Below are 288,358 nucleotides of genomic sequence, written 5' to 3'. Positions count from 1 at the left end.
TATCATTCCACTAAAACCACTTAGTTGTGCTCACCCAAGGCTTTCCTGTGCAATGAGGGACCTTTATGGATATTACAGGCATGTTCAATGGAGTGAACTCCAATATTAAACTCAAGTTGCAATAAAACCTCATTATATGTACTTTAGGCATGGCTCTGTTAGCAGGAGTACTTATAGCACACACTGAGGAATTTATTGTTTCAACTATATACATTTACAAGCAACACTAAATAGACATGCAGGTAAATGTGTCGAAACAGTTTAATAATATACATTTTTAACAAAAAAACGTAAAGTAATACTGTGATTAGGCAAAGTTGGGTCAGCAAAACTTTGTTGTCAACAGTCTCACATTGTCACAAATATACTGTTAAATAATAAATCATTGAATAAAATATGTTTAATGCTTAAATTAAGTGATAAACTAAAGCCATGAAACAAATAGTGATCTAACTTCCATACTGACAATGCCTAAAAGCTTCCATTAAAACCTTTTTTTCATCGGTGAGACATCGAAACGATCTTGTCTCAGAGTGTAAAAGCACATCACATTTACCATTACTGCATAATATATCCAGGTTTAAAAGCCTTGGTGCCCGGCCGTCTCCTAACATAACAATGTTACATAGTGATGTTGCTTAATAATTCTCGGTATTCCAGCAGTGCGTTGACTGGTAGGAGCATACTTAAGGACATGGTAAGGGCCTCGTGGGATTTTACACACATTCCATAGACACAAAGCAATAGCTCATAAAGAAATGTCTCCTTGACGGGAAGCTCAGCTCTTAAACCTTTAGACACAAGCAGCCTTTTGCCAAGAATGCCATAAAACAACCAGGAAGCTTGTTTTTGACTCCTAGTGTATGTGTAAAAAACACTAACATAAAACAGAAATAGCAACTTCCACCGCTTGTGACTATCAACTGGGGGATAATGGGAAAAGGCTACCAACATGCGAATGGCTCCCCATTGTGGCATTGTGTCTAGGCCAGTGTATATTGGGCCTGCTGTCTTCAAATACCCAGGCAGTGGTTATTTTCCATTTCCATTTATTCACTTCAAGGTCAAGAGTTTTCTGTAAAGTGTAAAACACACACAAAGATTTATTCGCCAGCAGACAAAAAGCTGGTTGAAAATCTCCGCCCTCGTCCCTTTTATCCTCACAACAATCCTACTTCCTCACTTCAGACACGTTGTTATTTCAGCTTCTTTCTGTTTATGGAGGGCAGGCGGAAGATCCATTGCTGTATGGGGAGCTAGTTAGGCCATATCCTCTTAAATTGTACTCTACTATTAGCTATAAACATCAGCAGTGTTATGTTTATATGTTTTTAGCTCCAAATTATCATGTGTTAAGGCCACCAGCATTTCCATGGCATCACAGTAGCAGTGACCTCACTGGGCCACCCTCTCTTGACGTCTCTCCGTTGCTCATCGCTGCCAGCCTTGGCCCTCTGCTCTGTTCTTCTCTCTTTCCTTCTTCCTACTCAGTGCAGTTTTGAGATGGCAGAGGAACTGGTCAAGGAGGAATGCTGTGGCATAGCAGCGTGACACAGAGGACACAAAAATATTCAAGGAGGAGGAGGTGGAAAAAGGTGTCATGAGGGGGGGTGAGATACAATGCGGTGTCAACGAGGTGCTGGGACTTTCTGACTGAGGCATTAATTAAAGAGAAAACCACATTTGCAGTGGGTACCGTCATTGTATGAAGGAAGTGAAGATGTGGTGACCACAATGGGCCAAATAAAGCAAGGAAGTGGTGTAACCTCCTACATTTATATCTGTCATTTCTAAGTAAAAAACATAGACTATGACACATTCAATCAGTAAACTATGAAGACTTTTATTGTCTGTATGTGCTTTTAAAAAGTGCATGCATGTGTGAAAGCTTTTGTGTGTTGTATTAACAGTCTATACAGTGACTAAAGATGATACTTATGGTTGGAGGTCTGATTAAGTATCAAACCGAGGGATTAGTTTCTCTACCAAATCAAAAGTGCTTTGACTCCTCTGCTGTGTCCAGTAAAGTCACAGCAGAATGTACTTAGGAGTAATTATGTCACACATATGTGTGAAACAGTAACTGTATGTCATGTGGTGAGAATGTACTGACCAACCACGAGTCTTTCACTTCATCATCTCATCACACCAGGATGCATAATCTGAGCGAAAGTTGACGAATGGAATTTGGTCACATTAGCCGCTTTCACACCAAGTGCTTTGCGGTACTTAGTTCCCGGTACTTAGTTCCCCCGAACTCTAGTTCCTGGAACTAAAGAGTAGATCGCGTTCACACCGGAATAAGTCCCTGAGGGAGGATTCAAGCCCCCGGGAAGTGCGCCGGACTCTGTGCCCAAAATTCGTAGTGTCCAAACGGCGGTACTGCAGTCCATGACGTCACCCGGCCCAAAAATACTTTTCTCCCATTGAGTAACATGGGTTTTTTGTTAACTAAATAAGCGCCGACACCTCCTCATCACTCCACCGCTCCCATGTTTTATTTTGTGTTGCCATAAGTTAGTCTCTTTCCGTTGGTGCGCTGGGCTAATAATGCTAATGCGAGCAAATAAAATGGCGGCTTTTACGGGGCGTGGTTTGCAAATCGCCCAGCCAATCAGAAATTGTTAGTGTGGCCGACACGCCCACAAACCATTTTCTCCCCATAAGTCCCTGCTCTCTAGCAGGAACTATCTGGGTGAAAAGGTTCGCGCAAACTAAGTTCTAGTTCCAGATCTTTTTGGTGTGAACGCAAAATCCCAAGAACTATCAGAACTATTCCTGGGAAAAGTACTCCGGTGTGAAAGCGCCTATTGTGACCTCCTGACCATGATGGGAAAAACAAAACATTTGGTGCTTGTAAAGCGAACTGTACTTTCTATTCAGCTCCTCTAAACCTGTAAAGCCCTTAAACAGCAACACACCAAGGGCTTAAGGGCCATAACTAGCAAATTATTTACCATAAGGACTTTTCCTCCACATCTCTGCTTACTCTGCAGAAGTGCGTAAACCAACAACAATAGCAACACCAGGATGACCAAACACTTTCTCTCAGCGTCCAACCAAACTTTAAACCCTGGCCTATAATGTAAAGCAAATTTCCATGGCAGCTACTCCCATGTTTCCCAAAAGGCTGAGTGTGCATATCCACACTCCTGCACAGCTATGTGCATGGTCAGCAATAGATGTTCTGTATACTCAAGTACATCATGGTTTAATTTGTGCGGGAGTTGCCATTGATCCTTGCTGTGGACATATTTACAGTAAACACAAAGAAAGATTATAGAAAGTGAACAGGAGATCTCTGGCAATAGCTGCCCACTGCTCTTACTAGTTAGGATGGGTTAAATGCAGAGAACAAATGTCACTGTCTGCTGTGTGCTCTGCATGTGTGACCATTAAAGAGGGTTTCATCCCTCCGATTCTAGTAGCAGGTCCATAACATTAATACAAAGGTTAACAGGTCACTGGTTTTGAAAAGGAGGTAATTGAGTCAGGGGTTTGATAACTAACAAGCCGATCATTATTAACAGCCAAAGCACACACTACTTCAATCTCAATTACCTAATTTGTGTTAAAGGTCCCATGTCATGCTTTTCCGGTTATTACCCGTCCCCGTTAAAAAAAACATGCAACAGGCCTTTTCATTATTTTCTTTTTTTCATGAGTGAATGAGAGATCATAAATGTTTTGAACTTGGGGAGAACTTTAATGATACAATACAGTACTAAGAGGATTCAAACTGAGGCTCAGGTGGTGTTTACACGATAACGCAAACGGTTGTATCCGCAACTTTTCTCTTTCGTTTAGCCCGTTCGGCCACACGAGGCCGTAACGGAAACGCGGAAACGGACCCCGCAAACGATAACGGGTCCCAAGGTGGATAGATTACAACATCAGGAAGATACGTCCCCAGCTGACTCAGAAAGCGACTCAGGTTCTGGTCCAGGCTCTCGTCATCTCACGCCTAGACTACTGCAACTCCCTCCTGGCTGGTCTACCTGCATGTGCCATCCGACCTCTGCAGCTCATCCAGAATGCAGCGGCTCGTCTGGTTTTCAACCTTCCTAAATTCTCCCACACCACTCCGCTCCTCCGCTCCCTTCACTGGCTTCCGGTAACTGCTAGAATCCACTTCAAGACACTGGTACTTGCTTACCGTGCTGCGAATGGATCTGGCCCTTCCTACATCCAGGACATGGTTAAACCGTACACCCCAGCGCGTGCACTACGCTCTGCATCAGCCAAACGACTCGTTGCGCCCTCGCTGCGAGGGGGACCCAAGTTCCCATCGGCGAAAACACGTGGGTTTGCTATCCTGGCTCCAAGATGGTGGAATGAGCTCCCCATTGACATCAGGACGGCAGATAGCTTGCACATCTTCCGGCGCAAACTGAAAACTCATCTCTTTCGACTCCACTTCGAGCGTTAGAACGATTAACGAAGCACTTTTATACCAATAAAGGACTGGATTACCTAAAGCCAGTTGAGTAGCACTTGAAATGTTTGGCTCTATGAAACCTGATATACTTATATGATTCTGTTTTCTTCAAGGTTGTGTCTTCCTGGTCGAATGTACTTATTGTAAGTCGCTTTGGACAAAAGCGTCAGCTAAATGCAATGTAATGTAATCTGCTCTGGAGGGGCAAACGGCTCTGTGTGTATGCCGCCCTATACGATCATTTTCCTGATAACGATGAGCCATAGCCCCACCTCTGCTGCTCACTGCTGTAGCATGGTCAGTAGCTACTGCTACTGCTACTGACCATGCTACAGATGTTAGTGCAAAATCTACAGCTCCTCTACCACAACCATCAGCAACAAGTGGACATGGAGAATTACATGAACTACATGCTGCTAAATCCACCGCGGGGCATAAACAGAAGGGCAACCATGGCAACCATGCTCGGGGGTCTTCTTCGCTGCTTTTGGTGTATTTTGTGGAGAAAGTACAGCGCCACTTACAGGCCCGGCATATGTACTACAGCGTCTCCAGCGCTTACGAGCGGTCTCGTGCAGAAGTACAGCGCCATCTACAGGCCCGGCATATGTACTACAGCGTTTCCAGTGGTCTCGTGTGAACGGTTAAATGAGCCGAATGCGTGTGAACGGAAGACTTTTTTGAAAACAAATTCGGTGCGGAAACGCAAGCGTTCCCGTGTAAATAGGGTCTCAAATGTTCACCGCAGGAGTGGGAAACAATCAAAGCCTGTATGTAGATTTTCCTTCTTTTGTGCACCAAATGGTCGTTTTGAAAAAACCACTCTTCCAGACACCAACACTGATGTGATTTAGGTGAATGCAAAACAGAGACTGTGCTGATTTTCACTGAAATAGTCTGAAAAATTCATCTATAAACAGAAAGTAATGGCATCCGAATAATCTGAAAGATGCTATAAACACATATACATTGTTCTTGGGATAGTTTGAAGTATTTGTTTCGTGACATTGAGTTATGATGATGAAAGTAGCGGGAATGTTGAACCATGATGAAGAAAGTGCCCTCCCTTTACCACAGCTGCAGTTAACAGTTTGCTATTGTCACCTATTGGCTCAAAGGGGACAACACTGACTTCTGGAGAAAAATTACAAATCATAAATAAAGGTTACATGAGTACAATCACCAACCTGTAAGCCTTACAGCACACACCACCTAAGTGACTTTGTACAGCAGTAAGTCAGGAATTAGTATAATAGTGCCCGTTTGTGTATTGTTGTACATATAAAGACAGATGACAGCTGTGCACACAAACAAACTAAATGTTCAGACATTAGCTTATATCCCTTCACATCCTCTTCTTCCCCCGGTTCCTTCTTTCGTTTATTTTTAGGTCATTTTGGATTTTTAGTGCTTGTGGCATTACTTTAGGCTACTTACACCCACTCCTAGAGAAAGCTTCTTGAAATAGCACCACTGACAGACAGCTGGAATAAAATGTTGTCAGTGACGGGGTACTGGAAAGGGAAAAAAGGAAAACAAAGAACAATCTTTGTGTTTATGCAAGACAGGCGTGTAGGGTCAGCAGTGTGTCGACTGTGTGTGTGTGTGTGTGTGTGTGTGTGTGTGTGTGTGTGTGTGTGTGTGTGTGTGTGTGTGTGTGTGTGTGTGTGTGTGTGTGTGTGCGTGTGTGTGTGTGTGTCTGCCTTTCCGTTTGTGGGGCTTATGACTGCGCAGTAATCAGCCAGGAGGAAGAGCCTGTCTAAGAGCAGACAGCGTATCTCCCCTGGCTGAGGATCCACCCATTTTCTCACACAATAAACAAATACATACCCAATTGGAAAAAATCAGACAACAATGTGCAGTGTTTGGATGACAAGTCATATAAAAATACCAGGAAGAAGAAAATAAAAGTTTTCACCAAATGGAGTGGGCAAGTGAGACAGTGCTGCATTGTCTACTATAGCGTTAAATATAGAAACAATGGTCTTGACAGAAGGGTTATTTTTACCAACTGTGAAAACTGGAAGAAAACTGTGTCAGAGAGGGCAACCTCAAGAAATTTGTCGGGCAAGTGTTAGGGAGGTGCGGCTGTAAAACAAAAAACAAAACAAAATTCCTGTTCAGGCTTCAGCCAAGTTGTACCAAAGGTTGTTGTTGTTGAATGTCATCAGCGACTTGATTCAGTTTAATTAAAGCAGGTTCTAACCTTGTATTTTGACTCTTGGGAGCCAACTTTCATTTTGCTTTTGGATTATGCATATTGCCTTTAAGTCTAGAGGGGAAAGAAAATGCAAAAATGTGGTGCTGTCAGTCACAAACCATGATTATAATAGACATACTGTAGTTTATTTTTACTTAATCCCACACACAATGTCCTAATGCCGCAAATACTTACTAGAGCAACACATGTATATTAATCGGCAGCTGAATAGTCCATAAGATATACTTTTTACAACAGTTTGAGTAACATTTTCTAAAACAAAACACTTCCTTCTATTTAGGTAAATTGGCTTTTTATTAATTGTAATTTGTAATAATTAAAATAATTAAAATATACTGTATGTTTTTGACCAATGTTGCCTCCCAGCAACATCAGCATTACAGTTGAGTTGTGTGTATGGCCACCTCACAAAATTCCAATATACATTCTTTGCTTTTCTTTTTTCATTTCTACATCTTGAGGAAATATGTGGCTCTTTAGCTGCTAAGTGCTCCACTGGGTTCCCTGACTTACTTGGACTGTTAGGGAAAGAAAGTGTGCAGTGGGTTATCAGAGCGCTTTTGTCAACAACAAAAAATGGAGCCGTGAAAATAAACTAGTTTGAGAACAATATACTAAAACAAATACCTAAAGAAAAACTCAAAAAAGTTGAGCAGTTGGGTCATTATTCTTATCCGTCACCTTTGTCATTACATTGATCTCTTGTTCATATTAAAAAGTATTCATTAGTGGATCATTAATAAAAAAATGATTAACTTAATACATCTTGGAATTCTGTCTAAGTCTACTCTGCAGTTGTTTTATCTGGGGAATATTGACAAAGGAAAAAGACGAGGGGCGACAAAGTGTGACAAAGACAATATTTTTCTCCTAGCTTTCACAAATAGAAAATGATAAGAGACAGCTACATTAGCAGAGGGTGTGGGTGCTCCTTAAGATGACTGACTAACATTGACCAGGAAAACGCTAACCTCCTCCTAACTGTCTACTGTAAGCCTACTCTGACACACGAGCACACAAAACATTTCTTTCAGCCTCGCAAAGAGAGAAACATCTGCAATCAATTACTCCCACCCACCCACCCTGCTATAGAATCCAATAATGACTGTAGGACGCAACAGCAATTTCATTTTATGGTGTTGTTTTCCCTGCTTGGCATTGCTTTTAGTAACTATAGAGATGCACGGCAAAGGCTGGCACTGCCTCCAGAGGATGGAACTCGATCCAGTGGTCACATTAGAGAAAAAAAACTACGTCCACCGCATTCACTAGAAGCTCTATCACTGGTTTACCGTCCCTGTTTTCTCTAAGGTGCTATAATGAGATCCTACATACACTCACACAGGAGTTACAGGAATGTCAGTCTTGGACAGTAGCCAGTGCCTAACCACTCTGCAGACCTGGGGCCGAGCGGGGAATGAAACCAAGCTTCTCAAACAAAGGCTTGTGGGGTGGTGATGTAACTTCCTGGAAAGTCATAGCTCTGTTTGATGTGGGGCCTCTGCAGAGGGGGTGAGGTGATACCCCACCGGGATGGACCTAGGTCGGAAGAGGCCGGAGAAGAAAGAGGGCTGCTAATGAGCACAGAAGCGGGAGGATGTTGCGGCCGGTCGCAGTGCGGCTGCATGGTTTACCAGAGTAATTTCCTACCCAGGCCTCTGCAGCAGTGACCTGAATCTAAGGTCAGCAAGAAAAAAACAACAGAGATCTGAAGGGAGTGTTTAAGGAGGGATGGAATTCAGTGTCAATAAAGATCTCAGTATGTAGTCTGTTATTAGAGTGAAGACACTCCCAGAGTCACAAACACACCTGCAGCTTCGAACAATCACTACACTGTCAGAAAAGACAACTGAGGCTTTATAGGGAGATTCCTTGTATCTGTGTGTGTGTGTGTGTGTGTGTGTGTGTGTGTGTGTGTGTGTGTGTGTGTGTGTGTGTGTGTGTGTGTGTGTGTGTGTGTGTGTGTGTGTGACAGATAAAGAGAAAATGGAAACAGGTGGGCAGGACTGTGATTGAATTCCAGAGTTGACGGTCCTGAAAACTAGATCAAAAATAGCATCACACACAATCGTTGTGGTTCCAAGGGCAACCTGAAAGTCCCGACATGTTTGAATGATCTCGAGCACAGACGTCAGTTGGCTTCACGGCCTTTGTAGAAGAACTAAAAGAAGTATTCAATTCAATACAAAGACACCAGAGCCTGCTGAAGTGCCCTCATTCAACGAGGGGTGAAGGGTCAAATTTCACTTGCACTGAGCTGAAAAGAAGAGCAGCCTCAAAGAACCAATGCAACCAACTTTGACCTATCAAATGCCTAATGCTGCCCCCTGATGCCTCACATCTACTGTTGAAGTTGGACTTGAACGCACATAAATAACGACTACATTCTCAGCATTACTCTTTGCCTGGAATACTCTCGCTTGTAAAAAAATGAGTTGCTTGCGCAAATATGCCTGCTTTTCACACTGGCACTGGCACCCAGTTTTATTTTTGAGGAAGAGTTGGCTCCACAAAACTCCTTCTGTCTCTGAGAGAGTGTCATCACAACAAGTGTTAGCCAGCATAAGTGAGTAACCAAAACGAATGACCTGCCCAGCAGCAGTCCTGTCTGTACTTGATGTTAATAACCTCCACCTAAAATGTTGGTTTTTGATTCAGCTTGTTGGTTTGCAGTTTGTCAGCAGGGTTACGGGAACACTCCAATCCTGATTTACATTAAACTTGGGTGGAGCAAGGACCATCATCTCGACGTACTAATCTTAGCAAATATTAACATGCTTAACTGATAAACACATTTCTCCCATAAAGAATGAACACAAACACTTAACAACAAATCATCATTACCTCACACTCTTATGTTAGCTTGATGTGTCAGGGCAATTAGATTTTTGACACTAGTCTCAAAGGTAGGTAAGAGAAGTTGTCTTACACCAAAACCTTGACAGTTTGGTTTGGGTTGCAAGAGTAATTCCAACTAATCCAGCTCACAGGAAGAGGATCAGAGGACGTATAAAAACAACTGCTCCCACAGGGATGTGTCACATTCAAATGGGTGCCCTATTGTCCCCCAACAAAGCTCTGATGCTTTCACATTCCCGAAATCCACGCTGGGGAAGGGGGCTCGAGAAAGGAGAGTTATTTTTCACACCCAAGCACAAAGCCACAGAGCGTCAGCCTCCGTGACTCACACATGGGGAGGAAAAGGGGCTGAGTAATCACAATAATAAGCACCATCATCCTGCCGTCTCGACAGTTGCTACTACTGAGACTCAGTACAGTAATACACTATCAGCTCACTCCTCAAGATGACACAATATTGCTGTTGAATCAGCTGTGTGCTGAGCATGCTAAGCGTAGCGTGTTACTAATCAGTTCCATCAGTCAGCAAGTAATTGCTCAGATTTAAGAAAGGCTTTTAACATGGCTGATACCACTAAAGTGGCCCACCGGGGCTTGGCTTCATCATCTGTGCAAAGCTGGCGGTCGAGTGTTGTGCGATGATAACGACAGAAAAATCTGGATCGGGAGATTAGCTGTGGTGTAATGGGCAGAGATGAAAACTAGATGTCATCTCTCTGCCGACCAAGTGCTTCCATTGGCTCAGCCCTTTCTTCTTTATAGGGAGATTCCTTGTATCTGTGTGTGTGTGTGTGTGTGTGTGTGTGTGTGTGTGTGTGTGTGTGTGTGTGTGTGTGTGTGTGTGTGTGTGTGTGTGTGTGTGTGTGTGTGTGTGTGTGTGTGTGTGTACACGTGTGTGTGGTTGTATGTGTGTTGGCAGAGGGAGGTCAGGGGCGCGTCTGCCACGAGCTCAGCTCCCGCTCTGAGAGAAGTCATCATCCATGACCTCATCCAAGGAAAAATCCCCTTGTCCTGCCTTCCTCTCCTTCCTCTCGTCTCCTCTCCTTTCCTCCGGCAGCTTGAGCTTTGAGCGGAGCGCCCCCTCAGCATTCCTGCTCTCTGAACAGCTCCCACACTGTCTCGAGACTGTGTCAGGAGAGAGGGAACACACAGAGTGGCAGCGCGTGGACAGAGACACAGAGAGCAGCAGAGGGGAGGGTCTCTCTGAGGTCACAGACCCCACTAATAGTCTTTGGGCTGCTTTGGCGGCCTCACACAGTGGGGTGTCACTTTTAGAGGACGCAGAGAGATGAATGAAGAAATTCAAAAGCGGCAAAATCGTTCCTCCATTTGCTTTACATTTTCCGGTTGTTAGTAATGGGTGTTTCATTACACATTGAGAAGAAGACAGGGTGACACCTTGCCAGGATATCAAAGGGGCTACACATGTAGACAGTCAAACACATTCAAACTGCAGTGAGGTCTGTTTGGTCGGTCCACCACCATGTACTGAAATAGGTTGGCATTTGAGGTTTTTGGTGAAATGTCCCGACGACGAGTAGATGGATTTTGCCACTAAGTTGGGTACACAGAGCGAGGTTATTGGAAAGTCAAATCAATGACTACATTTACAGACACATTAATATGTTCTGACTCTGAGGATATACTGAATTTTAAATGGGAATGTAAACTACATGTGGATATTATTTAGGTTTACGAAGCATTGTTTGGACAGCGCACAAGCAATATGCATCTCAATTGGGGTTTTACTGCTGTCTGAGACACACAATCAGAATCAGAATCAGGATCAGAATCCCTTGCCCGTTTACCACCAGCTCTGTGCGTTGGACGCTAACCAACCAGCTAACTGTTTGCAAGGCTGGGATAAAGATGCACAACCAAGCGAAAAAGCCAGTTTCTGGTCGTATCAAAACACCGGAAAAACACACCGGCTTTTAGACAATATGGATGACATTTTTGCGACTGGTTTTTGGATATGGGAAAATATTGCAACACCAATCGTGTTTGTCAAACACGTAATTTCTTTGGAGCGACAGGAGCATTTCTCCCCTGCCTGTTTAGCAAGTACACTTATCGTTTAGGTATTGCTCCAGAAGGGAAATCCCTGTACGCTTTCCTAACATTCCTTTCAAGATGAAACTGGAACAGTAAAGATGAAATTGTTTTCCTTGAGAGTAAGGGGAGGTGGTGGAGGGGGGTGGGGGGTGAGGTGTTCTCACAGTTTCAACAGCAGCCGACCACATATGAAACACAGTGAAGAAGAATGCTTGGAGCCCACTCCTTGCGGTTACCTCTCCTTTGTCATAAGATGTGGTGTCAGTCAGCTCAACTGGCCAGCACGCGTTAGGCTGATCCTCTAAAGCCACCATTAGATGCTGCTGCAAACACGCACACATACTCTGGGCGGATATGGGAGGAGTTTTTTTTTTTCAGAGAACTGCAGGGAATATTGTAGTGGTAAAGAAAACAGATGAGTCAAGTATGCAGTCATCCATTCTTCCTGTCTGTTTGCCAGCATGCTGTTTGTGTTTTTTTTTTGCTACAATGTGATTAGGGAAATGGTCATTTACATCCGTTTCTTTTCTCTTGCTTCTCTCTTCAGTCCTCTGTTCTTCTCTCCCTATCTTGTTCTGCCTCTTTACCTCGTCATCTCAACCCAACCCAGCCTCTCTTTCTCTGTCTCCTCTTACCCAGTAGGTAATGCAATGCCACCATCAGCCTCCTTGGGGCCTAAATAGACTTCAGTGAGAATGTAATAGTGTGACCATGATACATAACAAGTGTCTGTCCAGCCGGGTGACATCAGCAGAGGGGAATCTGCTGGTATTCCTGCCCAGCTCCAGCTAGCATCAGGAGCAAGGGGAGAGGGACAGCCCTGAGCCGAGCTGCCTTTTAAATACTACTAACATACAAAGCAGCCGTGTGGAGCAGGGACATTTGGGGGAACCATTTTTAACCTGACTATATTTTCAATGGTAACTAACCTTTAGGATTCTACTCATCTGAGACATTTAAATAATGAAAATACATAAATTGTCTGTCTTTGTTAGACAGGATTCAAGAATTAAAATGGCTCAAAGAAATTCAAGTCAATAACGCATGTCCATATGAGACGCAATGCGGTGGACAACATAAAACCTGACTGTCTTAAAATGAGTGTATGTGTCTTATGAAAGGAATTCTGCAACTACTAATATTAGAAGCCCAATACATTCACCGGTTATTTTAAAGTAAGAGTGTCACTTTTAAAGAAAAGGCTATCATATTTTGGTATGCACACAATTTTACTTTACCGAGAGTTAGAGGAGGAGATCAATAACACTCACTTGTGAGACTGGAGTGCAGTAGCTTAGCATAAAGGCTGGATCCAAGAAGGAAAGAGCAAGCTTGGGTCGCTCCAAAGTTAAACAAACAAGAAATAATATGTTACATATAATCTGTTGATTAGTGAGCTTTAGAAGAGATTTAGCTTATTTTTAAACACATGCAGAGACAAGAGAGGGGTATCAATCTTTTCCTCTATGTTCTCGGTACCGCAGCGTCCACACGGCGGCGTGCGTTGCCGCTTCAACGCTTCTGCCCATTCTCTTTGAATGGGGTGACGTCATGATTCGCCAAACTGCATTGTGGGAGCAAAGCGTAGCTTCTCTCGCGGTGCTCGACGGAGGCGTCAGCCAATCGAATCATATACCAGTACAAGCTCTAGCCAATCAAACCGTGTGTCTGGGGCGGGAGATGCATGTGATTGGTTGTTGGTCGAGTTTCAGCCCCCTCAGCCGGCAAGCGACAACGCACGCCGCCGTGTGTAGGGCATGGATGTATAATAAGAACTGGATACAGCGTGGGAGGCGGGGCCTCATTCATTTCTATGAGAGTTGCTCATTAGCGCATGATGACAAAATGGCCCAACTTTTGAGAGAGCGAAACGTCACAGATTACCCGGCATGCCTGAGAAGTACCCGTATGGGCGCTCATAGCGCATGCGCAACTTTAACCACGCCACCCAAAAGGCTCGTTCACATTAAGCACGTGAATTTGCGTACACGTAACAGCACCGCACGTTCATGACAGCATGGTACTGGATTTATATAAACGAGGCGGCAGTTAGCAGCTAGCGGCTAGCTAGTCAATTATGCTAAGTTACACATCAATCGTTATGTACTTTTATATTACGCTGACATCAGGATCTAGTGATATCCAAGCAACATAGCTTCATTTAGCATGATACTTGTGTGGGTTGTACATGAAACCACTTGGTAATATATAAAAATGTATATGTTGAAGCCTGTTATGATCAATTGTGAGTTAAAACTTTATCTAAAAGTAAAGCTGATGATGGATTACTGTGGTGGAGTTAAAATAACAATAGCCTATTTCTTTTTTAAATGTGATGGAGTAAAAGGATAGTAAATGTGATTATTCATGTTAAGTAGCCCACAAGTAACTAAAACAATTGCAAGTGCAATAAGAAGCTACAGGAACGTTAATCTACGTCGGTAATATTAACTTTATTTAATACAACATTTACGGTACAAGATTTACATCATACAGCCCATGTAGTATAATATTTTACAAATGATGAATTACAGCAAACATGTGCAATATATCCATTATTACAGCTCCGTGGGCTGGCAGTAAGGTGATATGGGTCCGTTGTTATTGTGCATCCAAAAGAGAAACTCATGTAGTACTGAACAACACGTAACATGAACGTGCCGGGCGGCGCGGTCCCGTGGGTTAGATGCGCGTTCATAATACAGAGGGAAATAACTCTCAGAATAACGTTATTAGCACATTTTTACAACTTGAGGAACGAATGTTTTTAATAAGGGCTATACAAACGTTCATACTGGGTAGTTTATTTAGTTAAAAAAAAAGTATCCAACGAGTTACAGACCACTCTTTCCCCATGTAAGTCAATGGGAAAAAGTGTTTCCGGGCCCAGCAACCTAAAGGAAGTGTAGTACCGCCATTTGACCAGCACGAATATTCTCATCAGACTCCGGCGCACTTCCTGGGGGCTTGTGTAGGGGCCGTGAAAGTGGCGTTGAATGGGGTGACGTCACGCTTTGCCGAACTGCATTGTGGTTCCTTCGCTTCGCTTTGCTCGCGTTGCTCGCTTCAAAAGTTGAGCAATTGTTCAACTTTTTCAAGCTTCGACGGAAGCGTCAGCCAATCAAATCATATGCCAGTACAAACTCTAGCCAATCAAACCGCGTGCTTGTGTGTCCGGGCGGGAGATTCATGTGATTGGTTGTTGGTCGAGTTTCAGACACGCCCACCGGCAAGCTTCAACGCACGCCACCGTTTGGACGCTGTAAAGCCAAATAAGCATATTCACTCAAATGTAAAACTGTAACTTTAATGATGCAACCAAGCAGATAAGAAACAGTGTTACTGGTGGCCCTTTGAGGCAGAGGCCATCTTAGTAGTAGTAATATTGTTTCCTTGTTTCCTTTAGCTTTTGTTGCAGTGGTAAAAAGAAAATGTTTGAGGTTACAAGCCAGGCTTGATGAGTGGAGGGAGTACTGGTCATGACTCAAGAATGACCAGTTTTATAACAAACACATGAGGGTGATTATCTTTCTTGTAAATTAATGACAAATTAGCTTTTATTACTTAACATGTTATGTTTAAAGGCAGTGAGGACATATGTGGCCCTCTATGCCTTAATGGCAAGACTTCCTTTGAGCACGTGTCAGTTTTAGCGGTAGAAGGTACAGGAAGAAAAGGGACTCAGGAAAAGGATGAGGAAACGGGGGAGGGAATAGGGATGTAATGAGGACAGGAATAAATAATAAAGAAGCTACTTCACAGGAACTGAAGGGTAAATCAAAGTAAAGGACCACGGAAGGAGAGCTAAAATAGGCAGTGACAGGGTGACGCCGCACTTCCATAATCTTTTTTATCCACACGCTGGCGAAGATAAGTTTGTAGCTTCTTAAGTAAGAGTTCTCACCTTGACCCACTCTTCATCATCTCGCGCTCCCGCTCTCATGTTACCACATCAACCTTATCTCTTACTCCTCTTCAGTCCTGGCCTCCTCCCCACCCTCATGCTCTCCTCCTTTGGCTGTCCTCACCGTGTAAACTGGACACCACAATGATCTATCGCAGCCTCTTTATGTCATGCGACAATTACTTTGTCGCTGTTATTATCACCTCATTAATCAGGCCTGAGGTGCACATGGGGGCTTTGCTGGCGCTTCATTAAACATTACAGGAGCAGTTGGGGATCTTAGTTTGTGCTATTATAATGCAAAAAATATACAGCATAAACTCACCCATGCATTTTATTTATGCGGAAATTACTAACTGTTCCGGCTAATTCTGACCAACACTCATTAATTTTGGGTAATAATGTGTTCCTGTTGATGATATCCGGTCAGAAAATAATTGTATTTCCAACTGTTGGCGTGCGCACTTCCATATCAGTGGGGAAACAACCCATTGTTGCTCCTCAGCGGGGCAGGAAGCACCTTTCACAACAAACTCAGAATCCTCACAGTGATCCAATCAAATACAACCTCTGTATCATCCGATTACTCAAGTCTATTTGGCAATATATCAAGACAACAGAGTGGTTTACTTTGCTAATCAACTTTAATCTTATTAGTTAGTTACATATTAGGTGGCTAAAATTCCTTCAGGAGGCAAACAACCTTCAACATGCATAATGTAAACTTTATTTTCATAAATGTATATCTTTAACATTGTTTATTGCTACTAAATATCAATTTGAATCACAAAATAAGTGATATGAGTTTAGGTGAGCACACCTTGACCAAAAAACTGCTTCCAAAACATTTCTAAAACATAGCAATCTTGGCACACTGGCAATTCCCACAGAGTGTTGCATGCAATGAAATCTGCCACTTCCAATGCATTTTGGCCAACTTGAAAGGAAATTCCTCCTGCTGTGGAAACAACCTCTTCCAGTCTCCCTAGGAACATTCACGAGCACTCAGAAGGCGAGAACAAGTGGCAGCGGAGCTGTTACTGTGACCCTACAAGGAAAATTCAGGAGTGGTGCAACGCTGATGCCTAATGATGGCCCTCCATGCTGAACATAATTTCCTGGCTGTGGTCCACCAGGCCACTGAGAAACAGAACGCAGCGAACTCTTCTCTCCGTGCATTCTGGTTCTTTGGTGGCCATCAGCCCCGGGAATAGCAGCTATGTGAGCATGACTGCACGGCACTATTTCTGTGTGCTCTGCTACTTGACATCGAGAGGCCGGGATTAGGTGGCTCCAATACTGTGAATGACTAACCCCTGTCACACATACAAACACACAAACACATACGTAGTGCGCATGAAACCTTGTGAGAAACACAGATAGGAAAACTGTGTATTTGTCACATTTAGTTGTGAAAGAGAAAACATGGTCGTCAGCATATTGCTGATGTACCCTGAAAAGCATAAACAGTATGTCCATAATAATAAGCTTTAATGAAGCCAAAGGTCTGTTGTCAGCTTTGTGACCATACGTTTTTGTTGGATAATCTAAGGGTTTACATTTTCCAGATCAAAGTCTTTTGAAGAATAAATGCTGAACTGCTGTTTTGTTGGTTCCCCATGATGGTATAAAGAGTGTGAAGTCCTGAATCAGGTGCACCCTTATGGTTCAGCTGCACATCTGTCTTTATTACCATTCCCCAGGGTGAACATGTTAGCCCTACAGTATCTTGTTTATTCAGTATAATATAGAAAGTATGGGAATCTAAGCCACAAACAGCATTGAAACAATCCCATTGCAAACATGTAAACACTATTTAGCTTTTAGATTTTAGCTTGGAGGGGTTCGGTTAACCCCTGTAACCCACGCAGACCCAGCATCCGAGCATTTCTCTACTAAACACACACACACACACACACACACACACACACACACACACACACACACACACACACACACACACACACACACACACACACACACACACACACACACACAGTGTCGGTGTAACAACATCCGTGTAGGAGGTGACTTCAAGGGGTGACTAACATTTGGCTGGGGCTTAGCCTTCCTTTGATTCCAGCTGGGTCTTTTGACTTTCCTTACCCACCATTAAATCTGTGTGCGGCATACATGACAGCATTGTTGCATCCTGCTAGTATTTGCCATATGTGGTCTCTCTGAACTCCTTGGCATTCAGGGCTGGTTGAGGTTTCAGATGTTATACTTGGTGGTGTGTCTTTGAACCTGACATCTGTTGGCTGTGTGAGTAATGGCATGTGGTGCTGTGGCATGATGTGTTGTGCCTCAATATCAGGTGTTCCCCGGCCTATACGCCGCACATCTGTTCCCCGTGGTTCGGTACGATCACACAGCGGTAAGAGAGTCCTGACCGCACTCAGTGGGATTGATCTGTCAGTGTCATGATGCTGTTGTCAACACATGAAACTGATGGTGTCTTCTTTTGAATTTGGTCCAAAGGACTCTGGGAAACATTCAAATTTAAAAGACCATTTTAAACAGTACAATTGGAATGAAAATAGTGATCAAACATTGATATCCAGATATGTAACATAATAAACTAGAAAGGTGTTGCGACCCCATTTTGATCTCTGAACATAATAGCACTAATGGCCAGGATACAGGTGCCTCACTGCTCACACGTCAGGGACAGGGGAAATTAAAATATAATTAAAGCTCCTAAATGGAGCAAATGTCAGACCGGCCACTTTAAAATATCACGTTAATGTGTGGGCCTACTCAGGAAGTGAACTGAATAGCAAATATAAACTTGACCTTACCCAACTAATCTGCAAGAAAAACATGTGTGACTCCTATTAATGCCAAGAACGCGTTGGTTTGATGCAATGCCGAGAAAACTACATGAGTCCAAAATGCTGATAATTCTTCTCTTTATTTTGTTCTGAAAAAATCACATAAATAAAAATCACTTCAAAACTGCAAGATTTGAAAGGGTGGAACACTTTGATTCACATTTTTCTTTGCTTGGCAGCTTAACATAGATCTGAGGGAGTTTCTCCTCAAATGATGGTAAGACAACATGACAACATATTTATACCAAATTCTTGTTACAGTGCATCTGATATTTTATTTGATTTTAAAGGCTTTTTTTTTGCAATTCAGTCGCTAAGTGCAGTTTTTAATTTGCCTGTAATTAATATATGCCAGGGCAACGCATTGCCTTATTACATTAAGGCATACATCTAGGCCTAAGGTGGACTAAAGATCCTTAAACATGTGGGCTGGAAAAGCAGCCTATACCCCACTATCACCGCTGATGTTCCTTTGAGCAACTTCTACGGCAGAGCTGCCTTGTTGCTGACTCATCCACCCAGTTTCACTTTGCAGCGTCCAGGTATACATATGTGCAACGGTGTCAGGGCGAGCAGGGCTTTCCTTGCACTTAATGAAACTATCCTGAATAACTAAAAAAACGATTCTCTATTTAACGATCAATGTAATAATCACAGTGCAATTGATCATCTGAGTGCCATTTTTTTTTTTTATTATTTTATTATGCATCATATCTCTTTACTGAATATCTCAAAGAGCTTCTGCATTGTTTGCTTTTCGTTTCATAAATAAATATTGTCCAATAAGAAATATAAAAAAACAACTGTAACATCATTATTTTCAAAACGGTTGAAGGTGGTTAAAGTCTCTATAAATACAGTAAGCTTAAATAAATAAATAAAAATTATAAATATAACGTTGACTGTACACAAAAAGAAATGGACTTGTGCAGGAAAATACAAAATGCTTTTGTTAAAAATCTTGCTCAGTTCAGTCTGAAGCGACCTCTTCTCACACACGAAGCAGCACAGAGTCAAGACACGTTCCTTCTTCTCGTTCCTTCGTGCTCACATCTCCAGTCCGTCCTCTGGGCCGTTAGTATTCCAGTTTCAGTTTGGGCCAGCGTCTTCTGAGGCCTTCAGGAATATGTTCCTCTGCCCATTGTTCATCTGAGTGTCTACATAGGGTCAAGGCAGACGACAACCTCAGTTCCCTTCTTCATGTACAATCCTTTTCCTTCTAGGACCTCCTTTCGCAGTTCACTTCTCCTTTTCTATTTTGAGGTAGAATTTCCACATCTTTGCCTAAAAATGAAACAAAGAGAGAGACAATGAGTAAAACCTTATTTCATTCAGGCAACGGAAGAAAAACAAATGAAGATGTGTATGTCTCTATGTTCCTCACAACTCACCTGTCTTTGTCTCTTCAGTGGCTGGACGCTAACCCTAGTTTGACCTTCTCCTCATTCTCTACATCATACGCTCCCCGCTTGTGAAACCTGTAATCCACAAAAGAAAAGGGGCTTGTTTAGACTATTTTCAGTGTCTAACCGTGGCAAGTATCAGCTAAGCTGCTAGAAAAACCCTTTATCTATGTGTGTATAGTGGCCAGTGTGTGTTTGCAAGTGAATCTTTGTGTTTTGCTTACCTGAGCAACAATAAGAGGCCAATGATGGTGAGGCACACAGACGACAGCACAACCGCCACAACCGCCAGAGCTGTGGTCCTGGTGTAGCCCTCCTGGGGCTGCTCCACGGGCAACGTGTAAAACTCACACCTTTCCCCAGAGTAATTCTGGTGGCACCTGCAGACAGGACAGAGAGGAAATCATTAATCATTTGGTTGGACTCTGAGTGTGGGAGGTGGTGTGTAGATGTCTGCAGAGCTGATACTTACACACAGGATGGGGCACGGATGTTCCTATAGTACTGGCAGGTGCCGTGAATGCAGAAATCTTTATACTTCTTCAGGCAAGGATTCCTCTTCTTTCCCTTGCCTTTCCCCTTCCTTTTTCCCTTTCCTCTTCTTCTGTTTCCTTCTGGGTTTTCAGTCTCCAGGATGGCAAGCGGGTCTTTTGGTTTGCTTACCATTGCAACTAAACAGAAAACAGAAAACAAAAATATATTAATCTTTGTTAAGACTAAAGTAAAATCGTGTGATGAATTTGAGAAATGACAAACTCCCTTACCTCGTGGCAGTTCATCATAGTCCCCAGACATGCCATCTTCATACTCTTCTTCATCGTAATAATCTTCATAATCCTCCTCGTCGACTTGCTGACCATACTCCGCTGTAGTAGCACTCATGCTTCTGCTCTCCTCCTCCACCCTCCTGCCTCTGGTCGTGTCCAAGTTGATAACAGCTGTGTGCCGTTGCCTGTCGCTCTCATACCTGTCGACCGCAGCTCCACTGACCCCTCTGGACACCACTGTAGGAGAGAATAAAAGTGTTTAGAATGGTTAAATTGCATCTAAGTTTGGTTTGGCATAGTCCTAACACAAACTCTTCGCCTAGGGAGTAATTAATGCACACAGGTTAGAGAGCCAAGGTGGGAGGAACTATGAGAACAAGTTGAAACATGTTTTGAGCAAGGAAGCTCCAGGCAGGCTTTTTGGCTTTCAGTGCAATCTTACTGATCCCTGTAAGGAAATGGACACACTCTGATACAAAGTATGATCTTTAAGGGTTGGTAGGTATTCACTGCCTTGCTCAGCTGCACACGGAAAAGTGGGTATTGAACTAATAAGCCAGGCCCTTCCTCTGTGGGACAGTTTAAGGTCTTTGGAAGGGAAATGTAGTGGGCAAATAGAAGTTGGCATATCCCTGTGTATCGTACGTACACACACATGAAATGCATTTACAGACAGTTAGCTAATGTCAGGCAAGAATATAAGTTAAAAATAAATGTATCCAGTTACATAAAGCATGCTCTAAAATAGAGAGATGACCCCACTAGCTCCCGAATAGCCTGGCATCATGAAAACCGTTGTACAGTTTACGAGACATACTAGAGAAGTGTTATAAGCAAGATGTCACACAGCTAGAAATGTAATATTAAACGGAATAAGCAACTTAAAAGAAAGGTACATTGTTATCCAAAAATGTGCGCACATGAAACTCACCCAAGGCGTGAACCAGCAAGAGCACAGCACTGAAAATCCTCATGATGTCAAAACGTCCCGGAATTTTTATCAGGGAAAAAATACGATGATGTACGAGTTGTATTCCTTTCTCTTGATCCGGTTCTAAATATTCCTTTCTTTTCGCTTTTTTTGGTTATTTTTTCGTTTGAATTAATTCCGCCTGTTTGCGAACACTTGGCGTTACTTGAGAGGGCTGGAGTGTCCCGTATGTTGCAGTGAGAGAGGCGCAGAGTGAAGGAGCGCCCGGACAGAGTCTCCGCAGTATTTATGGCCTGCTGCCTTAAGTTCACCACGCCTACAGAGGCTGAGCTTTACAGCAGGAGAGACTGCTGCTGTGACATGCAAGACACAGGAATATACTGTACAAAGAGTGTTTTATTTTTGAAAAATGTAACAACATAAGTGCTTTGAATCATGGATTATCAGGCTAAATCACTTTGGTGTGCAGTTACATTATGTAGGGCCAAATGAGAAAAAGTAGACTGATGGCTGCAGTGGTAAGCATTACTAAGGTATTAATTATTAAGGAGATGTTCCTCGCTTTTTAATGTAGGCTACATCCTTTCTACGTTTCCATGGAGTGTGTTAGGAATTCATCAGGCCCATGTAGGCTACTATATTTTTCCTCACTTTTACCTAGTCTACCTGAATAGCACTTGACTTACAACAGACTTGACAGACAGACAGAAAGTCAGACAGACAGACAGACAGACAGACAGACAGACAGACAGACAGACAGACAGACAGACAGACAGACAGACAGACAGACAGACAGACAGACAGACAGACAGACAGATAGAGATATAGTTATTAGATAGATAGATAGATAGATAGATAGATAGATAGATAGATAGATAGATAGATAGATAGATAGATAGATAGATAGATAGATAGATAGATAGATAGATAGATAGATAGATAGATAGATAGATAGATAGATAGATAGATAGATAGATAGATAGATAGATAGATAGATAGATAGATAGATAGATAGATAGATAGATAGATAGATAGATAGATAGATAGATAGATAGATAGATAGATAGATAGATAGATAGATAGATGATGGACACATAGATACACATAGTATAATAGTATAATAATTACAACTTTTGTTGGTGTTTACCTGTTACTACTTGACCTATATCCACCCATTCACTCACACTTTCAATCTGCATAAGGCTAGGGATGGATGTGTTGTTATTGAATCAAGATGAGGGCCCTAAGGCTACAAACACGTACACACATAATGCTTTTTTCACACTGCACTCCAGGCTAATAATATGCAGTGTGAAAGTGAAAAGTAGCCCTCACAAACATTTAAAGTAAAAATAATTTGTGATATTTAAAAATGGTTGGCTGACACAACCAATAATAGCGTGCAGACCAACAATAATAGCTGTACGGTCCAAACTAGACTGGTGAATTTCTAAAGGCCTATAAATAATGAGAGCACCTTAAAGATGAGAGCACCTTAAAGATCTTAAAGTAAAGATGTTCTTCAGGCGAAAAACTCACAGCTTGTCTGCGCCACCAGGTGCTGAAACTAGGAACTACATCACACCTGCTCTGAGTGTACAGAGGACTGCAGTGGTACTTGTCTCAATTCAGTCTCAAATGTCTCAATTTAATGTTACTAGAGTGAGATTTAACAAGTTGGGAGTATAGGGTTAGCATTATGATACCAATAGTAACATTACCGTGACCATTATAGACTACTTCAGAGCAAATACTCAGACTATTTATTATAAAATCAGACAAGGCAACACTGAAATACTGTTAATAAATATTGTTTAAAGTATACTCATGTTTTTAATATGTGTAAGATTATGTATTCACAAGTCTGGAACATATAACATCATATGTTATTAAACAATGTAAAATAATGGATATTCATTGTTTTCTATTTCTAAGGCCTACAGGAGAAACTGAGCTATTTGAGAGTAGTGCAACTGTTGTATTGTCCAACACTTTTTGAATATAGTATAATTCCTAGCCTCTATATTGTGTGACAGTGTGATAGAATGCAAAATACCAGTACCCTAACACTGGAGCACCTACATGATATGTATCATTACTTTCATCATGTACACCTGTATTGTCCTACTGTGACTTATTAAGTGTCTTCTGTGGGTAGGGCGCTTTAGTGCTGGCTTTAAAGTGGGTCAAGACTTCAAGATTAACCTAGTTAACTGCAGGATTTGCAGGACTGAGTTTTTGTTATATCCAATGGGAGGCGGTAGTGCAAATGAATTGACTCCTCAACCGCCAATAACACCAAAGAAGAAGAATAACGTTCTCACAGCGCGCCTGATTGCTCTGCTGTGGTCACGTGAATACTCGGGGAAAGGGGAGGGGGGACAAACATGGCCGACGAGGCAGGGGAAGTAAACACAGCTGTTGAAGATGGCGAAGCAGAACAACAACTACATGAGCCAGAAGTTTCTGAAGCCGCACCCGACCTCGAGTCCGGCGGCAGCGAGGAGCCGGAGCGGCCGGAGAAGGCGTCTCCTGCGGCGGCAGAGAGCAGCTGGTCGGCTCCCATCCTGTCTCTGGCTCGGAAGGCCACGGAGACGATTAGCAGCGGGGTAAGCTACGCTGCTGCCCCGAGAAACCCCTCTGCTGCGAGCGCCCCGACGGAGAGGGAGTCCGAAAATGACCTCAACAACACTTCAAAAAAACTTCCAAGTAAGCTGATACTACAACTAACTTTTTCACTCAAACTAACATTCATAAAACATGCAGCTATCAAGTTTATCTCACTTCCTCTTGTAAACTGATGGTCAGCTGTCAGGACACATGACTTCAGAAGCAAAACATCGATTTCAGGGGTTAATGAGCGTGGACAAGATAACGCTGTTTCCTCTCTCACTACATCTAGTGTTTATCCTGCAATTTAAGACATGCATGACATCTCCTCCTAGCCTGCATCTGTGTGACTGATCTTATTGCAATGCTTTTCCTTTTCCCTTGCACTCCTTACAGTTCTTCCCCCCAAAGACCCCATGGCTATAGAAAGATCCAACCTCCTCAGCATGATGAAGCTGAGCATCAAAGTATTAATTCAGTCCTCCTTGAGTTTGGGCAGGACGCTGGACTCGGATTACCCTCCTTTGCAGCAATTCTTTGTCGTGCTGGAACATTGCCTCAAACATGGGCTGAAAGGTGAGATGGTCCATCAGGCTGACATTTGACAGGATTAGTTTTTTAATGATTCAATATCAGTACCAGAGAAAGCATAAATGACTAACAATTTGTTTTTTCAGCTAAGAAATCCTTCATTGGTCAGAACAAGTCCATATGGGGACCTTTGGAACTTGTTGAGAAGTTGTGTCCAGAGTCTGTTAACATTGCCACAAGTGCCAGAGACCTGCCCGGCATTAAGTATGCTATTACAACTCTCCACTATACCTACAGTGTAAAAAATGTAAAACACTATTTTGATGATTGGTTGTTAAATGTTTACTTATTCTTCTTTTCAGGACCGGCTTGGGTAGAGGAAGGGCTTGGCTACATTTAACGCTCATGCAGAAGACTGTAGCTGACTATATGAAAGCTTTGCTGGACCGCAAAGATCTCCTGAGGTTAGTAGCCTGACATTTTGTGTGTTTATTATAACCGTTATTTAATGCTAGAATACTAACATGTTTAAGGATTACGTTGGTGCATTTTCCATGCATTCTTATCCTCTCATACGCTTCCTTTAATCCCTCCTTGTCTTTCTCCTTCTAGTGAGTTTTATGACTCTGGAGCAATGATGATGGAGGACGAGGGGGCTGTGATTGGGGGACTGCTGGTAGGCCTCAATGTAATTGACGCTAACCTCTGTATAAAAGGAGAGGATCTCGATTCTCAGGTGAGTGCTGACAGGTTTTATGGACCCACACATCCCAGTCACACCTAATTTAATCGTTGAGAAAATGTAGGGTTACACACAGTGATCTGTTTCTCTTTTCCTATTAGGTTGGAGTTATTGACTTTTCCCTTTATCTGAAAGACACTGCCAACAGTGAGACTCCAAAAGAGTGAGTTCATGCTTTCAGATGGATTTAATGATCATGTTTGAGCCGATTTATGATCTTTTTTTTGTTGTTTTAACCCCAGGAAGGATCAAAAGAGACCTAATGCACATTCAAATCTTGAACAGTTTTATATTTTCCCTTTCAGCGATTCAAAGATGACCGCCATACTAGATCAGAAGCACTACATTGAGGAGTTGAATCGACACCTAAGTGGCACCGTCACTGACCTGCAGGCTAAGATGGACTCTATAGAGAAGACCAACAGCAAGCTTGTAATAGAGGTGTGAACTGTGTTAGAAGGCATTCCTATCCAATGTCAACAAAGCATCTGTGTGCGTAAGGTTGGTTTAACCACCAAGCGTGTGTTTTCTTGTCCTCAGCTGACGGCAGCGACAGACCGAATCAACTCCCTGCGGGAGGAACAGGAACATCTGAGAAAGGAGAATGAGACAATCGTGCAGTCCAGTCAGAAAAAGGAAGAGGTCAGAATCCACCAGTCACTCACTAAACCTCACCTAACCTAAACAAATACCTATACTGTATGATGTTGATGTTTTGTTTTCCCAGGTCGCCCTCATGGACAGCCAGGTGGAGCTGGAGACATACAAACAGACTCGACAGGGCCTGGATGAGATGTACAATGTGGTTTGGACGCAGTACAAAGAGGAAAAGAGAATTCGCCAGGTCAGAAAGCACTGTCTATAGCACAATAATATGTCATGCATATGGAAAATAAGTATTGATTATCAACAGTCATTACATAGTTCGACATAATCCAGCAGTGTGAGCTATGTGTGAGTGTGATGATGATCACATGGTATTAATAATAATGCTTTCCAGACATGGAGTGCCTTTCAAAAAGAAAGGAAAAATAGACAATGTAAAATAATGTAAATGAGAGAATTGCTAAAGAAAAAATATATAATCACTTTAACTATAGGTTAAATTAAAGAAATTGTTTTATTTTTATTAATTGTATTATTAAGAAAGTTTTCTGCTCTCTTAAAAAAGAATTCCAAGAGCTATCCACATTGAATCAGCATTCAACAAAATGCAGCTAAAAAACGGACCTTATCCTTGTGTTTATAATTGCGTAGTTATGTGTATTTAAAAACCCAGCAGCACAAGATCTGAGAGCTAGTGAAGAATTATAACACAACAAAAAGTGTGAAGACACTGGGAGTAAATAGAGTATAGCTAAATGATGATATACTTTATCATATCAGGCTAACAGTACAGTCCTGAATAAGTTGACATTTTTCAATTGACTGTTTTGGAAGAGAGAATTAAAGTAATTACATATCTGTAATCTAGTTGAAAAAAGCATAAACGAATGTTTCAGCATCTTGCATCTGAAACCTCAGCAATCCTGCTGTTTACAGATTACACTCTAGAACTGAATTGAACTGATGCCTCTTGTATGTTGCTTGACATCAGGAGCTGGAGCGTGAGTTGGAGCTGCAGGTGGGCCTGAAGCAGGAGATAGAGGTGGCCATGAAGCTGCTGGAGAAGGACTCTCACCAGAAACAGGACACACTGGCAGCCCTGAGGCTCCAGCTCGACCAAGTGAAGACTCTTAACCTGCAGATGTTCCACAAAGCTCAGGTACACACACATGGATACACCTGTTCTTTCCCTCACATCAGATAGAACGCACATTAACACAACCTACGTGGCTTTTAAGGACTCTGAACGAGAGGCAGAAAAAAAGCATGCGGAGGCTTCACAGCTTGAGCAGAAGATGGATGAAATGGAGAAATCCATGCAGGAACTAGAGCAGAGGTATGTTTTGTGCTTGTCACATTTCCTTTAGTGATTTTCCTCTTAGCTCATTTTCTTCTTCTTGTTATTTTTGTACGTCACAGATTACAGAACTCAGAGCGAGAGCGCAAACAGAGTGACCAGTCAGACAAAGATATGAAGGTGGACCTCGACGGGAAAGTGGATGCTTTGCAGAAACAACTGACTGACCTGGATTCGCTAAGGTTAACACAGTTTGAACAAAATAAGAATGATAGTGGAACAAGTGCACAAACTGCAAAACATTGAGGAGAAACGGCTGTCAGTTAACCTAATGCTCAAGATGAGATTTTAAACCTTGTACTAATATGGCTAACATTAGCTAATACTAAGCTTTGGAGCAGTTAAGAAGCTCTTCTTGGAGCTCACTTTTTGGATGATTTAGGCCCAATCCCAAACCACTCCCTCGACCCTCCGTCTGTAGCCACACTCGCAGCTCAACGAGGCTCCCTCCTGTCAGATGGAGGGAGTAAATACAGCCGCAAGCTTTGGGACAAACTCCTCTCTCCGGCAGAAACAGGAAATGCCGTAACTGTATGTAACAACGGTTTCAAATCAGCATCCCTTAGACAAAAAGTTTAAATGAATAACTCAAATAAAACTTTCATTGTATTTCAAAGCTCTTTTAGTTTTAAACCTGATGTTTATAAGCTTCTTAGTTTTTGCAACGGTCTGTAAATATACACAACTTTATAATAAAATGCACACATTTACCTTTTTCTAGACTAAACACAGGTATGATCCTAAATTAAAAACATATGAGGTTATCATGAGGTTGTTAACATCGCAGTTTATCAGTGGATGTTTGCTGGAACTACTTGTAAACAGCGTGTTTCCTGACGGACACACACAGCGTGACTCCGGTCAGGTAGAGACCAGTCTCAAGTCAGCACCACTGCAGACTCGCTGTTTGAGGGCTTGATAGCCCACTCCCCCTCCACACTCGTTGCTTTGGAACAGCCCTCAATATGGCAGACCCTCCGCGTGAACGCGCAAACGGAGGGGTAGGGTGTAGGGGTAAGGTGTAGGGGGCGGTTTGGGAATGGGCCTGAGTCAAATCAAAATAGATTTTGGTTGGTACTTCCTGTACCACTTATACTCTAAGTTAATAAGTCTCTCCATGTCTCCTCTGCTCTCAGGCTGGGTCTGGAGAATGAGCTGTGCACTGAGAGGGAGCAGAGACAGAGCCTGCAGAAATCTCTGCAGCGGGAACAAGACAACAGCATCGAGCTCCGCACACAGCTGCAGCAACTGCAGGGCCTGAACGCCGTATGTGACACACACACAAGTTATCAGCATCAGTCAGCTGTAGAAGTGGATTCTTCTCTGGAATTGATGAAAACCTTATCACTTTATAATGTTCTTAAGTTCTATGTTCACCATGACATTTATAATTATGTCTGGCAAAGTTTGATTGGCATAAATTAATTAAGTTCACAGGTCCACATTAAAGACTTTATAACATCACAAGTATGGGAACAGAATGTTTGATCAGGGGAAAATCTCAATCAGAAAAGTTACTTGTAACTAAAGCTTTTAAAAGTATGTATAAATCTGAAATTAGAAATCTTTCACAACTTTATTTATTTAATACATCGATATTAGGGATGTAATTACATTTGGTGAAACGGCCTCAGTAAAAGGTTTTTTTTGTTAAGGTTTAGAGGATCAGGAATTACATTACATTGCATTTAGCTGACGCTTTTATCCAAAGCGACTTACAATAAGTACATTCGACCAGGAAGACACAACCTTGAAGAAAACAGAATCATATAAGTACATCAGGTTTCATAGAGCCAAACATTTCAAGTGCTACTCAACTGGCTTTAGATAAGCCAGTCCTTTATTAGTATAAAAGTGCTTCGTTAATAGTTCTATCGCTCGAAGTGGAGTCGAAAGAGATGAGTTTTCGGTTTGCGCCGGAAGATGTGCAAGCTATCTGCCGTCCTGATGTCAATGGGGAGCTCATTCCACCAGGAATGATGGAAACACTGAATCCACCTGTGCAGTGCTGTGTGTTAAGATGTTGTTTTGTGTGACGGTGCAGGAGCTGCAGGATTTGAAGCACGAGAAGCAGCAGCTGCGGCAGACATGTGAGCAGCAGGAGCAGGCTCTGCAGGAGATGGGCCTGCATCTCAGCCAGTCAGTCCTTCTCATTCTATTACCCTCTCTTTTAACGTTAAATCACATACATCATATACTGAGGTTTGTCATCTTTTGTCAAAGATCTAAACTGAAGATGGAGGACTTCAAGGAGGTCAATAAAGCCCTGAAGGTAAAAACAAAAAGTGAATAATGGTGTACTTGTATAATTGATGCAGTAAAATTGAACAGAGAATCCTAACAAGTTATATCTTGTTTGTTTACTTCGCAGGGCCACGCCTGGCTGAAAGACGACGAGGCCACTCAGTGCAAGCACTGCGATAAGGAGTTCTCCATCGCACGCAGAAAGGTAGCCTCCTTTTTCATTTTCTTTTCCACTAATGTTCATACAGCTTAAGATGGAGAAGTTTTAATACCACATTTAGGGGCCAATTCTACCCACAAGTTCTGCTATCTGGATCTGCATGACATCAATTGGAGTTGCCTTTAGTTGATTCAAAAAATAATTTTATGACCAATTATTGAGGATTTTGGAATTGGTCACAAATCATGAAATCCTTGTTCCCATGTCTTAGCATTTCTAGTCTTTCAATCGATTTAGGAAACTTGCATAACAATGAGTTTAATCTCTAAAGGATTTACACTGTATGGATCCTCCCAGCAATGACATTGAGGTGTCCTTGTTTGTGTTGCAGCACCACTGTAGAAACTGTGGGGACATCTATTGCAACAACTGCTCCAGTAACGAGCTGGCCTTACCCTCGTACCCCCGGCCTGTGAGGGTGTGTGATGTGTGCCACGCCCTGCTGCTGCAGAGGAGCGTCTCCACAGCTTCCTGACAAAACATCTGAAGCTTCAGCGGCTTTCTAACACTGCACATACTCAACCACTACGCTTTTTAAACGACTCGTTACAGAACATGTCATCATTTCTTTAGGGAAATGTGATTTGTTGTTTTTCATTTCCACTTTACCTGAAATTAGGAGCCACAATACTTTAGAAAGAATCTTGACTTGGCTTAAACATTATATTTGTGATCAAGGCTACTTTGGGTTCTCCATAAACTCGCCATTTTAATTTGTCTAATTCTAAAATCAGATTTAGATTGTAATAACGTCCCAATACTGGTTGTTACTGTGGCTCATGTATGCGATTACATTTAACCAATATATACTTTAATATTGTTCCATCTTGTCATCCATTCTTCTCTGGCCCCACTGTACACACTCATTATGTAAATGACTGTAGAATGTTAACAAAGCTAACTATTTTAGAATGTATTATTACAAAGGTTTTGTGGATTGTGTCGACTGCTAAAGCCATTTTCTTAAATTAATTTGGGAATGTTGACCAAACGTTTTTTTATCTAGCCATTTGATAAATGAATAAAAACTCATTTTGCAAAGCTCGTTTCAATTAGATATTCCAGACTAGTTTATTCACTTTGTGCACAGGAAATACAAATAGCATTCGAAAGCAGTAGAAACCTTCATGTCAACAGATTTGAAATTCACTTGCCCTGACATATCCCTCATCCAGAAAACACGGCCCAACTTTCAGTCAACCCTTAAGGAAACATAACATGCTCAGACTGAAATTCAGATTGGGAATTAAAAAAGCTACACACTATGAAGAAGGTGAAACAAGGTTCAAACATCAGAAGATAGAAATGTTTTGTTCATGCACTCAGCCATTGAAAGTAATGTTAACACCACCGGCGCAGGATGAGTTAACATGGGGAACAGACAGGGTTCTGATGGTAATGGCAACACAAACGACACACTTCCTGGTAATGTAAAATGTAAAGCACGGTTTCTGTGATGTGTCAAAACGGTTGGGAATGGGGAAGACAAACAACGCTTCTCTCTGACAACAGATGATCTCAATTCTTGCTGAAGATCATCCACTTAAAAAAAAGAAATACAAACCCTACCCCCCCCTCCCCCCTTGATATTTTGAAAAAAACCTCACCGGATCCTACCCTATGTTAACTAGGTGAGACTTGCCTTTCCAGTCCTTCCAGCAAAATGCTGACTTAAAAAAACACGTCATATTAAGGAGGAACACAAACAAAAAAAACTACATTCCCCATCCCCCACTGATTCCATTCATAGAGCCTCTGCTTCCTCCTCCTCCTCCACCGCCGCCGTAGTAACTGCTTCCCATTCCGCCCTGGTTACCTAACAAGAGAAAGAGAATACACACTATAGGACCGAGGAGCTCCAGCAAGCAAACACATTTTGTTCTAAAGGGTTCACTGGGATGCAAATGAATACTTAAGTGCACTCAGTAAATGTGTTCGGGAACAGGAAAGGTTCTACGTCAGGTTGTATTTAGAAGAACCCCATTATCACTCAGCTGACACTCACTGTAGTCACTGTAGCCTCCCATATTCCCCTGGCTGCTGTATCCACCAGAATACCCCGAGCTCAGCTGGCCCCCGCTGTATGACGACTGGTTCCCTGTTAAAGGACAGAAGATGCCGGGGTCAGGAACACCTCACCCAATTTGAATTATTCCAAATACATGTCTGCTGCTGCCTGAGTAAAGGGCCAAGCATCAAGCCCAACTGATTTGATGGCACCATGGGAAGTATTAACTTTTCCAACATGGTCCCTGATGTAATAAAACCAGACATAATCACACAATGTACAGAATCCCTAATACAATGACTAAAAAAACAAAGCACCCTACCCTACAAATAGAAAACAGGTATTAACTTCAAACCCTGACCTAGTATTCTCCTTTTGATCAAGGCAACAAGGACTTAGGGTCCTTCTCACTTCTCTTATTTTTCATTTCCTCGCTCCTCGGTCTCACCGGAAGTTGATTTGTGTGCGCCATCTTGAGTAGCGTCCCATGGCTCTTATTTCTGCCGGAGGAGCGAGGAGCTATAACCGAGGAACCACCAGACCATCCTCCGATGAAATCCTCAGATACTCGCCCCGCCCCCTTACTGTGTATCGCTCACCGATTGGACGAGGCAGTGCCTGCACTGATCTGATGCTTCTTGACATGAGAGCCGTTTCCCAGCGGAGTGAAGAAAATACATGAACCTCACGGGACTCACTCCTCAGTTTATAGCGTGTTTTGATTCAATTCATGTTTCATTTAGTTACAAATATGTGAAATATCTGAACAACAAAGTGGTCAAAAATCATTTTATTCATTTTTTGGAAAAAATTTCATGATCGCTTTTTTCGTTTTACATTTTCATTTATTATCATTTTCATTCAGTCATTAAGTGCTATTACAATGTTAATGTGCTACATATCCACACAAACACACAAAGTGTTTTGATAGATAACATATCTCTTTTTCTTCTTTTGTGCACTCTAATCAATATTAATCAAACTATTGTTCGTTTATACATTTTAAGAATGGCGTTTATCTTTTTTGAGAATGAGTTCTTATTTTATTTAATGTATTGGGGTCTACAACAGATGATACAAATGTGTGTGTCAGTAAATGTGTACTGACAGAGGCGGGGGGGTGTTTGTGGAAATAACGGGGACAGAGCTGCTGTCAGACTATCAGCTGTGAAGCGTCATCACAAACGGATGTCGCTTCACGTGACGCTCCGGAGGAAAGGACGTCCCATTGCTCTTAAAACTCATTTCCCTGCTTCTCGTGGTTTCCTTGCGTCTCTCCATGCTTCCCTGGTGGGAGGGACTAGACGCAGGGAAATTACGCAAGTGAGGGACGCAAGGAATCCATTTAACCGAAGTGAGGAGGACCCTTAGACTCCCAACCAACAGACGCCACTAGTCTTACAACCTCCATTACTGAACTCACCCATGCCACCCATCATCTGGCTGCTGTAGGCGCCGTTACTGCCACCTGCTGTTGAGTTCAAGAACAGCTCGACATAGCGGTGTTCTGAGGGGCAGAGGGGAGTGAAACCATGAACATCAATTCAAATATCATGTTATCTCATTTATATGCACGGTTGAAGTGGCGAAAGTCCTTTCATTTAAAACTCACGCATGTTAGCTTTGTCTTTGGACATGGCTGCCACTGCATCCTCGTGTGTTGCAAACTCTACATCTGCCTCCCCGGTTACCCTGCCGTCTGGACCAATCTCAATGTGGACCCGCACGGGATTCAATGGCGAGAAAAACTAAAGACATAGGAAACGGTAAGATGCAACCTTTACATCCTCAATATGCACTGAATAAACTATTTGCTTTCTATATTATTTGCAGGAGGTCTTCCGACTTACATTGTAGATGTCTGTCTCTGAGGCTCTGTATGGAAGGCCCCTCATGTGGACACAGTGGCCTGTTGTGCTCTGGAAGGAAGAGCCGCCATCGCCATACCGTCCATCAGACACACCTGAATATAATGGCCATCGGAATAAACACAAGATTTTATGAGGACATTCATATCTTATTAATCATATTGTGCAGCGTGAATGGCGATAGTCTGAGTGATTATCAACAACAAGTGCATAGGCTTATAATCACTAAATCTGATTCTCTTCAGTCCTCTTGGCACCCACCTCCTCCATAACCTCCGCGACGAACTCTGTCATAGGATCCCCCTCGGCCCATCATGTTGTAGCCGCGACCACCAGAGGGTCGGTCATAGGGGCCGGGTCTCTGCATGCCCATGGGCTTCCGTTGCGGTTCGTAGTGGGTCCGCACCTCAGCGCGACTACTCTTGAAGATCTCAATGTACCTAAGAGCATAGAGATAGCACAATGAGCGCATAGGGAGTGGACCAGGCACAGCTGCATTTGCTCAATACTGATGAAACTGGGCTATGCAGAGGCTGTAGTCCATAGGTAGTAATATCTTTGAGTGCTTAATGCTAGTTGTTGAAAGACAAATACAATTGAACTTATTAACAGAGTTGCAAAACTTAAGCTTTCCAAATTGTTAAGGGCCTAATTAACTGACACTTTTCTAATTGTAACCTGAAGTCAAGTTTATATCTGATTCAATAGAGCGTCCTGTGTCCTTGCCATGACAGCCATTGTCCTGGTTTTAGAGGGACAGAAAGGGCTCCAGCCCTTCTGCAGCTCACTCTAATAAGCATTACCTGTGAAGGTGGCTCCAGATCCATGTGTACAGCGGCCCTCTGATTTTACCACCAGGAGACTCCTAACCATTCATTATCCTAGACTGATGTTTAGTGTTGAGACACCATTTGTTCTCATAGTTAAGCATGTTCTCTAATTCACGATTCGTGTCATCCTTGTGAATGGTGCCCAAGCACTAACCTTCCCATTGAACATTGTGAATGTGTGGCATATTTGATTCTAACATTGTAATTTGTATATGTGTTATTTATTACAGATATGCTTAAATTAGCCAAGATTAGTGTAGTGTACGTTTTGCATTTGGTTCAGATGTTGAGAGTGCACACCATAAGAAAAGCAACTTATCCAGCCAACCAACCAACCATCCCCACCTGTGCCCTATTCTTTCCTTGTGTTTCTTTAGAGCCTTTTCAGCTATATCCTGTGAAGCAAACTGCACGAAGGCCTCCCCCGTACTCCTCCCCTGGATGTCCACCGGCAATGTTATCCCATTTGGCACGATTTCCAACCCTTCAACCCAAGGACAGCAGGGGACATATTAAATCACATGCCCAATCACAGAGAGAAGATTCTCTAAAGAGAGATAGAAAACTTATGGAAAACTCTATACATCACACATACCAGGTCAGTATTAATTTTACCAATGACTGGCCATATCAATGATTTTTATTTATTGTACGTTGGGGAGAAATGAGAGGATAGAGGAAGAATATGGAAAAGGGCACTGTGTGGGACATCGGGCTAGTATTGGTGTGTTGATGAAGAGAGAGAAAGAACCTGGTTGGTGATAAGGGTTAAAATGACTTCTTGTGCATTTAGAATCAATGCAACACTCGCTGTACAGTTCATTTAAGAAAATGCATTCAAAAGGTTGTGAGTAAATGAAACTACAAATGTTAGGTAAGAGACTGTATAATCAGTGAGTGAGACCCATTCCATCATTAGTAAATTACCAGTAGAAACAGATAACATTTAAACCAAATATTAAAAACATAGATATTAAACTATGCCGTTTTGAAATATCAGAACCGATAGAGAAAATAGCGATGAAATGGGCTGAACATGGATATGAGGGGCTGTTTTGCGTTACAGATTCCTGCCCTTGAACTAAACAAAGTATTTAAATAGTTGTTACAATTAAAGTTGAACCAGTTTCCTTTTCTGGCATCATTTCCTCACTGATCACAAATCTAAAAACATGTTATTTTACTACTCTGTCAAAAAATAAAGAAGGTTCCAATCATTTTCCAGTGGCATATTGACATATTTGTAAAATCAGATGCAATAATTGGTTAAGGGTCCACAGGAGAAAGGAAACAAGAAAAGGAAGAAGAAAAACGAACATCACCAACATACATTAAAGCAGTTTTATCATTAACCACTGAGCAAGGCGCGTCCTTACCTGAGAAAAACTGAACAATCTCCTCCTTGCTGCAACCAAAGGGAAGGCCTCGGAGCCGGACGAGCCCATCTCCTGCTGTTTCTGGACAGTTTGGACCTGTGTGCTTCATGACCCAGTCCATCTCGACATTGTTGGATTTAAAAACTGTATCACAGGACACATAACCATTAGCGATCACAGCAAAAAAGTTGGAGACAACTCACAGAAGGAGTCGCGATCTAAAAGCAAGTTTGCACACCTTCTACATATCTGTGGCCCATAGTTTCTCTGTCCTTTTTCACAGCAATCTTCAAGTCCTCCTCTGTTTCCATCTCCACAAAGGCCTCTCCACTGGGACGCCCCTCTCTTGTGTAGGTGAAATGGATGGCAGTTCCACTGCTGATGATTTTGCTCTCTGTATAGGGAATTTGTTCCATTGAGTCACTTCGTATAATAAATGTTATATCTCTAGGTATTTAATGACATAACAATAATATATAGATAACTACCTGAGAAAAACCTCTGTACTTCATCCACTGAGCAGGACCATGGGAGACCCCTGATGCGCACGACATATCCCTCATCAGCCATGACTGTTGAAGATACCTGAGGGGGAAACACATAGTATTAAGTATGTTGGGGATGGATACAATCTTCTGTTCAGGTGTTTATCCAACAACCTAGTTTTCCATTAGTGTCTCAGTAAATCCCAAGAACATCGTACTTATCATCAGATAGGGGAATTTAGCGCAATTTTTCTTATTTCTTAAACGCATGCAGGTCTACCGTATCGGTACATTTGTGTAGAACATGCTTGAACTAACGTTTTCTGTCTAAACTAAATTGCTATACATCTTAAAGACGTTAAATGTGAATAAGTTGGCAGCGCCATCTTGAGACCGTTTGATATTGCTAACGGGTATCGTTATGAACCAAATCAATAAAATCACAATGTTGTGGTTTTTCAATGCTACAAAGAATGTTGTTGCCTAAAAAAAACAAATAGCGTGCCTTTGTTACAATTGCTTTACTACCAACTCATCGTCGGTTAGACTCTTCATTTAAACCGCGAACCCGGGTCGTTGCCAGCTAACGTGAGCTAACAACAATGTGTGGCTAAATAACTTTTAATCGACAACAATTCTGATGTTGATGGGTTTCGATAAATGTTAAAGAGTACACAGACGTCCAATAATTAATTAGCCATTTAGGATTTCATTCATTTTCGATAAGAGTGCGTGGCCCTCAGCACGCTCACTACCGCACCCGGACCACAAGAACAAAAGCGGCCTTCTCACCCGGCGCCATGTTATTAGCGTTAGCAGTTAGCTAGCTCAAACGAAAGCATTCACTTATTAACTGCATTATATTATCATCTCATATACACAATGGTAGCTATGTGGTGCAATCTTAAGTTTATGAAGTAAGCATGTGTTTAAGTCAATGAATAGTTGCATGAATCAATTTACCTGATAGTAGAGTAGATGCAACACGCCGGAGTATGTATGACCAGACCTGCGTGATGCAGCTGAAACCTTGAGGTGGGTTGCCAGAACTCCCCAACTACCCCCTTTTCATAGCCTTCCTAACGACGCACTTCACTAAAACTCTCCTCTGTTCCAAACTGCAACACAGTCACGTCATTCAACTAGGGCAGCGCGATTTGCAAAAACAACAACACAAAAGTGGCAATAATTTTGACTGATATTTATATTGCGATATGATTCAGGATATTGAAGGGGTCGATAATTTTGCATCAAAATTCTCATTATTATTAAAAATATATGTTTAAATCCTTTTAGTATTATTTATGTATTAATGTATTGTTTTGTTAAGTTTGTAGTAAATTGTTTGTATGCCGGGATATCACTGGTGCTTCACAATACTTTATTCAAAATGGTACATCAAACATTTTTTCAGCATTCATCAAATATTGAGCATCCTTTGATTTGAAAATGACATAATGCATATTGCGATTTCGATTGAAAATGGATTAATCGTGCAGCCCTAAATTACCATCAAACCTTCAAAAAAACGATTGGGTTAATTACTTGTATCTTGTTTTGTCTTGAAATGTGTCAAATTTCAAAAATGATTTGTGTTTTATATATCTCCTGTAATATGTTTGAATCTAATAATTGACAAAAAAGTACGGGTTTTATACAAACCTGGCAACCATATCTGAATAGCTGGCGTCCACGCCCAAACGTTGTGACGTAGCTGCCCAAGGCCCTGTGCGGGCCGGGTGCATCTCCTGGGGCCTCATTTATAAAGGGATATACGCTCAAAAAATGGCGTACGCCAGTTTCTACGCAATGTTTGCGATTTATAAAATACTAACTTCACGGGAAAACGTGCGGTCCTCCACGCAAACTCTAACCCATGCGTACGCACTAAGCACAAAAACGGGAGAGACGAGAAACTGCGACACCGTTGGCAGAAGGAAGAATGGAGAGAAATATGTGGAAATAATACCATAAACAAAATGTTACCTCTCATTTATCATATATGAAGAATTCATTTTCAAACATTGATTAAAGCCAATCTTAAAATGATTAAACAAACGCCTGTTTGAGACTCCTCAGTGCACACAAAAACATAACTTGGAGAAATAAATAAATAAATACGGATAGGCCTATGTTATTTAAAACCACCTCGAATATGTTGTGTTAATGTTATGAAATGTTTTCTCATAAATGATGCGGTTTTGCATTTCTATAGGTTGTACGAGCATGGTTTTATATACTACCATGTTTAATCGTGTTTTATGCCGTTTGCTAAGACTTGATAAGTCGCTCATAAAACACAGGAGGTATGGAAGCTAAGAACACCATATGTGGTAAATTGTACAGCTAATATAACACAACACATTAGTTGTATTTCCTTTAACTGGTGGATAGAGTTGCTGCAGTGGAGACGCTGCGCACAGCTGATCGACAGCTGGAACACAAACCACCAAATACGAAAACATAATTCAGATCCAGTCGTCATGACTCCACACCGGGGGGATTCCCCGATCATGTCTTACAGTTTCTCATCAAGGGGGTGTCTCCTGTCCCCTGTACAAACACACTGCCTGAGGAAGGCTATGTGTATTTTTTTGTCATGAACCTTTTTCGGACCACTTATTTATTTATTTTGGTGACGATCCGACCTCCATGCTGCTACTCTGGTTCAAACGGCATCCACCAAACAATATGATTTATCTCGACCTCCCCAAAATATCAAAAATCTGACACGGTGTGAGATGTCTTGTTTAGCTGTTCTGTCGTCATTTCCTGCTATCTTCTTCATAAAGTCAGTCAAAGGTTGCGTTCCGATAATCCAAAAATCAGCTCCTAAATTCTAACCCTATCTCCTATTCCTTGACCTCTGAGTGAAACGTCACGGGGTTAAGGGATAGTGGATAGGAGAATTCAAAAGGATTTAGGAGAAGAGACTGCGGTGCTTTAGAGAATCCGACTGCACTTTCACTATCCGACGTATTTATGATGCGCCAGCGGACGTCATGAATGTGCGTCTGCTGCTGTGGGGAAACTATGGAAACTACAGTTTTCTATACAGCGGACTACAACATGAATGTTTAATAAGAACGAGGGACTACTGTAAACTCATCTAGAGACTCTGCACCGTGCTCTGATGCTGTTGTTTTATGCTTTATGAACGTGGACAACAGAGAAACATATTCTTCATGACCAAAGTTGGAATTGAAATAAAAAAGGAAAGTGAAACTTATGCTCGTCACCCTCTCCCTCCGGTCCACATTAATACAAATGGTCCCAATACGTATGATTGTATGAAAATATCTTAAAATCAATACAAATGTATTTATTATAAACGTTAGTCCTTATCATCTATCACTGTGTACATCACCATTCAAACATCTTTTAAAAGTTGAACAAACTCCACACAGCTCAGTAGACTGTGAGATGTTGACTTTATTTGATTGATTGATTGATTGATTGATTGATTGATTGATTGAAAAGTTTATTAACAGCTTGTATATTGGGTACAGTACAGTACAGCTCAAAACATACAATTGTTAAGGGGATGCAGACCAGAGAAAGACTTTCGTCTTGTTTACATCAGGGTCCCCCATTTCCAATTCATCATGTCATTTAAGACATATAAGACATATTTGACATACAGATGGCTTATTTACAATTTACATACAGGTGGTTTTTTTACATACAGATTGCTTGTTTACAATTTTCATTTTAGATTTCGTTCTAATACATCCTAACCGGACATTTAAGACATACCAAGTCTACAGATATACAGTTAGTAACAGAGTCTAAAATGCGAGTATATACATAGATGGGGGGGGGGGAAGCTGTCCATTGAACGACAGGTTGAGATTTGTACCATTACCGGGGCCAGTTTTGCAATGCTCTCCCCCGAAGGTGCTCTTTAAGAGAGGTTTTGAAGGTAAGTATAGTTTTACTTTCCTTTACAGTTGTGGGAAGAGCGTTCCACCTTGATGTGGCATAATTGCGAAACGTGTATTCCCCCTTTTTTGTGCCAAATCTGGGTTTCACATGATTTGTGGAGCTCCCTCTGGTGTTATGATCATGGTATTCCTTGACCTTTGGGAAGAATTTTGACATGTACATGGGTACCATAGAGGTGTAGTGGATCTTGTAGACCAGGCCCATTGCAAGTAGCTGTACTCTGTCGTCTACTCTAAGCCATCCTAGGTTGTCAAAGTGGGCAGAGGTGAGGTGGGTTCTAGATGAAAGGTCAAGCAGTAGTCTGACCAGTTTATTTTGCGATGTTTGACGTTTTATTTTTAGCGCCTTGGAGGTGCTATGGTACCATGACGTGCAAGCATAGTCATAGTACCCTTGAATGAGTGCTCCTGCCAGAGTTTTCAGGGTGTTTTTGTTTACCAGAGAGGAGATCCGGTATAGGAATCATTTCAGTAAAAACTAACGTTCATATTTCTCTTTTTGAATTATAATACTGATGAACGTTCAGAAAAAAGCACTTTGGCAACTTACCACATACGTTTTAAAATGCTTAATAAGCACCGTAACTTTCATGATATCATTTCTCGGTCATAATCGGTTGTTTCCGTGAACGGCCGACTGTTGAGTGACGGCAAATGCTGCGGCTGCAATGCATTGTTGGGCAGCATTTTCTCCTCTCCTTTCGGTTAGGGAGATCCAGTGGTTCCTAAGCTAAAGGAGGTTATAAAGGAAGTTTGAAACCTCCTTTCCTTTCATTTGGAGAATTGGAACGGCACTTATCATGGCTGCCACTGAGGGACTTCCGGGTCATTTCACTTGGTTAGGAAGGTTCCTAAGCTAAATGGACTATTGGAACGCAACCAAAATGAATGAATGAATGGGCGTTTCTTTGACTATTTATAGGCAAATATGGGCGTTACGTGAAGCACGCAAAAGCTGCACCGCATTTCGAGTCGATTGTGATTTATAAAGGGAAACCGGCGTAGGAAGTGCTGTACGCACTTTCCTCGCCGGTACGCAATGTTTGGTGAATCGGAAAATGTCGGAACATTTCTGTACCTATTTTTTGGATTTCTACTACGTAAGCAACCTTCCCACGTGAATCCTACGCACAGCGTTATAAATGAGGCCCCTGGCCTTCTTATCCAACTTTACAGTGGTCAGTAACTTGGGATGCATATTATGGGCTCAGAACAGTCTCATAAGCCGCTTTCACACCGCAGGACTTGCCGTACTTTAGTGCCGGCACTAAAGTACCACGGCAATGAATCCGCCAGGGGGCTAGTGCCAATCGCATTCACACCGCAGTACTTTCCCTGAGGAAAGATTACGCTGACGTCACTTCGTCTTCTTTTTCTCTGGGTTTACTGGCAGGCCGCAAAACCACTTCACAGCGAGTACAAAAAAAAACGAGAGAAAAAGAACTACACGGGGGGAGGGGGTATAAAGCCCACCCGCTGTATGAGGCGTTTGTTTACTTTCCGACCTCAGACATGATGGAGTTCATAAGGGTAATTTACAAATAAAATACCCCATTATAACAATGGACTTTATCTTGTGTGTAAGACTTGTGTTTCTGCCCGTGCCATTGCTGCACAAGGTTGCAACATTGTAGATAAATTCAACCACCGACACCTGTCTGCTCTCACATTCTTATATTCTGCAAATTTGGGGTGGGACACAATAAATAAAGCTTCGCCAGTTTGTTTGTTTTATTGCACAGTCAATACATAACAATAACGGCATCACGCTGTTCCAGGTGTGTCGTATGCATGTCAATTGAAGTTAAATAAAAGTGTGAAATGTAAAATAAAGTGTAAGTAGTTTCAAAACAATGTAACAGTGGCAATATATATAGCAGCAGACACACCTTAGTGCAAGTTAGGTGTCAGTATTAAAAAACAGTGGCAATATATATATATAATAACAATAGAAAATCGTTACCACTCTTATTATTGTGGTCTTTAATTTTCTTATAGTCCTGCCTGAGTTTCTTTATTTTTACCCGGCATCCGTGTGTACTGTGCACGATTCCCAGCTCAAGTAGCTTTTGCGAACATCGCTCAAAACATTTGGAGTTGGGAACTGCTTTCTGTAGAAGCTGCTACATCCCGTCCTCAGAGTAAATTGCCAGAAGCGCCGACACTTCCTCATCATTCCACCGCTCCGGTGTTGTAGTACGTGTGGTCATAACTGCTTTAAAGTACAAAAAAACTACTCGCTCAGGTGTGGATGTGGTTTTGTAGCGAGGAAAAAAATGGCTGCCTAACAAAAAAAAATCTAACGGGGCGTGGTTTGCAATTCACCCAGCCAATAGAAATAGAATAGAAATTGGCACTCTTTTATCACCAGGTTCGTACCACCTCTCTAGCAGGGACTGAAAATGGCCAAAAGAGTTCCCGGCACTGAGTAGTCCCGGCGGTGTGAACTCGACATTATATGGCGCATTCACACCGCAGGACTTTCCCTGGCACTTTGGTTCTTTAGTTCCGTTAGTACCAATAATGTCGCGTTCACACCGCCGGGACTACTCAGTGCCGGGAACTCTTTTGGACATTTTTAGTCCCTGCTAGAGAGGTGGTACTAACCTGGTGATAAAAGAGTGCCAATTTATATTCTATTTCTATTGGCTGGGCGAATTGCAAACCACGCCCCGTTAGACTCTGAATTTGTTTTGTTAGGCAGCCATTTTTTTCCTCGCTACAAAACCACATCCAACTTGAGCGAATAGGTTGTTTGTACTTTAAAGCATGACGTACAACACCGGAGCGGTGGAATGATGAGGAAGTGTCGGCGCTTCTGGCAATTTACTCTGAGGACGGGATGCAGCAGCTTCTACAGAAAGCAGTTCCCAACTCTAAATGTTTTGAGCGATGTTCGCAAAAGCTACTTGAGCTGGGAATCGTGCACAGTGCACACGGATGCCGGGTAAAAATAAAGAAACTCAGGCAGGACTATAACAAAATTAAAGACCACAATAATAAGAGTGGTAACGATTTTCTATTGTTATTATATATATATATATATTGCCACTGTTTTTTAATACTGACACCTAACTTGCACTAAGGTGTGTCTGCTGCTATATATATATTGCCACTGTTACATTGTTTTGAAACTACTTACACTTTATTTTACATTTCACACTTTTATTTAACTTCAATTTACGTCAATTTACACACCTGGAACAGCGTGATGCCGTTATTGTTATGTATTGACTGTGCAATAAAACAAACAAACTGGCGAAGCTTTATTTATTGTGTCCCACCCCAAATTTGCAGAATAGAAGAATGTGAGAGCAGACAGGTGTCGGTGGTTGAATTTATCTACAATGTTGCAACCTTGTGCAGCAATGGCACGGGCAGAAACACAAGTCTTACACACATAAACACATTTCATTTATCATGTCATTTGTTTTAGATAAACACCAAACAAGGGTTAATGTCCTTTTCCAAAATCAGCCTGAGGGGGTAATATATAATAAATACATAAAGATAAAGTCCATTGTTATAATGGGGTATTTTATTTGTAAATTACCCTTATTACCCTTATGAACTCCATCATGTCTGAGGTCGGAAATTAAACAAACGCCTCATACAGCGGGTGGGCTTTATACCCCTTCCCCGTGTAGTTCTTCTTCTCTCGTTTTTTGTTGTACTTGCCGTGAAGTGGTTTTGCGGCCTGCCAGTAAACCCAGAGAAGAAGAAGACGAAGTGACGTCAGCGTAATCTTGCCTCAGGGAAAGTCCTGCGGTGTGAATGCGGCTATGGCACTAGCCCCCTGGCGGATTCAGTGCCGTGGTACTTTAGTGCCGGCACTAAAGTACCTGCCAGTTTAGTGCCGGCACTAAAGTACCGCAAGTCCTGCGGTGTGAAAGCGGCTATTGGTACTAACGGAACTAAAGAACCAAAGTACCAGGGAAAGTCCTGCGGTGTGAATGCGGCTATAATACACACATGCACACAGAAGGATTCACACTTGTATTTCATGATCCGCAAAAGGATTCACACTTGTATTTCCGGATCCACACTTGTGTTTTTCAATGCACACACAAATGTGTTCCGTTTCATATAAATAAAATCAAAATACAGAAAAAAGTTTTACATATGTATTTTTGATCCACACATATTTGTTTTCCGTTTAAAACCGCTACACCTGCAAACACAAACCGCTTTCTGTGCACGGATCGCTGTGCATTCGTGTGTGGGTTTTTTGAGACTCCCCTGACGGTCAGCCGATTCGTACTTTTTTCTATCTATAGCCAATCAGATGTCTCCTCAATTCTAAGCCAATCACATGAGTGCGCCCCCACGAGGGTAGATTTATTGCGTTCATGACGTAGCGCTTCATGTACGCATTTTGCGCAGTCGGGAGCTGACAGGTCCATGGAGCCTGCCTGCAGGCGCTAATGTCAGGACACCTCCAGTCCACTCTCACTACATTGCCACTTTCCTAACAGGAAATGTACGCAAATACAAGCCTAAAGTTATATTATTAAGGTACAGCGCCACTTTCCGAACCATTGATGAATGCTTGTGTACACAAAAACGGCAGGCAAAACCGTTTTTAATGTGTGTTTCCTGTATGGCGAATACAGCTGCTTTATTTATGTCTGTTGTGAGTGTGGAGGGAGCAGCTACAGGTTAGCTTAGCCTAATCGATCAGTGAACTACGAAGCCAGTGCTAGATAGTGAACTGTCAACGGGGGGAGCCCCGCCGGTCATTATCGGCCGATATTCACTCTTAATAGTTTGATCGGTGCTCTCTATAAAGGCCGATCAGGAGAGCTGGATCTGATCAATATGGACATAAACGCAAGTGAAGTGTAACCGGACGCGAGAGAGAGATCAGATCAGCTGCTGAGACGGAGACAAGCAGCTCTGCATGATCACCTGAAGCTCCGCCCTCTGTTTAGCGAGCTGAATACGCAAAATGCGTATATTAATGGCGCATTTCCACTGCAACGGGGCTACCCCCGGCATTGCAGTTACATTGTAGCCCCGAACATCCTGGAAATCCTGGAAATCTTCACCTCGCCCCCCCACAATGCAGTTCGGCGACAAGCGAGGGAAAGTGACGTCATCCCCATTCAAAGTCAATGGGCGGAGACGCGCTGGAAGCGGTGGACAAATCGCCAAAAGCTGCTGTGTGTATGGGCCGTTACGGAGCGTCCACACAGCAGCGTGCGTTGACGCTTGGAGGTGGGCGTATCTGAAGCTTGGGGATTTTTTGCGAGCAACGCGACCAACAACCAATCACATGAATCTCCTGCCCCCGACATACAAAGCAATAGCAATGTTAAAACGAAGTAAACTGGATATAAAATCCCCAAACAGGCGAAAACCTACCAGATTCACCCACTGTCTCTGCCACCTCCCTCCATGCCTCGCTCCTCCGGTTTGTATCCCGGTAGATCAACAGAGACTGATCATACAGCACCGGGTGATTCACTACCGCTATAATGAATTTTCCCTCCATTTTTTTGAATATGAGGAAATGACCTGCGTAGTCTCTCCCAGCATACACGCGGTTTGATTGGCTAGTGCTTGTACTGGCAGATTTGCATAAACGGGATTTCATTGGCTGACGCCTCCGTCGAGGCGTCAAAAGTTGAACATTGCTCAACTTTTGACGCCAGCAACGCTCCACGTCGCTTCCCAAAATGCAGTTCGGCTAAAAGTGACGTCACCCCATTCAAAGTGAATGGGCAGAAGCCAGAGATGGGGACTCGAGTCGCACTTAAGTCGCACACACAGAGACTTCAGACTTGACTTGGACTCCTGCTCAAAAGACTTCGGACTCGACTTGGACTCGTGTTTTGGGACTCGTGAACAATCATTGTGTTTTCTATTTTTGGCGTATTAAAGGTGGGGTAGGTACGTTTGAGAAACCGGCTCGAGATCGCTAGAATCTGAAAATACACAACCGGAGAAAATCTGCCACTTCCTCACAGAGCCCCTCCTCCAACACACACGAACGCGCACATGACTAATGAGGGCACGAGATAAGTTTGTGCCCCGATGGGAGGCTGACAGGCAGGTAGGCCATCCATCAGTGGCGTTTTCTCCCGGAGGCCAAGGGAAGCCAGGCTTCCCCTGTTTTTTCGGATTGTAGTTATAACTTAAATAAATAAATAAAAACACTTTGTTTTGTTTCTGTAATTCTACTTTCCTGTGTGTTCCTGCCGGACCGTCTCTCCCCCATTCTCATTGAGTATTTTACAAAGAGTGAAACAGCGCCCCTCTAGATGTCATGGTGAAACAGTAGATTGCATTCACTGTTGCGAGAGGAGGCCAGCAGAATCTAGCTTCCCTTGGTGAAAAAAAATTGAGGGATTAACCAATCAGATGAGGCCCACGTGATGCCCCTGCCAACCTGTGATTGGTCAGGGCCATGCCAGGGGAAGCCAGCCGCCTCTAGCTTCCCTTCAGGGGCGGCTGGCGGCTGGCGATTTGATTGGACACTGCCATCCAATCACATCAACATCAATTTGAATACTGTAACTGTCATCACCGCCGTTAGAAATGATCAAGCAAATGAAGCATTATGGAGGGAGGAGATTTGGCGTACTTAATTAAGCATAACTTCACTAAACTTCCGCTACAGCAGCAACTAAAAATTAAAGCAGATGGCAGGACAACGCCCACACTCGAGCTGTGTGTACACAGAGGAATAAGGGATCTAATCGGACGTTCAATGAGGACAATTATGTCCGCACGGAGTGGCTAACTGGAAGCGCTAAACTTCAGCGTCTATTTTGCTGGCCATGTCTTCTTTTTGACAAGGGTTCGTGCTCCCTGAACAATCCTTGGGCAACTTCAGGATTCATCGACCTTGCCAACCTGTCACGGGCAATTGAGAGGCACAGTAAATCTAAAAATCATATAGATTGTGCTGTGAAATTAAAGCTTTTTGGACGCGTCAGGATTGACGAGGCTCTGGATGTAGCAAGAACCATTAGCACAAAGAAGCACAACGAACAAGTAAAAAAGAAACGGGATATTCTGAGGAAACTCATCATTGCTGCCCTGTACCTTGCACGTCAAGAGCAAGCATTCAGGGGACACAATGAGGCCGCTGGCAGCTCTAACAGGGGCAATTTTGTAGAGCTGGTACGTGCATTTGCAGAGTTTGACACTGCACTCGCGGAGCACTTGGGATCGTCAACAGTCTTCAGCGGTATGTCAAACACCATACAAAATGACATAATTGAGAGCATAGCTCGTTGTATCCAGGATGAGACTGATAAAGAAATACACATTTCTCCTTTCATTGCTGTACAAGTGGATGACACATCAGACATCTCCAATAAGTGCCAACTCACTATCATAATCAGATATGTGAATGAAAAAGGCAGTGTGTGTGAACGTTTCCTCGGCTTTTTTGATGTCAGCTTAGAAAGAGATGCAAAAGCTGTAACATCAGTTGTCATGAGAGCCATCGGGAACTACAGCCCAACAAACAAACTGATTTGTCAGACTTATGACGGAGCAAGCTGCATGAGTGGACAGCACGGTGGCGTTCAGGCTTTAGTGAAAGCACACTGCCCCAATGCGCTATTCATCCACTGCTATGCTCACAAATTAAATTTGGTTTTAGCACAAGGCACAAACAACATCCAAGCAGCCAAACTGTTTTTTGCCAATCTCGATGCCTTCCACAATTTTTTCTCACGTTCATGTAAGAGATCAGCACTACTGTCTGAAGTTGATCGAGCTGTGCGTGTACCAGGGGGTTCTGCTGTGAGGTGGAATTTTAAAAGCCGCGCAGTACACGCCATCCATGAAGGACGCGGGTCGCTCTGTATCGCTTTTGACAGGATAATGACAGAGCCGGGATGGGACAAAGAGACCATTGCACAGAGTGCTTCCTTGAAGCAAAAACTTGAGGATTTTGACTTCACCTTCCTGCTCGGGGTCTTTCAGTCCATTTTCGGCCTCACAGAACCACTCTTCCAGGTTCTGCAAAGCAAGACGGCGGACATAAAAAAATGCCAGGATCGGATCATGAGCACTCTCAGCGCTCTCAAAGCCACAAGAACAGATGAGACATTCAGTCGCATTTACGATGACACGGTCAAAGCAGTCGGCGATCCTGTGCCCCGACGTAAACGACGTCGCCGCGGCTGGGACGACCTGGAGCAAGGGTTTAACCAGCACCAAGAAGGAGACGAGGAAACGGTTGTGTCTTTCCGGCGTCTTTACTTCCAGATTGTTGACGGCATAGTGTTGCACATGACCCAAAGATTTGCAGATATGGAGCACCTGCACTTTTTTCGGATACTGGAACACACATCATTCACATCGTTCTGCAACCCTGATGCATTTCCCAGCAGTGAGCTGGCTCAGCTGATCAACACGTATCCATTCATTGATGAGCAGAAGTTAAGGAATGAGCTGCACACGCTGTACAACAACAGGTTGTTTCACAAGCCACCAGGAGAGCTGATACAGCTTCTTATTGAGGATGACCTACAGGGCACACTCTCCGAGGTCTACAAGCTGCTCCAGCTCATGCTCACGATACCAGCCACCAGCACATCAGCAGAGCGCTCCTTTTCCTGTCTAAAAAGGATCAAAACGTATCTGAGGAACACGTGTGGACAGGACAGACTTGTCAACCTAGCCACAATATCTATTGACTCTGTTGTTGTGGAGGACCTAAAGGCCGCTGGGAAGTTCTATGACATTGTTATTGACCACTTCGCTACCATGAAAGACAGGAGAATGGCCTTCCTCTTCAAATAGGGTGAGTGAAATGCACACCCCTTTCTCTCTGTGCATACCTGTTGCCTGAACTGCCCGTGTAGCTATGTGTGCAATTTCTGATGTGGTTCTGTTGGTTATTGTGCATTGCTTGCCTGGATTTAGCTGCAGGTGTTCAGTCTGAAGTAGTTGTTTTATTGCAGTTGTTTAATTAGCACAGGGTGCTGCTATCCGAAAATCAGCACCGCAGATAGCATGCCATATAGGGCCCGATCACCTGAATAGATGAGATTGTTTATATTTTTGTGTTACTTTTGGACTACGGACTGAACTAATTACAGAGACGAGGACTGTTGCTGCACTTGCAGTGTGTGTTAGTGTAACAGATGTAAATATGCAGTGGGGTTTATTTAATTTAATTTTGTATAATCACACACATTCTGTGTTTTATATTATTGTATTCTGTGTTCTTCATTTTATTGAATGTTAAATACCTGGCAAGGTCGGAGAGCTGTGCTCAGGAGTTTATTGTTGTGAGGACTTTAATTTCCTTTCTTTGTGATTTTACTTTTTGTATATATTGTGTCCCTCACGTTTCCTCTTCCCTTTTTGTAAACGTTCCAAGCAATGAGAGGAGTCACTGAGGGAAATGTATGTAAAACTGATCATTTTATCTGTTATCAGATTCAGACATTAAACAGAGATCGTCTCAACTTTACGCTGACTCGGCGGGTCTCGTCCATTATCAACACAACGCATACTGATACTTTGATGTGAACGTAAAACTTTAAAGGTCTCCTGATTTAGTTTGTGAATGAATGCTTCTTATTTATTAATTACCGAATCTGCACTGCGCATTGAGCGGCTGGTATTGCATTGGTGGGGGGAGGTTGGCATAAATTAATAAGAAAATGCTTAAATTAATAAGAAAATGCTTAAATTAATAAGACGAGAGAGTTTCAGCTGGAGAGTGCATGCGGACCTGTCGCTTAGATAACAGGCGTGTACAAGTCCTGCATCTGTATGATACAAATGTGTGTAAAATGTTACCGGGCGCTGTAATCACTCATCTGGTTACGTTATTGACCCCCCCCCCCCCCCCGACCCAAAAACATTGGCTTCCCCTACATTTTTCCCCACCCCACGCTACTGCATCCAGTTACTTTAGCCGGGCCGGCTATCGGGATGTTAAGAGCATTCCATGGAATATAACAAAAAGTGTATCTCGAGCCGGTTTCTCAAACGTACCTACCCCACCTTTAACATTAACATTAACATCATGGTAACACCATGGCGACCGGCGACACACCTGCAGCTGTACCGCTTGTAATTAGGTTCAACTATAAAAACTTCGAACAAAACGCCGGCGGCACCAACAAAAGGAGCGCACACTGCAAAGTCTGCAATATTAAAATCAAGGATGCTGGTGCAACAATGTCAAATTTCATCAGGCACTTGAAAACTCACCCGGAGAGGTCAGTCACATTAACGCATATGGACGGTTAGCAAACATGTTTAGCTCAGCATCAGCTATGTAATGTTAACTTAGCTTGCTACTAGCTTTGTAACTGAATATTTGAAAAGATGAGTGAATGTTTGCTTGTCACACTTGTTTGCGTTGAGTGGCGTTGACATCCAACTCTTGACATGACATAAAAAAGGTCGGTAACGTTAATCATTACGTTCCGCTGCCACCATCTACTGGCTAACGTTAAACGTAGAAAAATACATAGTTACATACATAAATACATCTGTCGGTTGATAGGCAGGTTACAGGTTTATTGTTGACCAGGTAACGTTAATGTTACAGGTTTATCAGGTTACCATTACACTGGGTTTGAGTGAGAGGATAGAGGAATATGTTTATTTATAGTAGACTTAAAAGATGTCATTAGAGACCCAGTGTAATTAAACAATACGGTTGCAGAGGTCACATTTTAACATGTTTGTCCACTGGCCAAATGGCTAGCCTAGTGAATGTTGAAATGTTACCAGCCACTCAATAGATTGCCATTGTTATTTGTGGCTGGTGCGTGCAACATACAGCACCAGCCACTTGCATGATTTACCAGCATCTGGCTGGTAAATGGTGTTAATGGTAGATATCTCTTTTGGAACAGGTCATGTTTTAATATCACCAGTTCAGTATATTTCAGATCATATTGCAGCAATAGTTTTTTAGTTGCAAATGGCACAGAACAAATGTTTACTTTGAAGTACTTTTAACACAGTTTCCCTGCGGGGGATTCATAAAGTATTTGTGATACTGATTTCTGATTCTGAAGTGTTTTGCTTATAAGTTGTTTGCATTTAGCTAAAGTGTGATGTTTGTCCTCATATTGCAATAGCCTGTTTAAAGTGATCATATAACAAACAACTAATCAGTACTGATACTGTATGCTAATAGATATAGGAGTGATAATAATACAGTAAATGCTTTGAATGTCTTAGATATAGCTGTGCAGTATTCTTAACAGACTGGATAGCAGCAGACAATAGAAGGCTTATTACAACCAGAAGAGACATGAGACTTTTATTTTTTAGAGACTTGAGACTTGACTTGGACTCGTGACCAAAGACTTGAGACTTGATCAAGTCTCACCCCACAAAGACTTGAGAATTGACTTGGACTCGTGACCAAAGACTTGAGACTTGACTTGGACTTGCAAAAAAAGACTTGTGAACATCTCTGGCAGAAGCGTTGGAAGCTTCAACGCACGCCGCTGTGTGGACGGGCCGTTAACAGTTTAGGACCTGGGGTAGCAACGCAGTGTAGGCGGGGCGATCGGCTTTGTTTTTGTTCACATTTCGAGTTGTTCCGTCGAGCTCCCGCTGGATTTGATCATCCCCAATGAGATGTAGGAACGTCGTCACCTCCTCGGTCGACCACGGTGTGCTTTTCTTATTAGACGTAGCCATTTTTGTAGCTCATCCGTTTACAAAATGCTGTTTAAAAAATGCTGCAAGCTCGCTTCTAAATATATATGCGACGCTAGGGATGAACTCGCGCGCGATCTTGTGACGATTCTCTCTGGCCAATCAGCAGTCGAGAGTGTTGACGTCACTAGTTCAGCCCTGGCCCTGGTCTGATAGAACCACGATTTTATGGGGCCGGAAAAAGAGGGAAAAAGTACCCGCTAGCCGGTACTAGGCTATATGGAAAGGCCACCAAAAACTGGCCTGGCCGCTTGAGGACGGTTAAGGACGCTTAAACGGGGCTACCCGCTGCAGTGGAAATGCGCCATAAGTGTCATGCACGCAATAAATCATACCCTCGTGGGGGCGCGCTCATGTGATTGGCTTAGAATGAAGGAGACATCTGATTGGCTATAGATAGAACAAATTACAAGTACGAATCGGGTGAGCGTCAGGGGAGTCTCAAAAAACCCACACACGAATGCACAGCGATCCGTGCACAGAAAGCGGTTTGTATTTGCAGGTGCAGAGGTTTTAAACGGAAAACAAATATGTGAGGATCAAAAATACATATGTAAAACTTTTTTCTGTATTTGGAAACGGAACACATTTGTGTGTGCAATGAAAAACACAAGTGTGGATCCGGAAATACAAGTGTGAATCCTTTTGCTGATCATGAAATACAAGTGTGAATCCTTCTGTGTGCATGTGTGTATTTTGAGACTGTTCTGAGCCCATAGCTTTTGGCTTTTTCAACAAAAAACAACAACACTTAAACCCACTAAAAAAGACCACTAGACAACCTAGATTTTGAAGGGTTTTTTTGGATGATGATGCAAATGTATAAGCTTATCATGACCTTATTCAGCCTTGGTCAATTGGTTTTGGTAACAAATGGGACCAGAGCATTTGGACAAGAAAAGTGAACAAGCAGCACTCACAATGTAAACAACAAGCTTCTCCAAGCTGTTAGTTTTGGGCTGCCATCACACCAACACAGTACCAATAGGTCAAACAGAGATTTCCCTTGTTGGATTGATGCAAAATATGTTTCAGTTCCTTCCGAAACTTCAGAAGTGCCCTTTAAATGGCAGTGGCATGACAAAATAAAAACGGTCCCCTCTAAACTCTAATGTGTCTCAAATAATGTAATCAAGTATCATTTTTGAATTACTTGTATTTTACTTAAATATTCAATATGTTTTTTCGGCTTTTTATATCTACTCCTAAAACACATATTTAGAGGGAAATGTTGCACATTTGACCCTTGTTAAACGTAATTTAGTCTTTAATATGATCCATTAATGTATATCAAACTTAGCTAGAGTAGCTGGAATTGCCACTGCCTGGATCATTTGCAACATTACAATACTGCTTGGTTCATATTATTTGACAATAATTCAAACAAAAAAGTGAAATTCACCTGTTTTAGTACTTCCATCCTCTCCTAAACTGATACATACATATGATATAATAAAACAACATATAAAGAGCAAAGGCTTTCTAGAGACCAAACATTTACTAGGGTTAAGGTAAATACGTTTGCATTTGTGAATAATTCAAAATAAACGTTTTTGCACCAAAGGGCCAGTGTTTTTGTGTCAGTAGTTTGTACATTTAATTCTGTTCTTGTCACCCACATCACCTCAGATTGAACAAAAGGACAAAGGATACCATGGTGGTATTGCGGTTTGATGATTTTCTGCAACACATTAAATATGCACCAATTAAGATGTTTATTAAGAAGTGTGATCATGATCCGAGGTAATCATTGTTTTTTTCTTGTTTTTACGTGAGTTGGTGTATGTTTCTTTAGTATCATGCTCCCTTAAACTATCCTCTTTTTATTCTTGTAAAGTATATATTATATTTGTCACTGTCACATTCACGCTGTAAATTAGATAGAGCATATGGAATGTGTGAGATAGTGTCATACACTGATATTTATTATTAATAAAGATCACATACAATTAGACATTTAAATGTATAACATGTTCCAATTCACTGTCAGAGTAGTCCTTCTATAAACGTGCTTCCCCAATAAGAGTTTACATGAACTATAAAGCTAGCTACCAGTTAAGTTGGCCTACCATACCATGTCATGTCTTGACGTTCGTTCTACAGCCTCGTGATATTGGTAAACCTAACATGACGTTGCGGTCTAATGTTTGACAAGCATATACTTCGACCAATTGAAAACTGAGTTTATTCCTGCTCAACCAATAGGATTCTCAGGATTTCCAACAGAGGCGGTCGTTCTGAGAAACAGTGCGTATCGGGTTAGGTTGTTAGAAAGTTAATGGCTGGGGGAAAGAGATCCTCCTCAACCCTCGCTTCGGGAGAGTTTCTGGATTCCCTGAAGTAAAATCACGCAAATATCCAAGAAGAAAGAGCCTGGACGGACGTTTACGTCAACAACTAGCTCGTGAACACACGTATTGTGAACAGAAGTATGCAGGATGCAGTAGCCGGGACGGCAATGCTGACGGACGGCTTCGAGGACGAGATTGACTCGGTGACTCCTCGCTCCCCAGTGGCAGGGATGGGGGTAGGAGCGACACCAGGAGGAGTCGGACTAGGGGGCATTGGGATTGGTGTAGGCGGAAAGAAAGTACGTTTATACGGCGAACCAGGTGGGCCTGCAGCAGAAAGACTGGATTTCAAACTGGCGGCCGCGGCCGTCCTCTCCTCGGGTCCAGGATCCGGCAGCGACGAAGACGAGGTTTCAGAGGTAGCTACGCTAAGCTAAGCTAGTTAGCTAAGCCTAACCAGAGAGCTAGGCAACATTCCTCTCCTAGCGCGGCTAGCTAGCGAGTTAGCTCGCAGTTGGCAACCACCCCCTCCCAGGCCGCTGAAATTACGTAAAATAAGCCAGCACTTTAACCAAACAACACCTCCTGTCAGTTCAGATGCTTATGGAGTGTTTAATGTCGATAATGTTTGGTGAAGCACAAGCAGCTGTTCACGCTGAGCGTCTGAAATGTTTTATTTATGCAGCGCAGGCTGTGACCACGGCCTAGTTCGGGTGGAAGCGACGGCGGCCTCGTTCGGTGCTGTCGTCTCGTAACACCCATCACAAGTTTGCAGCTCTACCAGCAGCTTTCCAGACACAGAAAATGGAAGATGCACGTTAACCCGGGGACCTAAACGACCAGCTAACTATCTGCCATTTCGTAGTTGTGGTGCAATTACGTCACTTTTCCAAATCATGTAAATTAACTCCGATCGTCCGTCAGCTAACTTTTTGATACGTATAGATTAAGCCCGTTCCTCTCGAAACTCGTTGACATTCTGACAGGAGGTCTTGACAAATAAACCAGGCAGGTATTTTCATCCTTCGCCTCTTTTGGTCGAATAGTTGCCACCACTGTCAACTTGATTTGCGTTGTCACATTTGAGAGCAGCTAGAGTTTATGTTGAGAGGTGTCCAACTTTCCATGTGCTGGCAGTCACACACGGGGACAGGTGTGATGGCATCTCCTCCTCAGCTACTCACGTAAACATGTAATACATTTACTCAGATGTATACATATTTGATAGAGAACACTTGTCGCTAAATGACACATTTGTCATGTCACGTTATTGTGAAAATGGGACAAAACATAATCAAGAAACATATCTTTTACATTTCTTGTCTAATGTGAGCTGACATGTTGAAGATGTTTTGATTTCTCAATCATGCTATTGTCAGGTAATCTTATTTACCACATCATAAGACTGCAGCAGACTCAGGAATGGAACTCAGGAACGACTGCTCGATACAAATCTGATTTGCACTAATGTATCAAAGGTCTCAGTTTAATTTCATTGTAATGGTAACTTAATATTCCTTGTCATCTAAACGACAATGCAGTAGTGACTGTCAGAAACATCATCAAGGGACTCCTTGATGATGTTTCTGACAGTCACTACTGCATTTTTGTTTGAGGAAAAAATGGGCACTGCTGTGCAATGCATATTATATTAATATATTACCGGAGGTATCTGAAACGCACTACAGCCATGACCGTAAACATGTCAGCTTATACCAATGTCAACATAGCCTGGTCATGTCTGTCTTAGCATCAGCTGTGTACAATGAGATGTCAAGTTGAGACAATTGCATCTTGGGCTGCTTAATTGAATCAAATGGCAAAGATGTGTCCTCTCTGTCCTGTTTCTTAGCTCACACAGCCTACCTTTGAAGTCTGAAAGGGGGCATTTGTTGTGGTGTTTTACTCCAGTGGAGAACTCACTGCTCTGGGCAGCAGCTAAAATCTGAGCCCCAGGATTAAGCAGATGCCATTCTAGGCCTTTCCAGCTCTGTGGATACAAACACTCTGGGAACTGTAGTTCATTAATAGTGGAGACTGATGTCCATTGTTGATTATAAAGGCCTTCGTAGAACTACATCCCCCATGGTTTGTGTGGCTCTGCCTGCCTATAGTATAGCTGAATACCTCCACATTGCTGAATTCTGACTTTTCCCCAACATTTGCTCTATGGGCCTGGCCCTAAAAGCCTGCTGCAGCTAGTCATAGACATGTGCTATTACGGTTTCAATTTGTTTTGCAAATTGTTGAATGATGTGAATGTCTGTAATGCAGTCCAAATCTTGTTGTTAATGTTTTAAAAGGTTACGTTGGTGCAAGGCTGAGTTAGTTCTAATGTCTGGTATTTGTCATGCTCAGTATACCTGGTTTACCTAACAGGATAAATGAGTGATTCAAATATTTATCCAAGATAATACAGTGTTTGTTAGTCGGTATGAATCTAACGGTGAATGTCATGTATTGTTGTAAATAGAAGTTAATATACTTAGGTACCAAGAGGATGCCCATCTAGATTAAAATCTACAAACCCTTTTTCCCAACAAAGTTTAATTTTAAGGCAGATCCTTATTGGTTGTTATGGATACATAATCAAAATGTGTCGCGAGTAATTTCCTGAACTACCTGCGGCGCATCTAAGAACTTGGCGAAGTCCTATCACTCTTTAATTCTGTAATGTTTAGCACACGTTTTAATTGTGATAGTGTTATTTATTGTCAGATGGAAAACATGTTGTTATTGTTTTATCTGTACATTTTACTCTACAGTGACATATGGGAGTATAGCTGTTATTTATACGGTAACAAAATAAGAATTGGGAATTGAATAATGAAACATTTTGTTGACTCGCTTGCTTTATTTTGAAGAATAAAATGATTTTAGTACATGATAGCTGACAGGGTCGAAGCTCAGGTATGATACTGCTGTTCTGGAGTTGGGCAGCTGAATCTCTCCATGTGTGCAGGCTTTTGAATTCCTGGCCTTTCTGCCCTTTTTATAGGGAGTGTGGTACCACTTCTTTTAAAAAGAATGGAAACAATAAGGAATGCAACATGATCCACGTACAAATGGTTTAACACTTTCCCATAAGTAATTCTCCTTCTCAGATACTGGTCAAGATTTAGACGGGTTAGAAACTAAACAGCTGTCAAGCGGCTAATGCTTTTTATTTGACCCTCCTCTCTGTACTTCTTGCAGGTGGAGTCATTCATTTTGGACCAGGAGGACCTTGATAACCCCATCATGAAGACGGCTTCAGAGTTGCTTTTATCCAGCGCCACAGACGGAGTAGATTTGAGGACGGTAGATCCAGAGACACAGGCTCGACTTGAAGCTCTACTGGAAGCTGCAGGTATGAATGCTTCGGCTCAACTTCATTCAGCTTAACTTGACACTTGTTCATTTGTAGTTGAGCAGTACCTCATTGGCCACACCTATTTTCATCCAACCATTTGTAATTTGTGTTTAAGTAAAACCACGCCTTTTGTGCCTCAGTCGCCCCCCCCCATCCCTTTCAATTCCCAACAATGGTTGAGGTCTTCGTTTGTATAAGGCCTCCAGCCGAAACGGCATACAAGGAACCTGCCTGTTCTGCTGGGGTCATATCAGAACCTAGTTGGAAAGTGATTTTGGTAAATTAGTTTGATTAGAACTTGTAACCCAGGTGTAAGAAGGTCTGTGTAGATTAATCTGTTAGCTGGGTGTCCTGCCCTCGTTTGGGCTTATGAACATTACCGGGCAGATTAACGCTGCAACGCGCTTGAGCCTGCACAGCATGCAGAGAGCCTGTGTTGAACGGCTAATGGCTAATCTCATTCTATTGCCCTTTCTCCCCGGCCAGAGGGAACAGAAGAGTTAGCAACTTGTGCTATCTGTCTGCTTAAGATCTGTCACAGCTGGCATAATAATAATTATAATAAAATGATATTTTCTAGGTGATTTGTGAGCTCTCTTTATAGTGTTTCTGTATAGTATTAGCAAGGAAAGAGTGTCTTTGTTTAACGGAGGTGGCAGGAAGAACTGGACTGCCGCTCTTCATTCCCTGTGAACAAAGTATCCAAATACCAAGCCTGTCGAGACAATCAGCGGTTCACCAAGCAGCTTTATATTGTATGAAGGTGTAGGAAAATATACATTAAATATCTTTAATTCCAATAGATTCTTGGGACAATGCTGAGTTCACGTATCTAGTCGGGTGTGCATAGTTGGGAAATAGGATTAAAAATAGAATAGATGACATCCTCATGAACATCTTTCAAAATAACATTGAATATAAACAAAAACTGTTTACTGTAAATATAATACAGCGGGAGCTAAAGCCCTTACATTTTCTGTTTGGGGATCCCTTGTTGTTCCATATTGGTGAATGATATCATGCAGGCATGCTTCTATGAGTGTGTATATTACATGTCCTGATATCAATTCAATATATTTCATATATTTTGTTAAATCTCAGCAGGCAAACTATGACATACTAACTCCAGTTTTCTTAGCTTTTAAAAGAAATGCAGGCAGGGTTTTTGTACAAACCAAAAACAATGATTTAAAACAATGACTTGGTGTTACTTAGTACTGTGATGATTGGTTGGATACAAATGAGCAGCATTTAGAACCACTCTTTAAGGAAAAAGAAAATCCAAACTGAAATATAATCAAATTAAACAAGTTATACACATACGAATAAGATTGATGTCTGCTATTTAACTTCAATGTAACTAAACAAGTTGAATGTTTTCCATAAGGAAGACTTTGTTATTACAACGGTTTAACCGCCCCAAAACAAATCAATGAAGTAAAAGTCGCTTGGTGAAAATAGTAAATCAACTTCAGACAGGTAATGGGAGTTGTCAATCTGATAAATGTGCGTGGTATACAACTGGCGTTTTTAACATCTATGTCTCTTAACTGTAGTTGAACTGTAGAGTCATAAAGTGAACTGGATGCGAAGTGATGCTTCTATATAGAAACGACTGCTGGCTGCTATAGAAGAAAATGGCAACAAATGTACCTAAAGATTGACCTAAGTGTTGTGGATATCCACCTGAATATCAAACATTCTTTTATCAGAAGTCATCTCACCCTTTTGAAGAAAACTACTGTCTTAATCAAGTTATCACATTAATTGCGCTGCAGTGTGCATTAAAATGTCGTAGTTATAGTGCTGACAGATTAAATGGTAACATCCTTGTACATTTGTATAGGGATTAGCTTGGAAATACAATTTTATCATCAGAAAGCTAAAAGCTATATATTCCCTTTATTCAAAGACATTATAACATTTGTATGATCTGAACAAAAACATTTGCTATACACATCTCTCACACCTCTCATAACTAGATAGAAGATGATGTTGTCAGAGTTTTAGGGGGAGTAGCAGCACAGGAGCAAGCGGTTATGGGTAAACACTGTGCAGCCCTTTCATCCTGGATTTGGACTTGATTCCATGGATACAGACACCTCTGTGCCCTGCTCTTATAGGCAAAGGTCGCTCTCACACAGATGCTTTTTGTGGCCATTACTCTGGAGCTAGCATCACAACCCTGTGCTAGAAAATGTTCAAAGTGAATTAGCATTAATGCTCACAGAGAGAAACTGAATAGGAGCAGAATTTAAAATAATCGTAAATATGTGTGTATATATATATATATATATATATATATATATATATACGTGGTGGTAAATCATAAAAAACGAATTTCACTTTATTCTTACACATTTACAAATACAACTATACATCTACACACAACCATGCATACGTTGTTTAAAAAGGCCAACAACCTAAATGAACTGCACAGACGCAAATAAGTACGGAAAAACCCCACAAACAAAAATCTATTTAGCAGACTATGCTATCTTTTTTATTTGAACTGGCATGTCATCTTTAATTCCTTTCTAGTGTGACACAATTGTTATACCGGAATATTTGCGTATGCCATTCTCAAACAAACATTGGCTAAACTTCTAACTAGCCACTTGGATAGAAATGTTTCTTTTAGATTGCATAGTGTTGGTGGTATAACGGTGTAGGCAGCTCGACAGTATGTCTATACAGTAACTTGTTTCAGTCTTGATCTCACTCACAGCTCAATGTCCAGTTTTCTTGGCTCAAGCAAGAAGGAATTCAACCTATATTGGTAAAGTTATTTTTATGATTCTTCGATATAGAAACAGTGGTTACAGAAATGTACAAATAGTCAGGAAAAGGTTAGAATAATGACTCTCCTCAATTGGTTTCTTTGGTTTCATCCAAGGTATTTACAATTTGTCAAACTGCGTTGTAAGCTTTGCTTGTTTTGGTTCAGGGAACTACTTGCACTGAGATAAACATGAAACATTCATGATCAACTTCCTTGACCTCTTACTTCCCTCGCCTTCGAGACTATTGCGAAATCCTAGTCTGACATCCGTGCTAAGTTTAGCTCCAGTTGCAGGGTTAGTGTTGAAAACACGGACCATAAGGACTAGAGCTCGCTGAGGCTGAAAAGTTCAAAGCCGACACTTTTTCTTTCTTCTCGTCTTTTTTCCTTCTTTTTTAACACGAGACTTTAAAACAGGCTGCTTTACAACATAAACACTCTAATGGTTTCATTAGTTGGTACTAGTCTTTGTTATGTCTTCTGAAAGAGATCTTTCAGTGTAGGGCAAAAGCAATTTTAGTGTTCCTCCTGCTTGCTCTTCCCCTTCGTTCTCCTCTTTGGCTTTTCTTCTTTTTCATGACACGCTCATAAACAAACACATTTTTCTCTCATATGGCATTTTGTTTTTCCACCAGCTGTGTTTTTCTCTCTTGACCACTGTCTCCAGTTTCTGTTTCTCTCACACTCACTGCCTCTTACCCATCTATAATTCACACAGAAGGAGACTTTTTTCTCTTCAACCATGTACATCCTATGTCTACTAGCATGACCTCCCTCACTTGTTCATTCTGGTCACAGATTTGATTATACCTGGACATTCCCGTAATATTCCAGCAGATTTTGTCCTGTATCATTTGACCCACCCATTCGAAGAGTCATGAATCATAGATGGTGTATCTTAAGTAGTGGAACAAATATTTTAAGCCATATTAACACAAATGCTTGTGTGTGTTTTCTGTGTGTGATTTTTTTTTTTTTTTTCTTTCTTTCTTTTTCCTCTTTGTGTATGCTGCTACTAACCCTGGATTGGATTGGCTGGACTGGACTTGCTTCTTCATCTGGTCCGGTGTGGTTGTGCTCCCCTGTGGTTTGCCTTGCCCTATGCACCTCTGCCCTTTTGGTGTTCGGCAGGCATCGGTAAACTGTCCACTGCCGATGGTAAAGCTTTTGCAGACCCCGAAGTGCTTCGGAGACTGACGTCATCTGTGAGCTGTGCCCTGGACGAAGCTGCAGCCGCCCTGACGCGCATGAGGGCCGAAAACACACTCAACGCCGGCCAAGCCGACAAGTATGTATCTCGCCCTTACTGACACTGGCACACGTCAGTTTTTCTTGCACACATAATCAAATTGTCATGCATTAATACATCCTTGTACAATACACATTTTTTTTGTTCTATTTTGAGTTGCCCATACAGTATGTAAATGTGTGTTTGTGCGTGTGTAAATGTGAGGCGTATGTGTCTTCACCTGTCACAGTGGCAGTAATTGTAGCAGTCTGGTTATTTTCAGCCGTAGTTTAGCAGAGGCGTGCTCAGATGGGGATGTCAATGCGGTGCGTAAATTGCTCGATGAGGGACGGAGCGTCAACGAACACACAGAAGAAGGGGAGAGCCTGCTGTGCCTCGCCTGCTCGGCTGGCTACTATGAACTTGCACAGGTATGTGAAACAAAGGGTAGACTGGGAAATGATTTAGCATAATAGTCATTTACATTTTTCTGATGTGCCTGCACACTGTAGTGATATTCAATACCATTCTTTTAACAATGAGGGCATTCAATTTGATAAAATATATACTTTATAAGGATATAACTTAGACTTTTGAATAGCAAAAAAACATTAAACAATACATTACACTTGTCTAATTATACAAACAATCAAAAGCCTCTGAGGTTGGTAACACATTCCAAATGGCTAACCCAAAAACAAACTACAATCTTCAAATAAAGATGTGTATCTAAACATTTATACATTTGATAACACCAAAGTAAACATCCTTCAAAGAAAATGATAATTAGTTGAATGTTGTGGTGAATCTTTCCTACTTTTTAACTAATATCATCGTTTCATCTTTCTTCCTTAGGTTTTGTTGGCCATGCATGCCAATGTGGAGGATCGGGGCATCAAGGGAGACGTAACGCCACTAATGGCTGCCGCCAGTGGAGGTTATGTGGACATCGTCAAACTACTTCTGGTCCACGGAGCAGATGTAAACGCACAGTCCTCCACAGGTAAAACCCCCTCTTCATTTCTCTTCATTTATGTATGTTTTCCTTTTAGATCTCCATCCTATGTGCTCATTAAACTCTCTGCTGTTTTCCAGGCAACACAGCTTTGACGTACGCATGTGCTGGTGGCTTCGTGGATGTGGTGAAGGTGCTACTCAAAGAGGGTGCTAACATTGAGGACCACAACGAGAACGGACACACACCTCTAATGGAGGCAGCCAGTGCCGGCCATGTAGAGGTGGCCAGGGTACTCTTGGAGTATGGCGCCGGCATCAACACACACTCCAATGAGTTCAAGGAGAGCGCTCTCACACTCGCCTGCTACAAAGGTCAGAACTCAAATATAGTCTGTCCTGGTGATTATCTTATTTTGGTTTCGTACCATTTACATGCTCGGGACTAATACTTTGCGGTAAAACTGTTAATTCAATGAATGATGTTTGTCCTCTGCAGGTCACTTGGATATGGTGCGTTTTCTGTTGGAGGCCGGAGCAGATCAGGAACATAAAACAGATGAGATGCACACGGCACTAATGGAGGCGTGCATGGTGAGCATCTGACCCAAACCCTTAACTAAATATTTTCTCCCTCAGGGTCAGGCCACGCTACCATTTGTTTTATATTTGCTTGTTTTTTGTTTGTTATTTTTAGAAATACAATTGTTTTTGTTACAATGATACCAAATGTAATGTAGGGGAAACGCCAACATAAATATGTAAAGCACAGGCTTTAGCATTATTTAATGTTTTATTGTAGGCTAGTCCTTTAAAATAATTGGCGAAGGGATATGCCCTCTTCTAAATAAATACATGGAACAAATGCTGTGGGGAAAGAAGATTTTCTAATATTCTTCTAAATACACACCTTGTAAGTAAGTGGCTTGTGAAGAATCTCGAGGTTCTGGGACTCGTTAAGCGCGACTTTATATTGGCTTAATATAAAGTGGTCCCATATATTCATTCAGGTGCTTATCTCTACATTCTCTGTGTGTCTCGCTGTCCCAGGACGGCCATGTGGAGGTGGCACGGCTGCTGTTGGACAGCGGTGCGCAGGTCAACATGCCAGCAGATTCCTTTGAGTCGCCCCTCACCCTCGCAGCCTGTGGAGGACATGTGGAGCTGGCAGCACTGCTCATAGAGAGGGGAGCCAACTTGGAGGAGGTGTGTAAAGAGGCGGGGCACCTAAACACCAGCCATGGTTCCCACGGCTCATGGAGACTTTGTGAATTTGAGAAAAACAAATCAAGTCCTCGGAAGCATTTAGAAATAGTGCAATAATGCTTGCATTTATATTTTGTGACTGATTGTATCCTCTCTCTTTTAAATTGCTGCCTGTGAGTTTCTGTAAAGCTTGCTAGTCTCATTATAATAATTCCCAGTGTTGTAACAGAAATTATCCTTGTTCTGTGTCTCAAACAACGCCGGGTTGGGTCCTTGAATTTGAGGGGAACTGGGTCTGGAAAGTCCTTAAAGTGTTTATAATTGATTTGAAAGAAGGTGTGAGAACCCTGAGCAACACAATTTAGGGGTTAAAAAACAGGAGTGGGTTCTATTGTCTTTATAGAGTAGGATCGATAAATATAAATGATGTAGCCATGGAGATTTGAGTGTGGGCAAGACATTGTACCGAATACTTGACCAGCTTTCTTCTCACCGAGGATACACAGAAGACGAGCTGCAGCACAGAGTAACCTTGCAGTGAGTCATACTGGTCTCTATTTGTCTTATTTGCGGATGCTTCTGTTTGTGTCCAGGTAAATGATGAAGGCTACACACCTCTGATGGAGGCGGCTAGAGAAGGCCATGAAGAGATGGTAGCACTGCTGCTGGCTCAAGGTAAGCAAGGGTCGCTTCTTCATTTCAGTGAATGGTACACTCCAGTCTCTTTTTATTTTGTGGTTTTTATCAGAAATAAGATCATTGAGAATGTCATCTCTGAAAGTTAATTCACATTTCTTTAGTCTTTTTTAAGAAAACATGCGCGTTAACACTTCATGAAAACAAATAAGTTGTTAATCACTAAACTGTTCTTTATCTGTCGTTCAGGCGCTAACATCAATGCCCAGACGGAGGAGACGCAGGAGACGGCTTTGACTCTAGCATGCTGCGGAGGTTTCTTGGAAGTAGCCGACTTCCTGATCAAGGCGGGCGCAGACATCGAGTTGGGTTGTTCCACACCTCTAATGGAGGCTGCACAGGAGGGCCATCTGGAGTTGGTGAAATACCTACTGGCTGCAGGTGAGCTAGAGGACATGATAGCAGCGGACCTAGGAGAACAAAGCCTTCAAAATGTGTGAGTTACACCGCTGTGCTTGAAATGCTAATCTCTTGGTTTTGTCATTTAGGGGCGAACGTTCATGCCACAACAGCAACGGGTGACACAGCTTTGACGTATGCGTGTGAGAACGGACACACTGACGTGGCGGATGTGCTGCTGCAGGCTGGAGCCAACTTGGTACGCCATCCTCCTAAACCCTCTTTGTAATGTAAAAACAGTATCTCAACAGATGTGTAATGTGTTTAGTGAGCACATCTATTATCTGAAGCTTTTAGTGTTACTGCAGTGTTTTTCTGCTGAGTCACATTTGTATAACATGACACCATAAAAGGTTACACTTGTACTTGTCTTCTCCAAGGCATGATCAGAACATTTCCTGTATGCCCTGAAGAAGACTGAACCAAAATGCTTCAAGGCTTTCAATTGTTGCAAATCAGTATTTTTTTTTTGGTTATGAATTATTGATCACAAAGCTAAGTACAAGTCTAACATCTCTTGTTTTGGTGTCACGATATGTGGATCTGATCCAAAGAGCACCTCCATTTTTTTTTTTTTGTATCCCCTGCATTTTTGAAGTAGCACATGTTTTGTTTAACTGGACTAAACCTAACTCTAACAAACACATCCTCACCTCTCTCTTCCAGGAACACGAGTCTGAAGGGGGGCGGACGCCCTTAATGAAGGCAGCGAGGGCAGGACATCTGTGTACAGTGCAGTTCCTTATCAGCAAAGGTGTGTTTCTGAATTTAAATATGCTCAAGACTTTTCCTTTTCCAATATAATTACATGAGATCAAAAGCTTGAAATATGTATTTTAAACTACGGATTTAATATTTGTAAAACAATATATGGAATATGTTTAATTCTGGAAAGGCTTTAATTTGTTTAGATTATGCACTTGACCTTTTGTAAGAGATGAGATACATGTAATGGATTTGTTGCTTTTTATTTACAGTACTTTTATTGGTGTATTTTCAAACTAAACATTTTACACAAATACCTGAGCCCTTCTTCATTTGCTAATGAGTTTGCTTTTGTGCATGTAACAATAAGACTTGTATGTCGTCCACAATGAGTTACTGAGATCTTGCCTCTTCTCTTACAGGTGCTAACGTGAACAGAGCTACAGCCAACAATGACCACACAGTGGTGTCGCTGGCCTGCGCTGGAGGACACCTTGCTGTGGTGGAGCTGCTGCTGGCACATGGGGCCGATCCTACACACAGACTCAAAGTAATGCACACACTCTGGATATAGATTAGACCAGTTTGATTTTGCAATATTTATGCACAATATAGAAACTTGTATATTTTTGTCTTTGGTAGGATGGTTCAACCATGTTGATAGAAGCTGCTAAGGGAGGCCACACGAATGTGGTGTCCTACCTGTTGGACTACCCCAACAACATCCTGTCTGTCCCAGCCCCCGACCTCTCCCAACTCACTCCCCCCTCGCAAGATGCCTCTCAGGTAAATAGAGGAGTAAATCACAATTTCTGTCAATGTTCTTATGAGGAATATATCTGTTTTTAGTTAAAGGCAATTCTTATAGTTGTTTTTGATTGTTTCAAACTAACATGTCCACTTTTGTCACAGGTTCCTCGTGTCCCATTCCAATCTCTCGCCATGGTAGTGCCCCCTCAGGAGCCAGACCGAGCCCCATCAAACATCGCCACACCCTCACCCGTCTCCAGCAAAGGTCATTATTATTGTCAAAGTCCTGTCTCCCAGTGAGTGTACTCACAAAATGGAGTTACAGACTTAATTTAGCCGCTTAGCAATCCAAATATTCGACTTATTGTTCTCTATTGTTCGAATCCAGGCGGGTCCAAACAGAGACAAGCGGCCCTTCAGCCAGGCGTCCCCAGCTCAGGCGGCCGGGGGCCTGAAGCTGAGCCTCTGCCGCCCTTCCACCTATGCCAGCCTCTAGAGTGCATTGTGGAGGAGACGGAGGGAAAGCTGAACGAGCTGGGCCAGAGAATCAGCGCCATCGAGAAGGCCCAGCTGCAGTCGCTAGAGCTCATTCAGGGGGAGCCGCTCACCAAAGACAAGATTGAGGAGCTGAAGAAGAGCAGAGAGGAGCAGGTATAATCCATCATCGGTTTAAGATCGTATCCCAATTTGAATATTGTTTTCTCGTTCTTTAAGTAAGATGAATGTTACCTTTAACAATCAAGTTCACATTTAAATGTTATTTACATGAAAAGCTTAAGTAAGATAGATGTTAACTTTTTACAAGCAAGTTAAGACTTAAATGCATAGCACCATATCAGAAGTTAGTCAACCACGGATGTGGCTGTTCCCCACTTAGGTGCAGAAGAAGAAGAAAATCCTGAAGGAGCTGCAGAAGGTGGAGCGACAGCTGCAGCTGAAAACACAGCAACAGTTCACCAAAGAGTACATGGAGGCGAAGGGTTTAAAGGAGGAGCAGGAGGCCGGACAGAGTCAGGGCCCGGGCCCCGGATCGTCTCCGGCCGGGCCCCTTCCCTGCGCAGGGGCACAAGTTCACACCAGCTCTGACACGGATGAAGAGGCTAACAGAGATGGGGAGCAAGACGAGCAGCCAGGAGAGGAAGGGGAAGAGGTGAAACCTTCAGTCATTTTGTTTGTTGGTTTGTTAATCATTATGATGCTAATTCTGACTCCCAAAGCAGTTTATTTACACGAGAGACTCCTATACTGTTTTAGGAAGAGGACGAAGACGACGAAGACGAGGGCTCAGAGGACGAAGCGGACGGAGAAGAAGACGATTACCCCAAGCTTCCACAGGTGGGCACAATCCTCTACAGGGATGGGCCTCAGCCACCACAGCAGCCTCCTCTGCCCCCCTCGCCGCAGGCCCAGCCCCAGCCCCCCCCTCTGCCTCTGCAGACCGCCTTCGTCCCCATCCAGCCGCTACCGGACTACAACCCTGCGGACTACCCGGGAAGCACCAGCCCAGAGCTGCAGAGGGTACTGGTGGGGCAGCAGATGCTGGGCCAGCAGCAACAGGGTCAACAGTTGGGAGGGCTAGGCCCAGGGATGATCCCTCAGCAGGCCCCGGATGGGCTCATGGTAGCCACACCTGCACAGACGCTCACAGACACGCTGGACGACATCATGGCGGGTAAGTGCATTCCTGTTAACAGGTGACATGAGTTGACTCTCGAAGTGTCTTCCAAATCCCTCATCTGTATGTCACTATAACTTTTACCTTTTTGTTTTTTGTTGCAGCTGTGAGCAGTCGTGTGCCCATGCTGAACACTACAACCTCGCCCACCCCCCTGTCCCAGCCACCCACACAGATGCCCTCAAACATCTCCTCGCCCCCGTCAGTCCTGCCCCTCTACCCCTCTGTCGACATCGATGCACATGTAAGACACGATGCCAAATTTGACTCGACAAAGCTCTTGATGTTGACATTGCAGTGAGAACATGTATGTACAAACAGTCCTCTAGCCCAGTTAAGAGTTTTTACTTTCCCCGCAGACGGAGAGCAACCATGACACAGCGCTGACGCTGGCGTGTGCAGGAGGACACGAGGAACTCGTATCTGTCCTCATTGCACGGGGAGCCAACATTGAGCACCGGGACAAAAAAGGTATGAAAGCCTCATAATAAAAATTACAGGGGTATGAGTAGGAATTAAATTCATGCATTAAGAAATCGACAATTTCTCATATTGTTTGTTCTCGACAGGTTTTACTCCTCTGATCCTGGCTGCCACTGCTGGACACGTAGGAGTAGTGGAGGTGCTTCTGGATAAAGGGGGTGACATTGAGGCTCAGTCAGAGAGAACCAAAGACACGCCCCTCTCCCTCGCCTGCTCTGGGGGACGCCAGGAGGTAAACCCTTTGTCTTTCAGTAAACCTTTACAATAGTGACGTTTCCTGTTCATCTTTTTCCCCTGGCTCTAACTATAAAACTGTCATTGGTGTTGGTCAGGTGGTGGAGTTGCTGCTGCTGCGGGGAGCCAATAAGGAACACCGCAATGTTTCCGACTACACGCCTCTTAGCCTGGCAGCCTCTGGGGGTTACGTCAACATCATCAAGATACTCCTCAATGCTGGAGCTGAGATAAACTCCAGGTGAGCGACAGGAACCATGGCATTAGATTTGTTATCAGTATAAACTCTTAAAATTAGGGCTGTCAAACGATTAACATTTTTAATCAGATTAATCACAGCTTAAAAATTAATTAATCATGATTAATCACCATTCGAACTATGTCCAAAATATGTAATTTCTTTATGTATATTGTTGTGGGAATGGAAAGATAAATGAAAGAAGGCGGATATATCCATTTAACATGTTTATTGTAACATTTTTCTGTGTGTCAAAATGAAAGAGAGCACCCATCAATCATCAAACCGTGGGGTCTTAATTCATTACGTGTTGATTTCTATCAACGGGGGAGTACTTCAGGAAAGTCGACGGGGGGGGGCGGCTAGTGGAGTACTTCGTGACCACAGAGCGTGAACGTTGTGATCAGCTGTTTTAGCGCAGTTCTCCAGTGAAGGGGGGGAGTCTCCCTCCGCAGGTTAGCGTAGTTTTGGCACAATCCCGTTGTACAGACCGACGTTAACAGCAGCCCTGTCTGTGCACACGGAGACCGACTCTGTCGTCCGGTGATCTAACCGCCTTCTGGAAAAGCTTCACAAGTACGTCGGTACGCAAATGCGCTTTGTGACACAAGTGACGGTACGCATTTCAGATTACGCACATAACCTGCGTACCAGTTATGTGCACCCCTGTACTACAGCAAAAGTATTCTCCGTCGGGACTTCCTGCAACAACACCACGCCGTTATCAAAGATGTTCTATTGAGAAGACGATCACTACGTGACAAAAGTTTTCAAAACCGTTTCTGGTCTTCGGTATTTCCAGACAAGTGGCTACTGAAATCAATCTTACTAACTGCTGTCTGTGCAATTTACTCGTCGCGAGTTGGCAGACTTTATTTTGCTTACTTTAACATCATTTTTCTTACTTTAACATCATTTTTCATGGTGGGGCTAAGCCATTTCTTGGTATGGGTGTAGCCTACCCCAGCCATACCCTGGCGCTGCCACTGGTGGCACGTATGGGGCGGGCCATTCTGCATGCGTTAAATGGGTTAAATATTTTAATGCAATTAATTCAAAAAATTAATTACCGCCGTTAACGCGATAATTTTGACATCATTACTTAAAATGTAATCTAAATGTGAACAAATGATATGTTCCTGGAAGTGAACGCGAAGCACTTTCCCCAGCTCTGTAAAATGTTCCTTTGGGTTTCAGCCACACCTAGAAGTAAAACCATAGTGATTAACCAAGTTATAAATCAGGAGTGTGGAAAGAAACTAACTTACAAACCAAGGCTTTCTAGCATCTGCTACTTTGATAAAATGCCGATCTGTAAAAAGTCCAGTTGCTAAACTACAGTAAAACATTAATATATACTGAAACTTAGACCCAAGAATAGAAAGAAATGTCTGCTTTTGGCACATTACAAAGTTTTGTTGGTACTTGGTCTCTTAATTATTTGTTTATTCACTTTCTCCCCAGGACTGGCAGTAAGTTGGGAATCTCTCCTCTGATGCTGGCGGCCATGAACGGTCATGTACCAGCGGTGAAGCTGTTGCTAGATATGGGCTCGGACATCAATGCCCAGATCGAAACCAACAGAAACACGGCTCTGACCCTCGCCTGCTTCCAGGGGCGGGCTGAGGTCGTCAGTCTGCTGCTCGATCGCAAAGCCAATGTGGAGCATCGCGCTAAGGTAAGGGGTCCGGATCACATCAACCAAGTTCCAGACCTGACTATTGCGTATGTAATCATCCTACACTGGCTGAACACACGATTCAGGTTGCCATCTTGCTTAGTAACATTTCCCTTCCCATGCAGACCGGTCTTACTCCTTTGATGGAGGCGGCCTCAGGAGGTTATGCAGAAGTGGGTCGAGTGCTTCTGGACAAAGGCGCCGACGTCAACGCTCCCCCTGTCCCCTCATCCCGAGACACTGCCCTCACTATTGCTGCTGACAAGGGCCACTACAAGTTTTGTGAGCTGCTTATCAACAGGTGAGTGCTTCGTTACAGGACCACTTTATCATCTTCTTTTAACAATATTATCGCCAGTCTCTTTTGATCTGTTAGATGGAAAAGCTGGGAAATGGGCTATCATTTTCCTATTGTGAGTTAACACAGTGCAGGTTATTGGCTGGTCTTTATTGAACTACAGATGGTCCTTTTGTCACATCATGTTGATGAGATAAAGGCTAACTTACTTTGAGGATTTAACAGGCTTCACCTCAAGAATTATCAACATGTTGCCACCTGCCTTTTCTTACCTTTAAGCTGCTATCCCTTTCATGTGAGGCCAACGTCTCTTCCTGTATTTGTAGGGGAGCCCATATCGATGTACGAAACAAGAAAGGGAACACCCCCCTGTGGCTGGCGGCAAATGGTGGTCATTTTGATGTGGTTCAGCTCTTGGTGCATGCCAGTGCTGATGTGGATGCGGCCGACAACCGCAAGATTACTCCACTCATGGCGGCTTTTCGCAAGGTGCAGATTGAACCCAAACCCTGATTGTTAGTGTGTCATTATACACTTCGGCAAGCTTTGGTTACTAATCATTTTACCTATCATTTCAGGGTCACGTGAAGGTGGTGCAGTATCTTGTAAAGGAAGTCAATCAATTCCCATCAGATATCGAGTGCATGAGATACATCGCTACCATCGCTGACAAGGTAGGTTGATTTTATTTTTAAGTCATTGGTCTCCTCTATATAATTCACAGATCAGACGAAGATGTTAGCAGAGCTTTAACTCCAGCGTTGGTTTCCTGTTGTTGTAGGAGCTGTTGAAGAAATGCCACCAGTGCATGGAGACCATCGTTAAAGCCAAAGACCAGCAGGCAGCCGAGGCCAACAAGAACGCCAGCATCCTCCTCAAGGAGCTAGACTTGGAGAAGGTAATATCAGACCTCATGGCTGGTTTTCTAGTGGTTAAAGCATTCTGAATCGGCAGCACAGAGTAAATGAGCATAAAAATAACGTTTATAAAACTTCGACAGTCCCGAGAGGAGAGCAAGAAGCAAGCTCTGGCTGCTAAACGTGAGAAGCGTAAGGAGAAACGCAAGAAGAAGAAGGAGGAGCAGAAGAGGAAGATGGAGGAAGAGGAGGGGCAGAAAACTAAGGAAGACTTCTCTGAGATGCTGGAGCTAAAGGAAGATTCAGCTGATGGTAACTTTTTATGACTTTGCTGAAACAGGGTTATTATTTATGTTATTTATGGCATGGCGAAAACGGGTGCCAGGTGATTTATACATGTCAGTGTATTAAAAATGAAAATTGTATTTTGAAACAATGTTAAACTGACTTGCATTAACCTTTAGGTATTTATAATCCTCCAGACTTGCCTTTTCAGTTTTCTAATATTGTATTATAATTATTTTTTGTTAATGTGCCTGTTTGCTTTTATCCCCCGCAGAAGAAGATGTTCCTATTGAGCCCCCGAGTGCAACCACCACCACCACCATTGGAATATCCGCCACCTCCACCACTTTCACTACAGCTTTTGGTAAGAAGCGAGCAAGTGTGGCCACCACCCCGAGCACCAATCGCAAGAACAAAAAGAACAAGACCAAGGACTCGCCCAATGAACCAATCATATTACAGGATCCACAGGTGAGCACCATCATGTCTTTGTTGATTTGTAATGTGCTTAATGTGCACATTGTTGCTTTTATCTACGAAGAAACACTATTTGATGAGGTCTCTTGTTTGTTTTCTCCCTCTAGGTTGCACTAGCACAGCACAAGGCGGACAAGAACAAGATCCACGGCGAGCACCGGGGTGGGGGGGGGCGGAGTGACGGGCGGCAACAGCGATTCGGACCCATTGGATAGCACCGACTGTGCTAGTGAGAGCAGCAGCAGTGGGGGCAAAAGTCAGGAGCTCAACTACCTCCCTGATCTCACCTCCTCCGCCTCCTCCTCTTCCTCCTCCTCCTCATCCTCCTCATCAGTCCCCTCCTCAGGAGCAGCCCAGAGCCTCCTGCGCGGCCTGGAGAAGAGACACTGTCCTCAGCCGCAGACTGACGCCAAGGTGGAAAACAAGGTCACAGTCTCTATCTCAAAACCAACGCAAAAGTGAGTCCCTAACGAAGCCGAGCGTATATATCATCTAAATTACAAATATTCTGAATACAACCTTTATCTGATTTCAAAACATTTTCAACAGTCAACCAACATGAATCATTGTTTTTCTTATTGCCCGTGTTGTCACAGAGCTCTGGACACGAGCGACTCCACCTCACACTCCTTACCCTCTCCATTCAAGACCATGGCTCTACCCGTCACCTCACCCATCAGTAAGCTCAGTCTCACAAGCCCCAAAAGAGGCCAGAAGAGAGAAGAAGGTTGGAAGGAAGTGGTCCGAAGGTCAGTTGTTAGCATCATTTCATCATTTCGCTTTGCAACTTTTTACAGGCTTTTTATCGACATGATTCCTTTTTTTAGAGAACAATGCTTCTTAAAATTCAGCATTGAGATGACTATCATTAGTGTCTGCCTGTATAGACTCACAAGAAATACAATTTCCCTGCTTATTTTACAGATCAAAGAAGCTGTCTGTGCCAGCCTCTGTTGTGTCTCGGATCATGGGTCGAGGCGGCTGCAACATCACAGCTATCCAGGACGTGACAGGAGCTCACATTGACGTAGACAAACAGAAGGACAAGAACGGGGAGAGGATGATCACCATAAGGTAAAGATGTGGCCCTCTGGTGGACCCTGAGCAGCACTGCAGCTGAAGTATAACAGTTTCATAATCTTAGCCCCTTCTGGATGATGTTATTTATTCAAACTGGGCAGGTCCTTAAGTCCTTACTCTTTTTTTGCATCAATGTTTCACACAGGTAGTCCTTGGTAGATGTGGTGCCTGCACCTTGGTCCACCATTGTTATGGTGAAAACAGTAAACCTGCACATCTGCTATTGCTAGTACACGGCTCAAGAAAATTCCCATGCACTGAGAAACTAGTTTCAAGATAAGAAGGCTTTCACACCAAGTACTTTGCTGTACTTAGTTCCCAGCACTTAGTACCCCCATGGAACTAAGAGCAGATCGTGTTCACACCGGAATAAGTCCCTGAGGGAAGATTACGCAAATGAAGCCGCTGACATCACTTCTTCTTCTTCTGCTTTGGGTTTACTGGCAGGCCGCAAACCACTTCACGGCGTATACTGCCACCCGGAGTCCCCGGCCGGAAGTCCCCGGAGTTGGGGACTGGCTTCAGTAGAAGCTGCTGGGAGTCCCAGCAGCTTCTACTGAAGCCTTCCGAGTAAATCGCCAGAACGCCGACACCTCCTCATCTCCACCGCTCCCATGTTTTATTTTGTGTTGCCATAAATTAGTCTCTCTGCGTTTCTGCGCTGGGCTAATGCTAATGCCAGCAAATACAATGGCGGCATCACAAAACTTTTCAGAGTTATACGGGCCGTGGTTTGCAATCCGCCCAGCCAATCAGAAATTGGAACCTTTTTCTCCCCAGGGAAGTACCTGGGAAGACTGAAAATGGGGGAAAAGTTCTCATGAACTAAGTTCTCTTTTTGGTGTGAACGCAAAATCCCAGGAACTAAAGGGGAAAAGTACGGGGAAACGTACTCCGGTGTGAAAGCTTCTATTTCGACTTTTCACACCAGCAGTGACTTATACTGCTTTGGATAAATGTTTTTGTTCATTAGTCCAATACAATAAACTGCAAACCTACCTACTATACTTAGGTATACTTCATACTTCAATGCCTTCTTGGCCGTGCTCTGGTCTGTCACAAAACTTTATCAGACTGAATTATGTCATCACTTTTGTTCTGTTACACTTTGTAATATTAGGGTTTTGGTTTTTCAGAGGAGGGACTGAGTCTACAAGGTATGCAGTCCAGCTGATAAATGCTCTAATCCAGGATCCAGCTAAAGAGCTTGAGGATCTGATCCCCCGGAATCACATCCGAGCCCCAGGCTCCAAAACAACCTCGGCTTCCTTCCCCAGTACAACAGGGGCCGTCAGCGGCTCCAGCGCTGGGCCCAAGGCCCTGAGCTCGTTGGTCACCTCTCCAGGCGTCTCGTTCCAGCCCTCTTCATCCTCATCTTCACCCTCCTCTCAGGCTGGGGGAAAGATTGGGAAGGGGCTGTCATCAAATGTCAGACAGCCCTTCCCTGTGTCTCTGCCCTTGGCATACGCTCACCCTCAGCTGGCTCTCCTGGCTGCGCAGACCATGCACCAGATCAGACACCCTCGTCTACCCATGGCTCAGTTTGGTGGCACCTTCTCTCCCGCTGCCAGCACCTGGGGACCCTTCCCTGTGCGTCCCGTGAGCCCCGGCAGTGCTAACAGCTCCCCCAAGCACAATGGAGGAACCAACAGCACTGGAGGCCACGCCCGAGCCAACTTGACCCACAGTGAGCACGCAGCCAGCTCAATGGTGTCAGTTGCGCCCACCAACACCTCGACCAACAGTGCTCCCAACGCAGCAGCAACCTCGCCTCATACCCCAAATCCTACTCCTTACAATCCCCAGCCGAGCGTCCCCACTCCTTCCTCCGTCAGAAAAAAGCTCTTCGCCCTTGACCCCAAGCCCTCCGGTGCCCCCCCTGTGTCAGTTTCTGCCTCTTCTACTAGTGGCAGCAATGCAGTACGAGGCACAGGTTCTCCCGCACATCACAGTTCCACTACCCCTCACGCGAACGCCCCTCAGCATCCAGTCGGACCGATGTCCCAGCCCCCAATCCATTCAAATAAATCAGAACCCAGTGCCGTTGCCCCTGGAAAAGACAAGCCCTCTCTCTCTGCAGAGAACCTGGCTGTTAATGTCAGCGAGAGCCTCAACTCTATGGGTTTCTCTGCCCCCAGCATGGCTTTACCTTCCAAGCCAGAGCTTCGACAGCAGTTACCTCCTCCCCCCTCCTCTGCACCATCATCAGAGGCCCCACCACCGCTCCTCAACCCGCAGCCCGGCTCCCAACACGCCTCAGCACAGCCTACTGTCCTCTCACACAATGTTGCACACCCCAACAACACTGTACCCCACTTCTCAGCCCCTGCGCCCAGAGTCTCCCATCGTATGCAGCCACCAGGGCCTTACTACTCCCTTAATGAGCAGCAGCAGCAACATCAACAACAACAACAACAACATCAACAACAACAACAGCAGCAGCAGACGCAACAACAACAGCAGCAGCAGCAGCAGCAACAACAACAGCAATCTGTGTTCGTGCCCTTCAATGCTCAGCAAGAACCCCCAAAACAGACCCAAAATCAGACGTCCCAGCAGACCAATTTGCCTCCACAAGCGCAAAACCAGGCTCAAGCCCAGTCTCAAGGCTCCCTTCAGGTCTCTGCTAACATGGGCATGATGAACGGTTCCCAGATGCAGCATGTGGGCAATGCAGGCAAGCCTCAGCAGTTACCCCCCAACTTCGGTCATGCAGGTCTCTTCAACTTCAGCAGCATCTTTGATAACCAGGTGAGATAAAGTAACATTTATAGTATAAATATTTGATTGACAAATTGTTTTAATTATAGCTGCTCTTATTGAGTCTTTATATTACACGGATAACGTTTAAATACCTGAACAAACTACACAGACACTACAAATGTTTTGATCCGATTCTTGCTGTAGTGCTTCTGTAAGATCGATAACAACAAAAGCAACTTCTCAGTCGCCTTGTTATAAATTGTGCTCGCCATGCAGGTTTCAAACAATCAGGTGTGGGGTGCGTGCCACCTGCCGACTCGATCACCTCCAGAGCAGTCGTACTCGGCCCCACAGGCCTACATGAGCCAGATGGAGAATATGATGCCCCCGCCTCCTCCAGACAGCTCTAAAGCCCCTGGCTACCGCTCTGCCTCACAGAGGATGGTCAACAGCCCCATCGGTATGATTATTTTTCTAATTGATCATCCGGGTGATTTTTATTTAACTTGGTTAAATGCAATGTTTATATCTCTTTGGGATAGAAAAAACACTGCCTAATAATGAGCTGTGTCTTTGATGTGTGCCCCCACAGCGTTGACCAGCTATACCACCAATATCTCTGGTAGCCCTGTGTATCTGCACGGTCATACAGGAGTGGGCGCACCCTCATTCAGCAGACAGCACTTTTCCCCCCACCCATGGAGTGCATCCACATCAGGTACTAGGCTCCAATGCTTCTTGTTTTTGTTGTGTCTCTATAACTCAGGCTATTCAGCCTTCACTTATCCACAATTATTTAGACTTTTAAAATGTTTTCTTATATTGGCTTGTTTCTTTTGTAACCTTTTTTAAACCCATGAATGGCAATTTTACAGGCTTGTTTTCTTTTTCTTTTAAGAAGTGCTTTCCAATGTGCATATCTGAACTGCTCCTAACTATTTCTCCTTGAATTGTCTTCCCCTCCCCCCCCCCCCCCCCCCCCCCAAGGTGAATCTCCTGTGCCGCCTCCATCTACGGTGTCGTCATCTACCCTCTCAACCTCAGCTGTGCCCCCTCCCCCCCAGCCTAAGCCAGGCAACTCCTCCCAGCAGGACCGGAAAGTTCCCCCTCCCATCGGCACGGAGCGGCTGGCCAGGATCAGGCAGACGGGTTCTGTTAACCCCCCCCTGCTGACCACCAGCTACACGGCATCCGTTGGACAGGGAGGCATCTGGTCATTCGGGGTCGGCAGTGCTTCGGGTAAAAACAAATGCAAATGTTGTTCTGTTAGTTTGTTTACATTTTTGTTTGTTATAATAAGGACTATGGGGTAGGAAAATAATGTCAGAAGTGTGACATAAAGGGAAAGTTCACCCCAAAATCTAAAATACAATACTTATCTGTAGTGCTATCCATCAAACTACATTGTTTAAGGGCCGGCAGCCAATGAAATATGCACAACATCCATGAGTAGATGCACACATCCTTCTGCGCAGTGACACGTTTGGTATGTGTCGTGTAGTAGAAAGAAAGTAGTTAGCACATGAAACTGCTCACAACAAGGTCTGTGGATTATTTTGAGGGTCATGAGTTCTGGAAAGCGATATCGATGTTAAGTTTTCATTTGTTTCTGCTTTGATGACCACTACCATAGTGCCATTGAGATACATATGTCAGGAGAAAGCAGCCATCTGTATGGCTGATATCAACAACACTGCAACTCGCACCAAAACAATCTAGATTAAAACCAGTTTATCTTTTATGCTTTTTTGATTCTGGTGTAAACTTTCCAACCACTTGCTTCTCAGTTACGGTGCAATAGTAACTTATAATCAGTAATAATGTCAACCCTGTGTGTCTTACAGAGGCCATGTCTGGTTGGTCCCAGCCCCTGATGAGCAGCCACATGATGCACCCTCAGTTGCAGCAGGAGCAGTCCGCCTTCTCTCAGCACCAGCCCATGGAGCAGGACGACACCGGCATTGCAAACCCTGCGAATAACTACCACCAGGCTCAGCATCTGCCCAACAGCTACATGGACTTTCCTAAGGTAGGATTTATCAATAGCTCTGTAGACGATTTAACCCCTGTCCCTCCTATGTACTAATGATAGCCAATGACATATTGTTGTCTGTTCAGGGGATGCCTATGTCGATGTATGGAGGAACCATGCTGCCCCCTCATCCTCCCATGGCAGAGGGGCCAGGGGGGCCGATGTACAATGGTTTGCACGCTGGTGATCCCGCATGGAGCCCCATCATCAAAGTGGTCCCAAACAATGCGGATAACTCTGACCCACAGCAGCAGGTAAAGTCCTCTTTTGTTACACCCCTGCCAACTAATCATATTCTTAGTTAGACTTTCAATCCTGTATTTCTGCTTTCAGTCATGAGTATATTATTTGATGCAGTCTTTCTAACATATACCCTGTGTTGGTCCTCTCTCCCCTCAGGTGTGGCCTGGTACCTGGGCACCTCATGTCGGCAACGTGCACCTGAACCACGTCAACTAGAGAGCGTCCACAGCAATCAAACGCACACAGCATGACCCACAGCGCTAACCTGAAATATCAACTGACGAATATGACCGAATAAGACGATGACAAAAAAGAAAAACGTACATGTTAACTTTAGTAGAGACCTGAGAGTGCAGAGCAGAGGTTGAAGAATTGGAAGTTCTCATGACACCATTCTTTAATGTTCCTATCTCAAACAAATAAAGAGGAAATTGGGCGAAAATTGTTATCAGTGTCCTGATGATGCAAACAACATGCGCGATCACCTGTTTAACAGGATCCATTCTCTGCGTAGTTTAGCGATTTTGACTTAAACCCACATACACCGTTCTTGGGCTGCAGGGGGCTCAACATGAAGTAGCTATTTAAACTTGGCCCAGAACTAGATGATGATTACCTAAAGAGAAAGAGAAATCAGAACCTTTTAGAGTGGTAAATACATGTATAATTGTTTACATACTAAAAAGGGTTAAAATGAGAGTAAATTTCATGTCGTATAGTGGCTCTACTTTATGTAGCCTGTATTAATGTGAAATATTTACCTTAATATTCAATAAAAACATTGAAAAGTATTTGTGTTCTTTCTTATGAAACATACTTTTCTTTACTACTACGTCTCTACTATTCTTTCCTGTTGTGACATTAGACTTTTTCACAGCTGGAGTCCTTGTGCAATCTTGAGACCTTCCTTTATGGTTGCAAATTTGCCTTCAATTAATTAATTAGACAAAAATGTTTAACATAAATGACTAATTTACTTGTATAGATGTTTAGTTGAGGGCTTGCCCCTCAAGCCCAATAATACACGAGTAGGATACACCTGTTCAATCTGGCGTTAGACCAACCAGCTGGACATCTTCCATTGGTCTATCTGCAGCCGGAAGAGACGAGTGAGCAGGGACATACATTTTTGAATAAAAATGATTTTTAATGATTTTGGTTCTTTCTTTTTAGAAATATTCAATAATTTCACTGTTGTGAAGTGCTACCCCTCCCACATCAATGGTCTCAACCAAAACACGTAATGTAAAGAAATATGCTTTTGAATAGGTTTAGTGATTTTTATTTTTGTAAAATATGTAATACCTTCACTATTATACACAGGGGTGCACATAACTTTTTGAGTGAGTTACTCAGATGAGTACCAGGAGACAGCGTTTGGTACTCACCTCACACGAAGCGTGGTCCTCCTCAGTGTCTCCTTCGCTGTCCTCTATTTACACTTCTTGCATGCTAAATGATGATGAAGATGCACCTCCCTGTCTCTTTTTAAGCCTTCAATTTGCTTTCTCCAAAACTTGCATTTCCTGAGGCCAAGTTGGAAGATCAAATACTAAGAAATGATCACATGACTTGAAGTCATATCTGATTTCAGATGTGGGAAGTTACTAAGTACACTTCTTCAAGTACTCTACTTAAGTACAATTTTGAGATATTTGTACTTTACTTGACTTTGATCTAATTTATAAAACTAGCTGCACCTTTACCAGCTTTGAGAACACTTTAATGATCAATCATTACAAAACATATCATATATATTATTCTGAAATGGACCAATCTGCACAATGACTACTTTTACTTTTGGTACTTTAACTATATTTTGATGATAATACTTTTCTAATTTTACTTGAGTAACATTTTGAATGATGGGACTTTTATTGTAACAGAGTAACACTCTGGTACTTTTACTCAAGTACAAGATCGGAGTACTTCTTCCACCTTTGTCTGATTTCAAACTCTTCCATTAACACCCTGAGTAAGTTTGCAACTGTGTGTTTCACTGGTTTCACTCCACTTTGTTGTAAATAAAACTGCAGTAGATTGACCACAGAGCGTGAACGTATGAGGGGCCGTACAGGCCGTAATTCATACTGGTCCTCTCACGCACATACATTCTCCTTTTACATACATACATTTTCACTCTTACATACATACATACATTCTCCTTTTACATACATATATTTTCACTCTTACATACATACATTCTCCTTTTACATACATATATTTTCACTCTTACATACATACATTCTCCTCTTACATACATATATTTTCACTCTTACATACATACATTCTCCTCTTACATACATATATTTTCACTGTTACATACATACATTCTCCTTTTACATACATATATTTTCACTCTTACATACATACATTCTCCTCTTACATACATATATTTTATAATATGCATGTCTGAAGAGAATATATGTATGCAAGAGAAGAATGTATGTATGTGTGAAGACAATATATGTATGTAAGAGAAGAATGTATGTATGTGTGAAGACAATATATGTATGTGAGAGAAGAATGTATGTATGTGAGAGAGAAAGTATAGTGGAAACGGAAGGAGTATGGTTGAAACGGAAGGCAGGTCATTCTTGCGCTGTGATTGGCTCAGAAGGTCGAGCGGGGCGGGCTCATGTTCAGAACTTCTGATTTCAAATCAACATAACATGATGGAGGGAGATGAATCGCGTAGATTGCAGCAAGCATTAGGGGTTTTAAGGAACATTTTTGTCAACCCTTGAAACTGTCACATCCCTGGCCAGGTGTCCTTGCGGGTGCGTTCGCTTTACTTATCAGAGCGTGCCGTAAGGGCGGTTACTCTTTGGTTTATAAACTCCCGCCTGGGACGGACTGATGCATTAGATTATGTGCTATATGGAGGGGACTTTGACAGAGTATTTCTCACAAAGTACACAGTAAAAGTACTTCAATGTATTGTTAGTAGCAGTCAAACTAGTACCGAGTTCAACAGTGTCAGTTTTATGAAGAACTTGTGGTAAAATATATTTGTAAAAAGAAAATGAAGAGCTACTGATTTGAAAAAACGGCTCTCTGTATAGTTTAAATCTCCTAACAATGTTGTCCATGTATTCTTCTCCCCTCGAGTCCAACAGTGTCAGTTTTATTAAGAACTTTCAGTAAAAAATATTTGTAAAATATGAAGAGCAGCTGATTTGAAAAGACAAACGCGAGAGACGGCTGAGTGACCGCAGTGCAGAATCGCTGTATAGTTTAAATCTCCTAACAATGTTGTCCATTTTAGACACATGCTTATTATATTTACAGCCTTAATAACATTCATTTTCTGGGCTCAATGTGTGTCTTGGCCGTTTTCGTTGTGATCGCTAAATTCACCTTGTTTCCCCTTGTTTATAATTATGTTCAACGTTCCAAGCAAACGAGTGCTTTTGTTTTGAAATCACTTCCGCGAGTATCGCGCCCCCCCCCCCCTCGCTACAATGACCATTAGACCATTTAGTAAGGTAAAAAGCAAAAACGCCTCGCAGACACTCTTCCGTTTACTTGTTTAATAAAGAAAAACAAGTGGTCCGTAGATACACGGAGTCATCTAACCCTAACCCTCTCCCTCCATCATGTTGATTTTAATCAGAAGTTCTGAACATGAGCCCGCCCCGCTCGACCTTCTGAGCCAATCACAGCGCAAGAATGACCTGCCTTCCGTTTCAACCATACTCCTTCCGTTTCCACTATACTTTCTCTCACACATACATACATTCTTCTCTCACATACATATATTGTCTTCACACATACATACATTCTTCACTTGCATACATATATTGTCTTCACACATACATACATTCTTCTCTTGCATACATATATTCTCTTCAGACATGCATATATTATAAAATATATGTATGTAAAAGGAGAATGTATGTATTTAAGAGTGAAAATATATGTATGTAAAAGGAGAATGTATGTATGTAAGAGTGAAAATGTATGTATGTAAAAGGAGAATGTATGTATGTAAGAGTGAAAATATATGTATGTAAAAGGAGAATGTATGTATGTAAGAATGAAAATATATGTATGTAAAAGGAGAATGTATGTATGTAAGAGTGAAAATATATGTATGTAAAAGGAGAATGTATGTGCGTGAGAGGACCAGTATGGATTACGGCCTGTACGGCCCCTCATAGTATGAATTACGGCATGTACGGCCCCTCATACAATTCTGTTGTTCATACCGACGTTAACCCTGTCTGTGCACACGGCGACCAACTCTGTTGTCCGGTGATCTAAGGCTTCATAGTTAATTAATAACTAATAACCAATTAATTAAAAGTATTTTTTCCGAATTTATTTGTGTTCAGTTAAAGTTGACAAGCATATGATTATATTAGCAGCAACATTTTGATTTGTTTAATATTCAATGAATATGTAATGATGCTTAGTGAGGACATGCATAGGCCTATGTCTGTCTAAAACTAAGACAACCCATTTAAAAAAAACAATCTAGCACCTGATTCAGAGAATCACCCAATACTGTAAGGTTAAAAATAAATTAAACAAAGTTAGAAAAGAGCAAGCGAACCTCCACCCTGCTCTGATGACGTGTACTCTTTATTTAACAGTGAAATGTTGGACATTTTAATTTCTGTTGTATTGTTTGCACAGCACCATGCACAGCACATAGCGGGCGACTGGCGCCAGGAGGAGGTATACAAATGCTCGCGACACTCATGGCGACACCCCTGACTTTGCGACTTTTATTGTGAAGTGAAACCGGAAGTGTAGATCTTTGGTCTGGCAGTCTCAGGTAGACATGGCGGCGTCTATAGCTACAGCGGTCCCGGAGAAATCACCTAAATCATCTCCGCCTGAGTTTGTGCCCTTTGACTTTTCTAAGCCCCCGCTTATCGATGGCTTCAACCCTTTGGGCAAACTCAAAGATGAGACGCTAAAAGAAAAGTTACTGAGAAAGACAAAGGATAACCCCTTCGTCCCGATAGGTGAGTTATACAAGCTGAGCAAAGTTACACAAGTGCAGCACAGAGCAGAAACAGCGTGTCCTTTACTCTACAGTGGGCTCCAATCAAATATATCTAATAACATTTAAAGCTATACCTACCTCAACTGATGGAAGCATGCTAGACAACAGTAACGCATCATGCTAACATCAGAGAAAAAGGGGCTAGCCTAATGTCTTCCTTTTTGAGTCAGCACAAAAACAAATGTTGTCATTCGAGTTTCGTTCATCGATGACTTGCTTATTTTGTATTTGAAGCTCTGTGAACATAGCTTAAGTTGACCGTGCATTAATTTGAATTCAATTAGCAATGCCCTTGGAAAAAGGTTGTCAAGGTTTAGGTAACACAAACCACAAAAACAAACTTAAAAAAAAAATATATGTCGCATTTTTGTTTTCAAGTATGAAGGTTATTAAATATGCATCTCTAAACTTCTGCAGAAATCCTTAAGTTGATACCCCTCCCTGTCTTAATCACATTTAGAATGGTATTACTAAATAGTGTTAAGCATATGATCTGTGGATTCATATTTCATGAAATATCTCAATATAATTATAGAACTTTTTTGAGTATCTAAATATATTTACATGTTATTGTGTGGTGTATTACATGTTGTCACAAACGTACACAACTATCTGTATGACTATAAGACTCTACCAGCTGGGGAATGTTTTTTAACTTGGCATTAAAGAGCGATTTACCCTTAAATGTGGGGACTTGACAGCTATTAAGACCAACATGTCTAAGTGGTATCATTTATCTATATAATCTGACCCTTACAGCAAGCAAGTATCTGAATATTATTATATTATCTGTGAACTGAAAGGCACTTCAGTATTGCAATAGTATATGACATTAGATTCAGTATCTTCTCATTAAATTGAACTTGTTTTAGGTTAAATTCAACATGTCCAGTTAATATCATCTTTTCTGTTACATTTCTGCTTTGTGTTCTCCAGGCTGTTTGGGAACAGCTGGAGCTCTGATTTATGGCCTCCATGCCTTCAATCTTGGGAAAACCAAACAGTCCCAGCTGTCGATGAGAGGGCGAATCTTCGCCCAAGGCTTCACGGTAGTGGCCCTTGTTTTTGGTATCTTTACCACCACTATGAAACCCAAGGAATGAAGACGGACCAATCCCACACCTCTGCCTATTCATTCTACCCGGAATCAGACGAGATCCAACGGGGAAATTGAACTGATTTGAATAATGTATTATGTTGTCTGCTTTGTTCGGATATACCCATGCTAATGCCAACACTATTTATTGTCATTTGAAAACTGAATTGCTCATGGTGACAACATATTTGACTTTGGGCTTGCGCTATGTAACAACAAAGTATAATCGGCTCCTTACCAACAAGCTGGATTTTACTTTTGTTGTACTCTAAAAGCATTTAAGCAAAATGTCGATAAATATAAATGACATACTTATTGCTCTTCTAGAAGCTTTATTTGAATTGTTCAGTGTGTTGTCACTGATATGATCAAAGTGCCACCTGGCTGATTACAGACTTTAATTTCAAGCTGGTGTCCTGTGTGATTTGAGATAAAGCATCACAATCCCATCTGTGATCAGGGAAATCTATTCCTTATACAACCTTTATTTAACATGTTACTTCAATCATTGTGAACCGTGTCTGTGGCCTGGATGAGTAGATCTAAACACATTCTTAGACAGACCCATTCTCAATGTCAGCCCTTTACACTTGGCAGACTTTCCATTTAACTTAAATCTTTCAGTAGGAGGGCTCTAAATGTTGTATTAGAAAATGTTACCCATGCTAAAATGTGTGGCTTTGCACCAGTAAACGTGCTTCTCAGATTCCCATGTATTTATTTTTACCTTAAAATGATTGGTGTATATACTCTAAATCAGGGGTGTCAAACTCAATTTCATCGCGGGCCACATCAGCATTATGGTTGCACTCAAAGGGCCGGTTGTGACTTTAAGACTATATAAAAATACATATATAATGTATTATATTACATTATTGCCTCTGCATTGGATTATCATCGGATAGGGTAATAACTTCATTATTAACTACGTCTGAAAGCAGAAGTCTAGGGCCAATCAGAGCCGTATAATAGAATTCTCTCTATATGGCGCTGGGGCCAATAATTGCAAGTATCTTCCGTGTGAATGTCACAAAATGAGATGCATTGTGGAACATGTAGTTTATGGGCAACACGTCATGTAACTGTATAATAAACGTAGTATATTCTTTCAGAGCTCTTGTGGGGCCACATGAAATGAAGTCGCGGGCCGGATTTGGCCCCCGGGCCTTGCGTTTGATACCCCTGCTCTAAATGGATATTTGCACCATCCTCAAAGTATAGCTGTAAATCATCAACTTGGATTTCAATGATTAGCAGTCTTAGCTGGGAAATATACAAGGACACGATAATTTAGGTGATCATACTCCACTGTTTTTATTTTCCAGTTCCCTTTTGACATTCACTTGTTTCAGTATTAATTATGTCCAAATAGGCAACATGTGAAACAACGTGCTGACTTTACAGTTCAAATGGACACATTGATTACGGTTAACAAATCTAAAACATCTTGGTGTAACACAGAAATGGAGCGTAAAACTTCTGCTGAGAAAATCAGAGAAATTAGAAATCGCACAAACTATTTATCAAATTAACTTTGAAAATTTAGATGAGAAATCTTTGGTTGTGAATGTCTTGTTTCTCTGAAATCTTGCCTAATCAAGAGGAAATCCATCTGGCTGAATATTCAAACTGGAGCAAGAACTACATCAAAAAGGCCACACGCTTGTGAAATTGAAAGATAACCATATGCTAGCTACGTTGAATATTGTAATCAGGGATATCGTACAACCATGTGATCAGACTTTGTGGTTAAATCAACGTTGATGAGGCATAAGCGGTCACAATCTAACACGCAATAGTGCTTAATAAGTGTTTGTCATTGACCAAAATGCAAATGTATACAATTTAAATGTGTGCATCCAAAATATTTGCAAAGGCATGCAAGAAAACTGACCTAATAACAGTTTATAAGTTAAAGGGAAATACAAATATTTAACTTACAATAACAATACTTTCTTAAGTATAGCAGTGATAAAAGTGACAGCGAAAGCATGTCGTAACAATAGAGCAGTCCTTCATCTTCTCAAGAGAGTGGGGTTGAGTATATTATCTCAATATAATTAGTAGGCATCAACAAAGGAGTGAAGTTTTCAAAGCCTATAAACATACCAGGAATTTTATGGAAAAGGGCATAGAAACTCTTCTGATGTAACGTGATGTTAAAACTGAAAAGGCAAATGTTTCTAGAACAACATTCTCTCCACGAGCTCCTCTAACGGACTAGAGGTGTCTGTTTGAGAGAGATGAGAACAGAACGCATTCGAGAGACGTCCTTTGCCGTTTTGTTGGTTTTGGGATTGAAGTCACAGAGCCGGGCCACTCTCTCCCATTCTGATCCTGGGCTCTCACCGTCGGTCTCTGCCAGGAACGCCTCCTCGGATGCTCTGCAGGAGGGAGGGAGGGACACCAGAGACAAGCTATGACTGGGCTGTAATATTAGAGGGACTTTAGAACGATTTCCAAACCAGACATGGTGCTTCAATCACATGAATTGAACCATGCATAACATTCAGCAGAACTTCATGCGTCTCTTTATACCAATCATAGACTTTGTTGGAGACATATTTATGTTTGATAACCAATGGCTTATGTAACCAACACACACAAATGCAGAAAATACCAAATGAGGTCTTCAAAAACAAGTCATTTTAGTGTTTGGGCATGCATAAGGTGAAAAACAACTATATGGAATTCCCTGAACAACATTAAAAAAGCGTAAGAACTCTAAACCTACACAAAGCCTATAACATCAGAGTTAGGCTGTTTGTAGAAAGCCTTGTCAGCAATCCTATTGCACAGGCAAGGCCAAGAAAGCAGGAAAAAGAAGGAGAGAGGAGATTAGTTTCAGTGTCAAAAAGAAGCAGAGAATAGTTAGGGCCCGAGAAACAGTTCTAAGGATTAGTGAATAAAATGTTTAAGGTGGACTGAAAGTAATCTTTCGCACTACTGTTAAACTGGTGCTGCTGATAAATACATTTAGACAGGCGAAGCACTTAAGGCAACTACAGTGTGCTTTGGGGCTAAGCTTTAGCGTAGATGAAAAATATGAAATGTTCTCTTTGCATTCCTGTTAGCTTCCTGTTTTGTTTACTGGACACACAGCCTTGGACTAATATCTCCTCAGAGGATTATTTTATCAGCGCTTTCACAGACACAGGGGAGAGGAAATTGGCGAAAGCTAGAGCTACAGATGCAGAGTGATACCGTGCTAGACTTGGACAGAGTCTGTTGGAAAGTGTGAGAGAAGAACGGGGTTAGCTTGGTCAAGAGAAGAAGAGGTTGCAATGTTTTGTAAGAATAACGGGGGGGAAAACTGGACCCAGACTAAAACACACATTTTAAGTGGTAGACAGTCTTTATACTAACAATAAAACACATTAAATCAGCAATACTATCAATAATTTCGAACACAAAACTGTTACACTTTACGACGTCCTTTAACATTTGATCCTTTGGTGCAGACCAACAGGATTATTTGAACTCCCTGCATAGCTCATTAAAAAAAAATTGTTCACCAAAATGTTACATATCCCACCAAACATAATAAAGTCTTATACCAAATATACAACAGTGCATTCCAGTTAATATGCACAGTAAAACAATGTTTCGAAGGGTTTCTACCAGTAAAATATACTCTTAATGAAATGTGTTTGGTGTAGTGATTACAGCATTACGTTATCCTAATGTTACACTATTTCTGTGCACGCGTCTGACACTAACCTGTTGTTGGCCTTGTTCTTCTCCATCTGCTCACTCTGATGGACATGCCAGTCCTCCAGCTCCCTTTTAGCTTTCTCTTTCCACTCTGCCTCTGCTGTCTTGGAAGCCAAGTCTTTTTAAGGAGAAAAGGCAAAGAAAAACAACATAGTCAGAGTCCTCAGGAGAGGAATCTAAAATATCCGACATATTATAAGGTCTTAGTTTCACGCAATTAGATAGGCTGCATCATTTGTCTTAATAAGGTAAACTGCAAAAAGACTAAATCACAGGGACTCATTACAGCTGCTAAGTAGGAAGGGCATGACGACGCAGTACGATTCATTCTTTGTTCACCTAGTGCTTCAAGGCGTGTCTTCTGCTCCTCCCTCCATTTGCGTAAACTCTCTGGCTCTTGCCTCTGAATATCCACCTGGGCAATGGCTGCATAGCTGTCAGTCGGGCCATTGGGCTCCTTTTAGAGGACATAAAACATTTGCTCCATTATAAACAACAGTCTATTTAATTTCAAATACTAAGTAAACTGTAAATCCATCACGGCATGAGATGAAGTAATTCCAATACAAACAAAAAGGAAAGGTCTCCTTATTGATTTCATGGTGTTCAGATTTAAACCAAACCACACTTACAAACATATATATGTTGCCAATAATTACATATAATTGAATAATAAGATTAAAGATGCACGTTAAGCTCACCTCAAACATGTCCCCATTCACCGTGACAGGCTCGTCCTCGAAACCGTCTAACATTTTGACAGGAAAGAGTAAGTATATGTTAGTGTTAGCTAACCTTCCTCATCATCTGGGTTAACTAATGGCTGCTAGTATGGCAGTGTGACTTTGTTCCTCAGATAAACTTAGACCTGAGAAATGCAGCGGCACCTGTTTGGCCACTAACGTTCATGTTGTCAGTGCAGCTTTGTCAGGAAACAGAACAAGTTTTTACCGTAGAAGTGTACAGTCGACTTAGCTAAAATAATTTATCTCTATCAACACTAACGTTTGCTATATACTGTTACCATCAGAGGTGTAAGAAGTACTTAGATATTTTACTTAAGCAAAAGTACAAAAGTATTGGCACCAAAATATACTCAAGTACAAAAAGTAAAAGTACTTATTGTGTGAAATGTCCCATTTTAGAATCTTAATTACTGGAGAATAATTATTGCTGCATTAATGTGTTCATCAGTAGAAAGTACAATATTGGCTTACAAATTGAAGCAGAGTAAATTAAAATTCTCAAGTACATGGACCCCAAAATCGTACTTTAGTACAGTACTTGAGTAAATGTACTTCACTACATTACACCACTGGTTACCATTCATTCTTTCTCGACCATAGACATGTTTGAATATTGCCCCTTCCCTCACATTATCTCAATCATGACCATCAGCACTAACGACACTGTACCGTTTCCATCCTGTTACATTCATATTCATACTGTTATACCCATCTATTCTTATGCATATTGATATATGTATACACCATACTCTAGCCTGCTTTTAATATATCTTATTTAGTTTTGGATTAATCATGCAGCACATCAAGCATTTTTATCCTGGACTGGAATGTTTTCATTTATGTCAGCTTATATTTTTAACATTTCTTATATGCTAGTTTATATGTTTGTTTGTATGTATAGTTTCTTAATATTTAGGTGTGGAGAGCTGAGCGTAAGAATGTCAGTGCAACTGCCTGGTATACTGTATGTATGACAATCATATATATTGAATCTTGACAGTTTATCATCCGTATCTAATGTTAAAGCAGAATGTGCTGTGGAATTATCCAAGTGACGTTGCGTTGTCGGTGTGCAAACGAACGTCAGCTAGCTAAGTTACTTACAAAGCTAACTTAAAATTAGTTGTATTGAAAATGCGCTCAATAACAAAACCTCACTACCACCTAAGGAGTTTTGTTAATGTATAGGGATGGGGTCATTGTTTCCTAACAGACGTTTACTATCAGTTCAACGTTATTCATAATAGCTAGCTTTTGTTAGCTTGTTAGCCGAAACTGACATTAGCTCTAACTTGCCATAGTTGGCCGCCGGCTCGGGCTCCGGCTGAGGCGGCTGCTCGTCCTCCGCTGCTTCGAGAGACCCAAACCCCTCGCCGTCGTTCTCGATCCCGGCTATCTCACTCTCCTGTTGAGCCAGGAAAGCTGCGGCTGGGTCCTCTTCAGTCGGGTGTACGCCGTTGTCAGCCATCTTTCACAAAGTGTTTACAAGTTTCACTGAGCTTGGTAGGTTTAGCTAGCTAACGTCAAAGCACTCCAATTAGGCCACCGGTTCTGCAGCGTTAATACCAACAACGTAAATGTCTTACTCGAATCCTAGCTAGTCCAAATTGTGTTCGGTAGGAAACTAGGCACACAAAGAAATAACCTGTTTTGCAAGATTTTAGCTTCGACTTTAGGCCTTCACTGATGATTCATGATTTCTTCACTTGTTCAGCACTGTGATGATGGAGCAGGGCAGCACCCTGAATGTACCATTTCACATTTGTTGCAGTTTGTCCCCATCTGCTGGCCATCTCATGCATTATTTTTAGCCACCAGGCTTTGAGATGCATTTGATCACAAAAGCTGCACAACATGATCTTAAAGGATGATTTAAATATTGCTGTTAACTATGCCATACACAACATCTTTTTATATAGCACATTAGTCACATTGTATACACTAAATGCACATCATCAGCCAATTAAACAGTTAAAAGATAACAGTAGCCTACTTGTACTGCACATTATAAACACCTTACTTCTTATTCCTAACTGCTATAAATATTGATGGAATGGACCATATAGTCTATGAATGAGACATATTACTGTTCGTCATAAAAAAAAAAAACAATGTGTCATTTTGCCAATGGAAATAAAGTAATAAAGTAGTTCCAGTGTCATAGAGAAATAAAGGACACAAAGAAACCGCATTGACTTATACACAGATCCATAACCAAACTAAGAAGGAAGTACCTCTTCAAATACTATTTAAAGTGCAGCATTATGTTTTATTTTATTTTATTAGTATTAATAAGCAGTTATACTCATTTAATATAGAAAACCATTTTTTCAAATGGGTAAAACCTTTAAAGGTTGCCTTTTCAGAAAGTGGTGACCAGCAATTTTGCAATGCTGGTCTAGGTGATGCTGAGCTATGTTGTACTATTTATTTAGCATAATTATTTTAAGCAAATTTCTGTTCAAATTTCGTTTTTATTTTACTTTTGGAGGTAACATAAGGGTAAAGCTGCCTAATCAGTAGTTGATTGCACGCACCTGTGGCTTATTATTCATTATAAATTCTGTTGAAATTACGATACACCTATGTTTGGTGAACTCAGAATTCTCTGCTAAATAGTCCAGTTATTGTTGAAAAATGATACATAGTTTCCTTTTTTTCAAGAAACAAGAAGCCATTTTTGTATTCAAAGTGGTATTTAAAGTCATTATGATGGATATAGTTTGGCTCTACATGGTTTAACAGCTGAAATGTCTGCAAAGCACGGCCTCTTCTGGTTAATAGCCCGAATATGAAATGAAGCAGCTGCCCATGTGACTTCTGACGTTTCAGCCGAGTCCTTCTAAAAGGAATGTGAGGGAATGATCCTGCAGCTCACCAAAGGGAACCACGGTGGCTTCCTGACGTCCGCTTTAAGGAAGTGCGAAAGTTAGCCTATACTTACCGATTGACTTTTTATCCACTAGACTGACTCGCGATGTCTGGAGAACACATCGAAGGACAAGAGGTGAGCGCTTTTATATATCCAGACATGTGAATGCATTCCTTCGTGAGTAGGAATAACTTGAAAGCCAACTTTTTCACATTTTGAGTTTTTGTATGGGTTGTGTTGTCCTTCTAACTTTGCATTTTATGGTTTTCGGCTAGCTGCTCTGAACCACCGTCGGTCTAACTACTTAAAGACAGTTTTCCTGTCCTTTCCTGCTACTTCCATAGTGAATGTGAATGGTTTATTTCAAGTTCTGCATTGCAGTGGTTTAGCAGTCTTTAAATACCAGCTAAAAATGAATCTTGGACACACTTGAATCAATCAAAAGTAAGATAAATAAGTCTATAAATAGATTGCCTTCAAGAAATAAGTGTCTAATTTCTTAAAAGTACTAGTTCCTATAGAAATATAAAATGGACACCATAGATTATTAATAGCAATGGGCTACCATAAACAGGGACCCCGTCGCTTGAATGAGTACCACAGGCAATGCTGCTCTATGTCGGCTATTGGCTTAGGGTTGATGTGGTTGGTATTTAATTAACCAAATTGCACCAGTCTTCATGCAGTAACTGTCTTATTATAATATGCTTAAAACAACAAAGTGATCCATTTGAAATGTACCCTTCATTACTTGTAGTTGCTATAGCTTTTTCCCTTCCCCCGTCCCCATTTTTTAAGTTTATCAAACATTATAAAAATGAGGTGAGATGAGGTAACATGGGAAAAGAGACAACAACTTATCCAAGTTTGGTAATAAGGACTGTTTATGCCATCCAGAACGTGTATTGACATTTAGTTTTGAACATAGACAAAATAAATAGACACAGATTAAAACTGATTATTGTTTTGATTTAATTAGCATTTTTGCAGGTTTTGTGGATGGGGTTGAAAGGGAAGCTGGGCTGGTTGCTTTTTACAATACGTTTGAAAAATACCATAATGCTATTTTTGTATGAGTTCAGTTTCAGTTTTTACTACACGTAAGCCCCTCTGTTACTTAAGAACTTTATGTTAAAAATGTAATTGCTAGTTTGGTTGTACTTTGCTTCATGCCCTGCATAAGGAATGTAGAGTTCCAAAAGTCGTGGCCGTCTGCTGCTTCTCAAGTACACTTTATTAAAAAACAAATCCATTGACTCTGCTGTTGTAGGCTTTTGCCAGTATATAGGGGTAGTTGACGATACCTCTACCCCCCTCTCTCTGTGACTCATGCGGGTGTTGGGCTGAAATAGTTCGGTGTAGTTTTACATTCCTTATATAGCCTCTGAGGAGTGAGCGGAGGCTAGGGCTCGCCTGTGTCACAGACAGTGTCAGGGTAGGGTTTGCCAACAGAGAGAGAATCTGCTTGCCCTAGCTTACTGACTCTAACTTTCTCCCAGCATTGGGTTATCAGCCACCCCTTGAGGATAAGGTAGGTTTGCGTAGGTGGCATTTTGGGAAGCTAGCTATGTGTCATGGAGGGTGATGACACCTGGGAGAGTTTAGGAGGAGGAGCGAGATGTGTGTTAGGGTGCAGGTACAGAGGTCACTTGCACAGCCGTAACTTGCAAGGAAGAGCAAGTGACGTAGCCTGATGTCTCAAGTTGCCTCTGGTTCCTAAAATTACCTCGTTATTTAGTGACTTGCCATTCTATGCCTCTGATCAGTTCTGCTGAAGTTAGTTTCAAACTGTTTGCATGGTTTCAAAGCTACGCAAATGTCTGTGAACTATGTCAAATACAAATAAATGTCAAAAAAAGTGTGCATATTGTGGGCCAATGTTTTATTTTGGCTCACTTTAAATGGTTGAATTATTATTACAAGAAATAAAATCACTTTTGTATTGTCCAGTAGATGTTCGGTGGTACTCTTTTGTATTGTTTATGTTTGACACTGAGTTGGCCGTCTATATGAAAGCTATGAAGATTATGACGCAAAGGATTTCATCCTATTAGTTTGTATTTTAATAAATGTACGAACATTATTTCCCAGGGGCCGATGCGGTATTTTATTGCCTTGACATGTTATTACAAAATTGACTCATGTAATGCATTTTTGTAACAAAGATAGTACAGAAAAATATTTTCACACATTTAACATTATGTTCTCTAACAAAACCAACAACAATTGATGCCAGTTTCTGTATGGAATGTGTTTGTTTTGGAAATGAATGCACCCAACAGGCAGGATGGAGCAGAAAATGACCTTTTTTTTCCCGGGCTTTTTGACTAATTAAGACCATGTTTCCTCTTTTCTCTTTCCCAAGGCTATGAACATATACTCTGTAAACCTCAGTGGCCCGGCGCCTTGGGGCTTCAGGCTGCAGGGTGGCAAGGACTTCAGCATGCCCCTCACCGTGTCTAGGGTAAGAAACTATTAGTCAGCTTTGTACTTCCTCGCATCTGTTAGCATTGATGAATTTACTCTCTTAGCATTTGGGTGAAAGATTTTATTTATTTTTTATTTTCAGTCTTTATTTTGAACAGATTAAAAAAAAAAAAATAACAAATGTGAAAAACAGAATACCGTATTGTTATAATACAGTATTTATCCACATTCATGGTAATATTTGTATATTCAACAAAAAAAAAGACTTCATATTAATAATAATAATAATAAATCATATGTGTCCGAAAGGGAGTAGGAGGAAGCAAATGCTTATTAATTCCCACCCCTTACTTGATCAATGATTGTCCTTTAAATCATTATGCAAGTTATTCCTACATACATTTACATGTATACATATACAATAATTTCTCATCTTCAATCACCTTTCTTCATTCTCATAGTTTTCCAAAAAAGTGTTTCTGTACATCCTTTTAAACTGAATTATGCTTGTGCTTTGTTTAAACTCCTGCTCCAAACCATTCCATAAAATCACCACACAGATTGTTATACTCATACTTCTCAGAGTTGTTCTGACCTTGAGTTGTTTCAAATGTAGATTTCCTCTCAAATTATACCCACCCTCTCTGTCTACGAACAATGTTTTTAATTTCCAGGAAGTAGATTATGTCTTGCTCTGTACATGATTTGTGCCGTTTTAAATTTAACCAGATCAATGAACTTCAATATGTGTGACTTCAAAAATAATACATTAGTGTGTTCAAGATATCCAACATTATTGATAACTCTTATAGCCCTTTTTTGTAATGTGCATAACGGCTGTAGGTTGGTTTTGTACGTGTTTCCCCAAATCTCCACACAGTAAATCAGATATGGCAATATTAGTGTGTTATATAGAGTATGCAATGAGTTGTAGTCCAGAATGTATCTGGCTTTTTCCCAATATTGCGATTGCCAGTTTTGCTTTTACCTCATATCAATCATGTAAAAGCAAAACTGGCTAAAACTATCGCAATAATAACAAAGATCATCCTGTAAAGTAATTTATGTCCAAGCTTCTAAATAAAAGCCTAATATTTCCAAGCGTTTGTTGTTAGCTCCACATAATGACCCTCATATATTTTCTGGCCTGCGCAGTATGGGAGACTGTTTTGTTCATTTTCATATCATTCACATTGTTATGGTGAATATACCAACCCATATCCAGTGGATCTTAAGATGCAATACATTTGGATTGAAATAAGTCATTGGTCATGCACATGCTGTTTGTTTTGCAATGCTTTCTACTCTCCATGTTAGTCATTGCTGTTTTACTGAATTAATTTGAGATACTCTACAAACTGTTTCTATTGAGGAGAGCAGCAACCACTTTCCAGGCCTTATAAGTGCAGTGCTACTTTGCCTGACAAACACAGTCTCCCTCGTGCAGCCACACACACATGCACACACATAAAATCATTCCTACGTTGCTGCTGCCAGCAAACTGCGCACACAGAACTGACATTCTACTAAGCACTCATTCCTTGACGACATTGTTATATTGCTACCTTTGTCCTATTATCAATAATGTTCAACTAAAGAGATATTTAAGAGTTAAAGGTAATGAAAAATGGGTTGGGCCTCACAACATTCTTTCAAACTCTTTCAAACTCTTTCATTTCGTTTTTTTGTAGCTGCCAAATAAAAAGCTTTGAACGCATGATGCCCTTTTTTTTAAATCTTGGTTTGATTTGTATGACCAACGGAGTCCAGAGGGTCTCCATGGTAGCATTAAATGAAGTCTGTGTAAAGTTGATGTAATCTTGTGGCGAAGGCAGCAGTTATCACCATTCTTGTTAGTACATGTCCTGTTCCCTGGCAGGCATCTGAGTCTAAAACACAATGTTCCCCTTGGATTCATGACAACAAACATTCTCTTCCACTCATAAAAGAGCAAACAGATGTATAACCCCATCTGACTAATTGCCCAGAAGAAAACCGGGATCATTGGTGTGTATAGGACTTGAATAGGAGGACTGGCAAGGTGTACTGTAGGTTGAATTTCAGCAGTTGTGTAAGTAGTTAATAGGTGTTAATAGGTTGAATAATCCTGACTAATCAGCCAGTGCAGGTGGCCAGTTTTCTGCAATCCAGGTGCATTAGACATGCTGATCATTTCCTCTGACAGAAATGTGGCTCTCCTTTTCTGTATTGCCTTTCCTTTCCAGTCTCTTTGGCATTTTGGTAGTGTACTTCTAGGATTGGATCATTAATGACTGGTCACTGGGCGAATACCTTTGAGGCGTGCTCCAGCAGTCCACCAGACCTCAGGCTACAGAAGTTAAAGATGTGACAGGGTTTCTCTCTTTATACTTCTTAGGGACTAGTGCCATGACTTGCGTTTGTCATAAAAGACTGGACTGTGAATCACAGTCGCAGAGGATGAAACGGCACAACCAGGGGATGTAAACCTCAAAGATTTACAGTCCCCGGGAAGAAAAAAATATGGCCTGAACTCTCTTGGCTCAAATGTAATGGGTGGTCTTTTTTGCTGGTATGTAGCTAATGAGATAAGAATCCAGACATTAGGTAAAAAGCATTAGCCCAGCGAGGTACATGTTGAGTGACAGGACAAAAGGCAGTAAAATGCTGGTGAAAAACGGCAAAGAGATTGCATTTATTTAAAGCTCATGTTTAAATAAAACCAATTCATTTGAGTTTGTCATATGGTGGCAGATCTTTGTATTTGGGAAGTTTTGAGACGTCTTAGCTCCTGTGTGTGAGACTGAGTTGGTATAAAGGTTTCCATGCTCCATGAATGCTCTTTTTTCCCCCTTCCTCCTCTGTCTGCGAGCCTGGAGAGCTATGCTTTCTCAGCATTCCTGGGATTTTTCTCGTGTCCACCCGGTCGCCGCCAACAGACAATCCTCTTGTCTTCTTCTGTGTCTAATGTGTCTTCCACACTCACTTTTGCCAAGCATATGACAGGACTCTCCCAAACTGTAATAGTTTTTCAGTGAGATCAGAGGAAAGGAGACCATGCCAAGACAAACTGTTGAGTCCCAGTGGAAGGAAAACATTTCTTTTGTGACCTTAGCATAATATGTATACACCCATTTATCATCTAAAAAAACCACACTTTTATTCAACTCTTTTTAGTATTAATATCCTACTTTTTATTTTGAGATAGCAGATGTATGAACACTTATAACAAGTTAAGTCACTCCAAGTGCTCTTGACCCTTCACCATGCTATTAAGAAAAATCAAAAGAAAGACAAATAAAGACAAAGCAATGCCTTTCTCTTTTAGTTTAATGACTGCAATGCCATTATATCCATTTCTAACTGACAAAGTAATACTGGAAACAGCCATGTGAGTCAGTAGAGCCTCGACCCAGCCTCAGATGAACATCATTTGAATGCTGCTTTGCACTGGTGAATAGACATTTCTATTAGGGCTGGGAGGGTATTGTTATTGGCAAGTGGTACTCAAGCGAATTGAGTATTGCACTTCTATTACGTTTCGAGACTTGTGAGAGACCTTTCTGAAAAAATGGGCAAATATGAAGAAGCAGAGAAATCCTGATTTTTATACTTCCTACGGGTCCAATTCTAAAAACACTGGATCCAAACAACGAGGCTTCATTATGCCTTTCTTTACTAACGTTACATTTCAAGCTTCAAGTTTGTAACACAGGGTTACTGTCTGTTAAAACCTCATTATACTTGAACACAAAATATATTTTTTTGTATGAAAGGGTTAAACGTTGCGTAAGCTACGAGTCTATGCGTCTATGAAAGCTGCCTCTGAAAAAGTTAAGACAGTCAGTCAGAGTTGATAGTTTGATCCTCGCTCCAGAAATAGCCTACTTTGTCTTTACCCTTTCCTAAACAACCTTGTGCCAACTTGTTTTCTTGAATTTCTCAAGACTTCTATGACTTTCAAAAGCCTGAGTTACTTAAGTAAAATTATATCTCTCCACATGTCTACACCGACATCCTGTGATCGTCATATATAGGAAGCAAGATGTCGTAGTTCGGCCGTTTCATTGGAGTTTCCATAGAGTCTCTCCCAGTCTGGGGCAGGAACTCCTGAGGAGTTTCTTCATATATCTGTCCCAGATCTCGTGCCATGGTGATTCCATGAACAATATGATACCATTTTTTAAATTTTTGTTATTTAACCTTTATTTAACCAGATAAAAGCATTGAGATAGAATCTCATTTGCAATGCTGACCTGGCCAAGAAGGCAGCAACGTTACACATAACACAAACATATAAAATACAGAGAACATAACTAAGAAAACAAAAGACGAAAAAGCAGTCACTACATTGTGCACATTAGGACAGTAAGCAAGGTGCACTACTTATTACTGCAAGAGCAGCTAGTGGTAAGGACTTCAGACAACTTCAATTTTAAACAGGCTATTGGGACAAGTGCCGTCAGTTTGAGGCATGATTGAAGGTCATTCCAAGACCAAGGACCATAATAAAAAGGACTCCTTTTCCCAGCAGGTACCTGGAACCGTATCCAGGCACTGGATTTGAGGTTGTGAGAGTCACAAACTGGAGCAAATCTGGCACATATGTAGAGTGGAAGCTTACCTAAAATGGCTTTATACAATAATAAAAACCAAAGCTGCATCCTACGCATACTAAGTGAGGACCATCCAGTTAGGCTATACAGTTTGCAATGATGAGTCCTATAGGGTGCACTTGATATATATCGCAGTGCAGCATGGTAGAGTGGGTGAAGTTTGGCCAAAACAGTGGGACAGGCAAATCTATAAATGGTATCACCTAGTCCAGCTGGGACAGGAATAAGCCAGAGACCAACCTTTTACGGGAAGAAATTGAAAAACAACATTTAAGTCTGTAAAGGAAGCCAAGAGTGAATTTCAATTTCTTTGTTAGAACTTCAATGTGGTGTTTGAAGTTCAGATTACTGTCCAACCAAAAGCCAAGATATTTGTAGGTATCGACAAACTCAACAGAGACGCCATCAAGGGTGTCAATGGAGAGGCAAGAGGACGCTGACTTGGGAGCAAAAAGCATTGCTTTGGTTTTCTTACTGTTCAATAGCAGTTTGGAATCGAGAAGTGCATGCTGCAGCGTGATAAAATCACCATAGCGCAGCCTCCTGCGTACCATCTGGTTTCTATCATTTAAAACATACCACTACCCTGAAATCAAACTCTGGGAGGAAATTACAGATGATGTCAAGTCAATAATCTGTCTGTCCACCAGTACATCTGGATGTGTCATCGAGTCTTATATTCCTCTTTCTCTGCGTGTGTCTCCATCTGGTTCGTAGGCCATCTGTTACTTTATCGCTTGTGTACTCTTTAAAGACTCCCCCTCTCTCATACACACACATACTCCACCCCCCCCCCCCCCCCTCCCCCCAACAGGAGGCCCTGTTAGAGGGGGGAATTAATAATTCAGTACTTACTGATAGATTACCTGCAGGGAGCATTTATTTTGTGGCTAGTTGGATGTGAAAGTCTAATGTTGTGATCGGGGCAGCAGTGTTTTAAGGTGAGTAAGTGCTAGGTGTTCCACTGCAGCCGTTTCAGGGGGACTACATACTTGAAGGTTTGGTTTTCCATTTCTCAGAGGGATATTTATGGCTTTGCATCAGCTGTGCTGTGCGAGTGATGTAAGGACAGACTGTCTCTCGGCCCCCAAATAGCAGTGGAAAGAATAAAAGTGAGCTGGGGGCAGAGTTACATGGCCAGAATATCTACAGCTTTAGATAAATCCTAGTGCATTATTAGTTCAACCAAAAACAAGAGCAGCCAGCCCGGAGCGAGTGTGAGGTCCTGGCTCACCTGTAGGGTTAGTCAAGGGAAGCGCTTCAAAGTTGAATTCAAGACGCTGCATTTTGAAAGGTTGGCTCATACTTTGAAATTTGATAACATACCAAAACAGTTCTTGTGCTGTGCTCTGCCAAAAGGCCTTGAAACACGCCATTAACTGTTCAGCTAACCCTGTGGTTGCAAATTCCTTTTTGATCTATAAACATCATGCCATTAGTGTGAGGCGAGTTACAATCATATTTGCACCAAATACTTTAGGAGTTTTCTTTTTTGTGCGTTACTTGAGTCAGAGGAAAGCCATTGCTGCTATATGATGTTATTGTGCACCATGGCTGCTCCATCATGTCATATCTGTAGTTGTTTAAGGTTCAGTGCAGTGTGTTGCATTCAGGAACATGTTTTCCACTGTCCTTCGCTGTATTGACAAACTGCTTGGGGGGTATAGGGTTTCCATCCGCCCCCTACCACTCAAAGGTCTGAGCACAGCAACTTGAACTGCTGCCTTCTCAAGTAAGGCAGCAGCTGCACCCTGAACCTGAGCCAGGAGCACAGGTGTCTGCGTCCATCAGTCACCCAGCTCACATGCACATACATTTGAAATCCACAATCTGTGTGACTTCTGTATGTAATTGTAATTCTGTTTCTTTTAAGTTTAGATTTAGATTATGAATATTCAATTATGTTATTTTAGAGTAAAGACAGGGGATACATTGAAGGCCAAACTAACATAAAATGTCTCAGTAAGAACAGCTTCAGTGGTCCTTGGTATAAATGATGAACATCTACTCATTATTTGTATTTTATCAAACTATTCAATGACCCCTTGTTCTCTATATTAAAACATTTATATCATTTTTTTCTCATTTATTTATTTATTTATAGTTGTTTCTATTTTAGTCTTCTCCTGTGTGTATTTCCAATGTTATTTTATTATGAATAGAACACCTGTTGCTTTTTCCACGGACACATATTCCCACCCCCACTTCAGAGTTGGCCTGCAAAGCTTTTATTGCTTAATTAAAGTTTCATAAAGACTTTTTTATTATTCTTTATGAAAAGATTACATACAATTGTGTGATTTCTGTTCATTTTCTACACCTCTATATTAACATTTAACACCTCATTTATTTATTTTTTTAACAGAGATTTAGCTAGAATTGAAAAGATCCCTTGAGGCTTTTCACACTGCATCTGTGGCTTAGGCTGCATAGTTGTTGTTAAACTCTATTAAAAGCATTGTTTTATTTTGGTAAATGATAAGGTGCTCAACTTTTACAATCCAGTTTAGTAGTAAAAGGGTTCTGCGGCTCTCAATAGTTAACCTTAGTGGCATTATGTCAGGCCGTGCCCCTTTTCAGAATGTGTCATAGTTGTATTTCTCCAGTGTACGCTGTTCAAGCTCTTTTCAGTTCTTCCTTAACTGGAGAAAGTATGTCTTTCTTAATCCCTCTAATTGCTTCCAGGGAGTGCAAATCAAAGGCAATTAAGGTGATGTTTGAACTTGGCTGTAAAATAAGTGTAGCTTGGATTGCCCCTGAGGAATGCATTTCTTCCTTATTTTAGTTTTGATCCAAGGCTTTAACTTTGTTGTCTTTGTCGGGTGCGCATTTGTCTCTCAGCCTGAGCTGTCATCGGTTTACAGAGCATATTACCCTGCTCACACAAGTGTTTATGTTTAATGTGCAGAATCAAAGCGGCAAGTGTGATAGCTTTGCTGAACATGGCAGAAAACCATTGATTGAACCGCAGAGTCCTCTGAGCTTTTGATGAGCTAACATTTGCAGGGATCCATGACATCAGAGTAATCCTAATAGGTTTTTCGCCAGAAATGCTAGCACCCGCTCCCTTATCTGATGCCGCAGAACACTTTGTAATCCAGCTATCGGAAGACTTTGACACAAGTTTCAAGTTTCATTAAGCCGCAGAGGCTGGCTGACTAAGCTCTTACTAAACACGATTTGGCATCTTTGCTCTGTATATTAGACTACACTGACTGCCATGTCCTTCAAAAAAAAAAAACGTTGTACATGAAGAAAACCATTAACTACCTATGTATAAGTCAAGTCCTTCCTGTTTGTAACAAGACTCCAGGCCTCTGCTCTGACTCAAGATGTCAGCAGACTGAGGGACGTCCGAGAGGATGAGGTCATTGTTTTGTCAGAGAAACTAGTCAGAGACTTACCTGTCTAGATGGGTTGTTCCAGTAAATGATGTGACTATTTGTAACATATGGTCCTGTCTGTAGCTTTCAGGAGTTCCTTTCATAGTCACATCTGCAGCAAATCATACGCTGATGACTGATGACATCATGATGACCCATTATGCCTGTTCCCGATAGTGTTGAGTGAAATATCTCGGCTGGCCTGTCAGGCGCAGACACGCAGACTCCCTGGGCTCATTATTAAGAGCCGTCAACAGACAAAAAGTCAACTGAACATGACTTTCAGTGTGTTGAGATGTCCTGCATTTTGCTTTGAACTGATGATTTATCTTGGGTAATTGTATGTTATGTACTCACACACTGACAACTTAAGTACTTTTTTTCCCTCCTTGGTTTGGAAATTATTTTCTCTTTCAGACATAACATGATGACTATAATGACAACATTCAATTCAAATATTGCAGTATTTGGCCCATAGTAATGCGCTTCAATCCCTGAATCTGCCTGTTGGGGCATGTTTTCATCTATGTAACTGTCACAACACCATGTCTTCATGTACCTCTGTCTTCTGTCCTCGTTTCCTTTCTGTAGCTAACCCCGGGTGGGAAGGCAGCTCAGGCTGGTGTCGGTGTGGGAGACTGGGTGGTGTCCATCAGCGACACTAATGCAGAGGACATGACCCATGTGGAGGCACAAAACCAGATCAGAGCAGCAACAGACTCCCTCACCCTCACCCTCAGCAAGTAAGTTATCTGGTGACGTGTGATGCAACAAAAATCTACATGATCACTCCCCCTCCTTTTGTCGGTTTGTATGTCGGTCATACACAGCAGCATAAACATCCTCCCTTAATCTTAGGAGAGATACAATACCACAATGTCCTTGAAATCTGCCTCACCATGACAGATGGCTTCAAAAGACCTTGGTCTAAAAAATATCCTCACTCACAACAAAATGTATTTTTCAAATAATTAATGCTCAACAGAACTTAGACTTGAATTTGTATTTATTTGTGCTGCTGTGAAATAAGTAATTATGTGTGCCAGGAGGTGGTGTTTTCCATCCTGATAGTCCCTTTGTCTATTACAGTAGAGCCAACAAAGTACTATCTTGGTTTTGGTACAGATAATGCTACCATATGGCCATTTATAAAGCACGTTTTGCTTTTTATCATTAATCCTGACCTGTGAGGCTTAGAAGTTATTTATTTCCTGGATTCTTGATCCAACATCTTTGCTTAAGGGTGTGCCCAAATTCCACCCACATAGATTTCACATTTTTGCAGCTTATCCGCTATTGTTCCTTCTACAAATTGTGTCTAATCTTCACATAATTGGAACTGTACAAAGCATATTTTGGTGGTCTATATTTAGGCTTGCTGCCTAGTTGAAACAAATAATGTGATTGTGATCATAGGTAATAAACACACAATGATGGCTTTAAGTGATACATGTAAACAACTAATATTTACAGAATGTAAGTATTCTCCAAAATGATCATGTATTTTGATGCAGATTCAAATGTAGATGCAAGTTTAAAAACTTAAAATTATGGTTTGTTAAAGTAACAAGAGGATAGGTTGGTATTAGAGGTCAATACTCTCTGACCTTTTTCTTGCTAGCTAGTGATATTTTCTACTTATCATTCAGAAGATGCAATATCTACTTTCCAGTAGTCTGCATTCAGCAGCAGATACGCATGCCAAATGCTTTAAGGCAGATATTTTAAATACTGACATTTGTTTGGTTAAAATAAAACATTTTCAGGGGAGCAACTGGTTCCTTAATTATGCCTTAACTTCATAATACAATTTGAGAAAATCTTTATTCAGATTAAAACACTAAAGTGTGAGCCAGGATAGTTGTTACACTTTTTGATTGAATGATGCTAATTAGCACTGGATAAACCACAAAGGCAAAGCACTGCCAGCAACTCTTTACTGATAGAGTGGCTCTGTAGAGTACAAGCCAAATGTTTCATCAGGAACTTAATCATAAGAAAAAAGATTTACCTTCCAAGAAAAAGCAAAAAATGAATTCATTCAAAAGAGTCTAAAGCCGTCAGAAGATGAGAACGTTTTAAGTTATAAAGATGAGCCTTGCTGCTGTCCTGGGACATTTATGAGAATCGCTAAAGGAAGAAGTGGTTGTGATCCCAGCTGTACCCCTGACGCTATTTTCACATATTCTCAGTTTCCTAGTTGTTGTCTGCCAAGAGAGTTGGCTGATCAATCAATCAATCAATCAATCAATCAATCAATATTTATATAGCCCAATATCACAAATGTTACATTTGTCTCAGTGGTCTTCACAGTGTGTACAGAATATCAGTATGACAATACTGTCCTTAGACCCTCACATCGTACAAGGAAAAACTTCCGGAGAAAACCCACAGTTTAAAGGGAAACATGGGAGAAACCTCAGGGAGAGCAACAGAGGAGGGATCCCTCTCCCAGGACGGACAGACGTGCAATAGATGTGTGTAAATTGAAAAGATAATACATTTGCAACATAGGTAGTCCAAATGTTTGGAAATGCATGTGTGTATAATAAGAAGATGAATCCACGAGGATGTCAGCAATCTTGTGGGAGCCATCGGGGAAGTAGTATGGTGAGAGTCTGGCAGGACCGCAGAGACAGGTTCAGCCACGACTCGAAGTCCAGGACTCAGGACTCAGGATGCAGGACTCAGGACACATGATTCAGGATCCAGGACACAGGACCGCAGCAACAGGATCAGCCACGACTCAGGATCCTGGCGTAGATAGACACCAAAAAGAAATTTGGGGGAAGCTGGGTTATTCGGAACATGAGTACAGGGACTCCCTTAGGATAGGTTGAGGGAAAGGGGTAGCAAGTAAGGAACAGAGGTGGAGAGGCACAACGTGTCTACGTACATGCCCTCCCTGTTATGTTCTGTCAAATCTTTCTTCACTCGGTTTCAGTCAGAACAGCCACAGGTCATTTATAAGACTTTCAAGAACTAAACTGCCAGAACATAATAGTTTGTAGCGATCATAGTGGATATTTTTCCAACTTTTTTTGAGTCATTCCTCAAAAAAATATGTAAAATATGATCCGGTTCCAGCTTCTCAAATGTGAGGCTTTGATGCTTTTCTTTGGCATACATGACGATGAACTGCATATCTTATAAACTATATTATATTGTGTATAACACATAATAATATAGTCTTCAGAAAGGTGAAAATAGACAGAATAATCAAAGACACATCTTATATGTAATAGGTGCTGTACTAAATATAGCAGCAGGTTATTACTCTGCCGAGAGATAATGAGTGTTTCTCGCACAGATATAATAAAGGATCATGTTTTTTTTCTATCAAAGAGCTGCAATCCCTGTACAGCCAACAAGGCACATTGCTGATGTTGCATATTTTTTGCTGCAGAAAGAGGTCATGCACTACACTTTGACCTACTAAATGCCTTAAAAGGAGTGCGAGGGAGAAAGAGAGAGCAGTGGAGTCATGGGTGGGTTTTTTAGAGTGAAAATGGAAAAAATACATCTTGTTGGTCTTTGTGGTCGACAGATGCGAATCAAGAAAAGTGACGTCATGCTCTCTGCAGAGGGATGGATCAGTTGTCTTATTTAAGCCAGATGTGCCAAAGAAGGTGCAAAACTCAAAACTGGACTTTGATAATAAACGACGCCTCGTTTAGATGTGGCCCGTACACATCTTAAGAGGACAAGATGAGGCCTGTTTCTGGTGTCTAAAAATAAATGATGTATACATCATGTGTACATACTGGCATTTCTGCTATTTAGAATTTCTAGAACATATTGTTATAATCAAATCTATGATGTATATGATATGTGTGTAATAACACACTTCATTACACTGAAAGTTTGCTGTAGTTATTTCCCTGAAGGCTAGAGCATTTCTTTCTTTACACGATTTTTCTCTTGTGATGCAAAAATAAAATAAGGGTGATGTGTGTTAAGGGAAAACTGCAACCCAAATCTAACTGGGGCTATGTATGTGATATATTGTTAAGGGGAGAACATCAATGGCAGAAAAGACTGTAACTGTGCATTTTAAATGTATATTTAATGACCAAGGTTTTCCTCTTTACCTTCATCTCACAGGGATTGGTGTAATGTTTTGAAAGGCCTATAACATCAGCCATACTTTTCCTGCACTCTGCGGTTTGCCTCCTCTATTTCTCATTTCCATGAGGAGTCTAGCTATTGTAAACATTTTACATTCTTCACTCTTGTTTTGTTAACCATGACTCCCTTCCCATGAATCCCCAGTCTCTTCTCGCCCTCTATTGTTATTATATTGTAAGACAAGCAAATATTGTTTTTCCTAAAACACTTCTCGGAGAAGAGCTATTGTCTGTTTTATTTATTCCTATCTTGGCTCCCAGCCACACTTTCTTTATGTCATGAGAGGAGGACAGCTGCACTGTGAAGAGATGTAGTCTATTGTTTGGTTTAGTGCCTCAATTTGTTCAACACCAATGATCATTTGCTGTCTTTTTTTTATGGGAAAGGTTTAGTTTTTATCCAGAGCTTTTTTTAATATAGGAAATCCCAAAAATATGGGCAATAGATTTTCAGGCTTCAAAGGAAAGAGATCATGTAGCAGCTACAGCCACACTCTGTCCATATCTCTGTGCTCACTGTCAAGGATTGGCCTGCAGTGTTGTGGTTGGAGTCAATGATGTGAGGAAAGTTGATAACAGTATCATGGGAGAGGTTTTTTTTTTTTTAGGTGAAATTTCTGCCTTAATCAGTTTGAAAGCCTCACGTGCGTCAGTTCAGATTAGTGAGCCATGAAATGAGGCAGGAAATGATCTCATAGTGTGCATATTCAGTTTCAGCACAGGTCAAACATGGTCCAAGCAAACTAACTTATTCCCTGATGACTTAATCGGCCCCACATTGGTTAATTTAGGTCCAGTTTGCCAAAACACATACCGTACATTGAGGCTGCAATAGACATTCCTCATATTCTTGCTTTTTCTAAGGTATTACTCATCAAATTGTGGGTTTATGTGAGCCGAAGCACTATTAATGTCACATTGATTTGTCTTCCCAGAAGCGTGTCATGCACAGACATGCCTTCGCTGCTCTCGCTATATCTACACAGCCCTGTTGTTGTCATCCTGTCTTTAGCATTGCTCTATCAGTTGTGAGCAGGCTCTGACATGAGCTGTTATTCATTTCTCATTGTCACAGGAAGCACTGACCATTGTTTTGTGTGTGTGTATGACTGTAGCCTGAAACAATGAGGGGGACTGCAGGGCTGGTTCATTATGTTTTACCCTGTAAACATTGGGCAGGGAATGGTAGTGGTTTATGTTTGTTTTTTAAGAGCCAGCATCAATGTAAAGCTGGATGCCTCCATGTTTAATGTGCACAGATATTTTAATGAACCGTCTGTTCTGTTGCTCCAGTCAGCAAAGGCACCGCAGTAATGTGAATCCTGGGATTAGAGTTAATAAGTGTACTACTCTGAAGCCTGTGCAGTACTCTTTACTGGGTGGGTGAATCTGTATACAATCCAAGACTATGTGTGAAAGGGCTGAGGTTTTTGTGTTTATAAAATGCCATCGCAAAAATAAGAAAACAGTTTTTACAACCTGATTTTTTGATTCCCACATTTCTAAAGCTCGTACCACTACCATCCCTGATGAGTAGGATTAGGTTTTTTGTGCGTAAAGGGGCTCGCGATTACAAACACAAGCAACATGAGCAAACATGTCCGGTTTATCTCGATGATCTTAAGCCACACCATAAAATACAAAAAAGATGCAGTTGCAACTGTAAACATCCAAATCCCACACTAGATTGTGTTCATCTGTTCTCATGCAGTTTTATGATGCATTGGATAATTATTATAATAGGCATTTTGGTGCATTCTCTTTTATTCTGGCATCTGTGAGTGGTTTAGGTAAGTGGGTTAAACTGGGCCTGTTTAAAAACCGTCTGATCACTTGTTTGCAAACCCCTTGTAAAACCGCCTCAAGCCGAGTTCCTGCAACTCCCTCTTGAAGCTATTAAGCTTGCAGTTATATGTTGTCTTAACTAAATGAAAGGATGGCCAAAACCACAACAATCAGACCGTTGTTGTAAAAAATAATCCATTATAATAAGAAATCCTCTTAAGCTATAACTAAAGTCACTCTGTAAACCACTTATAACGTTATGTATGATTCCAGCTAATAGTCTAAGGTTGGATTTGTATCTGTGTAACCAGGCTTATCATAGATTTTATTTAAATGTATTTTAGTAGAGTGGATAATACATCAAACATCCTAGTATGTTTCGAAGTCGTTGCAGTAAAAGTCCTTATAAGCTTTTTTCAGTTTGAACAATCACATTAAAAGAAATACAACTATTATTATGAAAGAAGACTCAACATGGACGCAGTCTTAATTGTAACATAAAGTTGTAAAGCTGAAGTTACTGTATGTATTAATAACTGTCTCCGTCTCTTCTTTCCACAGAGCTTTTAAAGCGGGAGAAACGAAGGTAAGGCTTTGTCTGAATCATCGATCTCACCTATGTGTGACACTTGTATGTGTTTGCATGGTCTGCTACTGGACTGGAGTGACACTGATTGAATTTGAAACTTCCTTTAATCGTTGCTCACATTTGGCTTCAACAGTGTCATGTCACTTTGTGTTTAAATTCATCTGATTCACCTGCCAAGCTCTCAGAGTCCATGCACTGTGCATTAGCAAAGCCTCAGTGAGCCGCTAACTGAGATGTTTGCTGGATGGTGTGTTGTGAATACTGCTTTTTGAATCCCCTGTGGTTTATTTTGTGATGCCTTGCACAATCCCAGACTAATACCGATGCATGTAGTTTCACTGTCAAACCTCTTGAGAGCGACTTCCCAGCCTGATTACAATGTAAATGGTACAATAGTGACATGAGCTGCTTTGTGCTGAGTGTTGCTTTTAGTAAAGCAGCAGTAACACCTTTCCAAAAGCCAATGTGCCAATTAAGCAGGTGTTCTCTCGCAGTCCATGCATTCTGTTCAGTGAGAAATCTCATGAGTGAGACATGTCAGTCAAATATGACAATTTCTCCCTTTGAGACTTTTCTTTTTTACCAGCAGTAGCATATTACTTTAGCCTGTCTCTGGCAGACTGCCAAAACAAATAAAATGGCTGTGTTCACACTTCTTAAGCACTTCTTCGTTGCACAGAGAAAAGCCTGAAGGGTTTGACAGAGCTGATCCTACAGCCTGGGGTAATAATGTGCAGTCGGAGCTCTCTTTATATAAAGTTTGGGATTGTGCAACCACAAAAGGAACTTTCACTATATGTCAAAATGTGTAACTGCATGTTGTGTGTTGTGCTGCATTGTCTCCCTCTCCCACACCCTCGTAGGACTCACTTGCTCCGGCTTCTGTTCCGCCAAAGTACTCCTTTGCTCCCAGCACAACCATTAACAAGATGGCGAGGCCATTTACAGCAGGTGGTGCTGGTGGTGGTACTGCCAACTCAGGACCCGCTATTAAACCTGTGGCATACTCCCCTAAACTTAACACCCCGAGCTCTCAGGGCCGTGCCAGTGTGAAGCAGCCACAGAATGGGTAGGTGGATAAATAAACACTATTCCCTTTGGAACCACAACGTGAATAATGTGGTTTTAATGACCTTTCTGATGACTCATTATTCTGGTTTTACACTGAGGAGAAAATAACTCCTTCAGGATTTCTAAACTGCATTATGTTGAGAACTTCCTTCACTACCTTGCCACAATTATGCCACAGATTTTTAGAAGCGTTCCAGAAAAGATGATCATAAAAGATGTACGCTGACTCACTGCTGTGATCAACTTAATTACCCCTCTCTCTGCCAGTAACGTAAGAAACAAGATGGCGAGCATATGATAGATTTATACTTATTGTCCCTGGGGAGAATTTGTTTTCACAGCTGAGTATTTGAACATAGTAACATGTAGCAACAGATATAAAGATGGCATCATACTGAAATTACAGAGAAGAGACATTTTATGTATGAATCCTTATGATGTCAGGGAGGCAGATTGTTCAAGGCTGCGACCCTTTCTCCATTTAAGTGTCATGTATCTCTTTCCACAAGGGAATGCTCTGAAGTGTTGGTTCAGAGGTTTTTAATGAGTTTTGTATAACGTTATGTCATTGCTCAAGACACTAGCAGTGCTTAACTGCCATTAAAGACCATGATATCATGATGGACTATGGCCAAAGCATCATTTGGTGGAAATTGGAGGAGGTTGTGAGATATTGTTCTCAAAAGAGATCCAAATGATCTTGTTGGCCTTTATCACACAGATGAAAGCCAACACTTTGACACCATAGAGGGGGATTTTAATCTGACATATGCGAATCAATCAACTGAGAGACTGGCTGTACGACAAAAACAGTTTCACAGATATTAGTGAAGCATGTGTCAACAATCAGTCCTTTAAGGTTGCAAAGTACTTTCTATGGTTTGATTTTTATTTTCCATCTTACCCTTTGGTTCCTATTATCCTCACCATATGTGTGAGTGTGTGAGGGAGATAGACAATCACCAAAAAGCAAGACTTTTAACGCTTCAAAGAACGTATCATTTCAATCAACCGTTTCAAACGGATTTGCCATTTCAACAGATGGGTTATTGACTGACGGCGATTTTTACTTGTGTCTTGCTTCTCCAGTCAGTAGTTTGATAAATAAAAATGTCAGAATGGATTTTTTCAGCCCAATATTTCTCGGCTTTAAGGAGCTGTGTTGTTTGGATTATCTTTTAAAACATCACGTTAGACAGAAATCATACCTCCAAATACATAAATCTCTCTGATTGCAGTATGCTTTAAAATGGCTATATAAATAACATTTTCTAGTTTTTATTTTTCCACTCAAATATAACAATGATTCTAGGAATGGACTAAAACACATTTATAACGACTAGAAAAGTTCAGTTTTGCATACAATTGCCTCCAAGAATAGGCCAGTCTTGGCAGTGGCAGCATGGGGAGATGTGGCCTGTTGCTGTATTTAGCCTCACCCATAAATTCTACTGAGTTCTCAGCCGCTCTCACTGACTGGTGCTGGATTATTTAAGCAGCCGTACTTGCTTACTCTTGAGGGCTCACATGGTTTTGGAAACCCATCATTCAGGCCATTTATTTAGATAAAAAGAGCCTAATTATAAATGGCAGTCACTTTTAATGAATACATTGAAAACTATACGTCTCATGTGACAGGCCTGTCCTGTCGTATTGAAACAGGTTTTGTGTGATGTTGTTAGTTCAGAGCTGAACATGATGACATCCTGATGTGTCACTGCTGTGGCAGTTATTGCTGTTGACTAGAATCAGGCGGTTGTTTATCCTTTTTGTTTTGGACAAATGCTACAACCATTTACATAACTCTGTAAAGCCTTTGTGCACATGGGGTGAGAGGAGCATTGGGCAAAGGTTTTGTGATCTACTGAGTCGTTTTGGGTCAGGGGGACAATAGATGATCTGACAGACAAACAATGCCTCTTTCTCTCACAGAGCCTGTTGACAATAACCGCATGTCTCGGGCACCTCCTGCATGTTTTCTGCATCCTGCAGCACTGTTGCTCTTTAGTTGTGTACAACCTCCGAAATACATGAAGATGTATTCTGTTTTTCCCTCTGTTTAACTCAAAGCTGAACTCTGACCTTTTTCTCTCATTTCCTGTTTTCTTCTTTTATTTTAATGCAGCAGATGGAAAATCTTGACAAGTTAGTATATCTATTTTTCTTTATTTAACAATCCAGATGAAATAACATTTTCTTTATTTTTTGAATGGTCAATCACACTATCATTGATGACAATGGTTTCCCCACTTGAGTTTGTCTTGGTACTCTTCCTTTACTCATGGTCAACATATATTTACTGGCTGTGAGCAGAAAAATAGTAGAGGCAAGTCTAAAAACATCAACACATCTTGATGGTTTATTTAGCACCCCATGGTGGCGCCTGCACCTCCAATTTGGGAACCACTGCTCTACTACAATCCATTAGACAATTTTCTAATAATTCTCCAGTTAAATTGAATCATTAACTAATCTATACATTTAGGAAACAACTAGGAACATCATGGTCTCTAAGAACTCTTCACTTTTTAAAATAGCTCACTCTTCATGAATGTCCCCCTATCGGTGGTCTCTCCTGTCTTATATCTTTGGTCTATTCTACAGGGGGGAAGCCTTCTATGGTGATGTGTACCCAGAGGCCAAGTAAGGGGCTGCTGCATGCAGGCTACACTGCCAGCTTATTGGCTGATATGGCTAGATATGAGAAAAATGCTGATGCTCTTATAGGTAGATTCACAGCGATGCAGCAACAGTTCATTATCATCCATTCATCTCTCATCCTCTACTTCCTTTTTGATAAATGCATGCTGCAGTTGACCTGCAAGCCTGTTGGAAATGAAAAGCATTTTTTGTGCAGCATCTTGAGTTTTCTATCACAGTAAAAGCTTTTCTATATACTTAAATGTTTCCCTACACAAGGCCAGGTACCGCAGGCTGACAGGTTTTCTCCCATTGATTCTAATGACAGATATAAATACGATCTTTAATGCGGTAATGTCCATTTTATGAGCGTCTACAGTGTGCCCATGAGAAATCTTAAGTAATGGATATCCATTAGCTCGCTTATTGCGTGACCGTGATGCTGAGCGTTAAGTGCTGCATGATGTGTGCAGGATGTCCTCTATTTTCAAGGTCTCCTGTTTAGCTGTGTTGGTGTGAGTGGGTAGATCCTGGAGGGGTTGTGCTAACTGCGCATGCCGTGTGCTGCTGCTGGGTGTGTGTGCAGGCACGGCCTCAGGATGGAGAACCTGCCCTGTTTTATCCCCAACGACCGCAGCAAGAAGAGGCTGATCCAGGACACGGAGGACTGGCAGCCGCGCACCGGCACCACGCAGTCCCGCTCCTTCCGCATGCTGGCCCAGCTCACAGGCACCGACTATAGTAAGTCTGGGACCGGGCCTGGCCTACTCAGGAATGTGAGACCACAGAGAGCCATGAGTTGGGGGGGGTGGGCTGCTATGACAATAGATATAAAGTGTAGGTCAAGGCCTATGACGCAGCAGTTGATCTGATGTGATCCGATTGTATCTGTGAGAGTGACAGCAGTCAGTGATGACGGGGGGGGAGTTTATTTTCAGGTGTGAACACTGAACTGTCATGTGTTCGCTGTCTTCTATGACCAATCATTTCTCATGACTGCAACCAGTCTGATAAACGGATCAACATGTTTATTACAACAGAAGCACCATTCGATTTAGACTTTTACCAAATGTGTTTGGGTTGTCTCGTGATCAGCTGTTTGACTATTTGTCTTTGAGAAGCACCTTCTTCATCAGTAAAGCGTGCTAACGTGTGTGTCTCCTGGATCTCTCAGTGCAGGACCCAGATGATGAAATCCTGAAGAGGTCCAGGTAAAAACTTGAGTGGTGTTGATTTGAGCACGTCGGCCTTCCCGGTCATGAGTGTTTGTGCGTTTGCGTGTGGAAGCTTCAGTTTGCAGCTATTTTAGAAACAACTGTAAAACTCTACGTTTGGTTATATTTTGTAAAAGCAATATTGCTGCTTTGAATAATTGCATGTGTGGTGTGATTTAAACAGCCTTCGTATTAGAACATTCATCTTATCTGCTTCGAGGCATAATTTCCTTTTTAATGAATCGTTCAATGTTGGGGAAATGATTCACTTTTTTGCCGTGAGATAGATGGGAAGATTGATATCATACTCATGTCTTACTTTAGATAATAAGATAGCATTGGTCTCTGTCCAAAGATAACAAAATATATTAAATATTTCTCAGCTAAACGTGACTCTCCTGCCAATTTTGACATAAATAAGATGTAACATTAGCAACATGTTAATTTGTCAGCTTTAGTGGAAATGGTATGTGGATTTCCTTCCATCAGTCTTTATACTAAGCTAAGCAATTGGCTGCTGGCTGTACCTTTTATATTTAATAAACTGACAGAATATCTTCTAACTCTTTGGAAGAAAAGTGTTAAAGCACATTTCCCAACTATTTCTTCAAATAACTATTTGCCTCCCAGATCTTTCATATTCTTATTCATTCTTAATCCTTATTGTTTCACCCGTTTTATTCTTCTGCTACTGCGTCATCTTTTTGTGCACGCTCCCTATTTATGATCCCACCTGTTAACCCCCCGGTCTCTCTGTTTCATATCTCTTTTGCTTGCGTTCAGGGAAAAGTTCCTCACAGAGATTCAGAGTCCCCGCTATGCCCGTCTGAGGGACTGGCACCACGACCGGTCTGCTCGCGCCCTCAATATCAAATCCTGAGCGACATCCTACACGCCATGGGATGCAGAGCCTGCTAGTGATAGCCGCACCGCAACGACGACGTGACAAAGACGACGAAGATAGCCGACCGTCCAAATGGCAGTTAACAAATTCACCTTTCACATACCGATGGGGTGGGAAAAAAAAGTTTGCGGGAAGAAAAAAATAGAAAAACATAGCGTAGATGACAAAGCCCTAAGTGGAACCTTGCATACTGAGCCTTAATGTAAGATCTCCCTCTGACTTGATTATTGTTGACAACACGGTGGACTACTGTGTCTGCGGCCCTATTTTGCATTTCACATTGCGTTAGTTTGAGTTGAGCGGAGGGAAGGAGGGCCTCAGCTGTGGGAAGCGCCTTTCTGTTCGTTATTCTTCTTTGATTGTAAAGTTCAGACCCTCCTTTGATCTCCGTCTGCCTCTCTATCTCTCTGCCTGTTTCCATTCATTGACTTCTTCATCCTTTAGAGTTATCATTTGTGATCCCCTCATCTCGTAGGCTTCTCCAACCATTAGGAACAAAAAGGAAGATCAATCTGTACTTTTGTTTATTTCTGCTGTCCTCAAAAATATAAAAAATCTGAAAAAAGCTACTCTTGCTTCTCTATCCTTTCTTCTGTGTGTCTTTTCTTAATCTTGTGGAATTAGGGTTCAAGCTTAAAATGCTACATCTCTACATATCTAGCTCTTACTTCTTCTTGCTTTCTTTACTTTCCCAGTGTACTGAACAGAAATGATTATGTAAGCAGGTTTTTATCAGACATTTGTGCAGTTCTGAGTTAATATGGTTGTTTTTCAAAGATCGGGGTTCAAGATTTATTGCCTCAGAGAAAAATGTTGTGTAGTCAAGCATAACAAAAGTAAATGGGCATACACACATGAAGAAATACATAATTATAAAGTGCAGAGGTGCACAGTGAGGAACTGCACCTAGTAAGCCTGGATCAGAGAGTATTTAAAACTAAATAAAAATATAAGCATTATCATATTTAGATTTCAGCTGAGTAATTGCTGCAGTACAGTGGCCTCTTTTCAAAGATTGAGATGTAATGGCAAGTTGCAACCAATACTTTGATTTTAAATTCAGTTTTATTTACATCATCTGATTTAAGATGTACATTTAGATTTGAAAAAATGAAATACCTTGATTGCATCCAAAAGCCCCTTCAGTGGAAATTGTACAAAACATTTGCCTGTAGGTGGCACAACAAAATAATTTGATTTATGCTCTACCTTACATAGTTTGATAATTGGTAACAAGGAAACTTAGGTTGGTGATATTTTAAATCAATAGGTGAGTTACATTAGAAAGGGAAATGTGTAGCTTTTCACACATAATTAAGATCAGGCCATTAGTTTGTTATAGGTAATTAAATGATTCTTGGAATTATTACAATATTTTATATTACAAGTGACTCCATAGTCCAAATTATTTGAAAGTGTATCCACATCACCATGCACCTAATGTCAAATGTGGTAAGTTAGGAGGAGTCAATCATCACATCTAAATACATTGAAGTACATAGCAGGACAGTACTGGTAGACACACACCGGTAGAGTTTATAATAGTTAAGATAAAGGAAATATTACTTTAACATGCCAACAATATAACAGAAAAACAACTGTACCCTCACATTGACTGAAACATTTAGTTTTCTTGCCATTATATTCCTAATAACAAACAAGGGATGACGTTCCATTAAAGCCGTGCACCCCTGGCCCGTCAGCGAGTGCCACCATTGTTTCTCATGTTGTCACTTGTCACACTCAGGTTCTCGCAGAGCTGCATCACTTTTATCTCCACTCTTTGGAGGGTGACAACTGTGTGTCAGGGGCTTGTTGCTCAATCTAAAACCTGAACCTGCTTGTTTCTCTGCCGGATGTCGAGCTGCCAACACACTCCTACTCTGCTCATTGCTCAGGTCGATGAATCCCGCAGGAGAGCAAGCCAAAACAAACTGTGAATCAGAAGGCAGGTGTAAAGAGTGAACGGTAAATGTAATCATGTGCAAGACTCCATGTGGAAGGCTAAAAAAACCCAAAGACTCCTGTCTGCACCTGCATCACACTGAGCAGGAGGGGGATGTTGAAAGCGGTGAAAATGTCAAGAAACATGATCCAGGCCACGGCGGGGGGGAAGGAGCAGCTGTAGAGGATGTACTCCAATTTGCACCTGCAACCTTCACCGGAGCGAGGCGCAGCAAACAAAACTCTCAGAGGTGTGGGGGGTCAGGGCCACTGGCCTGTTGGCGAGGGGGTGTAGCGGGGCCGCCGCGTTCACCGCAACGTTTTTTGTTCCCCCCTGTTTTTGTGAGTTGTTCGGGGGTCCCATAAGGCAGATAAACCAGTGTGTGTGTTTTGCAGAGGGCCGCTGACCTTGGGTCTGTGTGTGAACCAGGTTTGTTCTGTCCTTTGTTTGACCCAGCCGACAGAGATCAGCATCCCCCAGCAGCCTCTCTCTTTTTCACTCTATATTTGTGTCTTTTTTTTTAAAGATCTCCTGGTAAGAAAGGGGACTTACCTTCCTTAATTTCTGAAGATTCACCTCTCTCTATCTGGCACCAGCCCTGCAAGCCGTGTTCTTACTTATGCGGAGGGATTTGATATGCTTTTATTATCCAGAGTATGCTGTTGGAAAATAGCAGTTTTTTAATTCTTCTTTTGCTAGATAGCTCCCAGTATTAAGTCTGTAACTTCTCCTGCCGCTGTAACTTCCTGTGTTCCTTTTTGGGGCTACATGAGAAACATAATTGATTGTCAGACTTAACCTGATGCAGCCGATGCTAAAGAACAACGCTGTTGAGGGGCAATTTCTTCTTTGTAAATGAGAAAAGGTTTCATCATCTTTCATTAGTGAATTGTAGATGGCACAGTTGATGATGTACACATGATGGATGCCTAAGGCGTTGTTATATTTTTTTCCCAAGATAAGAAGTCTCCAGAGCTCAATCTCTTGGCTCAGAAGTTGTTTTTCCTTCTCTGTCATGGTTTGAAGATGTTCTGAATATAGTAGCACTTGCTGCGGGTAACAGAACTTTGAAATGTAGAAACAACTCTTTATTTCAACACTGTTGCACAGGCAGGCTTGAAGCTAAACTCTGCTGCTTCCAAATCTGAGGGGACAGATCTGAGTTTCTTCTCTAACTTTTCTTGTGAGTGACGTCAATCACCGAGAGAGGTTGTGATTGCTCTCATTAGAGCAGGGGTCTGGAGTCCTTCTGATGCAGAGCTATAATGTCTTCACAAAATGCACACAGTGTTATCTGTTGTTCAGCATTGATCACTTGAATTACTTCATCGATTTAGTCTCACAGAGGCTTGTGCTTTCATGTTAAATGTCCTCCAAATCAATTCCTACATCTATTGCAGTGTATTTTTCTTTCAAATTCACCTGAATGTACGACACCTACGCTCTCAACAGGTGAGAAACCCCATGCTAATCCTGTCTTATAATTATAATATTAATGATGACGCCAGCTGTAGTGAACAGGTAATCTGAAACTCTACATAATGGAGACAGCCATGGCTGCTGTAATACAAACATGACGTTCATTGAGTTGTAGCCATGGTTACTGAGGTGTGTGCCTGTACGTGTGTGTTTTCTAATTAGTCATTTTCTTCCAACAGCCTTGAGCCAACTCCCTCACCTGCCAAGGCCCAGGCAGCAGACAAACCAGATGGTGAGTTTCTGCTCCTGCTGATGTGTATAAAGAAACCCAGCAGCTTCCAGTAGAGGTTGTGCTAATAGATTCTCATGACGTGTCAATACATGAGCATCAGCAGCGTATCACAACTCTTACATACATCTCAAGAGAGGGGGGTGTATTACATAAAAGTGACCCCATCCCATTTGAATTATTAAAAGTCACAGCAAAGTTTTTCCAAGTGCTGTTATCCCAAAACAAAATCCTTCTTTTTTTATTTTACCCAGGCACTTATTTTGCAGCGGCCCCAGCACGCAGCTCGGGTCCCTCCTCTCGGCCCCCGTGGGTCACTGACCCTAATTTTGCTGACCGCTTCCGGCCAGATAAGACCAGCACCGTGATGACCCAGCACCAGCAGCCGGCCCAGCCCACTCCCATGCAGAACCGCAGCTCCATCCTGCAGGCAGCGCAGCAGGCACCCGAAGAGAGCGGCAGGACCCCGCTCTGTGGGGCCTGCAACAAAATCATAAGGTGAGAAGCAAAGAGCCTTTTCACCATATCAGAACTGTATGTCAGGAATCATAATTGGGGTTTAGACCTCTCATCACTTGGGAGAAGAAATATATTAAACCTTATTTCACACATTTCACAGATAACAGAAACCTTAGTTCTAATTCTTGTTACTATTTCATTTAATTTCAAACCTTTATTTATACAGATAAATCCCATTGAGATCATTGATCTCTTTTTCAAGGGAGACCTGCTCAAGTAGTTCCACATGAAACATAAAAACATAAATAGAACAACAAAAGGACATCATACAGCATCATTTACATAATTATCCACATAAACAGGTACCAATAGCTTCCGATTGACTAGCATCCAACCGAGCTTAAACTATTGAGAGAAAACACAAGTGTGTCAGATTTGTTTACATTTCTCAGCGGGGCCAATGTGTGAGTGTTGTTAGTCATGTGTCGACATTTCCATTGGAGCACTGCTTCCCTTATAAAGAAAGGGATGTAGCAGATTTCAATAATGCCTCTGATGTGCTGCTAACCTATGGCTGTGTGTGTGTGTGTTCCAGGGGTCGGTACCTGGTGGCGTTGGGCCGTTCCTGGCACCCGGAGGAGTTTACGTGTTCGCAGTGTAAGGTGGTCCTGGAGGAGGGCGGCTTCTTCGAGGAGAGAGGGTCTGTCTACTGCACCAAGTGCCACGACAACCGATACGCTCCCAACTGTGCCAAGTGCAAAAAGAAGATCACCGGGGTAAGAAGTGCGCTGATGGGTGAAACGCAAATCAAAACACAATCCAGATGCATGGAATAATTAAAGATATTTTACACTTGAAAATGAATTCTGTTTCTCCCATTGTCAGGAAATCATGCATGCCCTGAAGATGACCTACCATGTTGAGTGTTTCAAGTGTGCAGCCTGCAAGACTGCCATCAGGAACCAAGCCTTTTACATGGAGGAGGGAGAACCCTACTGTGAGAAAGGTGAGACAATTGAGCTAGTACCTTACCCCCTAACTTCACCATTACTTTGCCTTTCTTTCACAACAATTGGAAATGATTACAAAACTATTAACTAATCTTAAAAGACAGTAGCTGATTTGGAGAAACGTAATTAAACACAGTTCTAAATGAAGGATTTCCAGACAGCCATACTTTATCTGCACCCTGATCTGCTGCTCTTAATGCTCCGTGTTAGGAGATTAGCAACACCATCTGTGGTGTAAAGCACGGGATGAGATGTGCTTCTAAATTAAATTGATAGACTTTATTTAATAATGTTAGTCGAACACATGAATCTGATTCTTATAAACCCAATTCATGTTACTTTTCCTCACATCCACAATCGCTCCCATCACATGTATCTGGTAAACATAAACATTAAATGTGAGTAATAATAATTAAGTAAACATCAGGGATAATCGGAACAGTAATTAATAGCTAATGTTGAGTTTGAAAGTCCTCACGCTTAAGGGAAAATCCTGAATAAGAGAAAAAAAAAAAATATATATATATATATATATGATATATATATATGATATATATAGTTCCATCTTGAGGCTTCACAATACAGGAATCTCCATGGTGAAAAATCCTCTTCTGGAAACACAGAGGCAACTTCATTAATGTGGTTTCTAGTGGAGGAATGAAGAAAATACACAGTTGTAACCACCATTGCTGAACAAACCGGAACAACCACAGAAACCTCAGTTTTCAAAAGAAAATGTAACTCTACACCGAGATGAAATATAATGCTTAAGCAGAACATATGAAACACTGGCAAAAAGTAAATACAGCATGCTGAAAACCCATAGTATGCAGATTGATTTGTTCCGGTGCCAACTGAGAACATCTCCACCCCTGTAAGACCCCCTGTAACTAAACCATGCTTTATACATTAGTCAAGAATCTGCACTGGGCCCAACGTAGAAGAACAGAGGCAGCGCTGACACCCCGCCTCGCAGCATTAGGTTTGTGATCGAGCTTATTTGATAGAAGATGTCACATCCTTTCACTTTAAATGGATGCTGGAGCTACGTACAGTGTAGCGCCGCATCACAGAAAGATGGGTGATTCAGGGGTCCCGCAGAGTGCATTTTCTGATGAACTAGTTTCTTTTGGAAAACAAACAGCTCACTGCAGGGCGTCTTCTCAGATTTGCTTGAATCATTTTCATATTTATCAAGCTATTTGTAAAACATTGCATTGTTGTATTATAGCTGTTGGGTTTGGCATGAGTGTGCATCATGAATCTCTCGGAGCGCACCACAGTCCATCATAAAGTGTGATGTTTTCATCTGCTATAATCTATTTATCTCCAGTTTACTTCATACATTTCTCTATTGGATTTTATGAATGGTGTGTGCTCTTCTATTATGCGGTAAATGATTTAGCGGGGCGTCGTGCCTCTCGCTTACTACCCAGGCTCTGACGTGGATCGCTGCTTTATCGAAGGCGAAGCCACAACCTGAGTATTCGTACTCCGAATAATGCCTCTAGCCCTGATAAACATTCTGCTGCCTCAGCATCTTTCAGGGATTGTGTCGCTCTCACCCACTCACTCTTGAGAAGTGGCATTATAACCTGACACTCTCCCAAGAGTCCTTGTGATGAAAGAGAAATCCAGTTAAGTATCTGGAGCAATTTCCCCTCATCCTAATCCCCCTTCCCACCACCCCGCCCCCCCTTACACTCTGGAAAGGCAATGATGTACAGTGAGGGGACAAAATAACACAAATGGCATAGTATCAAATGCTAAATGAGGAGAAGAGACAACATTTCGCTTCAAAGGAGTGTCATTCATCTTTCTAGCGGCCTTCAATGTGTGTGTGTGTTTGTGTCTGTGTGTACGATTGTGTTTGTGGGGCGATATTACTCTCCTTCAAGAAGAATAGCCGCCCGTTCTTTTTCAAAGATGAAAAGGTGGAAACCTATTTCATACTCTGTGCTCCAGAACATCCCATAAAGGTTAAGTGGTGTTTACATATGGTGATTGTGGAGGCCAGGAGGAAGCCTGACCTGATCTCCAGGATGATAAAAGCTCTTTTGAATTAGTTTTATTTGATTCTGATGGATATATCTCTGCCACTCACCACCACCTGTCCTCCCCTCACCTTTCTCTCTCTCCAGACTATGAGAAGATGTTTGGCACCAAATGCCACGGCTGTGACTTTAAGATTGATGCCGGCGATCGGTTTCTGGAGGCCTTGGGCTACAGCTGGCACGATACGTGCTTCGTCTGTGCTGTAAGTCACTTTGATTGATCTGGCTCCCTGCGGGGCTCCGGCTCTTCTGGCTGTCCCAGCACAATGCCACCTGAAAAATCTGCCTCTGTCTCAGAACTCCTCTGTGTCACCTGCACTCTATATCACTCTTTCTGTCACTCTGTGAGGGAAAACTGAAAGTAAATGGTGTCAAGTAAATAATATGCGCCTGCCCTGGCCAGTAGGAAATAGTGTGAATTCACATTCACATTGGCAGTGTTAAAAGTGTGGTCTATGTCCCGGTTTCTCAATCTGTCTGTCTGTCTCCTTTCATCTTTAAAGCTCTGCCAAATCAACCTGGAGGGGAAGACGTTCTACTCAAAGAAGGATAAGCCCCTGTGCAAAGGCCATGCCTTCGCTCCAGTGTGAGAGCGAGCGCCGTCTTCAGAGGAAGGAACGCTTCTCTCCCTGCTCTCTTCACCCCGCGCACACTCTACATCTCTTCTTCGCCAGCCACACCGAGTCACCCTTTTTTCTATCTTACAGACTTTGTTTCTATATATGAGGCTTACCGTTAGCTTTACATACTGTTCCTTTGCTAATAAAACAGTCCACATGTTACTGCCTGTAATAACGAATGCTGTTGTGTTGTAAAACTGGAAGTAGTCAAGGAATTGTTTCATGTCATCACCAACTTTTTAAGTCCTATTTAGAATCAGACCTTTGAAAAGTGCCCTTGCAGTTCATCTACATTTAATTGTAGTCGTTAGTGAAGATTTTTCACAACTCTACTAATGTCCTCCTTGTTCAGTCTGAAGTACGATCAGGTCAGTATCTCCCCAGTTGAAAGGAGTCATTTAGCCTTTAATAATGTCACATATTGCAGTAATGATCTGCCACTACTCCTCTGCTGTGTGGAGAAGTGGTGGCCTCGTTCAGGACCCCGTCCCACTCATGACTGCTGCTGCAGAGCCTATTAACGTAATGGCGACCAGTCAAGCAGAAAAGGGGGTGTCCCATTTCTGCTCGGCTGGACCCCTGCTCCTCTCCACAGAAGCAGCGACGGCAGAATGTTCTCTGATGAGCCGCAGCTAAAGGTAGGAGGGGAGTAGTTAACAACGTCCTGTATTAATCCTCAATTGATCCACTTTTAAATGTCACAGCGACATAAAGAACGTGCTACTCGTTTTAAATGTTCCACTGCTAGGAGACGAATCAAAGCCTTTGAAATGATCATTTATTTTGACATTTAAATGTAAGAAAACAAAAACACAAGTGATATTTGTCCCTCGTGTTACCTGATATTGTGATTATTCCTCAGTGCTTTCCTGTCATGGCTGGATATGTATTTATATTGCTGCAGAATGGGCCTGTAAGTGTTGTTTTTATAGCTGTTGGGAGTTTCAAATAAAAATAATGCAGTAATGCCAAGCACTGAACCCATCTGTAAGATTTTCTATTGATTGATGTTCTGGCTCTCTCTGCTCTCACCAACATCTGCTCCCCGACAAGAGGACAATGGACTTTATGTTTTCATTTTTGTTGCGAGTACTAAAAGTGCTCTAAAAAAAACAGCTGTTGTAAAAACCCTGGATAAAAGACCGTAGTAAACCCTACAGTGTTCTCTATATAGAAAACAATCTAGTATTCTTTCCTCCATTCATTTAATATTTGCAGCTTTATGCTATCTCCATCTGATTGGGCTTTTTATTTAACTCAAAATTGAATTATAAAATGTCCGATATTCCTTTAAACCAGACATTGTGTAGAGTAATACAAATACACTTTACATAGTATAGATTTTCCTTTTTAAATTGCTTTTATGTGCAACAGTCAATGTTTCAAGTGAGAGATCCAGTCATTGATTTAACAATATATAATTTATTTACAACAATTTCAGGTTGAATTACTATACATACCTTTCTGAAATGTCATAGATAGATATATATACATAAGGCCAAGTAAATACTTGAAAGCACTTAGAAACGAATTTCCAAAATTCTACCCACAAATCCATATCATTGTCCAAAAAGTACAGAAAATCTCCTTTGGCAGAAGATCCTCCATTGCCACAAAAGTTTTGACAACAATTTACATTGACGATAGGAACACAAAAGGTAAAAAAAATAACGAACAAAACTAAAAGATTATACAATTGCATAAGCGCTGTGGCATGTAATAAATACAGCATTTTTGACTTGCAGAAAGGCAAGGAACATTGAATCAAGGAACTAAATAGAAAAACCATTCACAAGTACAGAAGTCTATTGTTCAGTCAGAGTGATGGGGGGGGGATGCACACACCCACACTAACATCCTTGACACTTAGCAGTAATGAGTGACACAAAGTACAATTGTGAGATGTAACAATTTCCCCAAAACTTTGACGGAAATGTGCATTACACATTACACATCTTACACCACCCTCAGGACGGGAGCTGTATTCATCACACGCTCAGTCATTTTAGATATGTTGGACAAGTTAGATGTGAACATGGCGGCTGGTGAATTACAATACGGAAATGTGCTTCGACAACACAATGACAGGGGTGATAAAGGTTCACACACGCACACACTGACTGTACAACTGCCATGGCTCATCTAAACGTGCTGTGTCAACACGGGCTTGTCAGTGTCCTGGAACTGATGTCCCCCAAAGCAGCCTCCACACAGTTCCAGTGTAGTGATCACTCAGCATTAGGGACTATTTCCACCTTGTATTTAAATGCTTACAGTTAGAGACATATGCAGATTAAGGACCAACAAAATATGTAGAGAAACTTCCTGTAAAACAGTCTCTAAACCCTTAACACTGCAAAAAGTCTTCACTGCTAGATCGCCAAAGAACAGTATATAGGCAAACACGTCACGGTTTAGACTTGACAAATGCTGCGCCAGTTAGTGTCTTTTTTTGGCTTCATATTAAAATATAATTTACATTTCTTTACAAAGTGACAAAATAAACGGACACATATTACCGCTTGAACGAACAGCATTTACTTGCCTCAAAGACAAAAGCGAGGAAATGAGATAAAGAAAGGATTTTAAGCCCGCACTTTAGAGACGGCAACTGACTTCTATTCTGAGAGTAAAACAACGCTGAAACGATATGCAATGGATACGACGTGAGGATGTAGTGGCCTCAAATGATACTCATAAAACTTTGGTTACCAATTCTGCTGATATACAGTATGCAACGTGACAGCACACGGCTGGTATAGAAAAAGTATTTACATATTACATGTGACGACGATCCATTTCAACATGAAAAGATTTATTTAAGGTGATATCGCCATTTTATCAGAAAGGGGCTTGATCCAAGGTTTTCTTTAAGTTAATAAAAAAAGTTATTTGATGGCATCTCTGCATCCAATTGTACAGGGGCTTGTAAAAACGTGTTGGTTAATAGGAGGCGTGTTTGTTAGGATGACGGGGGCCAACAGGTGCTGAGATGCCACACACTAAAACAAAGATTTCAAAAAGGAAAATAAAAACATCCTTTTCCCCACTACAAGGAAACATAAATGTACATTCCAGATATCTGACAATCATAAAGAGGCTCCAGTTAGTGTTAAAGGTTGAAGCCACAGGAGCTAAGGAATCAAACGGGCTCTCTATAGCTTCAACAACTTCACATGCAACCCTGAGGCAGACGCAGAGAGGACTATGGCTAATTGGGATTGCTCACACCTTTTCAAGCTTTATTACTAAAACAGTGGACTTTAAAGATACTGTGTATTAATGTTGCCAGACCTTGACAAATCCATTAATACAAAAAAAAAGAAAAATAACTAACATTAATGCAAAGTAGCAAAATATAATAAGCAAATGCGTGGTTGCAGTTTATGAATCTGCCGGATCATTTTTTTGCCACACTGGCTAGAAATCACAAAAGGAAAGACCCTTTCAAAGCATCTTTTGTGAACAGAAGCATGACATTATGAATAAGCCACTCTTAACTTTCCCACAGAGACAGGCCTTTCTTTGATGAGGAAATACTGTTTGCCACACAGCTAATAATAATGATAGAACTTCTACCAACATTGCCTAATGAATTATGAACAAAACAACTACTCTTGTAATCTGGTGAAGAAATGCGTTGTCAGATATTTGATGTGGAAAGTGTTCCGCATTATTTTTATGGGATAATATCCCTTTGGGCCATTAACGTCATCTCTGCTACAGAATTAACGTAATCAGGGGCAAAATGTATTTTCAGAAATGACATTTTACGACATTCAGTGTTCACATATATGCAGCTAGAAATGCCTTTCGGCCCTATGGCTCCTTCATTAGCCGTGGAATTTAAAACAAAGGAAACGCCACTATGAGCGATTGGGGGAATAGGAGACGGGAAGTACAGTGGACGAATCAAAACCACCGGCTTCAGAAGGATATGGCTTCTGAAATATAACTTGAGTGAAGATATTACTTACTCCTCCCTCCAAAAAAGTTCAAAGAACCTAAACCCACAAATATTGATTTAGAAGCAGGAGGCTGTGAAGCGTCTCTCTGAATCAAGATGTCAAGATGTTACATTCACAGCAGTGATAGCGGCCGGACTAAAACACAAACACGATGAGATGGTTTTTTTGGGCCTCTGACATACAATCTATTTTCAACCTGCAGATCCAGGATGTGCTACAAGCTCTCTGTGTTTAAGGAAACAATAAAGACACGCCTGTATATTATCACAGGGGTTGGCGAGGGGACGCTCACAGACCCTAATGACGGAAATATGTTCAATGTCTGAGATTATGTCATATAACCAACATGCCAATTGCATATTTCGCCCTGTTCTCTTTAACCTGAAATGACTGGCTCCTTATGTCACCTCCCTTTCCTTTTATGTGTATTCATTGAATTTTAAATATTGGCCATCATCGTTACGTTTGCATATTGCTCCTTATTAGCCATAAATGGCCTATTTGTTAATATAAAAAGGCATGAAGATAATTTAATTAGTTCTTTGACGTAAAAGTGGACCAACTTAACATTTTGATGGAAAATGACACGTATTTTCTTTTATCTCAATAATACATTTCCCCCACACACCCAAACTCTCATTTGGTTTTTCATTTAAAGATTCTGACTCTGTTGGATGGGATGTTGGGACTGAATCCTACAGAAAGTAATCTTCTGGAGTGAAGAAGAGGGACTTGGGGACAGCCCTGCTCTTGGATTCCTGCTGCCGTATTTCTTGTTTTTCGGTGTGTGTTCTGTACTTTTTCTCTGCACCAGTCTCTCCCCTTTTCTGGGTTAGCACTCGCCATCAGAGACCAGGAATATCATGGCTTCTTGTTTGCCAATGTCAGCCATGACCGTGGCCAGCTGGTTGATGTTGCCGCTGTGGAAATGCTGCGCCTCCCACAGGTCCAGGATCAGAGAGGTGGGGCTCGCTTTGGATGCAAAGAAACTCATGTGTCTACAGAGAGAGGAGAACATAACAGGGAGGGAATAATGAGACGCTTTTATTGAATCAAGTGATGGGCACATATCAAAACGGACAGTATCTCATTTTCGCTACAATAACCGAAAGCCTTTCCTGCCGGTGCTTTATAGAGCTACTGCTTTTTGTAACTCCATCAATGTCAGGTTTTATTATGTGTTATACTGCTACATCTCGATATGCTGTGGTTGGAGCTGTAAGTAAAAAATGATAAAAGGTATACGAACAGCTCCTGAAACTGCCATCAAATACAGAATCTCCAGCAATGTTCTATCTGAAGCTTAAGCCTCATTCCTCTTTATTTGATGTTGAAATTGCCCTAAATCCCATATTGTAAATCCTATATCGACTTTTCACAGTTAAGTCGGAAGTGACCTTTTCCATTTTAGGAGCAGAACCTTTACGATCAAGCCCAATCAATGACAACAAAGCAGTGGCCCCGGCCCGCTCTATATTTGATGTTGAGTGGGCCCTGATCCCCCCCGGTCCCCAGAACATGCTTGTTTGATTTAATGGCCTTTTTCTGTTCTCCAAATGTCTGGGGCCTTAACTGCTATGTAGAGCACACATGGCATTCAGAAAAAAGGGAGCAGAGTAAACTCTTGGCACAAAGAGAGATTGTGTTGTGTGAGTGTTTTTCCAGGTGAGAGAGGGGGTGAGACAAGAAGCCTAAAACACCCCTTTCACCTTGAGGAAAGGTTACCTCCCCGTATCTCCTGTTTGCCAAGTGAAGCGTTATGTGATGGTTATAAACATGTGGCTGCTTTGGCAGTACACACACTCTGCTGCTTTCAGTCAATTGGCCTGTATAGTGCACACTGCCTTCCCTCTGCGTCGGGAGAGCACAACAAAGGGAAGTTGGTCAACAAATTGTCTGGGAACAAACCTCAGTGTCATTATTCAGATAAAAAAAGAAGACAGAGCTTAGTGTGCGATGTGTCAGCCCCGCTTATTCACCTCGCTGTGTGAAACACCGGCTTATCTTGTATGGCTCAGACACGGCCGCTCGCTCAGTCTTAGGAGAGAAAGATCAAATAAAAAGGTTCTCGGCATTTTAAGTTTTATTGATTGGTCCCGTTCCGCTCGGTCTGAACGCTTTATACACAAGGAAAACAAACGCAGAACTGCAGCATGACAGAATGCCAAGAAGCGGCTGCCTATTCAGGACAAACATGTTGTTAAGGACAGATCAAACAACAGAGCATTTGTTCCTTCCTGAGGCCTAAATGAGAATTGATTATGTTGAGCAAAACACTGCTAATTAAACCTGTAGTGCATCAATTCAATTTGTGATTAATTGGGATAAATAAAGTTGAGTGGACAAATTAAGTGTACCCATTTGATCTCATTATGGGCTAGAAATTAGGATAAGGGATCAATGCGCCCTGTTTCAGGTGCTCCGGGGATACAGTTAGTGCGAGGATGAATTGCAGTCGGCACAGATCCAAACATGTTCTGTTTTTTTTGTTGCCGCTGATGGGCAGCTACCGTGCTACCTTACCAATTACAACTGTTAAGCAGAATGTAGCAGATACAAGTTTAGACTCAGACTTTAAGCTGCTTACCTGTTCTGAGGAGAAAAAAAAGGAATAAGGGGTTTGTGTTTTCTCTGAGAAATGATAGCAGTATCCACCAAGTCCACATTAATCCTATAAGGTTAGCTGTGTGATGAGGATTAGCTTGCTCAAGCAGAACTTTGTTTACCTAAAGTGAAGGAATAACATGCGACTGCTGTGATGCACTGTGCACTGCTTTGTGTGCAATAGCTGGCTACATTGCAACATGTTAACCTCTACGTTAGCATGACCCTTTACAATCAGTTTGATTAAACGTTCATTATTTTTAACAAGCTGTGTGTCTAGTGTTGTATACATACTGCTGTGCAGCATGTATTCTCCAGGGGATAAATGAGGCTCTGCTGCGTTTCTTCACTACCTTTGTGGTAGCTGCCTGTTCCGGCTGCTGCACAGATCATTGATCAGATGAGGCATTATGGTGCTGCACAGTTTGTATTTACCTCTCAAGTTTAAGCCTTTGTGCTAGCATTCTCCAGTCGGCTCCGTTGGGACAGGGGGCGTCCAGGCTGCTGCAGATCTTCTGCCTGATGAGGTACGGGATCTGAAAGGCGCTGGGCCCCGCTAGAGCTGTGGCGCTAATGTCCATTAGCAGGAACTCTGCGTCCACAGCTCGGGTGTCCTGCTGGGAATAACAGCCATTGAGCACAGCCTTCAGAAAACCAGCACTGTATCATTCCTTTATTACTGAAGAAAATGCTGAATAACGGCGGTTGCATAATGAGTCGCTAGCTCTAAGACAGTTGTAATGCATAACGTTACCTTGGCAATGTTGAAGTCGAGGCTGAAGCTCTGTCCCTCCCCCTCCACCTGCCAGACGCACAGCTGGCAGGTGAGCTCGCAGGTGCTGAGGCTGAGCCGCTCCAGAGTGAACGTGCAGTGCAGGTACCGCTGGGAGCCGTTCCAGATGTGGTAGAAGGGGATCTCCTGCAGAAAGAGACACGCGGCACACACAAACGGTAAAACAGGGGCTCAGTTAGAACCGCATGTCTAACACGCAGCATAACAGGACCGCCTACCTACAATACGCTGAGATCATCATTAATTACACTGACAGAAGCTGTCAGTGTCAGGTGAACATGGCTAAATATACCGCAGGCAGCCGACTGACACTAGTAGTCTAGGGTAAAGGGAGATAATGGGCTATTACTGAGAGAGGGAGCAAACTAACAAGTAAGTGTATTTCAGGAGATAACACTATATATATATCTCTGGCATGAGGGACTTTTCCTCTCTTTGTATGCACTGTGTGTGCATTTCTGGGCTGCGATACAAATGATGCTGATGGTGTCCAAGTCATCACTGCTTTGAATCTAAAACGCATCATGTGACGGGGTTGCGTGTAAAAGCTTTGAGTAGTAACACTGAACAGCACCAGCTCCTGTCTACCAGGGAGTGTTTGCTAGAATGTATTCAGGGCTGACAATTTCTACATCTTTCTCTCCTTTGCTCCATATTCATATCCCAAGAGGCGCAAAGCAGTAACCCCTTAGAGAGGAAAAATAAAACAGGGCACACTGACTCCTGACTTCACCCTGGGATCAACAGCTGACAGGAGCTGAGCCTTGGAGGGGAGTGGGACTGCAGATCAGGCTGCTCACCAAGTGGGGGCACTGTTACCCAGGGAGACGGACTTCAGAGGGGGTGAAACGCACAAAAGTCTCCACGAGGTGCCCCAGGGAGACTAAAGGCCTTTTTTGACCGCACTGTTGAGAGGGGAATAACACTTCCGAATGAACAGACACAGTCCGGAGAAATAAGCCCCTTCCTGGGTGCATTGTTGCTGCCGCTGCTTGCTTGGCAGCGCCTGTGTGTTCTCTGTGGGGACCTGGTGCTCAGTGCTCACAGAGATGCAGCCAGAACATTTTCTACTGCTTTGAACAGCCATCATGGCTCGTGTGGAGGCCGGGCTGCAGAGCAGGGGGACGCGCAGGTGCGGCGAGTGCAGGGTAGTTTTAGATATTTACATAGTGCTCTGCTCTAATATTTCATCTGTGCTCCCTTTGAGAGAGCGACATCTCAGATAATTAATCAGCTTGCAGCTCTGGGTTAGTGCACACAGCCCAGCTCCATTATAGCACACATTTACACCTTGGAGAGAGCCACAAGAGGACAAACACATACATGGAGGAGCCCACACTGAAAATGTTGCTTTGACTCCCAACACATCACTTCAAGTTGTGCCAAGAATGGAAAGGTTATTTGGACAGAGGAGTCGTGCAGCAGCGGACTGAAAAACACTGTCTTTAAAGTGATCAACTGAAGCCAAACCAAAACACACTTAATTAAAACTCTGAGCCAACTCGGATTAAAACAACTTTCAAGAGAGACCCTCATTAACAATAAAAAGTTGTTTCTGAAGGACTTGTGATTACTCACTGACATTGCTTTTGCAGACACGTACTCCATTCTTCTTTAATTTATCTGGAAAGCTAATTTAAAATAACTCGAGACGAGTATTGAATTGAGTATACAAACAGACACATTCGAAAGCCCTGTAACTGCTGCTCCACATATTTGACAGATTCAGCCAGGCACTTGTATTACAGCTCCGTGCTCCCACTCTGATCTTAAGTGACTTCCTGTGGCCTGCAGCCCAACACACCTGGTACCCGGCGAGCAGCTTGCTCCTCCAGTGAGCCTGGGGCATGTCGTGGATGGACAGGCGCAGGTTGTGGTAGCTGTCTTTGAAAAGCAGGATGTGAGGCTCGTCAATCAGCCGACCCCCGAGCTGCCGCTCCATCTGCATCACCTCCTGATGAAAGACGGGGGAGAGAGGAGAGGCGTCAGGGCTCAGAGGAAACACATTAACCATCACAGTCACAGAGGTAAGTGAAAATGTGCAAAACAATTCATAAATGTGGAGATTTCCTGTTCGGTGCATCAATCACACAAATCTCTACATAGCGGTGGGACATTTTATTTTAATATTATTTAACCTTTATTTAACCAGATGAAAACATTGAGACAAAATCTCATTTGCAATGCTGACCTGGCCAAGAAGGCAGCAACGTTACAGGTTACACATAACACAGACAAATAAAATACAGAGAACATAATTAAGAAAACAAAAGACGAAAAAGCAGTCACTACATTGTGCACATTAGGACAGTAAGCAAGGTGCACTACTTATTACTGCAAGAGCAGCTAGTGGTAAGGACTTCAGACAACTTCAATTTAAACACGCTATTGGGACAAGTGCCATCAGTTTGAGGCGTGATTGAAGGTCATTCCAAGACCAAGGACCATAATAAAAAGGACTCCTTTTCCCAGTAGGTACCTGGAACCGTATCCAGGCACTGGATCTGAGGTTGTGAGAGTCACAAACTGGAGCAAATCTGGCACATATGTAGAGTGGAAGCTTACCTAAAATGGCTTTATACAATAATAAAAACCAAAGCTGCATACTAAGTGAGGACCATCCAGTTAGGCTATACAGTTTGCAATGATGAGTCCTATAGGGTGCACTTGATATATATCGCAGCGCAGCATGGTAGAGTGGGTCAAGTTTGGCCAAAACAGTGGGACAGGCAAATCTAAAGATTGTATCACCGTTGTCCAGCTGGGACAGGAATAAGCCAGAGACCAACCTTTTACGGGAAGAAGTTGAAAAACAACGTTTAAGTCTGTAAAGGAAGCCAAGAGTGAATTTCAATTTCTTTGTTAGAACTTCAATGTGGTGTTTGAAGTTTAGATTTCTGTCCAAAATACACACGCAGAAACACAAACGCAGCATGAGGCAGGGCTGGAGTACATCTTAGGACAGAGAGGTAGTCTCCTTGCATGCGGCCGCAGAGCTTTAATGTCACCACAAGGTTGATCCGCTGTGTGTGTGTGTGTGTGTGTGTGTGTGTGTGCCCAGTCCCAGCCGCTGCATTAACATGCGAATACTGCAGCCTCCCCGGCCTACCAGCTACCTGGGCTGTGATGAAGGAAGTGAACGAGCCATTAGTCAACTGCTCATTGTTCTCGCATGGCAAATCCCCTTAATTTCATTTTTGTTTTTGTGCCAGGAGAGATTTGTAAATGCATGCTTAATATTTTAATCTCTGTGGGACTTGCTCAGCGGACCATTTGTCGACATCCAAATGACCATCTGGAATGGGATGATAATATCCGCCCCATTTTCATCTGATCTATCAATTCATTTTGAGCCGGGTGCTTTGTGCTGGACCAGTCTTTAAGAATCCAATACTTTGGACGGCGTTCACATGTACTACCTCCGATCAAGAGAGCATATTACAACAAAGAGAAACAGACCTCAGAAACAAGATATGTTCTTTTAATCTGTCTGAGGAGGGAAACAAGATGGCAGCAATGTGCAAACAGATAGCCAGAATGTGCCTCAGAGTCTCGGAGACATATCTCAAAGACAGAAGCTCCAAGAGGGAGATGTGGGTATAGATAGTGGCCATATGTTGAGCGCTGCATGGCGGCCCACGGTATGATTTCAGCAAAGACATCTCATTAAGGTGGAGAATGGCAGTAATTTCTATCTGCACAACACAGATTCAATTTTCTGCCCTCTTTCCCAGGAACGGGCTAGCCTGATTCCAATTATAATGGAAAGGAAGCTGTTAATTATCCATTTGGAATCTCTACCAGCTTTTGTTATTTGATGTGCTCGCACTTTTTTCGCTTTCGGCCCCGAGAATTGCATTTCCATGTTTGCGCAGTGCTAATTTCCATGTTTGCTTAATGCTTATCTTCTTGTTAACACGAAAATTATGCATCTCCACTCCTACATTTACATTGGTTTATTCCTTTCGCCCGAATGCCGCAGCAGCACATTAAAGATGTAGAACAATCTGACTGTATGTACTGTAGTCAGCTGGAATACTCTTCTCACTGTGATGTTACCCAGACCACTTACTGAGAGTGGGAAGGTCAGACAATGGCTCGGAATCAAAGCGTTGAGGTCTAACGAGTTAATAACAGGGGGCAGTGCATTCTCCACAGAATTAAAAGCCCTCTGCTATTATGTCTCTTACACAGACAAAAGGCACATTATGAGGGCACCAAAGAGGTTCATTTAACGCAGTTGTTAAGGACAATTATTTGTTGGGGGGCGATTAGCATTGCAAATTAGGGCTGGTGGGCTTTGATCAGGTCTTTGACCTATAGCAGCAGATCTTTAGGCTTGCTAGCAAGACAGAGCATTCAGAATGCCAATTATCTGATTATCAACATATAGCTACTAGAGTGAATTCTAAGTTGCCTGTCTAGCAGTTTGTCAGGTTCAAGGCTGACACGGCAGGATTACTACCAAACAGGGTCTAGGGCATGGCACTGCCTGACAGGGACACTGAGCCTACTGAAATACAAAACACAGGATGAAACACTTCCTGCTTTAAAGCACGGACACGCATGTCCTCGCTTTCAAATGACACTGTCTCGCTTGTATATTGTTTATGTGTTCCTGAGTGCCTGTGAGTGTGTATCAGAGTGGATTTTTTTGCAGGGTCTTAGCATATGTTCTGGACTGAGAGAATAATGGCCCTCTTTACGCCCCATTATCCTGTTAACAAATGACAGTGTGAGCGAGCTAATAGATGAGAAGCTAAATTTAACCGTATCATTTACTCTTTCTGTGGAAAAACAATGCAGGGCCTTTGAATTAGTTTATCAAATCACATATTAATCATCGAGTTGGTGCTAAATTGCGTTTGCCGTCGGTAAAGATAAGTTTCTTCACCCTGACCCCTTGTACAACTGTGGACACATTAAGATGCATGAGATGGGCGAGAAGTTCAAGTACTGCGGGAGAAAAACCCCTTTTGTTCTGACGGAATTTGAGATAGCCTGTGGTGTGTGTGCAGACTGTGAATTTAGAGCCAGGCCGAGCCAAGACCACCCCCTGACATTCAATGAGGCTGGCTAAAGAGAGTGAGATAGAGCAGGGAGGAATGAAAAGAGTAGGAGCGAAAGAAGAGAGAGACAGAGGCGGCTTAACATTTGTGTCTCCAGGTCACTAGAGTGGCCAGCTTTAGCAGGACAGATAACAGGATTACTGCAATCATGGCCACAGTTTTTCTATGACTTCAACCCCCTTCCCACCCTTACTCACTCATCTCCCAGCCCCGCTCCTCACCCGTCCCCTCATCCTCCCGGCTTGGACCGGAGCTGGGACTGTGATGGACTGGGGCTGGGCTCCACTGGGAAACAAGAGACACTCCTACAGCTAATCTCTTCGGGCTGGTGCTGACAGAAAGAGGTTAGTGGCTGCACCAAACTCTCTCTTGCAATGAAAACAGCCAGCCATTGGATGCAGGAAATCAAAGTATTTGCAGAGGCCTATATATAAACTGTATATAAATATATAAAAAAAGAACTGGACTGGTTCAAAGCTGTGGATTAAAAGATGCTGCTTCCCTCACAGCAAGGTCAAGCTACTACATGTGGTCTCCTATTGTTGTGGATTGGTGTGTAATAAACCGATTAACTTAACTAGCCCTGATGGGGATTAAAGCTAACGTTTGATCAGTTAATTAGTCAAGCTACATGTCATGAAACATAGGGAGATTCACAGGCTTTAATATCCTCATAAACTTATCCTCAACCCGCGTCTCTTAGCAATGTTGTCCCCCCCCACGTGTTTAAAAAATGTGCATTCATAGTGACGATCCATTTGGCTCTTTTCAGGCAAATGCATTTGTTTATAGAGAGTAGCCTGGCTATGTGGGCTCCATAAATCTGTGTATTTGTCAGCAGGATGTGACAGGCTTTTCCTCTCTGACTGAGAGTCTATCAGTCTGAGCTCCAGTGGCCGTGCCCGCTACAGTCAACTCTGATTAATAACTACAAATAGAAGGGACTTGTCTGCTCAGTTATAAATGGGGACTGTGTTTGCTTCGGAAAAGATGCACATTCTGCCTGATAAATCACAGAGCGGGACGGCAGAAAACAGCACACAGGAACACAGAAATATAATATGGAAACAATTTCTCTGCTGGGTGCAGTGATAAAGCTGACTGCCTAGTTTAACTTAATTCCAGCAATTACTGGGCTATGCTCTTCTGTATTTATATTCCTGTCGGTAACTATGTTGATGGAGTGATCAGAAAAACAGTTTGCATTACACACTGTAAAGCCTGGTTTTCTCTCCTCCGAGACATCAAAGCCAAACGCTTCTGTTCAGATGTAGCCTGCTGCTCAGGAGCTCAGGAAGAAAACGTCACAGTGGAGGGAGCACATAAAGAGTTTATGGGCCTTTTTAAACACAAATAAGAATAATAGCTTGAGGTCAAACACTGTATAAAAGACTCCAGGAGCCACAGTCTAACCAGTTGGACATCAATTAAACACCCATTTAACACTAGAACATACATTTTTACAATCGAGAGACTAAAAGCTAAATGTATTGGCCTTGTGACATGAATATTGATGAAAGCGTAAATTCTGTAGTCTGAAATACAATACTGGGAGTACAAAGAAACTCATTTCCTCACCATTTGGGAAAATGTATGGCTGTTAAATGTCACAAACTCACTACAATTATGATTCAAGAGACCACAAAGCATGATAGGGGCTCTGTGATTACATTTAGGCACAGCAGGGCCTTGAGCCCAATGCTAACATCAGCATGCTCATCATTTACATGAAAAATGCTTATGTTAACACAAAGTAAAGCTATTGCTAATGGGGGAAGTCAGGATATCACACAAGTCAGGATGAATTTCTAGGGACATGACGGTTTATTTAAAAATAAATACGGCAATATATCCAATAGGCCTAGTTTGTTAAATAGAGATTTTTCTATGTGGACCAAAGTAATGGATGACCATCCATCAATAGAGCTTTGCTTCTAACATGGCACAAAAAAAATTGCAAAATGTACTGGATTAGTATTTATGGTGGCCTCTCATAAATTCTAGCACTCGATACATAAAAACTGACTTATATTTCAACCTCCATGAGAAGAGTAAATCTGACTGGTTTATAATTCATGATAACTGTAGGTCTACAACAACACTGGCCTTACAAACACAGACGTGTGGGTGTAAAGGAAGAACATTTGATTATCAATGTTTTTATGTTCCACTATTCAACATGGATTATGCTCAGCGGTAAACATACTGAGCATTTTATTCATCAAACCAAAAGCTGACAGATTGTGAATTCCGCAGCTAAAAATAAAAAAACAGCCGCACCATATTTCGATCCTATAACGACACCTTTCTGGCCCCCATCCAGTTTAATTAGATGATGCTGTTAGGTATGTCTCTGTATTGAATCAGAGCCTTGCTTCACTGCAGGTGTTTCAATCAGTGGTGGGATGGCACAACATCAGTGAAGCCTTCCCACAGGTCTTGCTGGGAACAAACGAGTGCACAGTGAGGGCGCTACCAAACGCAGATCATGTCTCCTCTGCTGCTGCGCCAGCCTTGGCTGAGCCCATCAAGAGTGGGACACACATTAAATATTAACTTAATTGGTCCCAGCAGAGTCCTGCCAACATACGGCAAGCATCAGACGGAAATGTCACTGTTTCCCAAGAGCCCCCACACACTTAGGATCAAAGACAATAACATTGGTTCTAATCTGCTGTAATTTGGAGATAAGAGATTGTGCATTAGTGTAGAGTGTAGCATTTGTGTATCTGTTAGTGGGCGTGTGTACATGTTATTTTCGCTGATGGAGGATTGTCAAAGAAGACTGACAGCCCAGCGGGGGACTGGAGAGAAAACCTCAGTAGGATTTCCACAGATCCTTCTGCATCTGAGCAGCCAGCAGAAAAAGCAGAGAAATGTCTTTCTGCTCGGTTTTTTCATCTCCCATCAAAAGTACAGCCGCTTTAATGCATGGAATGTCAACTTCTTGTCTGAAAAACCAGGCAAAGTGCATTTGCAGACTGTCATAAAATTCACATGTGCTGAAGGTGTACTTGTACATCAGCAGAAACATAAAACAGGCTGCTGTGGCGCTGCACAGCACCACACACTGCTACTCCTCCAATGTTGCACACTACAATTAACTCTAATGGTAGCCATAGTGAAAGTCTAATCATAAATGGTGCATTTTAAAGATAGTGATTAGTAATTAGGCTGAAACTCTCTGGGGAAGTTTAATCCCCACTCAAAGTGGTTAATGTACTTGCCAAATGAACTGCTCCCTCCATAATAGCACCAAGAGCAGTGTGAAGTCGAGATTACTAAACAGTGTGGGCCGCTTTCTAAATCACTCACTAAAAACTACAAAACCCTGGAGACGCCGTGGCTTACCACAGGACCAGGTTGTGTGAGAAACGAGGAGCTAATGCACTCAAGGGCACCGGGGGAGCCGCAGAGTACGGCAGCACAAGTGCTGGAGTCAACAAGCTCAGATGTCCTTTTCCTGGCTAAGAGATGGGGACGGACACACACACACACACACACACACACACACACACACACACACACACACACACACACACACACACACACACACACACACACACACACACACACACACACACACACACACACACACACACACACACACACACACACACACACACACACACACACACACACACACACACACACACACACACACACACACACACACACACACACACACACACACACACACACACACACACACACACAGAGTTTTTGTGCACCAGCAGCCTTCCTGCATCCAGCACAGGACGCGCAAGGTCATTTTAACAGTCACACTGCAGCAAAACACCACTGGGTCACCCGATGATCTGAATATATAGAGACAACCCCTTCATTACAACTGCTTTGATAGCAAGTAAACAGAAAGAGGTTGATATCTGCATAAAGTGCTTTCTCTGCAGAGCTGAGATAGCTGTTAAGGTTTTACTTCCTGTACGATACATTTTACATTTATTTCAACACCCAGTTGAATGTCAGCCTACAATTTCCCTCAGCATGCCTGCTAACATGCAATATCTGTGAGAAACACAGAGAAATATCAGCAGGGGCAGAATTGAGCCACAAAGAGACAGATGTAAGCGAAGAGAGATTTTGGTAATTCTCGCCCCACAGCTAGAGGCTGTGCACAGTTTTCATCTCATCTGCAGCGTCTTGAATATGAGAGTGCTAATTTCAGTTTGAGCCCCCACTGTCTGCCATTGTTTATGTCCCACAGTCATACATAGATTGTGTCAGTGGCAAACCTCTGCACACGGAGGTCAGCCATTACAGCTGGCAAAAGTGGACTTGATGAGGAAGTGGCTCATTTTGTGAGTGTCAGATGAAGAGGAAAAGCTTGGAGAGGGGTGCCGGGAGAAATAGCGAGAGCCCAGGGTTGCTGGGAAAAGATTGGGGCAGGCTCTCCTTTTAATTTACTAATTAACCATGCAAATGCAAATCTTAACAGGCTACTTAGAGGCAGTCCTCGGGGGAGGGAGGAAGGCATTAGTGCTTGATTATACTCTGTCCATGTGGAGAGCAGAAAAAGAGAAGCGAAATATGCTGTTGAACAAAGTGATGGGAAACTTCTTGGCCCTCGGCAGCCAAGCGGAACCACTGACAGCAGGAGAGGATTAAACATCTCTGTCGGCATTCACACAAAAATGCACTATCGAGATGTATACTATCAATAATCAGGAAATATGCATTGTTTCAAGAGGGGAAACATGTGCGCCACAAATCACACACCTTTGTTCTGCACATGGTGTAATCAGGCTTGCAACATTGTTCAATTTACCATGGCGACGCCTAACTCCTACATGCCTTGGCTGATATCTACACTGTAAAAAAATATTTTGGATTTTAGTTCCTTTAACTCATTTATGTGAGTCAGGTCACCTACATTTGGCCAAAAAGTTGAGACAACTAGAAACGTCAAGTTTGAATCCATTCAACTTGTCTGTGAAATTAAAATAGTACACTCAATTCAGAATGATGAGTTTGCTCAGCTTTTGCACATGCGCAGAACACTGCCCCTGCAAAATTGTGTGTGTCAACCCGTGCATCCAGCATCCTCCCTCACCTCATGGAACAAATTGAAAACTAAGCCTGCGCGGTGCGGTTGAAATTGTGAAGAATTAGAAGAAGAATTACAAAAGGTGAGTTAATAATTGCTTTTTTCCGAGTTTAATGTTCAAATGTACCTATATATGTATAACGTTTATTAGAGGCTAAACCTAACTAGCCACGGTGGCCGTGTTTCCCCTCTTAGTTAGTGTAGCTAGCTAACGTTAGCTAGCAAGTGAATTCAGTCGTTGCAAGAGCCAAAATGTGCATGGGGGTTTCAGAATGGTTTAGTTTCCTGGGATATATTCAAGATTCAACATCTGTATTGGCCATGTACATGCTTCACACATACTAGGAATTTGTATAGGGCAGTGGTTCTCAAACTTTTTCACCTGGCCAGCTACTTTCAAAATGACCAACGGTTAACTGGGTGGGGTTGCTATGGCGTTTACTAGGGATGCTCCGATCAAACAAAACAACACATTATTACATTCAAACTAACTACTTATAGATGAAGTACATCATTCAAAAGTTTAGATTCACTTTGGATAATAACACGGGAGAAACGGAGGCTCTATTTTCCTCTCTCTTCCGACAGCCAGTCAGTTTCAGACTCATGCAGCTCGCTAATCCGGTAATGAGTGACGAATAAACATATTTATAACTAGTTTAGCTTGTTCCAGAGGTAGATAAAAATAGTTAAGTGTGTTAGGTCTAACTTGTGTGTGTGTGTGTGTTCCGCTCAACGGTCCCTCACAACAGGAGGAGCTGCGGCGGTGATCATGTAGAGCTGCGTGTGGCGGAGGTTGAAAGCAGATGGCCAGCATTGTTTTCAGAAAGACAAGTGAGTATAAAGCTTTCACATGTACACCCCCTCTTTATAATTGAAGAATAATTTTAAAGAATTGTTTATTTGTCATTAGGGGTGCAACAACTAATCGACTTAATCGATTAAAATCGATTACCAAATTAGTTGGCAACTAATTCAGTCGTCGATTCGTTGGTGACGTCATCACATGTGTTCTACACCCCGTTAAACTCCAACGTTATCGCTCTTTTTTATCGATACAGGAGACATTTAAAACATATGTCATATGTATTATTGCTACATAAACATTATATCGCAGTCTTAGTGTCGCCAACTCCGTTTCTAATATGCAATATGACTACAAAATGCGTCTATAATGTATTTTCGATCTTCCCAATTCAGACGAGAGATCTCTCCCCCGCCTGCTTGCGAGGGGGCGGGGCAGTTTACACACACGCAGCTGCTACATGCATGCAACACACACACGGAGGAGATGGCGGAGAGAACGCGCTCCGAAGTGTGGTTAAACTTTAGCCGTCTCGATGTGAACAATGCTCGTTACCAAAAGTGCAATAACAGTTTATCATGTAAGGGTAACGTTTCCACGTCAGGTGTTATGTATGCTAGCAGCATCACACAGAGTTAACTCAGTTATAAAAACATGGGTTAATGATTAGAGGAAACGGAGTTATTTATTTTGTTAAAGTTTCAGCTATTCTGTTTACAGTTCTGTCATCACATTATTTAATATGATTTGTTAAAACATTGTTGTTTCTTTTGATGTGAAATATTATTTATTTAATTTAAATAAAAAGCAATGTTAGTTTTGTTCACAATTTGTTTAGTTAGTTTACCTTATTTCTTGTCAAAAGAACCGTTAATAGCCTACTATCGTTAAAAGGACCGGATCGATAAGCAGTATCGATATAAGTAGTAGTACAGTTAAAACCTTAACGAGCCGATTAATCGTTTAATCGTTTCATTAATCGATAGATTAATCGATTATCAAATTAGTCGTTTGTTGCAGCCCTATTTGTCATACAGCTTTGACACATCAACACATGCGTGCAGTGGGAGGCGACACATCAACACAAAAACACATGTACAATGAAATGTGCTCTGCTTTTCACCCATCTGTGCTGCCCTTCGTCCAAGGGCAGCCAGGAGCAGTGGGTGTCTGCAGGGGCCGCTCCCTGTCCAATCTTGGGTCAGGGACGAACAGGAGAGCAATCTATTCTTCTGAATGTTTTAATATTGGGGTTCTGTTTTGGTCCTTACAGATTGCTGCTGAGTTCACGCGTCTTGTGGCTGCTGACCTCCCCAAGTCCTTTCTTTCTGGACTCGACCGGCATTTGCCAAGACTGCTCGAGTTGTACAAAGCACGAGAGAGACGCGACACAAAGATTCACCGTCTGCTGGAGTCTGAAGTAAGTCAAGAAGTTGCTGTTAGATTGCTGCTAGACCGCCCCGTTAATACAGTGATGTCTTTACATGCCGGAGACCAAACTCTTTTATTTTTTATCTCGGTGAACATTTTAGTTTTTGAAAGACTAGCTAATAAATATGGATTGAAGCAGAATATTTTGTTTGATAAAAACATGTTGTCTATGATGAAAATTAATACATCTATCTTTTTTACAATAAATGTTGACTTTTGGACTTTACAATGCCATAAAAACACATCCAAGCAACACATTAATGTAACAGATCACATGTAATATAGTCAGATCTATCGTGCTCTAGGTGGGCAGTGATATATAAGCCTATTCATTTAGCATTCACACAGTCGGTGATATTTTGCCAGCTGTCCTTTCTGCATTTGTCCGTTTAAACTGTTGCTTTTAGCTGGTTTATGATTTTAACTTCTTGGTTCTTACGATCCGCGAGCACCATGCTGTGATTGGTCAGTAGGCGGCGCTTTTGTACGAGTTGATCTGATATCACGAACATAACCTGCTCCGGAGCAGGTTAGGCATTCAGCATAAGTTACCGCGTTGATCTATCCCAGTAAGAAGTGAACCACCTTCGTAGTACAGAAAACCCTGGGTTAAACCTGAAGTGACCTCGCTAACCTCAAATCTTGCTTCGTAGTACAGGCCCCTGGTCTGTCTAGTTTATTTTCTTGATGCCTGTTTTGATGTTTTTGCAGAACTCCAACCAGAACAGAAGGTCTGCAGCACTTCTTGGACTGCCATATTTCATGAAGGATCCCTCCAACTTCATCAAGTTCTGCGAGGTACGTTTCAAACTTAATAAGAGATGAGTTCCTTAGTGTTAATGTAGCACCCACCTTGACAGGCCATGTTCTTGCAGATGAATTTCATCTGTTGCCATCAGGGCGTAGATATGCTCTACCTGCTCTTAAGACTAATCGCTTTTCAAAATCATTCATCCCCTCTGCACTCAAACTTATACATTCTTGGTAGGTTTTTTAACTTGACTATTTATTTATTTATTTATTGTGATGCTATGAAACTACTTATCGTGTAAATTGGAATGATCCACATCTCTGCCCCCGGGTGTATCTATCTGTGTGTTTTTCTTCCTGTATGTTCCTCCCTGTACATGACATAAACTGCTCACAACCAATTGCCCCTTGCGGGATTAATAAAGTTGTTGATTGATTGATTAGTTATTCAATGTTTTCTGATATAATTCAGGCCACTGACTCAGAGGAGGCGGCAGCTGTAAACGGAGTGGATGTTGGCGTACTGATCGTCACAGAAGAACGGGAGCCGGCAGCCCTACCAAGGAATATTGCGGATGTTGCTGTGATCCTGGAGGGGCGCATTGTTTTGCGCAAGCTGCGAGATGTACCAACCGGCTTTGCTGTGCTGATGGGCATACTTTACAGCCTCAACATTGATTATCCTAAGGGACTGAAAAATACCTTTGAGGTCATTCAGAAGGTAATCATGGACATTGGGGGAGGCCCCTGCTCTGCTCGGGCTCATGGACTGCGAAACAAATTGCTTCAGGGCACAATATAGAGATGTGGTTCCCTTCCCTGTCTGGGTTCCACCTTAAGGTTATTTAATGTGGTTATTTGATGTGCTGCACAACTCCAAGGCAGCCAGCAAGACTTGTTCTGTTCCAGCTAAACTGCATTACAAATGTTTAACAATTTCCATTTAAACAGGGTGCTGGATTTTCCCTCTGTTGTTAATTTTGGAATTATATGTTAGCTTGTTATTTTATGAAATGATAATATATCTGTCAAGTATAGAGTGCCACAGTGACGCATCCTAAAACCCGGAAGTAAGCTGCACATGGGTTCCTTCGACAAAAAGCAATTTCTCCATAGGATTTTGGAAAATAGCTCGAAATAAGGTCTGTGGTTGAAACACGTTTAAGAGACAGATCACGTTTTGTTCAGCCGGATAATCTCCACATGTCTACCCTATTTATATAATTTTCTAATCATAAATATAATCGATAGATTTATGATTGATAGATTTATGATTAGAAAATCATGAAAGTAGGGTAAACATGATATTATCCGGATGAACAAAATTTGATCCGTCTCTTAAATGTGTCTCAACCACAGACCTTATTTCGAGCTAGTTTCCAAAATCCTATGGAGAAATTGCATTGCTTTTTGTCGAAGGAACCGGAAGGAGTTTACATCCGAGTTTTAGGATGCGTCACTGTGGCACTCTATACATGTTTATACAGATTCGGTTAAAGGCACAACTTTTCATTGTTTATCCACGTAAATATGAACCAATACAATATCTGTTTGCTGAACTGTAGCATGTTTTTAAGTTTGGCTTGTTTGCAGTTGGATAGATGTTTCAAAGAAAGGCGTTGCCTTTAAACATATATTACTCGAGGCATAGTTCGTTGTTCTATTAATAATGTACTGCTGATGTTCTGCCTTGAGCTACTGCACTTTCAACAAAGTTACTACATTATGAATAAATGTATGTTTTTGATTGTTAATTGTTTCAGAAATTCACTTCACCAGTTTGAAAATGTTGGATTCGGTAGCCAGAGCAATTGTTAATTCAAAAAAGTTTTCTGAATTTAAGATTGCTAGACCAGACAACTTTCTATGTTCACTGAACATAAAGTCAAGTTTAAACAACTTTAATAACTTTGTTGGTACTGCTAAAACGAATAAGTTGATGAGACTTAGGGTAGTCTATCAATTGAACTAATTATTCTAAGTTTAAGACACTTAAGGGTGAGTTGAGAGAATTTGAGAAAAGTTGTTGATGCAACAAAAATATTTGTTCATTTGACAAAAAAAAAGAAGTTCACCGAATGGTTTACTTGCTTTATTTAGAGTCCTGTGAACTTGGTTTTTTAAGTTGGAGAAATGTAATTGAGAGTTGAAATGACTTGATATCCTTTCCTGGCTAAACTTAATTGTAAGTTGAATTTACTTGAGATACTTTCCTGGCCCTAATCAAAATTTTAAGGCAACAGGGTTACAAATTATTTTAAGTTGAGTCAACTTGTATTTTTTTACAGTGTACTAACCTTCAAATGTGACTGACAATGCTATTACACATAATAGTCTGCCTATCACTCAGGTTATGTGAAACCACTCGGCCCATGCAGTCTCAGGCTTAGAGACCGCCAGACAAACAGATAACAAGCGGCGCTGCATTTGTCACAATTTACCTTGAAGACGTCTTGTGTGTCGTCCATGCAGTAGACCCTGATGTTGTACTCCAGTGTGGAGCAGTAAGCATCCGAGAAGAGCACCAGCCTCAGGCGCTTGGCAGCCCCCATGTGCAGGGACTCCCCCACCAGGGCGAGGGTGCCCAGATGCTCCGTGAAGAGCCGGCACGTCTCGGCCTCGAGCTGGCAGTAATAGGGCTCTGACACAAGCTCCTCTCCCATCAGCAGGACGTCCTGGAGGGGGCGAGGGGGACAAAAAAAAGGTGTGAAATGAAGGTCAAGCACCCAGATTATGAAGCAGGGAGGGTAATGCCTGGGTACCTTATGTCTATTAATGTGGCTGTGTGTTTGTAAAGGGGTTGTTAGGAAAGCAGTTTGGCACAGTAGCAAGGCCCCCATTTATGTCCCTCCTGCAGCGTGACAAAGTAACATTAAAGACAAATGCTAGAAGGAAATGTTCCACAAGTGTCTGGGTCACTAACTTTATATCAGGACAAAAAGGAATATTTTGTTTTAGCGTCAAATTCCCTTTTCACCACAGTATACTCACTGACATGAAAACACACATTTTATAAAAAAAGACATCCTATAGAACACCATCAATTTACTTAATAATGCATGAACGAGGTATTCAATTGACATGAAAGGAGACTCGAATAGATTCCTGGCAAGACTAGATGGTGCTGGAGAAAGAAAAAACTGTGGCGGTGCAGTAAATATCGGATTGTTAGGTTTTCCGGAATTTACTTCAGCCATTGAGATTTGTTAAGGAGGGTGAAAACAACTTGCCAATGTAACTGTTAAACAACACCCTTGCATGGCAGTGAAACTTGTCATTAATTAAATTAATTGTAACTTGATATGCCAAGTAGAAAAACATAAACACTGATCTAAACATGTCACAGAAGCTACATTTTTCTTGCTTTGTCACATAGCCGTTTCACAAATGAATCTCTAATAAAGATGAGACTTGTGAAGATATCCTATCACATCTCACTATGGGATAGTTTTATGAGATAATATCACTGCTCTCAGGGCTAATTTAATGGGGACATATTGGACCCAAGGTGACAACATTTTCTCTAAAACCTCATTATGCCAGTTGACTGACTCTTCTCATTAGCCAATCAAGCTGAAGAGAGCATTCTGCTTGCCAAATGCCCAGCGAGCCCCTCTAGAATCGATTCAACCAGACACCATCTACGTCAATAGAATTAGTATTGACACAATTCATTTGCTATGCAACCACAATGGAGTCTCACTTTTTCATCATCTTAATATTTCTTCCAAGTGGAGCAGAGGGTGAGGTGGCTCGATTACGCAACTGAACGCTCGCTCTACGTTCAATTTATTTCCCAAACTCCTTTCGCTTCAGCATGTTCATTTTCACTTTCATCTCTATGTCTTACTCTTCTTTGCTGGGTCATATTTTTAATCTCCCATTCTTTCTAATCGTTCCTCTACATCTACATTACCAGCATGTCCACTTTGCCTTTCCCTCTTTGCCTCCTTTCTTTCATTTCACTTCTCTTCACACTCTCTGCAGATGCTTCCTCTCTCATTCTGTCGTCCACCTTTGGTGGACACGCAGTTAGGCCGTTGGGCTATATTTGGTCTGGCCGATGATTAAAAGTGCTGGTCTAACCTCTGCCTCAGACAGGCCAATCCATCCCACAGACACCCCACACGGGGAGGCTGAATAATTTATGCACAATATCGAACATGAAAGAAGACCTACTAACACTCCAAAGCCCACCAGTACCCTTTCAAATCTCTCTGGATTGCGAAGATGTGTATACTGACTCAAACCGCATTTGTTTGCATGGATGTGCGTGTGCGTGTGCGTGTGCGTGTGCGTGTGTAGACACCACATTTTCTTCCCAGTTACATCCTGTTTAAGTCTAGCAGTTCTGGTTACTTTCAAATTTCATGGATACAAAAATGGGGAGGGAACTCTGTAATTGGAAGCGGCGGTCAGAAAGGGTCAAGGAGCACTCAGGAGAGTACTTTGAGGATTAGTAATTTGCTTAGAGAATTTCTGTTTTCAGAAACATGTTGCCTAGCAACTCTTGAGCTGGGGAAAGTGGGTATACCCTGGCTTTTGTTCCAGCCCAGGGAGAAAACACCTGATGGTCAATATAATTTAAACACTATAGAGTGGATGAGTGCTGTGCTAGAACTACTTCCACTATATAGCATTGAGTGCTTTCCATTGCCTGCTTCCAGTCACTACTGAACAAGTTTGCACTTTTTCAAAGAAAACCCTCATTGAGTTTAGTAAGACTGAACAAATTCACTGGGTGGCAACTCTGTCTTTTTGTGAGTGCTGGTGCTGGAGTTATAGCGCTGTCTCACCTCCCAAGTGCCCTCATAGTTCTGCTTCTTGAGACGGACGGCCCAGTTATCGAGGCATGCGTCAGAGCAGTGGTCCATGCTGAGGATAACCGGCCGGCTCAGGACCACCCCCGGAGGCCCACAACTCACCACAGGGCTGAGCAGGGTCTGGCAGCCGGCCAGAGGCAACCTACACCGGGGAGAGAAAAGAGGAATGACTCCGGAGGAAGTACTTTTACTCATCAGGTTATTAGTGAGAATTTACTGGTCTCTTGTAAGCAGGATGCAACACTGTCCTCCACCTCTGCAAATTGTCTGGCAGCTGCCACAGAGAATAATGAAAGCCTGGACCTGGTTGTGATGACTGAGTAATAACATAACACTACCACAGCATGATACATTGGCTGTGCCTTCTGAGACTAGATGCAGCATGCCAGATCAACAGTTTTTTACAAACAATTAATTTAGCTTAAATAGTGCACACCCAGGTAAAAGGCTACTCTATTTATTTACATCTGTCCTCCACAGTGCTGGCATGGACTCCTAAGCCTTTCCTAATGGAACAGTAGAGCATCCAAACAAACAGCCTAGTGGCATCCAGGGAAGACTGCCAGTTAGGCTGTGTTAAAGAGACCCACCTTAAATCTTCCTTCCTCTGAACAGTGAGATAAATCTCATAGATCTTTCCTCTGGGGATGGCCTCGGGTGGAATGAGCAGACTGATTCCTAATGCAAATAACAACAAAGGGAGAGAGAGAGCGGGGATAAGGAAGAGAGGGACAGGCTCATTTGTTCTGACTGAACAACGTTTTTTGTCATTTCACAAAGGAAGCGGGCCCACTGAACAAAACTGTGGCTACAAAAAATAGGAAAAACAAATCTATTCTGAAGGTCAGAGGCAGCCTCCGTCAGGTATAGATGCAAATCTATGCACCGGTAGGAGAGGCGGCACACGTCCCCACGGTCAACAATTAGCTGAGACAAAAGCACACACTGCACCGCAGTTTAAATGTCCTCAGTCTGCCACCAAGTAGATAATTGAGACCATGGAACAGACTACTCAAGGAAGATTACACTTCCCCAGGAGAGTGTGGGAATGCACCTTGGAGAATAGAGAGAGCTATTGAGGTAGTTTGAGTGTTGTGGCATTAGTGTTGTGATTCTCATGCCAAAATCCTCCACTTAGAATAAAATGTGGTACAAACAGTGAGTCTGACTCAATCTCTGAATTGTAAACTGGGTCTGCTTACCAAAAAAACCTCTGTTTGAATAAAGCCAAGGTGCCTGAATGCTCACAGTCTAGGCTGAATCTATTAACTGTCTTCCAAGTGCCAGCTCTGAAACTAAATGGCTGCATAGCTCCTCTGAGTAAAGATTTTTTGTTTTCTGTGTCCCGATGAAAAGATGGGTGCCAATGCGTGGTATACTATACATGGCTTTGAGTTAATCCAAGCATAACATATCTATAAGAGTGCGAAAGAGAGACAGAAGATAGAGAGAGATGGCGAGCAAAAACACAAGAAGAAAATACCCTTTTCTCCAAAAAGATACTGGCTTACTGGCACTGTCATGGAATCATCTGGACAGCCTACAATGAGCCAAGTGGAAACACTGTCTTCCAGTATAATTATGTAAACTCTGTATTCAGCTAATGTTAAAAGGGGAAGCAAAACAGGGCACTAATGATGGTGGGCTTTTTATATCTTTTATCAGAATCATTTTTAATGGACTCTCCATTTCTGTGTCCATGCACATAGCCCACAACTGACATTTTTGTACATCAGCTACCAATTCAACCAGCTTTGTCATATGCAAGGGTCCTACTTGGAATAATTGGTTCAAGGTTTTATTCCAGGAATCATTTATGCATTTATTCCAGGAATATTTGGTGCAGACTTTATATTTTATAGTTAGTCAGTATGGAGCTTTTTAACTAATCATGCCGTGTAGTGCCGATGTACTGTACTGACAACACATTTAACTGGATCTTGTTTAGATGCTATATTATGTCAAATTTGGATTTGTGACTTCAGTCCACTTTAATCACCAAGCTATACAAGCCCTTCATGCATTTTTGGGGCCTCTCAATTCTGCTTGTTAACGTCCAGTAAGAGACTTTGTGTCATTAAGGCAGGTGTAATTAAGTTTCTGTAAATATATATATATTTTTTTTTTTAATGGAAAAGCAATGACAATGCATTTGCAATGCAGCAAGACTGACTTCCCACAGTTGTTTTTACATTTAGTAGATTAGATGATACATGGTTAGTATAGTTTTGTTTGTTTGAAGGATAGCTTCAAACAGAAAATCATAGTCTGGATCTAGAAGGATAAAATAATGTATTGACTGGCAGGAAAGTTAGTGATTGGAAAGATTAGGGATCATCTGGCTACATGGCCTGAGAGCAACTCCTGCTGCACTTAACTGCACCTTATGTGTTTTTTGGGTCTTTTTCAGTGTCAGAAATAGCTCTCAAAAATGATTATGGGTATTGTTAGAGGAAAATTGCAAGTAAACGTACTAGTGCACTTATAAGTAATAGTATAGAATGACATGACGTTTTTACCTTCTTGTATCATATTAAAAGTGTTTCTATACTATTGAATACAAATATTATAATTCCTGGTATAGTAAGTCCAAAAGAAGTCTCAGAAATCTCTTAAAAATATATTATAAAGTCATTGTCTAGTATGACAAATAGATTGTGCATTCTAGAAGTTCCTTTTTTACAACGAGGGAAGCATAGAAACTCTTACAATTCCTACAAATTATGTATTATTTATTTGTCAACTCTTTTCAACACCCAGAGAAGCTGCTCACAAAGAGCTTAGGTACTAATGTGTCAGGATGACAAAATTGTTTAATGAACTAATTATCTATCAGACCATGTGACTTAGTGGAACAACCCTTCAAAGGAAACCATTTATAATTTTGTTCTCCTGAACTACATGTGTGAGGGCAGCCTGTATGAGCCTAAGAAGAACCCACCTGTGCTGGGGATGGTCAGCCTGCCTCCTAGGAAATTGAAGGTCCCATAGGAGGTGTTAGCTACATCACGGGGCAGCGTTTTAAAGTAGGTCTGAGTGGACAGCCTGCTGACAAACTCAGCAGGGTCAGAGTTGAGCTTGCCGTTGTGCAGCGTGTGCGAGCCGTTTGGTAGCGGGTCTAGCAGAGGCCCATTGGTCATTGAAAACTTCCCCGTGGTGTGAGGGCGAGAGCGTAGGGTGCCTTGGTAACTTGTGGTGGTTGTGGTTAGATCAGGCTGGATGGTGAGCAAATGGGAATTCTCTGTTGGAATAATTAAGAAGAAACAGACAAAAGCAATTGTGTGAAACTCAATGAGTGGCAGGCAAAGGGGGGTTCATACATCACAGAGACAGACCTCACACGCTCTTAAGCTGTCGCAACACACAACGAAAAGTGAAACAAACACAGGAAAGACACATGGCGCGGAAAACAGAAGACTCACACTCTTGACATTACACAGACACAATTTCCACCCAAAGCCAGTCAATTCACATCCTCTCTCTCCATCTCGCTCTGTCTGTTTAGCAACCACACAATCAATTCCAAACAGAACTCAGATAGAGCTTAGCACTCAGACTGAATAAAGGCTTTTTTTTTCACGGTGAATCACAGGCACTGCAACACAGTTCCCCATCTCCATCCAACTCAGACAGTTGTATTTCTATTACTTGCTGGTAAACCTGAGATGCTACACACAGGCAGTAAACAGAGTGGGTACATTCCCTGACAAAGAGGAAGGGGCAAAACATAATGTCAGGCAGGCAAATAAACAGCTCACAACACACACACACAACAGATTACATCTTGCTTATGCTGATTGTACTTTCACACGACTCCACAACCTCAAACAGACTTGGTGGCACATGTAGATGAGTGCCACACGGTCACAGTGGGCAGGCGGACAGACCGACGGATGCACAGAGGAGGGTAAAACAAAGAACAGTGTCCTACTGCTGTGGGGGGGAGGCCTGCGTGGCCGCGGTGCCCACACACCTGGCTTGCTGGGCTTGATGCCCATGGGCTGGAAGCCAGTGGTGAGGATGGAGGAGTCGGCGACATCGGAGTCCAGGTCCTCCTTCTTGCGCCGGTACACCAGGACCACCACGATGAGCAGCAGAGTCAGACACAGAGCCACCGCCACCATGCCCACGTAGAGCGCCACGTCCTCGGCCCCGCTCACCGCTGCAAGGGGACCAGAGAAAACAAGAGAGAAAACATTAAGCACGGCTGAAAAACACCCGATGAGTTCTGCTGGAACAGCTTTTGTGCAAAGGTCTCACTTGAGTATCTTGTTCATTTGTTTAAAGACTTTATGAAATGAGTTCATTGCTTGCCAACTAAAGCTGCTTGACTATGTTCATGTCTGTTTGATGCAGTGAAGAGAGCAAGCATTAGCTAATATTAAATAACCATTTGAATTTTGAGCTTGAGTGTCAACCTGTGGACAATAGAAAATGAGAAAGAGAGTTTCTGAGGCAGGTTTGCAGCAGTGTTACCTTCCTTCATTTCAGCTCTCGATATATATATAGATCTTGCATGTTTTTCTCTCCCTTGTCTCTTTCTCTCTACGCACACAACACCCCCAAGAGCGATGGTGCAAAAAGGAAGGATTTGCTTATATTCTAGCACCTCTTATTGAATGTCTCTTTCTTTCAAAAGCATGAGAGGAGCAGGAAGATTCTTTCTCCCAAAAGTACAGTATGAAGATGACAGCTAAGCCCAGACAAACATCAATGTGTGCTTGCATTTGTGTGTATGTATTATGTGTGTGTGTTTTTCAGGGGAATGGGATTTGCTACGGCTGTCTCCCATGGCTGGGGACATTTTGTGGAGGAAGTGGAGGATGCTCCTGGGGCCTTTGTGGAGGGCCATTGTCCCCGGGAGCCACGGGGGCGTAGTGCTGTCAGCTGAACACAGTCAAGGAGGGGACGCATTGAGCGGCGCAGCTTTGAGGGACGGGGAACAACGGCAAAGGTTAAAGTGCTGCAGGCTGGCGTGTGGTGAGTTGACGACAAAAGGAGGAGGACAGAAGCAGGAGGAGAGGAGCAAACGTACAGGACTGAAGATTAGAATTAAAGAGGACAAAAAAAGACTTAACAGGGTGACAGCATGGGCATGTATCTGACAGCATGTGTGATTTATATTTCAGCAATGAGCAGCTATAACACGTCCAAAAGGTTTATGTCAAAATTGCCCTGATTAACATTAGATAGGAAATATTACGATGAATTTTACCAGACTGTAATCCTACTGCTCAGCAGGAACTGCGCTCAACAGTGGAAGCATCGATTTGACAACTTTTAATTGGTGTTAGTGAATCTGAGATATGAGAATTGCACAATTAAATTAGAGTTCTAACAGTCCACTTTTGAAAAATAGAAAATGGTCAAAAAAAGCATCGTCTCACTCTAATGTCTATTCATCCGTTTGTCCTTGCCTTCTCCTTTTGCCTTGAAAAATCCAATTGTTTGGACAAAGCCGCCTGACATACCCGAGTCTTTAAGAGAAATGCCAGAATCTATTTCATGGGTGATTATCTCAGTACAATCTGATACCTTAAGTAGCGGGATTATATGCAGCAGGGCTCTTTGGCGGCCGGTTTTAATGCAAGAGATCTCTTGACACGCAATCAATTGTGAATGACTGGCTGAAGATAAAAACAAGACGGTGAGTTTTGTTCGTGACATCGCACACAACACGTGAACAGAACACACTCAGGACATGGAGAATCGAACAGGAAACATCCTCCATCTTTGTTCCTCTCCCTTTACTTGCCTGTGCCTCTTTCCTCTGAGTCTCTCTCCTCAGGGAAGCACAGAGGTGCTTAACGAAAAGCAGCAGGGCTAAACCTTCCACCCTCCACAATGAGCTTAAAAAAAGGGGAGAAACTAAGGCTGAACCTCTCATTAAAGTTCACAAATCCAATTGTCTTGGTGAGTCAAAGGCCAGACAAGGCTGTGATATTTGGACTTGCAGCGCCACAGCCTACAGAGGGATGTGCAGTCTGACTGAAGACAAAACAACACCCTTCAGCAAGGAGACAGGCCAACTGGGCTCTGCTGATTGGATAGACACTATAGCCTTAGATCGGCCAATTGCTGTTTACTTTCTAAGGGCAAACCAAAGGCACCTAGCTAACCTCAGATGCAAAGATCCAGTATCTCCACTCTTCCCTTTTTCCGCTTCACACACCATTCTTGTGCCCAGACAATAAAGTCAGTCAATCAGCCAACTCCCTCTCTCCCTCTATTCTGCGTGATATCTCTGGTGGCTTATCGGAGCATCACTGAGTGAAGTTTTATCTGACCCACCAGGTGTCACAGCGAAACAATCCCAATGCTCACCACAACCCTGACCAGCACCTGCTCTCGACTCCTGCCGGCCGCTCTCATTGATTTTCACGATGCCAGCCAATAATTGAAAGGACATCCATCACATTTTAATTGAAATGGCTAATCAGGTTTTATAATTGGATGGGCTTTACCTTAGTCCGCCTCTAGCGTGCCCTCTCTTCATCTTTTTCCACACACACTCTACCAATACACCTCTCTTCCTCTCTGCCGCCCGTCACTCCATCGTTCATTTCCACTTGACGTAATTGCTGGCAGAGAACTTTTGATTCTCTTTGCGTGTGACCTCTCTTCATGATTGACACGAGCCGGCGGATAAACTGTGGATGCGATGAGCTGTTTTCAGAGTTGACCCTGGGCAAATCTCTGTTTGTTCCCCTCACCCTGAGCTTTCACTTCAGCTCCTGAGACTTGCTCCAGGGCTGGCTGGTAAAGGATCCGTTTCTGACTTGGGATGGGCCAGAATGGACTTATAATTCATCTCCTCTGAGGCAATGTAACTGGATCCCGCTGAAGTTCGGACTCTCGCTGCATTTGGAGTCAGTACAATGTTTGCACCCGATTGTCCTCAACTCTCTCTACCTGCTGCTTTCTCTCCCCTGCATTGATAAAGAAAAGCTTTGCAGCCGCCTGTGCCTCCTTCCAGGGCATTTATCAAGAGACCTGAAAATATATTTCATCCCATGGCCAATCCTAGTCACTTGCCTGAAGATGAATAACACAGGAGTTCTTAAGGTCAGGGAAATATGGCTACTAAAACTCTCAAAGTGAACGTGACCATTACTATCTCCACAATACAGTCCTCCCATCTCTCAGCGGCTCCCGATGAAATATGGCCCAAAATAAATGTTCAGCCATTTCTCATGCAGCCTGTGACCCCACTCTGACAACAAACCCATGACTAAAACATCCGCTGCATCGCCACCAAATTAGCTTCCCAAATTCAAAAACAGAGTAAATATAGATTAATGGTTTGATGGTTTTTGCACAATCATTTGTGACAACCCTAAAACTGGATGCTGCTGCAAATTAAGTTCATTACCCTCATTAAACGCATTAAGCCAAATAATTGTTTTTATGTTGTTGTAATTTTCTGTGCCTGAGAATACGAGCAGTATCATTTGTCCAGCTATCTTTTTTGTGCCCTCTAACACCTGTCTGGCAGGACGCCAGCTTATTTATTATTTTCCTGCACAGATTTTGCGTAGCTCCATCTTGGGCTCCACTTTGTTTGCTTTATGAAAATGATCCTCCCTGGGTCAGATCTGTTTGAGCTATAACACAAAGCTTGCAGCCGCACATTGATTCTCATATATGCAATACCCAAAACAATAACCTCATACAACGTATGCCATTCCCTGCTTAATGAGGGAGATTAGAGACAGAGGACGTCTTTTTGAGGCAGCGTAACTACGGCTCACTCTGCAGTTGTATTGTTCGATTACACTGGAGAAGAGAAGGGTGGCTTTTGTTTCAGGGGGGAAGTTTTCCATTTCAGCTAATAGCCCGCAGACATGGTTGAAGTATGGGAGTTGCTGACAAGCCAAAACCATCGCGCTATTTTGCTTATTATAATACTTCACACAGCCGTTGTCTATGGAAACACATCTGCTGGGAACAGATTGGGACAGGCATTCTTCAGAGGCCAGCGCTCCGCTCTGCACTGTCAGTGTAAATACTGAGTGACTGTATGTGTGTGTGTGTGCATTAGGAACAACGACGAGCATCTTTGTGTATACATCTTGCCTCTTTGGGGAGGAGCTGCTGACCTTTGATGATGGGCCGACTGAGCTCCCTGGTTCACTGCACCAGCCAATATTCAGCTATCGGCTGACACACACACACCCTCGTGCACAGGGACACGTAGTCACACACATTTTGCTAACCCAATGCAACAAACATTAGCTCTATCCACCCCCCCAGTTCTCCACGCATTGGTCAATCTGATCACGTCAAATGATGCAAGATACATAATTCAGTTTATTAATTCACTGGCCCATGTTAAGCACGCTATTTATAACATTTTATCCATGAGACGCCACCCTGAGACTCATCATTTCTGGATGGTAAGCTGCAATATCTTCTGCGTTTGATATCTGTGGGGAGCAACAGAGCTCTCCCTTCATGTCCATCTGGTCAGCTTTGGATCCTGCAGTGCCACATTCCACTCAGCTGTCATGCTTTATGGTTTCTGATCCTGATAGTATGCACGTGCCCTATTACTGATACGTGGTTTGTTGAAACACACAGTGGCTGCTTCACACAGAACCTGAAACACACACTGGCCATGTGTGTGCATTTGCACGGCCGATTTGACCCATGGCACTTTACCTGGCAGGTTGTGTTTTAATCAGAAGAGAGATGGTTTAATTTTCAGCTCCAATAATAGCCTAGAGAGCATCACGACAGCGACGCAGGTGAAAAGGTTGTGTATTATTTTAGCGGCGGGTGTCATACTGGTGTTTATTAGAACTGATGGTCTAAAAGGTCGCGAAGGTGTGGACGAGGCAGTAATGGTCTCATGGAATGGACCTCTTTCCCTTTGCCTATCACACAAAACTGATGCTATAAGGATACATAACATGTTTATGAGGTCTAATAAAAAGTGGAGGAGGACATTTTCAGTTCCCATGCCAAAGTGAAAATTGTATACAAAAACAAAAAGCATGAAGGGGAAAGCCTTGCCCTTCCCATCTTCTCATCCTGCCTTGGGCCCCGATCAGAGTGCTTTTTAGCAGACTGGGGTGGAATTATTTTTGAATTCTCGAAGGGTTTTGAAAGCTGTTTTAGCATTGCAGCGCGCCTACGTTTTTTGCACGAGTGCCCTGAATGCCTGGAGTTAAAAAACAGATCACCGTCATCAATCCAATCCTGATACCTGCAGCTATCCCACTATACCAAAAGCAGTTGCCATAATCTGAATAGAAAACAGGCCTTGATATACATTTGTAGAGAACTTTAGATTTTAGATAAGTCGTTTTAAAAAAAAGTTGAATATACTCACAAGCTTTAATAGGCAAATAAATCACTAAACTTCCTTCTATTTTGGCTGTTGTTAATAAAGACCGTTGCTACTAAATATGTTCCATTGCTGCACAGAGTTTATAAATTGAGAGTATGGTTTGCAGTGCGTGGGTAGTCCGTGCACTCACTCTGTGGGCACTGCTCGCTGGTACAGTTGAGAGACTGGAGGTCGAGCCCCTGGCAGTCTTTGCCCCTGGTGCCAGGTGAGGGCTGGGAGCACTCTCTGCTCCTCCACATCGAACAGTCCGCTCCACACGCCGACCACTTGCTCCACTCGCTCCAGCCTCCGTCCACTGCAAACACACACAACAACATAAAACAAGGGTGAGCACAAACACACACACATACACCAACTGATTCATCGGTAAAACTTCTGATTGAAAAAAACATGCTGAGGAGTTCCAATAAAACAAGCAAACACTCTGTACAAACATTATGAACTGTTAAAACTCTGCACGGTGAAGTTCAGATGCAACAGCGGTGCAAAAGCAGTGGAGTATTTGCGTGTGGGATGAGAACAACTGGTAGAATACTCTGTAGCCTTCCTGTGCAAATCCACTCGCTCTAAAATGGAAACCTGGTAGGGAAAGCAATATAAAGACATGCAAATCCACTTGCACACTCCAATCCAGCAGATGCACAGGGAAACCAAAGCGTGTAAAACTGCTGTGAAAATGCATATTGTCTCTACTCTGCTTCCTTTGTTTATTTTTAACATGGAAATAAGATGCAACTAAGCTAAACCCCAGTGGTCTGAGGGTGCTGTGGCCTGGTAGACTCTGCTGTCAACAATCTAAATATGTACAGGGAGAAAAATATTTACAATTGGGAATATAACCCTATCTACTGATATACATCCATGTAGAACGTTTTTGTGTGCAATGTGGGATTTTGTGAGCGGAAACAAATCTGCCTTGGTTAGATTTCTCAGCCAAACAAGCCGTTACTGTAGCCACATGGGCCTTACCTGCAGTGCATTTGAATGCAAGACACAATACAGGTGGTATTACATTGTACATTACACCTGCAGCCTATTTATGTCCACCACAACTTCAAACACACCACCATCAGCACGAGCAAAATGAAACAAATGGAAATGGGCCGGTAATTGTTCTGTGCAGGCCTGGCTATAAGAAATATCAGCAGCTTTACCACATGCAGGGACGGAGGCCATCTCACAAAGGTGGGGGTAATGTGGCACTGTGGCTGGAGGGGGGGAGCTCGGCGGCAGGGAGTTATAGTGAGAGTGACACAGCGCCAGGCCTGGGGAGGGTTACCATAGGGATAATGGGAAAAAGAGCAGTAATGAGCTCTCATGGGGGGAAAAAAGCCACACTATCCCAAATGTAAGGGCGAAGGGGAGCCACACACACACACACACAAACACACACACACACACACACACACACACACACACACACACACACACACACACACACACACACACACACACACACACACACACACACACACACACACACACCACACACACACACACACACACACACACACACACACACACACACACACACACACACACACACACACACACACACACACACACACACACACACACACACACACACACACACACACACACACACACACACACACACACACACACACACACACCACACACACACACACACACACACACACACACACACACACACACATCACACACACACACACACACACACACACACACACACACACACACACACACACACACACACACCTCATTAATCCCAGCAATAAATAGTGCAGGGGGCATGACCCAGTGAGTGCAGGTCTTATCTGCTGCAGGTTAGAGGCTTTGGTTAATAAAACATAAGTGAGAGAGTCACTAGGGCTGGGTTACACATTATTGCATAACTGTAAGCAATGATACTATTTGTTTTTTTTACTACCAATTGGAAAACGCGGTAAATGGCGCTATGAGCGTATTGGACCAGAAGCCCAGGTGTGTGAATTAGACCCTGCTCCCAAATGTGAGAATGTGTGTGTTATGGGATGCTAGGGCCTCTTTGCAGTCAGATCCATTTGGCAGAGAGAGCCGAACCAATCAGATAATTGTCCTTGTTTGGCATTGAGTGGACCCATCCGTGGGCCAGTAGGCTGATTATCCAGGCTGGGAACGAGAATGATTGAATAGCGAATTACATCCTAATGAATATATTATGTCGCCCCTCAGTTTATCCACACCAATGTGAAATGAGATCAACATCTGCCCTGATGAGGTGATGAAATTCGCCTTCTCTTTTTACACCACAAAGCAAGACTAATGGCCATGCAAATAACATTTTCAAACACGGAGATTGCAGTGGAAGCAGGGTGCTTCTCACAGGAATGTGGATGAGACACAAGCACTGCCACCCAAGGCTGAGGGAAATCAAGGAAGGATGAAAATGCATGAATAGTTCTTGATGGTTTGTCTGACTCTGAACACATGTTGCAAATATTTCAGAAACAGAAAAGGCTTCTTACAGGCGCAGCAGACGTCAGAGAAATGTTAGGACAGCATAACAGCAAGTGGGAGGAAAGTAAGTGCTTAGAATAAATGCAGCGAAGCAAGGAAATTGTCACTTTCCTTGATTTCCTTTTTAATTTAAGGCTGAAATCTGAACCAAGCCTCATCCTTTTACTATGTCAAATGTTATCCACATCCCCAGTTTTCCTTATCAAATCCCCAGAAAGAGATTGTTAGCAGTCCTGCAAAAGGCACCACAGCTGATTTTCAATCATGCAGCACCACAGGTTTTAGGTCAGGCAGGTCTCTGAGGAGTGAAAGTAATACAATAGCCCAGTGGCAAGCCCCCATTTGGACATGCTGTAGGGGTGGAGGAGCAAAAGAACCCGACCATTCTTTACAGGTCAGTGGGAGGGCCTCTTTGCGGCTTGGCTTTTCAAAATGACAACGGCCGCTGACGGACACTGTCCCAGATCATCGGACACCCACAGTTCCTGTGTCCTTGAGGGGAAGATGAGGAGGTAGACAAGCACCACTGAGACCAGCAGGCCGCCCCTCTGCTCCCACCGTCCTGTCAACACACGTGTGCACAGTAACCAGCCCTAATCCCGGTGTTCAAAGGCTGATTAAAAAAAGCCTCAGAAAACAACAGACCCGAGCAGTGGGGGGGATGGCTTAGTCGCATAAATCAGACCATATTTTGTATTTTTGTCCCATTTTATTAATGAATAAATCAGATGTTTGTTCATGGTTAGGATGTAGTATGCACTCTGCACCTACTCCCTTTTGTTAACTAAACCACTAGAACAAAATGATTATATATGCAAGATATGAAGAGTAAACCAAAACAAAAGGCACAGCACGGTTAAAAACAGCACTGATGCGAGGCTGTCAACAGATGGCCATCGTCTTTCTACAGCGAATCGGAGTGTTTTTCTCTGATATGTATTAGGCATTCCTCTTATTTATTCCTTGAATTACATGTGAAGTCTCCTGAACAACCACTGATCATTTCCAGAGACACACATACCCCCAAAGTAAAATTAGACATTTGCCTGCAGTGCAGACAGTCGACATATGGGCGCTAACTTGCATGTGTACAACAGAAACAGGCACAAACACACACTTACAAGTACGCATGTACAAATACACCAGCCGCGAGTCTGTTTACTTTCCATCTCGTAGAAATCTCACGGCTCCTCTGGCAAGCCTGAGGGATCAGTACAACATTTAAATAATTCACGAGAGCTAGAAATGTCTTCAGGTTGTTTGCTCTTCTCTAATACTTTAGCAACGGTGCCATTAATTTATGTCGGTCAGGTGTCACTAAAGAAACTAGGGGGCTAACTACTTGCTGTTGGCTAAGGAAGTGTTGTTGGAAATGCTGGCGTGATCTGACATTTTGGCTCTGAAGTCAATGAAGGAGTGAGGGATGGACTGCAGATTTATGTGGGATACCTCAGCGGGAAAGGGATGAGATGAGACAAAGGGAAAAGGAGAAAGCAGAGGGAGGGAAGTGAAATTGAGATAAGCTCCTCCTCCTCCTCCTCCTCCTCCTCCTCCTCCTCCTCCTCCTCCTCCTCCTCCTCCTCCTCCTCCTCCTCCTCCTCCTCCTCCTCCTCCTCCTCCTCCTCCTCCTCCTCCTCCTCCTCCTCCTCCTCCTCCTCCTCCTCCTCCTCCTCCTCCTCCTCCTCCTCCTCCTCCTCCTCCTCCTCCTCCTCCTCCTCCTCCTCCTCCTCCTCCTCCTCCTCCTCCTCCTCGCATGGAGCCCATCTGATCAGCCACACAGGCCTCTGCCAACTCTCATTTAACACTTTGGAGACTTAGACAACATTAGGAGGTTGGAGCTTTTGTTCAGACTAAGTGTGAACAGACAGGTGGAGAGTTGTGTTGCTGAACAGTAGACGGTGTTGGTCTGTGGAAGCGTACATGACGTCAGTGTGTGGAAATGTGCTTCTGTGGCTGTAGCTTAGTAATGCTCTGAAAGAAACATGCTACTTTTGAAATGTGGAACAATACATGGCCACCGGCAACTCAACAATAAATGTATATATAGACTAAGCCAGGCAATGCAGATACAAATTATAGCCGTTGTTGGTTCCAACAAGAGGTAAAATCTGTGAGGCCCTTGTTGTATTGTAAACAACACAGAGTGGAACTGCAAAAATCTAAGTAAAAACTAAATGTATTTGTTTTGCTTCTTCTTTTAAAGATCAAATGCTGTGGGCTAAATGCACTAGAGAGCTTACAGCCAACAGAGCATTTGAGTCTAGATAATTAATGAACTCTTGAAACAAGAATATAATTAAATGTAATTTTAAGAAGGCAACTCAAAAACAAAAGGCAATGAGTAAGGATACCTCTCAAGGCTATATTAAAAATAAATAAATACAAGATAAATAAATAAATAATTTCTGAATCCAAATGTCAGCCGTGTCTTAAAAAATAACAAGATGTCTTTCTGAAGCGTACAGCTCTCCATGTAATTTGTTCTTCTCAAGTCTCAAATGGACTGAAATCTCCCTCTACTGTTAGTGAGGTGGATTAGACATGCGAAGGCTAAGCAAAGTGATAATTACAATTGTTATCCAGTATGTTGTGATGCTCTTTGTAAGGCCAGACTCATTTGTTCCCCCCCTTGCTGAATGGGAGAAAGTCTAATTAACATATTAAGGCTGATAGTCATATATGTCAATGTTAATCAGGTATTTGTCAAATCTATTGAGGATTATTTGGGGGTAGTCATTGACGGGCTGTGTGTGTGCGCTTGGTGACAGAAGATGGGAGCGGTCAGTTCATCCTGAGGGACTTCAGAGGCATGTGTGTACGCAGCGTTACCACTTGTGGAAGAAAACTACAGCCCATCATCCAGGGACTCTGGCGCAGTGGACCCTGGCCTTGAGGGGAGCCCCCTCTGGGGTGTGACAGCTGTCTGTGCCCCTGATACTCTGTCTGATCTCAGGTAACGAGTGAGAAAAGAAGGCAGAGGCTTCTCTGTTGCTAAACAACAGGACTGAGAGAGGTTTGAGCAGTTCTCTCTTTTTCAAAGTCTCTGCAAACCGTGTTTACAGGGCACAATGCAACCATTTCTGCAACAGCACCCTAAGGATTGGAATTACACACGCTCTCCTTGTGGGGCTAGTGAAAGAGAGGGGGGCGGGCTTTAGTCTAACAATAGCGGCTCGGACTGACATTAATCTCTTTAAGCTCATGGAGGTCAGTATCCTGCGTTGGTGTGGGGGAATGTCAAGCATCCCTGGACACCCCTCTAATTCCACTACTCGTGGCTACAGCGCTAATAATTCCAAATCCATCCAGATAGGGTCCTGGTGGAGCGTCACGCACCGCTGTGCTCCCTTTGTCTTCCTCCTCCTGCTGTATTCCAGCGGGCCATGTTACTTACACTCCAGCTTGACATCGAGTGATGTCTTTACATGAGAGATGTGTAACACAACGCCCTGATTCACCGAGTAAGATAACCTTTGTTTTAGGCTGGGAGAAGCTGCCACTGCCAGAGGTGTTGGGTTTCCCTCTCTGCTATTTACCGAGCGTGGGAGATTTCTCCTGCGGTCAGCATGGCTGCAGAGCCTCGGCTATATGTCCACACACTGATCTGCTAGCAGCTAAACAGCAAGCTCTTGTACACACTGGGGCTCTTTCTACTTCTTTCTCAGTGTTCCTCTCCTCTCTATCACTCTACGCTTTGTCCTATCTTACACTGTATCTGATTCCATCTGTCTCTATCCCTGCTTTCACCTTACACCTCCCTTTTCCTATCCAGCTATCTCTCTCTCTCTGTATGGGGACTAATGTGGGACTGCAAATGAAGCAGCTTGACTTCCATCTCAGGCTACCAGAGATCGATATGTGTTGCTCAGTATCAGGCAGGACGCTCTCTGCCTCCCTGACGCTCTTACAGGGGTAGAACAGGCAGGCAAATTAAACACCCTCAATTCCCCAAACGCAGCCATGGCACACAAGCCACCATCATTCATATTTGTATTGCCCATATTTACTACAGAGCTTGCGCAGGAAACATTAACTAATGTACTCTGACACAATGCAATGGCCTGGACCATGTGTCTTAAAGCAGACAGGTCTCTGAAATAGAAGCGTGGTCTGAGGCCGGAGCAGCAGACAAGGAGATATGTGAACAAAGAATAAATCACTTTTTAGGATGTGACTATGAAGACTAATAGACTGACATTGCTGTGTAAGCGGTCTAATTGCAGGAAACAACAGAAGCACTAGCATCTAAGGTAAGACCAAGGTGCTGGTACACAAGGCAGCCAAAATAAAGATGAATTGATGACTTCTAGATGCAAAAAAATGCAAAAAGGAAGCCACAGGAAGCCAAGCGCCACAGGACAAACGGGGTTGCCTGGGAGTTACCTGGACAGGTGGCCACACAGGCACTTTTCTGGACGTTCTGCCCCTCACAGGAAGTGCCTCCATTCAGTGGCGTGGGGTTGGTGCAGCTCCGACTCCTCTTCTGCCAGCCGCGCCCACACACAGCACTGCAGGACGACCAGGTGGTCCACGTGGACCAGCCGCCGTTGACTGTCAGACCAGCGCCAGGGGTGGGGGGGGGGATGAAGTGGGTAAGGGAGGGGGAGGTTGGGAGGGAGGGATGGATGAAGGGACAGAGCAGCCAGGATTACCCGACATGCACCAAGGAAAAGAGGTGTGTTGCGCTAGAATAATTGTGACTGCTGTTACACTCTGTGGCTCAGCGCTGCAAGGTGAACTAATGGAAGAGCAACTGCAAAGGGGGGGGGGGGCAACTGCAAAGGGGGGGGGGGGGCAGCTTCCTGTGTCCATGTTGGAAATACAGCCAACTGCAGTGAAAACAAAATAGCTTCAACGGGGAACAGAAAATAACATGACAGTTGCCATCTTTGACCTTATCTCTGAGGAAGACAGTTTCTGCAAAGTAACCAGAGGATATTTTAGATAGCCCCCTAAATCTCACAAAGGTAATGGAAGACATTATACAAAAGTTTCACATTATATACAGAATAATAATTACAACACACTTACGGAAAGGCCAAGACTGAAAAATAAATACATCAACCCTGTTCAAATTGTGTTTTTCACTCATCCACTGCTGATTTCCCACGTCACTCAACTCAAATAATTTTTGAATTTACATTTTTTTCTCTTTTCTATTTCAAACTGAAAGGCACTTTGCTGAACCTTATCCACCTATTGGCACATAATTGCAGCTATATCGCTCAATCTCAGCAGGTGATTTCCATCACACCACGCTGGTTTAATTCTAATCAGCTCCTTCCTGTACATCCTGTGTTTGCCCCAGCTTACAAGATACAGAGATTCCTGATTTATTGACTTGCACAGCGCTGTCGTTCCTTTTCTGTACATACTCCCGTCCTAATCTCCCCCCTAACTCTCTCCTGTGCTTGTCGTGGCTGAATCATTTCCTTGCCCTCTCTATGCGATTGATTGCCCGCCACTGCGAGGTAAATTGCCAGGCAACTCGGCCCCTGATTACCTCTTAGCGCAGAGTGCAGTCACACCAGCCAGGCCTTGTTAAAATTCATCTCTGGCCCCCCCGTTGAACCCCCTTTGAAAAGTAGCAGTTATTATGACTTGCTACAGCTAGCTTGATCAGCTAGCATGATGGACTGTGATGCTCTCAGTAATGGATTTTTATTTTCTCTCTTTTTTTTTTTCAACAAGACCACTTCTATTGTGATATAACCTCAATCTTTGCTACAATGGTAATATATTTGTCCTCTTGTCAAGAACACATGATAATCTGACATGCATGCACCACGAACAATTTGTTCACAATTTGTCAGGTTGTTGAGAGCAAAAAATATTTCATTTCATAACTATTGTATTTTTGACATTACAAGAAAGGCAACAACAATTAGAATGCTTTTGCCTCTGCACTCATTTAATCTGTATACGTGTGGATTTGTAGATCTGCAGAGCTTTTAACAACAAGCTAATCAATTATAATTAAGTACAAATAACTTGTTTATTTTTTTCATTACACTCAAGGCTCAGTGAAATGTGTGTATTGACTGCATGCTCAAAATGTACACATTTAATTTCAAATCGTTCACCGAGAAAATGCACATGCCTTTTTTTGACCATAATTTGCAGTTAAAATACTGCCTAAAAAGAAAACACAAGTCCTTGGTCGAAGTTCCTAAGTACAGAGATATCCCTAAATGCTTATTTTTTGTATTCATTGTTTAATATTACAGCTCAGTCTAGTTCATCGTTCTAATTCTTTTTCGTTGATATATTAAAGCTCTAAAGCCCTCAATTGATGACCTTCATGTTTCAAACTATGCTCATGTTGTCCGAATTGGAATTCATCCTACACCCTTAAATCCATTGAGATCTTTTGTCGGACTGCACTTTTAAGTGAAAATATATTCAATTTTAAATCATGTAGCTATAACCTGAATTTTAAGAACTGTTATTCAGTTTTGATCAAATAACTCCCACTGACACCCTCATTTCCCAAGGGATAGGAATACTTGCACCTAGTGCACCCCTTTTCATGGATTTTGATTACCTGTTCTTTTTAGCTGACGTAAAATATTGTATAGACTCACACAAAAACCTTGAAATTATTTTATAGCAGAAGTGATGCAGAGGTGTGCATACTCCTCCATAGTGCTGTTTATTTTGCCATATGTTGTGTTTTTGACACTGTCAAGAAGTCTTGTTCCGACTAGATATAATCGTCTTCTTCTGGCAGCCTTGATAAAAACGAACCGTGTCAGACACTGTGCCAGATTCTACATTTCTCATATGCAACAAAGTTGCTTTCATAATCCGTTCCTCGTGATTTCCTGTTTGCATGTAGAGTAGCTGAGAAATAAGTCTGGCTTCAATGTATGCAAAAAAGAAGACGAGCCAGTACCCAAGAAACCCTCTTGTGATTACAAATATGCTGTTTCTCAGAATTGTAATACAGATCAGTCTGCTTATTGAGTCAAGTAATTATTTACAGTTTGCTTTTATTTAATTTTCTCCTCCCGTATTGGATACACTACAAAGATAGAGGAAGATGGCAGCGTGGAGATTGAAGCTGGCCAGCTTTGGCAGAATGGATGCCAGTAACATTTTAAGTTGTGCAGATACACTACTATGTCATTATTTATGAAAATAGAATTCATTGTTAGCTGGATAGTAGAGCTGTATCATGCTTGTAGACACTGTATGTCATTATGTGTAACACTGCATATTCTCTTTAAAACTTCACATAGAATCTGTGTACTCATGTCTCCTCCATGCAGGCGAACATGCAGGGTTATTGTTAGACTTTGGGATAACGGAAGCACATGCAAGCAATACACAATTCATTTAAGCTGCTTTTATGTTTCGCATATTTGGAAGCTGCCTAACTCCAGACTTTTCATTACTGTGTGTAGACCGCTTTGACACCTGTTGAAAGGAATTTCCACCTACCATAGACTAGGACCGTAGCAGAGTTGCTTTTGCGGCGAGCGACAATGTTTTTGGCCACACATGTGTAGTTCCCCGTGTCCCCCAGCCGGGCTTTTTTGATGACGAGACTATGGTCAGTTGTCATGAAAAAATTGAGGTCGCTCCCTGGGTTGATCACATCCTCGTTTCTCTGCCACTCCACCTGAAAAATATGGTTTCAAAAGGTCAAAATTCACCTTAACTGAATAGAAAACTGCTCCCCTCCCAAGCCGCTCCACAGGAAGCACACATGCCGGGGATTGGATTTTTTTACATTGAACATAAAAGTAGTGCAGTTATTAATGCAATCAAACAGAGAAAGATTAAAATGTAGCTTGTTGTTATACTGACACTGAGATGGAATTAATTCATCTATATAGCGTTTTAATTCTTATATATTTTCTTTTTGTGTGGGGAATGTAGCTTTTAATGCGTAGCTGCTGGAGATCTCTAGATGTTGCTGGTCCGAGAATGAAACTAATTATGCTTTGTGTAGTTTTCTGTGCCCTCTTGCACAAGCCAAAACTGATATTATTCTTTTTTTGGTGTACTTTCAGATTGGTTTGCTTGTTTTCTTGCTCTCACTTGACCTTGTGTCTCGTCTCGAGAGTAGCTACGGTACAGCAGCATTGTTGTGCGTATTACTGCCAGTTGCAATGCCACATATAATTGGGCTTTCCTCCTCTTGTGCACTATGCTTGTTTTCTCCCGTGGTGACTTCTGCTCTGATGTTCTTTTCTGTTGAACTGCACTTGGCACCTACCTTCCTATTTCTCTGCACACTGTCCCTACATTGTGGAGCTGTGATTGGCTACTCTGCTGCTCACGGTCTCTGGGCTGTCTGAGTGGCTGGCCTAACCTCCTCTTGTGTTGTTATTAGAGCGGTTAGTGCCTATATGGGACCAGGAGGACGCAGCAGAAGAGGTGAAACAGCTGGCCCCCGTCTGGTCCTCTAAACACAGACACACAGCACCCAGAGACGTAAAGAGAAAGGGAAAGAGTTGAGCAGAACAAGAGGGTACGAGACACACAGGACGTGGAGAGACGGCAGAGAGATAGAGAATTAGATAGGGAGAGAGGGAGGCAAATAGATCCATTAATTATGGATGGGCCTTTAGAGATGCCAAACGGGGAGTGAAGCCTCCAAGCCTATCCTGAGTGATGTGACGAGACGCTGTGATATACGGCTTCTCAGAGATGTAAGGGAGATAATAAATCAATAATGGGGAATAATTAGAGGTGTAATTTATCCTGCTGGAGATGCTGGGGAGCTAATCCTGAGATACTTTTTGCTCTTTGTACTCCTGGTGAGGAAAGGGTAAAGGGATGCTAGATGTGGGCCTATAAATATCTTCTGTATCCATGTCTCACCTCGGCTTGTGGCACTCCCTCGGGGGGATGACAGCGCAGTAACACCTCCTGGTCCAATGTAACCTCTTTACCCTGCGGCTCCTCCTCAAAGTTCTTTCTCAGGTCTGAAAAAAGACAGGGAGAGACAAAACCAATTAGGATGTTAGTACGAGCTTGTGAGATTCAAAATGAAATACTTCCTTCCACAAAACTTAGCTCGGAGGTTTCAACATTTCCTTCTCTCTAGAAATGTCCACCCGTGGCGTCGCTGAGCATGTCGCACTCCAGTTGGCCCCTAAGCCACAGAGGGATCTGTGGCACCAACCATGTTGCTTATTACAGGCTGCCTGGCTGGTTCAGAAATGCTTGTCTGCTGCCAGAGGGGCCCGGCATCAAGCAAAAGCAATTGCATTACCCCTCACTCGTCCCCTACCACCCACTCTGCTCTCTCCAGCCCCCAGCCTCCATCTGTATGAGGGCTTGGAGCAGCCGCACGAAAACAGAGCCCTGAGGCACCTGGACAAGAGCTCCTGCAAGACTGGCTGCCTGCATGGGGCTTCACATTACGTCTCATTGGAAACTCTTACCATTGCAAGTCCTGCTATACAATTGTCAGTAAGCCCAGGCTGTACATTACACAGGTAAAACTGGCAACGCTTATTTGCTTATTTCTCAAGAGTGAAAATGAATGCAAGGCAATTTGTATAAAATGAGATGGAAAGGAAGCTCATAGCTGGGAGGTTGGAGCACATTTAATGTGTTCACCCCGGGTTATGCATCAGTAATGTGTTATTGTGTTATTGTGTTGTGAGGGGCTGAGGGTGTGGCTTTGAGCCACCGGTGCATTTTCTTTAAACAGATGTTGTGTCTGTCCTGACCAATCATTATATTAGGAAAAGCAGAGGGTTTCATGACATTCAATTGAATTAAAACCGATATAATTGGACTGGGGGAGACTTAGGATATAACACTCCTGGAAGGCTCAAATGTATGCGGATGTGTATGTGTGTGCACGCACACATTATTGTTTTTTGGCGTGTGGCCTTATCTTACATGGAACTCTTTTTGTTGAGCTCGCAAACAAGGTTGGATAATGAATGTGTGTTTTCAAATGGTTCGGAGACAGCGCTGCGTACGGCTCTGTGTGGAATAATGCATATTTATGTGGGAATAAATAGGCAGAATGCTTTAAAATACTCAAATGTGAAATGGCTTCTCCTAATAAAGCTTTTGAGGCTGAGCGAGGGATGTGTCTGTGTTCCCCAGACAGATTTATGATTACAGCACAGCAATAGATTTAAAATCTGTTTATTCCGGTTACTTTCACAGGGATCATCGTTGATGTACTGTAACCAGTGAAAAATATGCTCATGAATGCTCACATTTAGTATTCCATTTTGTTCCCCAAGACTTCCTTTAAACAGATGCATTAATATCAGTTTATCCCTGCCACAGGTGAAATATTTTCTTAATAAGTACAATTGCCTAAAGATGATCTAGGTACATTGTAAACACAGTAATGCACTGTAGTGCACAGAGAGCTTCTGGGCTAGTTGGTAAATGAATGTTACTCCCTCCACTACCACGCAAGGTGAAAATTCATCATGCTAATATCTTCTTATTACAAACAGACATGCAATATGTTGCAGAAATGTCATTTGTAATGGCACAGTGATGTTTTTAAAGTGCACTCACAAGCAATCCTGATGTACGCTTTTTGGCTTTTCTGCGTTCCGGTGGTGCTCCAGGCGACGCACTGACACCAGTACTCATCCAGACCGAAGATCTTCTCCACCTGCTGTCTGGTTATGTCAATTGTCACCTGCATGATTGGCAGCGCTGCAAAGCAAACACAGGCAGTAATCAAAATGGTGAAATGAGGGGGAGGGGGGGTAGGGGGATCAAGTTTATCCCGATCAGCTCGTTTGATGGAGCCAAACAATTAAGTGACCATGAATATTTCTTCCCAGAAAGAAAACAAAATGAGCTCTTCTGAATCCTTTAGTACATTTTGTACCTTGAACTAAATCGGCGAGGTAATTTAGAAAATAAGGTTTGCAGAATAAACAAGCGGAGAACCATAATCATATATAAACAGAGTGCTTGTTAACCGAGGAAAATGAGAAGAGAGGCTCATAGCTATCCTTGGTGTAATTCGGAAGGCGTTAAAACCAACAGTTGAAAAGGAACAAGGAAGCGCTAAACAAACAAAAATATTCAGCACGACCTGCCTCTCTATTATTAAATCCATGAGGGGGGAAATAGTACACATCTATGGAGTATATACACAACAGTGTTGATGTAAGCTTTATTGCTTTTCAAGTAAAGACATCGCTTCTCTAAACAAAAGAAAATTGCGAGAAAATCTCTTCTGCTTAACTGTCCAAACAACATAGTGTTGTTAGAGTCCGGTATTCTTTGATATTTCAGAAGCAATCCTTCATTTCATTTTCCTTTGACCTTTTATTTGGGACCTGTAATCCAGAGGTTTTTTATATACAGTATATACAGTGGGGCAAAAAAGTATTTAGTCAGCCACCAATTGTGCAAGTTCTCCCACTTAAAAAGATGAGGCCTGTAATCCTAGGTATACCTCATCTATGAGAGACAAAATGAGAAAAAACAGAAATTCACATTGTCTGATTTTTAAAGAATTTATTTGCAAATTATGGTGGAAAATAAGTATTTGGTCAATAACAAAAGTTCATCTCAATACTTTGTTATATACCCTTTGTTGGCAATGACAGAGGTCAAACGTTTAATGTAAGTCTTCACGAGGTTTTCACACACTGTTGCTGGTATTTTGGCCCATTCCTCCATGCAGATCTCCTCAGCAGTGATGTTTTGGGGCTGTCGCTGGGCAACACGGACTTTAAACTCCCTCCAAAGATTTTCTATGGGGTTGAGATCTGGAGACTGGCTAGGCCACTCCAGGACCTTGAAATGCTTCTTACGAAGCCACTCCTTCGTTGCCCGGGCGTTGTGTTTGGGATCATTGTCATGCTGAAAGACCCAGCCACGTTTCATCTTCAATGCCCTTGCTGATGGAAGGAGGTTGTCACTCAAAATCTCACGATACATGGCCCCATTCATTCTTTCCTTTACACGGATCAGTCGTCCTGGTCCCTTTGCAGAAAAACAGCCCCAAAGCATGATGTTTCCACCCCCATGTTTCACAGTAGGCATGGTGTTCTTTGGATGCAACTCAGCATTCTTTCTCCTCCAAACACGTCTAGTTGAGTTTTTACCAAAAAGTTCTATTTTGGTTTCATCTCATATGACATTCTCCCAATCCTCTTCTGGATCATCTAAATGCTCTCTAGCAAACTTCAGACGGGCCTGGACATGTACTGGCTTAAGCAGGGGGACACGTCTGGCACTGCAGGATTTGAGTCCCTGGCAGCGTAGTGTGTTACTGATGGTAGCCTTTGTTACTTTGGTCCCAGCTCTCTGCAGGTCATTGACTAGGTCCCCCCGTGTGGTTCTGGGATTTTTGCTCACCGTTCTTGTGATCATTTTGACCCCACGGGGTGAGATCTTGCGTGGAGCCCCAGATCGAGGGAGATTATCAGTGGTCTTGTATGTCTTCCATTTTCTAATAATTGCTCCCACAGTTGATTTATTCACACCAAGCTGCTTACCTATTGCAGATTCAGTCTTCCCAGCCTGGTGCAAGTCTACACTTTTGTTTCTGTGTCCTTTGACAGCTCTTTGGTCTTGGCCATAGTGGAGTTTGGAGCGTGACTGTTTGAGGTTGTGGACAGGTGTCTTTTATACTGATAACGAGTTCAAACAGGTGCCATTAATACAGTTAACAAGTGGAGGACAGAGGAGGCTCTTAAAGAAGAAGTTACAGGTCTGTGAGAGCCAGAAATCTTGTTTGTTTGTAGGTGACCAAATACTTATTTTACCGAGGAATTTACCAATTAATTCATTAAAAATCCTACAATGTGATTTCCTGGATTCTTTTCCCCCATTCTGTCTCTCATAGTTGAAGTGTACCTAGGAAGAAAATTACAGGCCTCTCTCATCTTTTTAAGTGGGAGAACTTGCACAATTGGTGGCTGACTAAATACTTTTTTGCCCCACTGTATCTACGACCTTGATCCCTACGACGCGTCCTACTTTCTCTTCCCTCTGATCAAGAGATTGCTGCGTTTCCCTCAGCTTCCAGCCCTCTCTCATTCCGTCTCATCTTTTCTCCCTGGGGTCTTTTTATGAACACAGAACATTTAACAGTCACAGAGGGCACACATTAAAAGCTGTATATTTAAGTCTCAATGTAGAGCTGCTCTTCTACTGCCATTTACATAAAGGCACTTTGTGACCCTCCCCTCACTCACACACTTGATCTGTGTGCGGTAATCATTCCCCTCCAGACTGAGGCGAGCTGACGTTTGGCTAAGTGGCACCTATCAGACCATCAAACCTATACAGCAATTACAGAAAGCACTTGTGCTGATACAGAGCATTGAACAAACTGAAAACGAGGATATTTTAGTAAACAATTTGAGGCAAACTGTGCGTGGATCTGTAGAGGCCTTTGTCCCATTGGTGACATAAGCTGTCAGGGAGGAAAGCAGAGTGGCTCCACTGCTGGCAGCCACGTGTTGAGAAGTAGCTGTAAGGGTCACTGGTGGACCCCCCCCCCCATGTACTAGCGTCTAAATGCAGTAGATTTTGCAATATGCGTTCTTGGTAAATGCGAGTATACATGCAGTAAATCAAGCCCTGAAGCACCACCTCAAGCGTTAACAGCGTCCCCTTGCTATGTGTTAGTCTCCGGAAAAAAAACAAGGCGAAAGGTAATATTTGTGTGTTTCCATTGGCTTTAATAATTCAGCCAAATAACTGCCAAAAAAGGTTGAAATAAAAGTCTGGATTGAGGAATTCACTCTCATTTACTCACTTTCTTTCCCTCTCAACTCTAGCTCTACCGTGTGTGTGTGTGTTTTTGCAGGGAGTGTGTGGCACAGACTGAGAGCACCTCGATGCTAAAATAAATGCCCAAAGTAACACAATGGGCACTAGAGAGAATCAACAAATGGAGCAGAAGAAACCTCCCTTTTTGAACCAGCAGCATGGCAACATTTGGCTTTCACGTTGAAACATAAGAAAAAAAATGTACCTTGAACAAGAGAAAACATTTTGAGTTCTCTACATATACCTATATCTAAGAACAATGGTTATGTTTGGAGTTGTATTTTGCGTGTTCTACAAAAAAGTGAGCCGCGGAATCCACAGAATTAATTAAATGAAGTCTAATGTAGCAAGAGCAGCAGTTTTTGTGTAACACATACACTTATTTACAGTACAGGCAGCAATCTCGCTCACTGGGGAGGGATTTGAGAGGGGGTATTGTTATATTTAGTTTCATATGTGTGTGCGTGTTAGTCGTTAATAAAATGCTATGTATGCACACATGGATGGAACAATAGTACAGTTGCAGTCTGGAGGGGGGAGATAGAAGAGATCAATCTGTGCCCCCTACAACGAGAAAGTTAAATTAAACTTAATTCTGACAAACTTTTACAGCCTTGGATATAAGGAACAGTGGAAACATCAGATTTAGACTTAGCTCAGCAGTTTATGTGGGCAAAATAATTGGGAAAAACATTTGAATACATTTAGAATTGATCAATAAGCGGTGTCCAGTTGGTTATATGGCTCTACTTACCGCAGAAATTCATTTGATTAATGCAAACCTTCCTTATTCATTGAGCTAGAGGCTGAAAGGAATATATGAGTATGGAGATGCAAAGAATGAACAATAGGGACCTGAAGTGAGAAATCCTGAGAGGAGCAATTTGAAGCTCTCCTTGCCGGGGTAATTGCATTCCATTTTCTTATCTCTTCCTGTCTCCATAATTACCTGCTTTCTGTGTCCGACACCTTCCAGTAACACTGCAGTGACTCACTCTGTCCAATTTCACTCCAATTAATAAGAAGGACAAAATAATCTCATCACTTTGTGAACAAAATGGGACAGTAATTTTTATAGCAGTTAATAATGATTGGACAGGCTGCTATTTACTGTTGTTTTCCAAAGTCTATTCCACTGGGAGGTCTGTCAGCAAAACACAACTTTATGAAAACCACTCATAGGTGACTGATGTGGCAACTACACCACTGATTCATATAAAGCTATGCTCAGGATTTTTGAAAACGGACACCCTTCTGACTCAGTAATATCAATATCGATTTATAAAACTGTGCTCGGCTGCCTCTCTAAGGTGTTAGGAACTAAAGAGAGTAAGATAGTCAAATTAACACTTTCTTTTACCTTTCCTGCAAGATATTCAGCGTTCACTTAACATCCCTGTTAAACGATAATTAAAACATGACATGATTCTCGCAGCCTTCGGTTTGATCTGCGGCCCATTTATAAATGAGCTCATATCCAGAAACCGCAGTGAAATGAAAACTTTAAAAGGATGATTATGTGATTGACACTGTGTGAATTCTGGGCTTACAGCTGGAGCCCTCGAGAGTTTATGTTTTATGATTGGCGTGCAATGGGGGCAACTTACTCAGCTGTACTTACCCATAATATATATACAAATCTCCAAGCTTTGTAATATTACACTGAAATTAAGAAGTAATGCATGCTTCCACAGAGACACAGACTCATACCAATGCCAATATCAATAGAAAGCTGCTGTCTTTTGGTAGTAAATACAATTCACACTCAAATTCCCAAATGTACAATGCATGATTAATATGCATAACATGTTCTTTGACACATTGATACTATTGATACCAGTGCTGTAATTCACAAGACCTGGCAACTGCAGTTCCAATAGTACAAACACAATTAGTTCAAAAGGAAAACATTTGATCAGTCCTTGTAGAAATATAATCTATTTAAAATGTGTCACTGTTACTGCATGTTTGTGCATATATTAAATAAGACAGATAGTTCAGGAAGTATTAGTTACAAATTACACTACAGTTTATCTCTGAGACCAAAACAAGGAGAATTGGAGACTGCCCAATGTTGTGAAGGCCCGTTATCCAAAATCCATTAATCCAACCCCCCGTTTACCTTAAAACAAATGCCAACTGCTCAGAATATACACAGTCCCTGCAACAAACCGAATAATGTGGCTAATTATTATGCAGAATAACTACAATATCTTATATCCTACTATGGCATATCAACTGCCCTACTCTGCCTCTGATTGGCTACAATTGGTTGCCTTCGCTGGTAAGGTTAAGGCATATTGGTTGGCATCAGGGTAAAACTATCAGAGAAGTCAATCAGACAAGCCTACTGTTAAAGTCTAAAGATATATTTTAATAAATTAAATAAAGCTAGCTGACTGTAAAAGTGTGAATTTCAAACGGACCCCTGTGATGTAGGGCTGCTCGATTATGGGTCAACAATTGCGATTATTAAATGCGATTATTCATTGACTTTGAAAACATCCATTTATTGCAGCAGAAAAAAATGTGAACAGTATGTTTTTAACAGTTGATTACCCTGAACTTTAATTTAATTCAACTGAAAAACCAAAAAATAAATAAATAATTTAAGAAAAAAAAAGTAATAATAAAAAAATAATCGTTTATTTCGATTACGTTTTTTACGTAATCGTTGCAAGCCATAATCGTAATCGCGATTAAAATACGATTAATTGAGCAGCCCTACTGTGATGTCCTGTGAGTTACCCGAGCCTACAAAGTTCTGTTAATCAACGATTTGCGAGTAAAGCAGACAGTGAAGCTGCACGGCTAGTTTCTAAAAGGAGTATCGGTAAAAGCATCCAGGCTCTGCACTCGGAGTGATGCCAAAGCAAACACACTATTCTGCCTCAAGACTTTCAACAAATAAAATGAACTGAATACAAAAAAAAAAGACTAGAAGAGATGCAAAGTGGATGAGTTCATGAATTAACTGACCTGACTATTGTACGAGGGAGCTTGTTGCACAGTCTTCAGGCAATTGAGTACAAGAAAAGCTATTACTGGAGCCAATGGCACACAAAAACAGACACAAAGGATGCGGCAACATTTACTGTACTGTGCTCTATAGGAATCTGTAGCAAGGACAAGATTATTTACACATGCACTCCATTCAAATGTAAAAATAGCCCTTACAGTAACAAAAAGGAAGAAGTCACAACGTGAGTGACGAGACCACAGACATCTTTGTGTGTGTGATTGTAGGATGAATTTCCTCTTAAGCCAGCAGAGGCTCAACACACAGAGGGTAAACATCATTGGACTCAATCCCGGGTGAGTCGATATTGGGATTGTCTGAGTGCGGGACTTTATTTTTCTCTCCCTCACTCTTGTTTTCGCAGGATGTGACCTCAATTCCATAGGGGTCATTTGCTTATCAAAGGCATGGACTGGCACTCGCAGGTCCTGAGTGTGTGTTTCATTGTGACCAAGGAAATTCAATTAGACGGCATCCCTACTGTGTGTGTTGCTGGGATTCATCAGTGGATATAGAGGGATTAAGGTTGGGTGATTCTACATCAGGGGAACACACCATTTCAAGGGGTAAGAGTTCACAATGGTTGAAGGGAGACATTGCCGATGAATGCTTTTAAGAAACTTGTAAAGCATGCTGTAAGTGTTTCATTTCCTCCTGTGGTTCTTTTTTGTCCAGTGTGGCATCAGTGTCATCACCGGCACTATGAGTGTCCAGTAGGGATGTGCATCTCCATCACTGAGGCCGATGCGATGCGCATCTCGATACGTTGCCACGATACGATACATTAACGATACATTTGAAACACTAGGCGATGCGATACGATACGATTCACCCCTGTTGCGATACAGTTCGATACGATTTGATTCAACATTATGCGATTTGGTGCGATACGATGCGATTCAACACGATGCAAAAATAATGATACTTCAATTTGGTACGACAGAGGATTTTTGTTTTATTCCTTATATGCAGCAAATCATACATTAACAAAAAAGTGCTTTACATATTTGGTACTGCACATCCCATCATGCCGTTTATTTTTTTTACCTTTAAAAGCTCTCCAGAGTACAATTCTATAACACCTCACAGTCCACATCCAACAATGTAAGGATGCATTGCTCATGATTAACAATGTGAAAATAACAGCTACCATAGAGCAATGCCCATACAGCTGCCAGCCTGATGTGCTTAACACTCATTCATAGGCTAACTCACCAGTGAGCAGAAAGCAGTGGGTTCTATATGAACAATAAAGAATACAAATAACCTTTCACAAACAGGTATTTCATAACTGCTTACAGTAAGGAAGACATTTACATTATTATTGGCCGTCACAGGCTGCTGTAAACTAAACACCTCTCTCTCTGACAGAACCCCTCACTGAGTGATTTAACTCATATGTCTAACTTTCAGGTTTCTCTTTTCAGCCGCAGACCCCATGTCGCCTCTTTATGTGCGCCGCTAAGTTCCTCGTACTACTTGTGTACTTTAAAGCGGCTCGGCATCGTTAACAATTTGCGAGCGATTTTTCAAATTGACCGTCTGTAGTATATAGTGCCGCGTACATATACCATCAGGACGTTACTGATGGGGTGCGGCTGCGGAGTGATACTGTGTGTATGCAAGCCCGCATCTAGGACGGATCTATGTATCATGGCTGTAGACCTGTTAAGTAATAAAGATACCTCATACAAAGGTCTACGGATACCTTATTACTCTCCATGACCTGCGGTCAACTATATAGCATAAAGGACTATTACACCGTCTTTCTTGAACAATCCGAAGTGTTGCCAAACGTTTGATTTGTAGGTATTTTTCGGTGCGCTGTGTTTCTCTTGCTCCTCGACTTCCGTGTGTGTTGATAACTGAGACTCTCGGCCTCCGTAGTGGCAAAGCAAATATCAAAGATCGTCTCTGCTGAGCGTTGACAAGATGAGGGGATTTTATATGAATGAATCGGTTTTTTACCGATGCAAAGACGCTACGCAATCGATGCATCGCGAGTTCAACCCGGTTCAACCCAAACTGTAGCCGATGTGCACTCTTTCAACCGGTGCACTCGCATCTTGAACGTTTATGCCGGTGCACCGATGCGAATCGGTGAATCTTAACATCTCTAGTGTCCAGAGCTCCACAATGCCCTCTTCCTCAGACCAATGATTTCAGCTTTTATATATAAAAACTGAAATCCTGGCAACAACTAGGCTGTCAGAAAACAACTTTAGAGCTCAACTTCTAGTTAACGTCATTCTGAAAACACTTGCATCACAACCTGGAAAGTATTTCCATGTGTAAACAATCCAAAGTGAACCCTAGGTCACAGAGGCGAGGTCATAACTGCTTTATCATCAAGTCTTCAGACTTTCATTACCATGTAAAGCAGTGTGGTGATGGGTGGCCCATGCTACCTGACGGGGAGAGAGGAGTATGGGAGGTGGCGCCATAAGCATCTGTCTCCCAACAAGGATAGCGTGGCCTTCTGAGTGAGGCATGGCTCTATTAAAAAGCAAGAGAGATGGGAACAGCAGAGTGAGGGGGGAAGGGAGGCAGAATAGAAGCCCTGAGTTCACTAGGAATACAGCAGTCAGACCTCCCATTCATGTTGGTGAGGTTGTGACTCGAGACAGTGGGACAGCGTTCTGGGTCAAGGCTCTGCCTCCGGTTATGGCTAGCTTTTCAAGAGCTTCTTTTGATTGAGCTGTCCATTTTCCACAATGAATGCGCGCTGCAAGGCCCCCGCTGATGCTCTAAATGTCGTTACAGATTATTCATGGCTGACAAACAGGCAAGCAGGTAGCGCTCCAATCAATCCGGCGAGGTTCATTCCAATGCCACTTCAAGGAGACTCAGGTGGAGCCCTGACGGCAGGGTGAGGAGAGTAAATGGTGCAGGACTGAATAAACAGTTATGTATGCCATGGATTAATTTGCCTGTTTTAAAAATATACTGAGTGACTGAAAGTGCATATGTCTTTAAATCTTCATAATTTTTTTATATTGTTAATACCAGACTGTGAAGATAACCATCAAAGGGTACAACAACTCTTTTTTAAAAAGGAGTAGTGTTTAAAATGTCTGATTTCTTTTTACCCATACCATAACCATGTGTATTTATTTAAGATTAACTAATGAAAGAAAAACAATATTGACTATTTGTTAAATAGAAAATACACAAAGTAATACAATCTGCAGTTGATTCTTTTCAAAACTAGGTCAGACTTGCATTGGGGTGCAATAGAAAAAAAACGTCTCTTTGGATGACAGTCTCTTTTTCTACAAAATCACAGCTGAACTGTGTTCCACTTCTTAACAAATACTGTTGACAGAAGTTGCAGCACATCCATGAACCCTCAACCAAAAACTGGAGATTACGAGATGCCAAGAATGATTTCACCACAGTTAATTTTCCATCCTGAAATAACTACATATCACAACTCCAAATGTGCCTCTTCCAACAATAAAATAAAAAGTTATTGAAACGTCACACAGAGATATGTGAGGGGATAAGATGCTGATTGGAAAAGTTTGAGCTTTATAGTATAGTTATTAATGATGTACACACGTTGCATGCCCCTATGAGAGTGAGATGTCACTCAGCAAGACATTTCACTGCCATATTCATCACTGACAACAAATGCACACAGGATATCACAACAATGCGCAGCGCAGTGTACATAAAAGTGTTTTGGTTGCACAGGTGTTCGCAGGTTTGGAACGTGATAATGAATTGACAGATAAAACTTCAAAATAGATTTTACTTTTCCGCTTTCACCGAGTGCAGACATCACATTGCATACGACACTGAACACGGTGTCTGTTTACATGTTTCCACATTTACATCTAGCCACAAGCCTACACAACTGATGACATCAAACGGACATTAATTCAAAGCAATGGATTTTTCTATTTACACCGCCTCTCTGTAATTCGTTTACCTAACCTTTTCTTAATAGCAACTATATACACACACGGAGACAGGGCTGTGATTTACCTCTGTGCCCTTACCAAAGTGCCCCTGGTGTAATTACTCGCCATCCAATATCCTGACCCCGATGATTGGCAAGAGCAGAACATTCTATATACCAGTCTTCAGGCTGGGAATGACTGGGAACCTGCTCCTTTATCTCCCACACACACCTTGTCCTACCTCGAATGAGAACAAGTCGGAGGTGAAGGCCTTGAGCACTTTGCTTCTGCTTCCATTACATTCTGCAGAGTGGGAGGATCTGATAGAACGTTACCCACATGAAAGCCCTGATAATTTGCTCGGGCTAACATGTTTCTCTCCCCCTTGTCTGACATGGCCTTGGGCGCTGAAGTAAATAAGGAAAACTGCTTCAGGTAAGTCAGCCTGGCTGCCATCTGCTTGAAGAGTGCTCTGTGCCATACAAATTGCATTAGGGTTTCCCCCTCCCTGCTCACGTTCGGTTGGTTCCTCTTTAGTCTTTGGCCGGCAGTGTTGCCAGAGATAGAAGGCAGAGGTTTTTGGTAATCCAATGAAGGTACGTGGGCGAATGTAAATATTGAGTACAACAAACATCCTTCAGTAAACAGCCCGAGGGAAAACAGAGGCTACGAAAGTGATTCTAAAAAAACTCAAAAAGATTTTTTGAAGTACTGAAATCCACATTTGTTCTTATAATAATAATTCGGTATTTGTGGCTAACGACTCATATTATATAACAAACTAAAGTAGATGTCTGTTTAGAACTGCTTTCATTTCGTGGAAATGTTGGAAATATGCCTTTGTCAGGTAGAAAGATCATCCGATGAACATCAAGAAAATATTTAGATTCATGCATTATCTGAAAGTATTGAAGCCCCTTTGAATTTGCACTTCAAACTTAAGCTCTTGCCCTTGATTATAATTCACATAGTCTACCACTTAAAGGCTGTGTAGCCTCCCTGCCTTACAAGTTAAGGAGAAAAAAAGCCTATGACGAAGGTTTAAAATGAGTCTGCCTTTTCTTGTTAAGGATTTAAAACCTGTGGATGATTTGTCACCTCATGGCATATAATTCACCGACTTTAAAGCATCACGAGAAACCTTCAGATAGTCAGTTTTAACATTGTGCTGTGATGTAGATACAGATCCGTTGTATGTCTCAGAATCAATGCTTATTGAAAATGTGTAGGATAAAGAAATACCTCTTATAGTCTTATCCACCACCCTCCTCACACATGACACACAAGAGGCTCTCCTCCAGACAACAGCAGCTAAAATAGGTCTTTCTAGGTAGTCTCACATAAGAGTTTAAAATAAAGCAGTATTTTAAGATTTAAATCGTACACAATATAGTCCTAAAATAATATGTTTATCTTTGGTGAAGAAAATCATTTTTTACAGAATGTATATACAGTAAGTGTAGGAAATGAGAGAATGGCTAGATCTCAAAAGACCTTTAATCTGTTTAAATCTCCCGCTTGCCCCAGAGGTCATATGGCGTTGAGTCTACACAGTTCTCCTTCCAATGTGGAGCCTGTTGTTGAGTCAACTTTAATGCAACGCATGAGGGGATGAAGTGCTGCAGACCGAACATGGACTGAGTCTTTAAATATTCATTTCTTTGTTCAAATGTGACTGTTTTAATTATTAATACGATAGATGCGAGATGGAGAATTGTGAACTTATAAATAACCCGACGCTGAAAATGGAGAAAATGGAGTGAAAGTACACAGTGGACCCCTGGAGCTTGGTTTAACAATGGAGGTATGAACAATAATTATGTGTACAGATGCAGCAGAGGTTAAACACTTCCTTAAAAGGAAAAATAATGATTTAAAAATGCTGATTATAAAGACAGGAGATTTGCAAAGATCACAACTGGAGCTCATTTCCATTTTCCATTACCGATTAATCTGACGGTTATATTCTTGATTAAGTCCTTAATGACTTTGCCTATAAAATGTGAGAAAATGATGTCACAAAATTCCCAGACCTGTGTCAAAGCGGCATAGCTTTCAACCAAAACCCAAAGACATCGAGTATATTATCAGAAAGGCAGCACATCTGCACATTTGAGAAGCTGTAATCAATAAATATTTGGCAGAAGGTGAAAATAGTCTTTGCACTTTTTTGCATTTCTTCTCATCATAACAGCAGGAAAGGACTAAGATGACCCACGCAAAATGCAAATAGTACTCTGAAGAGTGCCGTGATTGAACACAGAAAAGTAAATCTCTGCCTATTTAGGGCCTTTACATTCATGTTGCTATGAGACTTTTTAAAAGACAGAAGGGAAACAAACAAACACCTGAAGAAAACAAACTCTCACTCTGAAACAACATGAATGAATACATTATTAATATAAATCCTGATGGCTCCCAGACCAGGACCCGCTCCTCTCGCTGTTGTCAGCATGCCTCATTAAAGACCCGCCTCGATGAGAAGCCTTCCTCAAACACGTGCGGCTCTGCATTTTCTTCTTTGAGGGTTTGTGGTCGTCGCAGTAACCACACGACACAGAAGCCAGGAGTGTTATATGTGGGCAGGATGCCGCTGATAATTGACTTGGGTGTCAGCTCCCTGAAACACGAGGCAGAACACATTAGTCTGCTGTAGTCTCCACTCACTGTGGGCTCACCTGAGACTGTGTTGAGAATTAAAAGCACTATACAGGTCAAGATGCTTTTGGTTATATAAGCTTCACTTGATCTGTTTTTTGTGATGCTTCCAGGTGAAATCTTCTCCATATTTTACACAGCACTTCATGAGGACATTGAAACTATTGTTCTTCCCTCACAGCATAAAATAGTCACCACTATCCAGTACCCAGGACACCCTGCAGCTTCTAGTTTAAACGGTAAGCTGCTGTTTGTTCCAGGATTGTGTAAAAGACCTATACTGAAAGTCTACTTGGGGCCAAACACACAAGTATTAACTGTCAGCGACTCAGTTCCTCTTCCTATCAAAAATCTCTGTGGACTATTTAGCTGTCAGCTCCCTCAATACACCCCCCAGCTCCACTATTTTTAAACGAATTTGAGCAGAGCAGGTGTTGATTGAAACCACAAACTCCCACTCGGTCTCTCTATGGCAGCATAACACTCATGTCTTCCATTTCCAAAGGCAGGGATGGTAAGTTGAAAGATCCAATAATCGTACAGTGACAAATGAAAAAATGAGGTAAAGAGTTTTGCTTAGAATCAAAATAGCAAGGCACAGGGGTTTACCGGCCCCCTTCTGATACATTCTGTATCCAACCGGCACATTTTGAGGCACATTATGGAATCCGAAGAAGTTTGCAACTTTGGCCTCTATTTCTCAAGTTGTCTGGGTAATGCGTGTGCTGCATTTCATTGCACCATACAAACACATTTTACTCGGTGTAGAAGAGCAGACATTGCCATGTAGCTCTGAGAACAAGATGCTTTCCACAAAAAAGGTACAAAAACTACCGTGTGCCTTTAGAAATATAGATGACCATTCATTTTAATCTGTTATCATTCCTACTGCAAACGTGTTATACTGTGGGCCATGTAGCAGAGAGACCGCAATCTATAATCATTTAAAAATGATGAATTCCCTGTGCTCACACAGACTTTTAAATGCATTTTCTTCACATGCAATTCCACATACACCAACTACAAATGCAAAAGTTGAAAGGCTGTATTGATAACATGTCTGTCTTTACCTAAAGGTGTAAATAAATTACTTGGACGGTGTAAAGAAAACACAACTAAGAGTGTGGAATGCATTCCAACTTTCCGCTGGAGCACATCTTTTGTGAGACTGACAAAAACAGAATTACTTAAGCTAAAGCAAAGCATGGGCCTGACACGGGATATGATTTGCTGGGAGGACAAAAGGCTGTGCGCGTGGGAGATTGGAACGCTAGTGTTGTTGTTTGACAAATGGTAATTATCTTTTTGTTACCACTTTTGTTCCACTAATTGCAGTTAATTTTAAAATGTATTATTCCTGCATAGCAAGACCAACTTCAAAGGAACCGACATACCTACACCAAAGTTTAACATTTTTTAAAAAACGGCTTGGATAGAGTCTGAGACGCGTGGCCCCTGTACGGGTGTATCGAAGAGATCAATCAGTACAGCTGGTTCCTTTTGAATTCTCCCTGACTCCCTTTACTCCTGCTGCTCTAAACACACGTGCAGTCGTCTCAAGGCCAGGCAAACACAGGCTTCAATTAAACCCACTTTTACTCACTCCGAGGTCAGGCACACACACACACACACACACACACACACACACACACACACACACACACACACACACACACACACACACACACACACACACACACACACACACACACACACACACACACACACACACACACACACACACACACCACACACACACACACACACACACACACACACCACACACACACACACACACACACACACACACACACACACACACACACACCACACACACACACACACACACACACACACACACACACACACACCCACACACACACACACACACACACACACACACACACACACACACACACACACACACACACACACACACACACACACACACACACACACACACACTTCGGTACTTCATCGCCAAATCCTTCCCGCAATCAAGGACAGGATGAAATACAAGACCCATTATGGGGAAGCAGCTAATAATGCATTATCAATTAGTCCCTCTGGCTACTGATCGATGCTTAGCAGGTGGTACAAGGCCATATTGTTCATTCAGGACTATATTGTCCTTTCCCTCCTGATTGTCTTAATGTCTTCTGTTCAGTAGATTATGGCTCACAGGTCTATCCGGCATTGCTTGAATCGTGACAGGGCCGCTCTTCAACATTCCATTAAACATCATGTTTAATTGCTGTCACGAGGCCCATACACTATTAGGAAGACTGTTCTAAATTACTCACAATTATGACAACAGCATCTGTGAGCTGCTTGCAAGCAGCAGCCTATAAGTGTGAAGCCAATGTGGAAGTGCTTTACACCTGCATTCTAAAACCCAGCAGAGCACGAGTCCTCTGGTAGCAGAAATACATCAGATTGTATACAAGTATTTGAGAAAATGTCCCTACTTCTTACCCATTCATTTATGTCCTTTGTAAACATTTTTCTGATGAGTAACTTTCTATTTAGAGTGAAATTGAAGATAAATGAGCATTTGTTTCAGGGTAGGGCATCCTTGTGATGGACAGGATGCTTACTCATTTTCCCTGTTTTTGATATTTCATTTAAATTTGTTTCCTTCTCTGTTTTCAGTTAATTCAGTTTTTCTTCATGGTCCCCTGAAACATGATTTTTTAGCCTTTGGTTGCTCCACTTTAAAGCCATATTCCACACTTAAAATAGAACAGGGACCTCCTATATGTTTCCTGCCAAGATATTTATCTGCATCCATGTTGTTGGCCGATACAGGACTGAGAAGTAGAGGGCAGCGCGAGTGGTGAGTGGGTGTAAGATGGAGTGGGAGAACTGATTGGCTGCTATAATACCATGGATTAGTATTGCGGTATTAAAATAAAGGTTACAGATCATTACAGCTTAGCCTAGCTTATCTCCCCCTTTGATCAGAAATTAAATATGTCATCACATTACAATCCAGGATCTAGTCAATCAGGAAATACATATTTTATACAAATGAATCCTCGCTGGTTTTCAAACACAGGGGTTAGCCCTGTGGTGCCATAACACATTATTAGTTCTCTGCAGAAAGTGATAGATGGTTTAAAGAGATTTACTGACACGTCATATGCGGTATTTAGACTTCAGAGGATTGATAGACTACAGGAGTTGGTGCTGATAAAGCTGGAGGTTGTATTCCCTTAAAGGGGTTTTGAAATGTGGACTTATGTATATTAAAAAAGAATATTAAAGAGTTATTAAAATAGTGTGTTATTCCACTCTAAACCAAGAAAAAAATCCCTTTCACAAAGTAGAAGGCAAATGTATAGCTTATGATTTTTTTCTCCATCATCTTCTGCTTTCATTGTAGAAGCCTTCTCGACATCCGGTTCAATCAACAACGAAAATATAATCTCCTCAAATCTTTATAAAGCAGTTGGCGAGGCTTATTGAAATAGAAATGTGAAATGCATGTATTTTCCACCTGAGAGGGTTTGCTGCTGGGTTTGACAATGCGACGCGTGGATCAAAATCGTTTCCATCAATGCTGGCAGATGAAATGCAAACAAAATCAAATCAGTCCGGCCGTACAACACTCCTCCACTCAAATGCCAATCTCCCCTCTCCTCATCATGTGTGTGATGAGAAATCATAGTGTGGGGGAATCTCCTAATCTATGCAAACACACTGTCAGCATTGATTTGTTCGGAGGGGATATGTCTTTATTAGGACTCGCCAGACGTCTCCCGTTTCTCCAGCTCTATAACGGATGACCTGGGAGAGACACAACGCTGGACGGGGCTTTGGAAGCAGTCACAGCCATAACAATTGAGATAAGTTACTGAGGGCAGGTAATGAGAACTGATAGACTCTGGGATGGATCGATATCGGACATTGATACCAGGAGAGGAAGGACAAATTGACATCTCTTTCTTTTCCATGTTCAAAGGAGCTTGTGTGTGAGGGTGTTGTGAGTCCTTTGTGTAAGGATACTAGTGTGTGTTTTTATGGGGGGTGGGAAGGTCCAAAGCGATCACAGAAAACAAAGGTGTGTCAGTAACTCAAATTGTAAGTGTGCAGTACACCCAGTCAGCGGCAGCAGCTCTTTTGTCTTTCCTGCACTGAATCAGATTCAATAAACAGACCTGTCTGATGAGGGCAGAGGTCACATCTGCTGTAGATGGTTATCCGAATGTCATGTTTTCTAAGTCCTGAGCCGAGAATACTGAGCAGTCAGAAGGAAACATGTCTGCACTTCAGACCTGGGTCAGTTATTAATTCAAACCCTTCCAGTTACTTTGACGTCTGTCTGAGTCTGTGGGGAGTGAACAGGGATGGAGTTTGCCGCATATTGCCTCCGCTGTGCTGGGCCAGACTAGTTCATCTCTGAAAAATACCACCTTTCTGATATTACTTTAACCCGAGAAAGTGAAAAAGGGATTATTGATTTCTGCTTCTGCTCGCTTTGATTTTTGTTCCTACTTGATATACTTTAGTGATGAAAAACATGCACAGTACTCATTTGGACAGTGGGAGTCACAGCCGCAGAGAAAAAGGATGCTTTGAGTGCACGGGTGATCAGGCCTGTATGAGGGAACAGGCGGGCTGGTATGACTTTTAATTCCCATAATGAATTTCTCACTGCTTTCCATATGGCTTTTTTAAATAATCATTCAGATAATAAAAATGGTTCCATTAAAAGGTAGGTTAGGTAATTGACTTCAGGAACACTTTTTGTTATATTCCATGGAATGCTCTTAACATCCCGATAGCAATGAATAAATTAAATGCTTTGACAATAAATATATACAAATATTTCATCTGTGAAAGCCGTGGCGCTGTAAAAAGAAAGTCCAAAGTCCAGTCCAGCCTCGGCCCGCGCCAGATAATTTGATGGCCTACCTGCCTGTCAGCCTTCCATCTCGTGCACAAACTTACCTCGTGCCCTCATTGGTCATGTGTGCGTTCGTGTGTGTTGGAGGAGGGGCTCTGAAAGGATTTTTTTCAGGTGTGTACTTTCAAATTCTAGCGCACTCGAGCTGGTTTCTCCATTCTTACCTACCCTACCTTTAAGTAAAAAATAATAATAAGAGCTTTACATCAAATGTACTGGTTTTAATTGTCTACTAAAGTATATTAAATTGTTATATTGTGGTCATATTTTCTGAAACACTATACATTTATATCAATTTTTGGTTAACCTATAAATTAAATACAATAAACAACTCAAAGTTATTTATCACATTGATACAAAAATAATACAAATTAAAGTCCAATATTGCCATGAAGAAGTCCTGCACTAGTGATTCGCAGTCCAACACACAGGTGTTAAAATGAGAGCTCCCTTGGTGTTAACAATATAGTGGAGGCATTAATATCGTCTCAAGGTATATCACAATTCTGCTCAGCACTGTTGGTAGAAATGAGAGTTGTTATTCTGCTCAGTAGATTTAGATTTTTATATCTTGGTCAAATATAACATTATTCTGGCCCATGCCGTGGCTGTGACTCATCTTTATATTATACTGTAAGCATCTCAGAGCTTTCTGTATCTGTCGCAATCCTTCTGCAGTTACTCTGGAGTCTACAATATCTAAGCTTGGTCTCCCTTCGTGAATTGAAACCGTTGGTGCAGAAACTAGGTGCTGAGGTTTTGGGGTTTTTCACAATAGCAAAGTGTTAACTGATTAATATATTCATGATTTAATCACATCTTATTTATGATTAGTTCTGATTATGTGGCTTATTGAACGCATGCTATTTTGTAACTCGTTTTTATTGCAGCCCCTATTAGCCAGGACTTTGGCTGACGGAACAAGAATCATGATAAAGTTTGGCTTTTTTTTATTACTGCAACAAATAGAAGTAAATAAATACTGTACTTTTTAAACCTTATTTAACCATGAAATGTCAACTTGCTGGTTATCATTTTGAATAACTATTCAAAACAACATCAATAGCTAATTATAAAAAGAACAACTCTTACACATGCAGTTGAAAACTAATAGCCCAATGATTACATTTCTGCAATATGGTATATTGTAATCCAATCATTTATAATATTGAGATATCATATGTGTGTAGCTTTAAGCCCTATCAAACTATGTATTCTCCATTGTTGACGAGCCACTCATCCATCAAAGAGAAAGAGATTATCATATTGAACGGAGAACCGCAGAGCACATGTGAGAACCGTCTCCAGCAGCGACTCTTGACTCTGATGTGTCTACATGGTATTTTCATTACATTTCTGTTGGAATGAAGAGCATTAACTCGATCCGAGCTGCACTTTCATTTACATAAAGGAATGAGTATCCTTGATGAGAATCCCAATCAGTGTGAACATGCCAGCCAATGGAACAGAGGCTGGAGTCTCAGGGGCTTCTCGTTGGTTGGTCACATGTGTGCATCGTACCGTATTTACATCAGTCTTAGTAAATGTAGCAAACAAGCATGGACCAGTGCAGAGTCTGAGTCGAGACGACCCCTTGTAGTCAGAAAGGATATTTCTCAAAGTGTCTTCTAGAGAAGAAGTTACACTGGGTATATGTTGTCAATCAATTTTTGTCAACTTGGGTATGTCTCCAAACTCCTCATTTCTCCCTCCTCAAGGCAAGATGTTGATATCGGGCAGCTTCTGGTGTGACAGAAGTCCTGGTTGCTTGGCAACAGGTACGAGTTTAGAGTCCGGTGTGACTGTGACGACCAGAGTGAGAGGACAACCCTGACACACACACACACACACACACACACACACACACACACACACACACACACACACACACACACACACACACACACACACACACACACACACACACACACACACACACACACACACACACACACACACACACACACACACACACACACACACACACACACACACACACACACACACACACACACACACCACACACACACACACACACACACACACACACACACACACACACACACACACACACACACACACACACACACACACACACACACACACACACACACACAACACACAACACACACACACACACACACACAAGTTGGAGGTATGCGCCTCACAAGTTTCTTGCAGGAAAAGGGGATTAGAAGGAGCCATCAGTAAACTCCTGAGGGAAGTGCTGACATTAAACAGCACAAGCGTTTGAGAGATCGATGTGGGTACCTTGGAGCCGCCATACCTCTGGACAACCACGTGTCCTTGGTAACAGCCCCGCACGACACATTCATCTTCAAAGGCGGCGTACCACAGAGCGAGGTGGAGAGCTGCGGGGAGTCCTTGGAACTTCACAGGGTTCCTAAAGACGAAGCCCCTCGCTGCTGCCAGATTTGTTTAATAGACAAATAAACTCTGACGTTACCGCTTCATAACAACACAACAAACGGTCCATCATCATTAAATGTTGGCGCAGCAACATTACATTGGTAATGTGATGTTCCCCATAAATCTGCTGTTTATGGGGCACAGCGTGGTCTTTAGCTCGTGAATAAACGCGATTCATACTCATCGTATCGAAGTAGGCCGCCGACTCCACAAGGTTCACCCTTTACGTTGATTGCCACAAATTACATGTATATTATACAATCCGTGCATTTACATGCACCTCCATACAAAGGTTACTGAGGGAAACCAGGTCACACAGTAATCAGAGAACGTTCTGTAGTAACATGTTACTGCAGCAGGTCAGAAAGAGAGAGACTGCCTCTTCTCCTAGCCTCTGTGTGGAGCAGAAAGTGAAGTGAGAAGACCGGCAGAGAGGAACCTTCCCTCGCAGCGTGAATATTTCTGAATCTTAAAAATGGTTAATGTTCAGACATTAAAACAGTCCTAGTCAGACTTCTAAAGGTTATCGTCTATTAAAGTTTGGAGGGATTTTAAAAACAAGAATTTAAGCTGTCACCTTTAGTTAACTAATAAATTAGTGGATAGACAGAAACATAATTGCAAACTATTTTGATTTTGATCGATTAATCCTGCTGGAATAATGGCAGAAAGCGCTGTTGTCAGCCTCTCAAACATGGAGATGTCCTGCTTTTCTCTGTTTTATATCGTATTAAACGAACATTTCATTGTTGAATCCAAGACATAATTAATCAAAAGCGAAAACAATTGACAGATCTCGCTGTGCACGGTGGCATCACACCTTGTCCTATACATATGCACGTATAAAGAGCTGATTACACAAATACATGGCATTTAAGTTGGAGGGTTTTAGGAGAAATCTCCTTTGGGAACCAGGCTGCTGCAATACAAGAAATGTACGTGCCAACAGAAACGTTATATAATAGAATTTTTTACTTTGCTTGTATGACATCTGCCAAGCTTTTACGTGTGGGGAATAGACTTGAACTATTATTTTAAATGTTCACTAGATAAAATCTCTTTCTCCCCACAAGAATTGTTGATATTGGCAACACTTCATTTGAACACCCCCCACATCCACAGAGAGTAACAGAGCAGAACAGTGATTGAAACAACACAAGTAGGAACATAGCATTATGAATTGGTCTTATTGTATCAGTGTTGACTCACTGACAGTCTCCTCTTAATGATCCAAATCCACAAGTGCTCCCTTACAGTATGTGTTCACTTGCTATTCACCAAACAGGAACTCAAATGAACTCTGTATACTCTTTTATTGCCATTATCTACAAGAGACTTATTCCAAAATGACCCTAGCATTAAAGGCTGGGCCTAATACAACAAACATGAACACAGCCACATTTGACTCTTCTGTTGTTAAAGAAAAAAGCGTCTGTACCTTGGGGAATTTAGGATGAAATCACTCAGCATGCCTCAAAGTTAATCACGCAGCAGAGATTATAAACTTGACATGAATTGTTTAAGACAAAAAGCTAGCATAAACAGCGATGAAATCCTCAGTATGGGACAATATTTGTGTTCATCTGTTAAATGAATCCGATATTCTGACCTATGAGAGCGTCAGATTGAATCAACATTTAAGTGTTAGTTCCCTCTGTGACATTTTACCATAACTTCCCACATTCAGTGAGCTGCTACATTTTTTATTCTAAACCCTGAAGATCAGATGAAGAAAATGTTGGTACAATAAGCTCTTTATCTAAAAACAAAGATGCATATGAATTGATACACCCCTGCTTACATTTCCCTTCAGACGTTCCTGCTTTACACCTTTATATCTCTTTTTGTGTATGTGTGTGCACACGCTGATGGCTGTGTGTTTTTGTGTAGTTCTCCTTTATGTCCATTATCTTTATTATGCATGTGTGATGTTTGGCAAGAAATCAGAGTGTGCAACTGCTTGTGTGTCTGTGTGCGTGTCTGAAATATCCCTGTCTTTTCAACGTTTCTCGTTCCCAATCAGTTGTCAGGCTGTGAATAGGAGGTTTGAATTTGCAGATTGCTGCTGAAACACAGCACATCAGTGTCATCCATGTTTATGACACCGATGACAGAGGCGGGGAATTGCAGCATAGCAGAGAGAAAAACAAACAGGTCTCCAAGGTGATTGAGAAGATTTCTGAGACTGAAACCAATGTGCTTATTATGAGAATGGCAGGATAAATATGCTGGAGGATGAGCCAAGAGCCTGATGGAGCACAGTAATCACTGGCAAATTGCAAACCTTAGTTTCTGCACGCAAACACTTTGCATAATATATCTATGGAGCTGCACATTTCCCAGCAAACAGCATCTGAACAGTTACAATCTCTAAATGAAGACATTAGCAGCTACATATTTTGAGATAGGAAACAGATTTGTGTCGCATGTACCTGTGGCTGGGTCGATAGTCCGCTCGATCAAGTGGTCGTCCTGGTGCACCCACTCCCCGTTGCACTTGAAGTAGATCTGCGTGGCCGGGGTGGAGCGGCAGGTCAGAGTCACCGGCTTGTTCTTCACGATGAAATTGTCCTCTGGCTCCACCAGGAAGTGAGGTAACAGGTCATTGAAGGCGGCGGGGAGTGTTGCTGTGGCGTGCTCGGAGCCTTTAGAGAAGGAAAAGGGAAAAAAAGTCAGTGATTTTCTAGAAATGCCAAATACAAAAACGCTTTTAGATGTTCAAGTTGTCATGAATGCAATGCACCAAATATCTAATGCAGAGATTTAGTGTCCTTGGCGAATTCATACATATTCATATGAAAGAGGAAGAAGAAGACGACAGATGGACAGATGGAGAAAAGAGAGACAGAAATAAGTTGGCAGTGACAGAGCTTGGCCTTGTATGCTGTATGGAGTCCAGGTCTTAACTTCAGCTCTTAATCACAGCCCTTTAACATCAGCGCTGATGGAACGCTGGCCATAAATATCGTCTCAGCGACTGGGACACTTCACAGCGTGTTATACGGCTCTTCAACCAGGAGTCTAACCGCATTAAGCAAGGCGGGGCAAGAGGCAGGGAGGGTAGAGATGAATGACAGCTGGATAGTTAGGGTTAGGTTAGCTAAATAAATAGAATATAAATATAGGCTGTGCTATTCCTTGAGACATACAGGACATGTGGAAGAAAAAAAAGGATAGATACATATCCACTCAGCGCCAGTAATGTAAAAACTATTAATATTCTTTACTTGAGTGAAAGTATTAGTATCACACTGTAAAATTACTAAACTATTAAACTATTAAATCAAGAATGGTACTTTAGTAAAATTATTTAAGTACAATCTTAGTTAAACATTTTTAAAGCAGAAGAGCAAATCTTTGGGTTTAAGAAACTGCTAAAGGTTTTTAAACAATAAGCGTCTCAGCTAAATACCTAACAACTCATTTTCTGTTAACCCACTCATTGTTTTAGTTACTTAAATATAATGTTTCATGGTTGAGTCTATATCAAATAATACTTTCCACAGTATGTTGTGTGTCAAAATCAGAATTTCTAAAAGTAACTAGTAAATAAACCTGTAAAAACGTTACATTTGGTTTCAAAAAATACAAAAAGAGTAGAAGTAAAAATAATACAAAATGGAAAGACTTGGGTAAAGTACAGTAACCTCAAATATGTACTTAAGTACAGTACTTGAGTGAATGTACTTAGTTACTTCCCACCAGTGCTGAGCGCTGATACAGGACAATGCTGCAATTTACGGCAAACTGAGAAATGTCCGAGACAAATGCTGAGTGACACAATGAAGCCTACAGCGCACATATCCCTCCTCCATGCACACAGTATCGCTCTCTAAACATATTAGCTTTGTGCGAGAGATAGCAAGAGGATGCGGACCGGAGGAGGAAGAGGGAAATAACCTCTTTACACCAACAACACTCAGGGGAGACCAGTAAATCCCAAAATAAAAGCTCTTTAAAAAGGAGTGTAATATTAATTTACTGCCATTAATCCAATATGGCTGACAGACCAGGCATTAACAACCTGCTCCATCACTCCCTGTGCAGCAGGAGAGGATGGGAGTCCACATCTCTCATAATGAAACTGCAACACGAGTGCTGACCTTCCTCTCCTCTCTTCCTCGCCCAGCCTTCACTCATCCTTGCAGCTTGCAGATGCCCGGGTCAGGGATAATATAACGTTGCATCACAAACACCCATTTTTGGACAAAGACATTATCTGTCAGGCCCTCCCCCACTGCACATTATATTAATATCTCTCTTTCATCTCCTCTTTTTCTTTTACCCCTGTGTGCTGAGTTGCTAATTTATCAGCATGAGATAGTGAAGCATGCCACTGCTGCTGCCGCTGAACCCCATTAATGTTTCGTGTACATGTTTAACTCTTAATGGAAACTAAATGTTCTGTGTCCAATGAACGACATACATCACTCGCTGACACTTTCCCCTTTCTCGAGCACATTTTCTCTTTTGAAACACATTTGCAGAGAAGAAAATGTTATTAATGTGGCAGCTCCCTTTTCAGGACAACACAACTGCCAAACAATATTTACTATGTATGCAAGTGTGTGTTTCTTGTATCGTGGTGTTGAGGAAAAGGCCACAGTTCATCATGAATGGTGAGTATAATTGCTCTAACTGAGAGCCAAAACTTTGCTAATAAACAGTGTGGGACCAGTAGGTCAGGTTGTTTGAAAGTGTATTGGTCTTAATGACGGCGGCTCCTTATAATGGGCCGGCTTCCAGCTTTGTGACCACGGCCATTAGCCGACCGGGGCTGACCCTCTGTATTGCCGGCAGACAGAAGAAGACAGCTCACTAAAACAATGGGCAAGGCTCACCTCACACCTGCCAGGTTAATCATCACATAGAGGACGGATGATGTTGAAACAGAGTGAAGTGAGCGCCACCTGAGACTCTGACGAGAGGCGAGAGCGGCGAGATGAGCCCCTGATAATGTTAACTCACCGCTGGATGCTCATTTGCAAGGGTCACATTCAACATGACCTCTCAACTTCTGATGAGGTTTCCAATTTGTGTTTGTGTGTTTGTGTGTGTCACAAGGGGTGGGGGCTAGACTACCCTTTTAGTACATGCGCTTTAGGTTAATGAGGTTAAACACGTAATTTCTTTACAGAAGTAAATTGTCCTTTTATGGGAGGGGATTCTAGTCACGCACCGCTTTATATCAAACCCATAATGGAAGGCTGATGCATTGTAAATTGGCTTAGATTATTGTCACAACATAATGTACTTCAAAGTCAACGTGCAGGCACACGTGCACACGCACACAGAGAGTATCAGCCACTTAACAGACTTGTTCAGGTCAATGCACAAATCAAATAGACATACAGCAGGACTATGGGCACTGCATTATATTCAGCTGAATGTGATTGGCCAAAGCTGCTGTTATTTGTCAAATGCGTAGAGTCCGTTGCCAGATCATTTAGTACACACACAAACAAGATGAAAAACCTCTCCCTTGCTGATTCATCCAGTGAAGATGATTTAATTGATGCACCATGCTGGATGTGTTGCTAGGGCCCAGTAAACATTGCATAAGTATCAAGCATTTTCATGAAAAGAAACCAGAAGAATGGTTTTATACATGTCTACTTTTTTTTTAAAGACACACATCAGGCTGTGACCTGACATTTGTCTGCACCTACACACACCTACACACACACACCTACACACACACACACACCTACACACACACCTACACACACACACACACACCTACACACACACACCTACACACACACACCCACACACACACCCACACCAGGGTATCCGCTAGGATTTTTTCTCGCCGGTCAAATGTCCGGGCAGAATTTATTTTATCGGACAAATTTGAAACTTACCGGTCATATTTCAATAATAATAAAAAGAGTTGTGTAGCAGAGTTTCCGTTAGCAGGTAATTACCGGACTATGAGCAGATATGTTGATGTTTAAAACTCAGTTCACGGGGCTCATTTTTATATTGCTTCAGTTTATAATCGTAACAGATCGAAAAATTCAGATTCATTTTCCAATAAATTATTCCACAAACATCATAATTATTACATTCAAACAAACTACTTGTAGTAGATAACGTACATTATTCAAAAGTTTACATTAACTTTGAATAATAACACGGCAGAAACGGATGCTCTCTTTTTCCCTCTCCCTCCCTCTCTCTCCTGACAGCCCGTCAGTTTCTCATGCAGCTCGCTAAACAGTGGGCGGGGCTTCAGGTGATTATGCAGAGCTGCGTGTCTCGGTCTGACTCAGCAGCTGATCTGATCTCTCTCTCGTGTCCGGTTATACTTCACTCGCGTTTATATCCATATCGATCAGATCCAGCTCTCCTGATCGGGCTTTATAGAGAGCACCGATCAAACTATTAAGAGTGAATATCGGCCGATAATGACCGGTGGCCGATCTATCGGAGCCTCCCTAATTATTACCAGACATTTTGACCGGCAGGTTTTGAATTTACCGGTTTTTAATCAATTTTACCAGGTACACACACACACACCAACACACAGCACACACACACACACACACCACCACATACACACACGACCCAACACACACAACACAACACACACACCCAACACACAACACACACAACCATCACCACACACACACACAACACACCACACACACACCACACACACACCACACACACACACACACCACACACACCACACACACACACACACACACACACACACACACACACACACCACACACACACACACACACACACACACACCCACACACACACACACACACACACACACACACACACACACACACACACACACACACACACACACACACACACACACACACACACACACACACACCACACACACACCACACACACACACACACACACACACACACACACACACACACACACACACACCACCACACACACACACACACACACACACACACACACACACACACACACACACACACACACACCACACACGTTAGTGAGCTGATCCGTGATGTCCAGAGCAGATTTCCTGCTGCGCACAGACCCCATGTCTCATGTGTTTGGCTGACCACTCGTCAACTCCCAAGTCATGGGGACAAGCATGTCCACAGGACAGGAACATTAATGAAGTTGTGTTGCAGTCTAAGACTATCAAAATATGTTTAAATAAAAAAACAAATGTTTTTCCTGTTGGCTCAGTATTTATATATACAGTGGGGCAAAAAAGTATTTAGTCAGCCACCAATTGTGCAAGTTCTCCCACTTAAAAAGATGAGACAGAATGGGGGGAAAGAATCCAGGAAATCACATTGTAGGATTTTTAATGAATTAATTGGTAAATTCCTCGGTAAAATAAGTATTTGGTCACCTACAAACAAACAAGATTTCTAGCTCTCACAGACCTGTAACTTCTTCTTTAAGAGCCTCCTCTGTCCTCCACTTGTTAACTGTATTAATGGCACCTGTTTGAACTCGTTATCAGTATAAAAGACACCTGTCCACAACCTCAAACAGTCACGCTCCAAACTCCACTATGGCCAAGACCAAAGAGCTGTCAAAGGATACCAGAAACTAAAGTGTAGACCTGCACCAGGCTGGGAAGACTGAATCTGCAATAGGTAAGCAGCTTGGTGTGAAGAAATCAACTGTGGGAGCAATTATTAGAAAATGGAAGACATACAAGACCACTGATAATCTCCCTCGATCTGGGGCTCCACGCAAGATCTCACCCTGTGGGGTCAAAATGATCACAAGAACGGTGAGCAAAAATCCCAGAACCACACGGGGGGACCTAGTCAATGACCTGCAGAGAGCTGGGACCAAAGTAACAAAGGCTACCATCAGTAACACACTACGCCGCCAGGGACTCAAATCCTGCAGTGCCAGACGTGTCCCCCTGCTTAAGCCAGTACATGTCCAGGCCCGTCTGAAGTTTGCTAGAGAGCATTTAGATCAGGGGTACTCAAATACAAATCTTAAAGGTCCAAAATAAATGTTTCAATAAGACAAAGTTCCGTTTATCACGGTCATTCAAACTTTTAAACAATTGCAACAAGATTCTTAACACGAGGTTGCAAAAACAAAAATAATCTGTATGCAGCAGTTTTCATTGTTATTGTGTCTGTGCTTGACCCCTCAGAGTCGCAGTGTAAGAGCTGCACAGTTATGAATAAAGGCAGCTGCACCCTCTTTCATTCAGCATTCCCATTATTGCTTTATAAATGTATTCCCCCTTGTGCGTCCACTGAGGTTCGTCAGGCCCAACACATCTTCAACAAACTCCCCCTTTGCCTCATCATAACAACTCACAAACACCAGCAACTGAGCATTGTCAGTGGTGTCAGTGGACTCACCCACAGCTAAGGAAATGCACTGTGCATTTTTTATTCCATCACAAAGCTGATGAATCAAATCACCAGCCAGTATATGTATGTTCTTCTGGTTGCTGTGGAATCTGAGAGGGGATTTGCTTGATTTGACCTGTTATTTCCTCTTTTTGTGTGCCTTCAACATGGTCTCCATCACTTCAGTCATGCATTCTTTTATACTTCAGTTATTATCGAGTGGAAAGTCCTTACCTACTGGCCTAGTTCAATCAAAGTGGTTACTTTTTATTGGCTGGGCAGTGTAGTTTTAAACACCGTCTTATTTGACTTTCTCAGGACTTAAAACAGTTTTTTGGGGGCAGACCCCCTCAAAGAAAATAATATATTTACACACGTAAGGTCATCATCTTAATAGTTGTGTATGCTCATCCATGAGCAGAGCATCAAGTTGACATGTCTATTACAGCTGAATGCGGCGATTACCATCTTGTTCAGCAAAACGCCTCACAAACGTATTAAGATCAACAGCTTTAGTGCGTTTTGATTCAATGCTGAGTACAGCCAAACTGACAGTCTCTTCTCTGTCAGACCGCAAATACCTCATTCCTTCAGCGCTTGGGTCCGAATGCTTCTCGTTTTGCGCCGTCCCGTTCAAATGAAATCGCCGCCAATCATATGTCCACGCTCGCGCCAGGACCGGGGGAGGGGTTACATGACGTGCATCTTGTGCTGCATTCACTTGCACTCGGACATTAGATACTTTCTCTCATAAATGTCCGATGAGCCACAACTTTTCTTTCAAAACAAAGCTGCCAACTGGGGTGGCAGCTGGGGTGGCAAGGCCTATTTTTAGGGTGTCAGTTGCCACCCCGGTAGGTGAAACAAGGCTACTAGCTACAGTACAGATGGAACTAGATGAGCCGTTAACTCTCGCTCTGAATTTTTTTTTTTTTAAACTCTCGCTCTGACTCAGACAGGTTGAAATAGACGAGACACACATTTTTCCCACCCGCATTCCGCGAAGACCCGCCCTACTGTGCCTCAAATTCGCAGATTGTTTGGGGGGAAAAAACGCCTACGGGATGCTGAATGTGATTGGACCAATGCGTTGACAGACACACACAGACAGTGGAACAGGACATGCAGAGCACTGTTTGCAGTCTATGGACAGAGCGGATCATTTTGACTCGTTGCGTTGTGGCGATGTCTCGCAGATAACACAGATAATACAGATAATACATATGAAAAGTATAATTTGCTCAGAGTCCAGAGACAGTTGTGGTTCGGTCCGGATCCGGACCGGAGTCCGGACTTTGAGGATGCCTGATTTAGATGATCCAGAAGAGGATTGGGAGAATGTCATATGGTCAGATGAAACCAAAATAGAACTTTTTGGTAAAATCTCAACTAGACGTGTTTGGAGGAGAAAGAATGCTGAGTTGCATCCAAAGAACACCATGCCTACTGTGAAACATGGGGGAGGAAACATCATGCTTTGGGGCTGTTTGTCTGCAAAGGGACCAGGACGACTGATCCGTGTAAAGGAAAGAATGAATGGAGCCATGTATCGTGAGATTTTGAGTGACAACCTCCTTCCATCAGCAAGGGCATTGAAGATGAAACGTGGCTGGGTCTTTCAGCATGACAATGATCCCAAACACACCTGCCCGGGCAACGAAGGAGTGGCTTCGTAAGAAGCCTTTCAAGGTCCTGGAGTGGCCTAGCCAGTCTCCAGATCTCAACCCCATAGAAAATCTTTGGAGGGAGTTGAAAGTCCGTGTTGCCCAGCGACAGCCCCAAAACATCACTGCTCTAGAGGAGATCTGCATGGAGGAATGGGCCAAAATACCAGCAACAGTGTGTGAAAACCTCGTGAAGACTTACAGAAAACGTTTGACCTCTGTCATTGCCAACAAAGGCTATATAACAAAGTATTGAGATGAACTTTTGTTATTGACCAAATACTTATTTTCCACCATCATTTGCAAATAAATTCTTTAAAAATCAGACAATGTGATTTTCTGGATTTTTCTTTTCTCATTTTGTCTCTCATAGATGAGGGTATACCTAGGATGAAAATTACAGGCCTCTCTCGTCTTTTTAAGTGGGAGAACTTGCACAATTGGTGGCTGACTAAATACTTTTTTGCCCCACTGTATATGCCCCGACCAATGTAAAAGGCACGAAGGATCAGATTTCCACAAGTGTTGCAGCTTTGTAAACATCTTTTGTTACCATCCATCTTCAGTCACTGACTATCACTTTCCAGGAATATTTTTTGTATGCACACAAATCTCAAGTCTCATGTTTGAAATTAAACTCTTCAGATATCCTCCCTCCTCTGCTCGTGTCAGCGGTCCCCACACTGTCTCCTTGTGTTATCTCCTTTTGTTTAAAACTTTTTATTTTAATATTGGACTCCGGCTTATTATCCACTTGGAGAACAGAATTACTGAGTGCACCGGAGAAGGAGGATGTCAGCAGGGATAAAAACTATAGCTGGAGAGAAAATAATCTTCTTTTGTGTTTCTCCCTCATGGCACCAACACACGGGTGCCCTTTGGAGCCAATTACCTTTTTTTTTTTTTTTACAATGTCATGTCCCGAAGGAAAGCATCATTGAGCAATCACTGGGCATAATTTACATCACAGTGATGAACAGCAGCCATAACAAGTGTTTTATGACACCATCAGCACCTTACATAGTCCTCTGAAATTAATTAAATTGAAATCACTATCCGGAATATTAAACCATTTCATGTTCAGCTGCCATTAACAACAAGCCAAGTTCAATTTGTACAATCACTCTGTTGGTGGATGCTCTTAAACCATTGAGTTCATGTATTGTAATCACTCCAAATGTAATGGACGTACATTAGTGTCATGGAAACAAAAGCGTTATTGTGTGGTTATTTTCAATAAGCCTCAGACAACATTAACATTAACAATGATCAAACACAGCAGGAAAGACGCAGAAATGGGATTTTTTTCAGAAAAAGAAACCTCCATCCACCATCATATATAATGTGGAGCACTGCTGACTGATGTATGTTTGTCCACAGATGACACATATTTACTCCTCCACATGTCTAGTATTGAGAGAATACATTTTTCAATGAGACAACCATTCTTCATTAAGACACACAGTCTTTCTCTGTCAAACATACAAAGTACAAAATATAGATCGCAGGCATGCAAAAAAGGAAATTGCTGCTCAAACAGCTTTGTCTTTCTCTGGATCAATGAGAGATGCAGAATTATGAATGCAAAAAAAACCCAGCAGGTTTAGAGAGAAACCCTCAAAAGCCAACTAATTCAGATACAGTACAATAGCCCTGGTTATTGAGGGTGGTCTGGGAAACCATCAATCACTGGCTGTAAAAACACACTTGTATAGAAACGGACTCAGATGCATTAAATAAACATGTAGGAGAGATGGCACCCATGGCAACCCAAACTTCACCCCATCACATTTGCATCAAGAATAAAAAAAATCAGGGAGAAAGGGACAGAAGGAGGCGGGGGCTGTGTGGCGAATAAGTAAATCAGCATCACACATGCCGCACACAACGTTATTGCAATCTGCTCCTATTTAAATGAATAGAAAATGGTCTGCTAAGCATGCACATTGATGCAGAGCTGTACATCTGTGTGCATATATTAATCCAGGACACTAAGAACACGCTGCCTACACTGTTCCCTAACAAGAATATTCCCAAGATAGATGCGTTTCCTTACGCTCGGGTCTCTTGGTCACCTTTTTAAAAAAAAATGCCATCAAAAGTCTATGACATAAATCATATCCACTCAAACAGGCAGCCCTTTGAATGATTAGATGCTGCCGAGTCATGTCGGTAAACAAAAGAATACAAAGTTAGAGCAGTTAGTTGTGTAAATACGCTGCACAGCAACACCATTAATGAGCCTTGCACCTTTGAACAGGAACACATCTGCTGATTCCGGTTTGTTGATTCTTATTTATGTTTTCCTGTCATCTATTTGAAGCGACGCCTCAGCAGGGGGGTCCAAGCAGGGAAGAAACGTTCAGCCGTCTACCTTTGCCACCAGCGCCGACACCTTCGCTTTGCTCGCCTTTCAAGGCGACGCCTTCTTGAATGGCGCATTTGCCTTGAAACCTATGACACCATTCTAAGCTCCTGTCAACGTAATAGAGCTGACATTTTAAGAAGTGCGCTTAAGTGACAGTCTGCATGTGTGTGTGAGTTTGTGCAAATGTGGGAGTTTGTGCAATGTGTGTGAATAAATAGCTGAAAGTGATGTTTAACAAGATCAGCCGCTGGAAGCATGATTTGTGTACATAACAGCAAGAGCGCTAACACGAGACACAATCATCTTTCCCTTTTAATCGTTATTCGTTGAGACCTGTGATTCAGAAGCCACATTCCTATTCTTAGATGCATCATTAACACTGTGTGGACGAAGAGTCTCCGGCTTCACGTTCATCACTCGAGTGCCACAGCTGATGCTTTGTCTACATTCACTTCCAGGTGTTTCCACGCACAGAAGACAGATTCAAAACCCTTTTCTGAACCCCTGCTTCAATCACTGGCTCTGAATCTGCCAAAAACTATTCATTTTGCAATGCATAATTCAGTGACTACACTACTCTGAGTATTTTACACAAATTACAAATATACCGTCCTCTTTCATGACATATTGTAGGCCTTTCAAAATGATGTATGAGTAATAAGACACGAAGAAATACACTTTTAATCACCACAAGAGATGAAGAACTTGAATTGAAGAAATGCATAATTCACACCCAGAGCATGGCAAAGATCAAGGTCCATTTCATTTAGACATGCGCTCTTCTTTGAGTTTAAAAATAATCTATTCTCCAAAATAATATTAAAGGCAGAAGACATTCAGAAACTTGAATGTCTATTTCTGAAGCTTTGGTTAGCTATTAGGTTAGCCTCTTTGTAAAAGGTCACTTCAACTAACAAAATATTCAGCCTGAAACAAAAACAGAATTGAAAGATCCCTCTGCAGGAGATGTGAAATATTAATCATGAGGCTAGATAATAATGGGGAGACTCACAAAACACAGTGAGGCTTGTGCACACAATACTAGTTGATATTCAAAATGCTTTAGCACTCAGTATTTAAATATCTCAGATTCTTCAAAGCTTCACCTGTTAGGCGGTTCTGCATGTTTTTCCAAAAGAGTCAGAGATTCAGACACAATTTGACTTAATAACTACACGCAATCCTCAAAGGAGCTGGAGATATCCTGAGCTGTCGGGAGGGGCAGACGCATTTGCAGGCTTTTCCATCCAAGACACGCACACGCTCGTGGATTTGTCGTCCCCTTGCGCTTAGACGGAAACTTGGTTATCCGCAAGCAAGTTGATTACAGAAGCGCAGGAATGGGGAGGAACAGAAACGCAGACGGATAGGAGGCGGTTTTAAATCTGTGAAATGGATGTTAGGAAATAATAGGAAGAAGCAAGAAGTCAAAGACAAGAGATTACCAAGTGAATCCTTTAATTACCGGATATGCCTGGAGCTTATACGAGATGTTTCACACTCTGCTTTTTACAACAATTCAGACTGCAGAAAGCAGGGCGGATTGCCATAATGATCAGAAGCCATAAACCTTAAAATAATGAGTTGTCACTATTGCTGGAAATCTATATTGTTTATGATGCTGGAACAACCGAACACAAACACTTCTAATGGCAATCGTTACTTTGAGAGCTTTGCAATTAGATCAAACATGTTCTCTTTCAGCTGGCCTCGTAGCTCACAATATGCCAAGCGTCCACACAGAAAATACACCACTTTAGAGAGCGTCCAAAAAAAACATGTTCAATTTGGCAAGATGACAAAGCGGCAGGGTGTATAACTGCTGATTTCGGCAGAAGTTACTCATCCTGTTCCAAAGGCCTTTGACACAAATCGTGGTAAACGTGAGGCCCTCTGCGACACTTGTCAAAGTGTTGTCAACCTGCCCATTCCTCTCTTCCTCCACCGCGGCTCATCATTTAGCCTCCACACAGTGTAAGAGTGGCGAGGAAAGAAATGGGGGATGACTTGGCCCATCTAATTAGTGTGACAGAGCATGGAGGCTCCTCCGCATCAGACGGAGAATTAGAACACAACACGGAGATATGATCCATAACAAGGCAGAGATAAAGCATCACCTGTTCAACTCTAATTACTGTTACAGTATGCCGGCACCACCTACACTATTTAACAAGCCACCAGCACTTTCTGTATCCATGACAGCTTTAGCTACTGGGCTCAGTAACAGTAAAGACATGATTGAAACTCATTGAGAATTTAATAAAGTTAATACTAATAATGTCTCCAGTGTTTTTCTTTCACATTGGCGTGCCATGGTGGTCGGCAAGTGTCTTAGCTCCACTAAATGTATTCAATTAAACGTATTTGCAATCACGAAGTGGGAAACATTTAGAGGACAAAATGGCTTATTGATACCAGGTTTAAATGGCATTTTATTATTTAAATAACACACCCAATTACAGATCTCATGTGAAAGTGTCTATATACAACCTTTTAGCATTTCAAAGTGCTGGATATGTCTTTCCATTTTCCTCAGGCTACTCCTAGTGACAAATGTAGTGACTTTCTCAGTCCATAAACAACAAAAGAAAGAAATGTATTTAAATATATTACATTGCTATTTATTCCCATTGCTCATGATGGCAGTCCACGGCTCTCCTCTGATCAGCACAGGGGCTCTCCTTCTCCTCTTGCAGTGTATAACATCATCCGACAACTTTTAAAGGACATTTGGAGCTAGCTCTAGGTTCTATCATTAAAAGATTTTGCAACAAGGCCGAGGATACACTGCATTTTGTTTTCCACAGCTTTGTGCCTTCATTGCCCCTGGAGATCTTAGTCTGTGAAAAGCAAGGATTATGGTAACTAAACTAAATGCATGTGTATCCTTATGCTATAGCACTCAATATTTACTGAACAATTGCAAGGTAAAAGCAAACAAGTCGACTATTGCCACTCACCACTAATATGTGCCATTTGAATGCAAAGTATGATAGAGGTTGATAGAAGTCACATTAGTCTGTGATATGAGAGTGATCACACAGTCATTAGCAGTCATTCTCAGGGCATCATGAATGAAAAACACAATTTAATGGCATCCATCCAATGTAGAAATGTTAGTATAACCAACAGGTGGACACTGCCATCCTTAGCCTGGCTAACAATCGTTTTTGCTCAGATAATGAGCCATGAAAACACATCTTTTTAATTGTATTCATCTTTCTTATTCCAGAAAATAACATCAAATGCAAACTCCAGCCTCTCTAATCCACAAACATGCCAAGAAGATGAATGCAGCAAACCATTAGAATTGCAGACATGTGGCATGTGACACAAAAAAACAATGTGTGTACCACGATGACATGTTTGAGGGATACAGAGGCGCCGGACGTGAAAGAGAAATATAACAAGGAATTATATAGATAAGTGTGACCGACTAGAAATAAAAAGGCCGAGCTGGTTATCTGATATGACTTTCCCGGCAAAGCAAAGCACATTTTAACTCCACGTGTTTAGGGTATCAGTCGAATGCAGAAGCAGCGAGCACAGGGGAAAACTCATTTCAACCAGAACAGCTTTCTGATTATTCCCTCCATTTTTATTTTTTTGTTTTTCAGCTCATCCAGTCCTCCTGACATCACAACCGAAAGCAGAGACACGCTGGCGTCTGTGATTCAGCAATGCATGAATACAAATCGGTTTTAGAAGAAGCACATCTTTCATTACTCAGAAGAACACACCACCTCCTCCATTTCAGGTTAATCTACCTCACAAAATGAATTTGAGTTTGCTCAGCCAATTTGAGGGAGTACAATTACATATGAAGCACTAACTTTTGAATAAAATGAGCTCGGAGTGTGCGACTGCAGCAACATGTAACATTCACACCTCCTAATGCAAAAACAACACAGATTTCCCGGTGAATTCCCAGTGATGGCAGCTGGTTTAACAACTCATGTGCGTCCTGCTTGAGAATGACTCATGTCTCTTGACCGTCATCTATGCATTGGTAATCACTCCTGTAATATGGACATGACTTCTCACCTAGTGATGTAAATTAAGGTTGATGCAAATGTAATCACACCCTTCCAACAAACAACCCTGTACAGCCTTAAGCGAATAATAACCATAATCATGGAGACCAATGTGCAGTCACTGTGGAAGGCAATGAGGTGAAAATTAAATAAACTGAAAAATAGGATGAGAATAAAACCAGCAGCTCAATGAGCAATCCAAATAAAATAACCTTTTCCTATAGAGCTGATGTTTTTCCCCAAGACAGTCCAATTTATTTTTGTTTAACAACATTGAAGCTTGTATAAGAGAGGAGAGGAAGAGATGATGCCACACTTTAGAACCGCGCTTGTTCTCTGCAACCCTGCAGATCAGATGTAATGTTGTAGGCTTTAAGCTACTTTATGCTCCGACTGCTGATGCATACACAAAGTAACCCCCTATTCCTGAGACAGACAATCTCAAACACTTAGAGTAGGGAGAATACATGTATTATTTTATCTAATTCATTAAAACCTTTTTCTAAAATTGTTCAACGATGAATAGCATGGAGGGTTTATACAATTTTAATGCAGAAAAGCTGGAGGGAAAGCAAGATATTGTCATTAGCAGGAGGAGCAATAGAATGTTTTCACTCAGAAGTACCGTTTATTTCCCAATGGTGGAAGTAGTATTTAAAAATAAGCCTGGCGCTAGTTAATTAGGTTATTGTTATCGTTTTTGGTCTTTCCATAAAAGAGCAAAACTACACATTTTTCTCTTCATATTTTCTTACTTGTACCTCCGATCGGTGGCAAGGCCATTTGTTCCAACTGCGGATGCTTTTGAAATAAAGGTCACAAACAAAACCAAAATAATTTTCTAAAGAAATAATGTAGTAGTATTTTTAGGCTAACGTTATTGTAGAAGGAATTCACTATGCTTGTTTTTTTAAGATGTGGATTTATACACTTTTGGTGAGCCACAGCGTATTGATGTGCATGGGGGATTGACTGAATAAACTACAGTGCCCATCTTCATGATAATGAGGGAACATGTCATGCAGTGTCACAGCTCCTCTGTCTTTGGATACAAGCATATACTTGTTAGGAGGATCAAATTATTGTTGGCTTAAGCCTTCTCATGGGATTTGTTGACGATAGGAAAACAATAAAACAGCCCTGCAGTTTAAATATTTTACTACAAACAACCACTTAATTGAAGGTGAACAGATTAAAAGATTTATGTCAAAAGTAAAAATACTCCTTCTGAACAATATTATTTTTATGAAGCACTTTCTTTTATGTTATGTGCTTTTCAGGCTAACTGCTTCAAATACTCCTGGGTAAGTGACAATTGAGAAATGTATTTGTATTTTTTGTGTTTTTACATGCATGTCAAGTCTTAATCTGCATTGCAAGCTGTAAATACACTGGTAATGGATTAAGAAAAAACTATGATTCTCTCTGTAAGGATAATGAAATGACAGAATGAAGTGTCAAACATTGATACTCAAATACTCAGTACATCAAAACCACGTCAGTGCTCGAGTAATATGCTTAGTTACTCTCTTCCTGTATCGGGGACAAGAGGCTGTGTGTGTGAGGCAGATAGCAGCGCACAGGGATCCTCCTCCTGGGCTGCGGCTGCAACTGATGATCTTCTGACAGCCGACGTGATGAGGAGGGACAGCGCCGCTACGCCGCTAATAACACCTCACCGCAAATAAGGGCTGAAGACATGCACCGTCTGATAACAAGGGAGCTAATCTCATTGTACAGCAGGTGCTGCAAATTCTAATCTCCATCTCCTTTCTTATTTGCTTCTCTGCTCTCGCTTGTCAAATTGTATTTGATCATATTAGAAATCTCATTTTAAAATATACATAAAGTGAGTAGTGGACATCTAAGATGGTCAGTCAGTCCACAAAAAGGTATGATATTTGTATGTTTTGTGTTGATGTTTGAAACTAAAGTTTTAGTTCTGTTAACTTGCACATTTCATCACAATGAACTTGTGCGGTGGCTGTTTCAACATATAACACATTTAAAATAATTTATGCTAAAAATGTCAGAATGTAATAACATTTCCAAGTTTAGTTAGAAATTGTCAAACTGCATTTACACCCGTGCAAAGCAGGTGACTGTGATGCCGCCCACAGTTATATCTGCTCGACAGGCTGTGACTTTCTGCTAAATCTGCCTGAAAAATCACCATAAATGTGTTTTCTGGGACGGTAAGCGGTTTAGTATACCCAGTTCAAATATAAATGCATTGTTTTCAAGCCACTGACAGAACAACTTAGTCATTAGTGCAGTTGTTGTAACACAGAGAACAAGCTGCAGTGGGCTCATCTGAGGCAGAGGGACATTTCATTTTCCATCACAATGGCCAGCTTCGTGTTTTCACTTACTCACTTTTTCAGAGGGACTACAGCCGTATGCACAATACACAGATTCTTCAAGCTGTCCTTGAGATGCTCCCATTGAGACGTGTGCTTTTCCATCTGTCTTCTGTGTATATAGTGAACACTAAATAAAAAAACACTTTGGAGGACAAATTCAGCATAGTTGTTATTATAGTGTACGTGTGGAGCACAGTGCCTTTCTCCTGAGTTCCCTCAACAATGGAACAGCTGGTCTGGGTTTTTTTCTACTCCCTGCTAGGGCTGTGCATCTTCACTGGTCTCACGATTCGATGATGATTATCCTGTCACCGATTCGATTCAATATCCCGATGCATCACAACGATGCATACCAATGCGTTGCATCCTCAATTTTCTATATTACTCCACATGGCTTATCTTTCATCAATGAATACATGCAGTAAATACATATGAACTCTCTTTTTATTATTTACAAAGTGCTTCAGAAATCAACATAAATGTCTTGACATTAATTTATAACACAAAATAAATCAATTGTATAGCTCTAGCCTCCCTATATCTGTGTGTGAAATTGTTCCATCCTCAAAAACAAAAAACGAATGCTTCTGCAGTCTAGCTGCAGCTTCTAGCAACGGTCTTCTGTTAAAAAGGACACTGAATGTGGCATCACAAACATGACTCCCACCCACATTGAGGATGCTTCCTACGCCCATGCCATGAGACACAGTTTTCGTGAATATTGTTGTTTTTTGCCCCAACGGGCGGGGGCATGGGGTTTTAAAATATCCCATGTGTTAGTGAATTTTTAAATATTTTCATTTAGAATAGCAGGAAATTAGTATTCAAATTTTGATTGAATTTTTTGTCCCCCCCCATGTTGACTCCATGGTACCCTTGGTACTGTAGGAACGATTACTTTCAACAAACCTACTCCCTGCCTTTACAAATCCATAAGCAGCCTTCATGGCCACGCTCTACAGTACAGAGACATAAATGGTCTCCACATAGCAACAACAACAGCAAAGCATTAGGTGACTGACAATAAATATCTGAAAAGAGGCACTTTGCTTCAAGAACATATACCAATAGAATTCAAACTACGAGAGGAGACATCTTATCAGGGCTCAGGACAAATGCTTTAAGAGTGCAAAGAAAACGGGGAAGTGGTTATACGGCATAAAAGATCATTATCTAAATTAAAAAGAGCACTTTTATAAGTTGAGTCAGCATGTCACCTTGTTCTTTTTATTGTGGTGTGGAAAAGAAAATCCTTGTGACTGCAATGAGGGCCTCTCTTGTTTGACTGGAAAACTACCAGGGAAATGGGAGTCTGGACTATAGGCCTACTCTGCATTTGAATGTCATTTGGATAATGGAGTAGTACTATGAGTAGTACTCAAGGTATTTTTGGGGAACTGCTTTGAAGTGCAAGGCAGTTGACGACTCTGACAGGCCGTGTACAAAGGAACCAGACTGTGAATTTGGTTAAAATGACCATTGAGAATGTGGAAAGGGGAAATGTTTGTCCGACTAAATGTAGCATGACAGGCCCTTATTTGACTTTAAGGAACTCTGTTTAAATAATGGGCCACTTCCTCCCATTAAGCTGGACCTCGTTTGGCTTCAAGGTTTCCACCTGCCAAGCCATTAGAGCAAATGCCGCCGGACAACCTCCAGTATTTGTCAGGTGAGCATATGCGACGACAGGATTTGAGATAGTGTGAAAAACAACTCTGACAACACTAAATTATTAAACATTATTGTCTGCCATCGAACTTTCTGTAGAAATTATAATTGCCCGTCAAATCATCAGGTGCCATTTTTAATCTTTCTCATTAGAGAACAAGCAAGATGGAACATTAAGTTTCACCCTGAAAAAATGGCATTGATTTTTGGTTAGATCATTGTCCCGTTGAGTATTAAGATAGATAGATCAGTGCTGATTCCATCCCTGCATCCTGTTAAAAACACTGTTTAGCGCAGCGGCTAAAAGAAGGTGCAAACTGCTGGCCTACCTCTGCTAGTTGACAGGTCTTCCATCAGCTCTACATTTCTTATTTAAATGTATCCTATCAGCAACAAAAACTAGAGCTCTTTCGCAGTTCAATGCATCACTATGGAAGTTTTTTTTGCAACATAATAATCCAAGAACAGACATTTCAAACAATGGACAGAATAAGAACCACCAACACAATAAAAAGAAACGGCAAACGAGATAACTATTAAAGAAAGGGTAAAACTGAAACAACAAACAGTACCTCTGGGCTACAACGCTGCTGCCAAACTTCAGTGAGTGCAAATTAATTGATAGAGTGCAAATTAATTAGATTGTAGTGTGCAGACTGAAAAGAAATGTTTGAATCTGTTACAGCTGGCACGGAAGAGTCGGCACAGTAAGTCTGCCCTCAGGCGCGCAGCTCACAGTCTTTGTTGTGGGATGTTAGGTGGCATTTTGTCTTTTCCAAAGTAATCAGTAAGTATACTGCTGCTCACCATCCATCTTCTTCAGAGAGTTAACAGGAAAGGGCATTTGTTTTGGACATCATTTCATCTGCACTTTGTCATATATTCATGCAGTTACGACAAGACTGCTTAAAGAGAACATCCGTCTTGATAGTGCGTTTAAGTACTTGCGGCGAAATAATGTAAGAAAAACACTGAGTTTTCTAACAATGTAGGCCAGATTTAGTGTGAATTTGTGAAACATTGTATTATAGCCATCTGAATGTTACATGTAAGGATGTGGAGAGTGATTAGTGACATATAAACTATATTAAATGACTTGCTAAATACGAGCCAACTACAGTGGTATGATACAATGAAAGGAGAAGTGGTAAACAACAAGTAAAAGAAATGAAGATATTTCAGACAGAATTATGTTTCACAGACAGCACTGTCATGCTATTTTCACAACTTCTAAGATCTTTAGGACAAATGACTGACTTGTTAAAGCACCTGTCACCATGTCTCAGCAGATTAAAGACGCTTTTTTTTTCCAGTTTAGGATCAGAGCCTCTTTTTTCTCTATCCAAACTTAATGATGAAGCCTCATCGCTAAAGAACTAGTGTGGTACTAGGGTTGGGAACCGAAACTCTGTTCCAGATGAGAACCGATAAGAAAATGCCGGGTACCGGGTACCCATACAAAATACACAATTTCGGTTCTGCTTAACGGTTCCTAAACGCGGTAGACCCTGTATTCCAGCGGGTCCGTCTGCACCGCGGTGCTGCGGTGACCCGGTGGAATACAGGGCGGACCTGGAGAATCACAGAACGGCCGGTCGTCAGCGGGCCGTTGACGGCCGGCTCGGTACGCTGACGGCCGGCACCGCCCTTCATTTTTTTAAACGGCATCATATAAATTGCGCTGACAGGCGACAGAGGTCCACAGTTGCCCCGCAGCGATGCTCCCCCGCCCTCCCGTAGACATTTCACGAGCTCAGTCACTTCATAACACCAAAGATAGGTCGCGGTAAACACTCTGAAGTGAGGCTCCACTACACTAAAAAATAAAAATAAAAGGCAAAGTGTAATGCCTGTTAATAGCTTGCCACAGGCATAGCTCAGTTAAAATAAAGCACAGCTATTGTGCAATACATTTGTATTGCATGTATATTTTTTAGTAACAATTTCAGTTAAAGCTTTTAAGAATAAATATATTTTTGTTATCTAAACGTTTGACCTCTTTATTTTACAATTTTGGAATCGAAACGGGGAATCGATAAGAACCGGAATCGATAAGCAGAACCGGAATCGAAATCGGAATCGATACATTTCAAACGATACCCATCCCTATGTGGTACCATCATCTATTCAATACTTTAGCTCAGTAATTAAATCCACATTTGTAATACATGTGCTGTGGTTATTATCCTGTCTGAGCTGCATACATTAAGTTGCCAGGGTAAATGGCAAAAGCGTTAGATCTATTACGCCATTAAAACAGTGCAAGTATGCATAGTATTGGTATTACTATGATCATCATTATCTTTTGAACTGGTCATTTTGAATATATTATTAACCTTTAGTTGAAAAATAATCACATCAAAGGATGTAATCATCTGTTTAAAGTCACTTTAATAACATTTAAATTGTAATAATTCTTTCCTACTTAACAAGTCAGTGAGACTTGTAATGCCATTATTATGGAGCTTTCAAAACACACAGTGCTCTCTTTAACGCCAACTACAAAAATGTTCTGATTCTACCAATATTATAGCCTGTCCCTGTGTGTTACAAGGTCATCAGCACAAAGAAGATGTTTCAAGCCTAAATGGTGACACGATTGTAGACATACAAGTACCAGCGAATGAAACGGTTATCTATCATTGCACATCCAATGTATCAGTCACATTTGGAGCGGTCATAAGAGACACTGAGGCGCAGCGGGAGCCTGGCTGGTCCCTGCAGTTATTTGAGGAAAGTGCTGCTGGTCCAGGTTATGAATGTTTGTCATTGTATAAAATAGCCGTTTTGTTTTTTTGCTGTCGTTGTGAAGGATCAGAGATCTGATGTCCAGTGGCAACCTGACCCCCCTCCTCATACCTCTCCAGTGGGTAGACAGATTGCCTTTTCCTCTATCACCTGTGCCCATGGCACCAGCTAGACGAGCGCAGTTTAGTGCTGCCCTGTCAGCTAACGTATGGGTCTATTGATGTGCTGTGACTGGGCCGGGCTAATCCTACCCAACACGCATTAGGGCCAGCTGTTGTGCCTCATCTGTCTCTGTGTGTGCCCTGGTAGCCACAAACAGACAGTAAACACAGGCTGCTCCAAACATAACGCCCATCTACCTTCACCCCAGGTCCCACCGTTCACAATACAATCATTTGCTGGCCCCTGACTAGATGACTGTAGAAGTGCCGGATTTAATTGTGTCCAGGAATGTGGCTGATCGGGGAAAAGAGTTGACTCACTGTAAGTATGGTAATTGCAGTCTTGATTGCACCCGTCTGAGAAGCTAATTCCAGGCTTTAAGATTCAGTGGGGCTTAATGGGATGGTGTGCACCATTTCAGACCAAAGAGTTAACAATGCAATGCAAACACTACAAATTGCTTGCTGCTGTGTTAGACACCGATGATTAAGGTTAAAGAATTCAATGATGATTATCGTAAGTGTGCATAAACAAACAAAATGACCTTGAAAAATACATGTGAAAACCAATCCAGACTCATCAAGTAATTAGCTGGGAAGAGAAAAAAAGACTGCACCTTTCCCAGAAGCCAGGTCTTCATTAGGGGATAAGTTGAGCCAACAATAGGGAGAGTCTTCCTACCCTGTAGAGAAAGATGAGGGAGACGCCCTTTTCAAAGTTTGAGCCCATGAACCCCTGAAAGGTCTGTTCATGCCCCTGCCGGCATGAATAATCACCCCTGGCTCACCTGTAATGTGCTGCGGATGATATATTGGGCCACATTTATTACTGCTCGGCTCCCACCTGGCTAGGAGCAGCACGTCGTCCATTAGTAGAAAACAAGGAAACCCAGGACTGCATGAGATTTCTGCACAGGTTTACACCCACTGTTATAACTGCATGACCTAATTGGTAAACATTGGGAGTCATGGACAGCTTCCATTTTGCCAATAACCCATCATGACATAGAGCTCCCTTTAGTTCTTACAGTTCCTGCGGTGCTAATCCTCGTCCACATTCACATTTCAAGAATTCTGTCATCTCAGCAGGGAAGGAAGGCAGAAGTCCAATCAAGACACGCCCAGACTTTAGCTCGTAGAGACACATGTGCAGGACATGTTGTTACCATTGAAGATTAGTCCTGCTGGATAACACATCCCTATTTGAATGCTAATATAGGATTACAATTGCCAGCACTTCCTCAGTGGGTTTGCAGGATTAAAGCACCATTACATGGCATCTTTTAGCTGTCAAATTAATTGTACAAATTTGCCCTCGACACAAACATGTCAGACTACTGACTTCAAAACAATACCAATGGTTACTGATATCACTGGCATGTTTCTTTTTAGGAGACTGACATTTAAAAATATATCATGTACGGTTTAGTCAAGAAACAGAATTCAAATGAACAACGAACATCAATCTACATGAACAGCGGTGTGAGGTCAGAGCCACAAAATAAGTTTTATAATTGCCTTTTAATCATGACTACTCCTTTGAAATGAAAGTGTCAAAAATATGAATATCTTTCAGAATAATTGCGCTTTACTCCATCACAAAACAATGCACCACTGCAGGAAGCCACTCCAACATCTCTGGCAGAGTAACAAGAGTTTTAACATGGCCCACCTTCTTCTACAGTCTCTGAAGGTTGCTGGTTTTCTTCTGTTGCTCTTCCTCCTTTCATTTCTATCCCTCTGATGCTATAGGCTCCAAGTATTGCAATTGTATGTAGCGTTTATTATAACACCAGCTCATTCTGATGTGGAGAGCCTCAGCCTCTCTGAACTAATGTAGCGGAAAGGAAAACGCAGCCCTGTATGTGCAGCATGTGTCTGAGATGCATGTGTGCTGAGATGTCGCAACATGAATCAATTTGAATCCGTCGTCAGCACAGAAATGACTTATTTGTCCAATTTATTACAGGTTTCCATTCTATTGTGAAAGGCCCGATAATTCACACGCCTCTTGATTGAAATCACTGCCACAGGGAGAACCTAGCCAACACCTTCAGAGGAGCCGCTTTTCTCAAAGTAAGTGAATCATTGATTCCCATACGGAAATCATCAGGGCGAATCTACGGTAAATGAGAGAGTGGAGATGGCCAATGATCTAGTTCAGCAGGATATTCAGTTATCACCGTATTCTTTCATAGACCGGCCACAGCGTCCAGCTATTTTCAAGGTTGTGGTTAAGTGAGACTAGTTATTGTCAGAGGGAGTTTGTTCCTGCGACCTGCGCTCCGCTAAAGTGCAAATGGAAAGCACCCTCGAGTGATCAAAATGATGTGAGAAAGAGTTTGAGAGAAATTGTAATCCTAAAATTAAAAAAAGAGACAAGAAAGCAATAACATCCTGAACTAACACAGACATCCTATTGTGGGTTCTACGCCAAAGGGTTGCTCTATGAAAATTAGCTGCTTTGATGTTCGATTAAAAAAAATATCCTCCTTACTTTGAATCCTTGTTAGAATTGTTTGAAAATTAATAATGCTTGAGTAAGAAGATTTAATAAAATGGCAAACAGTACAAAGCCCGTTTGATAAAAATACACAACATTGAACATTCTTTGCCTTTTTTTGTCACAGCTACTTGACATATTTATCTGGAAATAAAGAGCTGTAATAAAAAGAGCATCTCTCACGCTGAACCAACAATTGTTTTAATGGACGACAGTTTGTTCGGTGCAGCTTGGTCAAAATATGTTTTTACAGACGGCGCAAACACAATTTGAGGTTAAATGTGCGCTCAAATAGCTAAATCGTTTTGTGCCAGGGACTCCAATTAATCAAAACATTTCTTTGTCAAGATGTCAAATTACTAACATTAGCGAGCACAACACATTAGGCGATGACAGAAGCTGCAGACTTGAGAATATGGTGTGAGTTTGTGGTGCTGCTGACAGCGAGAGACAGAGATTAAGGCAAAAAAAACCTTGTTGTTTGGGTGTGGATGCCCTTGGTTTGGAAATGTTTTTTGAGGCTAAAGCATCCAAGATGATAACTTTCCTGGTATCTGCTTTATCACCAGCTCTGTTTTAATCCATCTGTGTAGGCATAGTGAGGAAAAAAAGGTAATCTTAGAGCTTTAAAATAGACGTGTGATTTGTTTTCTTAGACAACATGAAAAATGCAAGCCGTTTGGTTGTCCAGCCTTTGATGATTATGTTTGAAATTCAGCCGATATCTGAAAAATAAACTTGATAGAAGCTGGGTTGTTGCAGGCTGCACAAGCATCTGTAATGTCTCCAGATCCAACAAATAGAATGGTGGTTCTGCAGTGCAATATACTGTATTCGGCTTTACAACTTCATCTAAAAACATTAAACCCGATGTTTCAGATGAGTCGTGACTCACTTTAAACATCCCATTTTTGAGATTTAACAACTGATTGACTTTGCCGGCCCCGAGGCTACTTGTTAGGGAGCCGTGATGGAACTGTGCCAGAAGCCAAGGAAACATTTGGATCAAATGTCCAAATGTAGGAGTACATCAGTAAGTAGAACTCAGCTGTCTTGAGGTATATTTTCATGTAACAGAAGCCGTCAACAGGACAAGGAGCCGGGTGCTGAACAGCACTGAGGTTTATCCCCTGCCTGGTATGAACAATAAAAAAGCTGGCACCACGTTATTGTGTGTGTGTGTGTGTGTGTGTGCGCGTGGGTACACATCTGAGTGCATGCGAGACTGAATCTCCCGAGCAGCTTAAGTGAAAGTGATAAGCAGTAGAAACAGCGTTCTGCCTCTTACAGGCTGCTTCCAACGATCGCTGGGAATTCATTGCTCTTTCTAACTGTCAAGCAGGAAGAGAAGGTGGAAAGTGTATTTAAAGGATTTTCACAGTCCTTAATGCTATTTATTACATCTCTCCGGCTGCAGCGAGGAGTGGCTACATGTAATTGCGCCCATAGATCTTTTTGCCTGAAGACAACCAATCAAGATGGATCCCTTTTCCGTTGCTAGGATTGACCGTGAGTGAATCCTTGTGACTTAGAGATGGGACATTACTTAACATGGACCCAGAGTGACATTAAGGAGCATTAGGTTCCGGGGTTGTTAAAGCACTTGTCACACTCCAAAGGCATCCATCTGCACAGCGCTGGCTTCAATCAATAGATAAGTAATCGGCTGCAATGAGAGCCAGCATGCAGTATTACTCAGTGGCTCTGTCCTGAAACAGCCCCACCGCCCAGCGCGCGGAGCACAGAGCATGCAGCTCCTTCACGGAGGAACTTATCTCTCAGCCGAGCACGACGGTATCGACAGGCCAGAACTAAGAGCGCCTTTGTATTGGTACGATCACTCAGAGGGATTGTGCTTTCATGTTGCAATCTTTTCCTGCTACAAAGTCAATGTGCCAAATTAAACGTCTAACAACTGGCCTTCACTATTCTTCACATGAACCCCTCCTGTGACGCAATCCATGGAATCTACATTACGTATGTCACAAAGCCTGAAATGGGGTAGTGAATACCAATACTAGTGAGATTCCTCAATTGTTGATATCAATTATATGCCATGTACTTCGATATACACCCTTGTATTATGGTTGTATGCAGTTTTATTGTAAGAAGGTTAAACAGGCCAGAAATCCTTCTCTAATGTCCATTATAGCATATTGCTGTAGAAATATCTCAAACTGTTGTATTTACTCAAGTTACAAGGTACATTTTACCAGACTACACTGAAGTCATGATCAGTTGTGTTTTCCCAATTCTAATTTTTACCAAATAGGGATTGAATGCATCATTTTGCAACTCGATGGAACCATTGCATTAACTGCCAACAGCTAATGTGAACTACCTTTCCTCCGGCTGACTTTAACACAGATTTGTTGTTTACAATTTAGCATGAGTATTACAAAAAAAAACATTTCCACTGTCATGAATATTATGTTTTTAAAAAAGGTCTAACTAATCAATGCACTCCTATTTATAGACATATTCAATCATTCTTGTATGGAAACTAAAACTAGGACAAAAGTAATGCCTTTCCTCTTTTGGGTAACTAAAAAAAGGCCAGCAGGTGTGGGAGATGAGTTTCTGACTAATTCAATTGCACCTACTTTATGGTTGTTCTTTTCATCACATAATACTTCATACTCGCTAATGATCCATATAGAAGCTACACATAATATGATTATGTTTATTTTAGCCGCAACATGAGAGCTAACAAGCTCCTCTACAAACTATAGCTTATTAAGAACAATGACTGTGTAGTGTCAGGGAAAAATATAATTAGTTATTTAAGAGTTCAAAAGACTGGCTCCTCTGCTCCACTTTGACTGTACATTAAAACTATGTATCATTAAAACACAAGACCCAGAACTTTGATGTTGACTTTTATAGAGAAAACCACAGAAAACAACAATTTCATGCTAAAAACCCCATTATTAAACTGCAAAAAATGCACTGCGGCTGACATATTATTGATTGCAGCTTGTGCACCAAACCTCTAACTTTTGTAGAAAATGTGAACAACCTAAACAGTAATATATTTTGGGAAGAACAACTACAAAGAACATAAGTGTGTGAGTGTTAGGCAACAGCAGCAGTACAAAAGCTAGAGAACATCTCTGTATTTAGATTGTCAAAACCATGGATACGCCCACAAGTGTGAGGATAACGTGGCGCCTCGAGGCTGCACAGCTCTCGGTGCTGCATCAGCCGGAGGAAAAATTGAATCTTATTGAGGGTAAATGGCCTCAGCTTTGAGGAAAAAACAAAACCCTGACATGAATTCAACAATCAAAACAGGGATATGAATAGCTTCGGAAGGGAAGGCAAAGGTTGGCTAATGTGCTTCACTGCATAAGAATGCAATCAGTCTTCACATGGCCTGCATACTAACCTTCTTCCCTGCAGACGTGATTATTGCCGGCTGGAACGGCCATACCTCCTGTGTGCAGCATCAGGAGAATAAAAGAGCTTTAATGCTTTCTGTTGCGTTAAGCCCGCTTCACACTGTCCCGAAATTGACACCAGATGGACACACGTCGCACGATAAAGGACATTTTCAAATTCGGCTCTGATCGTAACAACATCGGGCCATTCGTGAGCCATCGTATGACCGCCGGTGGAGTTTCTCAGGCTCCGGCAACAACTTTGTGAGCGGTGGAAAAATCTTTAGCATGCCAAAAAATGTACAAAGGACCTCGCGAAGTTTATTTTTCGTGTTGAATTTGTGTGTCCATTTTGCCTTTCGCAAGGGCATCTTGTCAAATCGTGTCATCTTCGTCTGATCATCGGTGCCATCGGGCATTTTTCGCCTCACAAAGACAATACGAAGGAAACAAGAAGCTGCCCGATTGTCTTAGGAAGGCAACACGACTACGTGAAGCCCTTGCAATGCCGTCGTGTAGCCATCGTATTATAGTACGATGACATCGAGATTGCATTTATTGCACAACAAAATCATGTAAACATATTATGTAAATAACCCAATTTGTGTTCTGTGAAACTGAAAAGGATATTACATTGTTTTTGTTACTTGCATTGCAGTTGTATGTCTTAATTGTAATTGTTAACTTCCTGTTTTATTTAGATGCTTTTATTTTGAAGGCAAGTTTACACTGTTGACAGGAAGTTGTTGTTGCTATGGAAACAACATGACGGAGATAAGTAATATCTTCTAATCTACATATAAAGACGTGCGAAATTCACAATGCCATATTCGTGTGTCCATCTGGTGTCAATTTCAGGACAGTGACAGGGGCTTTAGTGATGTATATTTCTACACTGAACAAAAATATAAACGCAACACTTTTGTTTTTGCTCCCCTTTTTCATGAGATGAACTCAAAGATCTAAAACATTTTCTATATACACAAAATAACCATTTCTCTCAAATATTGTTCACAAATCTGAAAAAATCTGTGATAGTGAGCACTTCTCCTTTGCCGAGATAATCCATCCCACCTCACAGGTGTGGCATATCAAGATGCTGATTAGACAGCATGATTATTGCACAGGTGTGCCTTAGGCTGGCCACAATAAAAGGCCACTCTGAAACGTGCAGTTTTGCTTTATTGGGGGGGTCTGGGGGGGTCCGAAAACCAGTCAGTATCTGGTGTGAGGGGTAGGGTTAGGGTTAGGGTAATGTTGTGAATTGAGTGGCCTGTGTTCGTCGTCCATAACATACGCCTGCCCATACCATAACCCCACCACCACCATGGGCCACTCAATTCACAACATTACCCTAACCCTACCGCTACAACTACCCCTCACACCAGATACTGCCTGGTTTTCAGACCCCACCAGACCCCCCCAATAAAGCAAAACTGCACGTTTCAGAGTGGCCTTTTATTGTGGCCAGCCTAAGGCACACCTGTGCAATAATCATGCTGTCTAATCAGCATCTTGATATGCCACACCTGTGAGGTGGGATGGATTATCTCGGCAAAGGAGAAGTGCTCACTATCACTGATTTTTTCAGATTTGTGAACAATATTTGAGAGAAATGGTTATTTTGTGTACATAGAAAATGTTTTAGATCTTTGAGTTCATCTCATGAAAAATGGGAGCAAAAACAAAAGTGTTGCGTTTATATTTTTGTTCAGTGTAATATACCTAAAAATGCTTAATCATCCTGAGTTGTTTTCAAAATGCAAAGTACATTTATTTTCTCAGCACTATTGCCTTTTTGTTGAAAAATACGCCCCCTTCAAACAAAGCATTTGCATTCACCATGCAATAAATCTAATTAGTACCATGATGTTGATGTGGTCCCCTGCTGAGAGTTCTCTGAACAGACATGGACAACAACACAGCTGGGAGCTGATATGCAAACCAATTTACGTCCGCATAACAAATATATGCAGGAGATCCTCTCAAAGAAAATGGAATATTTAATTTCTCATTTGAGTGGATTACCAAAACCTATGTAAAAATTCCCTCGATTATTTATTATGAGTGCTGTTTACGACATGTACAGTTGCAAAACAAAAGTGATATTGTTTGCATCAAGTGGTAAAGGCACTACTTAACTTTGTACTTTATCACTCACTAATTGCTCTTTATTTGGGACAAAACTAAATCTAGTAACCGAATATTGAAGCGATAATATGCACAAAGCCCTTTATGTTTTATGATATTTTCTGTGTCCTATTTTAGTCAAAGAACACTTGTTAAAAGCATTCAGAAATTACCAACACTTCACGCACATATTCAACAACACATGTCTGTGTTTAAGAAATACTAAAACCCTACACCACTCACATCGATCGGTCCCCTTAACCAAACAATTGAGCTCAATTTGTTATCTAGCAGTGCTCCATTTGGCATATTCAGTAAAGACAGGACATTCTTCTGGTGACAGTGGATATTGATTTTAAAGCTGGCCTGCCCTAAATATCGGCCTCATACAAAAGACAGGACACAAAGGCTATTCGTCTAAGACCGTCACATTCAATTACCACTTCAAGCACTGCTGGGGAGATTTAAAGCAATTTTTGGTGTGATTCTGAGAACTATTCAACAGGCCTATTGTTGCTTCTCCGGCGGTATGAGCGTCTAATGGAGGGGCTTCTCTTGTTCAGGAGACACTGAGAAAGGGCATTTTGATGTGGTAATGTGAGGTCTTGATTAACACAAGACAGAAGACTAAAAGGCCTCCGACCACTGGTTTCCTCTAAAGACCCCCACACACACACACACCTCCTTTTTTCCTATTCTCAGCCAGTCATACCTTAGATCCTTTTTCCATATGTTGCCCAGATTAGATCCCTTGCCATTTTCCAGCTCATAAATGGAGACTTACGTTGCATTTGTAATGAATGTGTCCTAGTTGAAACATGATCAAGTTTCTAGCCTCGCTGAGTGATTTTCAGATGATTGCTTTCACCTCTGTGGTTGGTTTCACTAGTGTGGCAGGAGGAAGCCACTGTTGAAATGGAGAACAAAAGGGAACTCTAGCATGGGAACCTAATTACAAAAGGATTCTTTTGAAATGTTTGACAGAGAGCATGCAGGACATGTAACAATGAAAAAGGTGAGTTTTAGGATTTCGATATACTACTGTAAATAGGGAGATCAAGAGAACAGATCATTTGGTACCAGAATTCTGAAACGTGACTTTACAGTTTTTCTACAATGCTGCAGGTACTGAAGGTACTTTCAGGGCTTAGTTCAGGGGATGTTAGCAATTATGTTTTGGATGTAGTAAACTCACGATCAATGAATCTAGGGCAGGCTCCCTATTTTAGGTATATTATAACGTTATTGTGATGTGTTTTGTCTAGCTTAACTTCCTACCGACTTCCTACAGGAGTGTATGTGGAAGTAAATGGCATTTGTTTTTCATCATGATATCAAATGGGTATCTAGTAGGGGTGTAACGGTTCACAAACATTTCGGTTCGGTACGTACCTCGGTTTTTTGGTCACGGTTCGGTTCGGTACAGCAGAATTTTTTTTCACAAAACAAAATATATATATATATATTTTTTATTATTATTAAACTGTGAATAATGTATTCACTCAAATAAATACAAAATATAATAAAATAAACATTAAGGTGCAGCATTTCGATGAACTGAAATAATCTGTATTTGAACTTTACTGTACTAGTACTCACAAAACATAAACTATTAGTTTGGGGTTTTTAATTATTATTAAACTGTGAATATTCACTCAAATAAATACAAAATATAATAAAATAAACATTAAGGTGCAGCTTTTCGATGAACTGACATAATCTGTATTTGAACTGTACTGTACTAGTACCTAGCAGCCAGCTTGACATTAGGACTTGCTTGTCATTGTATTTTCATGTTTTTTTAAAAGAAAAATGAACTTGTCCACATTGCTTGCCGAAAGGGCAGATCTGCTGGCACTAACAAAGTCTCCTGCTGTGGAGAAAACCCTCTCGCTAGGGACGGAGGTAGTAGCAGACACAGCCAGGTAGCGCTTTGCTAACATGGCAACATAAGGATATTTGGCGTTTGTAACAGCTTTGTCTCGGTCTGAACTTTTTGCGAGTGGTGGAGGCTTAAATGCTAGCGGGAGTTGGGTTTGCACTTCAGTCTTTTTTCTTTTGGTACCGGTGATATTCACGTTCGGGTGATGCCTTTTCAAGAGTGTGCAAGTTTGATGTATTGCCAGCCGCGTAACCAATTTTAGTTGAACAATGCCGACAAACAGCTTTGGTTCGGTCCACCTGTCTTTGTCCGTCATCCTTGTACGTAACTGCGAAACCAAAATGTTCCCAAACCGGAGACTTCAATGATGCTGGAGGATTTTCTAGCTCAACTTTATCTGCGTTCGCCATTTCGACAGTTCCTCAAACTACTGACTACATTTGAACGCATCCCTGTGACCAGCTCTCATAGTATGCCTCTCGTCCAATTAAATGACTTGCTTGCTCTATGACGCGTTGAACCCAATGTGAGCAAATTACTCTGAATGCTGCGACGCAGCACCTGAGATTACTTCCAAAAAGTTGTTCACGTTCTCAATTTTTTACGTTTAACGTTATATTCGTTCGGTACACATCTGTACCGAACCGAAGGGCCCGTACCGAATAATTTCGGTACGGGTACGTGTACCGTTACACCCCTAGTATCTAGAATCAAGCATTTCACTAGTATTTGTATCAACTACTAAACATCTGGTATTGAGACAACCCTAGAACTGAATATTTTGACATTTTATAGATTTTTCATTCAATATACAAAAAGGCACAACTAAAGCTTAAAGGGATAGTGGAAATCCGCGAATTTTGGGTTTAACTTATGTATATTTATTAAAAATAAGCATAATAAACAATTTTTTTTAATTTCATGCGCCTAGTTTCATTTTATTTTCAATTTTACTGCGCCCTCTCAATGAAACGAAATACTTCGGGAATCGTCGGGAATCTTCGGGTGATGACGAGAGCATAGGAAGACGGGCACAAACAATGGCGGACATTCAATAGCATTTGCATGTGAATAGCCGACCTTTATTATGGTGAATAGATGTGTCAATACTTTATACCGAGTATATTGCCATAAATATGATGATTGATTATCAGTAAAAAATTCTACGTGACACAACGACATTGGATTAACCTTGAGATGCGTTTTTATTCCGTTGAACACAACTTTTGATCACAAATCAAAAAAGGTAAGACGTAATTATTGTAATATTTTTGGAACCGGATGTTGTTTACTTTCTCTTTTCTGGCTGATAGCTCCAGGAATTCGAGGTCTTACAGTGATGACATTACATGTGTGGAATCTGTGGAGTCTCAGCTTTAAATCGTATATCTTGTTTGTGCAGTTAAGATAGTAATAAGGGCATTTCTACCGTGTGTTGTGTGTAAAAAAGCGTTAGCATTAGTTAGCATTGTTTCGCTCAATGCTAATTCAAAGGCTTGGTATTACTCTTGTGTTTTTTCTAGCTAACAATTGTTCTTATTGTCAGTTAGCGGAGTTTCTTACCTTTAAAAGGGTATGAAACATTAATAGTTTCATAAATGTTAAGAAGCCCTGAGACATGTGAGAGAAAAAAAACTGTGGGAGGGGTCCACTGGGGGGACCTTCGGGCTTAACTGGTTAACAATGATTAATATTTGTAAAGGCTACAGGTGATCTTAAGATGCGTGAGCTATGCTTAGGGACCTACCAGTCAAGATTATTTGTGCGTAGGGGTGCATCATCTGGCGCCTGGTCCTGGTCATCCTCGCCATTGCCCATGCCGTGAACCATCACCTCGGGCTCGGGCTCGAACAAATAAGGACGTAATGGTCCATCGTCTGGCTCAATATTGTCACCATCGTCGCTTACTGAACCGGATTCAGATTCAGTTCCTAAAACGACATTTTCGTAGGAAAGCCGAGAGGATGTTTCTGACTCGCTATCATCACTGGATACCTCGTACAATCCTTCTTCTTTGTCCGGTATATTTGCCCTTCCACGTTCATTCTGCATAGACGCCATGGTTTGTTATCGTATCGTCTTCCTAAGTTTTCGTCACTTCCGGTTTGGCTGAGTCGAACATTTCGTTTCTAAAAAACTTCGGGGAAGCTGCAATAAAGTGCTTCTAACATGCGTAAGGCAATTATTATATTTTTTTAATCAGGTGTGATTGTTTTGGTACGTAATTATGCTTGTATATAAGTTAAAACGAAACTATTTGAGGTTCCATTTCCACTATCCCTTTAATACACTTCAGTACATACCTATTTAACACAGTTTCATATTTTGAAACTATACCAGCTTGAAATCCCCCAAATAAACAACCAAGACCGTGTCACATGAGTCCTGATTCTGCAGTCTGCAACAAAAGCCCTCAACAGCTGAAAAGCCAATCATTCAGAGATGCCTTTCAGCCAAAATCTAGCTGTATTCAGACTCTGCAGATGCACATCAGTTGTATTCACAAGAGGCATCTGACATCCATTTGCAGCCATACGCTCTGTGCCCATCATTCTGAGCGCATTGTCCCCAGCAAACATTAATAACATCCTATGCCACTTAACGATTGGACCCTTTTTTCCTTCAGTCTTTCTTTAGGTTTTTCTTTTTTGGAGTGTTTGGTTTTCAAAACCTTGTGTTCCTTATGCTTGAAACTGAACCAAAATATTTTCTAACATTGAAATCTTTTTCGGATGAATTAAAAGGAATAGTTTGACACTTTGGGAAAGACACTCACTTTGGATGTCTGTTTATTCAGTTTGAACCAGTCCTTTATGCACAGTTACAGACACAGACTAGACAACACTAATATTGTTGCTATTATACAATTAGATTCCAGTGGTCGCTTCTTAGGATATTTTGACTTGTTTGAGCATTTCCAACAACTGCAAAGGCCTCAAATGTAAAATAAATGACATTTGGTATAGACCTATTTTATATATATCATTTTCCATGTTAACTATATCCTTGATAAATGAAGTCATTTATATGGAGGAGAATAATTGAGTGCCTCATCTTTTGGAATTCAACCATATATTATTCAGGGTAGCTTAAATTGACCAAGTAATCAAGATCACTTAATACCTCCAACGAGAAGCATTAATATACAGTAACATGACTATCCTGTTTCTGACAGCGCTTTCTTGGTCTGTTCTAGAAACAGTCATTTGCAACTTTAATTCTACAAATGGACTCCAAAGCTGTGTTACAGGGAGCGAGACAGCCTTAGCCATGACAGCTCAGAAGCAGTTCCCTAGTAATAAATGGACTAATGCTGCATAATCAAGTCACATATACGCTAATGGCTACTTGAAGGCTCTTTAGAAGCCCATGTCATTGCAAAGTTTGATTAAAAATGTATCTTGTGTGTGTGTGGGGACACACACACACACACACACACACACACACACACACACACACACACACACACACACACACACACACACACACACACACACACACACACACACACACACACACACACACACACACACACACACACACACACACACACACACACACACACACACACACACACACACACACACACACACACACACACACACACACACACACACACACACACACACACACCACACACACACACACACACACACACACACACACACACACACACACACACACACACACACACACACACACACACACACACACACACACACACACACACACACACACACACACACACACACACACACACACACACACACACACACACACACCAAAGGAGTGGTCAGGAGTATAAATATGTCTACGTCTCAGTGGCAGGACCCAAAATAATACAGGCCTATTCTGTTATGACTGTCACGTACGCCACTTCTGTTCTCACACTTCTAAAAGCCCAGTGAGTACTGGGTCGAGCCGCTGTGGAGAATTTTGTCTTATATGCATTAGTGTGTATGTGGGAGGGGTGGCAAAGCCAGAGTGAGGCACTGAAGAGGTGTTGGCATCCCACGCCGGAAAAGTGTGGAAATTTGCAGAGCAGAGAGAATTAGTGGCTCCCTGCTGGGCCAAACAGATGGGTGCTGAGAAAAGGGGGGTTGTAGGAGAAAACTCAATGATGGTGTAGAAAATGACCTCTGAGAGGAGAGGAACGAAGGAGAGGGGCGGGAGAGGATGGGAGGTGGCAAGGGGGGAGGTGGGTCCGCTGGGAGAGGCACAGAGAGGGATCCAAAGCCAGGTCACCTTCTCCAGAGAAAGCAGCTGTGAACACTCGGCCCCTGGGAGGAGGGTCACAGTCGAAAGCTCCGTATCTTATATAACAATGCCCAGAATCTCTCTCGCTGCCTTCACCCGGCACAGGTCTGCAATAACAAAGCCAATTAAGAAGCCCAAGAGGAAAGTTAGCAAAGTCTCACAGTCGCCTCTCGCTGACTTGGCAACCAGAAATTATAGCTCGAGAGTACCTCTGAACATCGAATATAGAGAAAACTAGCAATTACCAGTGAATACCTCCAATCTCTAGCTCCATTTCGCCAACTGAAAGCCACTTTTAATTTATCCCAGATGCATGCTCACCGAGAATACTGAAATAATGGAGGCAACAGCAATACTCCTTGCGTTTTTAGTGTAAATTGTGGTAACCTCAGCAGAGGGAATTTTATTTTGTATTAATTTGTCCGCTGTGGGGCTGTCCCTATTTACCGTACGTGACATTTCAGGTGGCATTTGTTTCATCTGGATGCCACACTTCATGACATTAATTCAGATTCAGCTGCAAGAATCTATATCATGGTATTGTTCTGGGAGACACGTGGGGAACTGACACGTTGTACTCTGTTGCATGTCCTCTATTGTGTTGGATGTCAGAGTCAAATAATGTCACTCATCTTATGTTGTGTGCAGATGACGCTGCCACATCTGTGTGATGAACTGTAAAGAATCTCTAGAGTTTGTCACTCGAGCGGTTATCGCCGGTTCAGGTCACAAGGCGGGTTATCATTCCTCTCTATATTCCTTCTGTTCCAGCAATTGCTTTCAGATTAGCTTTCTGTATAGCAGCAGCAGCCCTGTAGAAGAAAAGTGATTGTGAACAGTGGATGCAGGCTTGGATCCGTTTCATGGGTGGCCAGGCTCTAGCTGTGCTTCTCTGTAACTGTCATCTTGTACATTTCAAATCCCTCCCCGATCGATTGTACTAAAAGCTCTAATCTGATTGTTAAAAGAGCTGATTTGACAAAGCTGTTATCAAACTGATTTAAGCACCAATCAATACCGCATTATGTGTGGGTGTCTTTTTCTTTCAAGGATGTGGCAAATGTACCAAGGACAGGTTCAGGAATGTCTTTCACCTCTCAAATCAACACTGAAACACCGGTGTGGGGTGAAACACACAGAACATATTTACCTGTGATCAGACACTCCCATTTCATGCTTTAATATCTTGATTATCACGACAAATGAACAAAGTAACAATGCATAATTGCTCCTGTGTGGAAATGAAACAATTGTATTTCTTTTTTGACGTTTTAACATTACCAAGGGTCTACTGAAATAGGTCCGGTGTTCATGTGTGATTGTATTTTTCAGGGTAGTGTAATGGTCCATGAAGAGTTGTGTATTCCCTTTGAAAGGATCATTTCTCAGAGAGAACGGGGATGTACGTAGACAGCGATTTCAGCTCAGTTTCCCCCTTCCATCTTTCCATGTCTTTCAGTATTCATGCCACACACGTTTTCAACATTAGAGGGCAAATAAATTGATTGCCAGCAGCTGAAGACACTTATCTCCCAGCGAGTCAGCTTTGCACTAGAGACCCCAATACCAAAAGCAGGAAGCACTTCATTACGTTGATGCTTAAAAGAAAGAAAAAAGAGCAAACACTGGAACAACACCGGCAAACTGCGGTTACAACCAAACTAAGACCAAGATGGAGTGCGACACAGTGATCAAGACCTCCGGGCTAAACTGTGTTCATTAGTGGCAGCAATGCAGAATAAATGGAGCTGCTTACTTATTCTGCAAGCATCTTGGTAAGAGCTCACAGGCAGGAACAGGGCTAGCCTTAGCCTCATGCTTGCCTGGGTAGTGATGGCCAATTAAGCCCCTCTCTGATGAGCCTTGCACATGCCTAGAAAGCAATTAGGAGGCCAGGAGTCTGTCCTCATTACTGCTGCAGAGTATCGAGCATTGTCCTGCAAAACACATTGAAGGCCACAGGATTCCTATTAGACGTTGGTTTGTATCATTTTAAACTGGAATAAGATCAATTGTCCTGCAATCACCTCTTTAATGACACAATGTTGCTGTTGTTACATCAAGATCAACGCTATGTGTGATGGGAAGCCTTGAATAGGAAGCTTTTTTGATTTGACATTCAGTATTGTCTTTTCAGATGCAATTTGCAACTATATATGATGCTGATAACAGATGAAGTAGCTGACATGCACTGATGCATCAGAAGTGATTTATTTTTTTGACTGACAGCTTTCTGCCTCCAGTATTGATTAAGCTCACATTTCGGGATGTGACAGTTTTTTCCAGGGTCAAAATCCTGTTCTAATGCAGTCAGGAAGCAGAGAAAGAGAGACTGTAGTGTAGAGATAACCGAGCCTGATATGGAAGTATATATAAAAGGAAGTTAAGAGAAGGGATTCTTAAATGTAAGGCAGAGATAACGGTTAACTGCTATTTTGCAGCAACATTCGCCGTGCCTGCAGACAGCAAGATTTATCTTAATTTAAACAGAGGAACAAACAAAATAAAAATGTAAAGATATGGAAACGTATGCTTCTATCCTTAGCTTATCTGATTACAATCAAAAAGCAGCAGGAGAAAACATTTTCAACACATCTACTGCTGACTGATGTTGTTTCAAGATAAGGTTACTGTTTTTGAAAATAAATAAAAATGCACCTGCTGTAAGTGAAGTTGTAATATGCCAAGATGGGAGATTACTTATTCCTGATGGCACTAGGTAAAAATAATTGCACGCTAAGAAGCTGAAGTGCAAATACGTATGATTCATTTTTAAGTGCTCTGTGTTTATATACTACTTTAAGGGTATTATAATTGTTTGCTATTCAAGGGGCCTGGGGCAAGGATGGAATTAAAGAGCGCCAAAGGCATACTAAATGAAAGCAGTGCACAGCAGAATTACACAGAGGCACAGAAAATAACATAACCCTGCTAATGTTGCTGCGGACCCGAGTTTCACTGCTAAAAGGCTTCTGCTCAAGCCAAAGCCCTCGTGTGGTGAGGCATCCATCGTGACACAGCCAACCAGAGGAAGTCCATTAAGGCAGTTTGGAGACTTTGTGATTTCCTGCTCTCATGGCAGCCAAACCTGCCAATCCTTCTTTTCACCCCCAGCATAATATTCCCCATCTCCCCTGTTTCGTGGCAGAGGCAGGTGGCACTAAGTGCTAACCATATGGCTGCTGCTGTAAGAATAGCTGTGAGAGATCAGGTCCATTGGGCACCGAGTTTCCCCACGATGGAGATCAATGATGGGCATTTATCACCTGAAGATGGGCAAGAAGTGGGTGTGTTTGTGATCTTTTTGGACACCACTTCACAACTGAGTGAAATATTGAGGAATAAGCTTGATGTGAAGAAAAGAATAATGCAAAATATCAGCATGAGGTTCTTCAAGTGAGAAACGAACACTGGGAAGCTGCTGGTCTGAAGGTGTAAAACCATAGTTGGCACTGGGAGTAACTCATATGAGCGTAGAGGAATGTGGCTCTGCAACCAAGAAATACAATATTTTCCCATCAATATCCGACTTGTGGCAGGCTTCAGGCACACATATCGGCCAACAGACAAACAGGAGTGGAATAAACAAATCCTATTTAAAAATAGCATTACGGTAACTGAGTAGCTTTTATGACTAATTACATGTACGCACAATACTTCATCACAAAACACACTATTCTCCATTTCAAAGCACACACAGGTTTGATAGCTCTCCAGAATCATTGTGCCAGAAACTGGCAAATCATAAATTGCATCTGCATCAAAGTTGTGCAAAAACCAAAGCGAGGCATTCAGTTAAATAACTTGGAACATACTGTAAAACACTCAAATGTATCAAATTATAATAGCTCAGCAATCAGCCAAAAAGCCATCCATCCAGCTACAGTATAATACAACTATATTAGCCTGGCCATGGAACATAAACACATTTATAGATCTCAAAGTAAATGTAGAAAGCTTATGAAATAAACAATCTCAGGTTTTAATTGTCAAGTATGATGATACTCTTTTAGATTTACCATTTGATTTATTAAATGTCATAAAATAGTGCAAAATATAAAAGGTGACGGCATTAAACATCTTGGCGGTGTGAGGCTGACAAGTGAGCGGCCCGACCAAGTAAGGAGACAGGCGGCGGTCACTCCAAAACCCAAAATATATTTACTGATTACTGACAGAGAAAAGCATCAATTATCCAGATTTAAGAGTCTAGACCTGCATATTCTGGCACTTTTGCATGAAAAACTAGTCAAACGATTAATACATTATTAAAACTAATAGGTTTCTTTTTCTGTCGATTGAATTATTGATTTGGGAGACTCATTCCTACCTTCAGTACATAATGTTAAAAACCCGCACCAATTATACGCTACCTTTTCCTTGGAGCTCATTATCTTTTTCAGAGTTTCAGAATGCATTTTACAGACTTCTTTATACACGCAATTAACTTTCAAAAATTAGCCACTTGAGTGAAGACTGAAAGGATGAAGATGATACATTGAGTACAACAGTGTTGGTGAGAAAAACAAAAAGTTAAGTAAGGTCAGTAGACTGATAATTCAGTATTTGCACTATGAAATACGTGAGTCTCTATACCTTGTAAGGACTTGAACGCAGGCACGTGCACACACAGACATCAAAGTGGGCTTGAAGCCCTGTCCTTTTTCTTCCTCCAGAGAAAGTGCCCTTTTTATGGGGTTCTTTTTTGTCCAATAAATTAATATATATCTTCTGCAGTTTGCGCACAGTTTCCCTTTCCAAAAATATATCGATTGAATACAAAATAAAAATATCAGGTAGGGAGATTAGACTGTGAAGTTCCGATGTGCGCACGCTCTCTCTCTGCGCTCTCTCTCTGCGCTCTCTCTCTGCGCTCTCTCTCTGCGCTCTCTCTCTGCGCTCTCTGCACGCTCCCTCCGTCCCTCCCTCCCTCCACGTCTCGCGCACAGCGGTGCAGACATCGGCAGTCACTTCAGACCATGCTTCAGACAGACAGGTGGCAGCACCTGCCACTTTACTGTCCCATGTTATGCCGGCTTTTTTTGGCTTGTCTGAAGGTGAGTGGAGATGAACAAATGAGTAAACTGCCAGTGCCTTGAGTTTACAGCTAATTAGCTAAAAGACAAAAACAATTATAGTTAACTAGGCTACTAGCTAATGGATAAGTTAGCTCAAGGTTTAGCTAAGGCAATTTATCATGGGCATACAGGCTAATGTACTGAACTTAAGGGAAGACACTATAGGCGAATACAGTAAAATGTGTATCTAATAACGTCATCACAATCGCGACATTGATATGCAAATTAGGCGTTAACTAGGCCTAATTAAAATGCTCACATATGCATGCAGTTACCAAGGCATTGCAGGTGAAAAGGATAAAACAAAAAAACAAAACAAAAAACATATCACCTCACAACTTCCCCAGATAGTTACTTACGTCAAGTCAGTATTTCCCCTGAAATGTTATGTTTAAATGCAGATTAGCTTTAAATCTATAGATGAATTCAGACATGGTAGTAAGACGAACCATTTATATGTGTTTCTTGGAAGTTTTCTTTCCATTAGAGTGAAAGAAAACATGGAAGCGAAATAGTCCAAAAGAACAAAATGCACAAATACTTGAAACAACGATCTTTTAGCCTGTAATGTCCTTAAACAGTAACTTCATCATTTTGCTTGTTGGCTGCTCATTTAATAACTATGAATTTGACTAGTTTGTTGTCTGCTCTTGTGCGTAGTGAATACTAAAGAAGACCATTGTCTCTGTGTTAGCTGATTATTTTGTAGAATTCTGTTGAGAATTAAACAATTGCTTGAGTGTGAGGGTATTAAAAATAAATTGGTCAGTAAGTCAGAGATGTGCAACTATATGTAACTTTTTGTTTTAAAACATTTTTTTATAAATGATAATGCGAAGTGCCCTTTTTCTCACTTGAGCTCCTGACCCCCAAAATGTCTGTGCACGTCCCTGCTTGAACGTATATCTTGCAGGATGTTGTCACAGTCCCACTCAGCACTGCTTTGATTGAGATATTGGATGACATATGAGCAGATAAGAGCCGAGTGCAATGAACATATGGACATTAGCATAGGCTGTCGGTAGCGTGCTGGCTCTGATGTGCTTTGGGACCGGCCTACCTGACGCTGTGCCTGGTTCTGGTTAGACAACAAGCACAGGAGGCTGGCCTGCTTCCAGCTCAGACTGGACAGCTAAGAAACTGGATGTTAGCCAAGGTCGTTTGTGGACACTCAAGTTAATTGACACACAGCAGTGAGAGATAGCACACTTAACACAAAAATAAATGACCATGTTTAAGAGGGACAGGGTTCAATCTCAAAATGTATTTCTGCCATTAAAGTATGAAACACCAAAGTCTTTTTGCTCCTAATATCTAACATACAACTAAATGACCTCAAAAGTTTCAATGGTAAACAGTAGATTTCTGTGTCCTGTAGTAGTCCCTTTATTGTTTCCTTTTCATGCCCTACTAGCTCAGGAATAAAGATGTAAAAGAGACATTACACTAATACCTTCCAAATGAAGGCAGTAATGCAGGGGAGCGGCATGTAGACAACACGAGTAACTAAGAGTAACTAACCTTACCTAAGAGGCCTTAATTAAAACTATGGTATTCTAATTAGGGTTTCTCTAAGGTCACTGAACTGTATACATTTAATACATGTTTATTTTAATCTGTGGCTTTTGTCAATGCCATTTGTGGCTTTGTTGACCCCACATTTTTAGATGGGGAGAAATGTCCATGAAAACTGATATGGAGAAACATGATAAGAAAAAAGCAGGATATCAACCTCTGCTTAGATTTGCAGTTTTTTTTCTTGAATGCATTATGCAATATGTATAGATGTTAGGGGTGTAACGGTATCCGTATTCGTCCCGTACCGTCACGGTTCGGACGTCACGGTTCGGCACACCTAAAAGCCAGCCGCCCGTAAATAACAAATGAAGAACAAGAACAAAACGCAACAAAACAAACACAATACATGAAGAAGAACAGTTAGTTGCTACGGCGAGTTCACACAACACACAGGAGCTAGAAGACCCACCTGCTTCTTTTAAATCAGCTGTGTGGGAACATTTCGGGTTCCCTGTGGACTACAACAATGATGGGGTGCGAGTTGTGGATCGGACGAGGACGGTGTGTCGGCGTTGTTCGACAGCGGTGCGGTATGCTAGTGGTAACACGTCAAACATGCTCAATCACATCCGAGTCAGTCTCAGTCCCCAGCGAGAGGGTTTTCTCGACGGCAGGTGACATAGTTACCGCCAACAGATCTGCCCTCACTACTGACAACGTAGACAAACTCATCTTTTTGAAGAACAACTTGAAAATAGAGTACAGCTTGAGTACCTTTATTTAGGCATAATGGCCTCACACACTCACAAGTTAATTACACATGTTAGACATTGCTCCTAAAGGTACAGATTTTATTTTGTTTTATATTTATCATTGTATTTATTTTATATTTTGACATCAGGAGATGTTATACAGTTCTGTATTGCCTTTTATTGATTGTGATTCAAACACTTATTATTTATTTTAATATTTTCAAGACATTCTTTTTAGTTGTTCAGCTTATTTAACCTTTTTGTTTGACATCAGCCAATATAAATAATATGGCCATTGGTGTGTGAGTGTTACTGTTTGTGGTTTGTTTTTAACTGTGTAATACAGTTAATGATTCCAAATGTTAGAGTTCCTTATTTTCATACCAAAACTTGCACTACTGTTAAAAATAAATAACAGCAAAACAAATTATGGATTTGGGACTTTTTTTTTGCTTTTCCTTGTTGTACCGAACCCGTACCGAACCGTGACCCCCAAACCGAGGTATGAACCGAACCGTGACTTCTGTGAACCGTTACACCCCTAATAGATGTGGATCTGGCAATAGCAATCACAATCACAAACTGCAACTCCAGCCTGCTGCTTCCACTTACTGAGTTCAGCATGTGTTTGGGGCAGAATGATACACATCTGTGAAGGAGAATCAGACTTAGCAAAGCTGCCCTAAGTGTCAGACCCCAGTAGTGGTCTCTGGAGGCCTCTTAACCTAACCAAGTTTAATATAAACTGATTAATCACAGAAGTAAACAATTAACACTGATATCATTTCAGCCCTAAACCCTCTCTAGTAGTAGAGATGGATTACTTCTTTGTTTTGATTTATGGAATCTCTCGACAACAATCAATCAATTCATTATTTCACCTCAGAGTGGAATCTTATGTAGACAGAGGAATAATACATTTTCTGAAAATAGTTTTCATTTGAATATATTTGCAAGACAGATGCACCAATGCAAATGATAAACAGCTGTCTGTTCTCATCAATCAGTGTCAACTATTCATACATTATTTGTATTACAGAATTCAAGGGAGGCTTGTGTGTTTTTCAGTCACATTTGTTCAAAGTCATATTTGGTTTGGATTTGTTAAATAAATACTGTCTGATTTGATTTACAGCAAATGTATATCTTGCAAATTATGAAGCTTAATGTAGAAATAATTCAAAAAGCTGCTGAACTTCATGATGTTGTACCGAACAAGTGAGGCTGTATTCACAATATAGTAGCTTGCAGCAGAGTGCAACTGAGAAAAACAAATCCATACACGCACATCGTCGGGTAACAGTGTCTCTCCATCACTTCATTGTGGCTGAGATTTAGTCAGAACTAAAGATCTCCCATACTGCGAGACTCCCTCTTCCGGAAACGGGACAACTCGTGTCAATGTGGTTGTGGAGATGTGTAACGACCACGGCATTGTTCTGACAGAAATGCCACTACGAAAACATTCTGTGCCTCCTACGTCTTAGAAATGCAGAGTTCTTGTCTAGAATGTAATAATTATCTCGTAAATATCTTTCAGGCTCAGCTTCCGCCTCTTACCCTACTTGATGTGTGTGCGCTTGGCTATGCAGCCACGTTAGGTGCTCTGTGCCACAGATGCAATGCCTTAAATGTAGAGATTTCAGTGAAGACATTTCAACATCAGAGGCATCCATTCAGTGCTAGCAGCATTGCAGGATAAACAGATACAACCCTGGGGTATTGATGTGGGCAGGAATATTCAGTAGCACATAAAGGCTGAAGTCGGCAAAGGCCTCCTTGGGGCTGGTGTTTGTGATCCACATCGAGCTGGCTCCCTTCCACCTCTGGATCACTTGAAGCCGCCATTCCAAGAAGAGGATAATTACATTTCACCTCAAAGCACAATAACGAAGATTTCACAGTTTAGAGGGAGGCACAGTACAGTAGTAAAGGTTTTTTTTTCTTCCATGCACCGGCTCACGGGCTTTGAATGATCCCGACTCTGATCTCACATCCCTCTAGTTTCTCTGGCTCGATTGTTTAGTTCTGCATGCAGATGATCGCTGCCTCCCCCGTGTCACCGCGGTGTCATCTGATGTGCACCTGCACTTAGCCACAATGCGAAGGGCATGACTAAATGCAGGACGAGATCCCTGGGCCTGGGTGCCTTTTAGATTTACATTCCATTAGACGGCCTGATTGAATCCACCTGCCCCGAGCACCTGTTCAGCGACACAAGCCTCCGCTCGAGCCATCTGCAGGGGGACAGATTGGGCCCATCCAGCGAAACTAGATGTGATGAACAAAAGCAAATATGCTCTAGCGCAGCATTTCTTGCACCACCTCTGACTTAATATTATGTGATGCATTTATTTTTACCCTACCCCTCTATTGTGTATCAATGTCTTTAATCTGCCTGCAACAGAACTCTGCAGGATATTCATGTGGGAGGAACGCACTTCATAAATAGCATCTCAAAAGTTAGTTTTATTTTCACAGAGTGAAGTGTTCGAAAAGTTAGTTTGCAAACAGCTAACATGGTTTCTGAAGACTTACAACATACTATCTGACATGCAGTCTGGGTTCCGTGCAGGACATGGGTGTGAGACGGCGACTCTCAAAGTCCTAAATGATATCATCAATGCCCTTGACTCCAGACAATACTGTGCTGCCATTTTCATCGATCTTGCCAAAGCCTTCGACACTGTAGATCACCAACTGCTTCTGGGAAAGCTTAGATGCATTGGTGTCACTAACCAATCGATAGCCTGGTTTGAAAACTACCTGTCCATGTGCACCCAGTATGTAAAATCTGAAAATCTGATGACACAGCCCCTATCCATCTCTAAGGGAGTACCACAAGGCTCTATTCTAGCACCCATCCTATTCTCAATATATATAAATGACATGGAGAAATCAGTGGGCAACTCCTCTATCCACCTATATGCTGATGACACGATTCTGTACACTGCTGGCCCTTCCCCGGATACTGTCCTGGAAACTCTTCAGGATAGTTTTCAGAGAATCCAGTCACATCTCTCTGCCCTTGGCCTGAACACCACTAAAACCAAGATCATGTGGTTTGGCCGCAGTGGTGCCTCCCAAACTGGCACTATTGTGACCGCCGATGGCCGGGACCTCGAAATAGTTAAATCCTATAAATACCTTGGATTGACAGCAATCTGTCATTCTCAGAACATCTCTCCAAAATTCAGACCAAGGTTAAAGCTAGACTCAGCTTTCTATATAGGAATCGCTCCTCATTCACTTCATCTGCTAAACTCTCTCTGGTCCAGATGACTGTCCTTCCTCTGTTCGACTACGGTGATACCATCTACCGCTCGGCGTGTAAAGGAGCTCTCGATCATTTAGACGTTCTGTATCACTCCGCCATCCGCTTCGCCACCAACGCCCCCTACAGGACACACCACTGTGACCTGTACTCTCTGGCTAACTGGCCCTCTCTTGAGACCAGACGCAACATCCACTGGCTGATGTTTGTTTACAAAACACTCCTAGGCCTCACCCCCTTCTACCTCACACAATTACTGCAAATCCGCACACCCCCGACGCACAACACCCGGTCAGCTACAAGCATCCTGTTAAAGATCCCCAAAGCCCATACATCCTTTGGCCGCTCCGCCTTTCAGTTTGCAGCAGCTGATAGCTGGAATGTCTTTCAAAAAACTTTGAAAATGAAAACCTTTGTCTCCCCCCGCACCTTCAATGTCACTATTATTGACACCCTGGTACACACATGTAGCTGCTTTGCCTGATGCTGATTTTAATGACCACAGCAATATTGTTTTAGAGTTTTTATATGTTTAACTGCTATGCCTTTGCTCTATGTGTTTGTGTTTGTGTTGTCTCCTGGGTTCTGTAGTGCCCGGAGTCTGTCTTTTTATTTATTTTTCCCTCCCAAACCCCATCCCCTCAGGAAGCCTTTGCCTCCTGTCAGGTCATCATTGTAAATAAGAATTTGTTCTTAATTGATTTTCCTGGATAAATAAAGGTTCTACTACTACTACTACTACTACTACTACTACTGACCTCAGTGAAGATCTTTGTTGTGCAGCCTAAATACTTTATTTTGTAAAGAGAGGATAAAGACTTGATAGAGATGTATGCTTACAGTAGCCTATATCTGAAGAGCCAACATTGAATCATAAAATTATATAATCCAGGATTTGTGAATTACATCGATTGGAATAATTATCTGACAGCCATTTTCTCTTGGTTTTCAAATGCAATGTCACCCTGACGACTCTACTTTTAAATGCTATTTTTCCTTAACTTCCACCATAACCTAAGCACACTTTATCTTTCTCGACATGAAGTCCCCATTGTTTTTTATTCTGAATTAGGTTAACAAAATACTGTTAAATTGGTTCAAGATAAAACATGCACACAGTTCTAAGGTTCCTGTCAAATGCTAAGCACTTAAACTCGACACTAAATAATTGTAATGAATACCTTGTGAATACATGTATGTTTCACTGGGGAAGCTCATCACAAAGCCAGAAAGAAGTTCCTCTTCAAATCCATAAGAAACAGGTTTACACAGAGCAGCATCATAACTGAAACAGTCTTTGTGGGGATTCTCCCTCCTTTATCTGTTGTTTTCTCGCTATGCAGCTATTGGACTGAGCAGACTGATTTTTTTTGGCTGACTGACAATTGTTTTGACTTTTCTGGCTGCTCATCCATGAAATGTGCAGACACAAAATCATGTCAATCTTATTTCACTGTATTTATCCTGTAGACACTTTTACTTTTGAAGAACTGCATTGATATTTGTATTCAGAATGAGGGAGGTTCCACCAGGAAAGCATGATCGCTCACATGCTGGCTTTGATACATTGGCTAAATAATCTAAACAAGATCTAATGATTTCACTTTGCATTCAGTCTTGTCAGTGTCATTGCTCTTTCAGCCCTCCAACCCATCAGGCAGCAGGGTCATGTGCAGATAGATAAAGACTATAGGATCCAGCCAGCTTTTAGAATGACAACGCCCTGATTGTGATCAAGTCAATAAGGCCAATCAGTGGAATCACTCAAAGAGGCAATGTTAATTGGATCTAAGGGTCAAATAATATGCTAAATGTTTAGGTAAAAGTGCCAAAGATTACCTGGTTTAGGTTTGTCCAATGTCTCAATTTGGTGCATTTTTCAGTTTTGCATCATTGTATATGGAACATATTTGGGTTTAATCTGTTTGAAGAAAATGTAAGCAATCAAAGTAAGACCTTTTTGCTATTGAACCAAACATCTAAAAAAGTAATTATCTGATTAAATCCATAGTGAAAAAAATACATTCCCAGATTTCAACTTTAAGCCATTTCTTTGTCTTTGCTGAGGGTACACTGGATATCTTAAGGTTGACCTTGTACTTTGTTTCATGTCATTGACCACCTTTGTCCACCCCTGTGTATATATAGTAAATGTAATTTCTTACAAACCAGGAATATGGGCTGTTATTAGAAGCCGTAAATCCTGAAGTGAATCCTACAAACGTGGCGATATGAATTCTGGAGGCAACATCCCTGAGGCAAAAGTGCGGCTATGAGAAGATTATGATGCACGACATTTACCCACGGGCCTGAAAATAAGATATATGGTGGCAATTTTGATTTATGATATTTTTCTTTTACGTGGTTGACCTATGTGCATTAGTAGGCATTAGGAAACCATTTCTCAGTGCAAAAGAAATGCTCCTGTTCGGTGTTTGTTGGTTCTACCCAGCTGAAAGGATGTAAATTAATCATGGCTGCCTCCCTCGGATGCTCGCTCTATGCTCAGAAAGAATAGCAGCATTACACAAAAGTGGCTGAATGCTTTTAATATCGGGAAGCTTGTGATATGAAATCTCCCCCCATTTTTGCTCTAAACCTGATGATTTGCTCTTGACATGCATCTCCTTCAACTGCAATGTGACTGCCTTCATTAAAGAGGTTAATTAAACAACTTGGCTTTTTCTCCGAAGCAATTCACTTTACTTATGTTTTTTGCCGTTTTCTTTCTCCGACTGACTGAGTGCAATTTGTCTAATTAAATAAAAAGCATTTCAGGAGACGGTAAATATTATGAGATGGTGTTGGAAATTGTACATGCATACTGATGTTTAAAACCCTCAGACCAAATACGCTTTTTTTCTGTTACTGCGTGATTAGAAATGTTTTCCTCATTAATACCAGCGATAAACACAATCAGGTAAACACTGATTAGTGTGTGTGAATGGTCATTTGAGAATCCATGTCAAATACGATGATGGAGCACTCCATGTGCTAATAATAGTCTTAGGCTAAAACTCTTGACCAGTTCCAGCAACTTGTAGCAACCCCAGGTTTGTCTCTGCAGCCCAGGTGCATCATGGTCTACAAGCCCTGGGTTATTGTTTGTACACAAAGGCCGAGCTAGATCATATTCAAAACTGTGGAAGGGTTTTTCATTTACGAGGCTGGATTTACTACCTATTGAGCGCAATTACATGCAGCACAGGCAGTGTGCAAACAAAGCCTCAGACAGCAGCCATTTTGAGTTCTTCATAATGTGCAGTAGTTGTGATGAAGTGAGTAGAATGGGCCATTAAAGACTACTAAGGAGTAAAAGTGTTGCCTATATACACGCTGGGCTTAGAATACATGTATAAATAGCAAAGTGAACTCATTAGTGACACTACACAGATCTCTATTAAATAGTATCACCCCTGTGTCCTTTCAAGTATTGCGTAACCAGAGGAGACACAAGACGCATCAATAAATCAATACGTGTCTACAGTACATGTGGGGATATTCTGCTGATTTAATTGCTAGATTCTCTGGTGGAATTGTTCTTCATTCATGATGTATGTTGTTGGTCATCTCCTGCCAAATCTGAATAAACAGGAATATCAAATGTTGTTATAGCTCTCCATTCCTCTCAAGGTTGAATTATTCTACCATACATATTAAAGCTTAAATCTAAATATCTTTTTAGGGAAAAGGTTTGGTGTACATTTCAAATACATTTACGAAATGCAAAGAAAACTAATACATATATGTGTTGATAAATCCAAGTTGTGGAGTCCTCCTGGCTAAGTACACCAGCACACATTGAAGGCTTTGCTTCAGCTCTTGAATATAGAGGTCACTTGAAGGTAATCACACTGAAAGACTCCTCTTTGATAGATGAGAAAGTGGCTTTGTGAACTATTTCCAAAAAAGTAAATGTACCACATCATTTTTGCTTGATAATTTCCATTTCCATCAAAAGCAGCAGGAGGAGAAAAGGGTCCTGATCCTTAAGCTGATTGAAATACGCTGCTCATTAGAGTCCATTCACAAAATTCATGAATCACATTAAGACAGACGGCAGTTGCCTCACCAGTGAAATAGGCCCCTTCTATTAACAAGCAGATAGCCAAACTATTGTACTAAGGACAATGGCTCAATTTATTACCACCTTCATATGAATGCAAATGGAGCGCAATCAATAATTCCAATTTCTGATGCCTCATTAATAATAAGTGGCTAAAGGAAAAAGTATCGCAAGCATTTATACAATGAATTTCTGAAGATGTTAAATGACAATTCTATATGAAAGGGGCGGTTGTGTAAATAGATAACTATTACATACAGCAAACTAAAAGGCCATAGGCTTTTTCGAAATTTGGAAAAAGTTTCAAACTAAATGACAACATAATGGCTTACGCAATTAACTTATTCTCTGAAATAAACATCTATTCAGGGAAAATAATACAACAGATTGCAATACATTAACAAAACACAAAGTCAAATGAGATCAATTAACATTTTGATACATTTCTCTAAAGCCATTTAGACATCAACACAAATGTGATTTCTAAAAGAATTAAAAAAGGCAGACAAGAGGCAACGCTCTCAAAACCTCAACAGAAAAGGACATGGTGACAAGCCAACCACAGCAGCAGGGAGGAGTGAATGCTGGGAGATTCAAGGTGGCTGCAGAAGTAGAAGTGAGAGATTTATGCTAAACGTGTGCTGACTGACAACGCAACGTCTTCTCAAGGCTCTGCAGGAGATCGGCCTAAATCCTTCTCATAAATGTTATATTAATGCCAGAGGTAACCAAGGTTGTTTTCCCCAGTATTTCTCCAGGTCCATTAAACACACCTAGTATATTTCAACTTCCTCCCATTTCCACAGCTAAGTAGCTCCGCTGAATTGCAAAACTTGTACATAAGAGAATGTTTATTCCTTGCAGAGTCTGATGAGGCTTCAGTGGATGTGCTTTTCTGTTAAGGTTGACTGGTTTAAAGATAAAAAGCTAACACACTCACCTTTTTCTGCACCTGTAGGTACTGTAACCTTGCCATTTCAGGAGATAATAAGACGAGCTGTCTAAGCGGGGAAGGGAGTGGGAGGGGGAGGGAGGGGGGGGCAATCTTTTTCAGATCTCGCTCTACGCTTTGTTGTAGTTTATTCCTCAGGAATAAGAATGCAACTCAATAACAAGGAACAAACTCTTTTATTCCCAGAAAAGATGTGAAAGCTGTCTATCAATGTTTTAGCTTCGAGTGAGAGAAAAAAAGGACACTTGTGCAATTTGTTAGCTTCTGACTGAGCAACAGTCTGTGCCGGTAATGCCAAGTTTCTGCTTTCACACCTTCCTCATCTGGCCTATTTTAAGATGTGGAGAGCTTTCCCCTCCTTATTCCTAATACAACAGAGTAGATCCCAGTGACTGCGGCCACTGCCATCAAATATAGTGGCTACCATGGAAACTACTACGAGTATCAATATACCTCACAACAAGATGATAGTAAAAACACTAAAATAGTGTATATCCATGGCACATAAAGACATTAAAAGAATATGCCACATGAATAATAGGCCGACATACAGATAATGAGTCCCTCGTCCCTTAGTGAACACTTACTGTGCTCCACTGTTGTTCACTGACAAACTACATTACCCCGTCACTTAGTCACTATAGGAGGAACATTTTTACATTAAGCTTCCACTAAAGCAGCACACAAGATCAGGATGCTGAATACAAGTATGATGCAAAGTGTAGAAAAGGTACAACATGGATTTCGATAAGTCAAAATGGTGGCTTACACCTCTCACGCACACGAGGAAGGGGAAAACATGTATCCCAGCTAGACAGGAGCAACAGCGGTGGTTTGATCTCTGCTTGAGCTCCACTTTTCAATTGCTAGTCAAAAAGATGTAAGAGCACATGTCTGGCATTTAACAGCCATGAAAAATAGTCATGGAAGCAGCTGGGGTGACAGAGACGGTGAGTTTATTCCGAAACATCACTGTCTCGCTTGTCAAAAACACGGCGATAGACAAAACATGCTAATAGGCCCACACGCCTGCACACATATACACACACAATTAAAAAAAGCTCCAGAGACAGCAGACTTATTGTTTATCTGCATGGTAGCATGGAGAATTGAAATCCGCAGCAACAGATAAGACATCAATCTTCCTCAGTGGGCTGCGTACATAAATCTGATTACAGACAGCACCATTCCCCCTTTAGAATTGTTTTATCTGCTCATTCCATGCCTCAGCACCAGATAACTCGGGAAGTGCTCGGCACAAGGTGGCGCGGCTAACCCCTGCTCGTCTCACATCAGCATCAGAAACCTGTTGGTTGAACTATGTTTATAATATTTGCAATTAATCTATAAATATTGAAAAAACACTTAAATAAAACATTTTACAATTGTTGAAACCAGAATTGATATTCAATGCCAAGTAATTATGGGTCGAAATTGAAAATATGCTTATTAAGCGTGATCATTGGTTTATCTGTCATCATTGTTTAAACCAAGTGTTTTGTACAAATTTGAAATTAATCGTTTTTTCCCAAACAATATTCAAGAACTCAAAGATATTCAAATTACTTTAGGCAGAATAAAATAGTTATTTCCATACTAATAAATGCGGTCAAATTAAAAGCATTTCATGTTTTTCGGTCTCCTTGGAGACTTTAAAAAAAGTTTTAATGAAAAATAAACATTCAATTTAATAACTATACTTTTAGACTAATCAATGTTCACTTTAATAAAATTCATTAGAAACAATTACTCCTCATTTTATGAAAGAGTGCACGGATGTTTTTATGTAAAAATATTTGTCCAGCCTTAAAGTGGACCTATTATGCTATATTGGCCAAACATATTGTAGGGCCATACCTATACAAAACATGTCTGTGAAGTGTTGTTGCTTAAAATACCAAACAGTTCACCCATTGTAGCCATGCCTCTGCTCAAACCCCTCTTTTGAGAAACGCGGATTTTGGGTCCTTAGCTTATAAAAAAAATAAAAGAGGCGGAGCTAATGCCTGATCAGAATTCTACCGGAGATAAAGTTCAATTCTGCTGTGATAAAATGCCATCCTGTTCTAAACCACATCAAGGATTATTTCTGAAACAGTATGGAGCTCAAATGCTTTTTCTCTTGCGGGTTTATCACAAGGCGAGTTCTTTTTTTAATTTCCTGCTTTTTAAAAACACATGTGCTCTTTAGGTTAGCTCTGAGTGTTAGCAAGGCTTGCTAATGTAAACAAAGACGAGATTACGTCCAAAACACGTCAGGCATTGTTTCTGATAGCACTTTTCTGTGGGTCCGCTGCCGATTTGACATCAGATCGGCAGCAAATCTGTATCCGCTCTTTGTACACCCGTTTTTAAAAGATTTGGGTACGGAGGAAAAGAGAGAGGGTTTTATTTTCTGACGCTGCGTGAGTTCCCCGACGCACCGGGGACACATATTTATGTATAAAATACATCACAAAGTGCATTTAGCATGAGATGTCCCCTTTAAATAAGAAAAATGCACCTCATGAACTAATCTAAAGAAAGATCATCATAACTGATAATGAGAGACGACAATGTCAAAACATATTCTGATTATGTGCATAATTGCTATGAAGTTCCCTATTTGTGCATCTAAGAGAATTTAAATGATATGTACTGTAAGTCGTTCCTACTGAGCATCAGCTCATAATTTCAATACATTTCAAGCTTCTGAATATTTTATGCAGCCAAGGAAAAAAACTAATTCCTCACAGATTTGGATAAATGAGATAATGCAATGCCAGAGTGCACTAAGCTTTTACACACTTCTCAACAAATCCTAGTGTTTGTTTTCACGTTGTAATGTGTTGTAATCCCTTTCAACCAAAAAAGATTTGTTTGTGTTTCTCGGTTATCTGACTGTGATAAAGCATTAAAGGCATTCAGACTGAGATCAGTTCACTCGTGTGACCTAAATAAGCACAGACAGCCACTAAAACGAATATGGGCAAATCAGACAAGCCAGCAGCTGAGCACATTTACATTGAACGAGCCTGCACTCAGCAGACAGGCATGGTGACAAAGCATTCCTTTAAAACATCAGATAAAGGACTCATTTGGTCCAATTTAGCTGCAGGGATGCTTATCTCAGGATTCAAACAAGGTCAACGGAAAAAACATGATAAGATCGTGTTGGAAAAGCTAAATCAACCCTGTAACCTCTCTGAAATGAGTTATGCTCCGGATTATTGTAGATGTGGTTATACCTCTTATTGCCCATTTACCTCCAGTGAGGACACAACCATACAAAAGTAAATAAATAAGTGATGAGAGTAATAAAAAGGAAATGCAGAAGTTAGGCTTATCAGAGAAAAACTAAAGACATATTTTGTACTCTTAAACCACCATGATAAGCAAACTGGACTTCAGAGAAGCACGTAACATAAATCATCACAGATTAGATGTTAGCATACTGTACTAGGGCCTAATCTTTTCCACAGCAGGCAATTGTTGCTTTCAGAATTGATCAAGAACACTGAGTGGGAAGGGAGGAGGAAACTAGCTTGCAACACCTTTAGCTGCAGTGCTAGGGAGGTTAATGGTGAGGAACAAAATCCCATGAATTACAAAAGTTGAGGTTTCATCAAACTATTTGACCGACGATGTCATGGAAAGGACAAAAACTGTGAGAGCTTACGAACCAAACGACCTGGATGTCGTAGAAGTTGGGTTCATGTCCTACCAGCAATGAGCCGAGACGGAAGCTGCGTCGTGAGGCAGTAATGAAAAAAGTGCGTTTCCATCAGCTTACTGCTTCACCTGTCTTTAGATGAAGGGGGAAATGAAAGATTGCTGCAGCAGAACTGTCTATCACTTCTGGACTACAACCCATCAGAGCAGGATCCCATCCAGAACACAATGGAGGATCACAACACCTTCTAAGCACACTTCCTCCTTTTCGATCAAGCATTGAAGAGGAGAGCCGAGTTATTGACATGGGGAAATATGAGATGTAAGGGGTAACCAATTGCCTCAGATGAACCACCTTTGGTTCAGAATAATGCAAAACAAATGTTTTATTTAATTGGAAGTTGCCCTGTTTCTGTTTCTATCCTGTCATCAGAGATGTAACAACCGTGCAGTTTAAGTGTGAGCAACAATTATTAAACATTGCTTCTCAACAGCGTTTCCGCCAGGGCGTCCTCAAAATAAATAATTCGAGAGAAGATCGAGTGTTTTTATCGCTAGAAATGACGTAAAGGAAAAAGGACGAGGACATCTCTCTGTTGGAGGGGCAAAGGAGTCTGGTGGGATTCTTTTCGGAGTATTGAAGATCGTTTCCCCGACATCGGCGGTGCCTGCCACAGGACAACATGGACGCGATGAGCGGTGGCGGCGAAACTAAGGCCCCGTGGTAAACTGTGGTAAAATTAAGAGCCGTTTGGGAGCCTAGAGAGCCGAGACAAATGATCCGGCTCACTAAAAAGAGCCGGAATTCCCATTACTAACGTAAAGAGATAGTATCTATAAGGGACGGCTCAATTCAAAATGCAAGTCACATGACACGACGTGACATGACGCAGGGGCGGACTGGGCTAGTGAATTGTCCCCTGACGTGACGTCACACACCGCCCTCTCAGCCCTGGTCTGGCAGAAACACTGCTTCTCAATAATTCAAGGGTTTATGCAACAAAAAAACTACTATTTAAAATATTGAATAATCTGTTTCCAGCATGACTCCATATGATTACTTTTTAATGTGAATTTGCAATGGGACACATACATGTGTACCATCAAAGTTTGACGGAAATGTGTCTGGAGGGAGGCCCTAAGTCTCTTACTAAGAAAACCCCTGCACTGGGATCAGTATGGAAATAATCTACCAACATAAATACATAAGCATTTCAGTGGTCAATTGTGCCTGTTGTTATGTTTCAAAATACTACCCAATTAGCCCACTTCAGTTTGGACGTACCTAAGTCAGAGAAGTACGAGTTCAAAGCTTGATTGTTAATCACTGGCTTGATAGTCAAACACAGACAGCTGCAGACAAATTATATTAATTTGCAATTAAGCATAACACACAAGTGTTGCACAGATGCACAGCAGAAAGAGCAGGAGGAGGAAATGGCAATCTCTCTAAGCTGGAAACATTTCCCCAGCTGCTGCTTGCCATCATTGACGGCAACACGACCAGTGAGGTGGTCTATAAACTGAGATGTGAAAGTGAGTGCAATTTCCCCGTGTTTTGAGGTGTGCATACAGTACAGAACACACACTAACCAATATATTAGGCTGCCACACCACGCATGATAAATGATGTTAATGTTAATGACTATATGCCAAGAGTGAGTCGGTTGCACCTGTAGACCTGTAGTCATTTGTTTTGTGATCGCCCAGGGCATAATGAGCAATAGGCACCCTGTGTGAGTAAGCCTGGTTTGTTTTGCCCTTTGTGTTGCATTATCTGGCTGACCTGTCACAGCTGTATCACAGCGAGCTTTATTGGATTTAGAGATGGGTCTGTCGCGATTTACACCTACACCTTCTGCTGTCATGGGTGCTGATCAGCATTTCCTGTGTGGTGTGCAGGGTACCACAGTGTCCTCTCGGCCGTGAGAGACAGTGCATGCTGATGTAAATGTGATGATATAGTTATATGACTCTAGGTGATAAGAGGGGACCTAACAACAATAACCTGCAGGCAAAGTACGACACACCAGTATTAGAGGAAATACTGACATACGTTGTTACATGGTTCGATGTATACAAATACAATAGCTTGTGTATTTGTTAATTTTACAATATTATATTCATATTTAGAACTTAGTGGTCTGACAAATAGTACAAAAACATAATGTGGACAGGCAGGCAGTCATCACCATTCTGGACATCCAGTACTGTAGTTTACAAATTGCATAATAAATATAGATTTTATTGCCAGAAAGGCAACTCTATTCCTTGCTGGACTATGAACACTGCACTGCAGGCATGCATTTTCCAGGGCCACAGGTAAGCTGCTTAACTCCAACTCTCAAAGTGGGACTCCAGAGTAAGGGATAATTCAATAAAGTGCAGCTCTCAGAAAGATCATGGCTTCTGGTATTTCCCCCCTGCAAAGCCACGACACCGCCTGAAATCTACAATGACAAAACTGACAGCTGTTGACTGGGGACGAGGCATTGAGGAGAATCGGGTCCCGGTGCACAAACTCATCCCAGCGTGCCCACATCATCGCAGTGACAGAACTCTGGAGCCGAGGACTGACACAGGAAGGCGAGGGGATGGGAACGTTAATGTATCATTCATCAGAGCTCCGCACCCTGCCTCTGCTGCAGTATGAAAACATAACTGTAATGAAAATCCTATTGATCGGAGTCTCTTCCTTTTAGACAAATTGCACTGTTTTCTCTGCCTTTCAATTGTTCGGAAGGCAAATGTAAAGAGCAAAGACGAAACCCCTGGAGACATCATCGTCAATGCTCCATCATGACAAGCGGACGTTGTATTAATTTAAGCAGACAGAGCCTTCTGCAGAACCTGAAACGCCAACATACTTCTAAAGACACTGTTCAGCATTGATAGAAAGATAATGAATTCTTGTATTCAATGAATAGATTGGCCAATCAAGGTTAAGATTTGACATACAAATGACACCGGTTATGAAAAAAGTGCAGTCATTTTCAAGGCATAAGATAATCGGTACAGTCTGCTGCTTTAAATAAGATATTTCCAGCAGATGTCAAATATTTGGTGTAATGCGATTTTGCTGTGACCAATAGCATTTCAGTCTGTTCAGGTTAATGTTCCCCGCCCCCCAGAATGAGGAGCACCTCCCCCTCCTAATCCACCTACATTACTCTAGAGGCAGCGGAGGCCTTGTGGTAAGGGAGACTATCTCTGCTTTGATGCACCTATGTAGGAGTGTCCTTGATCAGGGCAGCTAGAGGGGAGCTGGCTGTCCCTGTGTGTTCAACCCTTTGCTGCAATGCAAACACGCAACTCTCGGAGGAAAAAGCATAAAAAGCTCATTTCAAAACAGCATTGCTCATGTCAGTGCGCTGAACTCTCTTACATTGCTAGAGCTGTTCTCTTGGTTTAGTTAGCTGTACGATGTCTGGTCTCAGAAGCCTCAGAAGCATCAAGATGGAAATCTTTAGAAAGGATCTTTGACATCATCAGCACTATCAGTGGTCATTAGGGAATGGACAGGCAAAGAAAACAATTTTGAAGAACGGCAAACAGCCAGTTATGTGGTCCTGAAGGAGGCTTTTGCAGAGCTAACATGCTTGAAGTGACAAGAGAGACAGTGAGCGTGGATAACCATCTGACCCATGTGCAGTCCTCCTGCATTTCTAAATTAAAGATAGGGAGATAGGACAGCCACAATCTGTGCTTGGGATCGCTATTCTCTAATGGAGAAAAGGGACTTAAAGGAAATAGATCAACTGAGCTTCTCTGGGGTCAAGGGTTTATTTAATGAAGTTATATCAGTGATGCCCGCGCCTTTCTGTTATCATCGGCCGGCGTTTATATAGAGGGGCGGTGGATGTGAGGGTTGTACAAATAACCACTTTACTGTTGCAAATGCTACTTTGATTACCAATAATAAAGATTAAATCAGGATCAATACAATCATGACATTGCTGTATAATGTATAGTAGACACATATTAAATAAATTGTATGACTATAAATTGTATGACTATAAATTGTATGACTATGTATTATTGTATGACTATGTATTATTTTAACAAAAAAACGTTTTCATCCCAAACTTTCTTCAAAACTTATGGCCAACTGAGGATCAGTTGCTATTTAAACCCAAAAACAAACTCTGCCAACTGGGGTGGATATTTTAACTCAGAAACCTCACTTTCTACCGCTGAGCTACCAACTGTTCATGGTGAATAACACGATGTGTGGGAGGGGACTGTGTGAAGAATTCTGTTTCTATAACATATCATGAACAACACTTATAGAGAAATATAGAGACACATTCAAACTTTATAGTCTTACTTGTATTTGTATCTTGACTCAAAGACATTAACGAACAATAAATAGACGTGGTAAAGGATAGTGCAGATGACGGCTAACAAAGACAATGAATACATTATACCTGACACTTAAATATGTGTGCATCTGTGTGTGTTCTGAGGTGGCACGTATATGGTAACGAGTAATAAAGCCATCAGTGAAAATGAAAGAATAAGCCAGAAATGGGGATAAACTGACACAGGAGCTTTGACAGCAATAACCCTGACATGCAGAGGGAATTAACTTGGGTATTACCGTTAAACCTGCGGGACTCTGCAGCCTCTGCAGGGAAACCTAGACACATGGAACGGCAAACATGCTGTGACCTAGGGAATACGTAGGGCGAAGGGATAATACTGCACTGCCTTAGAAGAGAAAAGGGTTACACCTCTCGGTTCTTATCAATGCTTTGATTGATGACATAGTTCAATGATCAACTACCTTGTACGTCTCTTAGAATAATCAGAGAAAAGAGAACTATTTCTTGACACTGGGCGTTTGCATTTTCAGGCTCGTGTTTTGACTCCATGTGTCACGAAGATGGAGATTTAGTGTGACAACGCCAATGCCAAGAATTGTACTCCTGCAATGATTTGCAGAAACATGGCACATTCAACACTCAGCCCCGGCATACAATAAGCTCAAAGACTTGAATTAACAGTGTGGAAATACAATAGAATCCCTCAAAATATAAATGAACAAAAAATCGCCATTCTTAAAAGAGGGACTACACCAGATAATGCTTTTTTTCTTATGAGTCTACCTTAGAGAAAAATAGTGATAGGTTACCAAAGGCAGTAGAATATCAAGTTCAACAACCTCCTGCAGAGACTGACAGTTAAAACACTACATTATTATCAGTCACTTTTTCCACAATAGTTTGGGGCTATATTATATGTTTAAAATAGTGGGAATAAAGAGTAAAGATAACATTTTGACAAATGCGCTTGCGTTTTAAATCCAATTAGCTTAAGATCCAACAGCCAATGACAAGTCTTATTATTAGGATTGCTCGCAAAAAAATACATGAAGATTACAAAAAGCTGTTGAGATTCTTAATTAGCATCTGTAGTTTAAAAATGTACTTAATGCTGCTACGCTTCATCATAATCTTAAAGTGTTAAGTGACAACAACAGAACAATTCTCTATTTGTTGTTAAACACATTTAGTTTGCCTCCGTGACAGCAAGATTGAATAAAGATCCAGTCAATACGCTCCTGCTGTTAAACTCATTTCTTATTGTTGGCAGCAATACAAAAAAAATGACATTTCAGATCGATTACTGGCAGGATAATGTACATTTGCATGTAATACTAATTAATTCAGTAACGAGTGATTATCCGGAAAAATATTCAGCTCAGTCCATTGAATTTATTTATTTCCATAGCCACAGGAAATTACAAATTATTCTTCGTAACATTTAATTTAGTTGTTATTCTACATACGGTTTTGTTTTGTTAACACTCACCTTTTGAATTCAACCTCATGAATAAAACACCGCAGAGAAAGGGAAGCATAACAAACTAACATTTGATTCCGCCCTTATCGTTGCCACATTTTGATGGTTTTAAGAGAGCGACACATTGAAAAATATCTTACGTACATTTGAATATAAAACGTGTGTGTACGTGTGTGCATAAGCACACGGTTGCTGCGCTATTCATTCAACACTATGCTAGTTTTGCTTCAAGCACATGGCCCTATAATTGTTCCTTGGTTTATATTTGTCATGACACTTCTATAGGTCTGTAGCCACTGTCACAAACCACAGCCTGCAGCCCAAATGGGCTCGCTCTATTTTCTCCTCAGTATCTCATACAACCAGCCTTTGTTCCTCATAACACAATCTGTGGATGCCATTAGTGGGGAGGGAGACAGTGATGTTTAGTGACAGCAAACGACTCCTCTGGTCAAGAAAGTGCCCTAGAGTCATCAGAGTGTCACACATGATACACCCCCCACTTTGACTGAACAACGGCAACACTCCCAGAGTTCACCTTTGTTCTAGCTTTCTGAAAAGCAGAGAGCTAATTGTGTGATGAGGTCGGGGTGGGCAGCACCCCCGACACACCAAGCTATGCCATCGCGAAAGGCTGCCAGCCCTCCTTGTCAGACAAACTGCAGGAGAATCCAAGGCAAAAATTAGGAGAGAGGGGGAGGCTCTGATTTTGCTGCAAGTGGCAGTTTTTTGTCTTTGTGTTCTGTTCATGACAGTTGTCATCACATTTAGGGCTGAGCTCAAAAACATGCAGAAATTCTGCAAGCGGCTGGGTGGGATGATAAGAGAGAAGCTACATGGCCTGTTTGGAGCTGATAACTCAGACTCAGCATAAATCAAACACCTTCTGGCGATTCAAATAATGTGTACAGTCGGGCATCGTGTGTCAAGAGGGGATAGAAGTATTCAGAGTAAGAAAGTATCATGCCTCATGCAGATTTTTCAAATGATGTATTCCAAGTGAAATGCTTATGTTGTCATTTACCAGCATTACTAAGTAATATGCAACACATTTTCTTCACTATAATTTAAGTACAATTGCAGAGTCTTCTACTTTTTGCCCCAACTACTTCAATCGCAAATATTACATAATGTGAACATTTATTATTTCCTCTAGCAGTAGATAGACTGAGTGAAGTGTTGACTCCTCTGTGGTTATTTAACACAGCCAAACAAACCAAGTAAATGTAGCTAGTGGTTCATTTGTGGATAACGTCGTGTGGAGACAAGACCACAAACCACTCTATAGGCAGTTAATGGGTTTACTTGGCTGCCTCACACTTGTGGGACCTCGGGCCCAACTGTTTACTTTAGGCGCTGGCAATTTCCACCAGGCTGTGAAGGTTCTATACATCAGTGCTTGCTTAACACAAAATGGCAGCCTGTTACAGAGTATGGGCAAAGATAATGATTGTGTTTATGTGAGAAAAAAAGTCCACACATGCATCTAAACCAAAGAGTGCTTCTTAGCTGAATGCTGGAAATGTGTTTTACTATTTGAAGTCTGAGTCATAGTTTCACAGGTATGGGGCTGACATGGAAGAGCGGACAAACATCATATTTCCAAATGATCTACAGTCAGATCCCCGGCATCGTCTAATGAGCGAGGAAAGGTAACGTATGCTGTTGATTAATATAATGGAATCTGAAAGGAAAGACAAGCTTGATAAAAGGAGAGCTGAAGGCAAGAGAAAAGCGCCTTTGTGAGATCTGAGAAATGTTATCCAAGTAAGGAAGTCCTTTTTTTTTTCTCCTTTTTTTTGTACATGGGACTAGTTTGTTTCATACTTTTATCTTGATCCTTTGAACACGAGCGGGACAAATCCTCTTTCAAATCTGGACAGAGACTTGAAGACTTTTGTAGCCGAGTGCAGAAAGATGAAATACTTTTTTTTTTTAAAGCAAATGATCTTCTTAAAGTGATAACTCTGTGCTTCTGTGTAAAAGCTTAGGATTTCAGAGTGCAACATTTCTGCAGGAAAATAAATAAAAAATAAATCTAAGGGAAAAAAGTTCAATAGTGACATATTCAACAACAGTCTGACTCAGCCAGAAAAGTTATTATTTAATCATTATTACCCTAGCGTAAATGGTAGAGTAAAGCCATTTGCAGAGTATGTTGCAGACCAAGAAATTAGAAAATAAGCCAAATTGCGTTTGGCTTTGTGATGATTCAGCCTGAAACCAATCTGTCCAAGTATTCACTCGGCTTGTTTAAAACCCAAAAATATCATTTTAAATAGCCAAGTATGAACAGTCCAATTCTGGAATTCTCACAGTGGCACTTCCATCACACGTACTATTGGTGATTCAGAGACCCAGAATGCAGTCTGGCTTGGGGAACTTGTGAAAGATAGAAAATAAGATGATTCATAACACTTGAGATTCAAACTGAGGGACAGCAGCAACAATGGAAAGGGTTACTGGGTCACAGAGAGTCTAACACATGGCAATGAAGTCTTTTTTCTTTTGGGAATTGTATGATTGTAATTGTATTTTTTTCTCACTAAAAAAAATCTATTAGAAAGCTGCAGCTGATTCAGAACGCCGCTGCTCGAGTCCTCACTAACACTAAGAAAGTGGATCACATCACTCCTGTTCTGAAGTCTTTACACTGGCTTCCTGTGTGTCAAAGAATAGATTTCAAAATACTGCTGCTGGTTTATAAAGCACTTAATGGTTTAGGCCCAAAATACCTTTCTGACCTCCTGCTAAATTATGAACCATCCAGATCTCTCAGGTCTTCAGGGACTGGTCAGCTTTCTGTCCCCAGAGTCAGAACTAAACATGGGAAAGCAGCGTTCAGTTATTATGCTCCAAATATCTGGAACAAACTCCCAGAAACCTGCAGGTCCGCTGCAACTCTGACTACTTTTAAATCCAGGCTGAAGACTTTTCTTTTTGCCGCTGCTTTTAATTGAACTATTCATATCTTAGACTGCACTGTAACTTTTATCCATGTATTTTTTCTTTTAATGTTTATTTTATTAACTTTTCTTTTTAATGACTGATTTTAAATGCCATTTTCTTAATGTCTTTTATTTTTTGTAAAGCACTTTGAATTGCCTTGTTTTGAAAAGTGCTATATAAATAAACTTGCCTTGCCTTGCCTATGAGGACAAGTTGTACCCACACAGCTAAAGTGTGTATATTTACTGCATCAGGGAAATAGAACGATTATAGATATAGGATAAAGCCGCAACAATGAATAATCCTCAACTATTTTGATAATCGTTATGTGGATGTATTGACATGCTTACAAATATTTTCTTTGAAATAAATAAATGGTGGTTAGGCTCTGGAGGTACATTTAGTCAGGCCAGGGAGAAGATACATGCTGGAAAGACAGGTATGATCTTAGAATGGCCTGTTTGGATCAACCTAAATAACAAAGAGAAAGCTTTTCAGATTACTTCTTTCGCGCTCCTTACAAATATTTTGTAATATTATATATATATATATTTATTTATTTTGTATTCTGTTTCCCTTTAGTTCCCTGATAATGAAAGTATGGATGACCTTCCTCTGACCCTCCGGTTGGTGCAACCCATTGTACGTCAGACATTGCTTCCCAATCAGAAAACACTCCCAAACCCTCCGGAGCGTGGATTAATGTGCTTTTACAAAGTTGTCATGTCTGGTGGAGATTAAGGGGCCCCGGTCCTGCCTCCCTCCCTGTAAGCCGCATCACATCCGTCTGGCCCAGTGGAGCCCCCCCCTGGTGCCACCAAGGCTGGGCTAGAGGAGCATGCTACCAAAAATCTCTGCGGAGCAAAGCTGAGAGTCGGAGAGTCATTTTAGAAACCCAAAATAAAATACATCTATTAATGCTTATAGCAGAGACATAAAAAATAAACGCATAAGTAAAAATAATATATAATTATTGTACAGGGGGATGATTAAAGAATGTCCCACCTCATCAAAAAACGCCAGCTGTTGACTCTGGATTGGATAAGTCTGAGTCTATCACAAAGTGAGTCTGAAATACTCCAGTAAAGAAAAGGGCATGTTTTTTATTATTAGCATGTAGTTTGTCATTAAGGCTGAAACAATGTTTTGGTTACTGGGCACACAAAGTAGGACTTTTAAGATAAAAACTTGGCAATTCAGACTGCAAACCGTCTTTCAGCTATCAATGTCCTCATATAAGTGTCTCTAGGAAAGAGCAGTTGCATTGTATTGCATGTGAAGAAATGGAAAAACAACAGTTTCCTGCTGACTCTTGACATGTCACTAACATCAGGAGCACAGATTTCATATCTTGACACAGATGAAAACACAGCTGTAGAGGGAAACAGCTACAGTACATCCCGTTGTACTGTAAACTCCATTGGCTATTTATTGTCATCACAATTACATTTACAGCTTTTGGCAGACACTCTTATCCAGAGTGACTTACAATGCCGCTCGGTACCGTACACATGATCTAAAACACAACCGTCAGATCAAGTGAACAGAGACATTCGGTGACATTTGGGACCACTCTTGGGATGAATCTGTAAACTCAACCGGACATGTTCATATCTAGATGCATGACCATGCTGCAAACATCAGAAATGTTTGATATCAAGCTAAGATCAGTCAACTAATTCAGAAGGGGTATTCAAACCCAATTCCACAAGCCATTGGATCAAACAAATACTATTTCAGCAAGTCATCCCAGTTCATCCCAATTGACTTTTCAGTTCCAATTAGATTGTCAAATCTGGAATAATTGAGATGAATAATCCTCTATAGTGTCTTTAGCTCATGAGTGATGAGCTGTTCTGAATTGGGAGTTAAAATGTGACTCAGAAATAGAGGATGAACAAAGTCATTAGAGGAGCTGTTAACAATATGGTATGAACCGGGCTCGGTCAGAGGCCAGTCAATCACTGCTTGAAATTGAACACCAACTCAGTCATTAAATTACAGCCACATCAAACAAATAACTCCTAATTTTCTTGTTTATTGGTCACCAGATGTTTGCCAGCCCCAACTGCATGTAAGGCAAATTAAATGAAAATGTAGGGTTGAACATTGCCAACTCCCAAAAGAAGCAATGGCAAAATTACAATCAATAATCTGTAAAAGCACTTTCAAGCCTGTAAACAACATACCAGCAACTACATTTTATTTAGTGTCCAATGAAGCTAAAGTAGCATCTGCTAGGCCAGAGTGAGCGCTACAGTATAACATCATACTTTGTTTTTGACAAAGGAGGCTTGAACACTAACAAGAACTGCAATATATCTTCTATCCACCCACACGAAGATTCTTGCTGATGTCAGTACAAATCCTTCAATTGACTGCACCCAGAAGACTTAACCCAAGACTTGTTGTGCACTAATGAAAGGTATATCAACATGCTGTATACATGACATATGCTTAATTAAAAATAAATGAGACACAAGTTAAGACGCTTTTTTTTGCCTTTGAACATGGTAATGTCTTCCCTAATGAGTGTGAGCTTGAAATCAGCACAAGTTCAGGCTGTATGTTGGCAGTTCCTGTAGTGCAGGGGTGCCCAACCAGTCGATCGCGGGGAGATTCCCAGTCGATCGCGAGATGTGTCTAAAAATAGAACAACAACATTCTGTTTTATCGTTAATGTCCTGTAACATAATCTTCCTGTGCCAGAATAATGCACTTGAACGCATCAAAGCTTTGTGATTGGCCGGCGTGACCCCATGTGTCGGGGCGTGGCTGGTGGGCAGTGGGCACTATTTCGCTGACGTTGTCCGTGTCAACAGGAGTGACAGTCCGCACACACACAAGACCGCAATTACGGCAGAAGCAAAAAAGCCCAAAATATATAATTTTCACTCCGAGTGGGAGGATGATTATTTTTGTATCTATTCCAATTCAAAGTCCATCTGTCTCATCTGCAATGCGAGCGTGGCTTTATCGAAGAAGGGTAATTTAGGAGCGGCATTTCAAAAACAGGGACGGAATTCCCTCCTAATTCTGCCCTACGCTCCAAAAGGGGAGGGGCCTGAAAGGACAGCTAAATGCACAGCAGTCCATTTTCACCAGGCCCAACAACAAGAGCAAGGCTGCTACCAGAGCATCTTATCGTGTCAGTCACGTTCTTGCGAAACACATGAAGTCTTTCAAACACGGCGAAGTTGTGAAAGAAGCTTTCCTGGAGGCTGCGACGCGCTTTTCGGGGACAGTAAAAATAACAGAACCATTTCAACAGGTTTTTGATATAATAAAAACTCAAGTTAGATACCGTTATTAATCAGCTGTACGTTTTAGTTTGTTTGAACTTATTCATTATAATGATTGTAAAAAATGGTATAAGAATGCAAACATTAAGATCTGTTCTGTTTCTATTATCAATTCAGGTTAAGAAACTAGTGTTGCTTGCATCCTATTTTTAAAAAGGCATTTATTTTTATAATCTACTAAAATGCTACAAAAAAGGGTTTGATTCTATTAATTTTGTCTTTTTTATTGCACTTTGGCAGCAGATTCCTGTGTAGCTTCAGATCTGAGTTGTCTTATTAGTAAGCCTAATTTATACTTTTGTAGCAACACTATTTTTATATAATGGATATTTTCTTTTTTTTCCTGTGTAGTATGTGACGTGTGAATAAACTCCAACTCTGCATCAACAACACTGTTGTGTAACTTCAGTTAAATACTTGTATGTGTGTAGATTAGAAAGAGGTAAGATAAAGGATCTGCAGTATTTTATGAAGTATTAATCGTACAAAGGTCAGTTTTATACAAGTAGAAGTGTGTATTTACCTGGTAGTAGGCTGTCAGTAATGGCTACGCCTCTCTATTTGGACTGGTAGATCTCGGCAGACTGGCAACTTTAAAAGTAGCTCTCGGTTCAAAAAAGGTTAGGCACCCTTGCTGTAGTGCATGTTGAAATTGTACACACAAAAATAATTTACTCCAATCTGTAATGATACAAAATTACATTAACCCATCCCAATACAACCACCTATAATGTAAGTCATATCAATGACAACTGAACAGTAGGGGTGTAACGGTTCACAAACATTTCGGTTCGGTACGTACCTCGGTTTTTTGGTCACGGTTCGGTTCGGTACGTTTTCGGTACAGCAGAATTTTTTTTCACAAAACAAAACATATATATATTTTTATTATTATTATTAAACTGAATAATGTATTCACTCAAATAAATACAAAATATAATAAAATAAACATTAAGGTGCAGAATTTCGATGAACTGAAATAATCTGTATTTGAACTTTACTGTACTAGTACTCACAAAACATAAACTATTAGTTTGGGGTTTTTAATTATTATTAAACTGTGAATATTCACTCAAATAAATACAAAATATAATAAAATGAACATTAAGGTGCAGCATTTCGATGAACTGAAATAATCTGTATTTGAACTGTACTGTACTAGCACCTAAGCAGCCAGTTTGACATTAGGACTTGCTTGTCATTGTATTTTCATGTTTTTTTAAAGAAAAATGAACTTGTCCACATTGCTTGCCGAAAGGGCAGATCTGCTGGCACTAACAATGTCTCCTGCTGTGGGGAACACCCTCTCGCTAGGGACAGAGGTAGTAGCAGATACAGCCAGGTAGCGCTTTGCTACCATGGCAACATAAAGATATTTGGCGTTTGTAATAGCTTTGGCTCGGTCTGAACTCTTTGCGAGTGGTGGAGGCTTAAATGCTAGTGGGAGTTGGGTTTGCACTTCAGTCTTTTTTCTTTTGGTACCGGTGATATTCACGTTCGGGTGATGCCTTTTCAAAAGAGTGTGCAAGTTTGATGTATTGCCAGCCGCGTAACCAATTGTAGTTGAACAATGCCGACAAACAGCTTTGGTTCGGTCCACCTGTATTTGTCCGTCATCCTTGTACGTAACTGCAAAACCAAAATGTTCCCAAACCGGAGACTTCAATGATGCTGGAGGATTTTCGAGCTCAACTTTATCTGCGTTCGCCATACATTTTTGACAGTTCCTCAAATTACTGACTACATTTGAACGCATCCCTCTGACCAGCTCTCATAGTATGCCTCTCATCCAATGAAATGACTTGCTCGCTCTATGATGCGTTGAACCCAATGTGAGCAAATTACTCTGAATGCTGCGACGCAGCACCTGAGATTACTTCCAAAAAATTATTCACGTTCTCAATTTTTTACGTTTAACGTTATATTCGTTCGGTACACTTCGGTACACACCTGTACCGAACCGAAGGGCCCGTACCGAATAATTTCGGTACGGGTACGTGTACCGTTACACCCCTACTGAACAGGCTCCATTAGTGGGACCCCCTTGAAAACGAGATGATGCATCTCAAGGGGTTTATCCTAATAAATAAAATGTCTATATATTAGGGCTGTCAGTCGATTAAAATATTTAATCGCATGATTGTCCATATTTAATCGCACATTTTTTATCTGTTCTAAATGTACCTTAGAGGAATATTTTTCAAGTTTGTAATACTCTTATCAACATATGAGTGGACAAATATGCTTTATGCAAATGTTTATTATCATTTGAACAATGACAAATATTCTCATGAATATTAAACACAACAACCTCTGAACATTACAAATATTCGCCTCAATTCAACCTGGAACCTCTCATTCAATAATACAATACAAAGTGTGTGTGTCTGTGTGTGTGTGTGTGTCTGTGTGTGTTTGTGTGATGGATCGTTGGAGCTATGTGCAACTCAAGGCATATGCTCGAACGGGAGCTGCCTGGACGCTGCAATCATGTTGTGCACTATCCGAGCTGAGTGTGCTGACTTTTCGTACAATGTCCCACTGTCTGGCTTCCTGCATAAAGTCAAGTGCTTGGCGCAGTTGTGGCGAAATGTCGCTCCTCTGTTTTCATTTAAACAGCTCCTTATATCCGTTAGCGCAGCTAACTAGCACCAGATGCTAACAACAACAATACACGTAAGGTCTCTCCCGGTCCTCCCAATAGCCAGTCGGTGCCTGCCGGTGAGCGTGGAAGTGTGGTCTGCAGCAAGCGGGCGGCAGGAGCGGGGCTGTCAGCATCAGCTTGTAGATGGTATTTTAAACTCGATGCGCTCTGAAACTACGGGGTGGTCGAGGACAAAAAATGCACATGCGTTAATTGCGGTAAAATAATTAGTGGCGTTATTTTTTTTTTGCGTTAACGCGTTATTAACGCTAACGTTAACGACAGCCCTACTATATATATATATATATATATATATATATATATATATATATATATATATATTCAACAGATGTCATCTAAATCACTACAACTTTTTTTTATTGTAAATATGTTCTGTAAAATAAAATTAAGAATACAATAGTTACAACACACAGTAGCATGATAAATGGTTTTCAGGTCTGCACTTCCAGCAACAAGGACACGCTTATTAAGCTCAACACTATACGATCGAGAGATGTCCAATGCATTCTGTTAATGATCTTAAATTGAATAAACCTAGTGACCCAAACCCTAACCCATTACTTTTAATTAGAGTCATTTCTCTAATACCACTAAACCATCAGTGTTAATTCTGCCTGAAACACACTAAGGTACACGTGAACGACACGGGTTGTATCTGCTACTTTTCTCTTTCGTATAGCCCGTTCGTTCACACGAGGCAGTAACGGAACTGCGGAAACGGACCCCTAAAACGATAACGGGTCCCAAGGTGGATAGATCTGCGGACGGAACGCTCTGGGGAAGCCAAATGGCTCCGTGTGTACGGCCTATACGATCATTTCCTGATAACGATGAAGCCATAGCCCTACCTCTGCTGCTCACTGCTGTTGCATGGTCAGTAGCTACTGCCAGTAGCTACTGCTACTGACCATGCTACAGATGTTAGTGCAAAATCTACAGCTCCACTACCATCAGCAACAAGTGGACATGGAGAACTACATGAACTACATGTTGCTCCACTGCGGAGAATAAACAGAAGGGCAACCAGGCAACCATGGCAACCATGCTCAGGGGTCTTCTTCGCTGCTTTTGGTGTATTTTGTGGCGGAAGTACTTCCACCACTTACAGGCCCGGCATATGTACTACAGCGTCTCCAGCGGGTCGAGCGGTCTCGTGTGAAGGGACACGTTTATTGAGCCGTATCCGTGTGAACGGAAGACTTTTTTGATATCGAATTCGGTTCGCTTGCGTTTCGTTTGCGTTCCCGTGTAAATGGGGCCTAAGTCAGTGGGCCAAACAATGCCTACAGAGCTGCTCTGTATGAGTCTTGTGAAAATTCAAGCACCAATGACAAGAAAGTGCAGTTATAAAAACACACTTTGATTCAACATGAATGCATTGTCAGTGGACATTTAAATCCATAGAAGGCATAATCAAGTACAATGCATGATGTAAAAATGTAATAGCTCGCCACAATGGTGGCTTGGTTGTCATTATTAATTCTCTTGGAGTAAGGACTTGAATGTGTTTTCTTTTAGCCCAGTGTTCCTGATGGCCTTGTCAAGAAAATCTGCTGCTTAGCTTTAAGCTTTGAATCTGTAATGTTCAAACCTCATTTTACATCGAGAAATGGTTTGTTTGAGAGCCCTACATAGATCAGAGAGGCTGCTTGTTCGCTGCTACGCATTGTACGCAATAAGGGTGTGTGGTAAATGGTTTGTGTTTTGCAGGAATCAACTTTCGTAGCTGACATCAGCACGACTTTTAGGGAGGATTACAGGTACAAGAAGGCAAGAAAAATAAGGCACTTGATCTAACACAAACATGAGCAAAATGTAACACAAATGACAATATAAATGTTGTATCAATATTGTTTTTTACAAGCTTCTTGCTAAACCCAGCATATTCTTAACATACATCACATAACATGCTGTCTGGGCTTGAATGTGCTCTGAGAGTCAGCGCTCTGTTGACTCAGTTGAATTGCTTGCCTAAGGCATCAGTGCCTGGACACATACACATAATTAGGAAAGGTCACTGTGCCTCCTGTCTTGTCAACAAAATCACTTTCTGGCTCAGGCTGAGCCAGTCCTCCCTCAGCTACCCTTGCCAATCAAGCGCCAGCAGGCTTCTCTGGGTAGCCTTAGGTGATTTCTAATTATGTATTTTACAAAATAAATACGGGGAGCATAACAATATATTTGGTTGAAGGTGTGTTTTCTCTTCAAGGTTGAAGTAGCAGACTAAAGTGTCATTATCTTACAACTTTAGACTACAGGATGCTGAAAATTACCCAGTGAAAATTCAAATGAGATCAGTTCCCCTTTTGACAAGAAAACGTTACCTTAGATTTTCTAAAGATCAAAACATTTGGATTGTATCCAATGATATCAGACCTAAATCCACAAAAAGTCAATTTAAAATCACATGACCTTCACACCGTTTCAAAGTTGCTTTCCCACCGCATGGTTTACAGTCCACTGTATGATGAAGTGGAAGTGGCTTTCACATCGCTCCCTGGTGGCCTTACTAAGGAACTATTAATCTATGGCTCTCCATATTGCATTCAGATGTGCTTTCCCCAGCCACCATCTGGCCTGAAGTAAAGGCCAGGAGAGGACCCGGAGGACTGGACACTCTTATTATGAGCTGCACCAAGACACCTCTGGGTTTCTAAGCGCTTCCTCTGACAGTGACTGATGGCCAATTAACCATTGGGAGAAGAGTATTGATCACTAAGAGAACAGGAAGGATTCCGGAAACATCTCTTAACACACCACTTTTCTCACTGTACAAAGTGAAAAGCAAGACAGCACATCAGGTATACTAAAAACAAACATTACCAATAAAAAAGGTTCACACAAATACTGCACCCAAGGTCAATGCACACATCAAGCTGTTTTAGTAATCTACTGATGTATAGTTTTCTGGTCACAAAACAATCCTAGCCTTCTGGGGAGGAAAACAGCAGCAATGTTCTCTTTGGCAGCATTGGTGGCAATTCTATTGTGATTGACATCCAGGATATCAACCTTCACATGTCCCATGTTCTTTGCTGAGGTGAACACTGTGGAATCAAGGATCAAGGTCAGCAATGCATGCTCTTTCTCTCCATAAGAGTGTTAGAGCGAGAGAGATGAACCCGGGAAAAGGACATTCGATTAGACCCTCCAGAGAAAAAATACCTAGTACTCAGCTCAACAAGCCTATCACGACTTTTCATTTGTGGCCCTTGAGGCTAAATTAGTGCTAGCAAAGGATGGTTAGCAGCGACAGAAACAACAGTAGAGATTGAGGGCAATCTACAGCTGCTCATGTCACAGAGTGTGGCCGTAAATGAATTATAGTCCAGGTTCCCATTGAAACATAGGGTAATCTCATCCCACCTCCAAGGTGAGGGGTCAATTTGATGCTGCCTAGATAGAAAAGCACAGCTAGTGGCCACGGTGCACCACATTTCAGGAGGGAAACAGCCCAACTTCAACCCCTAAGCGCTCTCACATAGACCTGAATCATAGAAATGGGGTAATTGAAACAAAAGGGCAGAGTTTGACAGAGATATAGTGCCTTTGCAGGGCCTCTGCACAGACTGCAGAAAATAACACCAAACTCCTCCCCTCTGCAAGGTCCATCCTCCATGTGTCCTCCGCAACGCTTGTGTCCTTCCTTTGCGCCTCAAGATTGCCATTTGCAAATGATAAGCGCGGGGACATAGCCTTCTGAAAGATAAGTCGCAGAGGCATTTGTCACCAAATGGAGCATGCTCCTTCATTGTTAAAAGCTGACCAGTGTTGACAAGCACCGTTTACCTTTTATTCATTTATGCTGAACTATTATCTCTACCTCCATTAATCTCAGTTACACAAACAGAAGAAATAACATTTTGCAAGACTTGGACAGGAAGACAGGTCATTCCTGTCTGTATTCTGTCCTGCAAATGAGAAATTCCAACTCATTTTCAGTGTCATATTGTCCAATTTAAATTCTGTAAGCAGCATACAATTCATCACAAGCATTTGTATTCCTGAGGAATAAAATCATGTTAATTATTTCACTACTTTTTCCCCCTAAAGTGTAATTGCTTCTTGCATGATACATTTTTCATTTATACATCATGCTAATTCACTGGGTAAATAAATAATTGTATATCAAATAAACCTTCCCCAATGCAAAAGTCATCCCGTTGTCTGTGTCATTTAAATTCATCTTCCATGACTAGAGGGAACACAAACTATTTCTGGTACTAAATGATCACGTTCTGTAAAATACCATATCACTGCAAATGCATGGCGACCATTTGCAGTGCATTAGCTATGGGACAGAAACAAAGTAGTTTTAAATTATTTTTGACCAGAAGGCAATTTCTCCCAATAAATTATGTTAATTCCAGATTGTTCTCTCCTTATCACATTCTTTAGTGAGTCAATGAAGAGAGACAAATCTGTCTGCCAGAAGACAACTCTAAGATGATTCACATTAGAATGATGAGACTTCTAGCAAAAATAGTCCCTTTTATATCTGTACAAATAAAATCGGAACTTGCAGATTACTGTATTACGCAATAGATGTGTGCTTGTTGTCATTGAATGGCCATCTCCTTGCATCATCACAAGGTTTACACCCCTTGGAAATTGCTCGGAGGTGACTGTTCGCACTGGTAGGAAGGTACCTGATACCAAATCCCTTGCTCCCTAGCTGAACCAGACAACAATTGCTTGGCAACACTCTCTTTGGGCAGAAGGAAAAACAAAGAAAAATACAGGATTTATTTGTTGTGCGTTGAAAACTGACTTTTTGATGATCTTTTCAAGAATAAGTAACAACAGGCAAGTTTACATAAATGGGGAAAAACAAAAGCTACAGGAGATGGAATAGTTTGCAGACCTAATGCATGCAGCAGAAATGCATGCACATCCTTGTGGAAACACCCTCTTAAAAACACACACAGGGCCATTCACTTCGAATACTGAAAATATCAAATGGACACACACAGGCAAATCAGTACGGTCCTTTGTTCCTAAGGATGCATGCTGCATACCTACCCCTCTGCTCATCAGAACACTCACAAAACAGTGGAAGAGAAAGTGCTCACATAGCTCAAATCTAGATTGACGGGCCTACTTAATTACTGACTGAGTTATGTTTTCCTGCAAAAAAGACAAGTCGGCTTTTGATACGGATAAATGCAGAGTCAGCGCCTTGCCTCACAGACGATAGCTCGACTGATCTCTGCTGAGACTGTCCCAGCCCTGATGCTGAAAGAATTGGCTACCAAATTACCTTCAGATCCATTTCTGGAACTCACGCTGTCCTATAAATGCAGCCTGTAAGCTGTGATGGAAGCTAAAAAAGAAGCTTGTACTGACCTCATGTATGATAGAGAGTGACAGACTGGAACAGGGGTCTGCCAAGACATGTGATAAAGTAGACAGAATAGAATAAAAACAGATTTGAGCTTTCCCTGCATTCATTTGTCTTTTAAACTGGCTCATTGCTATTCACGGTCACAGGAGGGCCGTGAGGCTATCCCAGCATGCATTGAGTGAAAGGCGGGCTCCAGTCTATCAAAGAGTGAACAAAGAAACACAAACTGTATCAAATCTATGGGAATTTAGAGAAATCTTTGCACTGTAGGAGGAAACCATAGCACCCAAAGGAAGCACAATGAACACGATAGATACGCAACCTCCACAAACAGAACCAAGGCACCGAGTAACTTCTTGCTCTGAGGCAACGCCTACTGATCCACCGACCCAAACATATAACCCAGCAACCCAATCTAAATATATCAGCTTCAACATGCATCATAAAATGACTTGTAAATACCATCGCACTGCCACTTACTTAGCTTGATATATGAGGTTCCCTAGAGCATGACTGTTTATTTAATCCTAATATATTCATAATTATACACTAATTAATGCAAGAGAAAAGCCCTCTTAATTCATCATCTCAGTGTCCTGGAGCAAGAGACCCAATTACACCAACTTTAACATGTTTGCCTCCTGTCCAAAGCAAGGTTAACAGTTCGGAAACAAGCACATGGCAAATGATGTGTGAAATTCGTGTTTTGGATACATACCAGCTGCTTCCAGCTGTGTGGCATTGTCAGGATGACATTTAGCATTAGGGAGAATGAGTCAAGGAAGTGCTATTAAAAACAGTCAAGGGGCTTTAATGTGAAATGGTGCTTTATGGGCTACAGGGTAATTGATTGCATTGATCAAATCATTGATTTCAATGGATGAACTGTGCACTATAGAGTGACCTGCAATATTAAAGGTCAATAACCAGCACTCTATTTGTTGTGTGGTGTTGTCGTAAAAATTACAGTGCCATTTGCGCCAGTATTGTTGATAATTACTATCATTATGAGCAAATTAGATTTTCTAAATGAAAAATCATATTGGGTAGAAAGGAAATCTGTATCTGCATTATGTTCTCTCACAAATGGCTTATATGTGTTGTAGGTGCTGAGGGAAACTTGTCTCCTTGTCAGAGTACTATAGCTAACCCCTCTGAGATTGTTTTGTACATCAAAGCACATTTGCATGCAATCGGGAGTGTCTGGCCAAGAGGCTCGTCATGAAATGTAACTCATCAGTGCGAGTAGGTCGTCTAACTCCGTAAAGCTGTCACCATACTGCATATGCAGCAAGTCCTGTCCGGAGAGAAACGTGGAGTTAAAGGATCCTGACTGTAGCCAGCAGAGAACCCGGTTAAATGAATGAACACATGAATATACGGTTAGCCCGACGGCTCAAAGATTAGATAACAAATTGATAACGCGAGGATATATTTGTTGCCTTATATTGGAGCTAGACTGTGCTGAAGGTTGTTTATGTGACAGATTTAAACAACGGCAATGTTACTGAGCACCGCATTTATTGATAAGGGCCCGTCTTTTAAAACATCTCTTATAGTGCAGGTTCAAGCAGGTGTAGCTCTTAACTTCCCTTACAGTCATGGCAGTGGCGATAAAACACTGGCTTTATCCTGCATGCGCTGCTTAAAATAAATATATGGGAAACACAACACACGTGGAAGATGATAGTTGACATTTGCCTTAAGTTTAAACCTTGGTTCACATGTTAGAGGCGACATACTTTCTCCTCTTAACCTTGAAGGTGCAGGCTAATTGAGGAGTATTAGTGCTAGCAAATTATGGAACAATAACCTGCCAGCAACGTGCTCCGTCACGCGCGACTACATTTTGGCCACAATCTCTAGCAACTTGTCGCGTGCAGCATTTATGTATGTACGTAGGCCTACTTAATGTGTTTTCCCCCCCGGCACACATGTTAAACAAAAGTAACCAAAAACGTAAGTGACACTCACCAGTGCAGGTACAGCCAGCGAAGACGAGCCAGAGCACACGGAGCGTGGCGCTGAACCTACAGCGGACAAAGGGGCCCAGAAGTAAGGGCATCTTGGTGTTTTTGTATCGCTTAAGTTTAAAAGGGCAGGGAGCTGAGAATAAACACCAGTACACTGGGCTTTTTAACGTCCGAAGAGAGTCCTCTTTAGTTCGTAAAGCCTTGTTCACAACGCCCAAGTCTTTTCCTCAACACATATCCTCCCTCCGTATCGTAGCCATCAGTATCCTGGTGGTGCGTCCTCGTTGCTCTGAACAACGCATCACAGGTGTGGTAAATACACTGCTGATTGCCCTCCGCCGCGGGTTTATCTACTGTAGTCTTCTGTATTTCTCCACAGCCGCTATCCGTTCAAAACTCTCCCTCTCTCACTGAGCCGAGGAGGGAGGCAGTTTCTGCAGCTTCTTGTCTACTTTGCAGCCTTCGCGCGAAATAATACCTTCTCCAAATGCGAAAATGGTAAGAATTGGCAGCAGAGGAAGAACATCTGCTTGCACAGCAATGCTGGACTGGTTAGAGTCAGTAAGCTGCGAAGAGCGGAGCAGCAAAACCAGGAGCGGATCCCGCGTGCCTGCTGGGACTGGAGCGTCCTGAGCGCGCGCTGCTGTTATATCCCTTCTTAATAAGCAAACATTTACATATCTCGAATAAGCATAACTAACCACATATTCTCAATGCACGACAGAATGGAAATTATTTCATCTGCATCCTCGCAAATGTGCTTTTCATATATTGTGCATTACATGAAAATGATGGATATGACATCCAGCCCTGTATGATAGGAATCAGATCGGTGCTTTGCATACAAATTCACACAGATCACATCTGCATGTCATTGAGTTTCAGTTGCATATGCCTCTGCTTTGTCTTGAGGTTTTGTGTGAGTGCTGCAGTACATCAGTGACGGACAAACACAGAAGAAGAAGAAGCAGGAGGATTAGCACTCCCATGAGGTGCACACCTGTCACCAAACTCAGACCAGGATGTGACTTATGTTCCAGATAGCTTCTACTTATTTTCCAGGGGGTGTCAGCGGAGTGATTTTCAACTGCTCAGCCATGCCTTTTACAACGCTGCCAGAATCGACAGCAGATTATTAATACGCTTCAGATGGGGGTTTTGTGTCTTTGTTTATCCATTTCTCCACTCCCACATAATAGTCAGCAGAATAATAAGTGGAAGCACAGAGCTAGACCACTGTCTTACCAGCTAATTATGGGGCTCATGTAGATGGATGATTCCTCAGATAGAGCTCAGCTATTATACAAACTCATTAAGCCTTCTCTCCATCTAGCATCCTTCGCTAAAGGTCAAAGGCACAGTGAGAATGACGGCACAAAGCAGTAGCAAACATGCAGCAACACACAGCCTCACACAGCCACATCGTTTACGATTAAACCCTGATGAGCAGTGTCAATATGAAGGGGTGAGGGAGGGAGGCGCACAGCAGCTAAATGCAACAGAATGACTCAGCCTCGGTCACTTGTGAGGTTGCTCGTAATGATCTCCCTCATTCTGCTAATCTGCTCTGCATCCTATCAGGCGGTGCAAGCTGTAGCTCCAGTCACAGTATGTGCCTCTTTTCTTTGTGAAAAGCGCCAAAAGCTACATGCATTTCAAATGAGGATGTGAGACTATAAATGCACAGTCAGTTATGTTATCCTCTTACAGGGAGGGAATTCAGCTTCATCTGTTTTTAATGGAACTATTAGAGTGTGTTTTCTCACTCTGATGTGTTTGCTGAGTCAAAGCGGGGCGCAACCTCTAACACAACCTTTATTCTTACACTGATTCTTCCAGGTCCAGCATGCTGACCCCCTTGGCTTACTCAGAAGACTACAAGGAGAAATCACAGCTCTTTGGGGAGTTGACACATATAGTTGTTCATTGATTAGTGGGCTTGTAATTAATTTTATCTCAGTTATTGGCTTAAATTACAATATCCTGAGCTTGAAGCGGCTTGTTCTCCTGCAATCAATCATGAAACTGAGACAGAAGCACAATTTCTCTTGTATCATGTTGAATTATTCAAGGTAGCCATGATCCAAAGAGACCGACTCAGTGACCGATAAGTATTAAGAATACATGAGGCTCATTTGTATGTTGCGGATGGTTACACTGTCTGGGTCCATTCATAAAGTGCTGCAATTACACTCACAACATATGCAGCCTATAAAGACAACTGATTCGCCTGGTCGATAAGCATCGACCCAATGAAGGTGTCCTTTATGAAATTAATATTATTTATTGTTTACAAACAACGCGGAAGGTCCCTTGAGGAGGATGCAGCTCAGACTGTGTTCCAGCACAGACTGTGAGAGAGAGAGGGGGTGTATCAACTTCCATCATGACCACAGCTTCACAGCCTATTGTTTTGTTTATATCAAATTAAACTGCAATGCTCCTCCAGAGAGATATAATTGACCGCAGTCTCAGATTAAATGACTGTAAAGATCTTAATAAGCCATCAGCGGATTGCATATTACATTGCATACCACTTGTGAGGATGCAGTCCAATGAGAATGAAATTGAGGGTCAGATGTGCATGCCGCAGCATTTTAGCCTTTAATTAACATGCATATTACTGTATGAAGATCAATAGTGTATCAATTTAATTAAATATTATTGATATGGGGCTGGGGAAAGTATTAGGGAGCTAAACAAATCCCAGTTTTGTTGGAAGAGTAGCCATTACTTTAACATCTCAAGTGGGCCCTTCACTCTATTATAGATTATAATGGATCCACTTCCTTCTACCTATACAGTATATGCCTCACTCAAGATCCAGGATAACAATTTTAAAGCCCATGTTATCTAAAAGTAATATAAGCACCATCATCACTACATTAGTAATGCACATAGGCTTTTACTCCAGATCTGTCTGCAGCTGTATCTCTCAATACACCAATAAAATGTTATGATCTGAATACGCTGTGACTTCAATTAAATTATTTCACACAAGTGGAGATAAAGAAGCCGTAGTGTGACCTCACCACATCTTGTGCAGTTGAGTGAGGATCAAACGAGAGTGTGAGAGATGGAGAGTTTTTTAAAAAACAGAGAGGGAGAAAGTGAAGGCGAGGGTGGGTGAGGATGAAGGAGCCCACTGAAGGTCTCTCATTTCAGCAGCACAGACTGCTGATGAAGCTGAACTTCCAATATCCCACACTCCCACACTTCAGCTCTGATGATTTCTCAATTTTACAGATATGGCCCGAGAATGTGATTTGATGAAAATGTAAAATAGGATAACCACCAAATCATGCGAAATGGGCTGCATTTTATTCCATGACTATAAATCAAAAGAGGACACTCTAAAAATGTAAGTTTTTTTGGTATTTCGATCCAAAGTACAACTCTCTTGACTTGGAGGAAGACAGTGTCCTGTAGTGCCCTGAAATTAAGATGTTTCTTTTTTTCAGATTCTTCACATTCTTTGTGAATTCAAGAGCTTGATGGGTGAAAGGAGCACAGGCAATGTTTGAGTGCTCCAAGAGTAGTTTAGAAAGAGAATTCAAACAATTTATTCATAGAATGCGTTTCCATCCCAAATAGATTCCCCTAATCTAAAACACGGCTTGAGTGTTTGGAAATATATGATGATTTCATTTTCTCCCAGTCTCAGAGTCATAAATAAATGTGCATGCCGTCAGCAAAATGGACTAACTGACTTGTAATTCATCAAACCTCTGTTTAGCGCCTAAACAGTTCAACACATGGTAACTTTATTCTTTTGTTTATTTTTTCTCACAGCTGTGTTCTCTAATAGGTGAGGAGAAAGAAAAAAGAGCACTTAGATTTTAAAGACCTCATAAGAATATGAAATAAAGAAGCAAAATGAACTCCCCTTCACATTTCCATGCCGACTTTAATTCTGAAGAGATGCATTTGCGCAAGGAATTCATTTTGTTTACTATGTTGAATATAAATGTGAAGAAAGCTCAAGAAAAACAAAGTTAAACAGTGTCTAATCAAGTCTAAATGAGGTGGGATTTTCTCAGGATTCAGAATAAAAACAGCATTATTTTCCCTGCAAAATGGTATCCTATTATTTCAAAAGCATATGCCTGCCAAAGAATATTATTATGACGTTATTGGAACCAGCCTGGAAATATGAATATGACACTCGCTTTACTTTTCACAAGACAATGAGTGACAGTTAAATGTGTCAAGACCAACCATTTGTTCCAACAGGTTCCCCTCCCCCTTCCTCTACATTACATTATTCTCAGGGAAAAAATGTTTCAAGGTTTTCCTGAAATATGCTTCCTGGACCGACATTTGCCAGTTGTTTTGAATGTCACATTGTCTAAGCGGGCACGGGAGAAAAGACTTTGAATGATGTTGAATGTTTTATGACTCCCTGCTTTTGTGTCACTCTTCCCCTGCGCTGCTCGGAGACTCTGATAACAGAACCTCATCTACAGCGGCTGGATCTGACAGAGTAACACAGGCTGGCAACACTTAACATTTGGAGAGCTTCATTTCAAAATGCCATGCTTCAACCCTGATAAAATGTTACCTGGAATTTATGACTAAAGATCATTGTTTCTTTTGTTAAAATGGCAATACTAGAGAGCACATGAACTTAAAAAATGTGCATATCCTAAGACAGTGGCGGCTGGTGGAAAATATTTTTGGTGGGGCTGTTGATATAGTGAGTAAAAAAATTGTTTGGGGGAGAAATGACCCCTTAAATTAGGACTTCTGGTGATGTAATGGCGCGTTTCCAGTGCAGCGCGGAGCTCGCTTTAATGCTGCGTTCAGACCGGACGCGATGCGAATATTCGCTTCGCTCTAAACGCTCCTATCGCATCGCTCTAGTCGCTCGAGTTTCACCGCGGCTGCCAGCTGTGTTTACTCGCATCATTCAAACAAGACGCGCTCGGGAGCTACAACTAAAACAAAATGAACATATTTTACCGTGATTAAATTGTAATACACGTTTCTAAATTATGTCGACGTAACAACATACTGATACCGGTTAGTAAAAACCATGAATTAATGCTTTGACAAGTCTGCAGACAGACGGCAGGCGAAAAACCCTTTTAAAATGCGTGTTTTCTAAATGGAGCTTGGCTAAGCTAACGTTATATGCTCCGACCGTCCACACTCACAACAACGGCCGAAACAGACATAAATAAACCAGCGACTGTATTCTCCATGACACAGACAGTCTGTGGTTTGTACTTGTTTAACTTTTGTCTAGTTTCTGAACAGATTTTATCTGTCCCCGGCTGTTTGAAGAGCAAGCATGGGAAACAAAAGACAGCATTTACCTGTTTGCATCCAGCTAGCCATGCCTTTCTGGTGTACCAGCTACGTGAGAAGCCTCGTTGATACGTTTTGTCTTTTTCACGAGCTTGCTGCGATATATACAAATCGGGTTGGTCCGGTCCAAGGTCTTTAAGCAACAGTTTATCTCCCAAACTTCTCCTTTCGAAAGGATTGGAGATTAGCTCTTGAATGGAATTGGGCGGGGACCGAGGTCCGGCGACTCCACCTGCACACAAAGCTATTCTCATCACCTTGGTCACTCACAAGTCTAAAAAACAACTCACGTCAACGCACGTAAGCAACGTGGGCGCCAACGTGAGCGCCCTCGTGACCAAAATATTTGACGGCGCTGATTGGCTGAAATTATGTTTCGGCGGCACAGTTTACTATTGAGACTTTTGCAACGTGCTGGTTGCTGCTGTTTGGCTCGGGGGCTCCTTGCACGGCGCCCGGTAATGATAAACTTGTATAACGGGCAAGGCCAGGCAGGAAACATGTGACTTATCAGTAACTTTAGACATCGTAACACAATTTTAAACGAGATTTTATTGTAGATTATACATTTTACTGATACCAATTGTATGATATTTACCTTGTTCATTAAAAATAAAAATATAAAATATATATATATTTTTTATATATTTTTTTTTATGTGGGAAGAGGTGGGGCGGCGCCCCACCTCTTCCCACACCACTGTCCTAAGAGCTAAAAACTAATAATTAATTCCATTATACTTTGTTTTATGTGTTCCAAATATCCCTAATTATTTTTTTATGTGAAGAACGATATACCATCTGTCAGCACCATGATTCAGTTTCATGAAATTAACAAGGTACCAAACAACTGAAATGCAAGTTACATTTTGAGATATTGTATTTTCATTTTATAATATATTTTCTTTTTTTTTATATACTTTATTAATCCCCGTGGGGAAATTGTTTCTCTGCATTTGATCCATCCTGTGTTAGGAGCAGTGTGCTGCCATTTTGAACGGCGCCCGGGGAGCAGTGTAGGGAACGGTGCCATGCTCAGGGACACCTCGGTAGCACTTGGTCTTGCCGGGACTTGAACTGGTGACTTTCCAGTTGCCAAGCCAAGTCCCTATCGACTTCGCCACCACCGCCTCAAATATATATAATATCTTGTGCTTCCACTCCACATATTGCACTTTTTACCTCCCTGCATCACAGTAATTGTTATTTCGTGTATTAAAATGTTCTTTATAAACTATTAAATGATATTATAAGTTAGGGCTTTAGCTTAACACAATTTTATTGTCCATTAACCTGACAACGGTTAATCAAGTATTTTTTGGTCTATTATAGAAAAATACTGAAAAAATACCATTAGCAAACATCTGCACTTCTTTTGTGTGTTCAACCTTTCAAGGTCCAAATATAATCATTAACAATGATATAAAAACAGCAGCAAATCACAGCAGAGTACATGCCACCAGATTGAGGTTAGTGCTTCTGTTCATAATAATAATAACTCGAGGATAATTCTCAATACAGTTGCTTATAATGTTTGTTTATCAACATACTATTTAAGGTGTATTATAAATATAATGTATATTGCTTTAAATAAACGACCCAACTGAATATAAAGACGTTTAATTTAGCTGCAACAATACAATTTAGCTCAATGCATCAGTGATAATAAAGGAATGGCATAAAGGAATACTGTATAATGAGTACTTTTACTATTGAAAAGTAAATATACTGTATGTTATCATCATTATGTACTCATCTTCTTCTCCCGCTTATCCGTGGTCGGGTCGCGGGGGTAGCAGTTCCAGCAGAGAGCCCCAAACTTTATTTTCCCTGGCCAAATCAACCAGCTCTGACTGGGGGATCCCAAGGCGCTCCCAGGCCAGCGAAGAGATATAATCCCTCCGCCTAGTCCTAGGTCTACCCCTTGGTCTCTTCCCAGCTGGATGTGCCTGGAACACCTCCCTAGGGAGGCGCCCAGGTGGCATCCTAACTACTGTAGGTGCCCGAACCACCTCAACTGGCTCCTTTCGACGCGAAGGAGGAGCAGTTCAACTCCGAGTCCCTCCCGGATGACCGAACTTCTCACCTTATCCCTAAGGGAGACACCAGCCACCCTGCGGAGAAAACCCATCTCGGCCGCTTGTAAATTATGTACTCTTACTTTAGCCTAATTTTAAATGCAGATATAAATTAAGTAAAGAGTATAAAACTCCTAAAACCACTGGCCATTACTGAAATTATTCGTTTTTATACTGTAATGTTAATGTACACAACGCTACCTTGAAAAGATGGTAAACATAGAGGTTAGATGTCTTTACATACAGTACGCAAACCTACCGTTTATTGCATTTATGCTAGTTAAAAAAAATTGAATTGCTAATAACTTCAAAGATATCTGCTAATGTGTTCTCTTATCACACCAGTTACCATTTTGTAACATTTTACACATTAAAAAAAAAAAAAATCCAAAGTGTCACTTTTAAAATTCATTTTTGAATCCAATGAACCATTTAATTAACACCAGTGGTGTACAAAAACACTTGTCTTCACCAGCACATGTTCATCCCACTAAAACACATCTTAGGGTAAGATGATTCAAACAAGAGATGCTAGATTACACTTCTAAAAATAACACATGTAAAACGGATGGTGCATACTGATGAAAACACATTTAATTTTGGCTCAAATTCAAAAGTAATGACCTCCAGCGACTCAGACTACAGTATGTTCTTTACATGAGTCAAAGTGTCGTATAACAAGAATAAATGAGACATGTATTTGTCAAACCACAACTCAATACTCTCTTTGACATTTGACATGCAAGTATATACAGTTACTATGTTAATGGAATGAATGGATTTTCCTGTCACACAAACCCAGCCCGTTCAAAGAAACTTTAATTAACTAATATTTCTGAACATGTAGTTACTGTATGAGCAAGCTCTCTGTTAGATTTATACCTCAATTACATTATATTTCAGCTGAAATGAAATTTTTGGAAACCTGGTTCACATTTTGCCATTGCTTTAATGTGATCCCTTTCTGCCTGTGAGTGCATTCATCTAAGGGAGTTTCAAAATAAACAGTCCAGTGGACAATGCGTGTATGCATTTAAATCTCTATTTCTCCCCTCAGCGACTGTTTGTGAGATGTCCAATCTATTTGTCTGAACACATTCTTGGGGAGATGTCAGAATGGTATTGACAGAGACCAATCGGGAGGCGAGTGCACATATTGTTCACTCTGCACACATCCTGCTCATTCAATTCTGGGAAATTGCTCTGCCTCAAAAGAGGTTGTCATTATTTTGTCACTCAGCGTCCCAGGTGATATTTACAGCAAATAACCTCACCGGATGAAAGCGGGTGGAAAAGGAAGGAAGGACCAAAGTATGATGAATATCATACGATTGAACCTCTTATTTATGTGTATATATATATAATAGGATTTCACTTTGGCCAAGATAATGACATCATGTTTACCTTTAACTGAGACACATATAAACGTTGAGAATGTATATTTTTACTTAGATCAGTGAGCATTTGAGTCAATCCTCAAAAAACAGTTGTTTTTTTGCAATACTTATTACTAATATTACACATACAGCAGTGGGACCCCAAACATTGAGGAATTAAATTCAATGATACTGTTTCCCAATACAAACTGGATTTGAAACCAAATCACTTTTTCCTGACTGCCATAGTTTATCACAAAAATCTTAGAATAAATAATTGTGTACAATTCCGATAAAATGAATTCACTGAAAATGAAGAAACATAATAAAATACATATTACATAAACTGAAGTTCTTAACAAATACTAATTTCCTCAGTTTATATTTATTAACCATCCTATTTGTGATATTTTTCAAATCTAAAAAGTGTATTATACATTTTTCTTTTCTCAGGATTTGAGTCAAGCCATCCATTTCCTCTTTTCCCACCAAACCACATGTTTTCACGGCTTTGCGGTGGAGTGACAAAAAGCCAGGATGTTGCCAAGGCTATGTGATTATTTTTATCCTATGTGGCAAGTTTTACAGGTGCCATTAACTTTGGACGGATGACTTTTTTCATAAAAACAACAACAGATCCTTTTTTGAGTGCTGCACTCATGAGTCCTGTACTGTACCTGCCAACATGACAGATGGCTGCATTACTGATCAAGGCAATTCAAGAAAATGCTACCCTGAATTCGATGCATGATAGTGGTGAAGGGTAGAAGAGAGCTTCGCTGACTTTTTCTTCTCCTACACAAATTATTCTGAATATCACAGAAGGTGAACTTGCATAGATCACAGAAATTCAACGGTTGAAAATACCTCACATCCCTTTTAATATTGACATTTGTGGATTCCTAGCTGAGATAACCCACTTCTTCGAGCTGCTGCAAACTGAATACATCATATCAGAATATTAATGGAAATTGGAAGCCCAGCTGGAGAGCTTAACCACATGGTCCGGGTCAACACTGATGTACAGGCCTCATTCATTAAAGGAAATACTCAAGCCTTTTGGGGAGAGTCTCTCCCACTGCGAGTCCTTTGCATGTCACTGTAATAGATGGCAGCTCCTCAGATTAAGCCGTTTCTAAAGCACATTCTTAAATTGGATTCAGGATAATATTTAAATTGTATTACATACAGCCTGTAACTTCATTAAGACAAAGTGGTAAACATGAGCAATTAGATTTGGACTGCAAATGAAATAAATCAAGATGCATTTTGTTGTTGTTTTATAGAACACATTACATATAACTAAATCCCCCCTTTCTGGTGAGTGAAGGAGACACTCAAACTAAACACTTGTACATTCATTAAAATTAACCCTAATGTTCCTCTTTATGACCCTTTTAAAGGCTCACAAAATATACTCAACATTGTTTTATCACCACATTAATCATTAATGACTTTTCTGTGTTTTATGAGAATTGGTTGTAAACATGATTTGAACTGATGGTTTTTCAGAATTATGCTACAGAAATCAGTTTCCTTAAATGTTCATGCAATATCTGGATACAAAAAAACGGTTGTTCTTTTGCAATACTTGTTACTAATATTACACATACAGCAGTGGGACCCCAAACATTGAGGAATTACATTCAATGATACTGTTTCCCAATACAAACTGGATTTGAAACCAAATCACTTTTTCCTGACTGCCATAGTTGATCACAAAAACCTTAGAATAAATAATTGTGTACAATTCCGATAAAATGAATTCACTGAAAATGAAGAAAGATAATAAAATACATATTACATAAACTGAAGTTCTTAACAAATACTAATTTCCTCAGTTTATATTTATTAACCATCCTATTTGTGATATTTTTCAAATCTCAAAAAGTGTATTATACATTTTTCTTTTCTTTTCAAGACTATTCCAAAAATGTAATGTTTGACTGTTACTCATCTTTGTTTTTGTATTTTACAATTGCTGTTTCTGTAAACCTGCAAACTTCTCATTTGTATACAGATTGGAAAAGTTTATTTTACTTTGTCATATGATGTGAAGTTTTAAAGTACACCACGTCCAGAACCATAACAAAAGTAGCCTAAAACACGAACATATTATGTTGCTGTAACAAGCAGAGAGTGAACAGATATATAAAGGTGTGTCTGTTATGCCCACACACATTTGCTCCAGGCTCTGAAGAGTCCGTTTAATTTATGTTGCTCTTGGGTGGTTATCTGTATTCGTTTGGAAATTGTTCAAATTCAAAAGGTTAGATAAGATATTACATAAAATGTATAATTATTGAATTAAAATATAAATTAAATGGTTGACACATAATTTAGTTTATTTGTGTTGAAGAACTTCACATGTAACCACATCAGATCATCATTTCAAACACTCTTTACAATTAATGTAATTTTATAGAAGTGGAACTATTTATCACATTAATAAAGTCAAGTTGTTTTTATAATGCTCAACATTACAAATATGCCTCAAGGGGCTTTCCAATCTGTACAGCATACCGTTACCTTTTTCTCCTTAAATGTAGACCCTTAATTAATTTAGTACAGTATGTGTTTGAGGACAGGGCTTCAGAGTAAATTGCAAACTGCGGGACAACTAATTCAGCCCTTCAATTACTACACGGTATTCATCTTCACCCATAAGTAAACAAGCTTCACAATTTTTGTAAGCCTGTGCAGAGAGGTTGTCTTAGAAGAGTTGGACCTCCCAGCAATCATGAAAAATAAGGCAGTAAAAATAGTTCAAAGAGCAATAACAACGGTTCTCAGAAAATCCCTTTCATCATGTATCTGCTGAACCTCTCCATCAGCAGAAAGAGCTTCGGCGGCACTGTACCATCATAACAAACAAAGACAGATTTAGCTGCAAAAAAAGAAAAAAAACTTGCCGACGGAGTTACATACTCACTAGCCAGGAATGGTAATGACAATTCTGCAAAGCTCAGCCATGATAGATGTTGATTAAGTGCTGTCATGGTAACAATAGCATGTGATCAGCTTTGCTCAACGCCTAAAGCGTTTCATCTTGTCAACACCTGAAGCGATGGATTAGCAAAAGCCTTAAGTGTGGGTTGTCTGAGAATGCCCGTGTGACATATTGTTAAATGTCTGGCGGCTATTGAGCTTGTGGGGTATCATCTGCAGTCCACAAACAGGGCTGAAAGTGATGAATGATGGCGCTTGAAAAGACTTGTTTAGAGTTCAGTGAGACAAGCTATCCCAAATAGATTCGGAAGATCACATGTCGGCAGGAAACAGAGATATTCTTACTGAACCAAGGTTGTATGTGTCAGAGAAATTGTATCCAGCTTCCTGATAGAGTTCATTTTTCTCCCTCGTGCGTCTGATGCGCACCCCTAGGACTGGGGGATTTATGGGCCATTTCAAGAGAAAAGTTACAGGGGTATTTTATACCACATTGAACAAACACTGGCAAGACAAAGACTTCTGAGGGTGTGTTTAAGGTCTACACAACAGTGCAGTGCTGTTAGCAACTCCAGCCACAATGCAAAGCTAATTAACAAAAAAAGGAAGAAAAGGTGGTAAGGCTGCTGCTGTGAGTGTAAACCTGTACCCACTGAGTGAGAAGAAAATATAAATCCCTGTGTGATAGACACAATGCAGAAAAACAGGCCTATACAACTTTACCATCTTTACTTTACTAAGTTAGATCTGACTTGTAGTCTATACTCCGATGCGTATGATGCCCAAAGCCTTTGAATCCATGCCGTATATTAGTGACATTTGTAGATCCCTCACATATGAACATATATGAACATTGTATATTTTATATTGGACATGTAATCTTTTAATTTTAATGTATGGAGTTACAAAATCTCATTCCATGGATTCTTGGTGAAGATGATAGTTAAACTTAAAAGAACATCTTTCACTTGTGAGATCATAAATCACAACAATACTCTTCTGACTTTAATGGTCCTGATTCCGTTTTTATTGCTACACATCTCACAGAATCACATGTGTGATACTGAAAACACAGTCAGGTGAAATTGTATCTACATATTGTAATGTATTATACACAATGACCTCTGCCATGAAGGAAAACGTTATATTATTTCAACTGTGTTTTAATATCATCTTTAACTGCATTTTGTCTATGCTTTGACAAATTAATTACAGTGTATAGTTTATAGGGTTTGGAAGGAAGTTTCATAATCCTATCTGTACAAAAGAGAACAAAGCAAATGCTGGATTATTATTTACACAATATTAACAAGTTACCTGTAGCCTATTATCAACATGATATCAATATCACATTTTTAAATATGGTGGTTATCATTAACGCCAGTATGTTGCTGACGTATATTAAGTATTTTTTCTCCTCTTCAATATATGTGAAAAGAGACAAGATATCACATCAAGGTAATATATATATAGAAGTACTACTGTAACTTAACCACTGTAATCACCATAAATCAATTTGAAACTCATATCAAACTGAAGGTAACCATAGCAACAATACAGTTCTTACATTTCAATTATGTGTCACGCTGCTACAGGTAACTATTGGAACAGTATGAGGCCATGGTATAAGCATGTGTCAGTATAGGAAATAAGAAGAAAAACATACTTCTCCTATTCCTATTCATATTCAGTTAGATAGATAATGGCTTTTACACAAAGTCCTTGATGTTAGAGTAAAATAATGTAAATAAGAGTTGAATTCATACCCTGTAATGTTGACTGTCAGCAAGGCAACACCTGGGACCAGGAGTCGTAAAAGGCTCTAAATCAAAGTATTCAACCTTTAGTGACAGATCTCAGTCTATTAAAACCAATATATGCCACTTAGTGTCTAAGTTACTGCCCATCTGCGTGGCATTCCTGTTGCCTGCATTAACTTAGGATCCCATAAATCACATCAATACGGTTCTGACATTAACGTGACTGACACATTTAAGGGCTGATTCAATCTTTATTGTGCGCGCTGCCTATCAGCATGAATCATGCGAGAGATACTAACAACCCTCTGTTAAAATTGTTTGTCTGCATATCGGTAAAAAATATATGTTATATGTGTACTATTTGAATAACACATTCTGTGTTGTGTTGTTTTTATTTTGTTTTAATATACAGTATTTACAGTAAAGAAAGGTAGATTAAATGTATAGGATGGTGGTGGGAGTACTTAAAACAGGCCTTTCTAGGATCAGGCCTATGGTTACATAATTAGTAAAACAAAACAACATCAAATCCGCCAGTGAGGCTGGATTAAATGTCTATTTTAATGCGTAAACGCAATGTTAGAAAATGCAAACAATATATTATAAACTGCCACTGATATAAGAGAACCGAAACAGAATGTGAGAAATTGTCTATTTGGTCTTAACTCAGTCTTAGAGTATAATATTTTCAGCTTATTCATACTATGTCTAGCCTTTTTATCTCTAAAATAGTTTATAGTGAGTTCAAGATAAACACCTATGTTGCTTTTAATCGATGCGACTCACAGTGATTATGTCATGATTTTAGTTTTTGTGTTCGGTTTCCTGTTTTATTTTGACATTTATTCTCCTTACTTCCTGTGTTTTCCCTTTTGTGCCCGATTGTCTTATATTGTTCACCTGCTGCCCCTCTGTTTCACCTCCAGTGCTGCACAGACTAGTGAGGTTCTTACCCTCATTACCTCTGCCCGTCCTACCACCTGTCCTCTGGACCCTATCCCGTCAAACTTCCTTCAGACTATCGCTCCTGATATTCTACCGTTTCTCACCCATTTCATCAACACTTCTCTAACTTCTGGTCACTTTCCCAACAGTCTCAAGGAGGCAAGAGTAAACCCTCTCCTAAAGAAACCCACTCTCAACCCGTCTGATGTTATAAACTACAGGCCTGTCTCTCTCCTCCCGTTCCGGTCTAAAACACTTGAACGCGCTGTCTTTAAACAACTCTCCTGTTAGTGACAGTGACTGCCCTCATTTCTGTCACTGAGGAACTGCACACTGCCAAAGCAGCATCCCTCTCCTCTGTCATCATCCTTTTGGACCTGTCTGCTGCATTCGACACGGTGAACCTTCAGATCCTCATTCGCACCCTCCAATAACTTGGAGTTTCAGGCTCTGCACTTTCCCTCCTCACCTCATATCTCAAAGACCGTACCTACAGGGGGAACAGGGCTCTATTCTTGGTCCCCTCCTCTTCTCTTTGTACACAAACTTGCTCGGATCAGTCATTAGCCCGCATGGTTTTTCATACCATTGCTACGCTGACGACACCCAATTAATTCTGTCCTTTCCCCGCTCAGAGACCCAGGTCGTCGCACGCATCTCTGCTTGTCTAGCTGACATCTCTCAGTGGATGTCTGCTCATCACCTCAAGCTCAACCTTGACAAGACTGAGCTGCTTTTCCTTCCAGGAAAAGATTGTCCCACTCTTGACCTAACAATCAACATCGGCACCTCTATTGTTTCCCCGACTCAGACTGCAAGGAATCTGGGTGTGACCCTAGATAACAACCTGTCCTTCACTGCAAACATCGCTGCTACAACCCGCTGCTGCAGATACACGCTCTACAACATCAGGAGGATACGTCCCCAGCTGACCCAGAAATCCATGCAGGTTCTGGTCCAGGCTCTCGTCATCTCACGCCTAGACTACTGCAACTCCCTCCTGGCTGGTTTACCTGCACGTGCCATCCGACCTCTGCAGCTCATCCAGAATGCAGCGGCTCGTCTGGTCTTCAACCTTCCAACATTTCCAAAAACGCCTCCGCTCACTTCACTGGCTTCCAGTAACTGCTAGAATCCACTTCAAGACACTGGTACTAGCGTACCATGCTGTGAATGGATCTGGCCCTTCCTACATCCTGGATATGGTTAAACCATACACCCCAACACGTGCACTCCGCTCTGCATCAGCCAAACGACTCGCTGCACCCGCACTGTGAGGGGGACTCAAGTTCCCATCAGCAAAAACACGTGGGTTTGCTATCCTGGCTCCACAATTGTGGAATGACCTCCCCATTGACATCAAGACAGCAGAAAGCTTGCACATCTTTCGACTCCACTTCGAGCGATAGAATTACTAACAAAGAATTACTAACAAAGCACTTCTGGCACATTTCCACTACAGCATGGAGCTTGCTTTAAGCGTGCCGTGCCCGGCCCGTTTTCGGTTGCGTTTCCACTTGGCGTAGTTCCGGCTAGCGGGTAGGCCTACTATTTCACAGTTTTTCTGGCCACAGAAAATCGAGGTTCTTTTCGGGCCAACAACCAGGCTGAGTCGGGCTGAGTATGCTAAACTAGAGAGAGAATCGCTGGCAAGGGGGCTACAACTACAACAAGATGAACATATTTGACCGTGATTTAATTGTAATACACGTTTCAAAATGATGCCGAAGTAACAACATACTGATACCGGTTAGTAAAAACCATGAATTAATGCTTTGACAAGTCTGCAGACAGACGGCAGGCGAAAAACCTTTTAAAATGCGTGTTTTCGGCTAAGCTAACGCAGTATATGCTCCGACCGTCCACACTCACAACAACGGCCTACTGTATACAGACATAAATAAACCAGCGACTGTATTCTCCATGACACAGACAGTCTGTGGTTTGTTTAACTTTTGTCTAGTTTCTGAACAGATATGAGGAGCTGTGAGCTTGAGTGCTAACAGCTAACGGCTGATGTTGTTTTTCTGTGGTTTGCATTGAAGATTATGTTACGGCTCCGCCTACACTGCGTTACTATAGTTACTGCCCCAGCTACTAAACTGTAATGGAAACGCAGCATAAAGTGAGCCAGTCCTAACAAGGCCTAACGAGGCCTAGCCATACCGAGCGAGGCCATGTAGTTATATTATACATTATATACTAATAAAGGGCTGGCTTATCTAAAGCCAGTTGAGTAGCACCTGAAATGTTTTGGCTCTATGAAACCTGATGTACTTATATTATTCTGTTTTCTTCAAGTTTGTATCTTCCTGGTCGAATGCACTTATTGTAAGTCGCTTTGGATAAAACCGTCAGCTAAATGCAATGTAATGTAATGTAATGCTACAAACCATCTTCCTTTATAAATGACGACTAACTTAAACGTGCAGACAGCAAAGACAGTATGATATGTTGATTGTTCAATTAAAATGATATTAAATATATATATATGAAGCAAGTAATCTTTGTTCTGAAGTCGAATTAGCTTTACTGAACTGTGTCAAATGGCTGTAATAGCCTTTACAACTATATAAATCATGTAACACATTTTAATTAGAGTTCCTTAATTAACCCAAGTAAATAACATTAGAGTTGTATTTGCTTAATTTAAAAAAAGAAAGAAAACAAAATGTTGTGTTATTACCAAACTTGAACAGAAGAAAGGCAGAAGGCTTTCTTTACTGTTTCATACCAAATAAACAAAGAATCATAAATATGCAGCCCCGCACAGCTAAAACACAACTTGGCCTGTAGATACCTTATTAAATATGGTATATTGGCACTATAGTGGACCTGCAGACTGTTGGGTATTCCATCAAAGTAGTTTTAGAAGATCAATCAGATGTACAAAACTGTGACAGTAGTCCTGGAGATAAATGTCTTCTCTTGAAATGTAATTGAGACTGCGGTTTAGTTGTATCTCAAATTTAATTTTGTATTTAATGTTGGCATGAATTTGCCACTTAATTCAAGTTTTAATAAAAACCCATTTTGAGGACATGTTGCTGATTTATTATTGTGGTGGAAATGTCTGTTAAACCGTGTCAAGAGGCCTTTGATGGAAGAAGCAACGAAAGAGTGCAAATAATAAATACATGTTATTAACTAAGGTATATGAACTACCTGGTGTTTTAGTATGCCTTTGTTATACCACTGAAATAGGGGTTTCTAGTTTTCTGGGTTGTTTCTTCTTTTTGACAGAAGACAGGCTGTTTAGCGTGTGCCAGGTTGCTAATAATACACAAATATAAGATCTTCCTTTTCATAGGAAAAAGACAGAAAACATGTTATCAGCTCCTCTGTTACACAATTTGTTTGGCACAAATGCAGGGAGAGAAAAGTTACGTTTCTGATTTAAAATAATACATCTGACATTTCTGAATCCTCACTTTGAAAGACTCATACAATATAATCAATGCTTATTTCAAATATATCATTACACAACTAACATTCATTTGCCATATATGAGTCACATTGAGTGAACTATTTGACTTGTGCCTTAACATCTGCATAGTGCAAGGCTTGTTGCATTTCATCTACTGAATGACATCAGAGCTAGATATGACTGGAGTATCGTGGTGGTAAAGGAGATTGGATATGAAATCTGAAATGCCATGACAAGTGAGTGACATGTGCTGCACACACAGCAGGACGTGTTGGAATCAACATCAACAATGCATGTGTGATGGAGGTGACAACACTGTAAACCCCTCTGTGTGTGACACAACATTTTATAAACCAATCTAGAGTTAATGACACAGAGAATGTAGTGTTTTTTTATCATACAGCACAGTACAAATAATTGCTCTTCGCATTACCCAAGAGCATGACATTATGGTTCCGAAAAATATACAAGTTTTGAATATTGCAAAGTTATAAGATTAAGGGATTCGGACAGCATCATCTATTATCCAGGGAGAGAGAGAAAGAGCTTTAAGTCAACAGAAAAATAAGTGCTGTTTCAAGCCTGTCTAAGCCAAGCCTAAATTAACTACTAACAGTTTGACCTACTTCATACCCAGCGAGCCTGATTTCTCATATTTGCTGATGAGGCCAAAGAAGAAAGTAGCATTAAGTACAGGGAAAGAGGCTAGTCTTTGAAAAACAAATATTTGAGAAAGTGAATAAACAGAGGCGGGTACATCAGGATACTGTACGGAAATAACCTCAAACGGCCTTTTGACCTCGGCCTAACTGATACAACATCTTCTACTTGGCATGCTATAAAGAATAATGATGTTGAGTTGTATTAATTACTGTACCGCACGTACTGAATTATATAGTGCTATCGGCCTTGGTTTTCATGTTATTTATAGAAGGCACTGGCAGTTTTGTCATTGCCAACATTACTTGAAATAAAAAGACCTGAAACAATCCTTGTCAGTTAGCCACTGTGCGGACAATCTATTTTTTATGGAATGGAAGCCGATGGGGATTTCCTTTTTATTACTGCCAGGCACCCAGTTTTAGCGTCAGATCTATGAAAAACTAATATAAACACTAATGTGCACACACACACCCCGCCAGAAAGTAAACAATATTTAGGAAAAACAAACACCACCGCAAGCCCAGAGAGGAAATCGAGGCTCAGAACTAAATTCTTGGATGTAGCGGCGCTTTCCCCTAACGGCAGCCCAATCTGCTGGAACCTATCCCTATGGAGGATTTCTCATGAGCCATATGATCTCGCAGCCACACACACACACACACACACACACACACACACACACACACACACACACACACACACACACACACACACAC

General features: G+C 41.5%; 8 protein-coding genes and 1 long non-coding RNA gene across 19 annotated transcripts; 5 read left to right on the top strand and 4 right to left on the bottom strand.

The window, feature by feature from the left end:
- Positions 1-18,372: 18,372 nt before the first annotated feature.
- Positions 18,373-21,686, bottom strand: hbegfa (heparin-binding EGF-like growth factor a). 2 transcript variants are annotated; one of them, XM_034232535.1, is made up of 6 exons: positions 21,413-21,685; positions 20,479-20,718; positions 20,187-20,385; positions 19,939-20,094; positions 19,703-19,789; positions 18,373-19,595 (listed from the first exon to the last, which is right to left on the bottom strand). In XM_034232535.1, exons 1-5 carry the CDS (start codon positions 21,453-21,455, stop codon positions 19,717-19,719), a joined length of 711 nt encoding a protein of 236 aa, XP_034088426.1. In that variant the 5' UTR covers positions 21,456-21,685; the 3' UTR covers positions 18,373-19,595; positions 19,703-19,716. The 2 variants fall into 2 exon arrangements, with proteins under 2 accessions (XP_034088426.1, XP_034088428.1); XM_034232537.1 differs by lacking the exon at positions 19,703-19,789 and having other exon boundaries at positions 21,413-21,686.
- A 2,087-nt stretch (positions 21,687-23,773) lies between these two features.
- On the top strand, positions 23,774-30,197 carry rufy1 (RUN and FYVE domain containing 1). The gene is made up of 17 exons (XM_034232576.1): positions 23,774-24,121; positions 24,419-24,598; positions 24,700-24,817; positions 24,916-25,017; positions 25,166-25,289; positions 25,397-25,458; positions 25,601-25,736; positions 25,836-25,937; positions 26,023-26,139; positions 26,893-27,060; positions 27,140-27,237; positions 27,321-27,440; positions 28,395-28,524; positions 29,303-29,397; positions 29,482-29,530; positions 29,630-29,707; positions 30,054-30,197. Exons 1-17 carry the CDS (start codon positions 23,800-23,802, stop codon positions 30,195-30,197), a joined length of 2,145 nt encoding a protein of 714 aa, XP_034088467.1. The 5' UTR covers positions 23,774-23,799.
- Positions 30,198-30,765: 568 nt separating this feature from the next.
- On the bottom strand, positions 30,766-37,408 carry LOC117556953 (heterogeneous nuclear ribonucleoprotein H-like). 3 transcript variants are annotated; one of them, XM_034232578.1, is made up of 11 exons: positions 37,253-37,408; positions 36,293-36,389; positions 36,043-36,198; positions 35,805-35,948; positions 34,774-34,912; positions 33,860-34,038; positions 33,581-33,693; positions 33,343-33,478; positions 33,154-33,237; positions 31,728-31,820; positions 30,766-31,542 (listed from the first exon to the last, which is right to left on the bottom strand). In XM_034232578.1, exons 2-11 carry the CDS (start codon positions 36,372-36,374, stop codon positions 31,535-31,537), a joined length of 1,134 nt encoding a protein of 377 aa, XP_034088469.1. In that variant the 5' UTR covers positions 36,375-36,389; positions 37,253-37,408; the 3' UTR covers positions 30,766-31,534. The 3 variants fall into 3 exon arrangements, with proteins under 3 accessions (XP_034088469.1, XP_034088468.1, XP_034088470.1); XM_034232577.1 differs by having other exon boundaries at positions 30,766-31,538; XM_034232579.1 differs by lacking the exon at positions 31,728-31,820 and having other exon boundaries at positions 30,766-31,538.
- A 16,914-nt stretch (positions 37,409-54,322) lies between these two features.
- On the top strand, positions 54,323-79,328 carry ankhd1 (ankyrin repeat and KH domain containing 1). Its single transcript, XM_034232549.1, is given in 40 exon segments — positions 54,323-54,601; positions 57,378-57,531; positions 61,448-61,604; positions 61,828-61,975; positions 62,400-62,547; positions 62,640-62,873; positions 62,998-63,092; positions 63,549-63,704; positions 64,298-64,379; positions 64,590-64,781; positions 64,889-64,998; positions 65,466-65,553; positions 65,927-66,054; positions 66,147-66,290; positions 66,417-66,519; positions 66,643-66,905; positions 67,132-67,404; positions 67,509-67,926; positions 68,034-68,173; positions 68,289-68,400; positions 68,499-68,644; positions 68,745-68,887; positions 70,349-70,562; positions 70,688-70,863; positions 71,187-71,349; positions 71,439-71,534; positions 71,642-71,758; positions 71,861-72,029; positions 72,277-72,473; positions 72,587-72,643; positions 72,645-72,937; positions 73,076-73,228; positions 73,404-73,553; positions 74,696-76,310; positions 76,539-76,722; positions 76,855-76,980; positions 77,250-77,501; positions 78,107-78,291; positions 78,381-78,548; positions 78,694-79,328. Coding segments are annotated over 40 exon segments (8,088 nt in total). The 3' UTR covers positions 78,754-79,328.
- A 3,907-nt stretch (positions 79,329-83,235) lies between these two features.
- On the top strand, positions 83,236-85,356 carry higd2a (HIG1 hypoxia inducible domain family, member 2A). Its single transcript, XM_034232591.1, has 2 exons — positions 83,236-83,513; positions 84,491-85,356. The coding sequence occupies exons 1-2, from the start codon at positions 83,327-83,329 to the stop codon at positions 84,655-84,657; spliced, it is 354 nt and encodes a 117-aa protein (XP_034088482.1). The 5' UTR covers positions 83,236-83,326; the 3' UTR covers positions 84,658-85,356.
- A 583-nt stretch (positions 85,357-85,939) lies between these two features.
- On the bottom strand, positions 85,940-90,849 carry cltb (clathrin, light chain B). 2 transcript variants are annotated; one of them, XM_034232589.1, is made up of 6 exons: positions 90,407-90,849; positions 89,066-89,112; positions 88,704-88,821; positions 88,371-88,482; positions 87,385-87,438; positions 85,940-87,034 (listed from the first exon to the last, which is right to left on the bottom strand). In XM_034232589.1, the coding sequence occupies exons 1-6, from the start codon at positions 90,576-90,578 to the stop codon at positions 86,863-86,865; spliced, it is 675 nt and encodes a 224-aa protein (XP_034088480.1). In that variant the 5' UTR covers positions 90,579-90,849; the 3' UTR covers positions 85,940-86,862. The 2 variants fall into 2 exon arrangements, with proteins under 2 accessions (XP_034088480.1, XP_034088481.1); XM_034232590.1 differs by lacking the exon at positions 87,385-87,438 and having other exon boundaries at positions 90,407-90,843.
- Positions 90,850-91,947: 1,098 nt separating this feature from the next.
- Positions 91,948-123,493, top strand: pdlim7 (PDZ and LIM domain 7). Of its 2 annotated transcripts, none has more exons than XM_034232586.1 (11): positions 91,948-92,117; positions 94,348-94,446; positions 102,979-103,130; positions 108,861-108,885; positions 109,752-109,957; positions 118,321-118,373; positions 118,625-118,868; positions 119,425-119,605; positions 119,715-119,835; positions 121,981-122,096; positions 122,397-123,493. In XM_034232586.1, the coding sequence occupies exons 1-11, from the start codon at positions 92,088-92,090 to the stop codon at positions 122,481-122,483; spliced, it is 1,314 nt and encodes a 437-aa protein (XP_034088477.1). In that variant the 5' UTR covers positions 91,948-92,087; the 3' UTR covers positions 122,484-123,493. The 2 variants fall into 2 exon arrangements, with proteins under 2 accessions (XP_034088477.1, XP_034088478.1); XM_034232587.1 differs by lacking the exon at positions 91,948-92,117 and adding an exon at positions 93,406-93,513.
- Positions 123,494-125,129: 1,636 nt separating this feature from the next.
- unc5a (unc-5 netrin receptor A) lies at positions 125,130-269,683 on the bottom strand. Of its 6 annotated transcripts, none has more exons than XM_034232580.1 (16): positions 269,137-269,683; positions 192,742-192,954; positions 170,161-170,304; positions 168,487-168,590; positions 167,098-167,278; positions 164,038-164,205; positions 157,304-157,468; positions 151,753-151,983; positions 150,763-151,062; positions 148,412-148,499; positions 147,795-147,963; positions 145,440-145,673; positions 131,683-131,832; positions 129,840-130,004; positions 129,521-129,702; positions 125,130-127,479 (listed from the first exon to the last, which is right to left on the bottom strand). In XM_034232580.1, the coding sequence occupies exons 1-16, from the start codon at positions 269,225-269,227 to the stop codon at positions 127,314-127,316; spliced, it is 2,751 nt and encodes a 916-aa protein (XP_034088471.1). In that variant the 5' UTR covers positions 269,228-269,683; the 3' UTR covers positions 125,130-127,313. The 6 variants fall into 6 exon arrangements, with proteins under 6 accessions (XP_034088471.1, XP_034088472.1, XP_034088473.1 ...); XM_034232581.1 differs by having other exon boundaries at positions 129,521-129,699; XM_034232582.1 differs by having other exon boundaries at positions 151,795-151,983.
- Positions 139,811-144,044, top strand: LOC117556956. Its single transcript, XR_004570643.1, has 5 exons — positions 139,811-140,094; positions 140,765-140,846; positions 142,091-142,237; positions 142,960-143,046; positions 143,471-144,044. It is a non-coding gene; the product is annotated as an uncharacterized LOC117556956 (long non-coding RNA).
- Positions 269,684-288,358: the final 18,675 nt, after the last annotated feature.

This window comes from Gymnodraco acuticeps, unplaced genomic scaffold (assembly GCF_902827175.1).
Source record: "Gymnodraco acuticeps unplaced genomic scaffold, fGymAcu1.1, whole genome shotgun sequence".
Classification (NCBI taxonomy): domain Eukaryota; kingdom Metazoa; phylum Chordata; class Actinopteri; order Perciformes; family Bathydraconidae; genus Gymnodraco; species Gymnodraco acuticeps.
This window is presented reverse-complemented; position numbering and strand designations above follow the sequence as displayed.

What these genes read in the sequence shown, in the direction of transcription:
- LOC117556953 (XM_034232577.1), bottom strand. Translation starts at nt 36,374, where the DNA reads ATGGCTGATGAGGGATATGTCGTGCGCATCAGGGGTCTCCCATGGTCC. An exon ending in TCGCGGAGGTTATGGAGGAG is followed by an intron (nt 33,694 to 33,859) that starts GTGGGTGCCAAG and finishes CATTATATTCAG; the next exon opens with GTGTGTCTGATGGACGGTAT. An exon ending in GGGAGGCTACAGTGACTACA is followed by an intron (nt 31,539 to 31,727) that starts GTGAGTGTCAGC and finishes TTCTCTTGTTAG; the next exon opens with GTAACCAGGGCGGAATGGGA.
- unc5a (XM_034232580.1), bottom strand. Translation starts at nt 269,227, where the DNA reads ATGCCCTTACTTCTGGGCCCCTTTGTCCGCTGTAGGTTCAGCGCCACG. An exon ending in AGCTGCTCGCCGGGTACCAG is followed by an intron (nt 130,005 to 131,682) that starts GTGTGTTGGGCT and finishes CTCTTTCTGCAG; the next exon opens with GAGATCCCCTTCTACCACAT. An exon ending in CAAAGGCTTAAACTTGAGAG is followed by an intron (nt 127,480 to 129,520) that starts GTAAATACAAAC and finishes CTCTCTCTGTAG; the next exon opens with ACACATGAGTTTCTTTGCAT.
- rufy1 (XM_034232576.1), top strand. Translation starts at nt 23,800, where the DNA reads ATGGCCGACGAGGCAGGGGAAGTAAACACAGCTGTTGAAGATGGCGAA. An exon ending in GACCGCAAAGATCTCCTGAG is followed by an intron (nt 25,018 to 25,165) that starts GTTAGTAGCCTG and finishes TTCTCCTTCTAG; the next exon opens with TGAGTTTTATGACTCTGGAG. An exon ending in CCAGTCAGAAAAAGGAAGAG is followed by an intron (nt 25,938 to 26,022) that starts GTCAGAATCCAC and finishes TTGTTTTCCCAG; the next exon opens with GTCGCCCTCATGGACAGCCA.
- pdlim7 (XM_034232586.1), top strand. Translation starts at nt 92,088, where the DNA reads ATGTCTGGAGAACACATCGAAGGACAAGAG. An exon ending in GTGAAGCAGCCACAGAATGG is followed by an intron (nt 109,958 to 118,320) that starts GTAGGTGGATAA and finishes TTCTTCCAACAG; the next exon opens with CCTTGAGCCAACTCCCTCAC. An exon ending in GCAAAAAGAAGATCACCGGG is followed by an intron (nt 119,606 to 119,714) that starts GTAAGAAGTGCG and finishes TCCCATTGTCAG; the next exon opens with GAAATCATGCATGCCCTGAA.
- higd2a (XM_034232591.1), top strand. Translation starts at nt 83,327, where the DNA reads ATGGCGGCGTCTATAGCTACAGCGGTCCCGGAGAAATCACCTAAATCA. An exon ending in TAACCCCTTCGTCCCGATAG is followed by an intron (nt 83,514 to 84,490) that starts GTGAGTTATACA and finishes TGTGTTCTCCAG; the next exon opens with GCTGTTTGGGAACAGCTGGA.
- cltb (XM_034232589.1), bottom strand. Translation starts at nt 90,578, where the DNA reads ATGGCTGACAACGGCGTACACCCGACTGAAGAGGACCCAGCCGCAGCT. An exon ending in CGAGCCGGCGGCCAACTATG is followed by an intron (nt 89,113 to 90,406) that starts GCAAGTTAGAGC and finishes TCAAAATGTTAG; the next exon opens with ACGGTTTCGAGGACGAGCCT. An exon ending in AAGAACAAGGCCAACAACAG is followed by an intron (nt 87,439 to 88,370) that starts GTTAGTGTCAGA and finishes CCTGTGCAATAG; the next exon opens with GATTGCTGACAAGGCTTTCT.
- hbegfa (XM_034232535.1), bottom strand. Translation starts at nt 21,455, where the DNA reads ATGAGGATTTTCAGTGCTGTGCTCTTGCTGGTTCACGCCTTGG. An exon ending in CTATGATGAACTGCCACGAG is followed by an intron (nt 20,386 to 20,478) that starts GTAAGGGAGTTT and finishes TTTTCTGTTTAG; the next exon opens with TTGCAATGGTAAGCAAACCA. An exon ending in GGCCTCTTATTGTTGCTCAG is followed by an intron (nt 19,790 to 19,938) that starts GTAAGCAAAACA and finishes TGTGGATTACAG; the next exon opens with GTTTCACAAGCGGGGAGCGT.